At 26.7% G+C, this 263,134-nt stretch overlaps 68 protein-coding genes across 69 annotated transcripts; 41 read left to right on the top strand and 27 right to left on the bottom strand.

Annotated features, from left to right (window-relative positions):
- Nucleotides 1-3,093: 3,093 nt before the first annotated feature.
- OCT59_003805 (uncharacterized protein) lies at nt 3,094-3,903 on the top strand (the record flags this gene model as incomplete). The annotated part of the gene is made up of 3 exons (XM_066147887.1): nt 3,094-3,159; nt 3,259-3,409; nt 3,806-3,903. The coding sequence occupies 3 exons, from the start codon at nt 3,094-3,096 to the stop codon at nt 3,901-3,903; spliced, it is 315 nt and encodes a 104-aa protein (XP_065996542.1).
- Nucleotides 3,904-26,272: 22,369 nt separating this feature from the next.
- Nucleotides 26,273-30,382, top strand: OCT59_003806 (uncharacterized protein; the record flags this gene model as incomplete). Its single annotated transcript, XM_025314570.2, has 14 exons — nt 26,273-26,473; nt 26,559-26,702; nt 26,786-26,861; nt 27,037-27,362; nt 27,452-27,646; nt 27,725-27,862; nt 27,948-28,121; nt 28,249-28,634; nt 28,729-29,005; nt 29,084-29,212; nt 29,282-29,431; nt 29,501-29,632; nt 29,720-29,881; nt 29,952-30,382. The coding sequence occupies 14 exons, from the start codon at nt 26,273-26,275 to the stop codon at nt 30,123-30,125; spliced, it is 2,664 nt and encodes an 887-aa protein (XP_025184978.1). The 3' UTR covers nt 30,126-30,382.
- Nucleotides 30,383-30,506: 124 nt separating this feature from the next.
- On the top strand, nt 30,507-31,845 carry OCT59_003807 (uncharacterized protein). The gene is made up of 4 exons (XM_066147888.1): nt 30,507-30,658; nt 30,728-30,877; nt 30,946-31,181; nt 31,254-31,845. The coding sequence occupies exons 1-4, from the start codon at nt 30,517-30,519 to the stop codon at nt 31,353-31,355; spliced, it is 630 nt and encodes a 209-aa protein (XP_065996543.1). The 5' UTR covers nt 30,507-30,516; the 3' UTR covers nt 31,356-31,845.
- A 10,813-nt stretch (nt 31,846-42,658) lies between these two features.
- Nucleotides 42,659-43,179, top strand: OCT59_003808 (uncharacterized protein; the record flags this gene model as incomplete). The annotated part of the gene is made up of 2 exons (XM_066147889.1): nt 42,659-42,770; nt 42,959-43,179. 2 exons carry the CDS (start codon nt 42,659-42,661, stop codon nt 43,177-43,179), a joined length of 333 nt encoding a protein of 110 aa, XP_065996544.1.
- Nucleotides 43,180-43,214: 35 nt separating this feature from the next.
- Nucleotides 43,215-43,712, top strand: OCT59_003809 (uncharacterized protein; the record flags this gene model as incomplete). The annotated part of the gene is made up of 1 exon (XM_025324686.1): nt 43,215-43,712. One exon carries the CDS (start codon nt 43,215-43,217, stop codon nt 43,710-43,712), a length of 498 nt encoding a protein of 165 aa, XP_025184975.1.
- Nucleotides 43,713-48,950: 5,238 nt separating this feature from the next.
- On the top strand, nt 48,951-49,253 carry OCT59_003810 (uncharacterized protein; the record flags this gene model as incomplete). Its single annotated transcript, XM_066147890.1, has 2 exons — nt 48,951-49,118; nt 49,188-49,253. 2 exons carry the CDS (start codon nt 48,951-48,953, stop codon nt 49,251-49,253), a joined length of 234 nt encoding a protein of 77 aa, XP_065996545.1.
- Nucleotides 49,254-62,378: 13,125 nt separating this feature from the next.
- OCT59_003811 (uncharacterized protein) lies at nt 62,379-65,208 on the top strand (the record flags this gene model as incomplete). Its single annotated transcript, XM_025314568.2, has 6 exons — nt 62,379-62,654; nt 62,837-62,871; nt 62,941-63,028; nt 63,123-63,499; nt 63,567-63,667; nt 63,743-65,208. 6 exons carry the CDS (start codon nt 62,379-62,381, stop codon nt 64,768-64,770), a joined length of 1,905 nt encoding a protein of 634 aa, XP_025184972.2. The 3' UTR covers nt 64,771-65,208.
- A 359-nt stretch (nt 65,209-65,567) lies between these two features.
- Nucleotides 65,568-67,208, bottom strand: OCT59_003812 (uncharacterized protein; the record flags this gene model as incomplete). The annotated part of the gene is made up of 5 exons (XM_025314567.2): nt 65,568-65,736; nt 65,811-65,958; nt 66,036-66,126; nt 66,202-66,642; nt 66,720-67,208. The coding sequence occupies 5 exons, from the start codon at nt 67,206-67,208 to the stop codon at nt 65,568-65,570; spliced, it is 1,338 nt and encodes a 445-aa protein (XP_025184971.1).
- A 1,181-nt stretch (nt 67,209-68,389) lies between these two features.
- On the bottom strand, nt 68,390-70,194 carry OCT59_003813 (uncharacterized protein). The gene is made up of 6 exons (XM_066147891.1): nt 69,973-70,194; nt 69,828-69,875; nt 69,693-69,696; nt 69,378-69,503; nt 69,053-69,247; nt 68,390-68,976 (listed from the first exon to the last, which is right to left on the bottom strand). The coding sequence occupies exons 1-6, from the start codon at nt 70,094-70,096 to the stop codon at nt 68,958-68,960; spliced, it is 516 nt and encodes a 171-aa protein (XP_065996546.1). The 5' UTR covers nt 70,097-70,194; the 3' UTR covers nt 68,390-68,957.
- Nucleotides 70,195-70,395: 201 nt separating this feature from the next.
- Nucleotides 70,396-71,890, top strand: OCT59_003814 (uncharacterized protein). Its single transcript, XM_066147892.1, has 2 exons — nt 70,396-71,681; nt 71,789-71,890. Exon 1 carries the CDS (start codon nt 70,445-70,447, stop codon nt 71,675-71,677), a length of 1,233 nt encoding a protein of 410 aa, XP_065996547.1. The 5' UTR covers nt 70,396-70,444; the 3' UTR covers nt 71,678-71,681; nt 71,789-71,890.
- Nucleotides 71,891-72,187: 297 nt separating this feature from the next.
- On the bottom strand, nt 72,188-74,129 carry OCT59_003815 (translocon subunit; the record flags this gene model as incomplete). The annotated part of the gene is made up of 8 exons (XM_066147893.1): nt 72,188-72,216; nt 72,304-72,393; nt 72,476-73,473; nt 73,568-73,609; nt 73,695-73,712; nt 73,804-73,871; nt 73,962-74,014; nt 74,105-74,129. 8 exons carry the CDS (start codon nt 74,127-74,129, stop codon nt 72,188-72,190), a joined length of 1,323 nt encoding a protein of 440 aa, XP_065996548.1.
- Nucleotides 74,130-74,250: 121 nt separating this feature from the next.
- OCT59_003816 (uncharacterized protein) lies at nt 74,251-74,800 on the top strand. Its single transcript, XM_025314564.2, has 2 exons — nt 74,251-74,537; nt 74,693-74,800. The coding sequence occupies exon 1, from the start codon at nt 74,269-74,271 to the stop codon at nt 74,491-74,493; it is 225 nt and encodes a 74-aa protein (XP_025184967.1). The 5' UTR covers nt 74,251-74,268; the 3' UTR covers nt 74,494-74,537; nt 74,693-74,800.
- A 98-nt stretch (nt 74,801-74,898) lies between these two features.
- Nucleotides 74,899-76,829, bottom strand: OCT59_003817 (uncharacterized protein; the record flags this gene model as incomplete). Its single annotated transcript, XM_025310201.1, has 5 exons — nt 74,899-75,020; nt 75,088-75,151; nt 75,216-76,131; nt 76,215-76,466; nt 76,552-76,829. The coding sequence occupies 5 exons, from the start codon at nt 76,827-76,829 to the stop codon at nt 74,899-74,901; spliced, it is 1,632 nt and encodes a 543-aa protein (XP_025184966.1).
- Nucleotides 76,830-83,254: 6,425 nt separating this feature from the next.
- Nucleotides 83,255-84,906, top strand: OCT59_003818 (uncharacterized protein; the record flags this gene model as incomplete). Its single annotated transcript, XM_066147894.1, has 4 exons — nt 83,255-83,257; nt 83,331-84,027; nt 84,096-84,612; nt 84,678-84,906. The coding sequence occupies 4 exons, from the start codon at nt 83,255-83,257 to the stop codon at nt 84,904-84,906; spliced, it is 1,446 nt and encodes a 481-aa protein (XP_065996549.1).
- Nucleotides 84,907-85,044: 138 nt separating this feature from the next.
- Nucleotides 85,045-85,458, top strand: OCT59_003819 (uncharacterized protein; the record flags this gene model as incomplete). Its single annotated transcript, XM_066147895.1, has 1 exon — nt 85,045-85,458. The coding sequence occupies one exon, from the start codon at nt 85,045-85,047 to the stop codon at nt 85,456-85,458; it is 414 nt and encodes a 137-aa protein (XP_065996550.1).
- Nucleotides 85,459-85,502: 44 nt separating this feature from the next.
- On the top strand, nt 85,503-86,667 carry OCT59_003820 (uncharacterized protein; the record flags this gene model as incomplete). Its single annotated transcript, XM_066147896.1, has 2 exons — nt 85,503-86,123; nt 86,197-86,667. The coding sequence occupies 2 exons, from the start codon at nt 85,503-85,505 to the stop codon at nt 86,665-86,667; spliced, it is 1,092 nt and encodes a 363-aa protein (XP_065996551.1).
- Nucleotides 86,668-87,033: 366 nt separating this feature from the next.
- Nucleotides 87,034-88,231, bottom strand: OCT59_003821 (uncharacterized protein; the record flags this gene model as incomplete). The annotated part of the gene is made up of 7 exons (XM_066147897.1): nt 87,034-87,091; nt 87,161-87,194; nt 87,271-87,316; nt 87,405-87,413; nt 87,625-87,663; nt 87,872-87,923; nt 88,158-88,231. 7 exons carry the CDS (start codon nt 88,229-88,231, stop codon nt 87,034-87,036), a joined length of 312 nt encoding a protein of 103 aa, XP_065996552.1.
- Nucleotides 88,232-88,919: 688 nt separating this feature from the next.
- OCT59_003822 (uncharacterized protein) lies at nt 88,920-90,535 on the top strand. The gene has a single exon (XM_025314562.2). It carries the CDS (start codon nt 88,968-88,970, stop codon nt 90,372-90,374), a length of 1,407 nt encoding a protein of 468 aa, XP_025184964.1. The 5' UTR covers nt 88,920-88,967; the 3' UTR covers nt 90,375-90,535.
- A 392-nt stretch (nt 90,536-90,927) lies between these two features.
- On the bottom strand, nt 90,928-94,414 carry OCT59_003823 (uncharacterized protein; the record flags this gene model as incomplete). Its single annotated transcript, XM_066147898.1, has 13 exons — nt 93,952-94,414; nt 93,751-93,864; nt 93,593-93,675; nt 93,284-93,520; nt 93,160-93,207; nt 92,988-93,086; nt 92,834-92,914; nt 92,687-92,765; nt 92,412-92,608; nt 92,175-92,342; nt 91,977-92,091; nt 91,402-91,895; nt 90,928-91,323 (listed from the first exon to the last, which is right to left on the bottom strand). Exons 1-13 carry the CDS (start codon nt 94,316-94,318, stop codon nt 90,928-90,930), a joined length of 2,478 nt encoding a protein of 825 aa, XP_065996553.1. The 5' UTR covers nt 94,319-94,414.
- Nucleotides 94,378-95,098, bottom strand: OCT59_003824 (uncharacterized protein). The gene has a single exon (XM_025314560.2). It carries the CDS (start codon nt 95,092-95,094, stop codon nt 94,606-94,608), a length of 489 nt encoding a protein of 162 aa, XP_025184961.1. The 5' UTR covers nt 95,095-95,098; the 3' UTR covers nt 94,378-94,605.
- A 2,097-nt stretch (nt 95,099-97,195) lies between these two features.
- OCT59_003825 (uncharacterized protein) lies at nt 97,196-98,539 on the top strand (the record flags this gene model as incomplete). The annotated part of the gene is made up of 1 exon (XM_025330092.2): nt 97,196-98,539. The coding sequence occupies one exon, from the start codon at nt 97,196-97,198 to the stop codon at nt 98,537-98,539; it is 1,344 nt and encodes a 447-aa protein (XP_025184960.1).
- Nucleotides 98,540-98,717: 178 nt separating this feature from the next.
- Nucleotides 98,718-100,067, top strand: OCT59_003826 (uncharacterized protein; the record flags this gene model as incomplete). The annotated part of the gene is made up of 1 exon (XM_025314559.2): nt 98,718-100,067. One exon carries the CDS (start codon nt 98,718-98,720, stop codon nt 100,065-100,067), a length of 1,350 nt encoding a protein of 449 aa, XP_025184959.1.
- Nucleotides 100,068-100,221: 154 nt separating this feature from the next.
- On the bottom strand, nt 100,222-102,018 carry OCT59_003827 (uncharacterized protein; the record flags this gene model as incomplete). The annotated part of the gene is made up of 1 exon (XM_025330091.2): nt 100,222-102,018. One exon carries the CDS (start codon nt 102,016-102,018, stop codon nt 100,222-100,224), a length of 1,797 nt encoding a protein of 598 aa, XP_025184958.2.
- A 2,534-nt stretch (nt 102,019-104,552) lies between these two features.
- On the bottom strand, nt 104,553-106,277 carry OCT59_003828 (uncharacterized protein; the record flags this gene model as incomplete). Its single annotated transcript, XM_066147900.1, has 1 exon — nt 104,553-106,277. One exon carries the CDS (start codon nt 106,275-106,277, stop codon nt 104,553-104,555), a length of 1,725 nt encoding a protein of 574 aa, XP_065996554.1.
- A 2,608-nt stretch (nt 106,278-108,885) lies between these two features.
- OCT59_003829 (uncharacterized protein) lies at nt 108,886-110,600 on the top strand. Its single transcript, XM_025324684.2, has one exon. It carries the CDS (start codon nt 109,011-109,013, stop codon nt 110,139-110,141), a length of 1,131 nt encoding a protein of 376 aa, XP_025184957.1. The 5' UTR covers nt 108,886-109,010; the 3' UTR covers nt 110,142-110,600.
- A 277-nt stretch (nt 110,601-110,877) lies between these two features.
- OCT59_003830 (uncharacterized protein) lies at nt 110,878-112,329 on the top strand. Its single transcript, XM_066147901.1, has one exon. It carries the CDS (start codon nt 110,914-110,916, stop codon nt 112,279-112,281), a length of 1,368 nt encoding a protein of 455 aa, XP_065996555.1. The 5' UTR covers nt 110,878-110,913; the 3' UTR covers nt 112,282-112,329.
- Nucleotides 112,330-112,984: 655 nt separating this feature from the next.
- Nucleotides 112,985-114,425, top strand: OCT59_003831 (uncharacterized protein; the record flags this gene model as incomplete). The annotated part of the gene is made up of 2 exons (XM_025331616.2): nt 112,985-114,248; nt 114,341-114,425. The coding sequence occupies 2 exons, from the start codon at nt 112,985-112,987 to the stop codon at nt 114,370-114,372; spliced, it is 1,296 nt and encodes a 431-aa protein (XP_025184954.2). The 3' UTR covers nt 114,373-114,425.
- Nucleotides 114,426-116,374: 1,949 nt separating this feature from the next.
- Nucleotides 116,375-118,015, top strand: OCT59_003832 (uncharacterized protein; the record flags this gene model as incomplete). Its single annotated transcript, XM_025314556.2, has 1 exon — nt 116,375-118,015. The coding sequence occupies one exon, from the start codon at nt 116,375-116,377 to the stop codon at nt 118,013-118,015; it is 1,641 nt and encodes a 546-aa protein (XP_025184952.2).
- Nucleotides 118,016-119,232: 1,217 nt separating this feature from the next.
- On the top strand, nt 119,233-120,756 carry OCT59_003833 (uncharacterized protein). The gene is made up of 2 exons (XM_025314555.2): nt 119,233-119,603; nt 119,712-120,756. The coding sequence occupies exons 1-2, from the start codon at nt 119,439-119,441 to the stop codon at nt 120,486-120,488; spliced, it is 942 nt and encodes a 313-aa protein (XP_025184951.1). The 5' UTR covers nt 119,233-119,438; the 3' UTR covers nt 120,489-120,756.
- A 653-nt stretch (nt 120,757-121,409) lies between these two features.
- On the top strand, nt 121,410-122,864 carry OCT59_003834 (uncharacterized protein; the record flags this gene model as incomplete). The annotated part of the gene is made up of 2 exons (XM_025314554.2): nt 121,410-122,203; nt 122,273-122,864. 2 exons carry the CDS (start codon nt 121,410-121,412, stop codon nt 122,652-122,654), a joined length of 1,176 nt encoding a protein of 391 aa, XP_025184950.1. The 3' UTR covers nt 122,655-122,864.
- Nucleotides 122,865-122,941: 77 nt separating this feature from the next.
- OCT59_003835 (ubiquinone biosynthesis monooxygenase Coq7) lies at nt 122,942-124,098 on the top strand (the record flags this gene model as incomplete). The annotated part of the gene is made up of 5 exons (XM_025314553.2): nt 122,942-123,241; nt 123,311-123,510; nt 123,599-123,653; nt 123,747-123,815; nt 123,884-124,098. The coding sequence occupies 5 exons, from the start codon at nt 122,942-122,944 to the stop codon at nt 123,959-123,961; spliced, it is 702 nt and encodes a 233-aa protein (XP_025184949.2). The 3' UTR covers nt 123,962-124,098.
- OCT59_003836 (uncharacterized protein) lies at nt 123,803-125,063 on the bottom strand. Its single transcript, XM_025309086.2, has 4 exons — nt 124,982-125,063; nt 124,885-124,900; nt 124,514-124,767; nt 123,803-124,424 (listed from the first exon to the last, which is right to left on the bottom strand). The coding sequence occupies exons 1-4, from the start codon at nt 125,023-125,025 to the stop codon at nt 124,202-124,204; spliced, it is 537 nt and encodes a 178-aa protein (XP_025184948.2). The 5' UTR covers nt 125,026-125,063; the 3' UTR covers nt 123,803-124,201.
- A 177-nt stretch (nt 125,064-125,240) lies between these two features.
- OCT59_003837 (uncharacterized protein) lies at nt 125,241-127,913 on the top strand. Its single transcript, XM_025314552.2, has 5 exons — nt 125,241-125,282; nt 125,363-125,387; nt 125,459-125,905; nt 126,166-126,687; nt 126,867-127,913. Exons 3-5 carry the CDS (start codon nt 125,460-125,462, stop codon nt 127,663-127,665), a joined length of 1,767 nt encoding a protein of 588 aa, XP_025184947.1. The 5' UTR covers nt 125,241-125,282; nt 125,363-125,387; nt 125,459; the 3' UTR covers nt 127,666-127,913.
- Nucleotides 127,914-128,351: 438 nt separating this feature from the next.
- On the top strand, nt 128,352-129,162 carry OCT59_003838 (uncharacterized protein; the record flags this gene model as incomplete). Its single annotated transcript, XM_066147902.1, has 4 exons — nt 128,352-128,358; nt 128,437-128,492; nt 128,577-128,649; nt 128,795-129,162. 4 exons carry the CDS (start codon nt 128,352-128,354, stop codon nt 129,160-129,162), a joined length of 504 nt encoding a protein of 167 aa, XP_065996556.1.
- A 3,182-nt stretch (nt 129,163-132,344) lies between these two features.
- On the top strand, nt 132,345-132,746 carry OCT59_003839 (uncharacterized protein; the record flags this gene model as incomplete). The annotated part of the gene is made up of 1 exon (XM_066147903.1): nt 132,345-132,746. The coding sequence occupies one exon, from the start codon at nt 132,345-132,347 to the stop codon at nt 132,744-132,746; it is 402 nt and encodes a 133-aa protein (XP_065996557.1).
- Nucleotides 132,747-133,014: 268 nt separating this feature from the next.
- Nucleotides 133,015-133,701, top strand: OCT59_003840 (uncharacterized protein; the record flags this gene model as incomplete). Its single annotated transcript, XM_066147904.1, has 3 exons — nt 133,015-133,026; nt 133,161-133,223; nt 133,296-133,701. 3 exons carry the CDS (start codon nt 133,015-133,017, stop codon nt 133,503-133,505), a joined length of 285 nt encoding a protein of 94 aa, XP_065996558.1. The 3' UTR covers nt 133,506-133,701.
- A 902-nt stretch (nt 133,702-134,603) lies between these two features.
- On the top strand, nt 134,604-135,172 carry OCT59_003841 (uncharacterized protein; the record flags this gene model as incomplete). Its single annotated transcript, XM_066147905.1, has 2 exons — nt 134,604-134,703; nt 134,925-135,172. The coding sequence occupies 2 exons, from the start codon at nt 134,604-134,606 to the stop codon at nt 135,170-135,172; spliced, it is 348 nt and encodes a 115-aa protein (XP_065996559.1).
- An 8,124-nt stretch (nt 135,173-143,296) lies between these two features.
- On the bottom strand, nt 143,297-144,350 carry OCT59_003842 (uncharacterized protein). Its single transcript, XM_025314550.2, has 4 exons — nt 144,187-144,350; nt 143,999-144,125; nt 143,631-143,935; nt 143,297-143,561 (listed from the first exon to the last, which is right to left on the bottom strand). Exons 1-3 carry the CDS (start codon nt 144,346-144,348, stop codon nt 143,667-143,669), a joined length of 558 nt encoding a protein of 185 aa, XP_025184944.1. The 5' UTR covers nt 144,349-144,350; the 3' UTR covers nt 143,297-143,561; nt 143,631-143,666.
- A 943-nt stretch (nt 144,351-145,293) lies between these two features.
- OCT59_003843 (uncharacterized protein) lies at nt 145,294-148,141 on the top strand (the record flags this gene model as incomplete). The annotated part of the gene is made up of 3 exons (XM_025314549.2): nt 145,294-146,184; nt 146,256-146,369; nt 146,463-148,141. 3 exons carry the CDS (start codon nt 145,294-145,296, stop codon nt 147,036-147,038), a joined length of 1,581 nt encoding a protein of 526 aa, XP_025184943.1. The 3' UTR covers nt 147,039-148,141.
- Nucleotides 148,142-149,497: 1,356 nt separating this feature from the next.
- On the bottom strand, nt 149,498-150,583 carry OCT59_003844 (uncharacterized protein; the record flags this gene model as incomplete). Its single annotated transcript, XM_025314548.2, has 1 exon — nt 149,498-150,583. The coding sequence occupies one exon, from the start codon at nt 150,581-150,583 to the stop codon at nt 149,498-149,500; it is 1,086 nt and encodes a 361-aa protein (XP_025184942.2).
- A 3,986-nt stretch (nt 150,584-154,569) lies between these two features.
- On the top strand, nt 154,570-156,004 carry OCT59_003845 (uncharacterized protein; the record flags this gene model as incomplete). Its single annotated transcript, XM_066147906.1, has 3 exons — nt 154,570-154,615; nt 154,934-155,765; nt 155,974-156,004. The coding sequence occupies exons 2-3, from the start codon at nt 155,053-155,055 to the stop codon at nt 156,002-156,004; spliced, it is 744 nt and encodes a 247-aa protein (XP_065996560.1). The 5' UTR covers nt 154,570-154,615; nt 154,934-155,052.
- A 2,421-nt stretch (nt 156,005-158,425) lies between these two features.
- On the bottom strand, nt 158,426-159,651 carry OCT59_003846 (uncharacterized protein; the record flags this gene model as incomplete). Its single annotated transcript, XM_025333931.2, has 1 exon — nt 158,426-159,651. Exon 1 carries the CDS (start codon nt 159,461-159,463, stop codon nt 158,426-158,428), a length of 1,038 nt encoding a protein of 345 aa, XP_025184940.1. The 5' UTR covers nt 159,464-159,651.
- A 4,959-nt stretch (nt 159,652-164,610) lies between these two features.
- On the bottom strand, nt 164,611-165,817 carry OCT59_003847 (uncharacterized protein). Its single transcript, XM_025310200.2, has one exon. It carries the CDS (start codon nt 165,684-165,686, stop codon nt 165,078-165,080), a length of 609 nt encoding a protein of 202 aa, XP_025184939.1. The 5' UTR covers nt 165,687-165,817; the 3' UTR covers nt 164,611-165,077.
- A 3,806-nt stretch (nt 165,818-169,623) lies between these two features.
- OCT59_003848 (uncharacterized protein) lies at nt 169,624-170,421 on the top strand (the record flags this gene model as incomplete). The annotated part of the gene is made up of 1 exon (XM_025314546.2): nt 169,624-170,421. The coding sequence occupies one exon, from the start codon at nt 169,624-169,626 to the stop codon at nt 170,419-170,421; it is 798 nt and encodes a 265-aa protein (XP_025184938.2).
- Nucleotides 170,422-171,734: 1,313 nt separating this feature from the next.
- OCT59_003849 (uncharacterized protein) lies at nt 171,735-172,466 on the bottom strand (the record flags this gene model as incomplete). Its single annotated transcript, XM_025310199.1, has 1 exon — nt 171,735-172,466. The coding sequence occupies one exon, from the start codon at nt 172,464-172,466 to the stop codon at nt 171,735-171,737; it is 732 nt and encodes a 243-aa protein (XP_025184937.1).
- Nucleotides 172,467-180,837: 8,371 nt separating this feature from the next.
- OCT59_003850 (uncharacterized protein) lies at nt 180,838-181,608 on the bottom strand (the record flags this gene model as incomplete). The annotated part of the gene is made up of 1 exon (XM_025324682.1): nt 180,838-181,608. The coding sequence occupies one exon, from the start codon at nt 181,606-181,608 to the stop codon at nt 180,838-180,840; it is 771 nt and encodes a 256-aa protein (XP_025184936.1).
- Nucleotides 181,609-188,710: 7,102 nt separating this feature from the next.
- Nucleotides 188,711-189,773, bottom strand: OCT59_003851 (uncharacterized protein; the record flags this gene model as incomplete). The annotated part of the gene is made up of 1 exon (XM_025314544.2): nt 188,711-189,773. The coding sequence occupies exon 1, from the start codon at nt 189,674-189,676 to the stop codon at nt 188,711-188,713; it is 966 nt and encodes a 321-aa protein (XP_025184934.1). The 5' UTR covers nt 189,677-189,773.
- Nucleotides 189,774-191,631: 1,858 nt separating this feature from the next.
- Nucleotides 191,632-193,436, bottom strand: OCT59_003852 (uncharacterized protein). Its single transcript, XM_025314543.2, has one exon. It carries the CDS (start codon nt 193,215-193,217, stop codon nt 192,366-192,368), a length of 852 nt encoding a protein of 283 aa, XP_025184933.1. The 5' UTR covers nt 193,218-193,436; the 3' UTR covers nt 191,632-192,365.
- Nucleotides 193,437-195,611: 2,175 nt separating this feature from the next.
- Nucleotides 195,612-196,430, bottom strand: OCT59_003853 (uncharacterized protein; the record flags this gene model as incomplete). Its single annotated transcript, XM_025314542.2, has 1 exon — nt 195,612-196,430. The coding sequence occupies one exon, from the start codon at nt 196,428-196,430 to the stop codon at nt 195,612-195,614; it is 819 nt and encodes a 272-aa protein (XP_025184932.2).
- Nucleotides 196,431-200,701: 4,271 nt separating this feature from the next.
- On the bottom strand, nt 200,702-201,937 carry OCT59_003854 (uncharacterized protein). Its single transcript, XM_025314541.2, has one exon. It carries the CDS (start codon nt 201,821-201,823, stop codon nt 201,167-201,169), a length of 657 nt encoding a protein of 218 aa, XP_025184931.1. The 5' UTR covers nt 201,824-201,937; the 3' UTR covers nt 200,702-201,166.
- A 3,595-nt stretch (nt 201,938-205,532) lies between these two features.
- OCT59_003855 (uncharacterized protein) lies at nt 205,533-206,294 on the top strand (the record flags this gene model as incomplete). Its single annotated transcript, XM_025329498.1, has 1 exon — nt 205,533-206,294. One exon carries the CDS (start codon nt 205,533-205,535, stop codon nt 206,292-206,294), a length of 762 nt encoding a protein of 253 aa, XP_025184930.1.
- A 1,815-nt stretch (nt 206,295-208,109) lies between these two features.
- On the top strand, nt 208,110-209,429 carry OCT59_003856 (uncharacterized protein; the record flags this gene model as incomplete). Of its 2 annotated transcripts, none has more annotated exons than XM_066147910.1 (3): nt 208,110-208,191; nt 208,320-208,996; nt 209,067-209,429. In XM_066147910.1, 3 exons carry the CDS (start codon nt 208,110-208,112, stop codon nt 209,427-209,429), a joined length of 1,122 nt encoding a protein of 373 aa, XP_065996561.1. The 2 variants fall into 2 exon arrangements, with proteins under 2 accessions (XP_065996561.1, XP_065996562.1); XM_066147911.1 differs by lacking the exon at nt 209,067-209,429 and having other exon boundaries at nt 208,320-208,839; nt 208,920-208,932.
- Nucleotides 209,430-210,540: 1,111 nt separating this feature from the next.
- On the top strand, nt 210,541-212,952 carry OCT59_003857 (uncharacterized protein; the record flags this gene model as incomplete). Its single annotated transcript, XM_025314539.2, has 11 exons — nt 210,541-210,750; nt 210,850-210,992; nt 211,068-211,219; nt 211,305-211,413; nt 211,493-211,677; nt 211,865-211,915; nt 212,114-212,226; nt 212,323-212,471; nt 212,543-212,670; nt 212,748-212,853; nt 212,943-212,952. 11 exons carry the CDS (start codon nt 210,541-210,543, stop codon nt 212,950-212,952), a joined length of 1,356 nt encoding a protein of 451 aa, XP_025184927.2.
- A 627-nt stretch (nt 212,953-213,579) lies between these two features.
- OCT59_003858 (uncharacterized protein) lies at nt 213,580-214,567 on the top strand (the record flags this gene model as incomplete). The annotated part of the gene is made up of 5 exons (XM_025333930.2): nt 213,580-213,636; nt 213,723-213,880; nt 213,957-214,090; nt 214,172-214,277; nt 214,357-214,567. The coding sequence occupies 5 exons, from the start codon at nt 213,580-213,582 to the stop codon at nt 214,565-214,567; spliced, it is 666 nt and encodes a 221-aa protein (XP_025184926.2).
- Nucleotides 214,568-215,079: 512 nt separating this feature from the next.
- OCT59_003859 (uncharacterized protein) lies at nt 215,080-215,322 on the top strand (the record flags this gene model as incomplete). The annotated part of the gene is made up of 1 exon (XM_066147912.1): nt 215,080-215,322. The coding sequence occupies one exon, from the start codon at nt 215,080-215,082 to the stop codon at nt 215,320-215,322; it is 243 nt and encodes an 80-aa protein (XP_065996563.1).
- A 368-nt stretch (nt 215,323-215,690) lies between these two features.
- OCT59_003860 (uncharacterized protein) lies at nt 215,691-216,827 on the top strand (the record flags this gene model as incomplete). Its single annotated transcript, XM_025333929.2, has 5 exons — nt 215,691-215,693; nt 215,770-215,896; nt 215,978-216,083; nt 216,156-216,310; nt 216,700-216,827. 5 exons carry the CDS (start codon nt 215,691-215,693, stop codon nt 216,825-216,827), a joined length of 519 nt encoding a protein of 172 aa, XP_025184925.2.
- A 4,136-nt stretch (nt 216,828-220,963) lies between these two features.
- Nucleotides 220,964-222,433, top strand: OCT59_003861 (uncharacterized protein). Its single transcript, XM_025331615.2, has 4 exons — nt 220,964-221,188; nt 221,277-221,416; nt 221,513-221,755; nt 221,842-222,433. Exons 1-4 carry the CDS (start codon nt 220,979-220,981, stop codon nt 222,059-222,061), a joined length of 813 nt encoding a protein of 270 aa, XP_025184924.1. The 5' UTR covers nt 220,964-220,978; the 3' UTR covers nt 222,062-222,433.
- Nucleotides 222,434-231,086: 8,653 nt separating this feature from the next.
- On the bottom strand, nt 231,087-232,280 carry OCT59_003862 (uncharacterized protein). The gene is made up of 5 exons (XM_025314538.2): nt 232,074-232,280; nt 231,865-231,998; nt 231,641-231,777; nt 231,443-231,575; nt 231,087-231,369 (listed from the first exon to the last, which is right to left on the bottom strand). The coding sequence occupies exons 1-5, from the start codon at nt 232,269-232,271 to the stop codon at nt 231,162-231,164; spliced, it is 810 nt and encodes a 269-aa protein (XP_025184923.2). The 5' UTR covers nt 232,272-232,280; the 3' UTR covers nt 231,087-231,161.
- Nucleotides 232,281-232,505: 225 nt separating this feature from the next.
- Nucleotides 232,506-234,952, bottom strand: OCT59_003863 (uncharacterized protein; the record flags this gene model as incomplete). Its single annotated transcript, XM_066147913.1, has 10 exons — nt 232,506-232,713; nt 232,787-232,907; nt 232,980-233,119; nt 233,206-233,348; nt 233,423-233,528; nt 233,820-234,041; nt 234,114-234,246; nt 234,322-234,464; nt 234,544-234,686; nt 234,776-234,952. The coding sequence occupies 10 exons, from the start codon at nt 234,950-234,952 to the stop codon at nt 232,506-232,508; spliced, it is 1,536 nt and encodes a 511-aa protein (XP_065996564.1).
- Nucleotides 234,953-235,294: 342 nt separating this feature from the next.
- OCT59_003864 (uncharacterized protein) lies at nt 235,295-236,386 on the bottom strand (the record flags this gene model as incomplete). The annotated part of the gene is made up of 5 exons (XM_066147914.1): nt 235,295-235,490; nt 235,567-235,669; nt 235,752-235,894; nt 235,956-236,098; nt 236,171-236,386. The coding sequence occupies 5 exons, from the start codon at nt 236,384-236,386 to the stop codon at nt 235,295-235,297; spliced, it is 801 nt and encodes a 266-aa protein (XP_065996565.1).
- Nucleotides 236,387-236,818: 432 nt separating this feature from the next.
- On the bottom strand, nt 236,819-239,886 carry OCT59_003865 (uncharacterized protein; the record flags this gene model as incomplete). The annotated part of the gene is made up of 12 exons (XM_025324681.2): nt 236,819-237,002; nt 237,080-237,188; nt 237,260-237,402; nt 237,474-237,616; nt 237,703-237,799; nt 238,228-238,361; nt 238,516-238,568; nt 238,878-238,978; nt 239,109-239,217; nt 239,306-239,445; nt 239,513-239,655; nt 239,749-239,886. The coding sequence occupies 12 exons, from the start codon at nt 239,884-239,886 to the stop codon at nt 236,819-236,821; spliced, it is 1,494 nt and encodes a 497-aa protein (XP_025184916.2).
- Nucleotides 239,887-240,200: 314 nt separating this feature from the next.
- Nucleotides 240,201-241,713, bottom strand: OCT59_003866 (uncharacterized protein; the record flags this gene model as incomplete). The annotated part of the gene is made up of 6 exons (XM_025314532.2): nt 240,201-240,484; nt 240,560-240,674; nt 240,771-240,913; nt 240,990-241,129; nt 241,254-241,374; nt 241,673-241,713. The coding sequence occupies 6 exons, from the start codon at nt 241,711-241,713 to the stop codon at nt 240,274-240,276; spliced, it is 771 nt and encodes a 256-aa protein (XP_025184915.2). The 3' UTR covers nt 240,201-240,273.
- A 1,677-nt stretch (nt 241,714-243,390) lies between these two features.
- Nucleotides 243,391-244,501, top strand: OCT59_003867 (uncharacterized protein; the record flags this gene model as incomplete). Its single annotated transcript, XM_025314531.2, has 5 exons — nt 243,391-243,474; nt 243,554-243,696; nt 243,779-243,891; nt 243,962-244,058; nt 244,134-244,501. The coding sequence occupies 5 exons, from the start codon at nt 243,391-243,393 to the stop codon at nt 244,375-244,377; spliced, it is 681 nt and encodes a 226-aa protein (XP_025184914.1). The 3' UTR covers nt 244,378-244,501.
- Nucleotides 244,502-247,497: 2,996 nt separating this feature from the next.
- OCT59_003868 (uncharacterized protein) lies at nt 247,498-248,790 on the top strand (the record flags this gene model as incomplete). Its single annotated transcript, XM_025314530.2, has 2 exons — nt 247,498-247,716; nt 247,798-248,790. 2 exons carry the CDS (start codon nt 247,498-247,500, stop codon nt 248,788-248,790), a joined length of 1,212 nt encoding a protein of 403 aa, XP_025184913.2.
- Nucleotides 248,791-250,218: 1,428 nt separating this feature from the next.
- Nucleotides 250,219-251,194, top strand: OCT59_003869 (uncharacterized protein; the record flags this gene model as incomplete). The annotated part of the gene is made up of 4 exons (XM_066147916.1): nt 250,219-250,322; nt 250,508-250,519; nt 250,871-251,003; nt 251,066-251,194. The coding sequence occupies 4 exons, from the start codon at nt 250,219-250,221 to the stop codon at nt 251,192-251,194; spliced, it is 378 nt and encodes a 125-aa protein (XP_065996566.1).
- A 2,546-nt stretch (nt 251,195-253,740) lies between these two features.
- Nucleotides 253,741-254,238, bottom strand: OCT59_003870 (uncharacterized protein; the record flags this gene model as incomplete). Its single annotated transcript, XM_066147917.1, has 1 exon — nt 253,741-254,238. The coding sequence occupies one exon, from the start codon at nt 254,236-254,238 to the stop codon at nt 253,741-253,743; it is 498 nt and encodes a 165-aa protein (XP_065996567.1).
- A 59-nt stretch (nt 254,239-254,297) lies between these two features.
- On the bottom strand, nt 254,298-254,738 carry OCT59_003871 (uncharacterized protein; the record flags this gene model as incomplete). Its single annotated transcript, XM_025331614.2, has 1 exon — nt 254,298-254,738. One exon carries the CDS (start codon nt 254,736-254,738, stop codon nt 254,298-254,300), a length of 441 nt encoding a protein of 146 aa, XP_025184912.2.
- Nucleotides 254,739-254,923: 185 nt separating this feature from the next.
- OCT59_003872 (uncharacterized protein) lies at nt 254,924-256,276 on the top strand. The gene is made up of 6 exons (XM_025314529.2): nt 254,924-254,996; nt 255,059-255,202; nt 255,266-255,337; nt 255,442-255,607; nt 255,706-255,779; nt 255,861-256,276. The coding sequence occupies exons 1-6, from the start codon at nt 254,937-254,939 to the stop codon at nt 255,948-255,950; spliced, it is 606 nt and encodes a 201-aa protein (XP_025184911.1). The 5' UTR covers nt 254,924-254,936; the 3' UTR covers nt 255,951-256,276.
- The last annotated feature ends 6,858 nt before the right edge of the window (nt 256,277-263,134 follow it).

A 263,134-nucleotide genomic window follows, 5' to 3' on the forward strand; every position in this document is an offset into this window, starting at 1 on the left:
AAAAAATAAAAATTGAAATGTTAAATACGTTTCATAAAAAAATAAACAATTGAAAAAATTTAAAAAAAAATGAAAAAAAATATTTTTGAAATGTTTTTTAACATTTTGTTAAAAAATGAAAAAATCAGAACATTAGTCAACGTTCTGATTAAAAAAATTAAAAAAAAAATTATTTTGGAATGTTAGCTAATATTCTAATTAAAAAAATGAAAAAATATTTTTGAAATGTTAAAAAACATTTTGTTAAAAATGAAAAAATTGAAATGTTAACTAACATTCTGATTAAAAAAAAATAGAAAAAATTATATTTTGAAATGTTTTTTGATATTTTGTTAAAAAAGTGAAATAAAAAAACAAATCAGATGGTTAGCCAACGTTCTGATTATAAAGATTTAAAAAAAAAACTTTTTTGAAACATTTTTTAATATTTCATTAAAAAAATGAAATAAAAAAGTAGTCAGAACATTAGCCAACGTTCTGATTAAAAAATTAAAAAAAACAAGAATATTCAAAACGTTAATAAACATTTTGTTAAAAAAATAAAAAATAATCAGAACATTAGCCAACGTTCTGATTAAAGAAATTAAAAAAAACAAGAATATTTGAAATATTTTTCAATGTTTTGTTAAAAAATAAAATAAAAAAGTAATTGGAATATTAGCCAACGTTCTGATTAAAAAAAGACAAAAAAAAGAATATTTCAAAACATTAATAAATGTTTCGTTAAAAAATGAAATAAAAAAAATCAGAATGTTAGCTAACATTCTGATTAAAACTCCTAACGGTTCAGGCTAAACCAGGAACTAATCCAAAACTGGCTCAAAATTCAGTTCGGTTCAGTTCGGGTATTAGAACTGAAAAACCGGCGGTTCAGTTCAGTTTAATCTGATTTTTTATAAAAATGCTAAAAATCAAATAGACGCCCATCTAGTAATCGTACAAAGTCGAGCCATATATCATTGGATTCCTCTCGATGAGACGCGTCGAATGGTGGTAAGATCATGTCTCTAGCATCGATATATTACACGTTAACCCACGCTAAATGATTTATCAATAATTGGAATTATTAAGCTATCTATCGATGCTAGAGACATGATCTTCAACGCGTCTCAGTGAGACGAATCCAATGAATATAAATTCATCAGTGTACGACCACTGGATGGCAAATAATGTCAAGTTTCGCATTTTTTTAAAATTTTTGAGCGTTAAAAATTAAAAATTCCGATATATGAATTTATTCGTCGTCCAATGGTCTTACACATATGAATTAGGACTCATTTGATTCGTCTCGATGAGACGAGTCGAATGGTGGTGAGATCATATCTCTAGCATCAATAGATCGTAAGTTAATTTACACTAAATGATTTATTAAAAATTGGCATTAGCAAGCTATCTATCGATGCTAGAGACGTAATCTTACCACCATTCGACTCGTTTCATCGAGACGAATCCAATGAGTCCTAATTCATATTTGTACGACCATTGGATGATGAATAATTTCATGTATCAGAATTTTTAATTTTTAACGCTCAAAAATTTTAAAAAAATGCAAAGCTTGACATTATTCGCCATCCAGTGGTTGTATACAGACAAATTTATATTCATTAGATTCGTCTCACTGGGACGCGTCGAATGACGCTAAGATCATGTCTCTAGCATTGATAGATAGCTTAATAATTCCAATTATTGATAAATCATTTAGCGTAGGTATACGTGCAATCTATCGATGCTAGAGACATGATCTTACCACCATTCAACGCGTCTCGTCAAGATGAATCCAATGATATATGGCTTGACTTTGTACGATCACTAGATAGACGGCTATTCAATTTTTCGCAATTTTATAAAAATTGGATTAAACTGAATTGAACTGCTGGTTTTTCAGTTCAGTTCTTACGGATTTTGGCTCTAATCTGAACCGTCTATAATCTGGACCAAACCAACCCGTTCGGAGCTTTAATTCTAATTAAAAAAATATGAAAAAAAATAATTTTTGAAATGTTTTTTGACATTTCATTAAAGAAAGTAAAAAGGAAAAGTAAAAGGGGAAAATAGGATGAAAGGATAATGGAAAAATGAAAGGGAAGGGGAAAATGAAAGGGAAAGTTAATATTTCATCTTTTTCTGTAAAAGGCTCATATTTCCAGAATTAATAACTTTATATTACAGAATTTATCAAATTCTTTACATTTTCTATAAATGGATCTGTGAAAAGCTTATTTTTACGAAGTTTTTACAGAGATAACGGATAAAACTTTTTATAGGCAAGAAAGAGAAATGAAATAAAAAGGAAGGGAAGAATAAAAGGAAGGGAAGAGGGAACAGAACGGAAAACAAAAAGGAGAATGAAGAGGAGAACGAAAAGTAATAGGAAAACGAAAGAAAAGAAAAGAACGAAAAAGAAAAAAGCAAAAAAAAAATTAAGCTTTGCCAAAAAAAAGCTTAATTTTTTTTTGCTATATTACAGTTCAATATTACGTGATATACATGATATAGAGACATCCAAAATAATTTTTTTTAAATATTAATTTTAATATATTTATATATCTACTTAGATTAAATAGTATAGTGGTTAGACCGTGAGATACAATATATTAATATTAAAGTATTTAGTTTAGTTTCTTACATATAACTGAATAAAAATAAATACTATGTGTTAATATATAGTGTTGAACAACAATGCATAATATATTGAACTACAAATTAGAGTTGAACGACATATATATTAATAATATGCATTAATATATTTGGTATACGGATGTTAATTAATATTGTAAATCATGTTGAATAACTAGCTAGTGTTGATCAATGTGTATATTGGTGTAAATTAACACTTACTGAACTTCCTGATAAATGTGCAGAAATTTATAATTCATTAATTATACGATCACTTAAAGTTACTACAACATTATACGAATTAGATACATAAATTCAACTGCAACTTGATAGGAAAGAAAAATTTGAATGAGAAAAACAAAAATCTAAAAATCTGACCGTTGAATTACTTAATGTAATTGATAGATTTTTAAACTGATTAATTTAGTTATTAAAAAATATCTTATATCACAAGTATTAAAAATGCAGTACTGTCAAATGAATAAATGTTTATTTTATTGTATTAAAAAAATTGAAAATTGGAAAGATTTGCTTGGTGATGAAGTATGAAATCACTAATAAGTTAATGATTATGGTCAAAATTTAATTTTTATTTAATTAATAGGTAAATGATGAGAAAATAGATATTCAGGAAATATATAGCGAAAAGCTGAAGACCAAGAAGAAAAATCTTATAATGAAAAGAAAAATCATAATACAGATCCAATAGGAATGACGGAAGTGACTGGTAACATTGAATTTACTGAAGATAACTATGAATCTATAATATTAAACCCAGATTCCTTAATCAAATGTATTAATCAGACCAGTATTTATGAGGTTTGAAGAGTCACAACTATTGAGAAAAATAAAGAACATTTCGTAATGGTTTTTGGAAATACCAATTACTTATGCACATGTATACATCTCATAATAAAAGGATTGGTTTGCCATCATTTTTTCTCAGTAATGCTCAATTCTGATAAGACTATATTTTATATTAGTCTTATTCCAGCTTGATGGTACAATAGTAAAATAATAAATAATCCACAAAAAGAAACTGCAGTTACTATTTTCAGTAAAAAATCTTCATTAGATAATAGAGAATTTATATATGAACATCCAATTAAACCAAATTTTGACATTCTAAATGAAATCCGCAATGTACAAATATTTTCAGAAATTGTTAAATAAAATTTGTCCTGTAAAGTGAAATATAATCAAGACATGGGATATGTGAAGAAGGAAGTTAATTTGGCTCTTGAAATGGGTTGTAAAGATGAACTGAACAAGCTTTTACAAGATTGAATTAAGGTAAAGGAAAGAATAATTCATAATAATTTAAGCAAGTCCAACAAGAAGAATCTTTCAAATATTAGTTATCCTTGTCAGGTTTGTATAAAGAGTGCTTTTAAAAAACGTGTAAAAAGTGTATTAGAAAATACTACTATAAAATATCACAATAAAAGTAAAGAAAAGATTTGTGTCACTGCAAATTATATTTTATTAATTTTTCTAATCTTATTAATTTTCATACACAGTAAATAAATCAAAGGTAATCTTGCGCCCAATACTACAAAATAACAATCAAGGCTTTAAATATAATTCATATATAGAAATACAAGCAAAAAAAATATATATATAGTCACTGCAAAGGTGTTGGTCATAATGCTCAAAACTGTAAGCAAAAAAATTTCAATTAGCTAAAGGATAGTGAATGATGCAAGATGAATTTTCCATTGATTTTGAAAAGGTAAATGAATTTATTATAGGCAAGTTGAATTTATTAATAAAATTTTAAACTTTTAAAAATACTTTATTTGATTTTTGTTACTTATTGTAAAGTAGATGAATAAAAAATATAATAATTGTAACATGTGTAATGTGTAATAACTATAACGTGTTCAATTCAGTGATCAGATTTAGCTTTTTTGTTCTTTATATAATTCTATAAATATTACAACTACGTTAAAAAATGTGAAAAAAACTCTTTTTAACTCTGGTCAAAATTATAATTCAGCCAAAATTAAATGGTGAAAATCACCTACAGTGAGATTTAGCAACGCCCTTTAAAAAAACCCTCACCTAGTTAAGTATTCTAAAATATTGATTATTTACAAAAAAGAAAATAAACGAAATAATTAATAAAGGTACTGTCAGATATTACCTAATATTTTAGGGAAAGGGGGTAACTAAAGATCTTAGATTACAAATAATATTATATAAGGAATTATATATATAACATACCTTACCTAGAGGTGGGGTAAGCTCTTATATTAAAATGATATTAGGTAATATCTGACAGTGACCTAATCATTTCATTAACAAAGAATTCTTTAAAAAAAACTTATATCTGTTCATATTCTTATCTAAAAACTCAAAAATTTGGCTTTCTAAAAAAAGAAATATCAGAACTTAGTAAATGTTCTATTAAAATGAATACTAAGGTAAAATAATAAATACCCTTACCTATATAAATCATTAAAAAAAAAATAAATAAATAAATAAATAAATAAATACCCTTATCGAAATTTTTTGCACCTAAACAAATTATCTAAAAATGGAAGAAAACGAATATTAGTGACCTTTGCTAAAAGAAACAAATTAAATTAAAAAAATACTTACAAATCCGCATCCAAGAAGTTTGAAAAAACCAACTAAAAAAAAATAAAATGTCAATAAATGTTTTATTAATATTTCATTAAAAATTATAAAAATTTGAAGTTTTATCTTCAAAAACTTATATAACCAATCAGCCTTGAAACTAGTATAACAAAATTTTCAAAATTTAAAATAGGTTCTGAGTAGTGTTGCGATCCATTAATTCATCAATTCATCAATCTGCAGATTTATCTAATTTGAAACTCATCCGGATCATCCATGAATCTGTTTTTTGCTTATCCAGATCAATCTGTCATCTGTTACTTCTATGTTTTAACAGATTAGATCTGAATCATCCGAATTGTATATATAACTTTCTCATCCGAATTAAATCCAGATTTTCATCCAGATCATCCGTTTATTTTTGAACTAGATTAAATGGATGACGGATTCATTCAGATCATAACACTAGTTCTGGACTTGTTTTAAAAGCCATTTAATTCATGAAATCATAATGTACGTTTTGATAATATTGAAAGCTGTGACAAACTTTACAGAAACTTACCATTTTTAATCAATATAGAATCAATATCGTTAAGTTTATCTTAACGGTATCATTTCGATATCATTATAATATCATTTCAATATCGATTTAATATCGATACAATATCGAAATAAAGTATTATCACTTCGATATCATTTCGATATTAAATTGATATTGAAATGATATCGAAATGATAATCAAAATGATATCGAAATGACATCTTTAAATTAAACTTAAAAATGTTGTTTTGATATCATTTCTATTATTATTTTAATATCATTTCAATATCAATTTAATATCGAAATGATATCGAAGTGATAATACTTTATTTCGATATCGTATCGATATTAAATCGATATTGAAATGATATCAAAATGATATCAAAATGATATCACTTGAAAACTTAAAGTTTCTGTAAAGAATGGAGATTTAGAAATTTATTGATAAAAAAAACATTGTGTGATTTTAATCAATAAGCAATATAAATAAATTTATAGCAAAATCAGTTGATTTTCAAATGTAATATTGTGATTATTAGTGTTTCCAATTATCAATCTTGTAGTATCATACAAGTTGACTATTGGTTTACCTGTATAAGTAAGTAAAACTACTATGTAAAATTTGTAATTAATTACGTATTTCTGTAATTATTTACATATTTTTATAATTAATTATGTATTTCCACAGGTTGAAAAGTAAAAAATCAGACATCAATCAGTCACCAATCAGTCACCAATCAGTCACCAATCAGGTATGATACCTGATTTTTTACTTTTTAACCTGTGTTCGTAAAATTAGACAAATATTTTAAAATATTTACAGCAATTAAGAATACATAGTAATTTCTTATTATAAAATTAATTTCAGCTACAATTATACCAATATATTCTTGACTTTACTTATAATATTTGGCAATTTTATTTAGTTTTTTTATTAATTATTTAATTAAAAGTTACATTATTTTTTTATAGCAACTTTTTCCAATGGACATATAATGGTTATCTGTATGTCTGAATTAAGGTTGCTTGCCGAAATTAGGTAATTTAGGCCAAGGCCGAAACTTTCTTGTAGCTGAAAGTTTAGGCAATCAAAAATAAATTTGCCGAAATTTATAATGCTGAAATTATTGCCAAAAGTCCGAAATTTGACCAAAATTATTGGTATAATTCTGGCCATTTTTAGGATGTAATTCTGGCCTGAGAAAGATCGACATTATAAATTTCCTTTTTTGGACATTTGTGTGACCTTTGTGAAACCGATTTCACCAATTTTACTGGGAAACAAAATTTCCTTTTTTGGAGGTCGTCTAAAGCGGGGGCAAATCACGTGATTCGGTGTAATTTTAATTAGATTAATTTTTTATAAAGAAAGATTAATAGAAACTTTAAAATCATAATATAAGCGTATTTTTATCTGCTTTGCAAGTTTACTTAAGGAAAAAAAGTGGATTATGAATATTGTTTTTTACTTTACATATGAATGAACGAAACTTTGCCGATCATATCCAAAAATGGATAACGAAATTGAAAAAGTCAAATAAATCAAAAACAGCATTCAAAACCCTACTCTGCGCTCTAAGTAAACTTGCAGAGCAGGCAAAAATGCATTTAGAATATGTGTTTAAAATGGTTGAATATATGGTAAAAAGTTTTATTTTATGAAAACAATTTTTTTCGAAGTCACATGATTTGCCCCTGCTTTAGACGACCTCCTTTTTTGGAAATTAGTGTAACGTCACGTGACACAATGACATAATTTCGGCCGAATTTTAATTTTGGGCAAAATTAAGACCGAGTTTCGGCCTAATTTCGGCATTTTCGGCATTTGATTTGATTGGCCAAAACCTTTTGGAATTTCCTTTTTAGTTTCAGCAGGCAACCTTAGTCTGAATTATAACACATACTTAAGCAAAACTAGAATATTTTGAAATTAATCATTTATTAAAAGAGTTTAAGGAAATATTAATGAATTTAAAGTTAATTGCTATAATTCATAACATAATATGAATAAGTTTAAAAATTATTTCAAATTAAATATAATTTTTAAGCTAATTAATTATTAATTTTATAGGTTTAACTTATGCATATATTTTTACTAATATTGCTAATGCAATTGCTTATAAAAAAATATTTAATGCACTTTTTAATTGAATATATTAGCTAATTGCAATAAACCACAAATTTATTACATTCATTAAAAAAGATAAAAATGCATTTTAGATAATTTAAATCAAATACAAGTTAATAAATAAGGTTGCTTGCCGAAACCTAGGGGTTTAGGCAAGATGGCGTTTCGCCGAAAAGTGAAATTCTGCCAAAACTATATTAAAGTTATATTAAAAAACTGGTAAAACTTTGGAGAAAGGCGAAACTGCCGAAACTTATTATAAATGCCAAAACTGCTGAAACTCTGCCGAAACTATAATAAATCTATAGTAAAATTTTAATGAAACTAATCATAGGATTTTGAAGAGGTTTAGACAAGCAACCTTATTAATAAAGGACTTGGAATGGCTTTACATAAAATATATAACTTTTTTATATAGAAAGAGCACTTGCTTCTTATTTATTACAATAAGTAAAATTAGAGTTTTACAATCTGATCTAACAGATTGAATAACCTAATAAGTTGATCTAAAATATTCAGATCAGATTATTAAATTTATAACTTAACTCAGGTTAAGTTAGTATTAGCCAGATATTTAACCTAATCTGTTGATTTGATAAGATCCCATCTACTATACTGGTCAAAAATCAGGCAAACGTGGCATAGTAGCCTTTATCTTTATTAAATTTATTCGAACTTATACAATTTACAGAAATAAAAAGAAAGATATAAAAATAAAACTAACTAAAAACAAAGCTATATAGTCTCCTAAGAAAAAATAAAGTAAAAAATTAATCTAAAAAAGAAAAATCGCATTACACTAAATTTCCCCAGATCTTCCCCCTTGATATATTCCAACCAAAGTAGAAGCAACTATGCTAACAAAATAACAAATAGCGCGCCCACTATAAAAATCGACACTCCATCCTGCAAAAGCTGTTATTAAGTAGCACCGTTAGACGACCCATAAAACCCGAAAAGTGATTAAACTAAGGCAAACCATATTTTATCGAGTTCTTCAACCAATCGGTTCCGGAGTCATGTGAATCGTGTAGGGTCGGAGGTGGTAAAGATGAGTAAGGTATGTACGTCGACAATGGCAGATTAGATAGCTTCGGAGTAGTTTTCAACTTATAGGTAATGTTCATCGCGTTTTCCCATCTACTTTTCTCATAAGAACGCGGATTCCAGATTCGTCTTCTGAATTTCTGGACAAAATTGTTATGAATAGCAGCGATAATTTTAATCGCAGAAGTGCTTGGAATAGATAGATCAACAAATAAGTCGATGAAGAGTTTGGGTAAGCAACCACAGATAAGGGCAAAGGAGGACCAATTTGTAGAAGAAAAGGACCAGCATGAAAGAGAAGTAAGTTTAGCTATAAATGGAGTAGGATCAATATCAGCCAAATTGCTCGCTTCCAGAAGTTTGAAAATCAAATGATTTTGATAAGACTGGAGAATTTGTTGCATAGGTAGACGTCGCTTTTTGCACATAAAAAGGTGCATCAGGTCTTCCATGCGGTCGATACAAGAACGGCAAGTTAATTCGTCTATGTATAAGTCTGGTCGGGTCCGTTTAAGCTTTTCCAATGTAGGCAAATCATCCAAGAAAAGTTTGAATTTAAAGGTTAAGTGTCTTGAAGCGTGCTCAGGAGTAAAGGACGCGTCATGGGAGGGCTTGAAATTTAGAGTGAACCAAGTAAGTTCCCAGTCAACAATATAATCTATATTAGTTGATAATAAAGAAATAAAGTGAAATCGCGTTAAATTTAACAATTCACGCATTAACTGCGTTTGATAATATTGTTTTAGAAGGTGTCGCGGATTAAATTCACAGACAACATCATTGTCATAAATTAAGACAAAATCATGGGCAGAGGCCAGGTCCATTCCAGAGATCAAAATACTGGATGACGCGGTATGAGCAGTATTGGCCAAGGAATCAGCAAAATCGTTTAAATAATTGCCAGAATGAGCTTTAACTTTGACGGGAAGGACAGTCAAATTTTTAGAGAAGATGGTTCGCTCGATAATAGCCCAAAGTTCAAAATTTGTAGTTTTATAGTACAAACGACTATTTGAGTAGATAGAGGAAAAACAACTTCGAAGACCATCAATGGCAGTTTGTGAGTCAGTATAAATAGTAACTTCAGAGTCGCGAGGAGAGATAGTTAAAACAGCGTAAATAGCAGCAGCTTCAGCTCGAGAAGAAGAAGGGTTATCACGAATAAGACCGTGAGCATAAGTGGCGATGGAGTTGGGAAAGCCTGCATCAGGGACTATTTGCATCCAAGACCAGCCCATAGAAACATCGGGAGTGCCTAAATTAATAAGAGACCCATCAGTGAAAAAGGTGTAACGCGAGTCTGAAGAAATGACCAACGGGGAGTTAGCAAAAACAGCAGTAGCCGATGATTCAATAGTAACAGGAGTAACGGAAGCTACAGTGGTATTTGCTGGAGAAAAATCAATGTCAATTTCCAATCGACTATAATAAAGACGGACACCATCTTCTATATCAGCCCAAGTAAAAAGGGAAGTCATTTCAGAAGTAGTACGTTTAATCCGCTCGTTGGTAGTAGGCAGAATAAGCGAATGTTGTAGAGAGACCGTAGGTGTACAAAGGGTTAAATCAGCATTCCGTTTTTTGGAAGGAGGCAAAGGAATGTGAGCAACGCAACCAGGACAAGGAGAAAGTCTGATGAGATCACCAGGTGAAGATTCACAATCAGAAGAAATCCAGTGAACAATAGAACAAGTACTACGACTAGCTTGGACTAGAAGTTGTTTGCCAAAAAAGGGAGAACCATAATCGTCCAACGTGACAATCCAATTTTTTGTAGTAGGAGGAGAAGATAAACAAGGAGTCAAATCATAAAAGGAAGAGTCAATCGTAGGCGTAAAATTAAACTGATCCAGCAAACGATTATTGGAGTCAGGAATAGTGGTAACTTGTTGAATATCTTTGTACCAATAAGGGATACGGCCAGGGCCACGTTGTCCAACCAAATTGTCATAGTAAGCCTTCCAGGAAATTAAATGAGTTCCTTGGGGAGTAACAAGCTGAGATAAATAAAACAGTTGTCGTTTACGCAGGATGGGAAGATAGGCTTTAAAGGCTTTAGGCGTCATGCATTCAAATAAAGGAACACGTCCATTTAACAAGGACAAATTCGGAAGCTTCGATAATTGAGTGTGAAGCAAACAAAAAGGAGTAGAAGACAAGAGAGCAATAGTGCATGCGATATAATCTTTCTTGAAAGAAAATAGAGAAGACCATATAGACCAATCTTTAATTAAAAGGGGAGAAATAGGAATCAAGAAATTATATTGAATTAAATTCAATCTATAAATAAAAAGAGATTGAATAAAAACAGAAGAAGAATTAGCCATTAAAAATAAATTAGTAATATGACATTGTCGTTGATGAGCAAACAAATTAATCAAGCCCAAGGCATGAGACAAAAATAAAATGGAATTGGGTAAAGAACAAGAAAAGTTTGCTTTATGCTTTACAACAGATCGTATACTTCTCGTTATTAGGTGGCAGTCGGAATCAGATAAGTGAGTAACTTGCATCCGGTATTCAAGTTTCGGTATAAGGACGGCATTATGTAAATACACAACTTGTTTGGAAGAGAGCTTTGCGGGGCGAATAGTCGCTGCGAATAAGCAGCATTCACGTTTGAGTTGCTTTTTGACAAAATCCCGGGAACTTTTAATGTTGAACCAGACACCTAAAAAACGAAAAGAAGTTGTCATGGAAATTGGGGTAATAATAATGGAAGGAACACTATTTAAAGAGGATAAATCCAAATTAAAAGTAATAGGGGATATAACGGAATTCGAAGTCAAGGGCAACGAATTAGTAATTAACACATATTTGTTATGATTAGCGGAAGTGTTATTGATCTGATAAAATTCTTCAGTAATGGATAACATAAATTCCATGCCAGCTTTTGACGAGGAAATAAGAGTAGAGTCATCCATAAATACTAAATTATTAATCTTCAAATCAAGAGAAGGACTTAGAGAATCAATTAAAGACGGTGTAGAAAGAACATAAGGGTCCATCATCTCATTCTTCAGAATAGTAAGTAAGGGATCAATATAAATGACCCATAAGAGAGGAGAAATAACTTCGCCTTGGTCAATGCCAATGCGAACCCTATAGGCAGGCGTAGATCCATGAGCAGTGAAAACGCGATTAGTGCGTTTCATAAAAAGTGAAAGGATGAACTTAACAGCGGAGGCTGGAAGACGTATACGTTCTAAAGCGAAACGTAACATCGTTAGATCAACTGAATCAAAAGCTTTAGAAATATCTTGGGAAAAGAATCCAAAGTGGGTTTTTGTTGATATCAGCATCATGGATAATAGATTCTAAAGTAATAATAGGGTCGCGGCAAGAACCTCCAGGAAGACCAGCGAAGTTACCACCTTTAAGGACATCATGTGAAGCCATAATGGTAGAAAGGCGATTATAAAAGAGTTTGACAAGAGATTTCCTAATCACTTCAAGTAGGGTAATAGGGCGAGTATTTTTTAATTGACACTTCCATTCGTGAGGTTTGGGGATGGGAAAAACCATTGCTTGTCGCCATAAGTCAGGAATATCAGCTTTGGAAAGCGTGCTTGAATCAAAATGAGGAGTAAAGCCGAGGTACGAGATCCAAGATGTTTGAGCATTTCATAGATAATCATGGAAGGACCAGATGCTTTACCGTTAGGAGTAGAAGAAACGGTGGATAACCATTCATCAAGGGTAGGGGGATTCATTAAAGAATCATAGATGGAGGAGGACACATCATCCATAGGTTGATAGGCAGAAGACCATCTATCAGGTAGTGTATCAATAGATACAGGAGGAGTGGACTTTATAGGTACAAAGTTTTGGAAATGGTTAACAACAGCATCATCTATGTCCTTAGGAGCAGTTAACAACTGAGGTTGAGAAGGATGGTCGATGAAGACACGGTCCAGAGTGATACGGTGACGGGTGCGAGAAAGCGCTGAATCAATAAAGGAGGAAAGGTCAGTTTCAAAATTATTATTCCTATCGTCCAAGTGAGCACGGATGGAGGAGTCTTGGAATTCTTTTTCTTGAAGTAAATGAAATCCCCGTAAGGATTTTGAAATATTGGATAAATCATCAAGAAGTGACTTGAAATTATCTTGTCGACATGATGAAAGAGAAAAGGGCAGAGTAGGAATGAAAGTAAAAACTTTCTTATATAATTGAAGAATGTTTTGAAGTCGATGCAAATGTATAGACCACTTATGTTCATGAGCAGCAGAATAAGTTAAAGGATATTTGCGCAATAGACGTATCGAATGCATTAGGCGATTTAAAAACTGATAATTTTGAGTTAAAATTTCCAGATCTTTAGGAACCTTAGGAGTATAATTATTGCCAACAGTAGAAGAAGGTAAAGTAGCGTTGGCGGATTTAAGGATTCGCGATTGAAGATATTCGCACATCTGATTGATATGCCAGGAGGAAAAGGTTGAAAGTGAAACATCACATAAGGCATCAGCTTTGTCAGCAAATTCCGTCCATTGAGTATCAGTTACAGAATCAAATTTGAAAACGCGACGGGTTTGGCGCTTAAGTTGACGAGCGCGAGCCAATTTGGTAGAGGCAAAAAGTAAAGACATATCATAATATGTGATGACAGGGTTATGATCAGATGTGCAGATGTCTTGAGCATTGAAAATACAAGCAGTAAGAGCAAATCCTTTGAGAAGAGGGCAGGACCATACATAATCAACACGAGTAATGTGGTATTGCGATGAAAAGGACTACTAAAGAAATCGGAAAGATTAATGGGCGTAAAATCTTCATAACCGTGAAAGGAGATGAAAAAGTAATCGGCGTATATGTTTTGAAGCAATTTGGGGTTGATTAAAATAAATAGGATAATATTTATCTAAATGCATATTAAAATCGCCGCAAACGAGCGCTGATAAAAACCAGCTTGTTTAGTAAGGATAAGTTGTTGAATAAGCAAATCAATAGTGTCGGTGCGCAGAACGCTTTCAGCAGGGAGGGGATATAAATAACAAATATACGCAATTTAACATTGCCTTTGAAATATAAATCAACAAGCCAGTCGTGAAGAATGGGATTTAAAGTCTTGTACGTGTGATGCGAAATTTTCTATAAATGAGGAAACGCACTTAGAAGAAAGAATTTGTTTAGAAGTATCAAATTCGAAGAAAATACAGTATAATTAGAAAGTCGTTTGGATAAAAACTTCATTTGTTTAGGGTGGATATGAGTATCAACAATACGCCAAAGGAAATATGTTTTAAAAGAAAAGAAGGTAGAAATCTCTTACAATTTAGTGCGACCGTACATTTTAAGGTAAATTGACATTAAAGAGGAAATATTAAATGAATTGGGGATAGGAAGGTATTACTAGGAGGAAAATAATGATTCATGTGAAAAAGTTCAGTAACATTATCGGGGGTTGGGAGGGTTTCGTACGAGGTGTCGCCAATTAAAATTATTGTCAGACATTAAAACGCAATGATAAAAACAGTCGGAGAGATAAGATTTGAAGAAGAAATTTAAACGAAGAAGCTGAATCAGCTTGTTCCAGGGAAATTTCATAATGGAGCTAATGAATTGTTTGATATGACCAGTAAGTTGGTCCAATTTACTTTCAATAACGACTCTACTATTTTTGAGATCGTTAATTTCTTCTTGCGTGGCGGAAATAGGGGTAAAAGAAGGAGCGTTGGGGGAGAGGTGAGAAGGAGGAAGTGACGTGTTGGGAACAAGAATAGTAGGAGGCGGAGGTCGCGATAAAATACTTCTGGGGGGTAAGGGAGATGTATTGGAGGCTGAATGTTAAGTGGAACATGTGATACGGGGCATCTGCGCCCGGGTCCAAGTCAGATTCGTGATGGGGCTTGGGGAGCGGATCGAGCCAGGTGTGATTCGATACGAGTCATCCATTGGTCGGCAAGTTCAAGAGCGGAAATGCGTTTGTGAAAATTAGCAACTTCACATTGCAATTCGCGCAAGAGGTTTAAAATATTGTTAGCATCATCAGGAGATAATGCTGAGTTGGGGGTTTGTCGGGGCAAAGGACGTGTTGTAGAACGAGAGGAGGAAGAAAATGAGACCGATCTTTCTTTACTATTATGGCGGGCACGTTGAGAAGGATTGGGATTTGATTTGTTATGATTTTTATCATTATTAGTGCGGTCATGGGAAATGTTTTTATCACGTCCGGAATCATGAGTAGATCGATCTTTGGATTTTGAGCGAGATCGGGAGCGAGAACGTGTGTTAGCAGCATTAGGGTAGGCTGACGAGGTTGATTGACATTAAATCGTTCTTTAAGTTTTGCTACAGGGTCACGAGTGCGACTTCTACCTCTGGATTGTTTTAGTGGGCAAAAATTTGGAGCGCAACCTAATTTGCCACATGCAGCGAGCAAAAGCTTGTTGGTATTATCCGGGAGGGACCAGAAAAGTACCTTTCGGCGAAGCTGACAGTTTGTTCAGCAACGGCATCCATGGTTTCTTGGGAATTGAGGTGACGTAAGCCCATCTTTTGGGCTTGTAAGAGTTTAGAGAAAGCAGTACATTGACAGCTTTAGCGCCAAGTACAGTAAGGGGAGCCAAATTGATATCCTTACTGGTGGGGGGAAGTTGGGTGAGGGTGGCAACGTATTGATAGCGCGCAGCCTTTTGATCCGCGGTATAAGAACGTGGAGTAATTCTGAGACAGGTGGAGAAACAGTACGCCCATTGGTCGGTAAAACGAGCAATAGAATCGGCGTGATCGCATAAAACGGTGCGGGGCTTGCTGAACTTTGGAATTAGGCCTGGAGAAAAGGCGGCAAGAGGTGATATTACCAAATTTCTTAAAATAAGCCATGAGGTTGTCTTTTTTAATGAAGAAAGGGATATCAGTAACTTGGATAGCCCGGAGATCTTCATTGGATCGGAGCTGGCGAGGGTCGTAATGCGTGAAAGATTAAGTTAGGGGAGCGGGATGGGTGGAACCAATGCACAAATCGCGTGCTTCAGCGGTATGGAAGTGGATAACGAGGCGTTTGGCTTCGCCAGAGCCAGTCATACGTGCTTTTCCAGTAAACGACTCGTAAGTTTCTAAAAAAAGGTTATTAACAGCCTCAATAAGGGCTTTGTTGGTAGGGAATTTCTTAAGAGATTCAGGGGCAGCATTCGGCGCAGCCGCAGCCTGAAAATCATCTCTGGTTATGGCGAGGGTCGCGCTGGATCTGGAGTTTGATCGTCATCTGGAGCACCATTGGTGGCATCCAAATTGGGCGACGCGTTAGGGGGTTGTTGCAAGTCTTTGTTTGAAGGTGCGTACGTGGACGCGTCCACGTTTCAGAAGACGCGACGTATTTGGCGCAGTTGGCGCAGCAGATTTTTCGGGGAGGAGGTCAAAGTATTTTCGCCAGAGGTATTTTGTTGAGGAGAAGAGGAAGGTCCATCTACTCCAACGTCAGCCGTCTGGTCATCGGCAACGTAGTGCTTCTTCCATAGAATTTTCGGTAATCGTGCGATTACGTTTACGGCTGGACAGTGTTTTCGCCGTCGGAGCTTGAGTTATCGAGTTATTATTTTTTCGTTCTTGACGGGAAGCTTTCCTACTGTTAGGGTTATGACTTCCACGGCCTCTCTGCGCGTAGTTACGGGAGCATTAGTAGAGAACTTTGAGTTGGGGAATATATAAAATATAAAATTTTATTAGTAGCTTGTATTATTTTTAAAATAATAAAAATTATTTTCGTCGGAATTTTCGTTTTTGAAAAATTCAGGAGAGAGTACTACTACTGGTCACTACTGGTCAAAAATCAATATATCGGGTAGCAGATATGTATCAGATATGTACCCGATATGTGTAGTATTAATGCAGAAAATCGGGTACCCGATATGTGTAAGATATGTGTAAATATATATATCGTCTACATACCATTTACATATCATATACATATATCGGTACCTGATATGTATATGATATATATATTTACATATATCTTACATATCGGGTACCCATTACTACGTCTTCTGCATATCGAATGCGTATCGATAAATATACGCACGCTCAAATATTGATTTGACCAGTAATAGCTACTACCCGCAGATTTTGGCAATTCCGGCAATAATTTTTTATTATTTTATAAAATAATACAAAATACTAATAAAATTTTATATTTGCCTGTTCCCAATAAGCCTACCTATGTCTCAATTGCTTAATGCCAAGGAGGCGTGAAGTAAAATAGCCTGCGGTAGGAAAACTTCGTCGAAAACAAAAAAATGTGACTCACGACACAATTCGAACCCGTGCGGAGGTTGCAGAGGCGTGTCATTGTACGATTACTGAAATTCTAGCCTGGGCAACAAAATGACCAGACGTTGTTGTGGGTAGATGGACACCATGTAAAAACCAGCTAGAATATCTGCAGCAAAATGCCGACACCACTCCACGAAAAAAAATTGCCAATAGCCAAGCTCGCCCGAGCGTCGCGTCTTCTCGAAAATGTGGACGGCGTCCGCTCGGCCACCTTTTAAAAGACCGCAACACGATGCGCCCAGTTGGATGCCCGACGTTAGCCAGGCGGGCGATTAACTCCAGATCGTGTTTTCGCCATGCTTCCGTGATTTTCCGGGCTGCGCTGCGCCGTCACTGCCCGGTCTGCCCAAATTCTCTGGCAACAAAACCCCACTTATTGAGGGCTGTTGGCAACCTTTTTTAGAAACTTACGAGTCGTTTACTGAAGCGCGTATGTTTGGGTGCAGTGAGCCAAGCATGGCCTCGTTAGCTCCCCGCCCCATAAGCGAGCACGCGTTGTGCATTGGTTCCGTCCCTGAGTTCCCTGACTGTCTTTCATGCATGACACCCGCCAACTCGATCTGAAGATCTGCAGGCCTCCAGGGCCACCCCGGCTGTCCCTGGCTCGACCAAAGACAACTCGTGGCTTTATTCCAAGTTTGGTGGCTCCTTTCTTGCCGCTCCCTTCAGGTCTCATGCCAAAGTGCAGCGAGCCCGCTGTGTGTGTAGTCGCGCCGTTCAGTAGCCTCGTTGCCGACAATGGAGCAGTATGTTTCTCCACTGCCTCAGGGTACTCCTCGTGCAGTGCAGTGCAGTGGATCGAAACTGCGCGCGTCATGCCGTCGCCTGCCGACTCAGCCGCAATGTTGGGATATGACTTGTCCCTGCGCTCGTAACATAAAAGCAATGTGCCACTCTCTAAATTCTTACAAACCCAAAAGATGGGCTTTATGTCACTTTCAATTACAAGAATAAATGGATATGGTATAAACAAACTATCGAGCTCGGGGGCGAAAATGCTTTTCTGGTCCTGCAGATAATACTGTAAACTTTGTCTGGATGTGGCAAATTAGGTTGCGCTCGGGCTACAGCGCTCAAACCAAACCAGGAGTAAGAGTCGCACTCGCGACCCTGTTGCCCAAAAACCGAAGGCGGTTGCAATGTCAATCCTGCGCCGCGCTGGCTCCCCAACTACCAATACTGCGTGCTTGCTCCCGTGCAAACAAAATACTAAAGATCGATCTGCTTCCAATTCTGGGCCGATGATAATAATATTTCCCATGACCGCACTAATCATGATAAAAAAATCATAACATACTAATACAGTGCTTCGAGCGTCTTATAGCATAACTGAATGATCAATGCAACTACTAAGCTCCTCTCGTTGCAGCTGCGTCAGCTACTGTGAGCTCAAAATTGCATTATCTCACGATGATGCTAACAATATTTTAAACCTTTTGCAGCGAATTGCAATCGCTAGTTTCACAAGCGCACCATGCTGGGCTGCTGGCCGAAAGGACCGTGTTAGTCGCACCTTGACTTTGTCCGCTTATACGCTAATGAGCCTGACTTGGATCTCATGCAGAGATACCCACCAGCATCTCATGTTCGCTTAATATTCAGCAACTCACATGCCTGCACAAATGCACATCGTTTCCACTCTAAAGCAATTGTTGCACAGCAACATTAAACTCCTTTCTTAAATGCTTCCCAAATGTTTTATTAACACTCTTTTCACTATGAAATCCAACGTCTCAAAATATTAGAGTGATTATTGAAAGTAAATTGGACCAGCTCACCTGATGCATCCAAACAGTTCATTAACTTTGTTAGTGGTCAACACAGACAGCTTTGATTCAGCTTCTTCTGTTTATTTCTTCTCCAACGACTGTTTTATAAATTCTTCTGAGAACACAATTATGATACGCCTCAAAGCCCTCCCAACACAATGTTGCTGAAGAATTTTTAGCTGTGAATCACTTATTTTCTTGCGCAGGCCAACGCTTCTTACATTACAAACTCTTTTAATATTTCCATAAACATGTTAATGGCAAAATGCGTGGTCGAACAAATTAGAAAGAGTTTCTTCAACAACTTTCCTTAAAACATATTTTAAACAGTGTATCGTTAATGCACAAATCTCCCACACAAACAAATGAAGTTTTTATCGAATGTTTTTCTAATTATACTGTGTTTTCTTCGAATTTGTCTTACAAACAGGGTTCTTTCTTCTGGTGGTATTTGCACATAGGTAATTCTTTTTAGCATACGCATGTCTAATTTTAAATCCCATTCTTCACGGTGTACTTCTGTTGATTTATATTTTAAAGGCAATGTTAAATTGCGTATTTTTGTTATTTATATCCCTCCCCCTGCTGAAAGTGTTTTGCGCTCTGATACTATTGATCTGCTTATTCAACAACTTACCCTTACTAAACAAGCTGGTTTTTATCATGCTGTTTGTGGCGATTTTAATATGCATTTAGATAAATATTATCCTATTTATTTTAATCAACCTCAAATTGCTTCAAAACATATTCACTGATTGTTTTTTCATCTCCTTTCTCACGGATATGAAGACTTTACACCCGTTAATCTTTCCGACTCTTTGAGTACCTTTCATCGCAATCGACCACATTACTCGTGTTTGACATGATGGCCTTCGCCTCTTCTCAAAGGATTTGCTCTTACTGCTTGCATTTTTAATGCCTAAGACATTTGCACATCTGATCATAACCCTGTCATCACATACTATGATATGTCTTTACTTTATGCCTCTACCAAATTGGCTCGTGCTCGACAACTTAAGCGCCAAACCCGTCGCGTCTTCAAATTTGATTCTGTTACTGATACTCAATGGACAGAATTCGCTGACATAGCTGATGCTTTATGTGACGTCTTGCCTTCAACCTTTTCCTCCTGGCATATTAATCAAATGTGTGAATATCTTCAATCACGAATCCTCAAAGCTGCCAACGCTATTTTACCTTCTTCTATTGTTGGCAACAATTATACTCCTAAGGTCCCTAAAGATCTGGAAATTTTAACTCAATATTATCGGTTTTTAAATCGTCTAATGCATTCGATACGTTTATTGCGCAAATATCCTTTAACTTATTCTGTTGCTCATGAACATAAGTGGTCTATACATTTGCATAGACTTCAAAACATCTTTCAATTATACAAGAAAGTTTTTACTTTCATTCCTGTTTTACCCTTTTCTCTTTCATCATGTCGACAAGACAATTTTAAATCACTTCTTGATGATTTATCCAATATTTCAAAATCCTTACGGGGATTTCATTTACTTCAAGAAAAAGAATTCCAAGACTCCTCCATCCGTGCTCACTTGGACGATAGGAATAATAATTTTGAAACTAGCCTTTCTTCCTTTATCGATTCAGCGCTTTCTCGCACTCGTCGCCGTATCACTTTGGACCGTGTCTTCATCGACCATCCTACTCAACCTCAGTTGTTAACTGATCCTAAGGACATAGATGATGCTGTTGTTAACCATTTCCAAAATTTTGTACCTATAAAGTCCACTCCTCCTGTATCTATTGATACATTACCTGATAGTTGGTCTTCTGCCTATCAATCTATGGATGATGTGTCCTCCTCCATCTATGATTCTTTAATGAATCCCCCTACCCTTGATGAATGGTTATCCACCGTTTCTTCTACTCCTAACGGTAAAGCTTCCGGTCCTTCTATGATTACCTATGAAATGCTCAAACATCTCAAATCTCGTACCTCGACTTTACTCCTTATTTTGATTCAAGCATGCCTTTCCAAAGCGGATATTCCTGACTTATGGCGACAAGCAATGGTTTTCCCCATCCCCAAACCTCACGAATGGAAATGTCAATTAAAAAACACTCGCCCTATCACCCTACTTGAAGTGATTAGAAAATCTCTTGTCAAACTCTTTTATAATCGCCTTTCTACTATTATGGCCTCACATGATGTCCTTAAAGGGGGTAACTTCGCTGGTCTTCCTGGTGGTTCTTGCCGCGACCCTATTATTACTTTAGAATCTATTATCCATGACTGATGTCCAACAAAAAACACACTTTGGAATTCTTTCAAGATATCTCTAAAGCTTTTGACTCAGTTGATCTAACAATGTTACGTTTCGCTTTAGAACGTATACGTCTTCCAGCCTCCGCTGTCAAGTTTATCCTTTCCCTTTTCACGAAACGCACTAATCGCATTTTTACTGCTCATGGGTCTACGCCTGCTTATAGGGTTCGCATTGGTATTGACCAAGGCGAAGTTATCTCTCCTCTTTTATGGGTTATTTATATTGATCCCTTACTTACTGTTTTGAAGAATGAAATGATAGACCCTTATATTCTTTCTATACCGTCTTTAATTAATTCTTCAACCTCTTCTCCTGATTTGAAGATTAATAATTTAGTTTTTATGGATGACTCTACTCTTATTTCTTCGTCAAAAGCTGGCATGGAATTTATGTTATCCATTACTGAAGAATTTTATCAAATCAATAACACTTCTGCCAATCATAACAAATATGTGTTAATCACTAATTCGTTGCCTTTGACTTCGAATTCCACTTTACTTCCTATTACTTTTAACTTGGATTTAACCTCTTTAAATAGTGTTCCTTCCATTACTATTACCCCAATTTCCATGACAACTTCTTTTCGTTTTTTAGGTATTTGGTTTAACATTAGAAGCTCCCGTGATTTTATCAAAAAGCAACTCACACGCGAATGCTGCTCCTTTGCTGCGACCATCCGACCAGCAAAGCTCTCTCCCAAACAAGTCGTGTATTTACATAATGCTATTCTTATACCAAAACTTGAATACCGATGCAAGCTTACTCACTGTCCGAATCTGACTGCCACCTAATAACGTAAGTATACGATCTGTTGTAAAGCACAAAGCAAATTTTTCTCGTTCTTTACCCAATTCTATTCTATTTTTATCTCAATTCTTGGGCTTGATTAATTTGTTTGCTCATCAGCGACAATGTCATATTACTAATTTATTTTTAATGGCTAATTCTTCTTCTTCCTTTATTCAATCTTTGTTTATTTATAGATTGTGTTTAATTCAATATCTTTTTTTGATTCCTATTTCTCCTCTTTTAATTAAGGACTGGACTATATGGTCTTCTTTATTTTCCTTTAAGAAAGATTATATCGCATGCACTATTGCTCTTTTAACTTCTACTCCTTTCCGTTTGCTTCATACTCAACTTTCGAAGCTTCCGAACTTATCCCTGTTAGACAGACGCGTTCCTCTATTTGAATGCATGACACCTAAAGCCTTTAAAGCCTATCTTCCCATTCTGCGTAAATGACAGCTGTTTTATCTATCTCAGCTTGTTACTCCTCAAGGAACTCATTTGATTTCCTGGAAGGCTTACTATGACAATTTGGTTGGACGTCGTGGCCCTGGCCGTATCTCTTATTGGTACAAAGATATTCAACAAGCTACCACTATTCCTGACTCCAACAATCATTTGCTGGATTATTTTATTATTACGCCTATGATTGTCTCTTTATCTTATGAATTGGCTCCTTGTTTGTCCTCTCCTCCTACTACAAAATTGGATCATCACGTTGGATGATTATGGCTCCTATTTTTGGCAAACAACTTTGATTCAAGTAAAAGCATGGTGATTGTTCTATTGTTCAGCTGGATTTCTCCCGATTGCGAATCTTCGCCTGGTAATCTCATCAAACTTTCTCCTTGTCCTGGTTGCGCTGCCCATACTCCTTTGCCTCCTTCCAAAAAACGGAATGCTGATTTAACCCTTTGTACGCCTACGGTCTCTCTACAACATTCGCTTATTCTACCCACTACCAATGAGCGGATTAGACGTACTACTTCTGAAGTGACTTCCCCTTTTCTTGGGCTGATATAGAAGATGGTGTTCGACTTTATTATAGTAGATTGGATTTTGATTCTGATTTTCTTTTTGCAGATACCGCTGTAGCTATTGCTCCTGTTACTATTGAATCCTCGGCTGCTGCTGTTTTTGCAAATTCCCCGCTGGTCGGTTTCCCTCGGATTCGCGCTATATTTTTTTCACTGATGGGTCTCTTATTAATTTAAGCACTCCCGACGTTTCTATGGGCTGGTCTTCAATGCAAATAGCCCCTCGATGCAGGTTTTCCTAACTCCATCGCCACTTACGCTCACGGCCTTATACGAGATAATCCTTCTTCTTCGAGCTGAAGCTGCTGCTATTTACGCAGTTTTAACTATTTTTCTACGCGACTCAAGTTACTATTTATACTGACTCGCAAACTGCCATTGATGGTCTTCGAAGCTGCTCTTCTTTTGTCTACTCAAATAGTCGTCTATATTTCAAAACTACAAATTTTGAGCTTTGGGCTATTATTGAACGAACCATCCTCTCCAAGAATTTAACCGTCCTTCCCGTCAAAGTTAAAGCTCATTCTGGCAATTATTTAAACGATTTTGCTCGATTCCTATCATCGCTCATACTGCGTTATCCAGTATTTTGATTTCTGGGATGGACCTGGCCTCTGCTCATGATTTTGTCCTAACTTATGATAATGATGTTGTCTGTGAATCTAATCCGCGGCACCTTCTTAAACAATATTATCAAACGCAGTTAATGCGTGATTTGTTAGACTTAACGCGATTTCACTTTATTTCTTTATTATCATCTAATATAGATTATATTGTCGACTGGGATCTTACCTGGTTCACTTTAAATTTACGCTTTATGATGCATCAGCCTTTCCTACCTGGCTTCAAGACACCTAACCTTTAAATTCAAACTTTTCTTAGATGATTTGCCTACATTGGAAAAGCTTAAACGAACTCGACCAGACTTATACATGGACGAATTAACTTGCCATTCCTGTATCGACCGCATGGAAGACCTGATGCACCTTTTTATGTGCAAAAGACGTCGTCTGCCTATGCAACAGATTCTTCAATCTTATCAAACTCATTTGATTTCTAAACTTCTGGAAGCCGGTAATATGGCTGACATGGCATCTCCACTTATTAGCTAAAGCTTACTTCTACATACTGGTCCTTTTCTTTTACAAATTGGTCCTCCTTATGCCCTTGTACGAGGTTGTCTACCCAGGCTCTTTATCGACTTATTTGTTGATTTATCTATTCCAAGAAATTCTGCGATAAAGGTTGTCGCTGCTATTCATAACAATTTTGTTCAAAAATTCAGACGCCGAATTTGGAATCCATGTTCTTATAAAAAAAGTAGATGGGAAAACGCGATGAATATTACTTATAAGTTGAAAACTACTCGAAGCTTCTAATTTGCCTTTGTCGACGTACGTACGCTACTCGAAACCGATTGGTTGAAGAAGCTCGATGAAATATGGTTTGCACTTGGTTTAATCGCTTTTCGGGTTTTATGGGTCGTCTAACGGTGCTACTTAATAACAGCTTTTGCAGGATGGAGTGTCGATTTTTATAGTGGGCGCGCTATTCGTTATTTTGTTAGCATAGTTAACCTAACTTTGGTTGGAATATATCGAGGGGAAGATCTGAGAAAATTTAGTGTAATGCGATTTTTCTTTTTTAGATTAATTTTTACTTTATTTTTTCTTAGGAGACTATATAGCTTTGTTTTTAGTTAGTTTTATTTTTATATTTTTCTTTTTATTTTTGTAAATTGTAAAGTTCGAATAAATTTAATAAAGATAAAGGCTACTATGCCATGTTTGCCTGATTTTTGACCAGTGCTATTAAGATAGGTCATCCTGTGGCCCACTCAAGGTAAGGTTTACATGTAAAATTCTTTAAAGATTCTACTATAAAAGGAAATTTTATGTTACATTGTTATGATTTTTTTCCTTTTTAGTTAATTAACCAATAGAATTTAAGTAAATCCCAAGGTAAGGTTTCATATAAAAATGAAATTTCTACCAGTAATATATCTTAGTAGTAAGCAAAGTCCTAATCTGACATACATTTGGATTAATACTTGAGAGAAAGAAAAATTCACATAAATTTTTCTTAAAAGTTTAATAAAAATATTACAAAATATTTTTTTAATAGATATTTGAATTTCAATAAAAATGTTGCAAAAATATTTTTTATTTTAAAAAAATGTTTTGCAATATTTTTTAAAATTTTAATAAAAAACATTACGAAAACATTTTTTTAATAAATACTTTAATAAAAAAACAGTTTGCAATGTTTTTTTTGAAAATTTATTAAAAAATATTGCAAAAATATTTTTTAATAAAAAATTTAATAAAAAAATATTTTCACATCATTTTTTTTGTTAATTAAATAATAAATACTTTAATAAAAAAAACATTTGGCAACATTTTTTTAAAAATTTATTAAAAAATGTTGCAAAAATGTTTTTTTTATTATAATAATTTTTAATTAAAAAAAACATTTTTTAATAAATTTATTATGATTTAATTACCTGAAGCAATCAGGTTACCTGAAGTGATTTGAATTAATCTGAACCAATAGATCAGGTCAGATTAAAGTAGGTTATCCAACCTAGAGCTCCTAATAAGTCGAGTTGAGTTGAGTCGCGAGTCAAAAACCTTAATTTTAAAGTACTTTTTATTAAGTTAGAATATAATTAAACAAAAATTTACAATTATGCGAGTCAAAAATGCGAGTTTATGCAAGTCATTTTTGGAGCTCTAATCCAACCTGAACCAACCTGAAAAAAAATATCAGTTCAGGTTAACCAGGTAATCTAACCTGACCAGATCTGTGCAGAGTTCTAGGTGGGTTAACTGTATTATAATTTGATTAGTTATTAAATTTTAAAAAAAGTAAGCCTATAATATTAAATTAAATATAATAAATATGACATAATATGTGTAATGTATCTTCTAATAATAATAAAAAAATTGGTTCAAAAAGTTGGTTTTTTAAGCATTTTAGGTCAACAAAAAATAAAGATCACGTGATAGAAAATTTTGACGTACCCGAGGGGGTACGGAAGTGCCGTAGTGATACGGTGTGACAGTAAGTATCTTTTATGATGATCGGCAAATAGCCAACGATTATATTTGACGTTTTTATATTTTCTTAGATCTTTGATCTAACGTAGACCGACGTGTATACCATACCATCAATACCTTCAATACCATCGTAACGATGGAAGACAGAAAAAGAACTTATGCTGAACAAAGTTCATCTTCGTCGGACAAAAGCCCTCCCCCTAAGAGACAACTTTTGTCATCACAACAATCAAGGTCAAATCACGGTGTAAATGGCCAAGCCACCACTTCCTCAAGTAGCTCAAATAGTTACCAGGATTATGCTAATATAGATATTTCTGATCCAAAATGGCTTGAGGTTGAGTTTTAAAAATTCAGTTAGTTCTTATTTTGCTTTTAGATACAAGAATCTGAACTTTATATTTATTTTTAATAATGTTTAGCTTTATCAAAAAGAGGCTATTATACGTGCTTTACGCGAATATAAACGGGAAAGTGAGCGGATAAATAAGTGGAATGAGCAACTTAAAGAGAAACAGATTAATTATGAAGACCATTTAAGTGTTGTAAATAGGTGCTGGAATAAGGTATTTATTGTTTTAACTTTCACTAATGATTTGTTGTTATAATACATACGTATTTTAAATAACTTTATAAATAAAATTTTCAGCTATTAAATGATTTACGATTGATTGTCTCCAAAATTGAAGATGATGGAAAATTATCGAGCTTAATTCCTTCAGATGGTAATTGATATAATAGTGATAATAATAATAATAATAATAATAATAAAAAAAATAATAATATTTTATAGTTATAATCTTTATTTGTTTTTATCTCTTACAAAAAATTTATCTTTATAGTAATGTTTTAATATCTGGTATAATTGTTAATTCATAAATTTTTTTGATGCTATTCAAGAACAACTTCGAGAATCAAAATTCCTTGCTCAAATATCACAATTTGAGCAAAATGATGAAATTATCGAAAGGATTGAAGAATCGCTAACAGAAAAATTTGCAACTACTAAAAGGGTTATTAATACTCTGCTTGAGAAGATTATTGCGTGGATAGAACAAAGAAATAAATTAATAAAGGTTTTACAAAATGAAAAAGACCCAGTGTTGAAAGAGAGTAAAGTAATTCATAATCTTAAGGGTGAAAATGAAAATCTAAACCTTCTCATCGCACGCAATCAGAAGGAACTGGATGAATTACAAGCACAGCATCACACAGTATCATTTGAGGTACATCATACCTGTTGAACTAAATATTGTTTTTTTTAAATAATATATATATTTATCAAATAATAATAATTTATTATAAAAAAAAATAGAAAAGTACTATTAAAGACGAGTTAGAGAAGACTAAAAATCGACTTGAAGTAGCAGAAGAACGTCTTGAAGTCGCTAAAGATGAACTTGTTCAGGCAGAAAAACGTTTAGATAGATCTAAAAGTGTAACTCTTGGATATTGGACACATCCTGGAAGTAATGTATTTGGATCATCAACCACTTCTGAAAGTGATAAGGTTACTTTTTTTATAATATTTTCCGTATATTAAATTATTTTACATTAATCCCGATCGTTTATTATTTAATTCCAATAGCCAAGCCATAATAATCGCCAAACAGACGAAAATTTAAAACAATTTAAATTTTTGGCCGAATCACGATTAAAAGAATTAGAAGAATTGACTAATGAACGATCTAAGTTAAAGGAAGAAATTCATCATCTCCGAGAACAAGTATTAATTTTTAAATGTTTTATTTCATTTATAACATTATATTTTATACGTTAATAATTCTTTTTCTATAAATGATGTATTAAAGTTTAAAAACCTTCCTGAAGATCGTATAATAGAATCTCAAGTGTATCGAAATTTACAAGTGCAATATTTTCACTGTAAAGACAATTTAGATTATATACGAACAGTTATGGAACAAAATAGTCGAGATATGGAAAAAATGACAGCAACACGAAATTCAGCAACAAATCAAATACAAGTGAGATTTCTATCCTTTATTCTTTATAACAAGGGAATTACAATAGAAAGGGATATATTCTTATTTAATCTAGTTGATAATTCAAGATAATTATTATAACGTCATTCTAATTCCTTTATATAATTAGGAAGAAACAAAACAAACTGTTAAGGAGATGGAAGATCAACTAAATAAGCTGCTTCTTGATTTAAATCGAATTCGTGCTCAAAGGGATGATGTATTAATGGAGGTGGATAAATTGAGAGCAATGTTACCGCAAGAATTTCGTCAAATATCTGCTCTGCGGGTACTTGCTAATGATAGGAAAACAATAATACGTCAGTTAATGACTGAGATTCAGAGACTTAATATGAAGATTGCTGCTAATGAGGGTAATAAGCAAGCAATGGATTTTTATTGTACACCTGCGGAACCACCGGACGTTTCTTATGAGGAAATTCAACAAGGAAAAAATTCATTTGAGCTAATAAAAAGACAATTATCTTATGACCATCATTTACAGGAAGAATTAAAGTATTTTTTTTTTTAGCTTGACTTTAATATACTTGTGGGTTAATACTTGTTAAATAACATATTAAATCATCTTTTAAAATATATATCTTTATAGTAAATCAGAAAAAAAAAAGGCGGAGCTTCAAAAAGAATTGGATGAGCTGAAAAACACTTTGAACCTTAATAATATGGGAGAATATCATGAAATTATACATTCCGAAACTAGATTAAAACAAGAAGTTGAAGAATTAAAGAGTAGGCTGGACGAATATGATGAGAAATATGGTATTAAGGACCCTGGAGATGATCCGTTACATATTCTCACCACTAAAATCGAAGAAGCGGAGAAAAAAATCGAGAAAATAGAGTCAGAATGTGATTATTTAAGAAAAGTATGTAAACAAATAATTTTTTTTTTTGTTAATAAATTAATATAAATTAATATTTATCATTTTATTTCATTATTATAGAATGAAAAGCAATTATTACAAGAACTTGAAGTTCTGGGTGATCATTGGGCACGTCAAGACCAGGAAAATACTGTCAAAGTGTTTGAAATTATAGCACATGATGAAAAATTGCAAAACGCGCGGGAATCGGTATGAAATAAGTTGTTAGAAAATATCAAAATTTAATAAATTACGATTGATTATAATTATATTGAATAGGAAGCAAAAGTGAAACAGAAATTAAACTCTATATGGATGGAAAATGTTTCTTTGAAAAAACAGAAGAATCATTTATCTACAGTTATTCAAAATCAAACAGATCTCTTGCGACAAAAAGGCTATCTCGAAGAAAATCTTAAATCACAACTGGTTTGAAATTACTAACATTACTATTTTTATAATCTGAGGTTGATTTATTAATTTTTAAATTTTTTGCAGGATAATGCCAACAAAGAATTAGCGTGTTCCAGACAAGTTGTGGATGTTCATAAGCTTAAATTGCATGAATTTACACAACAGAATAAGGATTTAAAGGAAAAAATTGAAAGAAGTGTGACTTCATACAATGAGGTGTGATATTTTAAATTCTTTGAAAGTAAATATTCAGCTTTTAGCTCATGTGTTTGACGAGATTACGTTTACACCAACAAATTTTAGAACTCCAAGAAACTTGAGGAGAGCATAAAATTATATGAAAAAGAAGCTCATAAGTCAAGAAGAAGTGCTGAAGAAACTGAGATGTATAAGAGACAAGTTGAAGATCTCCGAAGGACACAAGTATCGGACACTACTGAACAACAATTAATTCAGAGTTATGAGGTACTTTTATTTCTATTAATATATTGTTTTTAAATAGAAAAAAAATACTAATTATTTGTTTAATAATAAGAAACTACTTAAATGTTCGTCATGTGCTATTCGATTCAAATCACATTGCTTATTAAAATGTATGCATACGTTTTGTAAAGAATGTCTTGAAGCACAAGAAAAAGCACGTAATCGTAAATGTGCAAAATGTGGGCTTCCATTTAGTAGTACTGATATCAAGCAATTGTTTCATTAGAGCTCGATTAATACAATATTTTTTATTTCTGAAATACTATATTCAAAATTATTTGATTATAATTATGTTTATAACAATTTTGGTTTTATGATCTATCAAATTTTTTTGGATTAGTATCGTTTTGTTTTTCTTATGAGTAAATTTTTTATTACTTTTCTTTGTACAAATTTTCCTAACATTTGTTCATTTTTTAATTATTCAATAAATCATTTCACCAGAAATAAAAATAAAATGATAATATCCTCCTTGATTTGCAGAAATAGAAATTATGATACGCAAATTAACTGATATGCGATTGCCATAAATAATTTTGGCCAGAATTATGAGATCACATGATGTAACTTTTTTGCTAAATTAGCAGCATTATAACGAGACCAAACTATAAACCATAATGAATACAGAAGAAAATGACTTAGATCTTTACGAACTTCTTGGAGTTAATTACAATAGCACGAAAGAAGAAATTGATAAAGCATATCGTCGTAAAGCTATAAAATTTCATCCCGATAAAAATCGAGATAACGTAGAAGCAGGTTTGTTATTGTGTTATACCGCTCTTAATAGATTGACAATTCATTTATTTTGTATAAATGTCCAAATAGCTACAAAATTTTTTCATCAAATATCGGCTGCTTATAAAACTTTAACCGATCCACAGAAAAAATTAGAATATGATAAAATTCATAAAGCAAAGATTGAGAGTAAGAAGAGATTTGAAAAGCTGGATGCTAAACGAAAGGCTTTGAAAGAAGGTAATTGGATTTGCTATATTATGCTTATTGTTATTTACTTAGTTACTTACATAAATTTATTATTAAAGAACTTGAAGAAAGAGAGAAAGCCGTAAAACAATCAAAAAAGACACCGGTTTATACACAAGAATCTTGCGAGGCAAAGATTGAACGGATCAAGGAGGAAACAGCCCGAAGAAGACGAGAAAGAGAAGAAAAATTGCGACTATCAGCTGATCAAAGATCAAAAGCATCAACAACATATAGAACCAATTTGACACCACCATCATCATCAAAAAATTCCATTAAAGTTCCAGGACCTTCTGTAAGTTTTAATCTATCATTATTTTATTATAAAAACTTTTTATGTGTCGTTAGTGATTGTATTCCTTTATAGAAGCCACTATTTGGATATAGACAAGGAAGTGATTTTGAATCAATTGTTTTGAATAAAATGATTGAACAAGGAAAATTAGAAAAAGAAAAACAACAAAGTTAACAGTTTAGAGGGAGCTATTAGATAGTAGTAATCAGTAATAATTTATTGGTAATGTCATTAATAATTTAAGATTATATTTTAAATATATTAATTTTCTTTGAAATTTTTAGAATTTAGATGTTTGAATTTTTCTAATAGTTTATAAAACATTCTTGTTATAAAATCAATCCATTAAAAATATATTTTGGTTTAATTTAAAAGCCTTCTTATATTTTTACATATTTGAATAACTACCTTATTGTTTTTCAAATCCATTAAAATTGTGTTTTTCATATATTTACATTTTTTAAAAGTTTTTTTACAATTAAAATATTATTAATTATTCAAAAATAGGTATTTTATAATAACATTTAATCCTTTTAATTTCTTAATACATTGCATATATTTTATTACATATATATAATATATTAATTATTTACTATATATATGGTATTATAAAATAAGTAAAAATATATTAATAAGTATTTATAAATTGTAAAATGACATTCTTTAGATCGCTGTAAGGTGGAAATTGAACTCTAAAATGATTATATAATTAGATTATGTAATAATAATCATATGATAGAATAAAAGATTTTCTTAGAAGAATTTTATATAAATAAATAATTAGAAGAATTATAGAAGAATAGTTAAAATTATAAATTATAATAAGTTATAATAATATAATCAGAATTATTTCTAGTTACATCCATAACCATTTTTTTCAATAATATTTTTTTATTTTTTTCATTTTTTTAAATATTTTCTTTAAGCTTCTTTATATTTTAAATACACTTTCTTATTTAATATTCTTTTTCTTTTTAATATTAGTAATCTTTTCTTTTTTAAACTGGATAAAATCTTTATTTAAAGGTAAACAATAAAAAAGTTAAATTGAAAGTGTACTAGAACAAGAATATAAAGACAGAATGTATATAGAGGATAATAACCTTTAAGCAACAACATTATGATAACTATTAAGTAGCTTTAGAAATACTTTTAGTGAAAACTTTGGATATGAAAAGAGCTTATAATAAAGATCTTATTACTAAAGACTTTATTACCTATTTATAACAAAACACTCTTTATACCAATAAACCAATACTCTTTATGATACTAAAAGAGGACCCTGAATAATACTAATATAACTCACAAGTAAACTTTAAGTATCGAAGTAAAAATACATTTTATGACATAACTAGGGTTGCTTGCTAAAACCCATCTGGCCTAACGTGAAATGCCGAAACTCATACATAATGCCGAAACTGCCAAAATGCCAAAACTGCCAAAACTGTTTCGGCATTTCAGCATTTTGGCAGTTTTGGCATTTTGACAGTTTTGGCATAAGTAATACTAATATTTTAATAGAGTTTCAGCATATTTTCATCATGTTAATAGTATCCGACAGTATTTATTGTATTTATTATATGTAATCCAATGATAAAAACTAGCAACTAAATTCAAATTTATCACTAAAGAAATAAAATCCCAGTTAAAAAAGTTCACCATTTTATTTTTATTTTATTTAATTTTGATAAAAAAAAAATATTTTTTCTTGTTCACTACTATTTTAAAAATAGTACCCGAGTTGACGATTATTAATAAATTTAGTTTGTGTAATATACAAGTCAATTATTAAGTAAATTAAGCCACACATTAAAATAAAAAAAAAATAAAAACTTTACCGCCTATTCTTTACATGCTACCCGGACGTCAGTATCAATTCACAGCCCAAAAAAATGTGCCGATATTTGGTGCCTAGCTATTCACTATAAAATAATATAATAAAATTAATAAATTATCTTCAGTGACGATATGTAGGTAGGTTCTTGCCCTCCTACGATTCAAACAAACGAATTGATTGAATTAAAGATGATAATTCTATTTTTAACATATTTAACTTATACATATGAACCTTTGTGCGATTGACCTCCAGAATCTCGATCGATCTCTCCTGTATTCATTATGGAATTCGTCATTTCTTTTTCTTCTTTCTTCCACCAAGTAATCGGTGTATTTTACCAATAAAAATATTATCAGGTACTTTAAGTAAACTTGCCAAAGATTAAGGTGTCATGACATAAAAAGACCACTTCTCTCATTACTTTTGGAATGGGTCAATAAACATCAAACCATTGAATAGGACGAGGGCGGACGATGAAGGTGACGATTGGGCATATTTACAAAATTAAGAAATTAAGAAAATTCAAATGTTAAAAATTTGTTTAAAAGATGTAAGGAAAAAACGCAAAAAGAATGAGATATGAGTAAGTTTTATAAATAAAATTTGGACAATTCCTTTTTGTTCCTTTTCTTCAAAATACTGATTTATTAGTTTGCATCATTAAATTTAAATATCATCCTTAAAATAATAAATCTTTGTTTGTTCTCTTTGTTCTTAAAAAAATCTTTTTTTTTTAAATTTCGTCACACATAAAAATTTTTTAATTTAAACTTAAATAAATCAATATATAAACTTATTTACAAATTTATTTTATTAATAAAAAAAATTATTATTATAATAATTACCTAAAAATAAAGAAAAAATTATTATTCTTCATCTACATCATCTACATCGATAAATTCATTCAATAAATCCTCTACATTATAGTTAAAATTTCCTTCTCCATCGCTTTCTTGTTCGCTTTCTTGCTCATTATCATTACTATCATCCGTATTAATTTTTTCATATTCTTCTTCAGATTCATCTAAAATATCGTCTGGGATCTCTCCAATTTCTTCAATTATTAATTTGTGTGATAAATCAACAAATTTATCAATCCATACATGTTCTATTAGGACAACACAATTATCTGGAGGAATTGTAATTTGATTAGGTAAACTTTTATTTGATAAAACATCACATTCATCATCATCATCATTGGTTTCTCGCTAGAGCCTCTGCAATTCGAATGTTCATTTCAGTTTTGCTAATACAAGTATCATTTTTTTCTATACCGTAAAAACTGAGCTTTTTTTTAGCATTGGATTTCCAATGCAGCCATAGATTCTAGTCGGCTTATATTTAAATTTAAACGCCAATCATTAAATAGCCAGCCAAGTGTTGAGAATCCTCGTTCACAACTTGCAAAATTTGGACAAATCGCTAATAGATGGCGAGCGACTCTTGGGAGGCTGTTCGGTTGAGAGTCAGTATCAATCAAATTCCACCAATTTAGAGGATCGTCTAGAGAGCAAGATTCATCAAGATCAAAAGGTGGTTTATTATTATGATAGTCCTTAATTTGTTCGCATAGAGCCCTGGATTCTTTAAGATCAAATCCTAACCTTTTACCAATTGTAGTAGCGTACCTCACGATCTTTGAATAAGCTTTGGCTGTGAGAGGCCTACTCCTAAATTGGGAATCTAGGAAAAAGCAGGTTATATATTTGTCATCATCGAACTCTTTGAATCTTTCATTCATCACGTTAAAATAATGGTTACAGAAATTTTAATTAAATGATTTGGGTAATTTTTTCAAAACTGCTGATAGTCGTATCAAACTTAAAAAACAGTCTCCAAGCGTTGCTGATCTTGATTTTAAAGCCAAGACAGCTTTTCTCAGTGGATCTAAAATGAAAGAAAGAATTCGTAAATCAGAAAAAAAATTCCGTGTTTGGATAACACGTTTGACCTTATCGTTTAACAAATTACTTTCATTAGTAATATCTGTTCTAGTACTGGTTCCAACCTAATTACCGAATCCACTGATTCACTAGCTGTTATTCATCGCGTCTTACAATACAACTTTATGCCTCCTCCATGAATACTATTTTCTTTGATGAGTTGTGTGAGTTTGGCTCCAGCTTGATGAGAATTTTTAAAAAATGAAGCTAATGTATTAACTTTTCGTAATAAACGATCTCTAAAACTTTCTTTAAGCATATCACACGCAATAAGATTAACCACATGAGCTATACATCGTACATTTTCGATGTTAGAATATTTCTCTTCAATAATTTTGCGTGCATTCTGAATGTTTGAAGCATTATCAGACACAATAGCCAATATTTTATTTGGACCGATCTTTTCAATTACTTCTCCAATCACTTCGGCTATGTAATTACCTGTATGCGAATGTTCTGACAAATCTTGAAGTTTATACAAATACTCTTCTCTCGAGTGAGTCATAATAACAAAATTCCATATGGAACGATGAGTGGGGGATGTCCAACCATCGAACGCTAAATTATATTAATATTAATATTATTACTTAAAAACACATTAATAATATTGTTTTAAAAAAATAAAAAAAAGTATATTAAAAACCTAAAGTTAAATTAGCTTCATTTTCAATGACGGATGTGACAGTTGAATTCACCATTACTAATTCCCGCTCAAGTAACTGATCTGACAAAAATTCTCTGGTTGGCAGCTCATACAAAGAAGTTAAGCTTTCCTTCACGAAGTTAATAAAAAAAGGATCTTTCGAACTTATCCGGAATAAATACCACATGCAACGAAAATTTAGCCAAGGCACAATTAATCCTTGTTACTCTACCATTAGGAATTTTGTTGGAATCATGATAGTTTGTCATAGTTAAGGTTGCTTGTCTAAACCTCTTCAAAATCCTACGATTAGTTTCATCAAAATTTTACTATAGATTTATTATAGTTTCGGCAGAGTTTCGGCAGTTTCGGCATTTATAATAAGTTTCAGCAGTTTCACCATTCTCCAAAGTTTCGCCAGTTTTTTAATATAACTTTAATATAGTTTCGGCAGAATTTCGCTTTTCGGCGAAACGCCATCTTGCCTAAACCCCTAGGTTTCGGCAAGCAACCTTAGTCATAGTTAACTGATTATTTCCAACAATTTTTCTTTTTTTATTAACTTTATCTTCACGCTCTAATATTTTATTTAAATATTTTCTAACAATAGATCCTGGAGCTTCCGAGCAGTAGTTCGCAAAGTGCTCTTCAAGTTTTGATATATTACCTTGCGACCATGAAAAATTACAAGATTTACAAGTGGCATGATATTTTCCTGAACTAACGGGATTTCCTCTAATAGCGTCCTTCCAGATAGAGCTGGGAGGCCTACCACCTTTACTTTTATTTTTTTCTAAATCTAAAGTGCTAGTCATATTAAAATGTGTATAAAGTTTTTTTATTTTGTACGTGTTTAAGTAAAAAAAGTAATGCAAAGCGAACACGAAGTAATTTAAGATATCCATAACAGATAATTATATGATTTGTTCAAATTTCAGGGTATAGTTGTAATAGTTGGGGATTAAAAACAGTAAAATGATAAATAAAAAAAGGAGTTAAAGGAGTTAAAGGACAAAAAGTAATTGATTATCTTTGATATTATCATATTGATGATGTCAGATCATTTCCTGAATGACCGTCAGATATGATTGGTTATGTGTTATGTATTTATTTTCGTTACACTACTTACACTACTTACACCTATTAGAAAAATGAAACAATGCCGAAACTATATTAAAGTATTAATATGTATTATGCCAAAACTATGCCGAAATGCCAAAACTATTTTGGCATTTTGGCAGTTTTGGCAGTTTTGGCATTTCAGCATTTTTGGCTACTTGCCAAAACCTAGTTTCAGCAGTTTCAGCAGTTTCAGCAGTTTCAGCATGCCAAAACTCATTAGTTTTAGCAAGCAACCTTAAATATAACTCTGTCAATATTGAAGCTAGGAATTCGATTTTACTACCATTAGAATCCTCTCATCGAGACGAATCCAATGATATAAATTTTATTAAAATTGAATTACTGGTTGTGTTAAAAATAGGGGTAGGGCTCTGATTAGTTTTGGTAATTATTGAACTGAACTGATCAGTTTCAGTATCAGAACGGTTTCAGTATTCTGATTTATCGAACTTAACTTTTCAGTAAATTTACTGATCAGTTTTGGTAATTTTGGTTTTGGTATCGGTTTTGCGATTTACTGAACTGAATTATTGAACTGATACTTTCAGTATCAGTTTCAGTAATTTTACTAACCATTTCGGTAGATTTTACCGATCATTTTAGAAGATTTTACCGGTCAGTTTTGGTAGATTTTACTGATCATTTTAGTAAATTTACTGAACTGATTTGCTGAACTTTTCACATTATGAATGTATTTTGACAGATAATTTATTTTTTATAAACGTAATTTATTTTAATAAATAGTTTATTTAACAAGTAATTTGTTTATGACGGTTTTAATATATTAAAGCTATTTTTTATTAGTATTACAGCTATTTTCTAAATTATTGACCCCCCCTGTTATTTTTAAAAAATTTTTCAGACACAGTCAGACGCAATCAGACACAGTAATTCAGACTAACTTATAGTGCCGGCCAGAATTATGAGTCATGTGGTTACACAAATTCCAAAAGGAAATTTTTGAATTTGCAAAAATCACAAAAAATATTTTTTTTTTGTAGAACGGGTATCACCCAAAAAGGAAATTTAACACGATATTATTTTTTTTTTTGGGTGATACCCATTCCACAAAATATTTTTTGTGATTTTTGCAAATTCAAAAATTTCCTTTTTTGGAATTTGTGTAACCACATGACTCATAATTCCGGCCGGCACTATAAGTCAGCCCGAATTACTGTATCTGACTGCATCTGACTGTGTCTGAAAAATTTTTTAAAAATAACATAGAATAATTTTAAAATACGTAAATTAAAATTTTATTAAAATTTGATTAAACCTACAAAAAAAGTAAAAGAATGTTGTGGCACGCCGCCCATAGGATATTAAAATAAAATATTATATGTTGCCACCGACGTGTTGAGTTCGAATAATATCTATGCTTGGTTTGAAATAAAATAAAAAAAATTAATTACAAAAATTACAAAACATTATTTTCTTATCAAAATATTAATATTATTTTTATTTATTTATTTTTAAAATTTAACTTCAAACTTGAACTTAATAATATAATATTAATTAATTCTCAAGCGTACAATGAGTATATTCATAATTGAATAAATTTTAATAATTAATATTTTAATATTATTTTTATTGGGCCAAAAATTGACTACTGAATTTCCTATCGAAATCCACTTGTATTTATACATTTTAAGAAAAATATTTCTAATATTTACTATCTTTTTTCTAATAAAATTTGAAGATCTATTATCATATGACTATCTCGTTATATTAAACTAAACTATAAATATAATTTTATTGGCTAATTATTTACCCATCAGTTAACTATTTATCCTTCGGCTAATTATTTATCCTTTTTATTGTATTTTCGGTTATTACAATGTTAATAAACGTTCTTACATAAAGAAAAATTAAAAAATCTGCTTCCCCCTTTGAAAATACTCACCTCTGATCTCTATTTCCAAATTCTGGGCTAAAATCTATAAAAAAAAGTAGTAAAAGAACGTTAATAAACATTTTTACATAAATAAAATAAAAAAATCCCAATTTTAAAAATATTCACTGATCTTCATTTGAGTTTCAGGCCAAAATTTACAAAAAAATAGAAACAAAAGAATATTAATAAATATTCTTACATAAAGAAAAATTAAAAAATCTGCTTTTCCCCTTTGAAAATACTCACCACCTGTCTCTAGGCCAAAATCTACAAAAAAAAAGTAAAAGAATGTTAATAAACGTTCTTACATAAAGAAATAAAAAAACCCCTACTTTTCCAAATACTCACCAGTCTCTATTTTCGAGTTGCAGGCTAAAATCTACAAAAAAAAGTAAAGAACATTAATATACGTTCTTATATAAAAAAAAAACAAAAAAACCTCCTCCTGTTTTTCCTTTTAAAAACATTTACTAATCCTCATTTTCAAGTTCCCAGGCTGAAACCTACAAAAAGAAAAAAAGTAAAAAAACGTTATTAATAAACGTTCTTATATAAGAAAACATAAAAAAACTTGCTATCTCCTTTTAAAAATACTCACCAGTCTCCATTTCCAAGTTCTGGCCGAAATCTATAAAAAAAAGAAGTAAAAGAACGTTTAATAAACATTCTTACATAAAAAAAACAAAAAAAATTTTGGAGACACTTATCCGTCTCCATTTTCAAAAATAAAAAAAAAAAATTGCCGTAATTATGTAGATCGGCCAATCAAATGTGTGATACATCGAACAGCCAGATCAGCAATTAATTTATTTAAAAAAATGTTTCATAACATTTTTTTAATAATTTAATAAAAATGTTGCGAAACATTTTTAAAACTGAATCGATAATGAATTGGTAAATCAGTTCAGTTTTCAGTAATTACTGGTCGGTAATGGTATTTATGATTATTGAAACTGATCAGTTTTGGTAATTAGCAATACCGTTACTGATCAATTCAATTCAGTTTCAGTTTTGGCAAAAATCGTACTGAACCGAACTGATCAGAGCTCTAAACAGGGGTATGTAGGATTACAAAATTTTAAAAATACCTCTATCAGGAAATTTTATAGTGCGAAAAGTTGCACAAGTTTACGTATCATAATATTTCGTAAGTTTTCAGACCTGTTACAACTTTGTGTAAACAACTTTTTAAAATATTTTGAAATATTACTGTATGCAAAACTTTGTAATTTTTACGATTTGTAATATTTCATAATTTTACATAGCATTTCGCAAGTTTTCAGACCCATTGCAAGTGTACGTAAGTGTAATATTTTGTAGCTTTTTAAAATATTTTGAAATATTATTTTTTTTTTTTAAAAAACTGTAACGCATCTTTATTTAGTTATGATGATAGAATTATCATGTAATCAATAAAAAGATACATAGAGCCATTCATGCAAATCACGAGATAATCCTATAACAGAATATAAACTATAACTAAAAAAAACACATTACAAATATACCTAAAAAAATAAATACTTACTTCCTAAACCATAATGAAAATAAAATAAAACTAGCAGACTACCTATTTATGAAACCTAACTTTTAAGAATTCTAATTTAATATGTAGGAGAAAAGAAGGAAATATGTAATAACGTTCAGTCTGCTAAATGCAGTTTCAAAGATGAGTCCCAACGGCCTCACATCAAAACAATTTATTCCATCAGATCTCCCTTATTCCTACAAAAAATAAAAATTAGTATTCTAAATTAAATTCTACACTGCTAATACGAATTATATTTTTAAATTCTTTGTTATCAGAAAATATATTTTTACTATTTTGAAATATTACAATATGCAAAACTTCGTAATTTTACAGTTCATAATATTCTGTAATTTTATTGTGTAATACTTCACAACTTTTTAAAATATTCAAAATTCTATGATGTGTAATACTCCATAATTTGACGCATTTGTAATATTCTGTGATTTTACATAATGTATTATTTCATAATGTTTTAAATATTTTAATAAATAATACTTCATTTTCACTTTATAATAGTAATACACAAATTTTGGTAAATTTATATAATGTATATTTTATTAGATATAATTTTAAAAAATTACAAATATTTATTAATATATACAGAATATATAAAAGTAAAAAAAAGAATCAGCTATAGTAATGTTAGTATTAATATTAGTATTAGTTACAAAGATAAAGGAAATATTATTAGTGTTGTTAGTATTAAGATAAAAAGAGTTAAATAAACAGTAAAAAAGTAAAAGAAACATGGATATTATTGTTAGTATTAGGAATAAAAAAAACGTAGATAGTATTATTAGTATTACAATCAGTGTTTTACACGAATCAAATTTCTTCTTTAAAATTCGATTCGATTTAGACTCGATTTGACCTCCAAAAATTATTATCTCAGGATCTAGTAATCCAATTTTGATAATCTTTTTTAATTGATAGGTCTCATTGCCCTGATCAAAATAAAAAAAATCATTGAAATCGGACCGCTAGATCAAAAGTTATTCGCAAAATACGTTTTTATTATTGAGGAGCAATCAGGGTTATACCATGTTATGAATCGATTCATGCAGAATACTAATTACGATATAAAGTAACAAAGAGGTAAAAAAATGCGTTAATATTAAAATAATTAGTATTAATAAACAAATATTTCTATACCTGCAAAGCAATAAATTATGAAATATATGTAAATATTTTGTATGTAATTAAAAAATATTGAACAAAAGAATAAAGAAATAAAAGAAAGAGGAGGCAAAATAAAAAAATAAACACATATTGCTAGTATTAAAATAAAAGGAGTAAAAAAACATAGTTAGTATTGTTAGTATAATTAGTATTAAAGTACAAGTAAAAAGAAATAAAGGAAACATGTATATTATTGTCAGTATTACAATACAAAGTAAAAAAAAAGTAAAAAATAATGAAATAATTAGTATTGATAAACAAATATTTCTATACCTGCAAAGCAATAAATTATGAAATATAAGTAAATATTCTGTATATAATTAAAAAATATTGAACAAAAGAATAAAGAAATAATAAAAAGAAGAGAAAAATATTGAATAAAAAAATAAAAAAATAAAGAGACAAAAAATAAATAGGACAAAAAATGCATGCAGATTAAAACACATACAAGGATCAGCTTAATTTAATTGGCTAGAAAATACAATTCATCCTCTCGTGATAAATAAAAATTACCAGCACAAATTCAACATAAATTTAACAAATTTAACGAAATTTGGCCAAAATTAATAATTTTTTACCAGAATTATCAACACAAATTGAACACAAATTGAACACAAATTTCAGTCACGATTTATTTATGTCACACTAACAGGGCAGACATACCCTATATCACATGTTAATCATTTGCCGATCATAATAAATGTGATATCACATTAACTTTGAAGTCTTATCTCAAGCCATAAATGTTCTAAAAATTATATTTAACTGTTTTGTTTAATAATTTAGGTTATCAATAATTAAATATAAAAGTATTGTGGCAAAATAAAATGTGGTTCCAAATTTAGCTTTAAGCTGAAATTTTCAATAATTCATATATACTGTATGCTGATCATCTGCTAATTTGACTTTGAAGCTTTGGGCCAAGCCACAGAACTTCGGGTTAAACTTGAAACTTTCACAGTATGCTATTTAGATATTCAAGAATTAGTGATTAAAATAAACCTGAATAATTTTTGATAACCCAAAAGTTATCATTAAATAAATACTTGCAATTATTATAAGATTAATAGGGCTAATTTATGACAAACTTTTATGAGCTATTTTAAGAATTTATTATTAACAATAAATAAAGTAAAATGATTAAAATTATATTGTTCATTTTTTTATAAATAGTTCTTCTAAAATTCACAAAAAAATTTATAAAAATTAATATTATTCTTAATATAAAATTATATTACTATTTATTAATAGCATTATTTTTCCAACTTCTAAGATATAAACAACATTTCAGTTTGTTTTAACTTAAAATTTTAAAAAAATTTATTCAAAAAATGTCAACAGAATCTACTTGCAGTTTTAATTCAACTGATTGTAAAGAAACAATTAAATCAATTACTAATAATACAAGAATTTCAATAACACAAAAAGAATTTATTCTAGCTGGTATGAAATTATATTAAACTCACTATAATAAATTTATTATTAATGAAGCTCATAACCTTAAAAATAATGAAACTTGTTCTCATCCAAAGCATAATGAATATAAAAGTCAATCAAAAAATTCAGATAAATAATCAAAAAACCTTAACCTAGAAAAGTTTCAGAAAGATTAATTCCAATTTTAAATTTAGATAAAAATGCTAAAATTTGTAGCTTGTGCAGAAAAAAGACAGATAGTGATCCTGATTATAATATGTTAGAAGAATACAATGCACCAATTTCCAGAAAACAAGATGACAGTGATAATATTTTAAAAGTAAGAAATTATACTTATTCATTCAGAAAAGATGTTTTATATACTGGTGAAGAATTAAAACAAATTGAATCAGATTATCAAGAAATGATGGCATAATTAATAATTACAGTTTAAGTGATAAGATTAAAAAAATGTCTAGTGTTCTTTATAAAAATCAAAAAATATTAAAACAAAAAACAATTTATGATTCTGATAAATTTAAAAATATGTTAGAAATGGGTGATGTAGATTTAATTGGGTTTTTTGATGAATTATATCAAGGAACCAATCCTAATACCAAATCTGATAAAACAAATAATAATAATAAGAAAAAATTAGTTTCTTTATATTACTTTTTATCTAGTATTCAGTCTCTTTATAAGATGCAAAATGCAAATACATTTTTTAATGAAAAAAAAGATTTCGTAGACAATAAAATGCAGACCGGTTTTGCTAGATTTATGAGTTGTCTGGATTCATATTTAGATTTACTTGATGGTTTTACAATTATTGGTGAAACCCAAATAAATATATACGAATCAGTAACACTGGAAAATGGTGTCATAATGCGTGCTACAAATAGATATCATAATAAAGTATGGTTTAGCGACATAGCTATTTCAATGGATTCTGAAGAACATATGGGCTGATTTGTCTACTCTGCATTAAAAAGAGTTATTGAATTGATTTGCACAATTTTTGTTACTCAAAATTGTTTTGTAATACCAAAAAATCATCTGATTGATGATCACTTAACTAAATAATAAATTGAACAAAAATTTACATTTGCGAAACTTAAATTATTAAATGTAAAAAAGGTGTGAAAAAACCCATTTCACTAATAAAAAACCCATTTCTTATATATATGGAATTTTTAACATATATTATTAAAAGGAAATAAAATTTGTACGCACTCACGCATGTGCGCACCCCTCCATTTTTGGGGGTTGTCTAAAGCGGGGGCAAATCACGTGATACGATTTCGGGATTAGCCGGAAGTTTCCCGTGATTTCTCGAAAATAACAAACGATTATTGGTTTAATTGGTATCAACATTACAACATCGCGCATTTTACTCATTTTCTAAGTAAAAAAAACTTTTCACTTTATTATGTCTTTTCCATTAACTGTTACTCCTGTGTTTTTAGCTCCCGCTCCTTTAATTATAACGTCAACATCAAATCTCACACCAAACGAAAAGCGGGATCTTCTTTTTGATGTAGACCGTACTTTAGAAATCCCAATGGAGGTTTTTAATGACGAGTGGTGGCCGTTAGTTTCGAATATTTGGACGAAATGGGACTCGTATGAATATGTAAACGGTGATATTCGGAAAACTTTCACCTGTCATTTTATGAAGCACCGCGAATCAAGTACCTGAGAAAAAGAAAATGTTCCAAACGAAAAACGCCGAATAACCAAGACACGACCACCTGACGTATGTTCTGCGATGATTAAAGTTTTATGGATAGCTTCTTCAGAGGTAGTTCAAGTAGAGCGATATAAAAACTCCCCAACCATACACATTCTTTATCAGAAGTCGATAGGCTGAAACGGCCAAAGTCATTAGAAGTTTAGTTGAAATAGAAGTGGCCAAAAATTATCCTCCTCCAGCTATCACATCTGCCGTCAAAGAATACGTGACGTTAGAATTAGATCTTGGTGAATGTGTGCGCGAGCTGAAGCGCAAAGAAGTAACGAACATTAAATACAAAATTTGTGGGCTTACGGAAACCCGTTTTATTGGGAATTCGAACTTAAAATCAGACATTTTGGAATCTGTTTCTTTTTTAACAGAACAGGGGTATCTTGTTGAAAATTTCCGCGTCTTCCAACGATCTACTAAAGGTACCGTGTTTGCGCACCCAGAGCAACTAAAGAAACTTGAACGCCATGGATGGTTGACGCTTATAGATTCAACACATAAGACCAACCGGTACGACTGGCGTCTATTTACTCTTTACGTTCGTGACACTTTCGGATGTTAGAACGTAGGCGCCCATTTTTTCGTAAGCAATGAGGATGCAGATACAGTTGCAGAAGCTTTAACAATAATCTGCAATAAGTATTGTCGTTGGTCCCCCCGTTACATACTTGCGGATCATAGTAACATCGAAGCTAAGAGCATTAAAAAGACATTTCCTGGCATAGATGCTGGTGAACAAGAGTGCCAAGTCTTCCTTTGTGTTGTTCATGTCATGAGAACGTGGATGCAAAAAATTAATGAAAAAAAAACTCGAGACACCATGATCGCGGCGATGCATAAAAGAACAAAGATTGGATGTGAAAATCTTGTTCAGGATGCTATTAATCATTGTTCCGTTCCTTATATACAAAATTACATTAAAAGAAATTATACGAAAAATACGGAAAAATGGGGCTTATGGACTCGTCAACATTCCCCCTGCTTTTACAGGTCACATCAACGAATTCGTTAGAATCTTTCCATAGCGAATTAAAGAAAATAACGTCTTCATTACACGGTTTGATTGGTACTTGACGATTTTTCTTTGTTATTTCACCCGCATGCCAACTCAAACTTTTTATATTTTAGGTGCCGTTCACAACATTGTCAATATCGATTACAAAAAAAGATCCGAAGCCGAAATTGCATTCTTTGATTTTCGTATCAAGAAAATATCCACGTATGGTGTTGACGATGATATTCTCGAAGAAATCAAAAAATTCCCCTTCCCGTTTCAACAATTAATCATTAAAGAGGCCTGTGCTGTGATGAATAGACTTGAAAAAGGAAAAGGTGTTCCAGGTCTGGCTTCTCTCGATTGTCACTGCTTGTTTCGCCATCGATATTTATTACCGTGTAAACACATTTTTTACGAACACATATACGGCAATAAGTTGTTGACTTCCGACGTATGGCAAATGTTTCGTGAAATTTTTGAAGAAAGCGGATTTGAAGTGTATGAAAGTCGAGAGTCGTTTATAGAATATGTTCAAACGGAGCAACAGAAAAGAGCTGAAGATCGAAGAATTGCTGTGGGTGAATTAACCGAAAGAATGCGTGACAGGTATTGGCGTGTTGAAGAGACAGGCGATGCCGAGAGGACGCAATCTTTCATTTCTATGTTAGAAGCTACTGTGAATCCGATTATCTCACGTTTTGATAATAATTCAAACGAAAAAACGTAGAATTATATATTAACATTTAGTATTCAGGTTATATTAAAATTGTATAGGCTTGGCCTCAATTAAAATTATTTTGAATTTTAATATGTAAATATTAAAAAAAAATTACATTTAAAATTTTTAAATTTAAATAAAACAATAAATATGGGCGGGTTTTATTAATTTTTTTTTTTTGTTTATGAAACCTTATAATTTTATAATTTTTTTACTGATTTACTGATTTATTGATATTTTTAATATTTTTTACTTCGTTAGTACGTATTTTTTTGTTCAATAATCGTTTGTTATTTTCCGAGAAATCACGTGATACTTCCGGCTAATCCCGAAATCATATCACGTGATTTGCCCCCGCTTTAGACGACCCCATTTTTGGTAATTTTTATATAGTAAATTTGTCGATCATTATTTATCATGTGACTTTAGTAAAATCCTGATTTTTTAAATATTCATGCCGCTGTAAATAGTCGAATATTAAGCGTGAACAAATAATATACCAAAGGGACAAATGTGAACATCAAATACTAAGTACGAACGAACTAATCTTAAATCAGCGTGAATGGATAAATGATTAGCCGAAAAGGATAAACATTTAGGAAAAGGAATGATCTACATGATATAATATTTATTGAATGATTAATAAGGAACCAATAGATTAAGTAAGGAGTCGATCAATTGTGGCTTAGCAACTAGTTTATTGAGTTTAACAATAAAAACAATTAGAAGAAATAATTATAAGTCACAAAAGATAAATTATAAGGAAAACATATAAAATGGAAGGATAGCGGATTAAGGGAACACGTATGATAAAAATACATAAAACAACAATATAAAAGATAATATAAAAGATAATATAAAAGATAATATGAAAAGATAATATAAAAGATAATATAAAAGATAATATAAAAAGATAATAAAAAAGATAATATAAAAAGATAATACGAAAAGATATAAGCCACAAAAGATGGAATATAACATATTAAAAATAGAAAGATAATATATTAAAAAGATGGAACATAAAAGATAGCATATAATATATTAAAAATAGAAAGATAGTATATTAAAAAGATAACATATTAAAAGATAGCATATTAAAAAATGGTATATTAAAAGATAGCATAGCATATTAAAAGATAGTATATCAAAAGATAGCATATTAAAAATAGTATATTAAAAAGATAACATATTAGAAAGATAACATATAAAAAAGAACGTAAAAGATAGTATATATTAGAATAGAAAATATAAAGAAGTTTGTATAAATAGAGAGCAGAATTCAAAGTAATTCCATATATCTCATCCACAATGTAATTTAGGAAGTTCAGAGAAACTCAATTTAATTATTTTTAATAAAGTATAATATTAATTAAAGGTAATAGGTTCGCCCTAAACTTTAATTAATGTTCGCTTAATTAATTTTAATTGAATAAAATGATAATTATGAGATGAATTAAATAGATACACTTTTGCAATGAGAATTATCAAAATTTTGAAGTTAAAATAAATAAAATATTTTGTAGCGAGAGCTATTGAAGTTTGAAATTAAAGGTAAAGTGAATAAAAATTGAGGAAAATTTAGAGAAGTTAAATTTAATTTTATATCGCTTGATGTTTTATATTACTAACGCTATTTATGTTGTAAACCAAGAATGTTATTGTTGTATATTGTTGTTATATGTTGTTGCATGTCGTTGTTATATGTTGTTGTATGTTGTTTGTTGATTATTTGCTTGTTTTATTGTTCGTTCATTTGTTTATTCGTTCGTTCGACCATGAGAATGCTTATTTGATGTGGCAACTCTGTAAATTGATGACAGAGGGAATAGGGGAATCTCACTGCAACTCTTACGTACATATTATAGAGCCTTAATAATTTATTTACTATGCGCATTTTTGCCTATTCAACAACTTTATTTAATGAGCCATGAAGGGTTTAGAATGTCATTTTTGACTTTTATATATAATATATCTATGGGATGCGCACATGCGTAGGTGCGCACAAATTTTAAACCCTTATTAAAAAGTAAGTATATTTTAATAAAATATAAAGTAAAATAAAAATTTATATAGTCTTAGTAGCTATAAATGTTTATAAAAGTATAATAAAAATATCATATAAAAGATGGTAAGTTTGCTGGAGAAACTAGGGGGTTTTGGCAAGTTGGCAAAATGCTGAAATGCTGAAACTTTGCCAAAACTATATAAAAGTTTTATTAAAAAGTTGGCAAAACTCTGGAGAAAAGCGAAACCTGATGAAACTTATTATAAATGCCAAAATTGGCTGAAACTATAATAAAACTATAGTAAAATTTTGGAGAAACTAATTGTAGAATTTTGGAAAGGTTTAGACAGGCAACCTTAAAAGATGGTATCATAATAGATATTTTCAAACAATAAAAATAAAGATAAATCTAATTGTAACATCCTGTTACGCATCTTATTTGTAACAACCCCAATTTTATCCAATTAAAATTTAAGATTAGGCGTAATGTAAACAAAAACAAAAGATCAGTCGTGTAACTAAGACAAAAAAATTTCAAGAAACTGCTTATAACTTAAATTTTGTCTATGAAACTGTCTTAAGTACATTAAGTAAAAGTTTTCCAAATTAAATTTTGCATATAAAAATTTTATTTGTGAAACACATATTAAATTTATTATTAAAAAAAAATAAAAAAAAGGATGTTACAAATAAGATATGTAACAGGCTGTTACAAATACATTTTTTCTAAAAATAATTATTTTATGTCAGAATTTGTATTACCATCTTTAGACGCAAATATATCAAGATTCACTGATCCGTTTTCTATAATTTTAGGCTCGTTGGAAAGCCCTTGTTCTGGACTTTATAGGCGAAAAAAGAGCTTGCTGATTGAACCATTAGATCTAGAGATATTTACGTTTAAAGTTGAGGTATGAACTTTTTAACATGCTTAAATGCAAATATCTTGGGATCCACTGATCCGTTATTTATAAATTTAGGCTCTTCGGAAAGCCCTTGATCTGGTCTATATGAGCGAAAAAAAAGCTTGCCGATTGGATCATTAGAACTGGAGATATTTACATTTAAAGTTGAGATACAAATTTTTAATATATATAGTAAGTGCTAAGAATTATATTAATTTAAAAGAAATATTTACCAACTTATAGTATAATAACATTAAATAAAAGTTTTTTAATACTCACCCCAATTTACTGTATATTATATAGTATTTTGTATAATAAAAATGTAATAAAATCAATATTTTAATTAAAGGTAGACAAATCAGCCCATATGATCAAATGATTATATATCAGACAAATGACTTTGTTATGGACAGTATTTTTCCAATTTATGTAATAATTTATTATAAAAGTATTAATAAATATTTATTATTTATAGGCCTTATTGTTAGCAGAAGTATTAACAGACCCACCGCTAAATCTCGCATTAATTCAATGATACGATTTTAAATCTAAAAGGAACCTATATTTATATGGATGTCCTCACTTAAAATTGATAGAATTATATAACTTTGTAGCTATAGAGTCTATACATAATGTCGTTCACATAGTACCCTGATTTGATAAGCAAAATGAATATTTTGCAAATAAATATATTTTTTAGTCATTTGATATAGGGGTTTTGATTTATTTTAATAAAATTATATCTTTAAAAGAATTTATGGTCACGTTTCCCATATTATAAATAAAATGCAGATTTATTTATTTAATTATTAACAACACGGGTGTGACATAAATAAATTGTGATTGAAATTTGTATTTAATTTGTGTTCAATTTATGTTGATAATTCTGGTAAAAAATTATTAATTTTAGTCAAATTTCGTTAAATTTATTAAATTTGTGTTGTGTGTTGCATAATTTTTTATTTATTACAAGGGGATGATATTTAATAATTGCATGTACGATGTACAAGATTTTTTTTATGATTTTTTTAAGAAATGTATGCAAAATATTTAATCAGAATATAATTGTTTTATTTTTAAATATGATATATTGATGATTTTTTTTTTAAAAAAAAAAATTGATTTTTTTAAATTCAATAGAATGTGCTAATAATAAATTGTTTTGTTTTTAAATATGATATATTGATATTTATATTTAAAACAATTAAACATATACAGTCAGACCCCATACAGTCATACCCTATACAGTCACACCTCTTTATAAGAACTCGATTTTAAGAAACAGTTTTAAATACTATCAAATTACCCCTCTATAATCACAATTTGACTATAATCACTATCACCGCATAATTCCAAACGGATATATCATTTCTATTAATGATTAGACCTTTATTAATTACATCATAATTTCGGCCAAAAAGCAATTTCGCCCAGAATTACGAAACATATAATTTTTTCTTTCCTTTTTAGAAATTAATGTTACATGACATTCCAACACAAAATCGGCAAAAAAATTTTTTGTGAAACGGCTATCACTAAAAAAGGAAATATCCGTAGTGATCACATAATTTTATAAATTATAATTTACTAATTTCAGCCAAAATTAAGATATAGTACCTGTATATAAGCACACCCCTATACAATCACTGATTTTATGGAAACCAATTAGGTAGTGGACTATATGGGGGTCTAACTGTACATAATTTTCAATTATTTTTAATTGAAATGAAACTGAAATCAAACTAAGATTTTTATGATATTTATATTTAGATAATCCATATCCGCATAAGATTTAATTAATATGTTTAATAATGAAAAGTGTAATAAATTAAATTTTAATTGAAACGAGAAATAAAATTAAACCAAAGAGGTATTGTTCAAATTTTATTTAAAGTGACATTTTATGACTTTCTTTTTACCCAAATTTTTACTCATCCCAAAATTAAATTATAAAAATCAAATCTAATCTAATAATGCCTCACCATACACGTTCACATCATTCTTACTATAACATCCATTGGAACTGGGTTATGATGAATGAGCTGGTTGACATACGCCGAGACAGAAACTGCACCTACCACAATATTAATGGTAAAAGCCACCATGATTTTTGGGACTCTGTTGCCAATAGGTTTATATGACTAATATCTATAATTTCTTTAAGAAAGAATTTAAATTCAAATTATTAACCAATCCATTTAATTGAATCAGAATAAATAGAATATTTCATACGAGGGTTTCTGGACAACAGTGCAGCCAAAAGTAGAGGAACTTCATCAGGAACTACTATGTAAGTAAATAAATAAAATTACATTTATATAAATTAAATGTATTTATCAAATATTCAAACTGATTTTGATATTTAGAACTATGTTCTTTATCATAATGAAAACTCTGGGCGGTGGCTGTAAACGCATACCGACCAAAGATATTATTGCGAATTTAGAACAAAATTTTAGGAGAGGCCAGGTAATTATTGTCCGAAGTATGAGGATATTCTACTTCTACGCATTTCAAATGCAATGTCGTTCTGTACTATAGCTGATCGACGAATGAAATTTTGTGTTACATATATACAAATTTAGCCACATATTACAGATAATATATTAATATTGATTTTGCAATTTGCGTAGCTAAAAAATAATATGCAAGCACGTAACCGTGTAACTCCGTGATATTAATAAAACTTTAATAAATAAATAAGTAAAACTTTAAGCAGAAAGGGCTAAACTTTTACTTATTTTGATAGAAATACTATTAAAAAAATTATATTAAGAGTGAAAACTGATTATATTGTGACTTAGAACAAAAGTCTTTAGTGAGATATCTTAGACGAATATTACACAAGAATTTTTAATATGATCGGCAATGTACAATTTTTTTTTGTACAATTATTTATGATCATATAATTATGCAATTATACTGAATACTTCGGACGCTCAACGGTTCCCGTTTCCTAGTACTATAATAAAATTTATAATTAATATTTACGTTCATGTTTTAAATTTGATAAATTTGATCAATTTTAGTCATCTGTAATAATTGTAGGAGAAGGAGAAACTTACTTATATATCATAGAAAATAATTATTTTTATTTTTTTATTTATTAAGTAAGTAGCTAGGCCAATCCATACCAAATATCGGCTGGAGACTCACGTTTTTTTTGGACTGTGACTGATACTGACATTCACGCCGTACAGCCTAGGTACTATTTTATAAAATAATAGCGAATAAGTATCAAATGTGTATTTTTTTATTAAGTTATAATAAAAATTAGAATTTACTTTAATTTTTAATATAAAAATTGTAAATAATAAAAAATTCGTAAATAAAAATAAATTTGCTTTTCCAAACTTAAAAGAAAAGGTGTTTATATTATTTTTGATTATTCAATAGTATCACATGCCTTTGTATACGTTCTACTGTATACGCAACTTTAACGATCAAATAGTAATATTATGCAGGTTTACAATCTTGTAAATTTTCAAAATATTTTAACCGTAATATTACACAGGTTTACAGTTTTGTAAATTTTTGAAATATTTCAACCATAATATTACGCAGGTTTACAGTCTCATAAATTTTGAAATATTTTAACTGTAATATCACGCAGGTTTACAATCTCGTAAATTTTCAAAATATTTCAACTATAATATTACGCAGATTTAAATTTTTAAAATATTTTAACCGTAATATTACGCAGATTTACAGTTTTGTAAATTTGCAGAATATTTTGACCGTAATATTGCATAAATCTTACGATATTGAAAACTTGTGTAATATTTTAACCGTAATATCACATAAATCTTATGAAATTGTAAACTTATGTAATATTTTGAAATTTTTCGAAATATTATGCCATAAACTTTTGTAAATTTACAAAATCATAAACTTACGCAATTTTTCATGCTATAAAATTTCCTGATGATATATATTTACTAATATTATAATATTCTTATATTTTTAAAACTTTACCAATTCAAATTCAAGTTAAGATCAAAATTGATAGACCTATAAAATAAAGAAAAAAAATTAAATACTTTTAAATATTAAAAAAATATTTTAAAATGAAACTTTTTGAAACTTATCATTACATTATTCAAATTAAATTTAAAGTTTAGTATTGGCAGTATTGGATTTTGAACTTGTCCAATTGGTTTTTTTAATTGGATAATTTTGGATTGTCCAAAATCAGTTTTGGATATAGTTTTGGATATAGATTTGAATTGTTTAAAACTGCTCAAAAATCCTAATATTCATCAATTGAAACTAAAAATAAAATAAAAATATAATATTAAAATGTTAAAAAAGTAAATATTTAATAAATTAAATGATAAAAAATTAATGTAAAATCAAATAATATTATTTAAAGATTTTTGAAGTAATTTAATAATTGAACTAAAATTAAAATTAGCTAAAATTAGTTATAATTCTAGCCAAAGTTAAATTTTTTGTTATGTGATCTGTCCAAAACCTGTCTAATGAAAAAAGGTTTTAGTTTTGAACAAATTTTGGACAAGTTTTGGACAAATGTTCAAAACGTCCAATTATCTAATTGCCCAATACTAGTATTGGTACTTACAAAATAAAAAAATAAAATTAAATATAAAATATAAATATAAAAAAAAATATTAAATATAGTTTCAAAGTGAAGCTTTAAAATTTACCAATTCAAATTTAAGTCCAAGATTAAAGTTAATAGTAACTAAAAAATAAAGAAAAAAAATTAAATATATTTTTAAGTATTTTTAATTTGTAATCTGTCTAAAAAGTAAAGAATTTAATTAATAAAATTTGGGAAAAAGTATAAAATCATAAAATAAATCTTTATATAAATTTCTTTATCAAAAGTTGATTTAATACTAATTTTTATATTAATATAGAGTAAATTTTACTTTTTAAACTTTTGTATAATATCATTTAATGATGCATACATGCAAGTTAAAAGTCATATATATAATTACACAGGAATTTGCAATTGTTATACAGGAATCTGTGAGTGTTATACAAAAATTTTACCATATATAAAACATTTTTTATTTCTTTAGAAAAGGCACCAAATTTTAAGTAAGTATATGCATTTATATATATTTAGCTTTATATTTGAAATTATATTTAAAAATATATACTTATATATAAAGAAAAAACATATCCGCCGATTTGCGGAATTAACAAAATTCGTCTAAATTAAGGAATTTGACAATAATTTAATAAAAATTAGGTAAATTAAGTTTTGCAAAAATGATCACACTTGTGCTACATGATCATATGACAGATATTAAGAAATTACTTCAATAAAAAGTAGCGTTAAAAAAATTTTTTTCTTTCATAAACTTCCTATTGTTAAAATAGAAATGTGGCGCAGTAATTTTATGTAGATCAATTTTGTAGATCATTTTGTAAATCCCTTGATTTTTTCGATTTTCTTGATTTTCTTGATTTTCTTGATTTATTTGATAAATCTGATAAATCTGATAAATTTGATATATTTGATTTATTTATTTTATTAATTTTATTTATTTTATTTGTTATATATTATTTATTGGATATATTTATTTTATCTTATTTATTTATTTTATTTTATTTATTTTATTTATTTATTATATTTGATTTATTTATTTTATCAAATATTCTTGATTTTTATTTTATTATAAATAGTGATAGGATTTTACCAAGTAGGAGGAGGTCAGTTAGTTAGTTAGTTAGTTAGTTAATTAGTTAAGAATTGTATTGTAGTTTTCGAGTTATACGAAAAGAGTATTATTCCCAGTAGTATAATTCAAGATAGTTAATTTCGCAACCAAGAGATTATCTATATTTTTCGTCGTATCTAAAATCTTACATTATTTTAATAAAAACCTATTTTCTTTAACTGAACATCCAACGTTATTTCACGTGATTATTTGTGATCAACTTAAGACTCTCCTATTAAATTAAACTCCAGTTAACCTGTTAAAGCGTTAAAGTTTTTCAGTCAGCTTTAATTGTTGACAGGATAACACTATTAAACTCCCCATTAACTCCCTATCAACTTTTTAAACAGTTTTTACATCAAGTAAGTTAAGAATTTTTGCAAGTATATTTGTAATTATTTTATATTAGATACAACTTGAAGCTGTTTTTTTATTTTTTTTTTATAGTTTATAGAAAAAATTTATTTAGAAAGCAAAATTATTCAAAAAAAATCTTTTCAATAAATAAATAACTCTAAATATTAATAACGATATTTTAGCGAATTTAGATTATGTATTGATTAGTTGTTTAATTAAAATCTATTTGATATTTATTATTAATTATTTTTCAGTTAATTTATTAAATACTCTGAATTTTGTAAAATTTTTCTTTTGTTTTTTTTTAATAAACTAACTTTATAATATTTTTTTCCTTTTTTTTCTAGAAACTCCTTTTACTGGCTTCAGGTTAAAGAGGTAAATATTTTGGGAGAGGTCTTAAAAGTTTTTTTATATATTTTTTGATATTTTTTCTTACGTAGGAACGGGTTTTGATTAATTTTAATCAGTACTGCGCCACATAACTGATGATTGGCAAATTCCACAAATCAGCGAATATGAATAACAAAATTTCCCCAATTTTTAATAGTTAAATTCTCTACTTTTTATATGGATCACAAATTTAATATTAAATAAAAGTAAAAAAAGTTTCAAAATTGAAAGTTTTTGAAACTTACTATTATCTAAGTCTAAAAATTAATACTATATCAACAAAATAAAGAAAATTATTAAATAGGACCCCGGATATTACATATACAATTCAGTGGCAACTCTTTCGCAGATTGACCTAAATTTCACAAAAAAAAATCAGTTTTTTGCAATTATCTCTGGTTCAATTTGTATGAACTTTTTTTTGTTTTATAGCTCTCATCAAGCTCTACAAAATAAAAAAAATCCGCATGAATCAGATTACTGGATACTGAGATAATCGCAAAAAATGGAAAATAAAAAAAGAGCAAATTGGGTTTTTTTTTGGCAAAAAGTCAGTTGTGAGTTCTATAAGAAATGTCTGGAATTCTTATTAAATATATTTTTTTTAAAAAAAATATTACATTTCATTTTGAAATTTACTGATCAAAAATTAAAAATCTAAATCCAGGATTAGAACTGATAGTTTCTACAGGATCCCAGACATTACATATACAACTCAGTAGCAACTTTTTTGCATATTGACCTAAATTTCATAAAAAAAAAATCAGTTTTTTGCAATTATCTCAGCATCTAGTGGTCCAATTTGTACAAACTTTTTTTTTGTTTTGTAGCTTTTATCAAGCTCTACAAAATAAAAAAAATTCGCATGAATCAGATTACTGGATACCGTGATAATCACAAAAAACAGAAAATAAAAAAAGTGCAAATTAGATTTTTTTGGCAAAAAGTCAGTTGTGAGTTCTATAAGAGATGTCCGGAATTCTTATTAAATATATTTTTTTTAAAAAAAAAATATTACATTTCATTTTGAACTTTACTGATCAAAAATTAAAAATCTAAATCCAGGATTAGAACTGATAGTTTCTACAGGACCCCAGACATTACATATACAACTCAGTAGCAACTTTTTCGCATATTGACCTAAATTTCATAAAAAAAAAAATCAGTTTTTTGCGATTATCTCAGCATCTAGTAGTTCAATTTGTACAAACTTTTTTTTTGTTTTGTAGCTTTCATCAAGCTCTACAAAATAAAAAAAAATCCACATGAATCAGATTACTGGATACCGTGATAATCGCAAAAAACATAAAATAAAAAAAGTGCAAATTAGATTTTTTTTGGCAAAAAGTCAGTTGTGAGTTCTATAAGAGATGTCTGGGGTTCTGTTTCTACAAAATAATGAAAAAAAAATATTTTAAAAAATAATTTTAAATTAAAACTTACCAATCCAAATTCAAAAGAAGGATTCCAAAAGAAAACAAATACTTATAAAAAAAAAGAAAATTAAAAAAAGGAAATTTTTTTAAAAAAAATATATTTAAGCTTTCAAAAAAACTTACTTAATATTTATTAGGATCTGGAGGACCTCGGACATCACATATATAACTCACATTTGAGTTTTAGCAAATTCAATTAAAATTAGGTTAAACTCATAATTTTAGAAAGAGCAAATTGATTGAAAATTAATTAATAGTTATAATTATGAGTTTTAGCAAATTGTATTGATTTTACAAAGTCATATTTTATATTTGAGCAAATTGGTACTTTTTTTTAAATTTAACTTATCCTTTGTTTTTAACTTTATAAATAATATTTTTAAAAATATTAGTTTCGGGTCCGGGTCATATTTTGGCCAAAATTAAGTATAATTCCGGCCAAAATTAAGCATAATGCGGGCCAAAAACTGTCCGTTTAGTTTCGCAACATTTTATTTTTTGAATTTAATCATTTATCGCATATGCGATTTGTCGCTAGTCCCTTAATATCACGTGAATTTTTGGTTGATCATATGATTTACTTTTTAACTATAAATCAGCTGATTTACACAAATAAATTGATTAATTGATTACTAATAATCTCGTTGATCGACTCTCTCTCTCACGTTTGCTTTTTTTCATCTATTTTAATTTTTTCAACTAATTACAGATTGTTTTTTTTGATTCCCTTTTATTTGTTCTTTTTGATAATCTATTTATTTGCCATTAATAATACGGATGTCATTAATATGGATAATGAAAATTTTAACGAACCTCTTATTTCCGATGTTATCAATGGTATGTTTTATTTTTTTGGCATTTTCTTGGAGTAACATTAGTCAGTAAAGCCTAGAGTTAGGTTAGGGTTAGGGTTAGGGTTAGTTAGAGTTAGGGTTAGGGTTAGGATTAGGATTAGTTTATATTTTCTTTTTAATAATCTCTTCTTTTTTTTATTAATATGTATAGATTATAATAAAACAACCTTATCTAACGAAAATGAACATGCATTGTTGTATTCAAAGAAGAAGTTTACATCATGGGATGAGTGCGAAATCTTTTTAAATGAATGGGCCAAAAGACAAGGATTTCGAATTATTAAAGATCGTGTAACTCGTGATGATGGTATTATTCGCCGACGTACATATATTTGTTCTCATAGTCGTGTTTATGAATCTAATTCCACCAAAGATACTAGTACAAAAAAGATTGGTTGTCCGTTTTTAGTTAATGTTTCATGCCCAAAGTCAAAGAATGACGAAAATTCAGTATTCATTAATAAGATTAATGACCAACACAATCATTCACTAAGTACATCAAGTATTATATTTGAAGAATCTAAGAAATTTACTCCTTCAATGATTGATGATATTAAATTTATGACTACATCTTGCAAATTTGGTGTTACAGCACAGAGAAAATTTCTTGAAGGGAAATATCCTTCACATCCTATAGATTCAAAGGATCTTTATGCTACAATTCAAAGTTTTCGTCCTACTAGTAAATCATTATTAAATGATGCTGCAATGATTTCAAATTGGCTTGATGAACAAAAAGAAAATGATTCACGTTGGGTAGTTGCTCGTGGATGGGATAATGATAATACATTGACACATTTATTATGGATGGCTCCAACCCAAGTTGAAAATTGGATACAATATACTGACTGTGTCCTTAATGATGTTACCCATAAAACCAATAGATATGGGATGGCACTGTCATTGTTTGTCGGATTTGATAATAATCGTCATAATATCTTACTCGCTCAAGCACTTTTAGCAGATGAAAGTATTGAATCTCATGTATGGATGTTTAATCAACTAGTGCAATTAACTGGTGTATATCCATCTGTTATAATTACAGACGCAGATCCTGCTGTAGATGCTGCTGTTTGTCAGGTTTTTCACTCAACTTACCCTATTCATTGCGCTTATCATATAAGTCAGAATCTACACAAGAATCTTAAAAAGTCACTAAGCAATAATTATGAAAAATTTCTTGAAGATTTTTATAGATGTCGTAATAATTTGTCTGAAAGTGGCTTTGAACAACTATTTGATAAACTTATTCAAGATTATCCAAATGCTAAATCTTACCTTGAATTTTTGTATAGAACAAAGATGTACTGGGCGCACTGTTTTACCAGTTATAAGTTTACAGGAGGGATGATAGCCAGTTCCCGTGTTGAGTCTGTAAATTCATGTTTGAAACGTTTGCTACAAAATCAAATATTTCATTATGTAATCTTATGACGGAAATTCACAGAATGCTTGATATGCAAGATAAGGAAAATGAATATAATTTTTGGCGTATGTCAATTCCAATCAAAAAGAATCCAAAAACAGTTAACTTTTTATTCACTAAAGTTGATGAGTGTCTTCAAAAATTTCTTACACCTACAATGCTAAAAATGCATCAAGATGAAATGAATCAATCAGTTTATTATATAGCGAATTTAGTAGATTTAGAAAGTATTGAAATTTTAGATGAGGTAACTATCATTTACTTTTTTATTATCTATTGACTATTGTACGTTATACATGCTTATTTAATTCAATAAATTCAAATAGGAAAATGTGACTTTATTACACGATGATATTGACACTCCACAAACGACACTAAAGCAGATGATTAAATTTGTTGAATTTCAAAATATTAAAGAAATATGGTCAATTAGCGTTGGAAACTCATCAAAAGTCAAGCACTATGTCATTTTATTGCAAAATAATGGACATATATGTTCATGTCTTTCAATTTTACGATGTGGAATTGTATGTCGACATTATTTTCAAGTAATGTTGGCTACAAGCAATGCAATGTTTCATATAAGACTTATTCCAACACGATGGTATAATGGTGAGAGAAATGGTTCAAATGAGTTATTTATATTTGCTGACAAGTATATGCAAGAACAACTTATTATTACATCTGATTATCATGATGCAGTACCATACTTGTGCTCTATTAAAGATTATCGAGAAGAAAGTTTATCATTTTTAGAACAGAAAATTGCTTATGGGAAATTGCATAGTGCGTATAAAAAAGCATTAAAAAAGGCATTACAGACAGATTTTAATTCACAAAATCTTATTAATTTACTTGAAGAATTTGCTGAGAATGATAATATTGATGAGCAGTCAGAATCTGATGAATATGAGGATGATATCAATGATAAAGAAAATGTTAATCCGACGTTGTTGAAAAATCCAAAACCTCATCGTGGAAAAGGTCGGCCAATGGGAACAAAAAGAATCAAATCAGCTCATGAAATTCCGAATCAAAGAACAAAGCATCAACGTCGATGTAAAAAGTGCGGAAACATTGGTCATTATTAAAAAAACTGCAAGATTCAACGTACAAGTGAACAGTAGAAAATATTGTTTATATTGCTTGTTAACGTTAATTAGGGTTAATAACTAGACAATGTATTGTATTTGCTTGTTTGTAATATAATATTTTAAATCGTAAATTTAATAAATACATATTTATTTGTATAAAACGAAATCACATGACATTTTAATAAATCATGTGATGGAGGGTACTAGCGATAAATCGCTATAGCGATAAAAAACAAAACTCTTATTTTTTAATAATTATTTATTTAATTTATTATTTTTATTAATTATTATTTTATCTATAATCTACATATTTTAATTATAAAAATTGGCAGTTTAATTTATATTAATCATTTATTTTTTTATTGATAATAAAAAAAAAGATTATTAATTCATATTTTGAGTTTTAGCAAATTAGTATAGATTTGAAATGTGATAATTTGATTTTTAGCAAATTAGGTCTATTTTAGCAGGAGCAAAAAGTACTTAAATTCATGCAGATCAGTTATGAGTTATATATGTGATGTCTGGGGTCCTGGATCTGGTATCTCAACTTTAAAGTGAGTTTTTACAAAAAAAAGAAATATTAAACCTGTTTTTAACAATGCAACAAATTTTCTTTCCTATTTATCTTATTATCTAAAATCCAGTAAAGGATGGGTGTAACAAGTACAGCAGGATTACTAATCATAGGTAAAAGTTGTCTTTTTTTCTTTCTTGATGAGACCCAAATTTATGTTTAATGCATAAACATCTTTATGATTACTTCTATCCATGCTTTTTGCATCATATTATTAATTAATAACTTTTAAAGAATTTATCTTGAGAATTTTTTAAAAATACTTCAAAATTATTTACTTGCTAATAATTACATTTATTATATATTTGGTTAAATTTTACAAAGAATTTTCAATAAATTTTACAAGTTGTTTATTTTCAAATACTATACAAATATAATATTACTTATTTTTAATAAAATATAGTAAAATCTTTTAGTTTAAAATATTTTTTTATTTATATATAAGATATTCAAATATAGATTTTTAAAAAAAGTAAATTTTTATAATAGAATCAGGAAAATTAAATAAAGATTACTGTAATAATTTCAGAAAAACTATATAATATAAATTATCTTATAATTGGTCAGTTAGTTGTTTATTTATATAGCTTATTTTAGATATATGAGTAAGTTATAGTAGGGTGTGAAGTGGTATCAGGATTTTATCAAAATTCTCTAAACTAATGCAAAAAATCTTAAAGTTACCAGATGTAATAGCTGGAGTTCTTTATAGTTGTATAGCTTATACCTACACTTACTATTACTATGAAGAATGTGAGTTTTTTATGGAAAAAAAATGAAATATAAAAAATGGATTGACTTTTTTTACAGAGCTACCTTCAGATATAATATAATAGTATAATTAAAAAAAAGAAAAATTATTATAAAATTTTCTTATTTTACCAAACATTTTTATTTAAAAGTATTTTTACAGTAATTTTTTTTGAAAATTTAATATAACTTTAAATTATGAAATTCTATTAATAGTTTTTTTAAAATTAAATTTGATAAAAAAAACAGAATTTATTAAATAAATCAAAATTAATATTTAAAATTAACTTTTATAATAATACTTTTAAAAGTAAATTTGCAAAATAAATAAAAATACAAATACTATATTTTTTCTATTTATTAAAGTTATTTTTATTTATTTTTTTTATAAAGTTATATGATTTTTCGATATAATTGTTACCAGAAGTTTAACATAAGTTCCAAAAAAGGTAAATTTTTATGCTAGTTGCTTAATGTTGGCCGGAATTAAATTTAGCGAAAAAAACAAGAAAAAAAAGATTTAAAAGGCAAAAATGACATTCAAAAAACTAGGTGTGACACATGTGATAACGCGTGATTCTGCCCCGCTTTTAGACGTCCCCTAATATAGTAATGATCGACCTATCAACCAACCATTTTTTATCGTGGCATTATACAAAAGGAAATATCTACACTTTTTCTTTGTTATGCGTCATGAAAATCAATACATTTTTCTTTTAGAAGGACGAGTATTTGAGTGTAAGACTGGACTTATTAAAAGAATGTCGGGTCTTTCGATTACGGAGAATTTACTCCAAAAGAATAGTGGTTCACTTGATGGCGGAGGCGGCGGATCTGGCGGATCTTCGGAAAATTTCCGTAACCCTGATTCGGTACGAGCTATCGCGGCTTTTTTTGCCATTTTAGCTACAACTCTATCAACATTATCTGTTTGGTCTCATCTCAAAAACTACAGAAAACCGGTACGTTCTTTTTGAAGTTTAGTTATATAATTTCTAAAAAAAGGGGGTAAAGAAAAGAGAAAAAGAGGAAAATTATATATCAACCTTTGGAAATGAGCAAAGTTTTGCCTGTTTTGAAAATGAAGCTTCCAATTATTTAGTTTTTTCATACTTACTTCATATTTTTTATAATAATTTACTAGTCCTTACAAAGATATGTAGTGAGAATAATAATTATGTAAGTCAGGTTCAACTATATTTGTTAAAATAATATATCATTATAAATTAATTATCGATTCCTCTAAAGGGTGCCGATTTATGCAATTTCATCGTATATTAGCTTGGCATCAACTAGTGCAGCAGTTTACGTTGACGGTATAAGAGATATGTATGAGGTTAGTTATAAAATATGATTGTTTACTTTTAAATAATCAAATTAATGAAATTAAAGTTAATCTTCAATTAATTTAATTTATTCAATTTATTCAGGCATTTGTAATATATTGTTTTTTCAACTTACTTGTGAATTACTTGGGTGGTGAAAGGTCATTGTTGATTTTATTACATGGACGTCCCCCAACGCCTCATCTTTTTCCTGTCAATATTTTTATTAAAGATATGGATGTCGGAGATCCTTATGCTTTTCTGTTTCTCAAACGTGGTATCCTTCAATATGTTTATTTGAAACCGATTATAACAGTTCTCACAATGATATTAAAGTGGGCCGACACTTACGGAGAAGGTCATATTGAAGTTAAAAACGGTTATATTTGGATTTCCCTGGTATACAATGTTAGCTGTTCGTTATGTTTTTATTGTTTAATAATTTTCTATGTTTGTACCAAGGATGACTTGAAGCCATATCGGTGAGTTTTTCTGACGTCTTTATTTACTTTAATTAACGATCATTAATTTTTTTATTTAAAAAAAAAGACCTGTGCCAAAATTCTTGTGTGTAAAAGCTATAATCTTCTTTTCATTTTGGCAAAGCTTTGCGCTTTCAATTCTTGTGTCTCTAGGAATTATTCATGATAGTAGGTCATAAATTTCTTGAAGTATTTTATGCTTAAGTTTGTACGTTATTTATTTTAAATTATTTTGATTTTTAGCTGATGAAGGATCTGCAGAAAGTTTCTCGGTATCAATTCAGGATTTTTTAATAACAATTGAAATGTTCTTTGCAGCTTTGGCTCATAATTACGCGTTTTCTTATAAAGATTATATCGAACCAAAGATTCAATCAGGTCGTATGCCGATTAAATATGCCTTCAAAGATTGTATGGGATTTAAAGATGTAATTGAAGACACTATGGAAACAATTCGAGGTTCACGATTTAATTATCGAACTTTTGAACCGGCTGAAGGTATGGCACATATTGGACCTAGTAGAACTGCAAGGATTATGGCTGGTTTAAGATTTACAGGTGGTGGTGCTGGAAAATATTGGCTCCCTGATCAACGGACGGCATTATTGGATGATGATAGAAGGAGTTTAAATTTTCCTGACCCAGATACGGATGATGAGATTGAGGCTATGTATGAGCATAGCAGAAAATTAGGAGAATATGGAGATTATAATTTCCCAGTGATTTATTCAAATATGGGTGGATATCCTAGTCGACCAAAACCCAAGAGAAAACGTACCATGTCTAAAAGGAAACAGAAAGGTAAAAGTAAAGCTCAGAGCATCTTTGATACGGAAGAAAGTAATTCAGAGGAAGATATTGAAAATGGGTTAAACGTAAAATCTGGAAGAAAAGAACGACAAATAAGCGATCTTCCGCCGTATAGAGAAGGTTGTGTTGATCTCATCAGAGAAGTTCCTAACGGGTACGGTAAGCGATATGAAAGTTATGCCGACAGGTTAGGTACTTCGCTTCCCACTTCATCAAATAAATCTTCAACAATGCTACCATATTCTTCTGCATCAATGAGGGATCCATTTATTCAAATTCCAACTACTTCTAATAATACCTTACAACCTTTACAAATTAACCAAGTGTCTAAAGAGGAGACAGAATCAGATGAAAATAATGAAAATGACGATCCTCTTCGTTCGAATCGTGCAAGTTATCTTAGCACATCAATACAATCATTAGAAAAGAATATTTGGAACGATGATATCTGGAAATTATGATCATCCCAATTTAATTTAATTTAATTTAGTGAAAAAAAAAATACAAATAAGAACCATTTTAAGTAAATTTGTGAAAGATAAGTATCAACAAAGCATCGAAAACAGACAATAAACTGAATCTGAGCTTAATTATTGAATGGGTTTGAATCATCAAATCCTATCCAAATCCTAACCATTAGTAAAATTAAGGAACTAGTGTTTTTATTTATTTTATTTTATTTTATTTTATTTTATATATATATATATATTTTTTTTAAAAAAAAAATAGACTGTAAATTCTTTGTTGAAAGGGACACTGGAAATTCAAATAGTTTTTTATTGTAAATTTTATTTAACGAACGATTGATTATCAGTTTTCTGAATTTTTTTCTTTTCTGTAAATTATTTTATATATATACACTTTTTTTTTGTTTTGGGGTTACATAATATTTTTTTTTCAAAATTAAAAAAAAAAATTTTTATAATCGATTTTCTGTTTTATTGCATTTTGACTAACAAAAGAAATTGAATTTTATTGAAATACTTACAAAATGAAAATTACAAATACAAACCTAGTAATACACAAAAGAAAGAAAAAGAAAAAAAAATAAATAATAGTACAAAAAAAAAATTTCTAGTTTTTTTTAAAGAAAATCTATATAGTATTCTTATTCTACAGAGAAAAAAAAAATTTACAATAAAAAACATCACGTCAAGTGAACAATGAAATTTGAAAATCTTTAAATAAATAAATAAATACTAAATAGACTAATCTTTTTTTATATTTCGAACCCTTTTTATAATTTGTCTATCTTTTTTTATGTAAATTGATTTTTTTTTTTAAGAGCATTTTCAACAGAAGAATCAAATGGATGTCTAACAAGTAAATCATATAATTTGTCAGGAATTTGTTGAACAAGCTGTACAGTTAAACTTATAACAGATTTGGCATTTAACTCTGGCATAGTTCTCAAAAGTTTCATTGGGCTAAATAATAAAATATGATTTAATAAGTATTAAAAATAAATATACATATACATAAAATAAAAATTTAAACATACCTTTGCGCTTCTAAAAGTTGATCTCTTATTAAGATAAGTTGTGCAATAACACATAAAATATTTAAATGAACTCCATAAGCAAATAAAAAATCCCATAATTTTAATACTTGTTCAAGAGGTGGTGTACAGGCACAAAGTGTAAGCACAGCTAGAGAGATACAAAAATGATATTTAGTTTATACATATAAAGTGAAAAAGAAAAAATTAAAATTAAACGTTACTAACATGATAATGCATATATTTCTGCAGTAAGGTTTTTGGATTTTAAGTAATTAAATAATTTTGGATCAAGAATTTGGAGACATTGATCCAAAAGCTATACAGAAAATAAAAAAAGAAAATGATTAACATAATTTTTAAATTCAAAACTATATATATTAGGAAATCTTACCTTCAACCCGCAATGAACTCCTTGTAAAGTAGGAGTTACATACAAGGGACAACAAGTCTGAATAAATGTTGCAAAAGAAAAAAACGCATCAATTTCTGACATCGTAAATAAGAACGGCGCCGCAAGAACATTCATTCCTTGGACATAGGTAATTGGTTGATTTCCACAAGTCGAGAATGATTTCATTTTCCATGCGAGCGCATTTAGAACGCGAATTAACATTTCTTCGTTAACTCGCTCTAAAAATTTTTTGTCTGTAGCTAATGTTCTAAAAGTATCATTCCGAACTTTATCATATACACAAGATTTACCCTTCTTTATAAGGTGAACATATTCATTTGCAGATACATGATATACTCCGAGAAAATGTTTCCAAATTTTTGAACGAAGAGATGTAGGTCTTATTAAATGTTGAACCGAAGGAGCCAATTTTGGTAGATTCTATTAAAATAAATTTAAATATATATATTTATCCAATTTTTTAATGTGATGATATAGAAATAATCAAAAATAAATACCTCTTCAGGTAAACCTTCAATGAGAACCATTCGCCTTAATTTAGATAATGATGCTTTAACTTCTCTTTCAGTTCTATGTGTAGTATTTAAAATTTCTTCAAAAGTATTTGGTGGTTTATCATTTTGTTGAGAAAAAGTTCTTCTTAAGTGTGCGGAACTTAAAGCTGGTGTTATTATATTATTTTTAGTCCAAGCAATAGAACGTTGACGTAAGTTACCAGGGCTTGAAGATGATTGAGTCTTTGATGATGATTTATGTTTGTTTTCTGTTATTGTCTGTTTATTAGTAGTACCACTTAATGGAATATTTTCTTCGGAATTCAATCTCATTGTTGTAAGATTCGTATTTGACCGTCTGAACATTTTGTTTTGTTGTTGAGAAGAGAGTTGTGTTGTTGATGAATTTATTAAATTTGAAGGTTTTTCGTGTAATGCGCTTCCGTATGGTGATAAACAAAGTGCTGGAGGAAGAATAAGAACTGGAGCCATATTATTTTTGGAAAAATTTACAGAATTCGGATAACAAAATGATAAATTAAAAAAAAAAGAAAAGAAAAGAAAAGAAGGAAAAGGAAAAGAAAGGTAAAGTTATATATATATAAATAGCTTTTTTGTTTTTTTTAAAAAAAAAGTATAATTATTTCCGGTATAAAAAGCAAAGAAAGTTTGTTCTATTTAATAAAGTTTCTAACATTTAGTAAATTGAAACAAATAAATATTTTATCAATTATGCAGCAAGTTTACGGTGAGAAAGTTATGCTGCAGGGTATTGTCTACTAGTTTCTATATATAGTATTATAATTTTATTTTGCCTGCAGGAAAATTAAATAAGAAAACGAGAAAAATAAGAGAAAATTTTTTTTTTTTACGAACTTTCTAGAGATAAATTTATCATAAATAACCTGATTTTCATAAAAAAAAACCTGTTCAGATAAAATAATGATACGATAAATAGGAAAGTGAAAAAAAAAATTATTTCATCGTGAGAAGACAAATATTTATGTAAACAACAAATTCTTTTAAAAAAAAAAGATTTACATTAAGGGACGTGCAACAAAAATAAAAAAAAAAGAAATAATTATGCTTTTTTTCCCGCCCCAAATTGAATAATTGAATCACTGATGAATAAAATAGAGAAGGCGGGAAATTTTTTGTTGCCCATTGTCCTTTTTTAGTTCGATTTATACAAGTATACTAACCCTTTGTTGAAAGTAAAAAATCTTGATGACAGATATGATCAAATGATCAAATCATCTAATAATCTTATATTCTATTATTTCAAATAATGCTTTAATATTACCTAAAATTTGATAAGATTTGCTTTTTTTTTCGTGACAGGTATAAAAAAAACTGTTCCATGATTTTTAACAAGTTCTCACTCCTGAATTTTATGTTCATTGATGATATTTCGTTAGTACGTACTATATTTATATAATGATATTTTATGATATCACGATTTTCGTGTAACTTTGATTCGCGTCGATTCGGTTGATTTGAAAAAAAAAGTATAAAAAATTGCGATGTATGACCCTTTTTTTTGACCTCTAAAATAACAAATCATTTTAAGAAAACAAATTCACGTTCTTGAAATCGATTAAATTTAAAATGACTATAATATTTATATACAATAAATATATAAAATATAGCATATCGGATATATAAATATATTTAGTGATACAAATGTAAATATGGTATTTTATTTTATTGAATTTACTATTTTTAATATGTAATGAATTGGCAATCAATTAATAAAAATAAAATAAATATTAGATTTAAAGATAGATGAGAAACAAATTAAAAATACTTGAAATTCGCGGAAAGATACTAAATAGATAGATAGATATATATGTGTGTATGTACGTATATATAAATATTATATTATTATAAACAACATAACATTATCTATTAATCTAAAAGAAAAAAAATTTTTTAAACTTCTATTAAAAGAATGATAGAATTGAATAGTGATTATTATGCACAAAAATGCAAAACACAAAACACAAAACACAAAAGAAACCCCACCCATGAAAAAAAAAGAAACTTAAAACAGCTAACAGCAATTGCAACACCCGTTCGCTTGCTGCCAATCTATTAATAATATACTGTAGTATGACACATCAAAAAAAAAAAATAGTAAAAAAAAATAAAAAAGAATTATAAGTTAAAAAAAGTCTATCTCCATTATAAAACAAGATTAAAACAAGTACTGAAACCCGTCAGTGAGCTGTTGAATATATTTTAGAAATGGTCGGTTTTCCTAATTTGGATAATGCAAAATTAAAACTTTTTTTAAAAAAACTAAAATGCGAAGATGGTTTGCATTATTTTTATACCTTGGCCGACCGGGACGACGTCCATTGTGTGGAACTCGAGCAGGCATGTGACCTCCTCCGACTTGTACTATGTCTTTAGTAATGATTTCACTATTATGTATCGAAGCTATGGGTTTAAACTGGTTATTCTGATTATTGCTATTCACTTTTTGTTGACTAGTAGTAGCTTGACTAGTTGACGCAGCAGCGTCTTCACTGCGGATGTACATAAAGTGATTACATCATCACAAAAAAAATTTTTTAATTTTAATTTTTATTTGGCTAAACTTTTTATCTAATTTTGGTGCGACAGAAGGAAGAGTAATCATTATAATTATTAACTCACGCTTCGGCATCCTGTTCGGTATATCCTGCAAAATATCTTTTCGAATTATGACTAACATGATACATGCGTGTCGTTGGATCATAATATGGTCCACGTTGTTTTCTTGCCCATATTAATAAACTGTTCCTAATAATGAAAACGTATTGGAACGACGGAAAAATTTTAACAAAAAAAAAAAATTTTCAATTGCACCGATTTGTTAGGATTATTAAAAAATTTTTTTTTTTATTTGTATTATTATTATAAATGAATATATATATGTATATATGTGTGATATATACATATAATTTTTTTTTTTAAAAAGAAAAAGCTTACCAGTCTTAAAATTATTATTTAACCAAAAGGAGTACAAACCAAAAAGGTCCAGGAAAAAAATGAAAGTCAGGAGGTCAATATTATTATTACAATTTTTTTTTTTTAAAAAAAAAAAAAATTTTATTATAAAAATACCAGCTGTTGCTTGAATCGCTGCTTTTCTTTTAAGATCTTTTTTGGTTTCTGGTTTTTTTTTATTAAAAATTGTACGGGTTAGGAAAGGAGATGAAGCCACTTTCAACACAGCCAAATATGATAGTAAATAAAAAGCTAAATTTACCTTGAGCTATAATTTTTGAAAAATTTAAACTTGTGTTCGACGTTGAGTTGTTGTTTAACTTTGACGTATTATTATTTTGTTTTGCTGATAACGTTTCCACATTCGTTATTGTATTGGTTGTCATATTGGTGCGTTTTTGTGTGAAAAAAAAAGGATAATTATAAAGTTTTTCGTTTAGCTCCGGTTTCTGGTTTGTTTACTTATCGAGTGAGAAGACAATCTGATATCGGAGATGATTGCACTCATGCAGGTTATTTTCTTCCAAATTAAGCTTAATGTGTCACGCTAGGTTGATCTTTTAGTAGAATTTCAACTAACATCATTATAAAATACTATTATAAATATCCGAAAAAAAATTAACACAAAATTAAATCTTACATAAATCTCGTTAACTACTCGTGATAAACGTGTGGATCTTATTTCGTATCTTTTTTTTTTTACTTCGCAAGTAAGCCAATTTTTTAAAGTAGAAATGTCGTCTACACAACTTACTAATTCTGACCTTTCAGCTAAAGAAGTTGAAGAAAAAGATTCTAACGAACCCGAACCCACTTTGAATGTTCAAGATCAAGAGGTACAAAGTGAAATACAAAAGGACAAAGTTCTTGAATCGGAAACGATCACTGAAGAACGAAAAAATTTGGAAAAAGAAAATGTAATTGAAGTTCAACAAAAAAATGTTGATAACCATAACGTTTCAGATAAAAATGATTCAAATCAAGAAGAACAAGTAGAAAAAAGTGTGACTTCCAATAATGTGAATACGAATGAAATTGAACAAATTTCACAAGAAAATAAAGATCAATCAACGTTATCAGTATGGAGTGCGGTTTGGGATGAGAATGTCCAAGGATATTATTATTGGAATACTTTAACTAATGAAACTACTTGGGAGAATCCTCATAATAATAATTTAGCGGCTCAAAATATTAATCATGATTATTCACATCATGATTATTATTATTCTCAATACGGTTATTATCCTGAAGCTTATTATTATGGATATGATCATTCTGCTTTAACTGCTTCCTCAGATATGACAACTACTGCTGTGACGACTACGGAACCTTCTACAAATCCTTTAGAATCTATTCTTGATAGGATTGATAAGGAAGTTAAAACTAAACTTGATGGAAATTCATCAAAAACAAAAAAAACATCATCTACTTTCAATTCTCAATATAATGATCAACAAGATCAAATCGAACATCATCAAAAAGATGAAAAAGATGAAAAAGATGAAAAAGACGAAGAAGATGAAAAAGATGAAAAAGTTGAACAAACTTCATTAGTTTCTTCTTCAACTGATTTAGATCCTTATTATGATCAAAATCAAACGACAACAAATGATTCAGATTATCATTCATTTCTAGCAGAACATGGTGGAAATGATGGTGAATATAAAGTTACTGCAAGATTCAACGCAAGAACTGGAAAGTTTCAACGTGATCCTACTTTGAATCCTGAAAAATTTTCTGCCGACTCAAAAGCTATTAGACAAATGTCCTATTTTTTCGATTATGATCAATTTGCTGAATCCAGGGGTTCTTCCTCTTCTAATAAAAGACTTTCATCTGACGCTTCATTAGGGGATTCGATAAAAAGTCCAAAGAAGTTGAATAAAAAAGATATTGAAATGTTTAAACAAAAAAAGAAAGAGAAAAAAGATATGAAGAAAAAATCTTGGTTACTTAGTGATGATTAATTAGGTATTGTTTTTATTTATGAAAGATTAGAATTAGCGTTATTTCTTTTCTTACATATAATATAAAAATCTAATTTTTTATATTTTTATTTGATTGTTACATTCATGTAGAAATATATTATTATTGTTTAATATTTGTTTTTAGAATTTCCGTCCTTTTTTTTTTATTGTTAAGAAAAATATATTAATTAAATAAAAGTATCTTGATCTTTTAAATTTATTTTATTTGAAAATGTTTATGTAAATAATATAAGAAACTAAAAGAAAAGGAAGTTAATCTAACTTTTTATGCGAATCAAACCAGAAAAAAAAAAAAATTTTTTTCCAGTTTATTTTTTAGAAAAATGTCTGTATGTATATTATTAGTGCTTTGTTGCATGGTTCTATATATTAAATAATTATTTTTTTTTTTCACACACTCTTCATCTAAAAAACTCCTTTACTATATATCTCTCATTGATTTTATGTTATAATCAAAATTTGTTTTTTTTTTAAGCAAAATGAAAACATTTACAAGGAAATAATAATAAATGATATAACTAATTAATGATATAAGTCAGCTAAGTTATAGTATTGTAAAATAAATGTTCAATGTTATAATTAAAACAATAATGCATCGATACCACCTTCAGCTACTTGTTCTTTAACAAACATTTCAAAATAGGAGTATATGATAGTGACAGCTAACAGTATACCAGTGCCAGAACCAAGTGCACCTTCAAAACGAAAATAATTTTTTAAATTAATACTACAAACTTAATAAAACGAATAATAATCCAATGTTGCACAGATACTTACCAAGCAAATCGGCAAGAACGGATAAAGCACCGATACAGGCGCCTCCGAAAGCTGCCGCTGTAGGAATAACCCGTTTCAATTCCTTATACGTTGAAGTATCCCGATGCCCAGTAATCGTCATACCCTGATCTTTAAGTTGTTTTGCAACTTCACGTGGTGAAGAACCTGAAACTTCAATCCAAGTCTTTGAGAAAAGAGCACATGCAGTTAACATAAATAAAATATATATTGTTGTATGAATAGGATCTAAAAGAGAATCTGTGATACTATGTGGCGGAGACATATAATATGCAAGACCTGCAGATGCATAGTTTTGATTTGAACCCTCATGAGGAGTCCAAACACCGAGAAATCTAACAAGTAAATTGTCCGGGAATCGAGTGTATAACATTTGAGAGATAAGGAAAATATTGGAGGTGAGAGCAGATTGGAGCATGATAGGCATATTTGAAGTGTAGAAAAGTTTGACCGGATAAGTTCCACGTTGACCACGAGAACGATTAGATGTTACAGGAAGTTCAACCCGGAAACCTTGAAGATAAATCACAATAGCGAAAACAACCACAGTAGACAATAAATTCATGATATTCGGTAAATTTGTTCGGTAAAATGCTTCTTTCAAAGCACGCGTTTTATCACCGCGGGTAATAAGTAAATGGAATAAAGCAATAATTGCTCCTTCGAATTCAGGTCCACGGCCGGTATTAACAGTTGTAGGACTGAATGCCTTCCAAACAATGGATTCACAAATGTTTGTAGCGATAAAAAGTGAAATGCCAGAACCAAGTCCATATCCTTTTTGCAAAAGTTCGTCCAAAAGCATAGAGATAAGACCGGCAACAACAAGTTGGATAATAAGTAATAAACAAACACCAGCTCCAATTTCAGAGGGGTTACCGTACAACCCTGTCATTACGGACACAGTAGCTTGACCAAAGGCAAAGACCATTGCGAAAAGTTTTTGAGCACCACTAAACAACGCTCTATCTTCTTTCAAACTGAAATCAACCTCAATGAGGTTAGCACCAGCTAAAAGTTGCATGATCATGCCCGAAGTTACAATGGGTGTAATACCGAGTTCCATCAATGTACCTCTGTTTGATGCAAGAATTACACGCAACCAATACAGGGGATCTGAAGAATCGGAGGACATGATACCATAGAGTGGAATTTGCGAACACACTAAAAAAATGCAAAGTGTGACAGCTGTCCACAATACTTTGTGACGAAAAAGAACCTATAAACATAAATGTGGTCAAATAAGTCCCACTCATTCTAATTAATTTAAACCAAGCATCCGGCTAAATTATCAACAAGATTAAATATACCTTTCGGTCTGGTGGTATGACCTCCGGAAGTATGCCCATGAAAGGCTTGATGAGATGTAGAAATCGGTCTATTTTAAAAATGAGTTTCTATTAAACAGACAAGTTGAAAATGAAAGAAAATAACAAATTAACAAAATCAAACTCAAAATTATACATACAGCCCATTGGAAACAGTTAATCCAAAAAAAAAGCCCGGTGAATAAATTGGTTGCTGGTAAGATAAAAGTATAAAATTTAACAGTCGTGTAGAATATTTATAAAAAAAAAAAGTTAATAAATCAAATATCTAAACTAGGCGAACCAATTATACACATCCACGATTTCATATGTATTTAATTGAAGTAGTACATAACACTTATCAATTGATGATTTGTTGATTTATTCTCTGCATGGATAGTGAATTATTGGTCATTAATAAGGAAATTAAGCCACCATCTTTTAATTCTCGAGCTTACAAAAATTAAGATGCCAAGACCGCAATCCACACAAATTATTGTTGGTCCTTCAGGTAGAGGGCCTTCTGGAAGTTCAAGCAATGGTGGTGGAAATTTTTTTACTCGATTTCTCCGAGAAGAAATTTTTGCTCAAGATAAACGACCGGGAAACATTGATATCTTGATTTCTACCGGATTATTTGCCGCAACCATTGCTTTTTTGCAGAATTATGGTGTAGAATTGTTGTCCATATAAAAAAATTCCTTTGGAACTTTAGATGCTAGAATAAAATTACAAGCGTATGTTTGGCATATTTTTTTTTTGATATCGCTTAATTTTGAAGTTAACGCAAAAAACGCTTCCTTTTCTTCTTAGAAAAAGGAATAAATTAATATTTTTTAATATAGGCTATTTTTATACAAGAAGATGCTCATTTGTTGATTAAATATTTTAGGATTTTTTCTGACAAAATGAAGTTTAATATAATATACTGCACACACATTAAAATAAAGTTTTTGCTGTAAATAAAAAAAAAATCAAGTAGCTACTTAAGTTTTTTTACAAATCTTGTAAAGTAAAATTGATGTTTTTACATTTATTGATCTCACGGATCTATAATCCTACTCTCTATCGTCTAGATTGGATTTTTTGGCATATCCCTTAAAATAGACCCGTACACCTTGAAATCAATCCCCATTTAATCATTATAATCAGAATCAAACCCAATAACATACTAAAGATTATTGCTATTGGATAACCGCACATTACAATTGCCGGACTCCCTATAAAGCATCAATAAATTATTAGAATCACACGCGTCCCGTAAAACAAATTCACTATATAAGTTACCTTCGTTTTGTTTTCGAATAGCTTCTGCAGCTCCATCCCAAGCTTGTCTTCCAAATAACCGATACTAATAAGAGAACAAATTAATAAATTTTTTAAAAAAAAAATTTTTTTTTTTTTTTTTTACCTACATGTGTAGGTGATGGAAGGCCGAACAAGACTTGGTACCATAATTTTGGCCCGTATTTCAATAATACTTTCGGAAGATAGGGTAAACAACCTATATCTTTAGCCAAATCATCCATGTAAGGTATCATATCAGCTTCTATAGTATGTCTAGCGGCATGATAATATCGTTTTCTCAAAGTTTCTTGATTACTTCTAATACTTTCCTCCATCTCATCTTGAGTTGGCAATTTAGAGTATAGTTTGCCGGTCCATAAACTTGTAACATATTGAGCTTGTAATTCGCTAACAGGCATAATAGCTCCAATAGCTTGAACTAATCCGATGAAAGCAATATTAGGTAATTTTGGAGGGAATATGTATTTATACAACCAAACCAAATTTTCCCTATATTCTTCTTCAAATTGCTGTTCAACTTTCTCGCCACCACTGATAATTTCTTTATCCAAAAAAGCAAATTTAATATCATACCCGGTAGCATATATAATCGCATCAATATCACTTAAAACACTTCCATCCACAAATACAACTGAACTATCTGATTTCAATTCGGAAATATTGGGTTTTACAATAATCGTACCGGTGGAAACACGTTCCATGAATTCAGTTTTAATAGTTGGATGACTAGCACTTGGTGCTGTTTTTGGAGCGAATTCGGGTGGATGAGGACCAACTGTACAATGTGCTATGGCTTTTACTATTAAATCTCTAATAGGTGCTGGGAGATATGTGTTAAATCGAGTTGCCAAGTGGTCAGAAGGTAAGCTGCCAAAGATACGACGGGGAAGAATCCACGGAAGAGTTCCTTTACGTGTACATAAATAAACTTGTGAAGCCACCCCGGATAATTCGACAGCAATATCCATTCCACTATTTCCACATCCAACGACAATAACTCTTTTATTATCATAATCTCCTGGTCTAATAATCCATTAGAAGAAAAGTTAAAATCGGCAATTTAGTATAAATAAATTTATTCGTCATAAAATCTTTCATTAAATTACTTTCGATAAAAATGAGAGTGCATTTGCTTCCCGACAAATTTATCCATTCCAATGTATTTGGGTAACCGAGGATATCGATGATGTCCAGTGCATACCATTACGTATTCAAAAACTTCTTCACATTCTTCATTTTTCGGATTCGAATAAGTTACCTTCCATTTTTTGTCTGATTGAATTGATAATCGTTTCACAGGAGATTGGAATCGAATATAAGGGTTAAGTTTGAATTTTTCTGTGTATAAATCAAAATAACTATAATTGATAGAAATCATAGTAGTTATATTATATGGTATTTTAATAAACGGAAGAAATTCAAAAGTTCTTACACTGTTTTTACCTTGCCACTTTTGAATTGTGTAAAAAAGTTGGCCATTCATATGGAACCGGAAAATCTGTAAAGGACATAACATCTTTGCTTGTGATAATTATAATGCTTTTATAAATAGAAGAATGTGGATCTTCATTTTTATCATCAATCTCGGTATATCTCCAAAGACCTCCCGTATGTTCCGATGCTTCGAAACATACTGGTTCAAGATTATCATCGATACATTGTTTAATGCTAGTTAGTCCTGATGGTCCTGCTCCAATTATAGCGACTCGAGGTTTTGACATTTTTTTTTTTTAAATATGATAATATATGATAAGAAAGATTATAAACAATTTTTTTTTCCTATCGAGAGTTGTCTTGAAAAAAATCTCGGAAGTATCTTACGAAATTGCGGAATATATATTGAATTATTTGTTTAGTTTGTGTAACTGATCCTATGGCCGCCTCAAACAAAACTTTTCTTCAAAGAGTTAGTGGACATTGATATTTCAATCAACCTTAAAAGTTGGATAAAATGAATATACATTTTTACAATACAGTCAAAGTTCTCTATAGCGAATTTTTATATAGCGAATAATTTGCTATAATGAAGAAAAGTTCAGGTACAGATCTTAGTATTTATAATAAAATGGCTTTTAGTATAGCGAATTTCTTACTATAACGAATTTTAATCTCCGGCCCGTGGGATTCGTTATAGAGAACTTTGACTGTAGTCTTATATACAAATATATATTAGAAATTATAATGATAATTCAAAATTAGATTATTAATTGGTAAAATTTAGGTCTAAAATTATTAGGTCTAAAGTTTTTAGTGGAGCATGAACTCTTCAGAATGAAGGGTTTACTTTTTTTAAAAGTTAAAAATTAGGTTATGCAATTTTCTTGGCATCCAGTAGTCTAATTTTTATTTTATTTTGTGGCTCTCATTGAGCTCTACAATTTAAAAAAAAGTACATTAAGATGCCAAGATATTTGCAAAAACAATCTTTTGTTTTATCAAAAAGAGTGATTTTGAGCAAAATCAAAGCTCTGTAAGAAATATATAAAAAAAAAAAAATTTTAGGAAATTGTTTAATAAGAGTAGTAATATATATTAGCTAATATTATTTTATTATAAATATCTAATTTCCATTTCAGGTAAAATATTTTGATTATATACAACTAATTTTTTTGATTTTTATACTTTTTAAAATATTATATTTTTAAAATCTTTTTATATTAATTAAATATCTTTTATTTATATTAATAAAAAATTACTTTATATTATATTTTAATAATTATTAAACTAAAAAACAAAATTATAAATTTAAATTATTAATTAATTTAAAAATAAGTTATATATTGTAATTTAAAATAAGTATTTTTTTTCCTGTTAAATTTGAAGACTTCAGAAAATTACTCTGTGAGATTTTTCAGAAGGAACTCAAGTCTATTAAAAAAGTTATGGAGATTTCAGAGAATTGGGAAGACCATGAAGAAGATAAAGAAGATGATAGAAAAGATGATCCTATAGATATTAATATAGCTTGTTTAGAGAATACTTTTTACTTTTAATAAAGAGCAATATTTTATTATTAATATTAGCATTTAAATAAACCATTTTTTAAAGTTAATAATTTTTAAAAATTGTTAAAATAAATAAAAAAATTATTATAATTATTAAAAATAAAAAATTTTAAAAAATATATTTTAATATATATATCTGCTAATTGGATAGATTATTTGTAAAATATATGAATTTATTATTAAATAAAATTATATATACATAGTATTAAAAAAAATAAAAAAATAAAAAATAAAAAATTTTATATTTTAATATAGTAAAAGAAAATAAAATAATTATTTTAAAAAAAGTTAATTTAAAAAAAAATTATTTTAAATAAAATTATTTTATAAACCCCCTATAAAAAATTTTATCCATTATTTCTGTAAAAACTCTGTAAAAATAAGACTTTCACAGATCTATTCACAAAAAATATAAATAAATTGATAAATTCTGTAATATAAGGTTATTAATTCTGAAAATGAGCTTTTTACAGAAAAAAATGGAATATAAAAAATGGATTAACTTTTTTTACAGGGAATATATAATATATATATATATATTAATATTAAATTAAAATAAAAACTATATTTTTATATAAAATTTATAATTATTAGTATTATTAAGTTTAAATCAAATCAAATTAAATCAAACTAAATTAATAAAATTTAGTTTAATTTAATATTTTAATTTAAAAATTTTTAAATTGTAGTTTAATTAGTTTGATTTGAAATTAATAAAGTTAATAGAATTAATGAAATCAATAAAAGCAAGTTAATATATAGGATCATAGGATTAATAGAAATTAATAAAATTAATAAGATCTGTTCTATTAGTTTGATTTATAATTAAAGTTGATTTAGCTCAGTTTAACTTTAACCTTAAATCAAATAAACCTGGATTATTAGCATAGTATTAGTATTATTAATAATTACTTTTAATAAATTATTTATTAACTGTTAGTTACTATTATTTTTTTAAAATAATACTATCTAATTCTTTAATATTTATAAGTACTATAATTTTATTAATACTTTTATAATTCTAAAAAATTTTTTGATATTTTTAATATTTTTTAATTACATCCAATCCACAATTATCTTAAATAAATAAATCTTCTGTTTTATAAAATTTAGTTTAATATAGAATGAATTTATTATATAATATATTAAACTAGTTTTCTATACTAAGTAATTTAAACTAAATTTGCAATGTTGACTAAAATTATAATTTGGCTAAGTATCAAAATTAATATGAGTTTTATTAAAATTACTAAACAAAAATAAAATTACATAAAGCATTAAATAAATTAAATAATTTAGAATAAAATTTATAGATAAATTGCTTATCTATAAAACCTTTTACAAGAATTTTATAATATTTTATAAACATACCTACCAATAGAAAAAAATCTTAATAAAAACAAAAATAAAATATAAAAACAAAAATATTCAATAATTCTAAATTAAACTATATATTTAAAATAACTAAAACTTAAAATAAAAATTCACAATTAATTACAAATTATATAAGTATTTTAATAGATTTCTGCTATATCAGTTAACTATTTTAAAGTAGAATTGTCTGCCTAAATCTCTCCAAAATCCTATGATTAGTTTCTCTAAAATTTTACTATAGTTTTATTATAATTTTGACAAAGTTTTAACAATTTCAACATTTATAATAAGTTTTATCAAATTTTGCTTTTTTTCAGAGTTTTGCCAACTTTTTTAAAACTTTCATATAGTTTTGGCAAAGTTTCACTATTTTGACATTTTGCTAACTTGCCAAAATCAGAATTTCATTTACTATTAATAGATATCACTGTAGAAAATTTCAACTTTTATATAAAACCTAATTACTTTAAAATTTATTTAAATTCTATTGGTTAATTAGTTAAAAGAAAAAAAAATCATAATAATGTAATATAAAATTTCCTTTTATAATAGGATTTTTAACAAATTTTATATATAAACCTTATTTATTTTAAGCTTAGAGGTAATCTATTTTAGAAGTAAGCAGGATCCTCTAAAACCCTTTAGTTTTCCAGCAATCTTATTTTAAAGTAAAAAGATTTCATGATTTTATAATTAAACCATTAAATTGTATGCAAATGAAAAATGTAAAATATATTATGACAGAATTATAATTTTATTTAACATAAATTTTTAAAAAATTATTAGTAATTCTAACCAATACTATAAATTTGGTTTGGATTACTATATAGTCATATAATCATTCATTATAAAAAGTATAATATTATTATATAAAAATTAGTTTTGAAAATTTTAGTTTAATATAACAAGTTAAAGACACAATGGCCAAAAAAAGTAAAATAGATAATAATAGCATTGCTCAAGTTACAGGGTTTGTTTTCTGTCAAAAATCGGGGCAATTACATCCCTAGGAAAACTTTGTTTCCTTTATTTTCTAAGTTGACTTGTTACTTCTAAGGAAACTTTGGTTTATTTTTTCAATCAATGTAATTCCTTTAAGTCTTACTTCAACTTTACTTAATTCAACCAACGTTAACTATACATTCTTAAATGGAAAACTAAAAATAGTTACTCCCTTCTCTAGTACTAGACCTAAACTAATCCATAAACAGGCCCTTTTTCAATCTTTTTCTATTTTAACCTTTAAGTATAACTATAGCTTACCTTTGTCCATATATATATATATATAAGATTTTAATACAAATAGATTCATTATAACCAAAATCAACTGTAATTAGTTCTTTTATTTTTTAAAAAATTTGTTATAATTTTATTATATATATAAAAAAAAGCAAATAATATTTACTTATTATATTTTTTTTTTTCAAGCTATTTTGGAATAATATTGTTAAATTTCTATTTAATTATTTACTATTATTTACTTTTGTTTAAGCCATTTTAATATAATCAAGTATTTTCCCGAAAAAAAAATCCGAATTTTACACTTCCGAAGATAAAAAAATTCGCCACTGAGACTTAAACCATAATCATGTGTTTTTCCGAAAGAATATTCCGAATTCTTCAGAATTCTACACTTCAAAAAATTTACCCCTAAAATTATCTTTTTAACTATAACGTGTTAGACAATAAAAAATACTGCATATTATATAATAACGAGAAAGATGCAGATCACTGTCAGTTATTTTATAAGAATCTGATATTATATGTAATAAGAGAACGATTAAAAAATAATAATTTTCTTTTCAATTGAATTTTTTTTGTTAAACTATTATTAATGCAAGTAATTTGATAATTTAATCGCTCGAAAAGATAGATCGTGAGAAAAGATAATGATATTTTGGGAATTTTAGGGAGGTATGACGAAATGAAATGACAAATTAACTTTTTTTAATATTTTGAAGCATGTTAAAATAACAAATTTAACGATTTTATCCATTGTTTATAAATCAAATAAAGCTTAAATAAATTAAATGAACAATGGAAACCTAAAAGAACACGAGTTTTTACAAGCAAAGAATCAAAGATAAAGAATTTAGAATAATTTTAGACATATGAAACCTGTACTTCCAAGTCAATATATGGATATCTACAAATAAGGATATTTCACTTGATGATATTGGTTTTAATCAATCAATGGTATCTCGTATTGTACAATAATATTGATATACCTAAATGTGATAAAACATTAACAGCGATTAAAAATTTGATTAATAAAGAATTGGAAAGAAAGGAAAAATATAAAAATTTAGACTATAAATAATATATGTATCAGGTTGGTGAATAGTATATTTTAATATTATTGATACAAAATAAACATTTTATTTTCAACTACGTAAAATATTAAATTGTTCATATTTTTATATAATAGATGATATTTTCCAAAAAAAATTGCATTATTACATATAAATTAAAAATCTGTGAATAATTAAATGAAAAGACTATCGCACGCCCACAAAAAAAATATTAAAGATCAAATAATAATAACATAAATTAAATTCACGAAAGTGAGGTATTAAAGATCAAAATATGAAAGCCACAATACATAAATCAAAATTACTCATAAAAATATTAAAGATCAAATAGGAAGACCACTATATATGAATTATAATTGCCCATTAGAGATCAGACCATCACCATAATTAAAAATTCCTACGAAAAATATTAGAGATCAAATGGAAAGACCATCACTAACGCATAAATTAAAATTGTCCATGAAAAAGTATTAAAATCAAATAAGAATATGAATTAAAATTACCCATTAAAAAATCAAAATAAAAGGCCGTTATACATGAATTATAATTGCTCATTAGACGCGAAAGACCATAATATTGCCCATAAAAAGGCCTGTTTTAAGATCAAATAAATTAAAATAAAAGGTCATACACAAGTTACAAGTCCACGAAAAATATCAGAAACCAAGTACACACATTATAATTGCTCATAAACTCTAGTTTATATGAAATTAATGCTGAAAATATTTTTTTTTCTTTCCGTTTGAAATTTAAAAATAGCGTCCAGGAGTAAACTATGATAATATACCAGATATAGTTAATATAAGGGTAAACCTTCGGAATATTCTTTCTGAAAAACACATGATTATGATAGTTTAAGTACGAGCCGCAGATCAGCCTAAAAGGGTAATTCTCAGTGGCGAATTTTTTATCTTCGGAAGTGTAGAATTCCGAAAAATTCGGATTTTTTTTTCGGGAAAATACTTGATTATCATTTTAATGATTTTTTTAACAATTATATAATGAAATTTTGAATTATAAATCATTTACTTTATTAAATTCTTGATTCAAATTCAACTATTTCTTTGCTTTTAAAAGTCTCTGGCATTATGTTGGTCATATTTCACGTAACAGAAACTCCAATTTTCACAAATACTTAAATAATATAGTATTCTCTAGGGGATAGGTAAATAAACGGGGGGTACAACTTAAGGTTACACAGGGCTGATCAAAAATTACCAGAACTGAAGTTATATATAATTTATTAATATTACTATATGATAATCGTTTTAAACGTAAAAATTTTGATGTTAGATTTAAATAAAAATAATGTGATCGTGAGACAAACAGATCATACCATAAAGACACGATGCTCATCTACATACAGAATGAATTTTATCTCTGTCGCGCTTCTAGATTTTTGAGAAAAACTTAATCAGCTACTAAAATTTAACGAAACTTTAAGACAAGTTGAAAATGGTGAGCAATAAAAAGAAAAATATTATTATAAATATGTTTTAAAATAATAATATTAATAATTTTGCATAATTAGAGTAAAAGGAAACAGTCTTTTGAGAATATCAATAGTAAATTTACAAAACAACAAAAAAAAGTGGAGTCATTGCAAGAACTTTTGCATATTCGACCTGATCTTAAGGGAAAAAAAGTATATTTTTTTCCAAGATTAAATAAATATTTTGAAGGTGTACTTTTTTATGATGCAAAAGAAAAGAAAGCATATGTATATAGTGTTATAAATGATTACAAATATGAGACATTTTCCCAATGGATGGTTGGATTGAAAAATAGAGGACTATATAAAGGTTATCGATCAGCCCTTGCAACCATTTTTTTGGAACCTAATCCATCCGGTCCATCAATTGGATCAATTTTACGTAGTAAGTCAAATTCATACTGGAAAGTATCTACTTACGCGAATATCCAAGATATTCTTTCTTTAATTAAAAGAGAAAGTTTAACAGGAGGAAAATTTATGGGAACTGTTATACGAGAGATTAGTGAAGGTCTTGAACTTCATTTTTTTAATAACAAAAAAAAATTAGAAAAGAAAATATTAATATTTGCTCAGGGTATTTTTCTTAGTTACAAAGTTTGGGTGTTTGATCAAGCATTAAAAGAAGTAGACCTTCCTTTTCCCGTTAAAGCAATGAAAAGAACTCTTGATGAAATAAGCAATCTTATTCAATATGTTTTTTCTCTTAAAGTTTGTTGTGGTCAAAGTACCGTTGGTATGTAGTTTATAGTCAACTATTTGTATGGTTTATATTTTATTTTTGTTTAAAATATTTAATTTTAGGATTTGAAAATGTGGTTCAAATTCGAGGAGACCAATTGGTTAGCAATGATAAAGAGCATACTCCCTTTGCCTTTTTAGAAAACAAAAATCAGCCAGATGAAGCATACCGACATATTCATTGTAAATTCATAATAAATGATGAAAATACATGTGATAATAAATGTGAAAATTGTCAAAAACTCTACAAAACAATGCAACAAATTTATAGAAGGTCCCTGGCTGGCGTAAATTCTGTAAAAATTGCACATGCTTCTAAAGAGATTCTTATAGAAAAAATTGAGCATCAAAAAAAGCTTATTAAAACACAATATGTAACTCTTGCAAATATAAGAGATTGTTTACAAAAGAAAATAGAAAATGAAGGAGGAGAAATATCAGATAATATGTCAAAAATTACCCATACTGTTATTGAAAATGTTATAAATAAAAATATAGATATTTCAAGTCTTCATCCTATTTTCCAAGAACTTATTCGCATTCAAAGTGAAAAGCCAAATGGAACAAGATACCATCCAATGTAAGAATTTAATCATTAGTGTTTTAATAATAAAAATTTAATGTATTTAATTTTTTTTAATATAGGTTTTTACGTTGGGCAATATCTGTATATAGTAAATCTGGAAAAGCAGCTTATAATGTAATGAAGACAATAATGCGCTTACCATCAATTTCTACTCTTAAAAATTATATTAATGAAGGCGAACAGTTTTCAGGATGGCAAGACAAAACTGCTTTTCAAATATTAGAAAGCTTAACAACAAATAATATTTGGGGATATGGACGAGCAGGATTTTTTTCTCAATTCTTTTAAAATTCAGAAAGGTATTTATTTATTTTAAAATGCATGTAAAAAATATATTTTTTTATTTATTAAGGAATATTTAAAACAGGTCTTCTTTGGAGTCAACGTGAGAATTGTTATGTTGGATATTTAGATTTTGAAGATGAAATGCAAGATTATCAATTATTTGCTTTGCAATGTCAAAATGAGATTCATACAGCATCTGAAAATAATAATTTATTGCCCAATTCTATAATAAAAAAACAAGAACAAAATCTTGCAACTCAAGTTCATCAAATTGTTTGGCACTCAACAACTCATAACTTTGCGTTTCCAATTGCTTATTATGGTATTAATACAATTACAGCACACAATTTAAATACCTTATTATTTAATCTTGCAGCAAGATTAGAATGTATTGGTATACATACATATGGTTCAATTTGTGATGGTGCAGGAGAAAATAGGACTCATATAAAAAGTTTTGATTGGTATGCATCAACCTGGTCTTCTGGTGATATTGTAGAAGTTAATTTTCATAAAGACAAAAAGTCTTTTCATACAGCAAAAAATTATAGATAGCAATTATGAAAGAACAAAATTCACTGTATGTTTACGTGATTGTAATGAATCTGGAAAATTTACAATTGATCGAACTTATATTCGTCCACCAATGCCTTGCAAAATCAAAATGGGATGTTAATGAAATATGTGAATTCAAGAGTCCAAAAGATGATCAATGGTATTTAGGAAAAATAACTAATTTTGATTCAATTGAATCTACATTATCTATTGAAATTACTAATGCAGAAGGAGCCAGTGAAGGATGGAAGGTTTTTAATTATCATATTGATAAATTTCTTCGTCCTGTTTATGATGATCAAAAACTTATAGCAAGTCATAAAACTATTAATCCAATTACTGGAGATGAGTGGTTTTTTATTAGTGATCCAACACATGTATTCAAAAAACTTAGAAATAATTTATCAAAAAGTCACACAGGTGAAAAAAATGCTAGAGAAATAATGTATAATAGAAAGGAAATTAGCTGGAAACATATACGAGGTGTATATGAACATACAAATAAACATGCAACGGCAAAAGCTACAAAACTCACAAAAAGACATATTTGGCTCACATCATGGAGTAAAATGCGTGTGGATCTTGTAGAACACACCTTATCAAAGGAAGTTGAAAATGCTCTAGCATCCATTAAAGAACTTAAAGATATATCAGAAGGAACAAGGGTAAGAATTTTAAACATATATATTTATATTTATAATTAAAACTTTAATAATTTTATAATTTTAATTCTTAAAGGAATTTATCAAACATGCACGAAAATATCGTGAGATATTGCATAGTAAAATTTGCTTTCGCTCTATGGATGATTCTCGTATTAATACCTTAAAAGAAATTCGTGATTGGTTTGTAAATGGTGAAAAACAAAAAGTAGGACCTATGGAATGGATTTCACCACAATGCCAATTTGACTTGATTTTATCTATTAATGGTTTTCTTGGAATATTAGAGTTTATTTTAAAAAAGTATCCAGATTCAATAATTCAACCACGACGTATTTCACAAGATATGCTTGAAGGTCTTTTTGGTACTATTCGTGAACTTGGAGGAGATTCTTCAACACAGACACTCAAATCATATGGACACACTTTAAATAAATATCAAATTACAGCATTGATTTCTTCTGAAATAAAAAGTGTCAATTACGGAATAGCTAATTCTATGGGAACCGGTATTGCTTCTTTAATGAGAAGGTATATATCGTCTTAAAAATTTAATGACAGATGAGAATTATTACTAATAATTTTATGTTTATTAGAGATTATCGAAAAAATAAAAAACACTATGAAGAAGACAAAGAAAATAATAATATATGTCAAAAATATAATACTCGTTTATTACAATTATCAACTTTTTCTTGTGGGATTTTTGAAAGCCTTCTTACTGATAATTTAATTATGGGAAGTTTTAAATCTTTATCAGAATCTTCTAATGATAGTGTTAATTGTGAAAATACTAAAGTTTATCAACTCCAAACTGAACGATGCAACCTTATTGAAGTTTTGCTTTATTTGGATTCTATTGATAAATTATTACAATCATGGCAAAATATTATCAAAAAGATAGCTTGTGAGGCTATTCCAAAAAAACCAGGTATTCAGTGGTTGACAACTTGGAGTTCTCATCTTGAACTCTATTTGAATAATTATCAATGCTCTGGTGTCTGGTATGAGGAGTTTCTGACGGTAACTAAATTACATACTTCTTCAACTCTAAGACTTGTTGCGTATTTACTTCTACAAAAAGTTATAGAACATACATTTAGAAAAAAGGCTATTAAGAAAGATCAAGCTGCAGATTGTAATTTAATACCTGAAAATATTATTGTTTTAGAACCAATCGAAGCATCAAAATTCTCCTATATTGTTGGTTGGGTTGTTTATAAATTAACCAAAAGTGATAAACAAACAAAATCGCATCCACAGTTCAAAGCTATTTGCGCTCACCTTGAAATTCTTAATTCAGAACAAGTGGTATATGAACAAGATGTTCGATCACAAATAACAAATGTGATTCCTGGTCAAGAATTTCTAGAGTTCATGTATAAGATGGAATCATTAATTCTTCTATTATTTGAGAAGCATAAGGAATTAGGACCAAATACTCTTCAATATATATACAACAGTTTACTTGGCAACTTACCATTATTACAATCTTTTAATATACTTCTTGATTTTGCAGACCAACAGGTTTTAATTTGTAAACCTGCAACAAACGAAAGACACGAGTTAAAAGATGAAGTTAGGAACTTTCTTTATGAACGAATTATTTCTATATATATGAGGAGTAGACAAAAAACATGGCGAAGTTTCAACGATCTCATTCCTGAGAAAGGAACTTCAAGCCTTCGTGAGAATTTGAAAACCCTTCGTAAAGACACTCAAACTATCTCAAGAAAAGAAAATAAACCTACTTTAATTAAAAAAGAAAATATTCCACAAAATCCGTTACTTGGTTTGGGGCAGCTTCAAATTTGGGCAAAACTAGATGACGCTGAAGAAGTATTTTCAAAGATATTTCAAGTAGTAGAGTTGCAATGGTTGCTCTGGGCGTTTGGGGATAATGTTAAAAATAAGAGAAAAAAAATTTTAATACCTTTGATTTTTGACCACCTAAAAAAAGGAACCCAATTTTGTGAAGAAGCCCTATTAAAAAGGTGTATGTTTGCATTGTAGACTACTGTAAAACTACAACTTTACTATAAAATAATAAAATTTTGAACATTATAAAGTAATATTTGCGAATTAAATAGTTTAATTGCATTCCGAGTCATTTTTACGAGAAAGAAAGTAACCTGTAGAAAGCTACACTAATCCAATTTGAACAAAACCACTTCGTATATGTAGAATTAGCGTAAATGATCTTAACTTTTTAAATCGGCTGCTCTTCTACGCGTTTTTATCAAAAAAATTTAAAATTTTTCACAATTTTTGCGCTTTTTAATATATGATTTTATTTCGTGTAACCATTTTACAAAACTTCAGTTCTGGTAATTTTTGATCAGCCCTGTGTAACCTTAAGTTGTACCCCCCGTTTATTTACCTATCCCCTAGGTATTCTACGCAGTTACGAGATCACATGATCCGGGTAACTTTTTATACCTAGATGTACTAACCAATTATATCTGATAAATCTAAGATATCTTCAAATATTGGGTTGTTATGGTAGTTATTTGCAAAGTTGAATAAATGAATCAAGATTCATTCTAAAAAAGGTTTATAAGTGAGTGTATAAAGGATAATTGCGTTAAAGGCAGGAATTATCAATGCATTGTACCGCGGGAGTGAAAAATAATTCCATCCAAACTTCAATACGCGCGATTAACAAACTAAAATGTATGTAACGTAGATTATGTGCAGTAGATCAATACAACCTAACCAACCCTGATATAATACATAAGAATGAATTAGAATTGATAGGTGTAACAATTAGAATAATATGTTATGGAAGGATATTTTTGTGGATTTTTCCCATGATAACTTTCTTTTATTTTTCGCTTTCTCGTAATTATGGAAATAAAATATATTATTTTTCTTTATTTTCAACTCTTTATAATTTCTACGTATAGTGACTTAATACCTAATAATAGAGTTATTACAGATTCCAATTCTACAACTGACTTTAATTTAGTAGAAGGAATTACATATAACATAATTCATTTGAAGTCAGGATCGATATTGGATAGCGATGGTAACAAAGTATGTGTGAGTTCCGCGTCTGGCCCAAATCAGTATTGGACCTTACGGAAGGCGAATAATAATCGATATAATATCATTAATGTAAATTTGGGTAGAAATTTAGACAGCAATGGTCAAAGCGTATATACCGGTGACCCTAGACATAATTCTATATTTAACCCATATCAACATTGGGTATTTAAAAAGATTGAAGATGACTTGTTTAATATAGATCATGTGAAATCTCGGAATTTAGACAGCAACGGTTTGGATGTTTATATCAGTAATAATGAAAATGATTCCAAAACCAATCTTTTTCAACAATGGTTATTTGAACCTAGTAATTACAATTTAACTGCAGTAGTAACTGATTTTGAATACCCTCCAAATTTAAAAGATAAATTGGATCAATACAAGACACGTACTAGTCTTACAAGTGGTAATTATACAATTGAGAATAATGCGAACGTAACAATAGAACAATGGATTGACAGAACCGAAGTAAAAATAAATACTTACTTTTTGGAAATCAAAAAATCAGAGTCACTTACAGTTTCAAAAAATGTTGGTATGTCGTTTAATATTGGTGCAGTTATTTTCGGGATATTAGGAATAAATACAGGATTTACTAAGGGAATTAGACGTGAATTTACTTCAAAATATGAGAAAATATACAGAGAATCTATAACGGAAATGGTTTCATATAATATTCGTCAAAGGATTATAGTGCCACCTTATAATTCGGTAATAGTTCACAGTACAGTAGATAAGATCGTTATTAATTTGCCATTTAAAGCAAAGATCAGAATCACCGGCAAAGCGGATAGACTGGATAAAAATGGAAAAGTTATCTCAATGGCTGATGTTGAAGTTGATGCGATTAGATGTTACCTCCAAAAAGAAGACTATAATGTTAAAAATATAACAGTGGAAGGAAATTCTCTCATCATTGATACTATTGGCACTATGAAAGTAGATGGATATGGATTAGAGACAAGAATTGAAACGATTGAAATTCCCCATAAAGATCCCAAGCATAAGGATCCCGAGCAAAAGGATCCCGAGCATGAGGATCCCGAGCATAAGGATCCCAAGAACGAATCCCCTGATTCCCCAAGCATACCCTATTACTTTCCTTATTATTATTTTTTCGTACTTATTTCATTCTTACCCTTTATTTCCTCTATTTTATATTTTATTGTTTTAAATAGGTCCAGAAGTGACTATTATCCAATTTAAATTATCTTGACATATTCATGGTATATATTAGTGATTTATTATACTTGTGAAAAATAAAGTTTATTATTCGAAAAATTTGGTTAAATTTACTTTCTAAAATGAAAAACTATACGAAAATTCCGTTCGGCAATCTTCCTAATAAATAATGTATCACTACAAAGGCTTAAAGATCAAGATCAATAATGATCCAACTATCAATCAAAGATGATTAATATATTCACATTTGTGTTTACGGTAAAATATTTTATAAATATGATTTCATTTTAGGTACCTTAGCGAAATTTGCAAATGTTACTATCATTTTAAAGCATGATCCATTACGATAATAAATAGTAACTTTAAATATATTAAATAGCCTAATAACAGAGTTGTGATCTTGGGTTTTGGAAAATATAATTGTCAATTATTTAAAACACTTTATTATAAATTATAAATTTTATTAACATTATTATCTACAAAAATAATGAAATTTTATAATGCAAGTATTGTTTATGCAATAGGAAAATCTCCAGACCTTTTGACAAATATAGTTACACAAAAATTATTATATTAATTAAGCACGTTTAGCATCACTTTCAATAGCAGAAGTTCCACTACTGCCGTAATTTTCATTATTATTACTTCTATTCGATTCATCCTGAAAAGATGTTTCAAATTGTGAAATCTGATCGTCTAAACTATTAATATCAGAATGTTCATCGTCAGTTACTTCGCTGCAAGCATAAGATATAGCATTAGAACGAGGTTGAAAATCTCTCCATCTTTGTATATCATCGGTTTGGTGAGGAAAACCTGCTCTACGTTGCGGTAAATATGCATTTGTTATTCTTGAAGATAATTTAATAACCTGTGGTTCACTTGGTAAATTTAATTCGTCATTTGTTGTATCTCTTTCAAACGGTAATGGTATTTCTTTAATAGCGCGAAATTGTCCACAATTATTTACATGCTATAAAGAGAAGGAAGGAAACGTTTAATTTTTGTTTAATTGAAGATTTAAGTCCCGATTAAAAAAAAATATACTTACTTCATTCTCTACGCGAAAGAAATTCCATTGCCAGCGTCTCAACATTTCACCACAAGCAATGACAAAAACAGTAGCTATAGCATATTTGCTAGGTATAATCAATTGTAGAGTCCAACTAAATCTTAACAATCCATCAGAAACGATAGCAAAATAATAAATAGCATGATTCTTAAAATTCAATTCATCTCTTAATAAATAATTTTGACTATCAAGTTGTAATAAAGACCAGTCCATTAATACATCCCATGAATAACTATATATTGAAGAAATTGATTGACCACTTATCCAAAGTGATTTGGTTATTTTATTATTATACATTCTAAATAGAAATAATAGCCATACTGTCACGATTGTTGAAAAATATTTTCCTGCGTTAAGTAAATGTGGATATTTATGGTACGTAAGAGAATAACGTTTTAAACATTGAATGAATCTCCACCATGGCGGTAAACTTGTTAGCAATGGTGATAAAGGAGAAAATCTACACACGTTAACTAGAAAAAAAAGTTTGTTAATTTTTTTTTCTTTTTTCTTTTTCTTTTTCTTTTTTTTTTGAAAAGTCAGAAGATAATTACTTGCGCAGAATAAAAATTGCGAGTTCATAAACGTGTACGTTAAACTATTTAATTCGTCAGCAATAAAGAAATCTCTAAATTCAACACGGTAAAATCCACTTGCAACAACTCGTAACTAAATGAAAGATAGAAAAGTTTTTAAATTCATTTCATTTTGTTTAAGTAAAATAGAAACAAAACAAATTTTTTTTTTTTTACCATAGCTATGATAAACCATTTCCTAGCATCATAATAAAATATTCTTAAGGGACAGATTATAATACTTAATAGTATAATACCCAATATCCAAACACATTGTTCAAATTTTACAAAAGTAAATCCAACATACGTCATAAAACTATAAACTAACAACAAAAATGCGGGGATCTAAATCCAAACAGAAAAAAGAAATTAATATTTGTTTTATTTACAAAAAAATTAATCATTTAAAATTACCTCACAATATTGTCTATAATTCAAATTATGTCTTGGATCAAATTCAAAAATAAATTTATAATTTATTCCTGCTTTTGTCCAAGTATACATATTTATTCCGATTAATAACGCAAAGACTATAGGTATAAGATATGCACAATATATTTGCAACAAAATTGGCCATTTTATTGGATCGAACGATAATTTATTTCTAAATGCTTATAATAATAAAAAGAAACATTTAAATTTAATATTCTTTTATACATAAATTACATAAATATTAAAAGAAACTTTACCCAATTCGATTGCGCGAACCAATATCGGTAATGACAATCCTATGTATAATCCGACACGCCATGTTACAAAATAATACGTCTAAGGGAGATATGGCATAAATATTATAATTGTTTTCTTTATAAAATAAAATTATTTTCATATCTTACATTTAATCCTTTATTTGGAAGTCGAAGTTTTTTCATAGCCCGACCCCTAGATCCTTGCTCAAAATTATTTATATAAAAGTCCTAAAAATTTGTTTTAACAACTTATTAATGGACATCAATTTACAATATACATGAATGTATTTATGTATCGTACCTCAGTTTCTTGGATAAGATTATTTACCGAGGAGAGGTTTGCAAAATTGTAATTGGACATTCGCGGTAAATATATCTCTCTCCCATTTCTCTTAGTAGCCTGTTATAAATAGATTATTTTTTTCGTTAAGTATATGTTCTAAATAGGCGTTGAAGATAATTTTCCTGCATACTTTGTCATACTTCTTTAAGATCTTAACGAAACCAGTTTTATTTAAAATCTATTTTGAAAAAATATGGGCAGCAATAGTTAATAATTAATTATATGACATAAACAGTAAACCCATTAAAACTTACTCCATAATTTTTTAATAATATAGTTCCTCTGTAAAATTCAAGTAAAGCCTTTTTAATTAATTTTTTAGCACTTTTATAATCAAGATCATGTTTAATATGAAATTTTGTTTCTGCAAATTGACCATCATCTTCTTGTGTTGTAAAAGAAACCCTTTTTGATTTAGGAGACGTTGGGAGATGTTCTATTTCTCGCACAATTAAACTTAATTTTTTTGGCCATGCTTCATTTTCTTTTAACTACGGTATGTAAAAAGGTGTTACATAGGAAGACTGCGCCATAAACCGCAAAAACGTAAAATTTTAACTTACCTTCTTTTTTATTCTCGATTCTTTCATAATTTTGTATTGTTCTACTAGTTCATCAAAACGTTTTAAGGATTCACTTAATTTCGCTATTAAAATAATAATAATAATTGTTAAATTCCAAATCAAGAAATCATCATAAAATAGATTATTATTGATATTACTTTCATAGAATTTTTCAACTTTATCTAAATTCTCTTCTATAGCTTTAAAGAACCTTTTTTCTTGAGGATTAACTTGCTCCCAAAGAGTGTCATATGATATTAGAGGACTTTGTTCTACAAAAAAAAAAAAAAAATGCAAAATATTAAAACATTTGTAAATATTATTACAAATTTTTTTTTAGAATAATTTACGCAACTTACTCCGAGAAGAATTTTTAAGAGAAGATTTTCTTCCCTTTGAAAAACTTTTAATTTTATCTATAAAACTACCAGATTTTGAAGACAAATTAGATAATCGTCGCTCAGTTTGTTCAGGTATCGGTATTGAAATTTCGGTAGAATTCATCGAAATTGAATCATTCGCATTTAAACTTTCACATCTTTCTTGTTCTTGTCGTGATTGTTGGTTTGATTGTTGGTTTGATTGTTGGTTTGACTGCTGTGATGATTGCTGTTCTCCCAATGACCGTTTGATAAAAGCTATTAAACGTTTCAATTCTTTATAATCAATATATGCTTTTTTCCATTCTGGTACCAATTCAGATCGAAGAACTTTAGCAAATTTCATAATTTTTAAAAAAACTATAAATCAATTCAATGAATAATTTTAATTTTTTTTTTTTTTTTTATTTATTTATTCGAAAAAATTCAAAGAAATTATTTTGACTGATTTAAATATGGATTATATACATATATATAGAAGTTTAGGTTTTTTTTTCAACGCCATCTTACCTTAAGAAGTATAAACTGTTTGATCATATGAAGTCACGACAATCCCAATTAAAAATTCAAAGTAAATCGGTTTATCACCAGTAAAAAATTTTTATTGAATAAAATTTTCACGCGCACAATTATTTAAACCATCCCATTTTCCTCCTTATTCAAATTAACGCAAATAGTTGGTTCATTCTTTTTACCCATCCAATCACCTTCATAGTTATATCCTTCATTATGTCCTTTCTTTTCTCTATTATTATTATTATTATTATTATTATAAAACTGAGGATACATTCTCAGTTCATTATTTAAACCAAAACGTATTTCTCTACTTTTTCTTGTAGTAAATCTCTTTTTCCAAAAATATTTAAAAATATAACCGGCCATAAATAAATAAAATAATATCATCAAAGTAAAACATGCGAAACATAATTTGCCACAAATATTTGTTGATGAATTTAATTCAGAATCATTTTGAAGATGATTATTTTCATTATTGTTGATGATTTCTTTATTGTGTTTATGAAGTGTTCGTAATTTAATATTGTGATGATATTCTCTGTGAGACAAGATTGTTTGAAATAGAAATTGAATAAGAAGGAGAATAATAATATAACGAAAGTACATTGTTAAAGGAAAAAGAAAAAAAAATGAATTCGGAAAAAAGAATCTATGATTTAGGGCAATCATTTTTTAATTATTAAATTCCTTTAATAGCATAGCCTCATTAAACAATAATAAAAAGCCCCACTACGTTTTTTAATCGACTGTACGCCATTTGTGACCAATTATAGAAATTATTTTTAAAGCCCCCGGAGCGCTGGTTTTTTTTTACAAAATGAAACCGATTACGTCAAATGATCAAATGACTCTTTATTTTTATATTTTAGGCATGACTTTTTTATGATCTTTAGGATTATTATATCACATTATACGTGTACAATATGTCATTCCTTATGTCAACTAATCAGAAAAGTTATATTCCTGAAAATCATGCAATCCACGCGCGCCTTAACTGCCAAAAAGAAAAAAATAAAGAAAAAAAATAAAAAATTCTTATTTGTTTATTAATAACACCTATTATCGTATCAAAATCAGGTTAGTCAATAAAATATGTGGTGCAGGTACTTGTGCAGGTTCATCGAGGCTTAATCGCATCATAATTATTGATTAAACTAAAAGTGTTTATAATCTGCATACATTAAATACATAAGATTTCCCAAGAAGCAGGGAGAAAAAACAACTTTGATTGTTACAAAATTTTCTCTCAGTTTATTTATTATTTACCAAAGTTTCTGACCATTGGAGGTGTACAAAAGATATGAGACCATATTTTATTTGTTAATAAAATTTAAATAACAAATGAACTTTTTGTACTTATGTCGTAAAACTTTAATTGTTATATAAATTCAAGTAAAGAAAGATAAAAGTGGGAAAATAATGAACAATTAGACGAACCAATTAGACAAAGTAAATTATTAATTCTATTATTTGTGTACGAAATTATATTTATTGTTGTTTATTTTGCAGATCACCGTTCACTTTGAAACAAAGTAAATTATGGGATTTAAATCAGGAAGAAATTCAGTGACAATGAACATAAATTAATTTGTCAATCCAATCCTAAACGAATCATAATAATTTGTATATCTATGTACAGTATATCAATGTCAACAAATATAAATAAACTAGTAAAGACTGGGAACTCATAACTTCTTTAGGTTAATTGTTGAATTATTATAGTATAAAATTCCAAACTATATATGTTCAATTATCCATGATATATTATTAACTGATTTAAGCGATTAATACGAATTAATATATTTTTATTAATCACTTAAAATATATTTAAATTATATACATTTCGTAATTCGCAATTCGTTACGTTATACATTAAACCTCAAAATTATGGACTAAATTATTTTTTGGATTTATACCGTTACTAGCCAGTAGCCAGTAGGACCGGGCTCTGCCCCGGTCTGCTAGCTAATATTTTAGGGTTAATTTGGGTAATTTGGAAGTAATTGTCAAAGATTTGTATGTATTTTTTATTTATTTTAATTTATTTCAAGAAGAGGAGTGAAACGTTATCTATTACAGTAAAAGCGTGTGCTAACAAAAGCTACATAGGCGATTCAAGTAATTGGAACTATGTATCTCATCCCGCGAGCAGTCGAACTAAACTATACTAGAAGTAAAACTACGCTACAACTAGTACAAAGATTTGTATGTAAATCAAGTAAAATAATATAAATATTGCAGGGCGATCGATACGTGATCGCATCACATGCCTTCAAAATTTAGGTCTCAAAAAAACTATAACTATAATTTATTGAGGAGATCAGGAGAACAATTAATGAAAATTAAACAATTTAATAAACTTTTTGTTACGTGTAAAATCTTAAATATGTTACACCGTAACACATTATTATATGTTGATTAACATAAATAAATTTAAGTTGCGTTATTATGTTATCATCATAACTGACTGGTTCATCCTGAATGCTAGAATGCCATTCAATTCTACATTAATGACTGATATAGGAAATTCGGTTCTGTATATAAATAGTAAAATCCAATAGCGAAAGTAAGGGATAATGTTTCAAATCTTTTGTGTAATATTTGAGTAACATAAAGAAGAACGATTTATATATTATATATATACATATTTTTTTTTCCTTTTTTTCTTATGTTCTTTATTCTTTGATCTTCAAAAATCTTTTAAAAAATGATAAAAATGAAAAAATTTTCAAAAACTTTTAATAAATTAATCATATCCTTTAAAAAACGTTCAAATCAAAAGGAGAAACCTATAAGAGAAGGAATTGCACCAATTTTACCAACGGAATGTATGCAAAAGATTTTTAATTATATTAAAGATGATAATTCATCTAAATTATATTCATCATTATTAGTAAATAGATATTGGAGTAAAAATGTCGTTCCATTTTTATGGGATCGACCATTTCAATCGTGCTCAAAACAAAATCGTTATAAACTTATAAATACTTTATTAATGTTCTTTAGTTTAGAAGAAACAGGATTAATTAATTCTAAATTAAAAGCATATAATATTATAATTCCTACACAACCAAATCCTATATTTAATTATACGGCCATGATACATGAAATTCATTATTTGGAATTGGAGAAATTTGTTTTATCTTATTTGAAGAAAATCACTTTTATATCAGCCAATGAAATCCATCAAAAAGTACAAGTTCTTTTTATAACTGGTTCATTATTTCAAATGTTTTTAAGACAAAGTATAAACTTAAAATCTCTTATAATTGATAAAGAAATTTATACTATGGATTTACCTGATATTTCTATTTTTACTGAATCAAATTCAAATCTTTTAAATCTTTCAAAACTTAAAATTGATTATGATAGTAAAAAAATTCTTAACACGATACATTTATTAAATCATATTTCAGAATTATCTCATAATATTAAAATTTTAGAATTGAAATTTAATATCAATGCTTATAATGATGAATTATTACAATCAATTTCTAAAACTATAAGATCACAAAAAGAATTGAGAGAATTTAATTTATCAAATGTTAAATGTGCTGAGATTGAATCTGTGATGATGTCATTACTTACTCATGATAACACATTAACTTCGATCACATTGGCTTTCATTAAATTGGATCAAACATCGTTAGATATTCTTTTAAGTTTGAGCCAATTAAAAATATTAAAATTATGTTATTGTGAAGGTTTAGATAATTATAATTTATCTAATAATAATTTTAATTTAAATACTTTACATTTAGTTGAATTATCTACTGATTTGGAACAAATTATACATCCTATTTTACAATCAACAGGAAAATCTATCAAACAATTAGGTTTTAATATTGAATATATGGAAAGTCTTGATATAGTTTTAAATTATTGTCCAAATCTTGATGAAATAATTTTATATTATTTATCTAACGATAATCAAAATAATAAATTTGTTAATAAAATTATTAATAGATTAGAAAATTCTTGGAAAGAAGAATTATCATTACTTCCTTTTCATAACAAAGAAATTTCAATGAAAACCTTAATTTATCATTAAGATTGATGGCGTGGCGCAGATTCTTAAATATTTATTATATCTATTAACTATTTTTGAAATTTCATTTATAATTCAATTCTTTGATCTTTTTCTTTTTTCATCGTTTTATTTAAAAATAAAAAAAAAAGTTGATTTTTTTTTTTTCAAAAATTTTTTTTTTTTTTATATCCATACAACCATGAAGAATAATTATTATTTTGTTTTGAAAATTTTATTTATTAGTTTGTTTCAATTTCTTATTAAATTAAACGCTCAAACATTTCGAACATTTACACCTTCGCCACGAGATTTACATACAACAACTCTTATTGAAGAAAAACTTTACATTTCAGGTGGAACACTTTATGGAAACAATAGTCATCGTGATGATGGTATAATTAATTCGAAAGATTATATTCCAGGGGATGTATTTTTTTACCTTGACGTTTCAGTCCGATTTAATACACAAAATTTAACGTGGAGGCCATTATTAAAAGATATTGAAAATTCTCCTTCACATAATGGTGCTTCAGCGGCAGTTGGTGGTAATAAGAAAGATACTATATTTATAATTGATATGAATTCGGATGTATATTCATATAATACGAAAGAAAATAAATGGGTTAAACCAACAATTTCAGGTGTGAAACCTGTTGGAAGAAGAAATATGAATTCGGTTGTTGATAAAAAAGGTAAAATATACTTATTCGGAGGTTATACGGAAGAACCATCATTAAAATATTACAATTCTATGAATATACTTGATACTAAAAAATTAAGTTGGAATATTGGTAAAATGATTGATTTGATGGCAACTTATTATTCCACATCTTTGTATTATGAAGCTGCTAATTATGCTCCAGCTTCATATGGTGCTACATTATTACCTAGTGGTGAAATAATTTATTTGGGTGGAAGAGACGAAAAAATTACCAGAATGGGTAACATAAGTAATATTTTTGATTTTGATAAAGTTTTTATATATGATACGAAAAAAGATGAATGGAAAATGCAATATACATTACCAAGAGTTGTGAATGGTATCATTCCAAGAGGCAGATGGGGATTTTCATCGGTACTTGGATTGGATAAAAAAAGGATAATTATTTACGGAGGTTCATATAATCTTAATCTTGATGGAGGAATAACAAACACTGATTTTCCTCCCATAATTGTATTAGAGATTGAACATTTTGAATGGTATCGACCAACAATTTCAGGATCTATTCCAACAATTACACGATGTGAACATACCGCTACCGTAGTTGGAATATACATGATCGTATTATTCGGTAAAAATAATGAAAAACCTTTTGATGTACCAAATTATAAATTGTATGGAGATAGTGATGTATTATTTCTTAATATTAGTGATAATGAAAATTTTATTTGGACGACATCTTTTGAACCTCCAAAGAAAAAGAATATTCCTTTCTTAGTTGGAATAACTGTAGTTCCAATTACTAGTTTCATTATTTATATAATATTTTTTATATGGTATAAAAGAACAGGAGGTGGACCATGCAAAAATAATATTTGTTTGTTATAAATATATATATACATATATATATACATACATATTATTTATTTATATATTATATATATTTATGTTGTATACAGTATTTTAATATATTTATTTATATATGTATATAAAAAATAAAGGTATTTATTGTATCTGAAATCTGAATACATGTTTGTATTATCTAAAAATCAATGTCCTCAAAATTGACGTTAACTTTATATTTATATTGTAAATCTTTAATCACTTCCAATTCCTCTTTACCAAATTCTTTTTTCCCATATATACCAAAATATTTTAAAGTTCCTTTCTCTTTTACTAGATCTCGTATGACCATTAAATGTCCAGTATGTAATTTTGAATAATCTACGATTAATGCACTAATCGAAGCCATACATTCATCACTTAATAATAAATCATATAAATGTCTAACAGAAAATCCACAATGTAATTTTAAATACCAACAACTTGATGGTAAATCTCTACCATGAATATTTAATTCTTCATAATCACTATTCTTTGGACTAATATTAATTGTTAATCTTTCAAGTAATAAACTATGAAATAAATTATTTATTAAAAATTCCGGAGTGAAAGATTCATTTTTGTTGATGCTGATGAAATGATCACGGAGTCTTAATTTGGTGACGTTTCGACAATTATGTTTTATGGCGTCAACGATTTCAGGGGTGATCAAATCCAAACATAATTCTTGACAAGATATACCAAGTGGAGATTCAATAATTATTGTAGGTATTTGTGGATATTTTGGAGAACAACCTATAATTAAAGATTTCAAAATTATTCTATTATTAAAATTATTTGGTAAAGGTAAACTTGAACGATTTAAACCAGTACAATGATATATAGTAAGATTTTCTAATTTTTTACAAGATGTTAATTTACTTAAATCAACATTTTGAAAATCAAGATTTTGAAATTTAATTGAAATTAAATTATTATAATGAGAGGATAAAAGTACTGGTATAATAATATTTGCACCAATTCTAGCCCCTGATAAATTAAAATCTCTTAATGATTTTTGTTTTTTAATTAATGAATTTAATAAATCTATTATAGTTGGATCATTTTCAAAATAAGGTAAAGTAATATCTAAAAAATTTAATCCTATACATAAATTAGGAAAATGTTGTAAAAATTTAAAAAGGTTTTCAGAATTTGGATCATAATTTAAAGTAAATTTTGTAATTTGAGATAATCCAGGATAAACTTTTGAAAATAAATCCAATTCAGGAAAAATATCTATAAAATGTCTATCAATCTTAAAAGATTGTAAATTAAGTGAAGTATCTGTTATGTTTTTTGTTAAAAACATTCTACAAATTGATTTCGTTAATAATGAAGTTATTTTATAAGTGTTATGACCAATAAATGATTTACGATAATGTTTTATTCCTGAATCAACTGATTGATATAATTCCATATATGATAATTCTTTTAAATATATAGAATAATTAAATAAACTATGAGTTGTATAAGGAATTTTAATTCCATGTTTTAAAAGTTGTGAATTTAAACATGATTTTTCTTCATCTGAAAGGCATGTAATATAAGTTCTAATAAGTTTATATTTAGAATTTTTTGATAATTTATCAAAAGGTTTTGACCATAATATTGGAACTATATTTCTACACCATGAACGACAAACTAATAAACATGAGAAAAGTTCATTATCTAAATTTTTAAAAATTTTTTCAAGACATTCTGTTGGTAATGTTGGTAATGTTGATGAGAATTCTGCTGTAGAATTAATTTCTGAAGAAAATTCTCTTAATTTCTTTGGTTTTTCTGATGTTATTTCATTTAAATGTCCATAACTTCCTATATCATTAAATATTTCTTGTCCACTATTAATTTCAAAAAATTGTTTAAAACATGTTGTTTTAGAGTTTGCTTCTTTAGCTTTTAAATCTTTAAATAATTCTAGAATATGACGAATTAAAAAACAATAATTTGCCATTATTATTATTAATTGTTTATTTGTAAAGAGTTTTAAGAAAAAAAAGAAAAAAGAAAGAGAGAGAGAGATATAGAGATAGAGAAAGTGCGTATTTTATTTTATTTACGTCTCATGTAAATATAAATTAAGTATATTGGTTGAATGTTTGATGTTGATCAATATCAAATGCTTCGTACGACTAGTTACAAGGACTATAAAATTGTGCCAAATTCCATTTAAAGAATTTATTGTACATACTAAACGTTTACAAAAAGGTGTCAATTTTTAGGGTTAATATATTATTTTTATTATACTTGTATCACACCATTTTCATCAGTATTCTTTGGATGAATTTTTTTTTTTTTTTAAAGTTTATCGGTTTCCTATAAATTTTAATTATTTTCCCATCACCCATTATTTGCTTACGAAAAATAAATTTGCTTACAAAAAAAAAATATCAAATGACCAAAAACACATATATAATTTAAGTAAAGATTACTGCTTAAGGTTCATTTTTAAATGACTAAAAAAGTGGCTTAGCATAATCTCTTATCTACTTTTACATTGGTTTTTACTACTGCGGAATATGTAAATAAAATAAATAAAAATGTAATTAATTATAAATTTTAAATTAAGTGCTTTTTAGTGCTTTTTTTTTTCTTTTTGTGGTGTCATAAGATCAAAAAAAAAAAGTTATTATTATTAGTCAGTTCATCAGTTCTTTCTAAAACATGCATTTTTTTTTTTTTACAGTTTTTTTAAACAAATCAAAAAAAAAAAAAATTTTTTTATATATAAATCTCAGTGCAACTCTTTCAGACCTATTTTGATCTTTTTTGTGTCATTATTTTTATGTAAGATGCACCTTGTATGCTGTTTATTTTGGATCTATGCCAATAAATGCTATTTTTATATTTTATTAACTGTATTAAATGCTATAATAATGTGATGATTTTACGTAATCATAAAAATGGTTAACTTATATTTAGGTAGGTATCGTTTGGGCTAATACCATTTATCCGTTTAAAAAATTAAAATATTTCATTGTTGTAATATTTTTGGCGTAAATTCTTTTTTTTTTTTATATATATATTTGAATGAGAAAATAATCCATGGGAATAATTAACGAAACAAACCCATGTGGAAAAATGTGATAGAAAAATATAATTATGGAAAAAAAAAAAAATTTTTTTTCTTTCTTTCTTTTTAATGAAATATAACAGGAATAACCTTGATTATAATGTATATTATACAGTATATTTTATATTATGTATATAACTATCTTATGAAAATGAGGTATTTTTATGTTTCAATTATTCTAGTTAACAATTAAAAATTTTCATGTACTATAAAAAAAAAAACCAAAAAAGAACTTCCCATTGAAGGTTAAAACCATAAATCTACATGATTATTATTATAAATGACATAAAAGAAATATGGTTCAACAAGCTAAGATATAATTAGACTTTGCATTGCGTCAATGAAAATTTTAAGTATGTCGTTAACCTCCGGTAACATTTTTTGAATATTTGGATTCACAAAGTGAATATTTGTTTCGGAAATTGGGGAAAGATGTTGATTGGATGTAAAATCAAAACATCTACATACCTTTTTGTTTTCTTAAAATATTTGTTATCCGATAATGAATCAATTATGTCAACTATGTCCGATAATGAATCAACTCCGATAATGAATCAACTATGTCAACCATAACAACTTTGTCAACTGCTTTCACCCATATTAAATATTTCAAATGGATAGTATATAATGATTCTACTGTATATCTTATAATTTGTTGTCGTTTCGTTAATAATGTTAACGATAATTTTGTAAAGTTTTTAGTACTATTCAATTTAGTAAATGATTTTCTTTGCGTCTAAACTTCGTCCAAACAAAAATTTCGTCAAATAAATCATGAAATCTTTAAACTTGTTCAACTTGTTCAAAGCGTCTTGTAACTTTCACGAGTGATTGGAACAATCTCTTCAAATCTAACAATTGACACTTCCTTATGTCGCACAATCACATCCTCGTTTTGGATTCTTGAAATAAAAAAAATAATAAATCACGTGAACTAATTATATTACCGCTCGACCAACTCAAAATCTCCAAAAATTAAAAATTTTGAAATAGAAAAACTATATAAACTAAAACTTCCTTCGCCCTCGTTTTGTGTTTCTTAAAAAACAAAAATAATAAAATCACGTGAATCAAGTAATATTACCACTCGAAACTTATCTTCAAATTCAAAATCTCTGTAAAAACTAAAATAGAAAACTATATAAACTAATTTTTATATAAAAATCCTTCGCCCCCGTTTTTGTGATTTCTTGGAAAAAAAAAATAAAATCACGTGAACTAATTACATATTACCGCTCGAAACTATCTCCAAACTCAAAATCTCTTTAAAATAATTTTTGAAATAGAAAAAAACCTATATATAAACTAATTTTATATAAAACTTCCTGTGTTTCTTGAAAAAAAATCCTTCGCTTCCTCTATGTTGGACAATCGAATCTACGTAATTCGTCAACTAAAACTAAACTATACCAAATTCAGAAATAATCTAACCTATGTGATGGAATAATGAATACTTCATATTCATCTTGTAAAACCTTTAATTCTAATAATTCATTTTTACTAAATTTAGATTTTCCACCAATACCTAAAAATTTTAAAGTTCTTTTACTTTTTACCCAATCATGTATAACTTTTAAATGAGTTATTTCTAATTTAAAATAATCTATAATTAAAGTATTTAATTTACTACGATCTCCTAAACCTTTTAATAAATTATCCAATTGATCCGGATTAATTCCACATTCTAACCTTAAACATTTTATACTATTTGGTAAAAATTTACCCGAAAAATCTATAACACCTAATTCTACTTCAGTTTCCCTATAAATTGTTAAATTCTCAAGTAAAGGTAAATCTCTTAATAATCTAAACATTTGTACCTTATGTTTTGGTTGATAATCAAATATTTTTAAAGTTGTAATATTAGAACAATTTTCTAATATTGTATTAACAGTACCAATAATTATAGTATCTAAAGTTAATTCTTTTAAATTACTATTCTTAGTTGATTTAATTATCATAGAAGTAATAGGAGGTGCTTTATATTTATTCCAAATAACCAATTTTTTTAAATTTTTTAATTTAGCATTAAATAAAATTTTTGTTATTTCAGGGGTAAGACCTTGACAATTTTCAAATAAAAGTTCTTTTAATTGATCACATTTTGTTAATGATTTCATTCCAGTAGATTTAAAATTAATTAATTTAAATCTAATAGATATTAAAGTTTTTGATTGAGAATCTCCTAATGCTGATAAAATAGTATTACCACCATTTCTAGCACCTTCTATACTAAATTTTTTTAAACCCCGTTGAGAAATTATAACATCAGCTATTGATCTATGTATTAAAGCTTCATTTTCAAAATCAATAATATTTATATTGAATTCTATTAAATCATTACATAATGATGGTAATAATCTTAAAAAATCAAATATATCACTTGATTCATAATAATTTAAATGAAGTTTTGTAATTCTTGATAAAATATTTGATTTTCTTTGTTGTTGTATTTCAATTATAGGTAAATCGGAAAATTCTCCAAATTTATCAATGATTAATGATTCAATTTTTGAACTTTTTTTCATGAATAACATGAATAAATTTTTTGATAATAAATGAACATGTTCAAGTAATGGATTCACCGTTGTTGATCTTGGTGTTATAAGACGATTATTATTATTATTATTATTATTAAAAGATTCTAATAAATAAAAATGAATCGATTTTTCTAATTCTTTATAATCTATTTCAATTAATAAAGAAGCATAATCAAATGATGAAGATTTATTTGGTATTATTAATTTTAATTTTTGTTGTTTTAAAGATGCTCTTAATGATTGTTTTGCAGCTGGGTCAAGACAAAGTAATAAAGTTTCGATTAATTTCACAGAATTTATGTTAGATAAAGGTTTTGAGGTGAAAGGATGTTTCCATAATATTGGAAGAACATTTGAATGCCAATAATGATCAACAAAAAGGCATGAATATAATCCTTTTGACCCCATATTATCTAAATGTGAAAAAATTAATTGAAGTACATTTGGTGGAATTTTTTTGAGGTTGATAGCAGATTGTGGTTCAGGTTTTTCTAAAATCGGTTTGTTTTTTCTTCTACGACAAAATATAGATTTAAAACCTTTTTTATTATTTTTTGAATCTTTTTTTTTTCGAGAAAAAAAACAAAATAGATTAGCCATGGTGAGTTAGATAATATGGATAGAATATTATATATATATATTATATGTATTTATGTATTTGTGAAAAAAAAAAAACGGCGTAATCATTTAAAACAGTTTGTCTATTTATATTAAAGGTACTGATCTAGACCACTTTTAGTGGCTCATTGTATTTTTTTAATAGGTTATACAAAATTTTATTTATTTCATTGTATTATCTTTTTTGATCGAATAGTAAAAAAGAAAAAAAAAATAGGCGGATAATTGTTAAATAGATATCTAATGATTATGCGATTATGTGTGTAATATAATAGTAAAACATTTTGATTCTATTTTTAATGCAATCATCTCGGTAATTACCCTCCGATTAAATAATATGAAATCGGTATACAAGAATAGATGAATATTTATAATATTTTTGATTAATATGGTTAAATTGAAATTCCTATTATTTATCTTTTTATTATTCGTTTCCTTATAAGGTTATGTTACGCGAATAAAAGATAAACTTTATTTAGAAATCTTTAACCTATTAAATTTTTATAATTTTTTTTGCATGTATAAATATTTAAATATAGATCAAATGATGGCTTCATTTACAAAATTTGAATTCTCTCTAGAATATATGAAATACACGTGAATTAATTATTTCATTACAACCGACCAATCATTTCAACGAATAAGATAGAATTATATATGTTGATCAAACGAAAATTAATGTTTCAGACCCTATTTTGGTATGTTTTTTCTATGTCATTTAATGTGTTTATGCATCATTAGAAGTATTTAATGCTTCAAATTTCTCATATAATGATGTCTTCTTTAATAATCCTAAAATCCTTAAAAATAAGGTGGGAAAACAATACTTGTTGATATAATCTGATGATTTTTTCCATAACGAAGAATCTCTGAGAAAAAAAAACATTTTTTTTTTTTTTTTTTGTATTTTGTACTGCAGAGAACAATCGAACAATCTTTTTTGTACCAGAAATTTCGGATTTAATCGGATCATCCGAGGCAAATAATCACTGCAGTCAAATAAATTATTATTGATTGATTTGGAATTTTGGATGAATTCTTTTTTTATATTGTGGAAAATAATGGAATACAGTTTCATCCTCATTATAGTGAATCCCATGGTTCGGAGATTAAAATTCATTATAGTGAGAAATTGAGGGTCATTTTATTATATCTGTGTCTGAACTTTTCTTCATTATAATAAGTTATTATAGTAAGTTATTATAGTAAGTTATTCACTATATAAAAATTCGATATAGAGAAGGTGAACTGTGTATGGAATATCCGAGAAAAAAAAATAAAGTTATATATTAAAGAGTTATTAACGTACAATCACTGAAAAAACAAAATAAAAACAACAATACTTTGGTTATTATCTAAATAATTCACACGTTTCTTATTATTTATCCACTTTAGTAAATTGAATAAGGTAGCTGCTTATCAGCTATCAAGTAAAAACAATGATTTCGCTTTATAATGATAAATTAGGTAAAATTTGTCAGTAGATAATATGTAATACAGTAGAAAAAGGAATTTTAGGAATATTTTTTTAAGCATAACAATCCTGTCATTCCCGTCATTCCGGGTAAAATTATATGTGTTCTGCTGCATTCTGCTGCGGTTCATATTTAATACATATATAAATGAATTTTTCTTCAAAAAATTTGATACTGTATGCGCGTTTTTCTTGTTTTTTTCTTTATAATTTATAACGCGTTGAAATTTTTTTTTCACGTCATGCATTTTTTTTTTTTTAACCGATGGGTAAAATTCGATACGATGATATACAGTAGCAAAGAAATGTTGTAAAATCAATTTTTTATTTTATATACATATAACATATATATATATATACTTTTTTTTTGTTGGCGATGAATTTACATGGTAATTAAAATTTATGTAATTAAAATTTATGTATAAGGTAAATATATGCATTAGATGAAACAATTTTCTATTGATTTCAAATGTGAAAAAGTAATTTAATAATTAAATTAATTATTTAATATTTAGCAAATACTTTTTAGATAATATTAAGATAACGGATAAAAATGGGATAAAAATGAAACAATTAAATATCCCTAAAATATCCCCAAATTTTCTCCGAAATTCTTCAAAGATTATTTCAGGTAAATGTATGATTATAAATATATTAAGTATTGGGTTAACTTTTAAGGTAACAATATATGAATCATATTACTCGTGCATTTCATAATACATTTAGGAAGTCATATTAAAATTTTACGGAGAAATCGAAATTGCATATTATGGGAGAATCAAAGAATTGGGAGTTCGATTGTACGACCAAAATATTTAAATTATAAAAGATTAGAAGAAAGTACGCGAATTTACTAAAAATTGAGATAGGTGACGAAGGTGACGTAATTATTTGTTCACATAATCCAATAAATCCACATAATCACCTGATTTTGTATGATCTTTTTTTTACACCCGATCATTTATTTACAGTATGATTTTTGATTGAGCAGGGTCGTTATTTATTATTGAATGATGATCGGAAATAATCATCCGCCCAGTCATTTCACTAGTTAGACCAATTAGTAATTTAATTGTAGTGTGTAATAAGTACTATTATTGTACAAATTAAGAATATAAATAGGATGGGTTAAACACACATTAAAATGTTTCAAAAACTTTTTAAAAAAAAAATGATATTAAACGAACCTTAAAGAAAAAAGAAATTTTCACCAAATAATAATAATAAAAAAAAATGAAAAAATGAGAAAATTAAAATTATTAAAATTGAATAAAATTAGAGAAACAACACCTTTATTACCAACAGAATGTATGCAACAAATTTTAAAATATGTTGATGATCAAGAAAATGGACTTTATTCATGTCTTTTGGTTAATAAATATTGGTGTAAAAATGTTTTACCATTACTTTGGGCATCACCATTTCAAAGTTCATTTATTATAAGTCATTGGGTATTAGCAACTTCAAGTTTAAAGAGTACATTATCAAAAAAAGCTATTAATCAACTTAATAATTATAAAATTATTGATACTTATATTTCATGTTTAGATAATAAAGAATTTTATTATTTAAATTCTTTATTTCAAAAATTTTATTCTATAAATCTTAAAATTGGAAAAAAACCTTTAATTAATTATTCTAATTTTTTACAAGAATTATTATATAGTGAATTTGAGAATACTATATATATTTATTTAATGAGAAAATTTAAAGATAAATATAAAGAACAACAAATACTTGTGATGGCAACTTCATTATTGAAATTATTTTTAAAAGAATCAACAAATCTTCGAATAATAAATTTTAATAAAAAATTTCATAATTTAGATACACCAAATTTATTACCAAAGATTATGATGACAAAAAATTTTCTTTTTACAAATAATTTAAATAATATGACGGAAATTCTTTCATTAAATAGATTAGTAAAATTTCAAATTAATAATATTAATTCTAAACTTACACAAAATACAATTAATTTATTAAAATTAATATCAATTAATTGTAAAAATATTCATTATCTTGATTTTAAATTTAAACATTTTGAATATAATGATAATATATTACAATTAATTATTAGTATTATTAAATCACAAGATCATATATCAGAATTTAATATTTCTCAAATTAAAGATAATTTTGAATTAATATTATTAAATTTATTATTATTACATAAGAATACTTTAATATCTATGAAGTTGGATAATGTTTATATATCTGAGAATTCCAAGGAAATGTTGAAACAATTTTTTAATATAAGAAGTATTAAATTACTTCAATGTAATAAACTTACAAGTGAAGTTTTACCTGATTATACCGAACAATTAGAACAATTGAAGATGTTTGGTTATAAATCGGGAACAAAACATTAGTAGTTTTATAGTATTTTAGAAGAATCTTACGATTTAATAGATTATTCTCGATTATTTAATGTATAAAATTAATTATTAATTATTAGACTAGTAAATCATGATGTAGAAAATAAAAGATAATTTGATTCACGATCCCGTCTTATTAATTTAATCACAGAAATCACAGATTATCTTTGCATATTATTACAGACTATCGGTATGTCTTTTCCTTTGTAAACTCCGGGTATTATACGATAATTAATACTGCATTCAGTCTTACCGAAAATGCATGATGTCGAGTGCATCACGTAAATAATTAATTATTTATAATACTATTATTGATCCTTTACAATTATAATCGAATTTTCTTTAATTTCCTTTCCTACATTTGCCTTTAATATAATTGGTAATTTAGTTTATAATAATGTCATTATAAAATTACCAATTTAAATTTTATACTAATAAAAAGAAAGTAATAATAATATTATATAATATATATTAATTAATATAATTGATAAAACTTTGTATCACAAATTCAAAAAATTACAATTGACAATTATTATTTTTAAAATTCAAACCTTTTGTTTAATTGTTAGTTAAAAAAAAATTTTGATCGTTTCATATTTCTTTCTTATTATGGATTTCAAATACGTAATTTTTAAAAAAGTGTTACATAAATAATTCCGATTTTCCGATTGACCCGATTTATAGTTATATTTGGAGATATAAATACCCCAATTACAAAAAATTGGCGTCATTCTTTCCAAAAATCATTTTCTCATTAAAAAAAAAAATGACCTTATTTTCTATTTATAATTTGTTCAATAGGATACAAAATTGTTTACAAGAAAATTTTTTAATTTCTTCTTCTTCTTCTTCTAATAATAATAATTATTATTATTATTATGATGATGATGATGATGATGATAAAGTTGAAACTGTATTATCTACATCATTTAAATTGAATATATTACCTACAGAATGTGTTCAAAAAATCGTTCAATATTTATTAGAAGAAAAACAAGGATTATATTCATGTTTATTAATAAATAGATATTGGTGTAAAATTGTTATATCATATCTTTATAGACAACCATTTGAATTATGTTCATCAAAAAATAGGTTAAAACTTTTTAGAACATATTTATTATGTTTTGATCAAGTAGAATTGGATTCCCTATCAACTAGAATGATAGATGCATTATATATATTTAATATATTTCCTAAAAAAAGGAATCCTTTATTTAATTATTTCATATTTTTAAGAAAAGTTGCATCCATAGAAATTGAAGAATTTATATCACCAATATATAATGAATTGGGTATAAATAACAAATCAAAATTTAATCTAGAATTTAGAGATGAAATTCCAAAATTTAATAAATTAATCTTTCATCATATATTTAAATATTCAATAAATCTTAAACTATTCGATTTAGATCATTGGATGAAAAATGATATTATAACTATTGATGATAATGATGATGATGGTGATGATGATGGTGATGATGATGAAGTACATAAAGTACATCAAGTACATCAAGTACATGTATATGATTATCCTGGATTATTTGGAATTAATAAATTTAAAATAAAAAATATTGGTGCAATCGTTGAAGGGAAATCAAAAATATTTCAATTTATTTCAACATATTGTAAGAATATTACTTGTTTGGAAATTAGTTTATTTTCTTTAGATTATTCAAAGAAAAATATTTTAAAGATGATCATAAATTTAATTAAATCACAAAAACGACTTTATGAATTTAGAATCTCTCACGTTAATCGAAATAATGATATTGATCCAATAATGGAATCTTTATATTCTTATCAAAGAAATTATTTAATCAAACTTTCTTTCACATTTGTTAAATTTACTGAAGATTCTTTAAATACTCTTGTTAAATTAGAAAGGTTAAAGGATCTTACATTAATCTTTTGTAAGAATATTACAAATAATATTTTAAATCAGGATTTGAGATTAGAAAGATTACAAATATCATGTGTACCATCATTTTATAATATGTTGTTGGATATATTGAATGTTTGTGGAGGAACATTAAAAGTATTAGATCTTAATATTCATTTTAAACCTTTTCAAAAGAAAATAATCGCATTGTGTCCAAATATTATCGAATTAAATATTGATTCAACATTTTAATATATTTATTTAACTGCGGTCAAAGGTTGAACTGCGGTGAATGCGATCAATATTGAAATAAATAATTAGCAAATGTTTATATAAAAAATGTTACATTTTAGTTGTTTGTTACATTGGGCCGAAATCAGAGGGCGTTATGGAGTTTTTTGAATCAATGTTTTTGTAACAATTTTTAGGTAGGATCAACTTATGGTTTTTAATGGATAAATATGGGAATTTATTTATATATTTAAAGAGCACTGCCCGCTTTTTTTTTACTCGCAGTACTTACAGCAATGCACCCTTATTTATCAATTTCAATAATTATCATCAAAATAATTATCTTAAACCTAATTAGTTTTTTATAGAAAGTGGAGAATCCGTATACAGTTAAGTTTTTTTGAAACATGAATTGTATATATTAAATATTACTTAATCAAACACACCAACTGACTATTGTAAATGGAAACGTAACACGAGGCGATTATGATAAATAAAGAACTGAAATTATATCATAAGAAACGACTTTTTTTAAAATTTCTTTCTTTTCTTTCTTTCATCATTTTTATATATATATATATAAAAATTTCTTTTACTTTTCATTATCTTTATATATTTTTATATTTTCTCTCTCACTTTATTATAAATGATGACAATATTTTGTTTTGTTTTTAAATTAATATTTGAAAGGTTTAAAAGGGGAAGGAATTTTAAAAGAAAAGTAATGAAAACTAAAAAACCTCCTTCCCCTTTATTACCAACAGAATGTATGGAACAAATATTTAATTATCTTTTACAAGTAGAAGATTCAAAACTTTATCCTTCATTACTTGTAAATCGTTATTGGTGTAAAAATGTTGTACCATTTTTATGGAATCGTCCATTTTCTATCGTATCAAATCAAAATTGTTTTAAATTATTAAGAACCTTCTTTTTATGTTTTAATAATGAAGAATTTAATTTATTAAATTCTTTATTAAATCCTTATAAAATTAAAATTCCTTCCTCAAATTTTAATCATCAAACAAAATTAAATTATTCCATTTATTTACAAGAATTATCTTTTAAAGATTTGGAAATTTGTGTATCTTCAACTATTCATAAATGGTATGGAAAAAATAGTTATAATAATTATTATCCTGACCAAATGAAAATTTTATTGAATTCTTTATTAAAATTTTTTTTTAAAAAATCAACAAATCTTTATTCCCTTAATCTTGATACATATTTTGATTTTTTAGATATTCCAAATTTTTCTAATTATTTTTCTCAATCACAATATGGTTTGTTTCAAATTACTAAATTTCAAATTATTTATAATAAACCTATAACAAAAAATACTATTCATTTCTTAAAATTAATTTCTTTTAAATGTAAACAAATTCATACTTTGGATATTAAACTTCAATCTTATGATTATAATTCTGAAGTAATTCATCATTTATCAAATATTATCATTTCACAAAATAATCTTTTAGAATTTAATATTTCAAATTTTATGTTAAATTTTGAACAAATTTTAATTTCTTTACAATCTCAAAAAAATTTTTTATATTCAATTAAATTAGATTGTGTTTATCTTACTGAAACTTCAATGATTTTATTAAATAATCTTCATAATTTAAAAAATCTTTATTTATATTATTGTGAAGGTTTATCTAATACTATACTTGATGGTTCCTTTATTTTACAAAAATTACATATAATTTATTCTTTAAAATTACAAAATATTACTTTATCTATGTTAAGAGTTTATGGAAAATCTTTACGTCAATTAGGTCTTAATATTCATGATTTAGAAGTTGCTGGTGATATTGCTTTTAATTATTGTACAAATATTAATGAATTGGTTTTAATTATTTACAATCCTACTCATTTAACTGGTTATGATACTTGGAAAAAAGAAAAATGGAAGGAAAGGCTTGATCAATTAGTTTTATCTCAAAGGATTAATTTATCATCCCTATCTATTCATGATAATAATTTAGGTAAGTTTATATCTTTATAGAATATAATTTAATTATTAATAATATTAACAGTTAACTTTTTTGATATATATATTATTATTATTTTTTTTTAGATATATATGTAAATAGATTATTTTATACCTGAAATTATTCTTTAGATATAATAAATTATATATATAATAATATTTTTAATTAATTAATTACTGTATATTTTGAGTAACAAAAAATATATAAAAAGATTTTAAGTTTTTTTTTTTAATCTTAAAATGCATAAATATTTTGGGCGGGAAGTTTGAAATGTAAGCATCAAAAAAATTTTACGATATATTTATCAAATGGCTAATTTTAAATTTAGTGCATGCATTGCTTTTTTTATTTTTTTGGGGAATATTAAGACAATTTTTATTTATGTTGTGTATCACGAACTAACCATAACTTCCTTTCTTTTGTCATTATCTCACGTGAATTCAAAATATATTATTAAGAACGCGTTTTTTAATCTAACGTCAGATTTTATAATATATTTTATATGTGAAATAAATATGAATTTAATATTATGAAAAGAACATGAGGAATTCATTTATTTTAATATTATTATTCTGATCAAATTTCCATTTGTGAAATGATATAAGCAAAGGTGGTCAAAGTTATGATTCACAAACGATCATTTATGTCAATGATGCGACAAAGATTCTCGTGATGATACAATCGATTTGCATACTTCCACTTAAAAATGTGATATAAAGATATACATGGGGGGCGTAAATAATTCGGCATTTAAGGAGGCGTAATGGTGAAATATATTACATCAAATTCGAAGGTTCATATGAAAACAGTATTACGCCAAATTGGTGTAATGTGTCGTAATATTTCGGCATGGTTTGAACCTAATTCACCCCCCATGTATAGATAAAAGAAAATATGATAACGCGTGACACGCTCAAGAGGATGTGTCGTGAGGTTACTCAAATATCAAAGAATTCATTGAATTCATTGTATAATCGCGTTTTTTTTTTTAGACTTTTAATATATAATTATAATTAGAATTCATTTTTTATAATTTGAATACGTTATGTATTTAAATTCTGAGAATTGAAAAATATTTAAATTTTCATTAGTTTGACGCGTGGGTATGAAAAGATATTGAGTATCCTATATGTATATTGTGATTCATTCTAGTAAAAGATTTTTAATATTATGTTCGGGTAAAAAAGTTCGATTAAGCAAAAATTCAATTTTCTAGCATCATTATGATTGTATCATCCGCTAAATTAAATTCGATCGTTATGCAAAATTTGATCGTTATGTTAAATTTGATCGATCATCCGCTAAATTAAATTTGATCGTTATGTCAAATTTGATCGTTATGTATCATCCGCTAAATTCGATCGTTATGTTAAATTTGATCGATCATCCGCTAAATTAAATTTGATCGTTATGCTAAATTTGATCGTTATGTATCATCCGCTAAATTTGTTGAATTTCTTTGCCTTTGATCGTAAGGAATCCATTCAAGTAATTCAAATCTTATGGTCAAATCTTATGGAAAAAACTAGGAAACTATATTTATTTGTTAAATTTGCAAATGAATTAATGTCGTAACTTATAATTTCCTTCTTAAAAGAAATAGCGTGTAAGTTATTTTTGAGTACTTTTATACAATCTTTCATTTAAATTCTACAATTTACATTCAAGAAGCACAAAGAAGATTAAAATTATTACAGCATACATCTACCTAAATTATCTCGTACGCATTACGGTATACATCTACCTAAATTATCTCTTACACATTACAATATACCTAATTTATCTCTTACACATTACATACATCTACCTAAATCATCTCTCACACATTTACAGTATAACATATACATCTCACTGTTTCACATTATCTTTGTAAAATTTAGTTATACGTCGTACAGCATTTATTCATGCCAAGAAACTCGATTTTAAAACATCATGGTAAGGCCAAACCCCAAAATCAAATAATTATGGGTAATTTTGGTAATTATTTACATATTGTATACCTTAGTCATACCAAAACAAATATTTTTTTTTTTTTTTGTCCATTTCTTTTTTTAATTTTTCCCTTCTTTTTTTTTTTTTTTTTTAACGAACTTTGGCGTTTATTATAAAATAATAAAAACATGACGTTAACATCAATAATTTTAACCAATTTTATAAATTTTATACCTATATTTTGGGGAATTCATGATTGGTTAAAATTTATTTTAACTTGTATTATTATTTATATCGCGAATTTTTATTTTAAATATTATACAAGAATAAATCCTTTACCAGGACCATTTCCTATACCAATAATTGGTACTTTATATACATTAAAAGGAGGAATTGGAAATGGAATATTATTATTACAAAAACAATATGGAGAAATATTTGAAATATGGCATTTATCTAATAGAAGAATTATATTAGGTAATGCAGAATATATTGATAAATTATTAACACCATCAACTAAAAGTAAATATTTAAAAAGAAATATAGAAAATGAAGGTTTAATAGAATTAGGAATCAATTTTCAAGGTATATTACAGAATTGTGATATAAATACTTGGAGATTTAATAAACATTTTATTAATCAAGCAATGTTATCACCAAGTTTTAATAATAAATCATTTGATTTAACTCATAAATTATGGTATGAAATGGAAAATTATTTAAATCTTTTAAATAATGAAAATCTTTTAATTGATTTATCACCTTGGATGCATAGATATTCAACTGATATGATAGTTGAAGTTATAACAGGAAAACGTTCTTATTCTTTACCAATTTATTATAATAAAATATCAAAGAATGAAGATATAAAAGAAGAAATTCCTTCAATAGCTATAAAAGAATCTGAAGAATTAATTTTTAGGTTACATAAATTTTTAAGAAATTTACCACTTTTCGTTTTTTCATCTTATTGGTTAAGACATTATGTTCCTATAATTAAAAATAAAACAAAGGAAGCTTTAAATAATAGGGATTGGTTATTTCAAAGAATTTTAACTATAGTTAAAGAAAGAAGAAAAGAAATTGAAGAAATTCATGATAATAAATTATTAAATAATGATATGTTAACTTTACTTATAATAGCTAATACGGAAAGAGATATTAAAGAAAATTATTCAAAATCAAATGAAGAGAAATTTTCAAGACCTATGACAGATCAAGAGATAATGTCAGTAATATTAGATTCATTTATTGGAGGAAGTGATACGACATCACATTTTATGTGTTTCATTGTTTATCGTATCGCAAAAAATTCTAAAGTTTTAAATCGATTAAGAGAAGAACTTGATTCAATATATGGACAAAATCGTACGAGACAAGTTACTCCCGAAGATTTAATTAAATTAAAATATACAGAAGCGATTATAAAAGAAACTGCTCGAATATTACCTGTATCACCAATTATATTAAGATTTAATAGTGAAGATGATGAAATTGCGGGATATAAATGGCCAAGAAATACAGCATTTACTATGCATTTTGCAGGAATTCATCATAATAAAAGATATTGGAAAGATCCCGAAGAATTTAATCCAGATCGGTTCATGTTTAATGAAGAGATTAAAAATTCTTTAATAATTTTTGGGGGTGGATTAAGAGCTTGTCCTGCTCGAAGAATGTCAATGATCGTGTTAAAATGTTTAATAGTTTTAATATTTAGAAAATATGATATTGAATTGATTGATAAGGATGCTCCTTTAGATTATTCGAGTACAATAATTAATACTTGTAACAAATTATATATTAAAATGAACCCAAGAAAAGATTAGAGGGGACGGGCCGACGGGGGTATCACGACTAATGTGACAATATTCATAAATATTTATTATTGTAACCGCATGATAACCTATAAACCCTTGAAAAATAAACCATTTCGGAAATTTTAATTTTTTTTACGAAACTTCAAAAGATCACTCATAAACAATATAACCAATACAATGCTTTTTACTTTTTTATTACAAAATACGTGATTTACATGTAAAAATCAGAATCCACTAAGGAGTAAAAAAAGAAAAGCAGAAAGATCATACCTTTTTTGGGAAGTTACGTATCCAAAATGGCAGGTACATGGAACACGAATTACGATCTACCGGGTCATCTATTTTACCAAATCATTCCAGTTTGTAAAAATTATAAAAAGCTGTCTGATGTACTTGAATATCAGACTGACGAATAAAGCTTTAACAAATAAATATTCTTCAAAGGATAATCCGATGCACCGATTACCGATGCGCTTAAGATTATTTTTAAATAATTCGGTAAATTTATGCCAGTTCGGTTTTCGTTAACAAATTGGCAAGTTTTTTCCATTTTTTTTTTTCTTCGCGTCATTATTAAAAAATCTGATTCGTATAATAAGAATATGTTATAATTAATAAAAAAAATTTTAATTGGTCAAAAAAAGTTACTTATTCATCAATAGTAGTTGTACAATGACAACGGTATTAGACAAAAACAGGAATGAAAGATTGAACAAAATTAATTCATTGTTTTTTTTTTTTTTAATATAAATATTTAAGGATATGATAACTGCGCAAGAAATACCATTTTTTGATAGGATTTTCAGGAATATGAAATTTTTCTTGACTAGAATTATATATTTATGAGGTGATGTGACACAAAGTTACAAATAAGTATCAATAATTTCAAATATTTATCTCACTTTAATACAATACCATAAGGAAATTATATTAGTTAATTTTATACAAAAGGTTTAATGGGCGGAAGCTATTGTTTTTCTGTTTACCAGTTACGCCGAAATCGAAATTTCGATTAGTCTGCCGGCCTGATTGTTTAGTAATTAAAGTAGATTAATAAGTTTATGTCACATAGCCTATACAATCGGTTTAACCGTTTTCGGAACTAAATAAACTCCGTTGGTTATGTTGGTTATCATTTTATTATTTATAAATAAAAAAAACCTCCATTACAAATAATATAACAAAATACTTTTTTTCAATTTTACTATTTTTTTTTTTTTTTTTTTAAAAAAAAAAATAACGTATTCTTATTTTTATTTTTATTTTTTCGTATTCTTCTTAGAGTTCATTCCTTTATTTAAAAAATTTCAGAATTATAGAAAAAAAAAAGTATTTATTATTTTTTTTATAATACCGAAATCTCGTGAAAGGGAAAGAAAATTCATCGATATTTTTTTAATAAATTGATTATTTATTTGACGAATTTTAAACTATGTCATATCCAGGATTTCATAAATATGTTAATAGAATATACTTAGGATTAATATGTGTATTAGCAGTGGGTTTACCAATATTACAATTAACTACAAAACAACCCTCATTAAAAAATATTATTATAATAATTGTTTGCGTGATCATTTCTTACATCGTTTATTGGGTAGGTTGATTTTTTCTATATTTATATAAATATTCATAATTTTCTTCTTTGATTTTTTTAAAGTAATATATCTAAAAAAAAATATTATCTTTTTTCCTAATATATTAGCTAATAGTGCGATTAAATTGTTATGGTACACCGAATATAACAGGAATTAGTGATTTAAATCCAAATAGTATATATATTCAACCACCACGTTCAAATAGTTCAACATCGTCATCAACAAATGGTGGCAGTAGTAATAATAATGTACATCCAACATTTGCTAGTTATAGATTAGGTGGATTGACAGAAATTTTTCGTAGATATGGTGGTAATAATGGAATTCCTAATGTGAATGATGATGAAATTAATGGTGAAATGGATGCAGCATTAAGACCTCCTCCTCCTGCTTATAGTACCGCCTTACAAGGTGCTGGTTTACCTCCTCCTTACGCGAGTAGTAATAATATAGAAATAAATATTCACAATTCAGGAATCCCTCAAATGAGCGAAACTCCAAGACGTCCTGTACCTTCTGTTCCATCTTCAAGTTCTCTAAGACGTCCTGTTCCTCCAATACCACAACAACAATCATCAATACAATCCACACATTCTTTACAATCTATACGATCTACACATTCTACCACATCATCATTAGATAGCATTTCTCAACCACCAAAACGTCCTGTTCCCCCTATTCCTTCATCATCAGTTGATAACACTTCCCCTTCATCATCAGTTGTTAACACTTCCCAATCACCAAAACGTCCTGTACCCTCTATTCCCTCATCATCATTTGATGGCACTTACCAACCAACAAGACGTGCAACTCCCCCTGTTCCCACTTCTTCATCTTCATCATTGCCACCGAGACTATACAAGAGCATAAGTTACGAAAAATAATAGAAATTATACAATTAATCATAATAATTTAATACTAATTGATAGAAAAAATGATTTGAATGAAAGAGTTGTTAATAAGAATTCGGAAAGAAGAGAAAAGCGATTATAAAGACATTTTCTCACGATCAAACGTTAGTTTGGTTTATCTACAACACAAAAAAAAAAAAAAAAAATCATTAAATCATCTTGTAAATTTCTAATTAAATGTATAATAATCATTAATCAAAAAAGTATGTAGTATATAAAAGAATAAAAATTTTGAAGCATCATCATATTTCATTATTATTTCCATATAATACGAAAATGAAAAATAATTGGTTTACGGAAAAAATTTTTATATCAACAGTTTAAGAAAAGAAAAATTAGAAAAATCTAAAATTTTTAGATTGTGAAAAAAGATTTATAATATAGACGTCCCAGTCAGGTGAACACAAAATGTTTCACGTGAAAGATGCATTGTGAATTTGTGATATCATTTTAAAAATTTTTGGTCTAACTAAAGATATAAAGAGCGCGAAAATTTTTATTGTTCTTTTTTTTTTGAAGCTATTCTAAACGGGTGAATATTTATAATGTTTTAATTGGCAATCATTATAATCTTTTAGGTCTTATAACTTGATAATATAAATAAAAAATATTATAATATATTAACTTAAAAAACTTCTTATTCTAGACTGATTATTACTTTATAGTGACGTAATTATATCGTAAATTTAGCAATGTACGTATTACCTTATAAACTTTAAATACGTTGCTATGTTTATTACTTAAATTTTATTTAAAAAAAAATGGACTAACACAAAGAAATTTGACTAAAGTCACATTGGGTTAAGCATAAAAAAAATCATTTAAAAATAAAATTACCTTTTTTTTTTAAAAAAAAAATTCTTTCCTTTTGATGACATAAATAATTTTTTCCAAATGATTTATTCATATAATATAATAATAATTATTATTTTAATTTTTAATCATTTAAAATCAGTTTTAGGTGGTGGAACAATTATTGTTGTTAATCAAGATGGTAATAAAAGTTGCAGTAGTGGGTGTATAGCATTATTCTCATTATTAGGTATAGGAGTAGCTGTAGCAATATCATCTTGTGTTTATTGGTACAGTAAAAGATATGGTAGTAAAAAAAAATATAATTCTTCTTCTAATATGATGATTACAAATGATTTGAATGATTTGAATGATTTGGAACAACCAAGTTTACCGACATATGATTCACAACCACCTGCTTATTCTGAATTAAGTAATCCACCTCCTGTTCCTCCAACTTTAATTCATTCCGAATCATTTGATGATGCTGAAGAATTCTTTAGAAATAATGAAACAATTGATTCTTTACCTTCCAATGATGTGATACAAGAATTATTAAACCAAGATGATTATTCTTATTGGAGATTTACTCCTGAAAAAATTCTCATGCAATTAGAAATTGTTATAGTGGGAAATAATGGAAGAGAATTAATACTTAATAATTCTAAAAAGAAAGGTTTAAAATATAATGAAATTATGATCCAATCTAATTTACCTTTCTTTAATCCAAAGAAAATTATTAATAATGAGAAAATTGAATTAGAAGAAGTAAAAGAAAAAAATAATGACAATTTATTTGAAGACTTACATTATTTTGAAATTACTATCGTTGAAAAATCTGATGATGTAACTAAGATTGCTATTGGGTTAACGACGAATCCTTATCCATATTATAGGTAAGTTGTAATATTTAATTATTATCCAACATAATTACTAAATAATTGAGGAATCATTGATCGATTTAGATTGCCCGGATACAATAAATATTCAATCGGGTATCATTCAGAAAATGGAAATAAATATCATAATTCTCAATTCAATTTACAAGAATATGGACCGAAATGGAGTGAAATAGGAGATACGGTTGGATGTGGTTATAGATCATCTTCGGGTGAAGTCTTTTTTACAAAAGATGGTGAATATTTAGGTGTAGCTCATTCATATGGTGATGATGACCATGTATGGTATCCTACTATAGGAGCAGAAGGAACTTGTAAAATTGAAGTAAATTTTGGTGATAGTCATAATATGTTTAAATATAAACCAGCAAGAAGTTATGGTCCAGGTGCTCAAGGTGGTTGGTTATATAAACATTTAGATCCTTCCAAAAAATGGGCTGAAGATTAATTTACACCATAAATTTTTATATGTATAATTTATTATTTATCTACAGTATATTATTTTATTTTATTTTTTGGTTGTAAATAATGTTTTTATCTGTATTTTATATTATTACATTTATTATTATATTAATGAAAAAAGTTATTTAATTTAAATTATATCGGTAGATCAATAGAACTTAAGATTAAAATTAATTAATCAAAGGTAATAAAATAAAACTGCGGTTGATTGACCCGATCGGCAAAAAAATTTATATAATCATTCACTCATTTCATTAATTTTATTATTATAAAATGTTTTATAAATCATTTTATTTACGTTCTTCAATTATTGGTTTGACGATTCGTCGTAATTACTTTAATTCGACTTTTTCTTATAATAAAATACATACTACTTCTATAAAATATAACTCTCCCTCTAAAGGAACTAATAATCATGATCAGAATAAAAATATTTCATTAACCCCAAAACAAAAGAAACTCATTGATAGTATGATCAGAATTGATCAAGCTGGTGAAATTGGTGCAAATTACATTTATAAAGGTCAAATGGCAATTTTGGGTAACGATAAAAAAGTTGGACCTATCATTCAAGTAAATATTATTTGATTGTTAAAACCGATTCAAACATTATGTAAAATTAAATAAAATTTTATAATTTAGGAAATGTGGGAACAAGAAAAATATCATCTTAAAACTTTTGACGAGATCATACCACGTTATAGAGTTAGACCCACATTTTTACGTCCAGTATGGGAAGCCGCGGGATTCATTCTTGGAGCTGGTACTGCTATGATGGGTAAAGAAGCTGCTATGGCTTGTACGGAAGCTGTTGAAACTGTGATTGGAGAACATTACAATGAGTATATAATCTAATTATCCACTTTATTAAGACACTGAATCATGTTCAATTAAAGCAATTTATTTTTTTTTATTATTTTTTTTTTTTAGCCAATTGCGAGAATTGTTACACATTGAAAACGATGATGTCTCCGAATTGAGAAAGGTAATTTAAAAATGTTCATTAATAATATTATAAATTTTTTCTTTTTTTTTTCTTTTTTTTTCTTTTAAAATAAATTTCTAATACTCTATACAGGTTATTAAACAATTTCGTGATGATGAATTACATCATCTAGATACTGCAGTGGATTTGGATGCACAAAAGGTAATTTAATTTACGTATATTTCTTTGTTAAAATTATAAATCTAATTTTTAAATTATATTCATGTAAGGCACCATTTCATGGAATTTTGACTTCAATAATACATAATGGTTGTAAAGCAGCAATATGGATAACTAGTAGGATTTAAGAATAAAGAATAGTTTATGTTTATAGATATGTAAATGGTTGACTACTATGATTTGATATAAATTTCAAATTTAAGAGTTAGTAGATGATTTATTTACTCTGAGAAAATGAAATAAAAATAAAATTTAAATAAATGAAAACAATCGCACCATTTTTAATTATCCGTTTTGAATAATTTGAAATAATAATCTATTATGATGGATGTGAATTAATTTTATAATCTTTTTTTTTTTTTAAGAAATTATTGTAATGGTTGTGATGATTGTCCTTGTCCTGGGTTTGTCGTTCTACCATAATCTTCATCTTCAGGAATAATCAAATCTCTGACATTCCAATCTTCAAAACTTCCATCTGGTAAATATCTTCGTATCATTAAGGGAATTTTTTTAAAACGAAGCTCTTTTTTAGCTATCTCAAGGGGATCCGTTTCATTTTCACGTGGAACAAGAATTGGAGCGTTCATACTTAAAGAAAAAAAAAAAAGAAAAAAAACATTAACCTCTGAATCATATTAAAAAAAAATTCAATTTATCAATTTACAATTTTAAATTACCTTATTTGTAACGCTCGAGTGCCCAATATCCGTGCCTTTTCATACTTTGTCATGTAAGGAGTAGTAACTTTCTCCTTTTCTACAGTTACTTGCTTATTAACATCCATTTCTGTGCCCTCTGCACCATTTGTTAATATTGCAACTCCATTTTGTACATTGATCCCTCCTTCTCTTACTTCATCTCCACCAAATCCATTTGGAAGTTCTGGTTCAAGTTCTTCTTCTAATATATCTGGTTCATTATAATCATCCTCCTAATAAATAAATATAAAAATTTAATTATTTGATCAATAAAAAACTAAATATAAAAAAATAGCTGATATAAACAACAAGAACATTAATTTTATCTGAGATTTAAAACATAAACTCACTGGAAGTTCTTCATATCTGGATATAATAAAGAAAATTTTTGATTAATTCTCCATTAAACGAAAGCTTTGTAGAGATTTCTAAAAAAAAAAACTTTACCCTGCGTCGTCGGGAGCATCATAATCGTCACCGTAATCTGACATGTTTTTTGATAAGAATATATTTTACAAAAAAAGTTGTGGAAAATTACTACTCTACTGAAGTCATGATATATTAATGGTTAGTAAAATTTGTGTCACTTGATCCGTTGACTGAACGTGATCACGATCAGAATTAAAAGATTGATCAACCAATTGTATTTCAAATATATTTTAGTATATTTTTCTCGACTGTTTACTCTACTGTTTTTACTTTCGGGAAGGCTTGGTATTATCAATAAACGGTAAAGCTTAATAATAAGGTATTATAAGTTCAATAAGCCTGGTATACCTTTGGTTTTTTTTCCTGAATTAATCAACCTTCCATATTCTTTTTGTTTAGTGTAGTAAAATAATTGGAAATTAAAGTAAGTACCGGAAAAGTCATGCCTCTATTTATTTTTTTAAGAAAAAAATATTAATTTGGGTTTTCTTTTAGTATGGACTCTATGGAAATAGACGATACAAGTGTACCTTTACCAAAGGAATTTAACCAGCTTTATGCAATATTGAAATTCTTTTCAGAACCAGTTAGATATGACTCAAAAATGCAAGATAACATTTCTTATGAAATATTTATCAATATTTGTTATCATTTGCCTCCAAAAGATTTATTGATGTTGGCTTGTGTTTGCAAGCATTTTAAAAATATGCTCGATGGAAATATTCTATCAATATCATGGGATATTTGGAAAACATCTAGAGAGAGATTTACTCCTTTCAAGGATATGGATCCACCAAAAGGGTTAAGTGAACAGAAGTTCTCTCGATTATTAAATTTTGAAAATGGATGTGAATTTTGTAAAAGTAAAGATAAAAGAATTCAAATTTATTGGGTAGCTTGTGTTAGATCATGTAAAGAATGTTTACAAAAAAGAGCTAAAAGGTAAGAAATTATTTATTATTACCTATTGAATTTTACGTTGGATTTTTAGACTCTAAAGTAAAAACTTTTAAGCTTTTTTCACTTCAAATACGCGACGTTAAAGTTAATGAGCAATTATTCTATAATAAAGTTGTCACGTTTTATTCTGAAAGTGAAATGGCTTAATTGTTCTTTCAAGTTGAGAAAATTTTTATCTGAAAGAAATATTCACATGAAGGATAATATATTTAGTCGATTATTATTATTATTTATTACTTTAGACGTCAAGAGCTCGAAGTGGAATGGAAGATAGAGAGTGAAGTTTTTACAGGAACTCCTCATATAGTTCCATGTCCAGATGATGATGGACAGACTCAATATTATTGGGTTCCTCATATAACGTCATCACAAAGTAATTTCTTGGGTGTAAATATTTTAAAACGTGGGGAGTGGACTGTTAAGAAAAAACAAGAGATCCAAAATGTTATCGATGAATCTCTTGATCGATATCATTGGGCAACGAGATGTTGGCAAGAGCAATTAAAAGAACAGAAAGATCATTTACAGAACGTTATTCGAAAGTTTTGTGATCGATATACCTCTTATACACCAGAAACCTTGTCGAAGTATACGATTGTATCAGAAATGTTATCAAAAATTGAGATTAATCCATTTGTACAGAAAAATTGGAGTATATTTCAATTAAATTTGATCGAGGCTTTAAATTCTAGACCTTTACCAAGTAACTTAATGAATGATACTTTTAATAGTTCACTACAACCATCAAAAATCCCTAAAAGAAGGTATATTATTGACGATTAAAATATTTCTATTTGTAATTTATGATTCATTTTTTATTTGTAAATTTTATTTTAGCTTATTTTACCATAGTAATATTTAATTTGATTTTATTTATTAAATATTAATACTAATAAACATTTTATACTTTAATATATTATTTGAAATATTTGAAATGAGACAGTGAACCGGTGAATATCAGGCCCGATAGACATTACAGTGAAAATTTACCAAGGAAGGAGTTATACGGCCCTCCAAGACAAAAGTTGAAACATAATAGTAGTCCAAAATTACCACACGACTCTAATCCAAACTCTATGCAAATAATAAGAAGTATACCTAATTCAACCCCTTTATGGGAAAACGTTATGTCTCATCCTACAAGAAACCAATCTAACCAATCTAATCAATTGGTCCGATATAATATTAATAATTCAACACAAGATAGGGTAGTTTTGAACAGGCGAAATGAAATTGTTAAACATCTTAAATTAGTCGCATTGGGAGTTAAGCAACGAAATAAAAGAACGGCGAAAACTATTCCTTATACTATCGGTATTCATGATGTGCTATTCCGATATCTTCCATTTTGTTCATCTTTTATTAACCCTCCAGAATCTCCATCAAAAGAATATGGCGGGTATTATAAAAAAGAGTACATCTATAGCACAATAATTCCTCAATTGCAGCGGGAGGCTGCCGTATTATCTGTATCAAGTGGGTCAAGGATGGAAAACACACAATATCATGACATTCTGGATGTTCAAGGAGCAATTAATCATCATCTTGACGAGCATCCTGTTTTCAAATGCAGGATGTGTCCAGATTTTAACCCTAGTGTTATAAGGAAAATGAAGAATCATTTGAGAGAAATTCACGCTCTTCTCTCAGAGAAAGATCTTTCAAAGTTGTACGTTGATCCGGATGCTGTAATCAATTTTCTTCATTTTGCTTTTGTTCCGGAATTAAATTTTTTACGTTAAGGGATCTTATATAACTAGGCAGATATTTTTTTGTGAAAGCAATTATTTTTTTAGCTTATAATTATAATGTGCTTAGGGATTAAAGTCTATAATATAATTTACAATAAACATTGGAAAGTTGGAATGTTTGGAATTTATACAAAATAGCATCTCATTGATTTATTTGTACTTACTGCAGTAATAAATATACTCAGTAATAAATTTTTTTTTAAGTTCAAGAACTTTATTAAAGGAATACTTTTAATATTTTATCAAGACCAAGATTCCTTTTATCCTTTTTATCCTTTTTATCCTTTATATCCTAAAAAAAAATATCTGAGTGGAAATCCTGAAAACGAAGAAATTCTTATTTTACACGAACCAAACGCCAATACGTATTATTATTTTAGTATATTTTGTAATAATTAAGAAATTTTGTCCTTACGGACTGAAAATATCACGTGAATATATAAAAGATAAATGATCTGTGTAATACTAAGCCACTGTGGCGTCACGGCAGATCTGTGCGACAGGGGAATGGTATTTTTTCTTACGCCAGTTTGCACCAATAAAATTTCGCAAAAAATACTATATAAGCCGAAAACACGTCTATCAGAACGCTTTCCCTATTCATATAGAAGGGAATAGTCTTGTCGGTTACCTTAAGGAGGTTATAAAGACGAAAAATGCGCAAACTTTCGCTAACTATGAAAGGTGACGACCCCTGGCGATCGCGACGATCAATTAAGAATTTCTAATACTCCAGGACAGTGACGAATTGTTGGCAATAAGCAAAAATTTCGAAATACTTCCCTGATTCACCTCCCGAGGAACATATCCATATAATCGTAAATTTTCGTTATTTACACTCGTAATATTAACACGTATTCGTTTCCAGTTCTCAGCGTTGTCGTGTATTCCACCACCTATAGCATATTCTCCGAAATATATATGATGTACTACATCAAAGAACTACGAAGGTCAATGGTGACCCTCCAACAAAGAGTACATTTATGGAATACTTTTCGAGGAAGTGAACAGGTTCCAACAACCGAGATTCGAAAAGACCGCAACTTATTCAAGATAAAGTGGTATTAAATGAGGAGGATGTTCTTTTTGCTATTGAATGTCAATATTTGTCTGGTGTTAGATGAGCTTGCAAGGCCAGAATATAGATTCTCAAAACGTCAACCCGATGCTCCTGGCGTACCTGATTTCACCTGCCACTATTTCGTGGAATCATTGATATTGGTGATCGAAGTTAAGAGGAAGCATGTAATGGAAAACATTTCCCGAGTTTATCAGGCGGATGAAAAAGGCAAGAACGGTGATTCAACAAATCTACAACTATATGGGGAAATAAACGTAGATACGGTATTTGATAATCACTGGTTTCTACGCCGGGAGCATACAGAGCTTTGGATCTCAAAAACTCCACTGCAGTCGGTATTCCCACCTGAACTCAAGGCATACGCTTATATAACTCGACAGGCGAATGCCGGCTCATGGAGACAATAATTCACGTTCTCTTCGGTCACACTCAAAATCGTCTTCCAGCCCCAACAGGCCTCCAGCACATCGGTATATAAACAATCGTCTTTTAACACCTCTGTAGAACAGCAAAAGTTTAGCTTCTCGGACTTCAAGTTTAAGGGCATATTAGGTGAAGGACGAAATGGTAAAACACTCCTATGCGTGTTTCGTGGCGTTACGATTGCTTTGAAGAGTGCGAAGCCCCACCGTATGTTCTGGAAGAGATGCAGAAGGAAGTAGAGATTTATAAGGACCTCGCTGATATTCAAGGCAAGTATTTCCCAAAGTTAGTGTGATACTGATATTACGGAGGGGGAATGAGCTTCGTTATTGGCATGAACACTGTTGGCACTTCGTTGAGCGAGCAAAAAATAAAGAAACGGCAAAAGTCAAGGGCTATTAAGGGATTAGAAGCGATCCACAAGCATGGCATCCTCCACAATGACATTCAGGAGGAAAACATCTTAATTAATGACAACGGTGACATCTACCTGATTGACTTCGGGATGGCAAGTCGGGCGGACACAAAAAAGAAGAGAAAGCTTTTCAGGGAGGAACAGTCAAATATTCTAACTTGCTAGATTTATTATTTCATAAATTCCTGTATTACGATCTCTTGTAATCCTAGTTTCTTAAATAAATATGATTTTATAGACTTTTCGTAAAGAACACGAGACGAATTTTCAAGTCACGTAAATGTCAGGTGGTTAGTTAGACTGTAGGATTATACATTAGACATTAGCATAGAAACTTCGCCATGTATCCTGAACTTTTATTTTTTTTTTCGCATATACTGTGTCACGGACACAGTCCCGAGCTTTTTATTTATTTTCACGCATGTAATAATAAAATTTTTTTAATTTTTTTTCTTGGCAATTGTTATCGCGCACGTGATTTTTTTATTTTGAATATATCCATATTTTATTAAGAGAATTAAATGCTAAACTCTTAGCTGAGATTGCAGAGCTTTGGAAGAAATTTGCTGAGATTAAGTGCGAGAATGCTGAGCTTAAGGATAAGAATACTGAGATCCCTGATCTTAGAAGGAAGTTTGCTGAGCTCGAGGCCGAGAAATCTGAGCTTAAGGCCAGGATTGCCGAGCTTCTAAAACAGGGTGTGGAAGAGAATAAGAGGCGTGATGCTGAAAATGCCGAGCTCAAGCCAGAATCGATGAGCTAGAGAAAAATTAGACAGATATTACTAAACTTGTGTCCAAGTATGCTTGATGTTGAGATCTCTGAGCTTAAGGCCGAAGTAGTGAAACTAAGGGATGACAAAGAGGAGAACAAACTGAAAACCCAAGATGTTTCTCCTGGTTAACAATGTACCTAACTCCGTTGTAGATCAGCCCAATAATGCCAGCTCTTCACTTTGCAAAGAAGATAGGAAGATTGACGAATTTTTAGACTTAGTGCAAAAGAAAAGTGTTAGTGATGGAATAAGGCAACGCAATAAGAAACTTCAGCGTGAGTCAAGAAGTTGCTTCTGACTTATCACACAGTACAGAGATCATTAATAATCATCAAGAATCGAAATTATCACCTAGCACAGATGATGATATCTCTGCTTCTGAGGACTACTCGTCGTGTAATATGTGTAATATGAAAATGGTTGACAGTATGGACGCTTCATCTGATGAAATATCTGGCTTGATAGAAATCAGGTCACTGAACAAATTTTGGATCCAGACCTATTTCAGTGACATCAGATGATGACGAGTCCACCTAAAAGAACGCAACTGAGAGTTCTGTGAGCGCGCTTTAAGTCATATGACGTTGTGATATTATTTTTTTGTGAATATCCGGAACAATTTTTTTTTCACTTGTACCAACACTGTCCAACAGATGGCTGACATAACACTATTTTGTCTTGTTCAAGGAAACACAAATTCTCAAGGCTTTTTCCTTAAGTATCAACATAAATGAAGATATTGGCAACTCAAGAAAGCTATTAAAGCGAAAAAGATATTTTGAATTTAATTTCTTCGATGCAGATAGGCTTAAGATATGGAAGGTTCAAATTCGCGCTGATAATGATAAGGAACTAAGTGAACTTACACTTCATAACAACGATCAACTCCTCGCAAGGAGTAAGATTAGTAGTTATTTCACTGACAAACAACTCGACAAGCACATTCACATCGTTTTCAAACCACTAAGCTGAAACATATTAGTCTTGAACTTGTACTTGAGGCGGGACTTTTGAATGAAGAAGGAAGTGTAGAATATCTAGGCAGAGATCGTATTTGTAAAGCAACATTACGCGAGAGTTGTCTTGGTACCAAAGATGGAAAATATTTTTCGTTTACAGAATTTATACGAATGGTAAGGAAATTAAAACCGGATGAAACCCCTATCCCTTATGATTTTCAGAGCCTAAGAATCAATGGTATGAAGTTCGAAATAAAATCTATAAATTTGTTTCTTATAAATATGAAGATAGTCTCTTCATTGATCATTTTCCAATTCCTTGGGATGATGTTCTTGAGAATCGCCTCCGCCAGCTACATTCGGAGAAAGGCGTCGTGGACATATTCTGGGGTCGAAGTCTTAAGGAAGATGATACAACTTGGCGTGTCTACGTGATTTTCGCGATATTTCTTACCTACGCAAAAGAACTGTGACTGTCATGGAAGATCAAATGATTCGTTTCATAACAGTAGAGGAAAGGTTTGCTAATGCTGAAATTCGACAACGAAGTCCCCACGAGTCGCAACCAACCTTGAAAAGATCCCAAAAAAATTGCAGAAGGCTTTTGATGAAGCCTTAGATAATGAACTAGGGTAATCTTTCCGCGAAATGCATTATAATCTGGTCGGCGTGAGCACCGGTTATAAGCGAACTCAAGGCAAGCTTACTGAAATCTCCGCTATCATACTATATGTTCGTCAGAAGGGCATTTTGCGCCGTGGATGTGACATATTCCCGGATGAAATTCGTGGGTATCCAGTAGACGCTGTTGAGGCTTGATTTGCAACTTCCTATGGTTATGGTGTTACTTCTTGTCAAGCTTATCAGAAAGATGTTGAGTTAGGGTCAAGTATAGGAATAGCTGAATCTCGGGAAACGTCTGGAACCCTCAGCGCTGTTGTGCATGATAAAAACTCAAAACAGATAGGCATCCTCTCATGTGAGCATGTATGCAGGTTTAGTGAATCGAGTACTGGAATGGGTGTTATAATCCATCAGCTTTCGCATAAAGATCTAGATAATTTGATACAGTCAATTATTGATATGGCAAGTAAAGATCCAAAATTCAAGGAAATTTCAGCAAATGCGATTAATAAGATCAATAATAACAGGCAAAATTCAGCCCTAGCACGTATATATATGTATACTCCCGAATGGTATAATGCGAGAAATAACACCGAGAAATCCATTAATTCATTGGAAAAGTTTTATGAGCTAATATGGCCAGATTTCGAAACATACGATACATATGATATTGATCAGAATGCCTCAATTGACCTAAGCGAATATTGCGATTCGAGCTATTCTGAAACAGAGACAGAAACCGAATCCATTTCTTCCGATTCAAGTTATTTTTCCGAGTCTGACTACATTTCATGATGTCCGGAGCAATGATCATCAGCTCGGAAGATTTTGCTGAGCCACAAATTGTGTGACAAAAACAGGTCTATTAATTCGCATATACATTCGAAAGATAACATACTAACCTTTATTCTTTATTTTTTTTTCCCCGAATAAATGTGAGAAAAATGTGAAAGGAAGTCTACACGCAACACAGGGCCTACTCTACAAGTTAATAGTGGCGACATAAGCATATGTTATGAAGGGCTGAGGGACTCGCAATTCCTAGATCGCCAGGCGTAAAACCATGTCTTGCAAGGTAGATCTACATGTGAAAAGATATGAAGATTCCGTTTGCATGTGCTTTCATAGAGCTCTTGGCATCATACGACAATGCTAATTACGCCTCATACCTCTTTAACTTTTTTCCCATTAAGATATAAAGCATGAAAGAACTCGTGGAAGTTCAAGCAACCTTCCGCAAAAATCATTCCCGTAAAAATAACGCAAAATAAGGTATGTACGTATATGCTGGAAGTTATGTACGTATGGGAGCGAGTTTTTCTCACTATGGGCTCTTGTATTTAGGAAAGCAAAATGTCTTCCAGCACAGATAATGATATTGTATGTCTTAACTTCCGCCTCCGTAATGCAGAAAATAAGAACACAATCAAGATTTCTAAGAATAAAAAAGTTTCAGATCTTGAAAATGAAGTGAGAAAAAGGTTGTGGCCAATCGATCATAATGACTTCCTCGTAAAATTATTCTGCAGAGAACCCTATGCGAACAGAAGATAGGATTTTTCCTTATTTTAACGAGACGCCTGATGATGATGATCGTATTCACATTCCCTAATGAGTAGTCAGAAATTTTTTTTATTCAAACTATTATGTATTGGCGATGCAATTTTTTTATGTATTGTAGCCGGGTTCCGGCAACGTTTTTATTTCAAATATTAAAAGCGGGTCACATGACGCAATGCCTGTGCAACATAAAAACCTATATTAACACTTGCGTTTACGCGAGTGTTGCCAATCATATTGCTTAATTTTGTGCGCGTTAAATAATCTAAATCGCCCGCGTTTCCTAGTTTAGTACATATTTTTTCCTCTAAAATGTCTTCTATAGAAGATAAGATTTCTCTACCTCTAATCTTAATTATGAAGGTGAGTTCCTATTTTTTCACAACCACCAACATTTACACATTTTGAGTCGCATATAACTTCCGATTTATAGAATACTGGTTAAGTACAAACTTTCAACAATGGTCGGTTGAATCGTTCGACATGTTCTGGATTCAGAAAAATCCAAGTCTTCAAAAAAAAAGAACAGGCCCATTTTTCGTTAGGCGACGAGTTAATCATTCTCGCTGGTGCATCTGATAAACGAGTGGCGGAGAAAGCACAGTCATTGAAGAAATTGCTCAAGGTTAGTTGCATATGAAGTGAACATCAGCAAAGTTACATGTCACTACGCCCCTCGATGCTGTCGAGGAGGGTTTGGATGCTGTCTAAACCCGATGAGGAGGAGAAGCGCGATGGCTTCATCCATTATATGATTCTTTCGCGTGTGTACATGTTAACTAGTGAGTGTACTACGCCCCTCGATGCTGTCGAGGAGGGTTTGGATGCTGTCTTAACCCGATGGGGAGGAGAAGCGCGATGGCTTCATTCATTATGTGATTCTTTCGCGTGTACACTTCTATTGTTCAATATCAGAAAACAAATATTTTTTCATCAATAATTCTCTATGCTTTAACTTTTTTACCATTTTTATTGGAATTATAAAACGTCAGAAATAAGTAATATCATTTGGGGTAGTAGTGTGATAAAGTCCACGCTCATCCAACCAATTATACATTGTATGTATGTGACTCCTTAGTTTTCATACCTGTTATGTGCGTGGTATACGAAGAAACTTCTTCTCCAGAGTCCAGAGTACATAAGAAGAACTTTGGCATTGATGCTGCATTTTGTATTTTCGAAAACTCCAATCGTACATTACACCCAAACAGATTTACAATTTCCTAAGAGTACTTTTAAAGGGAAAATCTTCCCGGAAATACTCGTCTAAATGGCTTTTATACATACGAAGAGTTTAAAAATGTTGATGATGAATTTGGTGTCTTTAAAGTAGGAAGAGCTACAGGCGGAAAATTGCTTCCTATTGACTCTGCTATTTCAATTGATCTAACAAACGAAAGCATAAATTTGCAGAAGCGCAAGAAGAACAAGGCCAAATTCCTCCCCATAATAACAACGATTACAAAGAAATATTCATCGGATACATGAAGTCACCATTGATCCAAGAAATCGATAAAAAGCGTCAGAAATGTTATCCTACTGTATGGTTTGATCGACAATTGGTATTTAAATTCAATTATGGAGACTTTGAGCCTGGAGACTCGGGAACAAGCGTTGTGGGCAAAAACGGAAAAGCTCTTGGTATCCTTCATGTGGCATGAGTAACAGAAAATTTCAGATACGCCATTGCCTTTCCTTACTTTGCTGTTTTTGAGGCACTGGATGTAGTGGAATTTATGTAATAAAATGAAATTTGTTTGCTCACATCTTGGTTTAAATTTTTTAACTCGTGTATGCTTTCATGTTACATTGTACACTATACTAATAAAAAAATTATACACGTTACTGTCGTTACTTTATTGCCAAAATTTTTACCGTCACACACGTGGTTTATAAGATCGGCCGAGTTATATCAAAGATCTTTGGAGTGATAACCCAATTATATATCTGAGAACTTAAACTTTTTTTGAATGGATATGAGAAAAAAGAGGGCAATTATAAATGAGACTTGAGGATATACTGTTTGCTAATCCTGAAGTTATTTTAGCATTTACAGATATGAAAAAAAATAATAGATAAGTTCAACAGTGCTTTCATAATGCTAAATTTTGCTAAAATTTTAAAACGCTATCCTATATTAAAAAACAGATTAACTCTGCTTTTGTTCTTCTAAACTGCCGCCATAATTAATAGGAAGGAGGAAGTGTAGATCCTTCTATGGCAACTTTTGAAGATGATCCGTTACAAGAGACTGTAGAACTCGTCCTACTTAACCTGCTCGAATGGCACAGTATCCGTTTGACGATTAGTATAAAATTATTTTTTTGCCACTGCGCGTGAATACAAAATCTTCCGCAGTTACGTCACATGTGTCAAATTTTGGAATATCGTTGGGAAGAATAAATCATGTGACACGATGCAATTTCCGAGACTGACAATTACAGATAAAAAAAAAAATCACATTACTACTTTTATATGGTCAAAATTCGAATTGAGATTGATGTTTGGAAAGAAATCAACGTATAATTCAAAAAAATATGTAAGGGGACATTTATTAATACTGTCTCTGTTTAAGTAATATTTTGAAAACTGTGATTCATTTTCATTGATAAATTATTCTATACTTTTTTAACTGCAATGTATTTATAAATTTATTGGAATTATTATATATATAAAAATATCCAATAGGATTTAAAATTTAAACGCATCTATGATTAAACGCATCCTTATGATATTCCTTTTTGCAAAAATACATATATATAATGTAAGATTTCAAGGTTTATTTATAAGTAAAATATAAACTGTATTTATTCAAAAAAATCAGCATTTTTATTATATAAAAAAAAAGTATATTCAAACACAAATTTTAAATTTATAGAAATACTATGCTACAAACTACTCTAATATTATTAATATTATTAATTTATAAACTACTTATCATTTAATCTCAATTGAATTCCACAAATAATATTTTAATGTTTATATAATATTAATTTTAACTATATATATTTTCGAATATAATATGTATAATATGTATTATTATTTATTTTATTTATTAAAATTAATAAAGAATAAGTAAATTACTTATTATTTTTTATACCTATATATTATACCATTTTTTAAACTGTTTTGCAGGCAAATTTACTAGAATAATTGGTATTAAATAAATCCCTTAATTTTAGCCAGATCATCATAAAATTTTGCAGATATATTAATCTAGTACATTTTGGCTATAGAAATTATAGTTATTAATTTTACTAATTATTAAAATTAAAGTACAAATAAATATGTAAATTAGCATTTCAGAATTTTTATTTTTTGTTAAATTTTATTTATTTTTTATTTATTTATTTTTCCTATATATTTAACATATATTTAACCTTATTTTTTATGATGGAAGCTTTATAAGAGCATGAATATAATTTGTATATTGCTAAATTTTTACAAAATATTTTATTAACAAATAATATTAATAAAGCAAGAAAACATTAAAAGTAAAAGTAAAGGTAGAGGTATAGGTAAAAATAGAAATAATAATAAAAAAAAAGTTATAGTTATAGTCTTATAGTAGTAATAAATAAATTATATAACTTCTTTCCACTTATTTTTAATAAATTTTAATATTCTAAATCTTTATATAAATTTACAATAACTTTACCTAAAGAAATTATTTTATCATTATTCTATTCAATATTTTGTTTTTTTTTCTTTTAAATAAATAAAAACTATTGTTAAAAATACAAATACATATGCTTATATAAAAAAAATAAAAGAAAAACATAAATAAAAAAATTTAACAATCAAAGAATTTTGGAGATTAATTTATTTTAGTATTTTTAAATTTAATATTGTATTGAAGATTTTTGGAATAGAAATAGCAAATATTCTAAATATAAAATTACAACTTTATAATATTATTTTATTTTAAACAGATACTTTAATAACAGATTTTATTTATTATTTTATTTTATTATTAATTATTTATTTTAATTTAAATTAATATTATTTAGAATATTTCATATACAGTTAGACTAAAGTTCTGCTTACTTATTATTAAATAAGCTACCTTAGACCTAAAGTAAAAATCATATATAAAATTTTTTACAGATTCTACTATAAAGAAAATTTTATATTATATTATTATGATTTTTGCTAATTAACCAATAGAATTTAAGAAAAAAGTAAGGTAAAATCAAGTGAAATTCTATATAATTACACTTCATATAGTCATATCATATAAAATTCTTCTATATAATTATACTTTTGGAAAATACTAATATATATAATTATTATATAAAAAATCTTTATATAATCACATCATAGTAAAAGCCTCTATATAGTCACCGATTTTTGTAAAATTAATTAGATAATTAACTATATAGAGTCTGACTATATATCTCAGATTATACAGTTATATCCACTTTTTGGTATTTTAAATTGGATCCTTTGATAATATAATAAATTTAAGTAGTTTCTAAATCAATTGGTATTTCTTTATTAAATATTTTATTAATGAAATAATAATAAGATTTATATTATACATGTAGCCGAAACCTTTATGAAGCTGGACAGGGTTTCGAACTTTCAGTAATTTAATTATAATAAGTTATTAAAAACTATCCAGAAATCCATCTAAAACTCTAAAGACTTTATATTATAGTTTTGGCTGGATGTAGAGATTAATTTTTATCATTTTTTAACTTAATTTTGATTTAAAGATGTGGCTAAAAATCATGTAAAAAGGTTTCGGTTACAAGCATAATTTATATGCTACCCAAATTATTTTGAAATACTATGATTCATTTAGTTTATATGTAATTTATTATATAAAGTACTAAAATAATTTGGAATACCATAATTGAATTTAGAATTTTATTTATAATTATAGCAATCCAAAATAATTTAATTTCTGATAAAAGTGTTTATATAGTTAAAAATAACAAACTTATATATATATTGCACTATATCTTATCATCACACTCTATCTTACTTTTTCATATTTGAACATTTTCTTTGATAATGTTCCAGTTTTTTGCATATCAAATATCTTTATTATGACCTTAATATTACTCCACTATTATTAGTTTCTTATATACAGTCAGTGTTAATTTTTTGATAAAAGTGCGACAAAGTGGTATGGCTATACTACTATAATAGGTACTGTAATACATATGCGTCCAATCACATAAGAATATTTCAAAATTTTTTGTGTGCATGTCACACATCCTTTCTAAAAAAGGTGTGCGTAAAATTCTGATCATGTGCGCTGCGCACATGTCGCACAGTAAAAAATAAACACTGTATACAGTATTAACATAATTTAAAGTTTCATGCATTATCTTTTTTCTTTTTACTACTTCAATATTACTCTTTATTCTTTTTTTACAAGAAGCTTTCTAAATTTTAGTAACATAAGAATCTGCTGTTTATACATTAATTAGTTGTTATTATAAAAGAAGTATATTATTATGATTTTTGTTATATTCAATATTTTTTACTTTTATATTATTTTTTAAATTAATTACATTTTGACTTTTTTATTTAATTGAAATAAAATCTTTTAATAATTTTACTAATTCACTAACACTTCAGTTTCTAATGCAATATTAATTGCAATTTTCATAATTAAAAATACTACTTCAAATTTATTTCTTTTAGAAATAATTTGTTAAATATTTTCATTATTATAAGTTTCTTCAAAATGCTTTTTAAATTTTGAAAAATAAAATCTATTATATGTGATATTGCTATATTAAATAATTTACTGCTATAAGAACAGATGAATTTTTAAATATACTATTATTTAATTTCATTAAAATATTATCTTTATAGAAATAATACTAATATGAAATTTTGCTGCATTAGAATAAAGCATAATTCTTTAAAAATGATGGCAAATTATTCCTTTTGTAATTGTTTTCAAACAAGTACAAATATGTGACCCATCATTAAAAAGAACTATTAAATTTTCTTTTTGAAATATATCTTTTACTTGACAAACTTTTCAAGTTTTAACAATATTTTATATATCCACATTATTTAATATGCCTTTTAATATTACTTGTGATTTATCTACTATATCTTCTATGAAATTATTATTTAGAGTATCAGAAGATGGGTTCTATAATAAAAAATAATATTTTTATTTATAAATATTAATCAATACCAATAGTTTTATTTTCTTAAAAAATAATTTATACATCAAATGAACAAGATATTGGCTACTCTTCATAAGTAAATGATTGTGAAATTTGAAATCATTGTAAAGATAATATAAAAGAAATTAAAAATTCAACAATAACTGCATCAATATCTGAAAAAAATTGAGAAGAAAGATGTGAAAGTCCAATTGTTATATACTTTACTTTAAGAGGTAATATCTAATTTTTTTTCATATCTTTTATTTATAACTTCTTCTACCTTACAAAATGTACCTATACTATTTAAAGTTTTTTTAATAATCACAACTAATATAATAATTATTACCACTAGTAAACTTTTGCAATTTTCTATTTTTTTTATTATTTATATTAGCTTTTTAAATATTATATAATTATTATTAGCAAATTAATAGTTAATAATAAATTATTTAGCTAATTAATATAATTTAAGTTTTAATCGTTTCGCTTTATCTACAGCTGGTCAGTCCTGATCTTGTAATGTGTTCCTTGGATTCTATGACTTGGATAGAAGAAGCTTCTCTTTCCCTATGCTTTTGGGACACTTGTGAAAGGATCGATCTGGATGGAATTTATATATCAGGGTTTTATTCTTTATCAACATAATCTTTTTTTTATTTGCAATATAGTAGATCCTGTGAATGCCTTGTGAAGAAAGAAGGGCATTTATGCTAAAAATGGCTGTTTCATACGAACTATACCTTCTGAGCAAAAACTTCACCCAACAGTGCACACGTAGGACCCTGGACAATTATAATAGAGGTCATATCTGTGATACTAATAAAAATTCAAAAAAAATATACATAAATTTAGTCATTTTATTATACATTTTTATCCTATAACCTTTATATAATACTAAAATATACTTTTTTATCATATGATATTAATATATATCTACGTTAAAATTTTTTTTTTATTTATGGTATATTAATATCATATATGTTAATCTAGGGTAAATTTAGATATCACCTCTATATAATGTTTAAAATCTAGCAAATCAATAAAATACACACTGTTTTATCAGATAAAATTTATGCTGTATGATAAAATTTTATGATAACTACTATGTTATTTACAAGATCAAAATAAATATCAATTTTATAACAAAAAAACCATGTGTAAAAATCCCAAAATTTCCAAAGATTAAAATAAAAATTATCAAATCCATTACTAGAAATTAAAAGCAAAAATTGCCATTAAAGATCAAAAATAAGTTTGCTAAAAGATTAAAAATGAAAGTTATACCACCAAAGAAGTACAAAATTATTGCCAAGATATGAAATCCAAGTACTTTCTAAGCTGAAATTTGGATTTTCCTAAAAAAAAGAAAGAAAAAAATAAAACAAAAAAAAAGATAATTACTAAAGTCTGAGGTCTTATGATTGCAAAATTCATGCCAAGGTCCATAAAAAAAAAGTAAATTAATAATGTTTTAAAATCAAAAAATGCTAAAATAAGAGACATTTATTGTAATTTTAAAATCAATATCAAAGTTCAAGTTAAAATATCCCTAAATAAAAAAAAGAAAATCCATTAATAATGTTTTTAAATAAAAAAATAACGCCAAAACAAAAAAGAGAAAAGAACTCAAATCCACTTATAACTTTAAGGTTTCTTGAAGTTTGAGTTCACTCTAAAAAAAAGAACATTAGTAAGGTTTATAGACAAAAAAACGCAAAAATAGTAAAAAAAATTGAGAAATAATACCTTCATACATTCTCCATACTTATAATTTCAAAAATCCGTACCAATATCCAGAATGGTTTGTCATAAAAAAAGAAAAAAAGAAAGAATATTATATATTTTAAGTAATAAACGTAAAAATAATGAAACTTCTACTATTCCTATTTATGATTTTAGACCTTATGCTATTAATACTATTCTAAAGAGAGGAGAGGAGAAAAAAAATTTCAAAATAAATTTTTTTCTTCATGCGTCACAAAATCAAGATTTCCACCAATGAAAACCCATAACGTAACAAGTGATATTATCACAAGTACGATAAAAAGCAAAATACTAACTGTTAAAATATACATTTTTATAATAAATCTATATATGACCTTGAATTTTTATCTGAAATTTTATACTTTTTTTTACTATAACCTATTTTTGTAATATACTATTTTTGCATATAACATTTTCTTAAAATATACATTTTTTTTATATAACCTGCTCATTAAAAATACAAAATTTTATACTTATTTTACACATGACCCCTATTATAATTATCTGGGATCATACACACGTAGGGTGCTCAATGTAGCATGACGAGTGGTTTGGTAGTTAATTATATTAAATGGTTAGATTAGGTTTTTTATTTACTATATATAATATCCGAGTCCATTTTACTATTTAATAAACTATCAAATGCATTGCAGAAAAAAAAAAAATAATTTAAGTTTTAATAAATATTTCATAAAATTAAATTATTAAATAATGAATAATATAAAAATTGTTTTAATAAAAAATATAATTTTTTTTTGCAAAATAATGCAATTTTAGTTTTATTAAACTAATTATATAAAAATTTATTTATTAATTATTAAAAATATAATTTATTATAAAATAAATTATAAAAGGAAATAAAATTTGTGCATACCCGTGCATGTGCGCACCCCTCCATTTTTGGTAATTTTTATATAGTAAATTTGTCGATCATTATTTATCACGTGACTTTAGTAAAATCCCGATTTTTTTAAATATTCATGCTGCAACTCTTACGTACATATTATAGAGCCTTAATAATTTATTTACTATGCGTATTTTTGCCTATTCTACAACTTTACTTAATGAGCCATGAAGGGTTTAGAATGTCATTTTTGACTTTTATATATAATATATCCATGGGGGTGTGCACATGTGCAGGTGCGCACAAATTTTAAACCCATTATAAAATTATATAGAATTATAATTTAGAATAATTATTATTTCTTACATTTAATATATTTAATTCTATCAATTTAATAAATAACATGCAATTTAACTTTATTTCAATTTACTAATTATTAAACAAAAGTTTTACCTTTTAATAATGATAAATAAAGATATAGTGACACTTTTATAAGTACATCCTTTATAAGTGTATACACTATATAAATTCTTTTTAAATATATATGGTAGGCCTTTTCCCAATTTATAAGAACTCTTGATATTTTACTCTTTATAAATGCACACCTTTTTTAAGTATATATTCTACTATTTTTTTTATTATAATTCTAAGGAAATGCATTAAATATCACTGTATTTAATTATTTATTTTACTTTTTTAATATATTCAGACTTTTTTTTTTATATTTTATAAAAGGTTTCTATTTATATTTTTATATTACTGCATCATACAATTATTGCTAATTTTTATAAAAAATTTATAGATTATAATATATTATATAAAAATAATTAATATGCATGTGAAACATGTGAAATTAAGTTATATGAACTATGTGTACTGACAAATAATAATTGAGATGAAAGTATAAGGGGGCTATTGATTTCAAATTCCCAATTCCCAACTATGAAATTAAACCATAATACTTGGCACAAACTTAGTTCAGATCTTTATTTTTCAAGTATACTTTGATACATATAAATCAAATTTAATATTTTATTATTGTTTGATGTTTTTATTTATTTATTTTTTTTTTGTTGGAATATCATTACAATTATCTCATCTGAATATTATTATAATCCTATAGTTTATTAATTGTTCTGGTACAGTGGTACCTACTAACTTTATACTTCTTCCTACCCTTCAAATTATTAATTTTTCTTCATAATAATCAAATTCTTACAAGTGATAGATAAATTACATTACAATAAAAGTATATCAGTAGTATATTACGTAGTTCCAAATGAAACATACCGTGAACAAGCCCTGAATGAACCATTAAAAATAAATAAATAATTTATGTAAATTATTAATAACATAATATAAAATCTTTACCTGTATTACATTACTCTGATCCGAATTTCGTTAGCTTTAGAAATTTGCCGTTAAGTATATATTACATCCTGAACACCGGAATAAACAATGTCGGTCATCAACTAGGGAAAGTTTATATTGATAACAGTTTGAACACGGTAATGTATTATACAGTCCATGCGAATATTCACAATTCTGAATATTTTCAATAATAAGCTTATTGGAATCTTCTTGAACTGAATCGTTTTGATATATTTCTTCCGGCTCAAACTGTAGAATATATTCCGCTTCTTCTTCTAAACTTCTTGAATTATACATCGATGATTCTTATAGAATGAATTAATTAATAATTATTGATGATAATATTTACTATCAAAGTCACCCAATACCTCTTTTGAGTTCTTGAAGTAATTCTTTCTCTGTTGCCGCTGCTAAATCAGCATCAAAGTCACCCGTGAATTTCTCTTCATTCAGTAAGAAGCTTCTCCATTCGTTTTTAATAATTTGAAACAACAACTAAACAAAATTGGTAAAAAATCTTACAAGTGAAAATATAATATGTAAGTTTGGGACATACCTCCTCTTCAGATATAACGTTTTCTTTACCAAATCTACGCTGATTTACTTGCGTTTCTCTGGAGCGTCTGAATTGCTCCAAGCATTGTCTCTTAAAGTTGTCGCGCCATAAATTTTGAAATTTATTTTTTATAAAAGTTCGGTGTTTGCGTCGATCTTCCATTGTCTTCGAAGCGCAGAAGTTCTACCACAAGAGTATAGACTCTGTGATATAGACGAGTGTAAACAAGTAATGTTACAGAATTTTTAGCTTAACGAATAGAAATTTAGCGAACGCGTAACATTAATTATTTAATTAAATTGGTAATCAAAATTACCATTTGTTACCCTGAAGAGTTAAGTGCCGTATTGTATTGTCGTAAGTGGCAAAGCTGGATAATTTCTGTAATGTAAACAATTTGATGCAAACACAATGAAAATTTTTATTTTTTATGATTCGTAACCATTCAAGTATTCTTCAAATCTTTTTTTAAGAGGGAATTTATGAGAAGAATACTTATTTTATAACGCGTATTACGTTTATTACGTTTGTACATTATGTATATTGGGTTACACGTCTTATAATGTGATCGCATGAATTATGAGTGAAATTTAGTTTATTGTTTGTAACATTTATTTAATTTATTCCTAATTTTCTAAAATATAATGAACTTTCGTGAATTTTCTATTTCTTTCTGTTCTTTATTTGTTAAATTTTATAACATATGATAATGATCTTCACAATAGATAGATTTAATATGTTTAAATTGTTGTTTAAAACAATATTTATAAGATAATAATAATAAGGGTTTTTTAGCTCTATAAAAATTGTAATGGTTAAAACAATGGGGATTTATTAAGGTAAAGTTTATTAGGTATGCATTACTGAATTAAAATGTAATATGTAGATCCAACAATCATTTAAAAAAAATTAGATCGAATTATTATTAACCAATGAAAATTAGAAAAATAATTGAATGTCATCACTTTTTTGTATTTTTCTCCCCCCCATTTTTTTTTTCGTATAAATTGTTCCTCCATTCCAAATCGGTTAAATCTAAAAAAAAAAAAAAAAATTTTCATTTTTTCAAATCGTTTTTTTCATCAAACTTAAAAAAACGTTTCAGGCATGGTTGTAGCAACGCTTAGTGCAGCTACTGGTATTCCAGAACAAAACCTTACCTTAGTACTTAGTATTTTATTCGGTTATCTGGTAGCTATTATCTATCGTATTGCACTACTTCGTCCTTTAAAAACAGTATGGGCTCCTTTTATTCGTAATCTTTTTGTGGCTATCTCTGGTCTTTCCATTTCTTATTTTTTCAACGGAAGTGACATCAAACATTCTTTAATAACTACTATTGTAACTTGGTTCCTTTGTTATTTTGGGGATTTAATTGGAAATAGAAAGCTTGCTTGTGCTTTATCATTTGTCTTTAATTTTTCTTATCTTATTGTTGGATATTACGTTACCGCAACCGATGAATACGATATCGATTGGACAATGCCGCAATGTGTTCTATGTTTAAGAATGATCGGTTTTTCAATGGATTTTATGGATGGAGCAAAATCTTCAAAATCATCTGTACCTGTTAATTCCGAAAAAAAGACAGATGATAATAAAAAGGTTGATTCACAGTCTGATGCTTTGGCAACACGTCCCCCAAAGCAACCTATTTCATTTGAAAAAAACATCCAACTACAAACTTTACCTCCTTTAATTGAAACCATCGGTTATGCGTATTTCTTTGGTGCTTTCTTGATCGGGCCACAATTTTCTTTTAATCTGTATCGTAAATTTATTACCATGAATTTATTTCCCGACCCAAAGAATATTCCAACTGGATCTTATAGATATGCGTTGAAAAGTTTCCTTATTGGAGCTTTGTATTTAGGCGTACAACAGATTGCTGTAGGGTTTTTCCCCATGTCATATATATTGACCAAAGAATATGCGGCCAAATCATTAATTCAAAGATTAGCTTATATGTGGATGGCAGGAAAATTCTCCTTTACGAAGGTAAATTATTTTATATTTATTGGATAGTTATTTATTGACATCATTCGCTGATGATCTGATTCTTTTACCAGTATCTGGGAATTTGGACTTTAGCTGAAGGAGCATGTATTTTATCTTGTATCTCCCTCAATGGTTATGACGCTAATGGGAATCCAGAATGGAATGGTTTAGCTAATGTTGACAAGGTAATAAATAATATACAAATTAACAGAGTACTTTTTTTTTTTAAAAAAAAATATTTTTTAACTAAAATTTCAACATTGTCCATATTTCACTAGATAAAATTCGAATTTGCCACATCTCTTAATCAAATTGTTGGAGCATTTAATACAAATACAAATATATGGACCAAGATATATATCTTTAAACGGCTTATTTTCCTTGGAAATAAAAATCTTTCATCACTTGGTGCATTATTATTCCTCGCTTTATGGCATGGAGTTTATTCGGGATATTTTATATGTTTCTCTCTTGAATATGTAGATATTGAAACAGAGAAAAGGTGGGTGAAACGATTAGAACCATACACTAAACCATTGTATGATTCAAAGAATGAACTTAAATATAAGACCATAAGGGGATTACATAAATTTGCATGTTGGTTTGGACAGACTTGCGGATTACATTACGCTATGATATCATTTGAATTACTGAAATGGGACAAGGTTGTTACTGCATATAATTCAGTATATTGGATCGGACATATTGTAGTATTTACCTTACTTTTCGCAGATATGATTTTACCAAAAAGAAGAACAAAAAAGACTGAAAAGATTATTTCGCTGGATGAAAAAGTAAATAATAATGTCAACAATGGTTACGTTAATGGTACCACAAAAGTCAAAGAACAGTAAATATAATGGGAAGGATTTGGGGTATTGCTTCAATTTTCCTGATATATTCATAGTTTATATATATATATATATATATATATAATTTTTTTTGTTAAAAACACTGGTCGAGCATAACAGAGATAATTTAATTTTTCCTTTGTATTAAAAATAATCTTCTCTATGAAGAGAGATGATGTAAGATAATTTTTTTTTATTGATTAAATTTCTTTTTGTTAAAACCTTAATTTCATATGTAAAAAAATTTTTTTCATTAATAATTAATTAAATTACTCTGGTAAAATAATGAAATTTGTTACCTTTTTCATCATTACACGGAATTGTCATATTCTTATATTTCCTAAATCACATAAATAAATCTGATCTGATCGAAAATGATCATAGTTACCGGATAATAAATTCTTTTGTTAAATTTGATAAATTTGCTGGTTGATTGATACTTTATCAGAATTATCATGATTAAATATTTTTTTTTTCTGGATAAAAAATTAATTACCTAAAATAAAATAAGTTTTCCCGTTCCTTCCGATCATTACTATCCCAAACATTCGATTATCCTTGGGGATCGACTAAGAAAGAAAATTATTACCAAAAAAAAAAATTTCATCTGAAACATCTGAAACGTGTATTGAAAAATGAAGTCTATTCTGTTAATTTGATTGGGCACGATAATCAGTTACCACATGACGGCATTAGTGAGCAGGTCTTCGTTCTTTTAATATCTTTATTATATCTTTGTTTTAGAAAATTCACAATTTTAAACCTTTTTATAACAAAGTTAAGGCTGCTTCTTTATAAATCGAACCAAATGTACTACTATTGTACAGTACATGGAATGCAATGCTTTACATATCTGTTTAAAGATAAGTCAGAAAAAAAAAAACGGATCGTTTTAAAGAATCGGATCCTCCGAATAATTTTCTTTACTATGTTTGTCATGAAAAAAGGACAAAGAAAATAAACAAGGGATTTTTTTTGGAAATTTTAATATGTCACGACTCCTTTACCCCTTAATGGCTAATTTCTCGAACGGAAAACCCGTATTTTATATACTTCTTCAGAATAACAATAGATTGATTGATTCTTACAAATCTAACAAATCTTTATATTTTCGCAATACCAACCTGTAAATAAATGAATAATTTTGTACATTAAATCATTAAATCATTAAATACCATGATTAAAGAATCTACATATGTACTGTAATGTGTTACGAAAGAAGAAATCATGAAATCCATAAGTGTAAGAATGAACAAGAATGAATTAAAAGGTGATGGCAGTGATGTTTATAACTAAATGAAGCCTTAATAATCATTTAGAAGAATGGTAAAATTTACAATTGAAAAAGACAAAATAGTCTATTATTTTCAAGTTCAATCAATAAACCAATAAACCGCGGATTTTAAATACAATAATATAAATCAATACCTCGTTTCATGCATTCATTATGTTTTATGTTTGGATTAATAATATTTGTTTGTGGCTTAGAAAAGTTTTAAAAAAAGGAAAACTTTATGAAAAAAAAGAAAAAAAAGAAAAAAAAAGATTTCATTTCCATAAAAGTGTCTCAGTATAATTTAATTAAATTAAATTGATTTTTTTTTCGTCATTTCTTAATAAATGAATAAGAAAAAGGGTAAATCTTTTTTAGAAGAATCGACAGGATCTTTTTAATCTAATGGGATTTATTTGTAACAATGAATGATTTTGATTGGATTTCTAAAAAAAATCATGATTTAGCCACTTTAATCAACATGAAAATGGATTTGTGTTCGGCCGTTTGTTTATTTATTACTATTATTGTCATTAAAAATAAATATTCAATTTTGTAAAAGTAATCAAAATATTTATTCTAGAATAATCATAATCATAATTTACTTAATATAATATGATATCAAATGTAGTTTAGTATAAAAAAAGAAAATTATTACTTAAAAAAAACTAGTGAATTTAAACTACCCGTTGAAATGTTCGATATTCGAAAAAATCGAAGCATCTACTGCGCTTATATGAATGTAATTGTACAGCATGTAATATGTATTATATTTCATCGTACTTAAAATTGTAGATTTTTTTTTTTTTAACGCATATATACACATAATATATCTTTAATGATTTATAAGAAGATATCACGAGAAAAGTAAGCATAAATTTACAGGAAAAAATGAAGAAAAAAAAAAATAGGATAAAATTAATGTAATAATATAATAATATATAAAAATGAAATACTTACGAACGAATAATATGAATAATATCTTAAAAAGTGATAGAAAATCTTATCTTACAATACAAAGAAGGAGAAAAAGGAAATTTTTTTTTTTTTGTTGTAATTGCTCAAAATTACAAAATTTACACCACACACCCCACCAAAAAAAAAATAGATTTTTTTAAATTTTGTAATCCGAAAGAAAACAAAAAATAAAAATAAAATGAAAATTTTTTTTAAAAATAAAACATTGATTTTATGATAAATTATCATAATAACCCAAATAAAAGTCTAAACCACGATCTTCATCGAAGATTGGATAAGAAGGATAATTCGGTGTTTCGTTATTCTTTAAAAATGATTCATATAAATGAAATTCATTTTGTTGATATTGAACGTTATAATCATTATAATTATCGTAAAGAGTATCCAATTCACTACCATGATTAGGAGGAGTCAACAAATTAGAATCATCACAAATTAATTTATCAGAAATAGGAGAATGATAATTTGGAAATTCTTCTAATCTTTCTAAATTATAATTATTTTGTTGTAATTGTTGAATATTATCGTTATTATCATTATTATTACTTTCAAATGTATTAGTAATTTCTTGAATTGATAATTCATCCGAACTATTATTTTCTTCATAGTTTACAGATTCTTCTTCTCTATGTTCATTAATTGATGATTCAAATTGTGAAGATGAAGATGATAAAGACGGAGAATTAAAATTTGAGTTGCAATTAGAATTAATGTTGTCCGAATTATTTTTATCATCATTATTATTGGGTTTTACTGAAAAATCAAGTGTTGAAATATTAAAATTTCCTTTAAGATTCATAAAGAAAGCGTCAAATCCAAATTCCGATCTTCGACCTCTTTTATTATTCTTTTTCTTTCTCCTTCCAATATCAAAATCGTCAGTATATACTAAATCTTTGTTTCTAATATTATTTAATTCTTGTTCTACTTGTTTTGCAATTTCTTCATAAGCAAGTTTAACTTGTTTACTTTCCATCTTCCAACGGGAAGATACGAGTCTAGAAACTTCAGTCATTTTTAATTTATTTTTACCAGTAAAATTTGATAGTTGGTCAACGAATGCTTTACGATAAACGAAGAATGCATTTGGACTTTTCGAACAAATTTTTGAACGTATTCTTTTTTTTGCTATATCTGATGCACGAATTGTTGGAGGAAATGGTAACTTTATATAAGGAAGTTGATTCAAATCTTTCGAATTGGACGAAGTAACATTTCCTGTAGCTTTAGAAGTTTCCTGAGAAAATTTATGATAACTATTTTGATGAATCATATTAACTTGTGTAATATTATTCATTTTTCGTAATAAGAAAAAATATAATATAATATAATAAAATAAGAATAATTTGATTTTTTTATCTTTAAAAAATTTTTACGTTAATGTTTGGTAAAAAAGATGTCGTATATATATATATATATATATTCTATCTTTTTCGAAACGAAAAAAAAAATGAAAAATGTTTAAGCAGGATAAAGAATTAATTACGGGTTTTTATTTAATGACAAAGAACTCAAAATATTCAAAATGTAACCATTTTGGGGCTCATCCGCAAAAAGATTACTCTGGAATTTTGCCTTAAATAGAAAAATATAATAAAATTACACACATTATAAATATATGATAAAATACATTATAAGCCACTTTTTTTTTTTATTCCTTTCTCAAGTCAAATCAAAGTTGTACGTTATTTAAAACATGCAGAATTTTTTTAGAAAAAAACCTGAAATAAAAGCCACATATTTATACATACACTAATCTTAATCAATTTATAATTCTTAACAAAGAAATATTTTTGAGATCTTTTTTTATTATTATTATTATTATTAATATTATAATTTATCAACCTTTTATTAACGCGATCTTTAACACGTTCGGTAATTTTCTAATTTTAGTGTACAAAATATATAAAAATCACGTAAAAAATATATGTATGCATATATATTATGATATAATTTGCCTCAAATTACTAAAATTAAAAATTTCAAACATGTTTCAAAAAAAATAATGACGCTATAAATAAAGTTTATTTTCGTGAACGATTTATGGATTTAAAAAAAAAATAACTGCGGACCTTTGTTTTTTTCTATTATACTCAAATAACTTCTTTGACCACTTTTTGGATCTATAAGGTTTCCAAATGGTATTGTTTAATATTTGATACAAAGTATGTTCATCTATTCCTTTGTATATTTTTAGTCATTAACAAGAAAAAAATCCAGTAATTAACTTCATATGTGTTTGTGAATTATGAGAAAGGAAAACATAAATACTATGATTGGGATGACAATTCCTTAAATGGATTCTTTTACACAAAAAAAATGGTTAGTTGATAATAGAAATCATTCTATTACAGAATGTCTCTGCCACATATTATTATTTTGTTATGTGTAACAGAAGAAAAGAAAAAAGAAATTATATTTATAGATCTTGTGAACATAAATATGATGTAACAGAAAATTTCTAGAAAACCCTTAATTGGAAATATCGACAATTACTAGTCGGCCGAAATGGAACTTAAAGTTATCATTGATTACACAAAGATTATCGAAAGTAGGAAAGACCTGAACCCTAGCCACAATATTATTTACATCGTCCCTCTTTAGAAATTTCAAAAGTACAAAAGTACAAAATTAATAAAATCATTAAATCGGGTTAGTTTAATTATTATTTACTGTATGTTGTCAACTCATCTCAGAAATGTTTATTTATGCTTAATTATTCTGATTAGGCACAAATTATTTATTATTATTCATCACGGAAAATTTATTTCTTCATTTAGAAAGTAAATATCCGATTTAAAATGTAAAGATTAATCCAGCTGACAATTTTTGACCAAATTTGATCATATTTTCTTTTCCTATTATAAATGAGTGAATCATGTTTTTAAAAAAAGGAAATCCAAAATTCAATGAGGGACAATACACACCGAATGAGTTTCAAGTTATTTAACGAAACATTATCTAATCCACACCTACAAAAGGGTTTTCATGATAAAAGACTTTTTTAGGGATGGCGAAGAAGTATTATCAAAGACTTGAAATGTAAAACAAATTTTTGATAATAACTTTTTCGATGATGATAAGGATTTCAATTACTTTATCTAGTAAAATTTGCTACACAAAATCTGATAATCATTAAAACAAAATGTCGATTAGCGCATTTTTTATTTGGAACAAAAAAAGGAAACCTGTTCAAAGCATGTATATTTAGATTGCAGTTGTGGCGTCAAAGTAAATACATACTACCCCTTCTTCTTTTAGTAATATGTTACCGTCGTACAAAAAATCGGTTATTTTTAGCGATCTTTACGATATTTTATTATTTGTAACTTTATTTGAAATTTTTTGTCCATTCTTTTAAAAAAAAAAATTTTGTCATATTGGTAGCATATGGTGATACGGCATGACCATTCTTGGCGTATTTCATGTAATCTTTGTTATCATTATGTGTAACAATTCGATAAATTATCTACATATATTAATTTTTTTTTTAATAATAGGATATTCCCTTTTTTTTACAAACCAAACAAATTCAATCGAATTCAAGATTTGTTTTTTTATATTATTATATACCTTTATAACATTCAAAGCCGTACCAAAGGAACCAATTAACTTTTTCTTTCATTGAAGTATATCTCATTATAAAATTAATATCGTATTAAAATTAATTAAAATAACTTTATTTGTCGTACTAAAAGTTATGTATTATGTCTAATTTGATTGGCCAAACACAAACACAAATAACGTGATTTTATTTGTATATCTATCTATATATATATATATATATTGATATGATGATATAGTAAATATATATTTTTTAGTTTACAAAGAATGTATTCAAATAATATAAAGTATTCTTTCTATACAATACATACATGTATTATTAATTATTAAATTAAATTCCTTATCTTAATATAAAATGTTTGAGAATTATTGTATTATCGGATAACAATAAATTAATCAAAAGTTTTATCGATCGGTTTTTACTAATTTCATTAACCCATTGAAATATGGGCACAACACTTTTCAAGAATAATTGATATGAACAAAGAAACGTATTATTTACAAGAGATCTTACAAGATTATGTTGTGAAAGTTAATAAAACGCATACAATATACCCTTTGAATTTTTTTTTTACGCCATTTAAATTATATAATTAAATTACGTACGCGTTCTTTAGTATATATAAAGCAAGAGGAAGGTATAAATGACAAAGATTGGTAAACCAGAGTGTATGACAAACCTATGCAAAGTAAATCAGTTTCTAAATATAAAATTTCAAGGGGAACCTTTTTGGCACGAAAGATATTAAAGATATTACCTCAATTTGATGGGGAGTTACGCGCTGTATTTAATATTTGACAAAAAAATCAATAATTATTATTCATCTACATTTAATGAATACAATTAATCAAATAATAATTTAATAATTATTTTATTAAAAAGTGTGACTTTAAATTAGTATTGTATACGTGAAGGCGTTACAGAAATTAATATTTTTCGGTCATCAAAAGATATTCTAGATATTCTTTTCTTCTTTTTTTTATCTTCCGTATTTGTTATTGTATTAACCCTTTTTTTTTGCATGACATGATGAACAATGTAATAAATAAAAATTATATAAATAAATTATATATTCTAAGAATAATAACAATATATTGAATATGTAAAACAAAGATTGGGGGTTAGACATAATGACGTGACTTTATGTTATATATGTGTTATATGTGGTGTGACAAAATGAAGATCATTCATTATCATAGTTGTTGACTACAAAAAGTAATTTATTTGTTTGCTGTGTTTGCTGGTTTTACTTGAAAGTTGTTTAATATCCATGTCTGTTTAACTATCAAATAAATATTTAAAAACATGACAACATGTTTGTTTCTTATACTGTAATGACCAGAAAAAATTTTCAAACTGCGGAGTCAAAACTGGGTTTTGGAGTTTCAAATTTGTGTTAGCTTGAAAAAAAAAAAAATTGTTTCAACAAATGATAACTTGGGAAGTAAAACTTGAACATTATCCGTTAGTGTATGTTTGTTGATATTCAAAATTTATGCTAAGTCTGCAACAATTTTTTTTTCAGCCAGAAATAATTGATAATACAATAAGTTTCTTTTGGTAAAACTCAGTGAGAAAATGTCATAAGGTAAAATTCCTTCAAATGGCTACTCCGATTGACATGTTGCAGGTGTCTTCAAGATTTGCCATGAAAAATACTAAAAATAATTTCCCCATTTCTCGCATATAAAAGCTCATTCAATACTACTCTTCCCCTTACTTTATTGGGCTCATACCTCGGTTATGTTGTTGTATGATTAAATGGTAGAGTATCCTCTCTACTAAGGTTTTTTTTCTTTTCGTTCGACTTAATTACTATCGTTTCGTAATCGTTATCGTAAATTTTTTATATATTTAAAAAAAAAAAATAATAAAAAAAAAAAAAAATTTTTTTTAACGTTTTTAAATGATTTACTTTCGTATTAAAAATAATGAAAAAACTTTTTCACGATATGCCACATCATTTATTCAACAAATGTTTTGAATGTACCAAATCAATAACTACTGAAATGAATTGGCATCCATCCACACTTACTTTATCACCTCCTCCAATCCAACTTCCTTTTCCACCTCCGATCACAGCTCAAGATATCGTTTTAAAACGTCCATCATCTAAAATTTGTTCAAAAAGTCCAAATGCTTTTTTCATTTATCGTAAAGTTTATTTTGATCAACTTGCTTTATTAAATCAAAGATTTAAAATGACGGACGTTTCTAAATTAGTTAGTTTATATTGGAATAATGAATGTAGAGAAGTTAAAGAAGCATATAAGAAGATAGCTCAGGAAGTTGAATGTGAATTAAATAAGAGGAGAAAGAGAGATCTTGTTTATCCTGACATTAATTCGAATTTTAAAATTGCTAGAAGAAGGAATAAAAATAGTCATAATAATATTTCAAAGAAAAAGTGTGGAAAATTAACGACAACAACAACAACACATGACCGGGATGAGAGTAAAACAATTGAAAGAGGTGTAGTAAACCAACAAGGTGTAGTAAACCAACAAAGTGGTGCACATTTTGAACTTACTTTTGGTTCAGATATGCAGCCTTTAATTCACTCCTATAATGCGGATTTCGAAAATGTTTTGATGGGAAATTGTACTCTTAATGATACTATATCTTCATCGTCTGATGAGCCCACGATTTTTACAGTTGTTACCGAGTCAAATTGGAATAACAACAACTCGGAAACGATTTTGGGTCAAAACGGTATTCAAGATGATGGTTATGATGGTTATGATGGTTACGATGGTTACGATGGTTACGAATTAGATGGTGATGTTGACCCCGACGTTCTTGATCCAACCCCCGCACAATCAATTATCAAACAGTCGCTCGTTGAGAATAATCTCAACGCTCAAAATGTCGCATTTGAAGAATTCTGCTTCGATGATAATACCAACCTAAACTGGTATTTGCAGAACTTTTTTTAATTTTTTTTTTATTATTTTCAATATTTTTATTTTGGGTACCCAAAACGAACGAAACAACGATACAAAAAAATTTTATTTATTTAATTATTTTTTTTTTTTTTATATTTTCAAACTTTTTGTTAACCAAACAAATATTTTTTTTCTTTTTTTTTCGTTAACGTTCGTTAACATTCGCTCACAATTAAGTACAAATCGCAATCACACTTTTTTATCCTAAGCTTTTTTTTTCTCGTCGAATTTTCCGCCCAATTTTTTTTTTCGTTTTTTTTTCGTATCTTTATTATTTGAGCGGGAAATAGAATTTTTTTTTTTAATTTTTCGAATATTTTTTTTTTAAGTTTCTAAGATCCATCCGGAATAATATTATAATATATATAAGAAAAACTATAAAATTGAACAAAAAACAAAAATTAGGTTTAGTATTTCAAAAAAAAAAAAAAAAAGAGGCAGCAATAAAACAATATAAATAAAAATAAATAATTAATTAAACGCGCAAAAAAAAAGGTATATTATAATTGAAATCAAGTTTATGAATTTTATTTTTTGATTTATTTTTTTTTTTGATTTTTGAGTTTTTGAAGATTTGAAACTTTTACTCATTTTAAACAAATCAAGTTTTTTTTTTTTAGATTATGCGTCAAACAAAACATTCTTGAAGCGCCAATAAGTAATAATTATATTGGAATTAGAATGAATTTTGAAGAGGGAAAAGGGAAAAGAAAACGCGGGTTAAAAGAACAAACGCGGATTTTAAAATTTTCGATTTTTTCCTCCAAAAAAAAAAAAAGAAATATTTTTTTTTTGAGAATTTCCCGTCTAAATTAAAATATTATTAATGAATAAAAAATTTATATAAATTAAAAAAAAACGGGAAGAAAACTGAGTGACACATTTTAAAAAAAAGGGGGAGGGGACGAAAGAATTTTTTTTTTTTTGAAGAAAATATATTTTTTTCAAAAAAAAATCCAAATCATGTGAGATATCTACGATTTTAAGAATTATAAATCAATGAAATCAATAGTATCAAAAATTATGACCTTAAATTTTTAATACTTTATTTGGAAATTGATTTTGATAGCTAGATATGCTTAATATAAAGTGACTATATTTAGAAAACTCGGGATAAATTTATCAATAAAATAAATAAGGCAAATGATGTATGAATTTCAAATTCAGCCAAATGATTGTTACGGGAACTTATAAATTAGGTTAGCTAATCTCTTTGATATGCATATAATTATGATTTAAAGTGTTTCATTGAAAGTTTTGCTCCTTAATCAATTACGGTTGCAGTGTGATGGCATATTTTATATAATTTTAATAATTATCACCATATATTCCATGATAACTATTAATGATCGGTTCGGGATTTCAATAGATCGATTAAATTTGTCGCACATAAATGTCAAAACTTTTCCTAATATATGTTATTACAATTGTATTTTAAGTATTTCGTTATTCGTTATTTAAATTTAAACATACATCAATAATCTTTTAATTACAATGTTTCCAAAAGGAATTATAATTTTGCAAAGAGTTTAGAAAAGGTCGAGACCATAGTTGATTCAATTGATTCGTATGATTCGTATTAGTGTCACAATGAAAAATTTAAAAAAAGAATTTCATTCATATAAATGTGAAATTATTTCTTTTCTAAGTATATTGTCGCAATATAATCGGTTAATGAACATTCCTTAAAATGAGAATCTATTACTATAAATGATCTATCATTATAATTTTACTTTTAAAGGTTTTTTATATAATAACGAATTAAATGCCACAATAAGACTTAAACCGATGGATTATTATTATAATGAAAAGAACAAAAATATTTTCATTGAAAATAAAAAAGATATATAATTATCAAAAATATTAGTAAAATACCGGTATATAATTTTTTTTTTATACAATCTAGACTTTTATCCATTACACCAATAATAATAAAAAAACAAAATTATAAGATCATCATATCCCATTATACGAAAAATGATTTTTATTATTTACACAAATTGTTTATTAAAATAAGTTACAAATTACGTAAGATATATTATTATTAATTCTAAGAGAAAAAATAGATTGAAAAAAATTATTATTAAAAATTAACTTCTTTTTTTTTTTTTTTTTTTTACTTATCTCCTACTTAGTAAATTTTTTTTGTATCAGTATATATATATGTATTTTTAGCGTAATAAATGTTGATTTAAGGAATACTTAGAGTTTTTCATGATTTGATACGTTGTTGAGAAATTGTAAAACTAATTCATTCGTTTCATTCTTTAGTAAATTAACTTTAGCTCCGTGTGCCGATTGAAATCTTCATCCGAAGATCAAACACCGTATGCCGAACTTTATTACTTCATCATACCAACTTTTGTTAGTACTTAGGCGTGGGCCCATTGACAGTGACCTGCTTGACTCGTTAGGTTTTCAACCATTGACAGTGACCAGCTTCAATAATCAATTTAATAAAGAACTTCACAAATAAATTGGAATCACAAATTTCAAACGTGTGATGGATGACTTTTTCTTTTTCTTTTTCTTTTCTTTTTTTTTTTTCGGAAAAACTTAATTACCTTATGGACTATTTAACTTAAAATGTGTTGTGATAGTTGTGATATTGTGATTACGGAAGAAAAGTTTATTTTTCAGATTCATAGTAATACTGTGGTAAATATTCATTAAAAGTGGGTTCTACGTAAATAGGGGCGTTATAATATTCAGGATTGCTATCGTTCGATATCCAAATAAATTTTTCGTTGAAGTCACAAATAGGAGAAATACTATTTTCGAGTGGAATGTATTCGTAAAAATTTTCATTAATAGATGGAAATTCGGAAAGAGAAAACTCGTCTTTAATGAAAGGACTAATTGGACTCGCTGGACTCGCTGGACAAATTGGACTATAAGTAGATGATGTGGATTTAGGAGAAACGGCGGAAAAATCAATACATTCTGAATAATTTTGTAGTTGTGGTTGCGATTGTTGTTGTGGCTGCTGCTGATGAAAATGTTGTTGTTGTAGCTGTTGTAGCTGTTGTGTCTGTTGTGATTGTTCCGACTGTTGTAATTGTAGTAATTGTTGTTGCGGCTGCTGTTGTCGTTGCAACTGTTGTTGCTGTTGTTGTCGATGTTGCTTTTGTTGTCGTTGTTGTCGTTGTTGTTGGTGCCAATTTATTAATTCGAGTGGCATCTGATCTTTTTTAATTGGTTGTTTTTGGATGATGGTTTCTTTGATATCTTCTTCCTGTTTTACTTGTTTTACTTCTTCAGGCTTTGAATATAAATGATTTTCGCAAACGATTTCATAACCTTTAATTTTTTTTCTTCTCTCTTGAAATTCCTTATCAATTATTTGTGCCATATCTTTATATGCCATTTTCGTTTTATCACTTTCTTTTCGCCAGTAAATACTAGCCCACTTGGAAACTTGAGTCATTTTAAATTTGTGATTTTCAGACAACAATTGTTTGACGAAGGCTGTTCTATACACGAAGAAAGAGTTTGGACTTTTAATGTCCACTTTGGCTTTTGGTCTGTTACGAACAAAATCGTCACAGGTAACGATAGGGGGGCATGGGACCTTAATTACGGGCGGAGGTTGAATATTATTATCAATCAAAAGATCCTTTTTACGAGATTCGACGGTTCTTGCACGTTTTGTAATTTGGCGAGGCATGATTTTTTTTTTCAAAAAAAAGTTTTTCGTTTAATAAGGATTTTTTTTTTTCGTTGATTTTATAAAGAAATTTTTTTTTCGTTTGATTTTTCAATAAAAGAAATTTTTTTTTTTTCGTTTTTCGGTTGATTAAAGAATTTTTTTTTTTTTAAAAAAAAAAAAAGAAATATATAGAATTATATATTTTACGTGAGAAACAATTTTTTTTTTTGTATCGATGGAGCATCCGGACATCAGTTTATTTATACTTTTATCTCGTTGGAAACATTGTTCATTTTGTGGCTAGAAAGTTTACTTTTAAATTACATATTACATATGTAAATAATTTAAAATAATTTACAATATAATATAAATAAAAAAAAAAAAAAAATATAACCGAGTTAAATTAATACTTTAAAAAATAAATTATATGCAGCTATACTTTATGATTACTTTTTTTTATCACTATCACATTTTTACATTTTTACATCACAATTTTGGTTTGCCACGTTTTTAAGTAGCATGAATTGAAATCCTGTATAAGAATGTATTATTATACGGCAAAATACTTTGCCATTGTTAATATTACTATAAGAAGGTTTTTTCAATTACTATTTTGAAATAAAAGTGAAATAAAATTAATTTAATTAATTTAATAAATTCGGGAATTGATAATAATAATGATAATACATAGCAATTTAATTTTTTTTTTCATACAAGTGATTTAAAAATTTATTTTGGAGAAAAAAAAAAAAGTGATAAATTAAAGAATAAAATTAAAATACTATCATATATTTTAAAAAAAAAAAAATTTTTTTCTTTTTTTTTTGTTTTAATAGTTTTCCCGTCTACTCTCCGAACCTTTAGGGAAACAAGAAAACTATAATGCAAAATATAACAAAATATTGTGAAAATCATGCAAAAAAGTCATTCATAAATCTTAAATATTATCTGTATAGTGTGTGTGAAATTTTAAAATGTTGCAAAAACTGCTGCATTGATTTTTTTATGAAACGAAAAAAAAAAAAAATTTCTCATCAAAAATGTATATATTTTTTTTTTTTTAATAAAATAAAATATAAATATTTGCAAATCAGATCTTTCAGATGACTATTTTTAGAAATGATAGTCCAACTTTCTTTCCTAAAAGAATTTTTTGAATCAAAAAAATGAAAGTTACTACACCATATATGATTTGATATGAAAAAAGAATTTTTTTTTTTTTTTTTGTAAATCTTTTCTTGATATTTTACGATTATATTTGTGGTCTAGGCTTTGTATTACTTTAAAAATTTCAAAATTGTAAATTTATTTGTTACGCGTTTACTTGATTCGTCTCTTGTCTTATCGGAATACATCATTCAGTGTTTTAGATTATATTACATAAAAAAAAATTCCAAAAATCGCGTAAAATAACAACAAATATTAAAATTCTTTTTTTTTTTTTGTTTAAAAAATATATTTGTAAATGTATGCATATAAATAAATATATATATATTTATTTATTTATTTTTTTGTTATATATTTATTTATTTATTTTTTCTGTAACAGTGGTAAAAGCAGCTGTAAAGCAGCTGTAAAAAGCAGTACATGCTTTATTTTGTTAGAAATTATGTTGTATTTTTTTTTTTTTTTTTTTTTATGCCAGCTTAAAACCGTTATTTCCTATTTTTATTTCCAATTTTCAATTTTTTTTTTTCCTTATTGTCCATTTGTCTTTCAAACAAAAATTGGGTCATCAAGACGTTATAATAGATAAGAAGTTAATATTATTTGGAATTGTATTGTTGTTTGAGATTGGATCTTACTTTTACCGATTATTTTGACGTAATACGGAACATTAATATAGATAAAGGAAAGTTTACTTTAAATAAAAAATTTTTTTAACGTTCCAGACCTTAATTAATTTTAAAAAATTTGATACACAGAAGATTTTATATGGTAAAAATGTATAAATGCATATTGCATATATATATATATAAAAAATACTGTAGGAAACTGAAGCCAAAAAACCAAAAAAAATATTTTTCTTTGTAATAAATATATCGATAAGGGGGAATTATATAAAAAGAACTTTGATTAATTATATCAAATATATATTAAAAATATATTATAATATACGTATTATAATATACATAATGATAGTAGTATATATATACATATTATATTATATTATATTATAATATAATAGATATAATTGATATAATAGATATATATTATAATTATCTAGTCAATTGAAACAGTTATGAGTGGACAAACGGTGGTTGGTGGTTACAATTGATCATTTTTTCTATGAATTTCCTTATAAAGATTTATTTAGATTTTTCCGGATTTAAATATTATAAAAAAAAAATAAAAAAATTTCAATAAAAATAGAAAATAGAATATTTTCCTTCAAATGCATGAAAAAGATCACATTTAAAGGATTGTTTGTTGTTTGGTTACAAAACATCAAAGCCGATTTCTAGCCTCAATAGAGTCTGTGTTATGAAACTACCTAAAAAAATACAAATTAAAATGTTTAAACTTGCAAATATTTCAAATATTTATAATATTTATAATAAAATGATTTTATGTTTATTGCTGATTGAATCAATCGGATAACGATTTCGGTTCATCTCGACCGACCACAAGCATTGAATCTTTTCACACGTTATTGTATATTTTTATTGTGTATTTTTAACAATGGAAATAAAAAAGAAATTTTATGAAAATTCTTTATCTATACAACTTATTTGAAACCGTGTAACCTAACTTAACCCGAAAACGGGTTTTTTTTTTCGCGTTTCTTTTTTTCTTTTTTCTTTTTTTTCTTTTTTCTTTTTTTTTTTGTTATCTCGTGTAATTTTATCTCGTGTGATTTTATCACAAGAAATTTGTCACAATTTTATCACAAATTAATTTAATGTTATATAATTATAAAATGAAATATTTCATAAAATAAGAATAAATGACGCGTGATTAATTATCATTTATTATACATAAAAGAAGTTGGTAAATTTTCTCTTATTTTTTTTTTCTTTCTTTCTTTGAGAAGTAATTTTTTGTAGATTAATTGGTGGCTGAGTAGTCTAACTCAGTTTACTAAACATGACGAACAATTTTAACACGTGATGTCAATCATTCTAATTCGGGCCGAATTTTAAAAATTTCTGGATTTTAAACTATCACATTGATAATTAACTTATTTATCCTTATAATGATATAATATTTTCTTTTTTCATTTATTTATTTTTTTTTTTACTTCTTCATTGCGTTATGAATGAAACATAAACGAGTTGATTCATTTTCTACTGCATCTTTTAAATCGCCTAAAAGGGGAATTAAAAGAGATAAATATGAACACGAACTTGCATGTGTAAAATTTTATGAAAATTATATATTATATATTTTATATGTTTTAAATTATAAAAGAAAAATATTTATTTTTTTTTCGGAGAGATTCCACCGTATTGCATTTTAATACATACAGTATAATTTATTATTATTATTATTATGCAAGGTAAGGATTCCCCCCAAAAAAAAGGAATTCTTAAAAACTTTTCTTATTCTTAACAAAATCGAAAAAATTTCAGCCACAATTAAAAAGTATATCGCAGATCATCATAAAAAAAAAAAGAAAGAAAGAAAAAAAAGAAAAAAAAGAAAAAAAAGGGTTTAAAAAAAAAAGTATTAATAATCTTATAATAATAATAATCAAAAATAATTTTTTATTTTTTATTTTTTTTTATTTAAATTTTCTTTTGCGAAAACAATTAATTTCCTAATATCGTACAATATTCACGTACAATTTTTGCATACATCATTAATGCATAATAGGTATCACACAGACATAAGTATTTGCAGTTTGATATACAAATATTTGTTCATATATGTAAGAATTTTTTTTGTCTTTTTCTTTTAGGAATTTTCAATGAAAAAAATTAATTTTTTCTTTTTTTATTTTAATACAAGAAAAAAAAAAAATTAATAATTATAAAATATGTATACATATATTATATATATATATATATATATAACAAAATTCGAATTATTTTTTATTACCATAATTTACGATTATGTAATTTGTTTACAGGTTTGTTTGTCCGATATAATTGAGAAAAAAAAAATATAAATAAAAAAAAAAGCAATGTAAATCTCGGGGTTATCAGAATAAAGAGAACAATGATTGTTATGTTTTATGCCAAAGAATTTGAGTATGATATCATGACGTCAGAGCACAACACGTTCTAAAACAAAGGTTACAAAAAAATTTATCAAATGTTTTTATAAAAAAAAAATCGTTTTTTTTTTATTTTTTTTTTAGGTGAACAAGGATGAGTAAAAATGATGAGTAATAATAATTAATATTTTTTACCTTTTAAATCTTAAACGTCATTTTTATTTACCTGTATAAAACCCCTTTATGGAAAATTATGGATAACGTGAAGTTTCACATATTGTAACTTCCGGAGTCCGGACTTTGCTTATCAAACATAATAATAATTAATTTTGGAAAATAAAATATTTTTTTAGAATAATATTTTTCTTAATATTAAAGAGAAACAAAGAATTATCGTTTATAAGTTTTAACGATGAATTATGTAACCGGATTTATTTATTGACTGCATTTTTTTCATATGATTGGCCATTCTTAAAATATTACATTAAATGAATTATAAATTTTTGGATTTAAAAGAATAAAGATTTTTTATAATTCTTTATCATAATCAACTTCCTTGATTTGTATTTTAGTCATTTTAGCCCTCGGCTAGTCGGCTTAAAAAATAAAGAAATCAAGTTTCTTGGAACTTATTGATGCGTCCCAAAACGTACTGCAAAGTTTCACACATGTAAAGGATTATGCATGCATTATAACTTTATTTGACTAAGCTTGAACATATTGAGAAGGATATTCCAGAATTTTAGCCTATTATAGAACGCATCAATAACAAAAACCGACATGTCGGGTATTGCATGCACGACGCGAAAGAAAAAAAAAAAAAAGAATTCTGTAAATATCATTTCTCGAAAATTTTTTCACGCGGAATATCTTTTCCTTATTATAAATTAAGTATTGTTAGGTAATTACATGCAATTTACATCGGTCGTCGAATGATAATAAATTATTTACATGTATGACTTAATATGTCATACGTCATATACGTCATGTCCATCCACCAATAATAAAAAATTTTGATTACATAAAAAATTGTAATCACGTGAACTGCTTATTTTATTATTAAATCATCTGCCTTGAAGGAACCATAGTTTAGATTTTTTTTTTATTTTCTTTTCTACTTTACTGTACTTTTATATTCTCTGTAACTTATCTTTCTAGCCAGAATTAATAAAAAATCTTGTTAATGCTTATTTGTTAATGCTTATTTGTTAATGCTTATTTGTAAATGCTTATTGGTTAAGAGTGTACATAACTTATATATAATTTTTTTAATCGTTAAAAACATATAATATAATGTAAAAAAAAAAAAATTTTTTGATCATTTTGATCGTTGATGTTTACACGTCGTTGTAATTCGATAAAATTTTTCTACCTTTTTACGTAAAATCTTAAAATAATAAAAACTTAATACATAAAATAATATATATATAAAAACCATTCGAAAGTAATTAAAAAAAGAAAAGAAAAAGAAATTTACATAAATTTACATAAATTTACATCAAAACAATCTTCACTCCAATCAAAATCGAATTCACTAAGAACATTGGAGGGAGGAATATCGTTTGAAGAATCTGATTCACTTTCTGAATTATAAGAAAAATAAGTGGATTCAATTAAATCAATTGGTGCAGGCGCTGCAGGTGCTAAAGTTGGATCATTAACTATTACTTTATTGAATGTTTCTCTGTATGAAAGAGGCCATTCAGTAATTGGAGACGGTTGTTGTTGAACTTTTGGTTTTGGATTATAATTAGAAGGTGTAAGAATATTACTAAACGAAAGTGAATTACGAGGTATTCTTTGACGTCTTTTGTCTAATTCTTGGTCGACATATTTGGCGATTTTTTTGTAGTATTTTTTAACCCTACTTGGTTCACTATTCCAATGGTCTGATGCCAATTTCGAAACTTGAGTCATTGGAAATCGGCAATTTAATTGCAAGAGATGTTTGGTGTATATTTTTCGATATACGAAGAATGCATTTGGCCCTCGACTATTATTTCGCAAATCATCGATATGAATAAAATCTTCTATTTTATATCTTGGAGGGAATGATGGTCGAAAGACATCACTTGAAGTCATAATTCTTTTTCTTAATTTTTTTTTTAAAAAAAAATAAAATAAATAAAATATAATTTTATTTTTGCAAGAAAACAATGAGAGTAGGATAAACAATTATATTTTTTTTTAAAAAAAAACAAACTGTGAGGAGCGAATTGAAAGGAAAAGAATTCTCTTCCTTTTTATAACTAATTTCATGTGTTGTTTGTGCTCAGATTTTTCATCATCATCAGAAAAAAAAAAAATTACAAAATTAACAATGTTGATTTTTTTTCTAGTTTTCCAAAAACGTTCATTTACGGTTATTCACGGACAACCATGAAACAAAATCATAAAAAAAAAAATTTTGGGAAGTATAACAATAAAACGCGCAATATTGCAACATTCCAATTTCTAGAAAACAAAAGAAAAAAAAAAAAAGAGAAACATAAAACAAAAAATAATAAATAAAGAAAGAAAATGGAGATCAATCATAAAAATTTATATTTGAGAATATATTTGAATATAATTTATCTTATCTTATTTTCTTCTTTGTTTTTTTATTCGGTCAACCCCTCGTATTAAAATTTATTAATTCATCAAACTACTATTTTCGGGTGTATTAAAATTTATTAATAAGTTAAACAAAAAATCTTTCGGACATCTGTTCCGCAAATAATTTGTAACTTTGACTTTCATAACTGCGCCCGTGAAAATCAATGATACAGTAGTACTAATAAAAAGTTATCCAATGATGATGGATTTTCTATCCATCTTTTTAAATAGTTTATTTATTTACGCTGCGGTTAAAAAATTTAGTAGAAATTTAATCTTAGTTTAACAATATAAAATTTTTCTATTATCAGTGGTTGATTTGAAAAAGGGGCATTTTGAATATTAAATTCGGTCACAAAAAAAAAATTTTTTTTTTATACATCAAGTTTTACATTAAAGTTTAAGATCAAAAGGGAAAATTTACGCCTTGTTGTTCTTTAATCTTTTTTTTTCTAACTTGGGTATTAAACAGATGGAATTTTCAATCATCGTGTTACCTTTCCAAGACATTGTTAGAAGGATAAGTAACATTAATATTGCATGATTTTTTTTATCAGCCTATATCTGACTAATAATGATTGGAGATATGAAAGATATGAAACTCTATAATGATTCAATTAATACATTCTTGGGAAAGTCTAGATTTTAGTTTTTCTTTTCGTAAACAAAGAAACGTGCATTTAAACATAATAAGGACTTTTTGATCAAAGAACTTACATCTAACAGTTGTAACGGTTGTAATGCATAATCCAAAAAAAATTTATCATTGATATGTAAAAACCTGTGATATGTAAAAACCTGTAATTAAAATATGACTTTACCTAAAATACTTAAAAATACTCAATTTAAGGTAATTATTAACTGAATTAATTGTTTGAGATGTCCAATGATTTTTGTGCATTTTGCCATATTACGCGATTTGTTTGTTGTAATCGCACATAAAAAAAAAAGGATATATACGCGTTTTTATATATATATGAACTAATATAGAAATATAAATAATATAAATGTATTGTGTAACAATACCATAAAAATAATTATTCATTATCGAGATTGAAATTAGTATAGAAAAAAACTTACACTTTTCGGATATCGGATAACTTTAACATTCGGACTAACAATTCCGCACTCACATTATGATTTAACTAATTTTATTATTATTGTTATGAAAACTTTATATGTAAAAGAACATAAAGCCTATAAAAAAAAATTTATTTCGTATTTTTTTTTTTTTTTCATGTTATTTCTATGAATGTATCATATTCACAGAATTTTATAGTTAAAATTATCTAAATTATTGGTTATTTTTCCGTATATGTCTCATATTCACGGATTCACGGAGTTTTTGCGGACATTACGGATAATTACGGATAATAAAATTATATATATATATATATCAGGGATATAACATTTTTTTTGCAAGACAACCCAAACTCCGATATAATGATATTTTGGATCTATATGAAAGAAATTCTTCGGAAAATATCGGCGTATCAAAATTAAATTATGTCGACATTTATATATTCTCTTAATATAGTGGAAGAGTAATTATATATCAATATGACAATATCAGTATATATCTAGGTATCATGATTATACAATAACATAACAGTAACGTCTTTGTCTAATTTATTTAATAAGATTTATGACTATATAAAAATTGGCATCAATACGATTCGAAGAGGAAAACCTTTGAAAGACAACCAATAACAAATGAACTGCGGCTCCATAGTGATCTTTCCTATATCGTTATTACCTATTAATAAACATGCAATTACGTTATCACGTGAACGCGAATAAACCTGCTTGATATGGACCACATGGTTAGTACAAAAACCGCCTAATGGCAAAACCAATGACATCACTGTTTCAGATCGATTTGTAATCAATTTACTGTTGTAACACCAACAATTTAATTAAAAAATTCTACTCCACGTGATCGGTGTTCGGTGACATTTAAGGGGATGTGAAAAAAATAATTTCGAGGGAACTGTCCTCTGAAATTTATAGGTTACGTCACTCACGTCTCACGTGAGGGAAGAAAATTACTGTTTAATAATCATGCGCATCATGTGATCATTTATAAAATTTTAATTGTGATGCTTATGATCGAAAAAAAGTATTTATTGAGAGGGATTTTTTTTAAAAAATATAACACAAGTAAGTGATGCAACCAAATTTTAAAAAGCATGTGAATTAAGCGATTTAAGAAAAAAAGTTGAGACAATGTATAAAATTATAAAAAACGAGTAACTAAAAAAATTATTAATAATAATAAAATGCAAATAATATTGATTTACGCTATTCAATGAATTACAAAATATAAATAAAAAATCATCGAATCATTTTTACTCATTTAAAGTTTACTTTTTTGGTTATTAACTTCGAAATTTTGAATTTTTCTTAAGAAGAAAAGAAAAAACAAGGGATGAAATTTTTAGGGGGGACGAAATATTTACTTTTAGTGTAATTTTTAATTTTTAATTGATTATTAAATGATTCGTAATACAATAAGTAATCAACATAAAAAAAATCTGAAAAAGTTTTGAAGTTAAAAATATTCGCATTTTCGAATAGATCTTCGAAATATCACATTTTGTGATAAAAAAAAAAAAACGCTGACAATCACTAAAATTAGACATAATGCAAATGCACAGCCACTTCAATAGAGGTTTAATAAACGACCATGAAATTTTTGATTGATTTTTTAATATTCTTTCACACGGAGAATTGATTCCTAATCTATAAATAGAAGGTAAATATTTTAGTAATCTTTCCCTAATTTAATTAATTTAATTACCAAATAACAGCCTTCGGAGTTTCAAATTATCAATTTATTTAACCTGAAAAGAATTTATGAGATTTTTTTGTTTACAAAAGATAAAGAAGATAATATTTTTTTTTTATTGTTTTTCATAATTGGTAATATTAAAGTTTTAAATTGGATATTTAAACGGGAATGTTTGGTTTTGAAATCTTTTTTTTCTTATTGTCACATAACGGAAATTTATATATTTGTATATTGATATGAATTGGTCAGTGTACTAAAACAATGCATATTATTCTGTATGAAATTTATGTATAATTGTACATTGATATGAGTTGGTAAATGTACTAAAACAATGCATAGATTTTTGATTAAAGTTATATTATCGATTTATGATAAGGAACTAGATCTATTTTTTTTTAGATGTTTTCCTTCCCCTTCTTCTAAACACTTCTAAACAATTTAACTTAATTTGATTAGATTGTCAAACTTTAATTATTAATATTTTATATATGATTATTTTACACAGTATATATATAATACTATACATACAGTATATCGTATATCGTATATCGTTGGATTTATTTCTATTTATCCTTATAAATAATTCAAGTAAGTAACATAATCTTTTTTTTTTCTTCAAAAAAAAAAAAAAATATGAATGTATCAAATTTGAATTCAGAAAATCTTTCAAATGTCATTTCTAATAATATTTTACCTCGCGTTATACTTCCTTTCCCTCCAAACATCACCGCTTATGAGATAGCAAATAAAAGACTTCGGTCAAACATTCGTTCTAAAGCACCAAACGCGTTTTTTATTTATAGAAAAGTATTTATGGATCATTTATTATCTTTAGATCATAAATTCAAGATGACAGATGTTTCTAAACTTGCTAGTGAACATTGGAAAAATGAAACTCAAGAAGTTATAACAACTTACAAAAAAATTTCAAAACAAGTTGAAAAAGAATTGAATAATATAAGAAACAAAAACTTAGTATATGCTAATGATATTGAAAAACATAAGTTTATGAAGAGGAAAGAAAGTAAATCTATTGGAGAATGTACAATTTCAACATTTTCAATCAATGAAAAGAGTTCAACTAATGAGATTGATAATTCTAAGAACAAAATTAATAATGGAGGGATCAATTGTTCTAAACCAAATTCAATAAAAATCTTGAAGTATTTACAACCGAGATTATCTCCAAATTTTAATTTCAATTCAATTTTAGATGACAATATTATGCGGCTTTATGATAATGAATTGACAATTTCATCAATTGATTGTCAAATATCAAATGATTCTAATATTAATAATTGTTATGATTATGATTATGATTATGATTATGGTCATAAAAAACTTTATGATCCTACCACGATCATAAATAATAGTCAAGATCACTTTGGAGATCATAATTTAGAATGGTATTTGAATGATTTCGATCATTAAATTGATTCAATTTGATTTGGAAATCACGGCATACAGCATTGTATATACTGTGTGTATTATACTGTTGTTATAAGAGGGCTTGATTTGTTAATATCTGTAATTTTCTATATTTTATTTATGAGATTTTGTTATTCAAGATTCCTTTAGATTCTTTGTATATTTGTATATATTTTGTTTATGGACAAATATGATATAAATGGTAATTTGAAGTTTATATCATGTAAAATGTGACTAAATAAAATAACAATTTTAGAAATTGTAAAATGACTATTTATAACATTTTGTAACATCACCAAGTTACATCTCAATCAAATCTATCTTGGACCGTATACTTTAAGACGTACGGACACAATGCAATCCATCATATTTGGCAACATAAATCGTCACGTTATTCGGTTAAATCTGTTGTAATCTATTGAATAAATAGCCAAATTAAGAAAACACAATTGATTCCACGTTTATTCCAAGTTTGATTCTTTACATTGTAAAATAAAAAAAAACAAAAAAACATAAAGGAATAAATATTTAATTAAATATTACTGAATTAAGTATAAAAGCATTTTTTTTTTTAATTCAAATTTAGAAATTAATTTTCTTTTATATTATTTTAATTCTTTCATTTATTTAATATTATCTCTATTTTTTTTTTTTTTTAAAAAAAAAAAATTATTTATTTATAAAAAAAAAATAATTATGAACAAATTTTTGCTTTAACGAAAGGAAATTTTTTTCTTTTTTTTGGGGTTAATATTTCTGATCTTCCTATTGGATTCTGCAATTGTAGATCTTATAATTATTTAGTAATCTTCAATAAAAGTCAAATTGGCGTTTACAATGACGGATAAGTTTTTATAAACGCCAACTTATGAAACGAGATTATTAATACAAAAAAGATAAGTTTAAAGAATTTGTTTTATTAATTCATAATTTAAAGAAAATGTATAGGAATTATGTCTCCGAAATGTATAATTTGTAAAAAAGATAGCATGATTGGTTGGTTTATTTATCATAAAAAAATTTCTTATTTACTTATTTATCTGTTTTTATTTACATATTTAATCATAATTATCGTTCTATCATTTCTTATAATTTTAAATAAAATAAAATAAAGTATTCTTATATATTATTTCCTAATATATATAATTCTAATCATATGAACATAAAAAAAAAAAGTCTTAGTAATCATAGCAAAATTTTTTCGTTCCCATCATAATTTTTATTTTTACTAAATTTAGGTTTATCACCGTCGATAAGTTAACGAATTATAAAGAAAAACGATAAAAAAAAAATGTCCCACTTAAAATTTTTGAAATTTATTGAAAATATAGAAAATATTCTTCGGGAAAGGTTTCGTCGATTAGTTCATAAATCGGATAGTACGATTGTTGAATGTTCATGTCAAAAAAGTCGTAAGTGTTTGGAATGAACGATTGAATTGGTACAAAATCTTCGTTATTATAGTTTTGAGGTTCTTGCATTCTTTCCAAGTCATCAAAATATTTCAAATAATCATCCACACTCTCAGATTGTAAAGATTGTAATGATTCAGGAAATGATTGAGATGAAGTAAAAGTTTGTGATAACGGAAATGAAGAAAATGTTTGCGATAACGGAAATGTTTGTGATGACGAAAATGGTTCAGACGACGGAAATGGTTGCGATGGCGGAAATAATAGTGATGACGGGAGTTGTGACGGTGAGAATAATTGTAACGACGGGGGAGGTAATTGCGAATCATTTTGTAAATCTTGTAAGAATATTTTATCTGCTTCATGCGCTAATCTGTGATAATACTCCTTTACTTCCGCTGGTTCACGTTTCCAAGAATTACCACAAAGGGAAGATATTCTCATTTGTTGAAAACGATAATTCTTGGCCAGTTCTCTAGAAAAGACCTTTCGATAAATCATAAACGCGTTCGGAGGTCTTGAAGCTTTTTTGCCTTTCCTTTTATCCGACATTATTTCACGAGCTGTGATCGCCGGGGGAAAGGACAATCGAAATTCTGACACGTCGGGAGCTTGTAATTGATTGATTTTTGGCATTTTTATCAAATTGTTACAGATTTTGTAGAAGTAATTTATACTTTTTTCCCCACCTGAAATATTTTTTTCACTGAGAGAAATTCATCCTATTTATATTTTTTTTTTATGGTTTCGCTGACATGTGGATGCACAATGTTGCTCATGGAATAATAATGTGGCGAAAAAATACAATATTTTAATGTCTAAAAAATCTTTTAAAACCCAAAATTGATTGCATCTAAATCATGTGACCATTAATTATACAACATGTTCATTTTTTTTTTAAAAAAAAAAAAAAAAAATCAAAATGGAATACGAATTTAAATCGCGCGTTATACAAAATAATTAATAAAAAAACGAATTAAAAACTTTTTACAAAAGAAATTTAAGTAATTTAAGTTCACTTGACAATATTAAAGGAACCCCCTATCTCATACATCATATGATGACATGTAAATTGTGAATAATTAAAGGAAATGAAAGAAAATTATTATTATTTTTTTTTAAAAAATAAAAATAAAAAAAAACAACTTACTTTACTTTGATGTACTTTTTAAGAAATATTAAATTCTCCGAATTGCGTTTAAACAATGTGAAAAGAAGTAAATAAAAGCTAAATTTTAATAATGCCTAAAATCTTTTCTTTTTTTTTTTCTTCTTTTCTTTCTTCCTTCCTTTCTTTCCTTTTTCGTTATTATTATTACGATACTATACGATCTTTCTTGGATAACAAATCCCGGACAAAGAATCCGGCGTAAAATCAATAAATGTAAAAAAAAATAAAAAATCACACCATATTGTGGATTTTTGTCACGAAACGATAATGCAATTAATGTTATTTTTCTAGATAAGTAAATGAATGGAATAAAAAAAAAAATTTAATTTTAAATTAACCAGGAAAGAATAAAGATAAAAACGACTGATATAAACCAGCCAACCAAATTAATACATCTCTTTTCCTTTGTTGTCATTCGATCTCTAGCAATCGATCAAAAAAAAATAGATTTATTTATCTCCCAAATTATTCAGATCGACATTTACCGAGTGACAAATTAATTTGGCCTATTGTTGTGATGTTTCACTAAGTAATACTAATTATGATATATGAATGTTTAATTTATATAGAGCTATTAAAAGATTTTGTTAGTTTTTTGTTTTTCACTTAATTTAAATAGATAATAAGCGTTATTTTAAGGGATTTGGTTGGTTTAAAATTTTGAATACTGTTAATTATGATCCCGAATTTAATGATAGCATAAAATAATATTAATATTCTAACTATAAGGAAAAAACAACCAATCTGTCGTGGACGTATAATTGATTTCTAATCATCATATGGTTTATGATGTTTCTTGAAACTTGTTAAAGCAATTTTTTGGTGAAATAAATTGTTATATTACTTTTAACTTATTAAGTATCGTGTATTTAATGTGTGAACATAATCAAATGATATTGTTGAATAATTGAATAATTGAATTAAATTATGAATTACTTTTTCGAATTATTATTGTTTACATTGATCAATAAAACCATAATAAAATTTGGAGAGTTTCTTTTCTTATTTTTGTTTTTAAAAATAAAAACAGTTTTATATAAAAAAAAATACCCTGATTAATAACTTCTTAATTGTTCATAAAATTAATTTAAATTTTGAATTGATAACTACATAATGGCGCAGTAATAATAGATAAAGACGAAAAGTAAAAAAAAAAGATATAAATAAAATTATCACATTTTCTTATGCTCTCATAATGGTTCATTTTTTTTTTCGGTATAATGCAAATTCTTGTAATTACTGTATATGCGTTGATCACTGCGATACAATTTACCATGTAGGAAAACAAAAGAATTCTAATAAAAACAAAGAATTAACGAGAACTTTTTTATTTTAATCAAATGACTTTTTTCATTGGCGGGATAAAAAAAGAATGTTTTTATTTAGTAATTATAATGGTGGATTTTATTACGTTGTGGTTACTTTGGCGACATAATTTTGATGAACTGTATTGTATGGTCAAGACGTATGTAATCAATTTTTCAGCAGCGAATTGGATTACCTAGAATTAATTCGTTTGCTTGTGAATAAAAACGATTGCATACAAATTCAACCTTACAACCTTACACACAACACATTATATACCTTCTTATCATGATAAATTTTTCGGTAGCATCTAAAAATGAAAAATAAATTAATTATACGAATCAATCCCTATTACAAATTGCTTCTTTAAGAAACAATCTAAACGATCAGATTGCAACATACAGTAGCAGTACATAAACAATTCAATTCTATAAAAAGAAATACGATAATATTCATAATATAGATAACGTGTGAAAATGTAAACAAACAAAATATTTTTTTTTGGGGGGATGTGCCAATTTTTACTAAATTTGTTTAACTAGTTTTGATTTATAATAATAATTATTACTAAGTTAAAATTAAAATTTACTAAATTTAGGAATTTTTCTAATTTGGAAAATAAGGATTAATAAAAAAAATATTTTATCGTGCATTCAAAAAGGTTTTGTTTATAAAAAAAAGCCATTGTTGGGAATCAAAAAAATGAAAAAAACTCTATTGTCTTTATTGGACACCCTTAAAAAATGTTATCTTGTACCTGTAAATTTGTAATGATATTTCCGTTGACCTTTTATCAATTACGGGGTGCATGATTAAAGTTTTGATGAATTTTATTGGCCAAATTGTTATATTTATCTTTGAAAATTTTTAAAATTTTTTCGAAAAAGTATAATATTTATTATTTAAAAAAAAAATTCTTGTATTGTTTTTTTAAGAGTATAAAATTTTTTTTTTTAAAAAAAAAATATTATAACCTTAATTAAAAAAAAATAAATATTATTACTAATTTATTACTTATTATACAAATTTCAGCTCTCACAATTCAAGAAAGTAGTATTTTTAATGGCAACCAAGATATATTATTATACTACATACATTCTCTTTAGATGGTATTTTTGGCAGTATATATTATGGTAGGAGGTTCGTACATTCAATTTATTTTATCACAAGTTTATTTATTTGAAAAAAGAAAATTTAATGTGAAGTTGTTGTCAAGCTTCTTCAAGATTAAAATTATGTTCTTCCCCTTTAATACATATTCTTGTCCTAAGTTTTTCAGTAAAAATATTTCATTGTATTTTATATTTCGACATGCTATAACCTTTCAAGGTGAGATTTACTACAAAGAAAGCATAAAAACATAAAAACTCTGAAAAAAAAAGCATTATTTTATTATGAAGGACGAAGTCCCACATATTTTAGTTAAACAATTACTATGATCAACCGGGGTCATATTCATTTCATTATTTCACCGAAAATCATTTCACCTCACCGACAGACACTTCACCGATAGGGACAAATGTTTCGCCGACAATCATAATCATCGACAAGAAAATTTAGGATTAGAGTTAGGTTTAGGTAACGAAATTATGGATAGTATTAGGTTAGTATTAGAATTAGGATTAGGGTTAGTATTAGGGTTAGGATAAGACTAGGGTTAGGATTAGGGTTAGGATTAGGGTTAGGATAAGACTAGGATATCATGAGATTTTTAGGTAGATCGTCCCACGTGATTCCATATTGATTAGTTCAGGAATTCTATACATTCCCATATTATTCTACGTGGAATTTTCGTCACAGGATATTTGGAACCATTCAGATTTCTACAGATTTGATGGATTTCCATGTGGATTTACGTGGAAAAAATTTGCTGATTAAGTGAATAAACTGTCGGTGAGATGAGCCAGATTCCTTCTTCAAGACTAACCATATATTCTTGATACTACTTCAACTTCATACAGCATAATCTTTTGCTCTATATTTTCAGTAAAAATATTTCTATCTAGATTTTATATTTAAAAATTATTAAATTATAACAAAAAAGCAACGACATGCTGAAACCCTTCGAGATGAAATTTACAGCAAATGGAGTAAAAATCTTAAAAAAATAATTACGTCCCCCTTTTTGGCTTACTTCAATATATCTAATGATAATCGTCACCTATTTATTATTAATAATTATACAGTAAATTCGTAATCCCGTGAATCAACTGCAAAGAATTCAAAAAATTCATATATGATTTCCAGTGCAAAATTTTCTTGATCACTAGTAGAGTCAACTCTCGATATAACCGTTTTACGACCAGTTTGACCGATCGCCGTATATAAGTTACTCTTTTCTCAGCACGTGACATTTGACCAATCAAATACCCTCATTATAACGAACCAGCCAATTAAATTCCTTAAATTCTTCACAATAATCTTATAACAAATTTGAGGTGAAAACCGGAGGGTTCGTTACATTGAGAGTTGACGGTGATTTTATGTGAGCATAACACATAATATTTATCCAAAAGTTTCAAATAGTCTATTTTTTAAAATGATTTTTTTTTTACTTTTATTTGACGCCACGCCATTAGCAATTCTAACCCTCATTTCTATATTATCGGATAAATGCCTATAAAGATAAGGTAATAAATCAGCATATACTTGACCTTGTATTAATGCCCGAATCCTTTTTGCGTATGCAGATCTCTTTTCTGGTTCCTTGCAGTCGACTCATAGATCACGAATTAATATATTAAATTCTTCTAAAAGTTGGGACCGTCCAAAAAAAAACTTTAACCGATGAATTAACCGGTTAATATTAAAAATATTTTTTTTCATTAATACATATAAAAAAACATTTCACTGATTTTGAAGTCGTGACCGCAATTGCATGTCATTAAATAAACCTGGCCAGAATTATGGAATTAGGTTTAACTCCTGTTAACCGGGTCCAACCTTTTACTAGTACTGCGGAGTGCATATTCTAGTTAAATAATTATGATCAAACGTGAATTTATTATACTAATGAAAATATCTTTTACTGGTTTACGATAGAATTTCGGTAACGTGACTGACGTTTCATACCGGTTTTCCCAGCGTAACCACCAAGAAATAATCGGCACGTGATCAAAATTTGCAGATCATTTCCAAAAATAGATGATAATCAGTTAACGATATTTTTATTTTCAATTTTCAATTAAAACTTAGCAAAACCACTATACAGACTTCAAAATTGAATTCTACATACATTTTTACTTTTTCTGCAAGTTTAATTAGGGAGAAAACATGGGATTTGAATGCCAATTTTTTGCTAAGGTTAACTTTTACAAATTTAAATATAAAAGAGCAAAAAATGGTATACAACCATTTCTTTTAATCTTAATCAAACTTATAGAGAAAGTATTTATTCTTATAGAAATTATGATTATAAAAGCTGGATAATATTTGTATTAAGTTTTATTCAAAAAAAAACCAAAAAAATTGATAAAACAATCTAACTATTTTTAGACATGATCGGCAAAGTGGAAGTTTTCATAATTTATTTTCGGACAACTAATACTCGATCGCGTGACTTTTGGCTGGCAATGCTTTACGGTATATAATATTTTAAAAAAAATTGATTTACTATTTTGTCATAAACGCTAAGAATTTTTAATCCATAAATATTTAATTTAATAATCAAATAATTGAATGCTGACATGAGACTGATATGATGATTTTATTTAAAGAAACTTATTTTTTAAGTACTATTATCACGAAAATTCAAACTAGACTAATGAAAATTGATATTTAGGTAGTTCCATGTCCGCTAAATAACAACTTTACTTAACACTATTTGTTTATAAAATACTGAATCATGCTACAAAATAGTAATCGTGGACACGTGGCGCAGTAATTTCAGCCACAACTTTGCTAATATTCGTGAATCGTGATAAAATTGATGTGATTAATTCCATGTTTGCTTAATTACTTTACTTAAAACTTTCTTTGTCTGTTTAGTTTGACTAAATGTTGAAATTTACGTTACAAATAAAAAAATCAGGAAAAATGCTAATATCTTCGAAAATATTCAAACAAGCTTTGATGGAAATTATACTTAAATAATTCAAACAATTATTTAGACACCCTTCGCTGAAGCAATTTCACTGCTAGAATTCCATATTAATACGAAAGAAAAGTAATTCCTGTCATGTGGCATATTTCAGATCACATGTATACATGTGTAATTTTGCTGGCAACACTACATCATGACCATGATGTGACAAAAATATTTTTTTAAAAAAATTATAATTCATTATCGCAAAATTATTAAGAGATTTCCTTGCAATATTATTGAGTCATGTTAAATTCATCAATTGGCTCATAGATAATAATATAAAAAAATACTCTTAGTTAGTTTAATTCAAACTCCAATTATAATCTTAAACAAATCAAAAGGATCATGTTAAAAATTTAACTTTACAATAAGCGAGATCCTGTGTATTTACTATATAAACATAAAGATAAATATATATAGACGCATTAAACGAATTATCTAAAATATCGGAAATAAATATCACAATTAATTAGAACCATCTTTTGAATTTAATAAATAATCATTCATGAGATAAAAAAAAAAATCCAAAAGGTAAAAGAAGAACCAACATGAAAGAATTACCTATAAAATAAACCAAGTCAAAGAAAGGATCACCTAAAGAAGAATTCACCACTCTGAAAAAAGTCAATCATGATTAAACATACATTGATTATAACATCCTGAATATTTTATACCTATTATAAGTGTAATTATTGAACAGTTTCCAAGAGTAATGATCTTCCATATCAGAAGCATAAATTTGTACAAACATAAATCATAGATTACTTGGTGCAAGTTTACACCTAAACAACTCTCGTGAATTCTTGTAAAAAATTCAATTAAAAACTTCAATCTTTAATTTTAACAGCTAGATAATTATGATTGAGTACCATATAAGAACTATTAAAATATTGTCAATGCGAACGAACAAAAACGAATAAAAAAAATTATGAAATTACATACAACATGTTGTTAAAGGGAGTCTGGCAACTAGGTTGTTCCGAACGTTTTATTGGATAAGTACATTTCGCTCGCCTTTTCCAACTTTCTAAAACCTTTGCTTATGTAATAAATGCATGGTAATGCAAGAAGCTACATCATAAGTTCCATCTGGATCTATTTGATTCTATAAAATATAAAATAATTGAATTGGTCAAATTTTTCGTAAAGAATGAATGAAATGATATATATATATAAATGAATTAATGAATAATAAAGAAAGAAAGAAAATAAAAAAAAAGTCGATAAATTAATTTGATACAACGCAAATAATAAATTTTATTTGGTATAAATATATCTTACTCAAGGTTAAAATTAATATGAATTCCGTAATTAATTACCAGAATAAGTTAGAATTTAAATGCGAATTTCGTAATTGATACATCCAAAAAATTTGAAGAAACGTCCTTATATACCTATCGTAGGTTTTATCTCGTTCTTTAAAAACGTCAAGATCAAGACCTTTGGGTTTGATTATAGGACCCTTTATAAGAAACAAATTGTCAATTTTCACCTTTCACTCCAAGACGATTTTAATTTTTCATCGACTGGCACAGTAAACTGCAATTACTCCGTAAAAGTTGTTACATAAAATTTAGAATAGAATATTTATGGTAAGTAATTTAAATTAAAGTTCTGATTTTTATTTTCCAAATTTGATTATTTTCATTAAATTTTTATTTATTTCGATAAAATAAGTTTCAAATTACATGCAGGTAGCAGTATTTGGGCGGAAGTTTTGAATCTAGAATTTTGAAATGAGAAAAAAATTTTTTAGCGTATACCCTTTTTATCAATAAAAAAATGTTTGTGCGTCATGCGATTTTATCACTAAAGATTTATCGGAAAACCCGATACATCTCAAATATCTTTCATGTTGCACAACAAGTGTTTCTTTGATTGAATTTTACCATAAGAGACGTAAGTTCAAGCCATTTTTGTAATTAGTGATATGAATTTTACGTGACATGATAATATATGATAACTATGTGATAACTAAACAACTGAAATTATGCAATATCACAGCAAATATTTTAATTAATCATAAAGCATTTTATCACCTTATTTTATTTTATTTTGGTTTATTATACAAATAATACAATAATACAATATAATTAAATCTAATCTATATCCTTAACTTAAAAAGATTTTGCGTGCTTGTAATTTTCAATGCGTAAGCTTATTTTGGTAAGACGATCGTAATTGTACCACATTACACTTGCTTCGTTCAAAACCATGAAAACGGTAATGATGGGAATGACAAATTACGTATTAAGAAATTATTAATAATAATCATAAATCATATATTATTGTTCTTTAAAAAATAATTTTGAATTTTTTTTTAAAACTTATTAATAGCTTATTGTACTTAAATTTAGACAGCAAAAAAAAAAAACGTAAAACTTAAATTTTTTCATAATTAAATAATAACGTAGTAATTAATTGTATAGCGAATAATAAGAACGCGATTAATAATCGAATTGCTGATTTAGAATCGACTCGATTGTATTATTAAAGTCGACTAGAATCGAATTATCTTCTACCAACCAGAAGCATGGTGCATTTGACTCATAATAATATGGCCAGTGATGATGTTCGTAGTTGACCATATCCTGATAAAAAATAGATGCGTCAAAGGAAGGAGTAGGATCCATTTGCAAAACGTCTTCGATTTGGTCAATTGGGTATTGATCATATGGCGGGTAAGAAGGATAAAGACAGTTTATTAAATTATAATTTTCTTCAGCGACAATATTATTTTCACTAAGTTCAGATGATGAGCGTTGATGTTGTTGTTGAGATGATAATTGTTGTGGAGATGATGAATGTTGTGGAGATAATGGATGTTGTGGAGATCGTGGTTGTTGGGGCGGAAAGTTCTCGGAAATAAGGACCAAGGTTTCGTTTTGTCTTATTTCTTTCAATCGTTCTTCCACCTTGTCTGATAATTTCTTATATGCTTCTTTTACGGAAGTAGATTCTTTAGCCCAAGATAAACCTATATGAGGAGATATCTTTGTCATAGAGACAGTATCATCTACTCGTTTTCTGAGTTCTTTTATGTAGGCCAGCCTATATATAAAAAAGCGGTTTGGCGCTCTTGATCCTAGTTTTGCGTCAGGTCTACGTCTCAAAATTTCCTCTACTGTTAATTCTGGTGGAAAAGGCACGCTAATGGATGGTATTTCGCTTTTTTTCGTATTCCGAATGGGTTTAATCAAACATTTGTTGACGTACATTCTGATTTAAAACCGAAAATTTATCGAGTAATAACGGTTTTTTAATAAAATTGAAAGTAAACTGATGATAAAAACGGTAGTGGAAAACGGGACTGTATTTATATAAAATTTCCTTATATTTCTTTCTTTCTTTCACTTTTAGAAAATGAATTTTATATAAAAAAGCTCGCAGTAAAAAAAAAATAAAGCGAAAAATTACTTGAATAGAAATTATGAATGGATGAATGGAAATAATATTTATCAAGATCAATTTAATATACAAAAGAAGTTTAAATCTAACGGATAATTTTTTCCGTTTTCGGATATAGTAGCATATTTAGCCACTAATAATGAAAAATAAAAGATAAACCAAACAATATAAATAATAATTTTCTTGCAAGAAAAAAAGAAAAAAAAAATGGAGGTTATTGGCGTAAGACGAATTGGGACAACTAATTAATATTATAAATATATTTATGGTTATACCCGATTCACGTGATTTAATATGTTTATTACGTTAATCTCATTGTAATAATATTTTATCTCAATAATAAAATATATTTATTTATTTTACGTTGTTTAATATAATGAAATTTCAAATAATTGCAGCTTCAGTTACAATATGAAAATCAATATGAAAACTGAATTACTAAAGATGTTTCTTTGTTTTTAAGTAAAATGAGAATAATGAATAATAATACAATTGTGTACTTATATTATGTGACAAATTTTTGATTGCGCAATCTGTTACGTAATTAATTATATATATATGAATGAAGTAAGGGAAGTAAGGGATTGAAATCAGTGACAATTACAACGCGATAATTTTTAATTTATTTTATTATGTATAAATAAAATTAAAAATTATTTTATTAAAGATATTTAATTAATTAAATCAAGTTTGTCGTCTTGAAAAAAAAAAATTATTTAGTGATCCGCATTTGTTTAGAGCTAAACTAATCCCATAAAGGCAAAGATAAGTAAGATAAGTAATCGTGGTATATTTTTCTCATTTTATTAACTGTGTCACTCATTTATTTATTTGTTAACTCGTATTTTCTCGTAAGAGAATTCATCGAATTCGGCCAAGATTTTTTTGATTCAGTCTTGGCATTTGTTGATATCATGTGTTACGGAACCTCAAACCAATAAGTATGTACATATGAAATTATCAAGAAGATATGTATAAATATAAATTATGTGATATAATAAAAATTTATTATTTTTTATTATTTTAGAATAAAAAAAACAATGTTTTCACGCGCATATATATTCATTATTTATTTTTTATTTATTTACGTGTAATCCTGCTTATTAATAATTAATATATACGTTTACGTTTATAACAGTTTGATTACGCGTTATTTCATTATCTTTACTAAATTGGTAAAAAGATTGTAAAGATTGTAACTTTTAACTCGTAACACTTTTATGCTTTTAATATTACAATATATCTATTATATTCTATTATATTCATTGTAAAATCTATGTGTGAACACAAACTAAAGAAAGGTTTAATCCACGTTGAAATGTTTCAGGGATTAATTTTCATATTTACATAAAAAGATATTTACTAAAATGGAGAACTGAAACTAATATTTTTATTATATATACACTTTAATAGAATCATAATGTGTCATTATTATTTATTATATTTTTTTTTGCATAAATAATTGGATGGTGCAGAAAATCTTGTGTTTTGATCTAATATGAAACGATCTACTTCCTTATTAATTCATATTTGATAACTAAGTTTTCAATTCGGCGGCGGTACGGAATTAGATTTCCTAACGTATTTTACAATCTAATTATTTATGTAGAAACAATTGTTACCGTTTATAATCAATATAAACAGTTTTAAATTTCAAAGTCAACCATTTCTTTTTTCGGTGAGAACAATTCTTTCTAAAAAAGTTTCACAGGAAAAATGTTCATTCATATAATGTCAAATGATGTAATATATTATAAAGCACTTTCTTTTCATTTCCAAATATTCCAAAAATATTCTGTATATTATGTTATCTTCTAAATTTGATCTTTAATCTAACCTTTTGACTTTCAACCTTATAACACCACGTTCTTTTTGTTATGCATGCATTAAATGTATTAAATTCAATTTGTACATTTCAAAATTTGCAAAACAACCCCTGTAAAAAATTTTATCCGTAATTTTTGTAAAAATTAAAACTCCGTGAATATGTTATATTTACGCAAACTTGCATGTTATGAGGTTATAAATTCCGCGAATATGATACATTTTTCATATGGCATAATATATTTAATGGTGTATGTACGCAGTTAAATTTGAATAAAAAAAAGAAAACCGAAAACCGGATTCGAATATACAATCACAAATAAACTTGAAAACTGCGACAAAAAGAATATTGTAATCTAAAAATTTTAATTTTGCGCACTCCGCAAAGATAAAATGTAACACAAATACGATTTTTAGAAATTATTCCACAAAAGTAATTACAAACAAAGAAAATGAAGATTCCGTATCACAGATTTTAATTTTTAAAAGGAATTCCATATTATGCATTCTACTTAGATGTAATTTAAGTCTAGAAAATTTTTCTTTTCATTTTACGAATATAGTTTATAAGAAATAACTTGAAAACTTTCATACAAATGAAAATAACATGTAGGTTAAAAATAACATTTTCATAATTGAAATTTAAAATGATGCTCAAGCATATGAAAATTTGATTATCAAGATTTTCATCTAATTATGGTTATTTCGAATTATATGATATTAATAGTCTTTTTGATGCACACTCAATAAATTCATTTTTAGTAATAAAATCAACTTCGGTTTTTCTGTTTAGGCGTTTTTAGAAAAGATGGTCACAAATTTGGAAATTTTTTTTTTTTAATCTTTTCAAGAAATTTCCAGCCAATCATTGTATTCACATTGTTATTAACGCTCCCAAAAAAAACCATCATGAACGGAGTATATTTGTCCAATAACATTTATGTGCCAAATTAGTCATTTACCCGACATAACTTCCCTCGGATATTAGAATTTTCGAAATGTATTTGTTTTAACTTCTCTCGGACTTATAATTTCTATTAGAATTTCGATACGTATTTACTTAATTTGTTTAATATTGTTCTTTTTGTTAAATTTTATTTCGGTTAAAGTTTTCTTTTTAAATTATCCTCCGTATTTTTCGTATTCCAGGAAATAAATTAACAAAGTGGTCAAAGAAAGGTTTTACAAATTATTATAATTTCAATGTGTTCTGCTTACACTTATGAACACTGTATATATTTTAAAATATATTATAATACCCTTAACCCTTAGGGTCTAGAAGAGTTGCACAATCCGAGAGTATTGCTGGTCATATATTAAACGATAAATATATTTTTCGTCTAATGGTGACCAATTAAATTATACTTGAAAATATTTAATTAAATAATATTATCGATATGTGGACATAAACAATGTTTGGTAATTAATTTATTTTTTTTCAAAATTAAGTTTTGTTTAATTATTAAATAAATTTGTGTAAATATTATTATTTAAATGACAGCACTGAATTATTCCGAAGACGTAATACAACGAACAAAGTTTTTAAAAAACATTGTCATACATAACATCACTAAATTCGAATTCGGAAAGGGCAATTGTTTTATTAAATTATAAGCATAACCCTTTCCCGAGTATATGTTTAATTAATTCTTAACATAACCCATTTTTCTGGATAATTGGTCGGTTTATATTTGGTTATTCATCAGCAGAATTTTGTTTGTTTTTATAAATATGACTTTAGTGTATTTGGATAAATGTCGTGATAATTTTCAAGTCATAATTTCAATGATTTTTTTTTTTAAAAAAAAAAAAGTTACGCCACGATTTTCTGACATTTATATTATTTCCTGACGTACACTTTGCCCGATAACGATTGTCCGATAAAACATATTTCCGAATAACATGACATTTTTCTCGTGACATTTTTCTCGAAGGACATGACATTTGTCTCAAAGATATACATACGGGACGAAAGATAACATCCCAAGATATTTTTTTCCGAAAATTGATTTATGAATTGATTCTTTATGGAATTTATGACTAAAAGAATTTCAGAATCCATTATAGTTAACCTTATACCATTACAATGATTTTATGTAATGGCTTATAGATGACATTTTCGTTACTCAATTTATTTTGTATATCATATTTATTGTAAAACATTATTTGTATAATTATTTGCATACATTAAAAACATTGTTTTATCATCAATATAAAATTGCCAATTATAAAGCATCATAGTAAAAAAAAAAAAATTATTATTATTATTAACTCGAAGTTATATTTTTCCTAATCAATTTTTGGGAAAATTCGGGAAAATGTTCCGTTGAGAAATATCTTCGGGATAATGTCATGTCGACAAATGATCGTTCGGGAATGTGTCTTGTTGTTAGGAGGGTATGTCGGGAAAATGGATGTCGGGAACCAGGTTTTCATTAAAGAACGTGAATCCCAGAACAATTAGAAGTTTAAGTGGTTTTCAAGTTATGTAAATAATAAAATTTATGTAAAGAAAGAGAAATTCCAATCATTTCAGATATTTCTTAGATGAGAACCCTTAATATTTCAAAAAAAAAAAATAATAAAGATTTTTGTGTTTGATGTAACCTTTTGTGTTATATGTAGTCAATATCTTTAAAGGTGACTTATTGGTCTCACCTTAATTCGGTAAAATATTTATGCGTGGCGTAGTAACGCAATTATTCAATATTTTAACGTATATTTAACGGTTGAATTGACATTGTCCTATAGTGAGATGCGAAACAAGGTTTTGTTCGATTTTTTCTTAATGAGTGAGCTTATTTATGTACTTTATCGTGGACTAATAAATTTTTGTCTATTATATACTTTTTTTTCTGCTCTTACAATTTTACATGGGTGTTTCGAAAAAGGTATAGCTATGTTTATAAGTCCTCACGTGACAAATATCTATTAATAACTCACCCCTAGTTAATAAATCTATTAATAGAACTTGAAGTGCGGCGCATTTTAGGATTGGGTCAGTATCACGTGATTTATGTGACGGTGTTAAGAAAAACATGGCTCGTTTTTTTAGCGAATTTTCGATATGATGAACTTTTCTTCTAACATTGTTACGATTGATTTACCAAATACATCATCAAATTCTTCACTTTTTCCACCTTACCCGTTCTATAACGAAGGTGAGGCGTAGGACGGCTGCTTGATTTATAAAGCATATGATAAAATTCCTCATGCTTCAATTATAAATTATATCAACCAAGATAATTCTGGATCAACATTCGAAAAAAACATCCGCCTTGTTTTGGTAGGGAAAGCATTAACATGATTCTGAATCCATTCTTAGTTTCTATTATTCTTATTACGCAATAATGAAAACAAACATTACGGTTTGTTATTTAAAGAAGTGTTATTACAAATAGAATTCTTTTTTTTTAAAAGATTCTTGCAGTTTTGAAGTTATTATAATAGAATTCTTTTTATTGGTATGTCATAGTTAATTAAATTACAGTATACAGACCCTCCACATGTTCCAACCAACTTAAAGTTGCAGGTGCAGAAACAACAATTCTGCAAAATATTAGAGTTCATTTCAGGAAGGTAAAAATTTTAATGCAAAGCAAGTTTATGTAAACAAAAGAAATTTCTTTGCTGTTTTATAATGTCACCCAACAGTTAATTTTCGTAACCTTTGAACAATATTTGGCATAGCTAAATTTAGAGTATAACAAAAAATAAATAATAGGAGTAAACAAATAATAAATAAATATCATCCAATAAAATTATTAATATTTAAGTTCTAGCCGGTTTTTGTTTGTTCAGCCGAAACTTTTGTTTAATCCGGAAACAATCTCGTAATAGGACGCCACATGAATTTACAAACAAAGTAACAAACAATGCAAGCCACCCTTTTGTTTTGTTTTTTTTTTTGCACACACACGAATAGTAGCAATATTAAGTTTTTTAACACTTAAATTCAGTAACCTAATAATTTTGTGAAATATTTTTGTGCACCTCTTATCCGTTTATGGACAACAGATGAATTTATTTATTTATCAAATAAAAAAAAATTTTAGTACTAAATGCCAAGATTACTATTATCTTACCTAACTAACCATGTATGTCACATATGCATGAAATTTAGTGCATGTACTATTATGTAATAATTATTCATACTTTGTTGAATCGAAAAAAAAAAAAATCTGATAAAATAATAGTTGGATTAAACAACTAAAATTTCTTATTTGAATGAAAGTTCTTAACGTTTCAATCGACAAAATATTTATAATAAATCGTTTAAACCGTTATAAACCATTTTCCAAATTCGTTAACAATTGCCACAAATCGATCGGGTGGCAAAGAAAAAATTCATTAATTTAATTGGTTATACAATACAATGTGGCTATTACGAATTAGGTAAAATATAATAGAATGTTGTGGCTGCATCTTGTAATACAAACAGCGTAAACAGCAATATCTGAAAACCAAAATTGTTTACTTGAATGTCAGTTTTTTTTTTTATTTTACATAAGAAATTTCACATAATATTATCAAACAATATTATAAACATTTTATTATATTCAACACGTAATGTTATTATAAATTTTATTTTTTGCTTACAATAGAAATTCATAAGGTACTTAGTTATTTTAGAAGAAAAGAAAAAAAAATATTACAATACAATTAAATTAAAAGTGTTTATGTTTAAAATGTTTAAAAAAATTTCTTAAAACGAATTCCAAGTGTGTTATATGTGAATCAAGTGTTTGTAATAAACGAATTCCAAGTGTTTGTGTTAAACGAATTCCAAGTGTTTCAAATAAACGAATTCCAAGTGTTTGCTTAAAACGAATTCCAAGTGTTTCATAATAAACGAATTCTAAGAGTTTTTAATAAACGAATTCCAAGTGTTTGCTTAAAACGAATTCCAAGTGTTTTTATTAAACGAATCCCGAATCCCGAATATTTTATTAAACGAAATCCAAAAGTTTCTATTAAACTAAAACCCCACTGATAACGTAGAAAAAGTGAAGTATACATAAAGAATCCATATTTACAATTCATAAGTTTTGCTTTATGTATATAAAAATGATTTTTTAAAAATAAAAATTACATAAAGCTCTGCAAATACCAATCCAATCCAAATTCGTAAATACTATTATTTTTTGGAATATTTTGATAAATTAATTGTTCTTGCTGTTCATTTATAAGGGATTCAGAAAACTGATCATTAAAATCATTACAATTATTAAAATTTGTATATAATTGATTTAGTTGATTACAATCCAAATCATAATTAGACGCTTGATAATTAGGATATTCATTAAACTCGTTAAATCCTGAACATTCTAAATATTCTGAATGCTCTGAATGCTCTGAATGTTCCGAATGTTCTGAATGTTCTGAATGTTCCGAATTTTCTGAATATTCTGAATTCTGGGAAGAAATCTCTGGAGAATTACATACATTTTCATGATCAGAAGTTGAAATAACTTCTTTCTCATGCTTTTTTGAGCTCTTTGAATTATGTTCAATATTAGGAAAAGCGGGTACAAATTGATAAAATATATTTCCACGGTTGGCAGTAGGTTTAAATTTTGTAATAGATTGAATAGCATCAAATTTATTTCCTTTATTTTTCATCGCCTTTCCCATTTTTCCACATTTATTTCGTTTACGAGTAGTATTATATTTAGAATTTTTCCACACAACTCTATAAGAAACGCAATCTTTACGTTTTTCGCTTAATTCAGTTTCTACGTCTTGTGAAATTTTACGATATGCATCTTTAACAAATTCTGTTTCATTCTTCCAGTGATTACTCACTAATTTAGAGACTTCCGTCATTCTAAGGTTGTGATTCGTAAGGGATAAATGATCTAAAAAGGCTTTACGATAAATCAAAAATGCATTTGGACTTTTTGATATAAATCTACAAGGTTTACGTTTATTTATAATATCTGAAGCACTAATAGTAGGTGGGAACGGAAGTGATAATAAAGGCGATTCCTTAGAAATTATAGAAGTAGTAGTTTGACATGACATTTTTGGTGATTCAATTTTTAAAAAATTCATAAAATTTAAAGAAAATGGACAAAAGTTATTAAAATTTAATAATTGGATAAGACAATGTTAAAAAACTTAAAAAAAAAAAATGTTTTAAGATTTTTTTTTTGATATAATGAATAAAAAAGTAAGAAGCGATAAGCTCAAAATAAAATGAAAAAACCGCTTCAGTGACTGGACTTTTATATCAAAAATTCTAAATAAAAATATCTGCTTTTGTCAATCATCATCACGCTTCTTTAACGTATGCAGGATTATGCGTAAAGAGATCATTATGAATTCACTTCGGATGTACAGGAAAGTTTATCAATTAAGATTTTCGTAATAGAAAAAAAGAAAATTCACAATCCATCAATTTTTGCATAATATTCACTTCAATCTATCCAAAATGAGCAAACAAAATTCTGTAATTAGAATTTGTGAATTATTGAGTTTATTTGCTATTTATTTATTTATTTATTTATTTTGTTTTTATATTCAACCAACTTTCTTTCTTATTAAAAATAATATAAAGAAAAAAAAAACAACAATTCATTATTCTATTATTGAATCGAAAACTTTTGTTAACCGATAAATTGTTTTGATGTGTGTGCGTTGTTGATCTTAGGTACTTTAATATTGATCGTTTCAAATTTAGAAAATAAAAATATACTCCCGAATTTAATGCAAGCAAAAACCACATTTTATTTTTTGTGAAACAAGAAGGTGCAAGTTATTTTTAAAATTCCTATATAAAGTGTTCAATAATTATGCATTGAAACCGTTACCATTCGTCAGTGATGCACGTGATACATAAAGGATCAGCGGATGACGTCGATTATCAAAATAACAACATTGCATCATGCTCATTTCCATGCTTTTCATGCTTTTTTTTTTTTTGACTGTACACGTAATCTGTTTTCTTGAAAGAAGGTTGATGTAAAATTATGAAATAGTACATTTTTGGTTTGTCTCACTCTGATTGCGCTGATTGGCCATAAAAATCAATAAAAAAAAAAGAAAAAAAAAAGATCAAAATAAAGAAAATCATGAGTACAACGGAATCACAAAGCCGATATGTAAGTTTTAAGATTGTAAATTTTCAAAAAGAGAAAAAAAGAATGTAATTTATGCAAAGAATAAATTATTCACATAATATAATGTAATATTTTACTCCTTGATTGATATTTATATTTCACACAATACGAAGATTATCAACTAAAAAACCTGAGTTGTTATGTTTTCCAAAATCGAAAACTAGTTTGTGTATAAAAAGAACCGTTATCATAAACAAATCTATCTTCCAATCAAGGGTCTATTACACATGATTAGTGACTTCGCGTATATATATTTTAACTGGATGAATGTAGCGCGTTACATATTTTTTTTTTACTTGAATCAAATACTTCATACATTGTTTAGATTTGTTTGGAATTTTAAATCTTTTCATAGAAATTCTAATTTAGGTTCCATTGACCATTATTAAATCACCAGCCAAAATTAATTTATCTTTTTCTGTAACAAGTTCTTCTTCATTTGATTACATTCTATTTTTTTTTTTCTTTGTTTCTTTATATTATTTGAGAAAGTTTCACAATGAGAAAATACTGATGAATATCATATGTAAAATAGTAGAAATTAAATTAAGGGTTTCACGTACAAACAAAATAAATCTTATATATATATATAATAATATATATATAATATATTTTTTTATATATGCTAGATAACATTTCAACGCGTTTATTTATTTTTGTTTAGTTATTTTTTATTTCCTTTTAATTTTATCACATATACAAATATATATCAAGTTATATATATTTGTTGATCATAGATTAGATCACAAAACTAAATTAACCAATATTCTTAATATACGTTTATATGATGGCGTAAAGTTAATCGATAAAGTTGATGATACAGTCAATACATTTACTTTTTGAAGCCCAAATTAGTTTATCGGGATTCCCGAAATAACCATCAATATAAATAATTTAAATTGTTCTTGTAACATTTTTTTATTTACGATTTCGCGTGTTTACAATTATTATATAAATATTTTTAAAAAAATGTATCATACAAGTTATTCAAGTTTTTTACATAATTATTCGTAACTCATTTAATCCTTTTAATTGGTAATAGTTTTATAGTTTTAGTCTAAGATAATATAATATACATTCAGAACATTCCATGTAAGGAGTTCAATATGTCCGGCTTAAATCGTTTTAATAAAGTCCGTAAGTCCGTTAAAACAATACTAACGATAGATAAACAAATATCGCAACATATTTATATGAATGATTCTAAAATTATTTTTTTTTAATGATGCGTAGTTATTTGTTTAAACCTTAAGTGCATAAATGCATAAATTAATAAATATAAAAAAATAAAACGAAAGGTACATAAAAAAAAAATAATAATATTTAATCCGCAGCTAAGATAATAATCAACCATGATCATGTGATACCCCAAACAAAAAAACTCGCGCTATTTTTTTTATCCCGTTCATAATTTTTTTTTTACTTACATATCTTAATTATTATAAAAAAAAAGCATAATTTTTTTTCTTATAAAATATGAAATTGTGATTCTTAAATATTTTATATATATTTTTTTAATCATATTAAAATTGTACGTAAATGAATTATGTATTATTATGTTTATACTATCGTTTATATATTTATATATAATTTTTTTTTTTATAGTGAAATTTATAATAAGATTAATGAAATTCGTTCCCTTGTTGACATGCCAAATTCCCGTTGCCATTATTAATACACGGATCGTTCATATTCCAATTATATGGAACATATATATTTTCATAAACAAAATTACTAAATCCCGCCGAAGAATTATAAATCGGATTCAAATTTTGGTCGCAAAGGTTATATAAATCGTAAGTTTCTTCTTCTGATTCGTTCGATTGAGATTCGTAGGAGTTATCATAATTCATAACATCGTATCCTGCTGGAATAATTCCAGGAAAACTAATAAGCGGAGAAGCAGAAATTGGAGAATTTTGTAAACTGGTTTGAGAACTCATTTCTCCAGATGATCGATTAGGTTCATTAATTGGGATTGAATAATTTGGTGATTCAAATGCAATTTCTGTTGTATTTCTGAATTTAGTTGAAGAATTATTTGTTGAATCATTATTTTTTGAGTTTCTTCTTGAACCTCTTTTTTGTTTTTTGGATTTTTTATCAATTTTCCAAATAACTGGACATTTTTTATCATGTTTTCTTTTTTCTTTTAACTCTACATCAATTTTTTTTGCAATTTCAGCGTAAGCATCTTTGACTTCTTTGGTTTCATGTTTCCAAAAATTACTAACTAATCTAGATACATCAATCATCGTTAGTTTATAATTTAGACTTGTAAGATTATTCGTAAAAGCCTTACGATAAATAAAAAAGGCGTTTGGACTTTTACGAAAAATTCTTGAGGAAGATTCTCTTTTATTAATAAAATCTGAAACGGTAATGAATGTTGGAGGGAAAGGGGGTCGAATATTAGGAAATGGAATAACATTGCTATTTTGTGAATCAAAATATGGAATGCCTTCAAATGACATTTTTTTTTTAAAAAAAGTATGTTTATTAAAAAAAAAAAAAGAGAGAAGTGTAGGAAAAAAATATAAAGATAAATAAATGATCAAATATTTTATGTATAAAAAAAAATTAATTATTTTATTTTTTTTTTCTCAAAACATTTATTGTGTCTAGTTTCAAAATATTAATTTTTTCTTTTTTTTTTTTAAGTAAACCGTGTCGGTATTCAGTGTCCGGTAGACAGATTTTTTTAGGTTGGTTTATATAGAATTTATAGAAATTTTTTATCTCTATTATCTTTCTTTATTAGCCAATCAATTATTTGTTGTACTTACTTAATTTGAAATTAAAAATTTGTAATTAATAAAAAAAAAAAGAAGAAAGAAAAAAAGATTGTGTTTAAAGGATTAAATTCCCTTGCATGTATGTAAACCACATTAGCCACATATATGAAAAATTTATACGTAGGTTACGCCATTTTTTAATTAATTTCTCCTTTAAAAAATCCCCGTTGCTTTCTTATCGGTTTAAAGAAAGTTAAACGGATAAATATTTCATCCAATAATTTAAATAAAAAAAAAACTTTTTTTTTATATTCGGCCGTAAATCCGATACTTAAAGCGAATATTTCCGCCACTTTTGTGTTGCACGAACATAATAAAGTCACATGATCTCAACCCGTCACCGCAGGAATATTTTTTTTTTTTTTTTAGTAAAATTCTTATATTTGGAATTTTTGAATGAAATTTTCTTGATCCTGCACAAGATTATTATATAGGCACCAATGTAATTTTAACGATAAAAAAATCTCTTCTTTTTATAATTAAAATGGAAAAAAGGGAGAAATGGGATGATTCTTTTTTTAAAAATATCGACGACGATCATTTATTAAAAAAATTGTGTGAGTCGTTTCAAAAATAAATTTAAATAATGCAAAACATTAATTAAAATTCCTAATAAGTATTTAATGAATTGAAATCATTTAAGGGACGGTAATGATCTGACTTTTTGGTTTAAATTTGATAACAAGAAAGATGATTATAAATTAAGGTTGTTTTGTTTGTACGGTTCTACCGAACTTTTTTAGCCGATCCTAAAAATGGTTAAATAGAAAATCTTCTTCGGGTGGTGAAACATTTTGAATTAAATGCGAATAGAGATATTTTTCGACATCGCCACTTTTAAATGGCTGAAATAAGTTATAGCCTCGGTCGTTAAAAAAAAAAAAATTTGAGTCGAATTTTAAAGAAATCATTAGCTAATTACATATTTTGTATAATTTATTTAGTTTCTTGCATAAATGTTTATTTATCTCTTTAATGTTTATTTTCTTATAAATCTGTAATTCATTCTCTTGATAAAAAAATGATTATTTAGAAGACGGCAATCAAATGTACTACCAATAATAACATCTCTTTTCCAAAGATATCTTTATAATCTACCAATCCTAAAGATTATTATAAATATATATATAAAAAATTAAAATTGAATGCAAATGCATTGTTGATGATTGATCGTGCGAAAACATTTCATCACTGAAAAAAAAAAAAAATTTTAAAAAGATTGTTTTTAAAAGGAAATAAAAATAATGTAAATAATGAGTTGCATTAAAGGGAGCATAAAGTTTAACCTTAATTGATTTATTTGAAAAATTTTTTAATTGGAAATTTCGGATATTAAAATTTTTTTTTACTTCATTATTTTACTGTACACGCTTTATTTCCAATTCTTTCGAACAAGATGATTTTCAAATTTTTATTCACGCGTTGCGTGGATTAACTTTTTCTACTTAACGTGTTTGTTTGTAATTATGTCATTTTATAGGGGGTATCACAACCTTAAAACTGATAAGCGATTCAAATTTCTTTGTATTGTTTAAAAGGATTTTACAACCAAAAAAAATTTATTAAAATTGAAAAAATCGAAGTAATTGATTTGAAATCAAGAACATGTGCCGAAAAATGAGAAGGTTATGGGATATTTATTATATCATTTTTTGTAACAATAAAAAAAAAGAAACACTTTATTAAAGAATTCTTAATTATATTATTATAATTTTTTTTATTTTTTATATATATATATATATATATATATATATATATGTAATATCATAAATCTTAATAATATTATTAATTCTTAATTGTAAAGTAAGAAGAGTTAGAAGTAGAGTAACGTTTCGTATTAAAGTATTAAAACAAACATATTGTTATTACCGATGAAATATTTACTAAAAATTATTTATTTTGTTGTTATTTTTTTTTTGAATATTTTCGAATTCCCGTTTTTTATATCGTAAATATGCATACAGCATATACAGTATATGCATTTTCATTAATTCGTCGAATATAATGATCATGATCATTTCGATGAAAAATTTCGTAAATTTTCTTCATATTTTGCCATGTATAATACGTAATTTATCTAGAATAATTCGGTGGTGTAAAATAATCTTGCGAATTTTGAGAAGGTACGACTACTTGGTCGACATATGGAAGGTAATTTGTAGTTGTAAAATGTCTACTATATGACGACGACGTAACAGGCGTGACATTTCGGATATATTGATTATGATTATATGGCCAAGAAAAATATTCTTGATAAGTTGATGGTAACCTAACATTATTTTGATTATTTAAAAAAGTATTCATATTATCGGAATTACTTAAGGATAATTGTGGTAAATGCAAATTATTAGGATCTGTTGGAGAAGGTACAGAATCATCTGTAGATGATTCATTGGATTCTGCTTTAGAAGCTTCTTTAGCTTCTCTTTGTCTTTCAATATTAAATATATGCTCGACTTCCCTGGCCAATCTTCTATATTCATCTTTGACACTTGGTTTCTGTTTGTGCCAAGACGTAGATGCTAGTGATGATACCTTGGTTTGTCTTGGATGAAGATTTTGTCGTTTAAGTTCGCGAACAAATTCCTTACGAAAAAGAAAGAATTCGTTTAGCATCTTCTTGCTTCGTTTTCCTCCTTTATTAAAAAGTTCTAGTGCCAAAACTTTTGGTTCTATGTTCGGAGGAAATGGCGGACTAATAATAAGATTATCGTCGGGATTTTGTGGTCTGATTGAGGTTGTGGAGGTTGTTTTATTCTTGTGGGTAAAATTTTCAGCTACCATAGTAAAATTTGCAGTTCTTTCGAACTGAACGGATTCTGTTGAAGCAGGATATTCAAAGTTAAATTCGGTAAACGTAACTTCATTACCGTTAATATTGTTAAGGTCCATATTTACAAGCGTAAAAAATTTTTTATACTAAAAATATTTTATATATATATAAAAAAAAAAAAGATATTAATTTTGATCTTTTAATTTTAAAGAAAGTAACCAGGAAATACAAATGCGACAAATTCAAAAATAAGAAAAAGAAAAAAAAAATTTTTAATACGAACATGAGCGATAATTTTTTTTTAAAAAAAGAAAAAAAATTCAAGATCCAAAAGTATCAGTCAAATAAGATGAATTCTGTTGTTATTTATTTGTTTTTTTTTTTTAGTCTGAAAAGAAAAAAAAATGAAGCTTTTCCTTTTTTTCTTTTTTTTTTTTTTTTTTTTTTTTTTTTTTTTTTTTTTTTTTTTTTTCTTAAAAAAAAAAAATTTTTTTTTTATGAATAACGGAAAGAAACAGAGGAATCAGGATAAATAAGGTAAGATACTTTTGATATGAATCGCGAAAATTATTATCTAAATCGTTAAAGAAACTGTTATTTTATAAATTTATTATTTTTTTTTTTAAAAAAAAATAAAAATTTTATTGGAATAACAGTAAATTCTCATGAATTTTTTTTTTTTGCTGATGCCTTCTTATCGTTCCTTAAATAACAATCCCGACATCCCGACACTCCTGTACAGCACTAATCTAAAAAATAATTTTTTTTTTTTTTATGAATGATATAAAATGGTGACATTTATATTTCGGACGTGTATCTTCCGAATATTATAATTTTATTTCAATTTAAAAAAAAAAAAAAAAATTTTATAATATATATTTTATAGCAAAGCCAAACAACCAAATATATTTTATTACATTCACAGTTAGAATACTAACTTTATTTGAAAATTTTTTTAATGTAAACCTAATTTGATCCTGAGTTTGAGGTTGAGTCTTACAAACAAAATGAGGGTGATGAGCTCATGCCAGGGCACGCCAAAAATTTTACGGAGAATTTTGATCCTTGTATCCATAATAAGTAGATAAAAAAAAAAACATAAATAAATAAACATAATCAGGGACTTTTAGGAAACGTTGAAAGAAAAAAATGATTAAAGTGGAAACAATTATTGATTATGTGCTCATTCATTTGAAAGTGGGGATTAAGAAATAATGAGTAGCCCATTACTTTGAATTAATACAAATTCGGGAAAAATATAGAAAATTCCAGCGTTACATAAAACGTGGTATATCAGTGTTCATCATAATAAGAAATGGAAATACGAGTTTTTATAAAAGAGAAATTGAACGAGAGAACTAACCATTATGTTTTGATAATCATGTGCTCAGTTAAAACCATTTTAACTAATTCAAGTATGCTATATAGGAATTGAAATTCCTATGTAATTTAATATTACATAATCCGAAGATCTACCCCTTATATATTGTGGTTTAGTTTAAAAGATCATCTAAAAAATTGGCATGGAATCAAAATTAGAATGATTTCCGAATACTCCGTTCTTTCATATTTAGTAATAATAAAAAATATGCAATAATATGCCACTTAGCAAATCAGCTTTGTTACTATAATTACCTTAATTTATTATAGATAGAAAGAAAAAAAAAAGAAATAAATAATTCCGCATAGAACATGAGATCAAATATGCTAGAATCACGGCGAAAGGTATTATCAACCTTATTTCCTGCCTTATATTTCCTATAATGTAAAAATCCACTGAAAATCTACACGCGTAAATTTAAAATTCTTTAAGTCATGGAAAAGAACGGAAAGAACGAGTCCTCATCGTTTCATTCGAAAGAAATAAGTATGATCCTAATTTAGAAAATAAGATTTTATCGTTTATTTATTTTATCGTTTATTTATCTTATCTGTTATCGTTTATTTATCTTATCGATTATTTATTTTCATCGTTTATTTATTAAACTAAAATTTTTTAAACTTACTCAAAATATCCATCATTCATCATATTAAAAAACAATATGTTTAATATCCAAAATAAGATTAAAGTCTCTTTAAAATGAATTATTTTTAGAAATGATTTGTCATAATGGCAAGAAACTGCGCAAGATCAAGAAATATCATAATGGAATCAGTTGTCACTTGACATATTACCAAATATTAGTCATTTGCATTGTTTTGATTGAAATTTTTCATCATTGTCTTGAAAATGGAAAAATGGGTACGTGCGTGAGAATTTGAGGAAATGTTGAGCATAATGAGAACGAGTGGACCGCAATAATTTGAAAGTTAAAATTTTTTTTTTTTTTCTGCGTTTGTGAAACCATTTCTAAAATACGCTTAATATGAAATTTTTAAAAGTATAATCGGAGTTTATTTTTTTTTTACATTCAAAAAACTTTTATTTGGGTAAAAATTTACTTTGCCCCATTATTTTGACCAGATTTATAATTATTATTGGCCAAAATTTTTAATAAATGTTGGTAAATAACCTTAAAATGATTTTTATTAGGCGTAGTAAAATCTTATTGAACGCTGTTCGCCCAACGTTACTTTACATTTTGCATACTGTAATAATAAGAATACGGTTAATAATCGACCTTTTTATTTACCAAAATCGATCTGCCATTTATATTTATTGTTTTAAATAGATGTAAATAAAACGCCAATTTACTAACTATATATGCTCGTTATTTGAACAATTTTATAATGATTTTAAACAGACATTTTATAATCGCAATCCAAACAACATTTTGTATTGTTCTCATTAATATATATATACGTCCTACACATATTTACAATATTTTACAATACATTTTATCGTTAAAAATTCTAGGAATTCTAGATGTAAATTCTTCCATAATTTCTCATTTGATTAAATTTCTTTATATGTTAAGATGTTCTATTAAATACATTAATCACTAGTCTAATCAGTACTAGGAGCTAATCCGGCCTTATTTTATTTTTTATTATTATTAATGGTAATGTACATACGTATATTTTTACGAATTTTAATATAATGCTTTTAAGTACAAATTTGAATAACCGTTGAATGTTATTATTATTATTTTTTTTTGATGTCAATATATATTTATTCATTTATTAGCATGTACGGTATCTTTTACTATTTAGGTTAACAAATCCAAAATTAGTACGATGACATTTTCAAAAGAACTTTGTAATATCATATGATATTCTTAAAATTGAATTAATAATAATAAAATTATTAAGTTCAATAGTCCAAATTGACGAAAATATTCGTTAGAAAGGTAATACGTAACGGAATTAGGACTGGGACGGAATCTATTCTATATAACGGATTTTATGATATAACGGATTTTTTGATATAACGGATTTTATGATATAACGGATTTTATGATATAACGGAATTTTGATATAATGGATTTTTAGAAAATTTTACTAATGGAATAATGGAACTAACTGGTCCAGTATATTGAATTTCACTGCATATATATTCAAAATATTTCTTTGATAAGTAAGTAACTAAAGCAAACTTGTTTTATTATTATAGACGTATTAGTTGCTCGAATTATATTATAATTAACTGTAACGTTATAATTGACAAAATTTTATAACATTTACAAGGAAATTCCCTATAAAAAATTTTTTCAGAAAAATGATCACATGTCAGAGTTTCCTCGGAACAAAAAACTGGAAAAATGATCATTTATCGGAGTTTTTTTTCCAGAATTTTTTTTATAGGGAAAGTAATTATCATGTGAACTAGCATTTTCTTTTTTAAGTTCACAGTCAATTCTCAAATCCAGGTTACATTCATTATCAATCAAGGAAACGTTATTACGTAAGTCTACATGAGTTTAACTTATTTAATTTTTATCTTTTGTTTTCTCAATTTCCTAAACAAAGATCAAAAAGTATAATTTTTTTTGCGGATAAAGGTATCTAATGTTAATAACAATCAAACATATTCGATCATAACATAATATTTTATATGTAATATTTCTTTGGATTAAAGGTGTGAAAAATAAGGAAAAAAAATTAAAATAAAAATACCTCGTATTAATAATAACGTTCGAATGCTTACATGTTTTTTTTACTCTCTCTTAAATAGTAATTCATTACTATAGCAGTTTTCCATTTTTATGTCAATAAAGGAACGCCAGTGGCGCTCATACAACTTCCAGTATTTGACCCAACGAATTGGGAATTAGAAACAAACTGACAGCCACCCTAAAATATAGGCAGCTTAGGTGCGACCAGGTCCAGCCAAACAGCCAAATAGTTGTTTAGAAGGATGTCCATAATGGTTTTTTTTATAGTATTTTATTTGTATTTATATTACGTTGAAATCATGTGATTGCAAGCCCCCTTTTTCGTGGGACAATATTTGACAATACTAATCTTATCATTTTATTCCATAAATCGTAACGGGAAACCATAATTACACACTCATACATAAAAAAATTACAAGCATAAATAACATAAATAATAAACAAATATTAGCATATCAAAGCAGCAACAGCTCATATAATACATATGATCATAAATCATATTTGTTTTTTTCCTTTTTTTAAAAATTAAAAGAAAGAAAAAGAAAAAACGACTGCCATTTCTTTGTAATATTTTTAATAATCTTAAAAGAAAAAAAATTTACATACGGTGGGGAAATTCTACAAAAAATTAAAGCTAAAAGCTAAAATATTTAAATAATAAATAATAAATAATATAATAGTAATAATTTTTTCTTTTTTTTTTCAAAATGAAAAAAGAAAAAAATTTAAAATTTTAAACGATTTTAACGATTTGAAAAATTTGAACGATTTAAATTTTTCTACTAATTTTTTTTGCCAATTTAATAAAACATATTATCGAGATTTATGCCATTATTGTAGTTATTATATAAATTAAAAGAAGGTTGTTCTCCTTCTAAACGATTAATTGAAGGTAATTGTATATCTTCGAATGCTGGAGATAAATTATTATCATCTGATGATAAAGTCGGGGAAATTTGATTATTATTGTCGAAATAATTATTCTCAAAATTGAAATTTACGAAATTTTGAGTAGGCACGAACGGTTGCGGTTGATAAAAAGTAACATTATAATAAGGATTTCCAGCAGCAAAATTATTATGACTATAATTATTATTAACATAATTATATGGTTCAAGATAAACTGGTTCTGGTGGTTGTGAACGTTGAGCGAGAGCTTTTTGTCTTGCTTCTATGACTAATCTTTCAACTTTACGTGCAAGATCTTTATAAGTAGCCTTGACATTTGAAGGTTCTTTCTTCCAAGAAGCACTAACATAACCAGACATATCAGTCATTTTAACTCTAAAGTTATGTAATCTTAATTGATCCAAATATGCAATACGATAGATAAAAAATGCATTTGGACTCTTTGCTGATTTTCGATTTTGTCTACGTTTTTCGAGAATATCTTCTGCTTTGATTTGAGGGGGGAACGGTACTTTTATGTCTTCAGGATTCGTTAAGCTCATTTTCATTTTTTTTTATTTCTGAAGATATAAAAAGTTGAAAAAAATTATGAATATATATCGCCGAAAGAAAGGAAGTTAAAATAAATATTTCAACGTGAAATAAAAAAATTCGAAGTAATCAAGAAGAAAGAAATTTAATTTCTTATATTTATACAAAAATGAGATTTTTTTTTTTTGTAATTCCGATAATGTACTGTGCGTGTGACTCAGAATTTGTATACTTAGTTGCTTAAAATATTATAAAGTAACCTTTTAAACTTGTCTATAGAAGTACAACAATAGATAAAATTTGGTAAAATTGGGTCTCGGACATCTCTTCCGTAAATTTTATCAATGTGCCACGTTATGTTTCACAAAATACCTTCTTTTGCTTATCATCAAAAAATGATGAAATTTTTTCCCAGATTTTTTACGCAGTAATTTAAAATATATATTGACGCGTTTTTATATGTAAGTATTAATATTATTTATATAAATAAAAAAAAAAGTTAACAATTCATTTTATATCGGGATTCTGTGAAACATAATAAAAAAATATTTAAATAAATATATACACTAAATCAATTTCAAGGATTGAATGTTAAACCAATTTTGGGCACTTTTTTTTTTGGTGATATTTATAATTGTTTCACGAGAATAAATATAAGAAACCAAGTAAAACCAAGTAAACTCGGCACTCAATTATACTTTTTGATTTATGTAACAAAGTACGAAAAAAGGTTCCTCCCCTTTTCTCATAGATCCCCAAGTGTTAATTCTTTGTCTTTGCAGGTAATCACATGCTAAATTTATACTTTCTTTCATTATCAAACTAGTTTGTTTTCCTCAAATGGAATGCTTCGACGATAGATTTGGATGCTTCTTTTTTTTTTTTTTTTTACGCGTGATGAGATTTTACATAAACTATTACTAAAATACCAGAAAGTACCAGAAGATCGATTATAATAGATTTGTATTCGTTCTTAATCTAAATGCAGAAAGAACCAATGGAATTTTAAATTGTTTTAGAAGATTCTTTTTATGCTAAATTTGTCATAATTCATTTTTCCTAATAAATAAAGTAAGTTAAACTAAAATTTATATAGTCATTTTATACTGTATGTCAACATAATGTTATACCCCCAACCGACAGATAGACCCCAAAACATCGATCAAAAATTTTAAAAACTACCGGGTAGTCCACGTACGTTTAATTTATAGAAATAAAGATGGCTGATTCTGATTGGGTGTGACAGGGTTGCATTTCACAAAAACAAATATGGAAATATGAATCAAATTTTCTGCGTGAAAAAAAAAAGATTACCGGAAATGATTTCCGAATCAGAATTAATTATTATGACATTAAAAAAATTCTTCGCTTTCATAAATATGATGAAATTAATCCATTTCAATGGAAAAAATGGCGTAACGGAGTTCTTGGAGCTGCGCAGCTGAATAACAAAAAAGGAAACGATCTTTCTACGTTCAACCCCTTTATGTGTGGCTAATCAATACTAGTATTTGTGGCACACGCTTTATTTAAAGGCGCAGCAATAAAATATTTGATTGGCTGGTGTAGCCGTATCGTAAAAAAAAATGCCAAAAATACATATGATATTTTTAGGTCAATATATTCCGTTTCTTTAACATTTCTTCCTGGAATTCGAAACGAAATTCGATAATTACGATATTTCCCTTGATAAATTCGACTAGAACTGAAAAGGAATAAAAACAATGTGTTCAATACGCCAGTCTTCCCCAAGAATTCGTCTTTTTATTCAGAAAAAAAAAAATAATTATTTCCCATTAATGAGTTAGGCGATTCGGAGATATAGTCTGTCAAAAGAATACTCCGATTTATTGGAATTTACTTAATAGGAAACAATATCAAACATAAAGACAAAATGCAAGAATTGCGCAAATTACGCAAACAATTGATAAAGGAATCATAAAGAAAGCTATTGCGCATAATCATAATAAAATTTGTGGGGTTTTTCGAGACGATAATGGACAAGAAATTTTTATATAAAATGAAAAAATACTTTGATAAAATTTTTTTCATTCATCGAATATATCACATGATTTCAGTAATTAAATGTCTTTAGGGTTAATATTTTTAAAATATGTAATAAAAATGTAACAGGGTAAATTATTCTACTATAAGTTTTAATATATGCGTCGTTATGTTTCCGAACTATTTTTCATAAATAAAATAAAATAAAATAAATGAAATAAAATAAAATAAATGTAATAGATTTGAAAATTGAAATAGGTATAAACTTATTTTCTTGATATTGTTTCTTACTTTACTATATAATTCTCTAAATCTAGCAACCTATATTACCTTTAAAAAATAATTCTATCTCCGGAGCGGTGTTTTGCCGAAAAAACTCCTTCAATCGATCAAATACATGATTTAAAACTTTAAACGGTAAGGCTCATCTAATAAATTCCCGTTTTTCCTTCTTTTTTTGATTATTAAAAGAAAAGGTTTATTTATTTATATTTATTTTTAATACAATTTTTTTTTTTATAAAAATTTAAAGTTACATCGATCTTTTATATTAAATATCTGTTATATATATATATATATATTAATTAACTGATTTTGTCCCTTTTTGAGCGCGTCACGACGTCACGTACGTAATATGTAAATAATTATTGGTTTAATTTTCATTATTATTGAAGCATTTATAATGTGCATTATTACCTTGTTAACTAATAACACTCATAATATAAAGATGTTTATAAAGATTTTATATTTTCTATGCACTACAATTGAATTACACATATTTTGTACTTTTTTTCGATAACCAAATTAGAAATCTGTTATCAAAGTGTTAAACTTTTTTAAATAATAAAGAAATTATATCTTTTATGGTGAAAAATGATGCCAATATTCGTTTTAGTTGCCATATTAGATTATGTCAATAATAATTGAAAGTCCAATCAATAATAGTGTAAAGTAAAATTGATCAATTGATTTTCTCTTTTAATAATTAAATTAGTTCGTTGTATAATCAATCCATTTCAATTTTTTAAGAAAAAAACCATCACAGCCACCACAGGAAATGAAAAAAAAATTTCTTGTTTTAATTTGTTTATCTTTTTTGGAACGAAAGTTCAGTGGCTATGCATTATTGTGGTGTTATTGTGGTGTTTATACTCCGTTTATTACAAAAATTATTATTTAAATTGTAAGAGCTATAATTCCTATATAATGGTTCAAACTAATTAGTCAATAAATGATATATATTTTTTTTTTATAGAAAACTCTCTATAACACACATTATTTGTATCTTTGAGAAAAAAATATAGTTTAAATTCAATTGGTTTCAATATTAAACAATAATATCAAACAAAAAAAACTTGGTGTTCTTCCTAAAAACAATTTAGGCCCGAAAAATTTGCGGAATAAACGATTAATTCCGACAATTATTTTTAATTATTGAATTTAATTACAATTTGGCGGCATATATGTACATTGTGTACAATTTTTTTTAATCTTTTTTTTTTTATATTTATACACAACTGAACCTATCAATAAGATAATCATCTTTACTATTATTCAAAGATTTTATTCAATTGTTAAATAAAAAAAAATTTTATAAATTAGATATAAATAAAATCTTTTTTTCTGAAAATCAAAAAGTGGGATTGTTAAAATTTTCTCATTCCTTTTTTTTTAAAAAAAAAAAAAAATTCACAAAAAAAAAGGTTAACCTTATGATAAAAAATGGCATCACAAAATTCCGATAACAATTCTCCAACTACCCAAATTATTACTCTCCCTTTTCCTCCAATTATTTCGGCACAGGATCTTATCGATAAAAGATCCCCTGAAAGAGTGACAGCTAAAAGTCCCAATGCTTTCTTCGTATATAGGAAAGCTTTTGTAAATTATTTACAAATTTGTAATCATAATCTTAAAATGCGCGACGTGTCTTCCATGGCAGGATTATCTTGGAAAGCGGCTTCCAAGGAAGTTAAAGAAGCTTATAAACAGATTGCTCGTGAAGTTGAAAGAATTATAATTTCTCAACGTCAAAAAAGATATAAAGAATATAAAAACAACCTTAACAATCTTAATAATCTTAATAATAACGCCATGATTAGATCAAATTATTTAGGATTACCTTATCATTTTCATAATTCAACATCTTATATTCCACAACAGCTTTCGACTATGCCGACGGGAACTTGGTTCCCTGCTATCGCTTCTAATAATTCTAATCAATATCAAGTTTATGATATTACTACTCAATATAATTCATTATCTTCAAATCTTGGTGATCAGGCTATTTCTGTGCAACAATACGATCAACAACAACAATTTGATCAACAATTTGATCAAGAATTTCCAGCATCCCAAGAATTAATTCAACAGAATTTTGCACCAATTAATTCAGCTATTGATCAATTCACTACCGATTATTTTAATGAAAATGATTATATCCTTTGGTCACCACAAAATAGCGAAGAAAAACAACAAATTTAAGAAAAAATTATATATATATATATTTATAACGATACACGTGAATTTTCAATATGATAACTCTTGTCGACAAAATTAAGATTATTTACTTTCGATATTCTTTTTTTATTTATTTTATTTCGTTTTATTCGGGGAAAAAGCTTTCTTAATTATTTGGCAAAGCCAAAAATATGTTTTTATATAGTTAATCTATTAATAGATAATAAGGTTTTTAAGTTTTCAAATATGTTAAATATGTTATAAGTATGCTTATGTTTTATTTTATTTATATTTCGCGTTCGCTTTTATGTTTTCGTATTTTATCGTACTAGTATCTATCGTCGATATTTTTTTTCTCTAATAAATTTAAATTTCTTACCGTGAAAAAAATCATACATCACGTGATTTCAGCGCGTCAAAAAATTCTTTAAATAATTTATGCATAATAATAATTTATACAAGTATATTGTATATTTTTGTTGTTTCACAATTATATTACATCTCATGCATTAAGTTTCAGGAGCAAATAATGATAAAAATAGTAAAAACAATTCGTACCGTATTAAATAAAATAACATTAACTATTTTTCTTTGGAAATAGTTTCACAACATATATATTATATATATATATATATATTGTTTTTTTTACAAATATTCTGAATAATAAATAATCTTATATACTTATGATTTGTGTAATAAACGAATGTTAGTACATAAACCTTAAAAATCACGTACATTCTTTTCTTCATTAACTCATAGTACCTGCAGTAGGAATGGAAAAGGGTACGATCAGAATTTGTCGTCCATTTTTATCGTTCATTTACCAAATTTCTCGTTAATGTTTGGTAATTGATTCATCCTTTGTTTATCTCCCCTTGAATTAATCTATAACATTCAAAATAGTCCCTTTGATAGAGCATGCATAAGATTCGAGAGTAAACATAATCCGGCTATCTTTTTTTTTTTACGCCCATTAATTAATTGTCAAAGATAAAGAACAATCCAATTTATTTTTTTAGATCTGTTTTCACGAGTGGTGATTTGATTGTGTAATCTTTCGCGTTTCTCTTATGAAAACGCCAAGTAAACAATCTAATATTTATATAAAAAGGTTCATTAAATTCTTTACTGTATAATAAATAATATTTAAACCCTTTTATAAATTATTATTATTATTTATTATTATTTATTATTATTATTTATTATTATTATTATTATTATGTAGTCATTTAATCAAGAACGCGCTTTAGTCTAAGAATCTCACTGGTACAAATATAATTTGATTTACATTTCTATATTTAGTTACGTTATTATATTTAATATGGTTAAATATGAATATTATTTAAGTATGGTTAAGGGGAATCGTGGGGTATGAGATCTCTGAAAGGGAAGGGGGAGGGGGGGTCTTTATTTTATATATATATAAAAAATTATTTTATTTTATATATATCAATTATTTATTTGTTATTTATTTGTTTATTTATTTATTATTATTATATTTTTTTTTTATTATTTTATTATTTTTTTAAAAAAAAGGTCATAAAAGAAGTCACTGATTTTTTTTTCAAAAAAAAAAATCAAACGCCAAATTTTGAATAAAAAAAAATAACAATGAAATCACCGAATATGTTTCAGAATTTATAAATAAATAAAAACTTTAATTTTTTTTAAAAAAAAATATATTAATATACATAAATAATTATATATATTTATATAAAATTATATAAATTTTTTTTTTTTATTTTATCAAATTTACATTTCGTTTTTCCCCGAAAATGAACTACATTAAATAAATATATATATATATATATTTTTTAGTAAAACAAAAGGAAAGATACCATGTCTAACGTAGAAAATAACAGTAACAGATCTGTTAAAGATGACACAAATGCATTTTCAGAGTTAATAACCGCAGTACGAGGTAAAAATTTCAAATTTTATAATTTTTTTCTTTCTTTCTTTCTTTTTTTTTTTTTTAAAAAAAAGGCAATATATTACTCATACATATACTTTTATTAGTCATATTAATCGTTTCATTTAACATTTTAGATGTTCGTGATAATGCTGATAGATTCCTAGGGTCTCTTGTGAGATTTGATAATATACGTCACGAAGTAAACATTGGATCACTAAATAATTTCATACAAGGCATATTAAATACTGATTATGACGAAGTAGAAGAAGTTATTGCTGCTGGTACTTCTTCTACTAGTCAACAATCGAGCACTCCAACGACTATAACAACGGCAAAGACATCTCCCCTTCTTACGGAATCATTTACAGAATCTCTCCTTGTTACTCATAGTATGTCATCCTATATACTAACTACAGATATTATGTCAGCGGATATTCAAATTAACAGTAAATCTTCGATTGTAACAGGATCTCAATCGGATTTTTCATTGACTTCACAAGATGATCGCTCTGATGTTACATCATCAACAATGACAACAACGACAAATTCAGCGACAACACCGACTTCTAGAATTTCTTTTAAGAGACCAAGAGGTCGTCCTCGCAAATTTTCTAATAATTACGTTACTATTATTGATGAGGTGGTCCCTACTAAGTCTGGTCGCAGATCTTCACAAAAAAATGCTTCCAATGTTGGAACTAATCGTATTATAGGAAAATCAACCAATTCTTCAGAAATTTATTATAGTGATACATCTGATTCATCTGCTATTTATTCCTCGGATGATGATTCTCATTTAGATAAAGTCATGGTAATAATCTAATTTACAATGAATAATTTAATGAATTATTTTATTAAATATTTTTATTTATTCAAAATAGAACCTTGTTCGAACTTATATTAGTACAACAAAATCCAACATTCTTAAAGATGGTATTTATACTTGGAAGAATACGAGACCTATATTTATAAACGAACATCTTATCAAAGTTAAAAAATTATTCAGGAATAATAATATACCATCTTCAACAAATGAAGATGACGATATTATAAATGCATTCAAAAGAATTCACACTTCTAGAAGATCGATGTATCTCACTAGACAGAAGTGTGTTCATACAAACTCTAACTCTAACAAAAGTACTATTATTAATGTTGTTAATAGTGATGATAATAAAAGGAATAGGGGTAGACCTCCAAAGAGTAATAATAATAGTAGTAAAGGGAAACAAAGTATGCGATGATTTTATGGTTTAGAAGAAAGATTTTTTTTTTTAAAAAAAACGATAATTTCGAGGATACCCTTTTTCTTATTAGCCGTTTTCTGCTTAATTTTATTCGTGGGTTTGGTTACATCTATTTTCATTTCAAACATGTTAATTTCGTATTTGGTAATTACTACTAGTTAAGCTTTTCTATTGATATAACTCTCCTGATTTGCTTGTAAGTTGTAGCTAATTATATATTATATAAGCAATTAATTTTAATAAGGCCAAATAAATCGATTCCGATTCTTTTTTTTTTTTCAAATGAAAGTTCAATCTAATCCCAAAATTAAAATTCTGCGCATTAATTCTGATTAACCCCAGTATCGCCCCCCCAAAAAATCATCCCCATGTGACCGACGAGGTTTTTTCACCACAAAAATTTCGACCCCAGAATAAAATGACAATTATATGATTTCACGTGGAGTAAATAATTTTGGATATAATTCCTGTGCCAAATAAGTAAAATAGATTAGAACGTGCAGCGGATTTCAGAATTCCAGTCATGTGACTCAATTCGGAGATATCCCGAAAACTCCGGAATTGTTATAATTGTAAGGTTAAGATTAAGATTTATCCATTAAAATTTAAAAAGTTATATTTAGTATTTTAAACAATGGAAATTGATGATAAGCTACTATGATGTTTGACTCAACTTAAAAGATTTAATTGAGTGCCATTTGGCATTTGGTAGCGTATGTAGCGTATTAGAAATTTAGGTTTACTCATATGAACACATTCGAATAACTATCTTATGACTCTAGTCATAATTAAAATCAAGATTTTACATCAAGAACAATTTTTTTATTAAGCTGAATGCTACTGAGATAAGGTAATTTGTAATCTGCCAAAATATGGAGCCAATTTGTCGAATTAAGACTTGGCATTGGTGATCATACTTAGTGTGCTTTTATTATTTTTTTGCGAAACATATTTTACATGTTGTGTTCCCAAATCAATGATATGTGGCTAAAAATCAATTTATAAAATGAATTAAAAAATATTGCATAACTTTTCACGGTATCTCACATTCTTTGATTGTAAAATCATAATATATTAGTTTAAAATTCAATAACGATAATTAAAAATTATGGTTTTCTATCAAATATCTTTAAACAAACTTTTACGCTTTATCGGAACAATCATTATATCGATATTAATTATTTACTCATTTTTTAATGATATTAATAATTTTAATAATCGAATTAGTAAAATTGAAGTAATTTCATTGCCTGGGAATCAAAAAAAGATTGATGTAGGTTATGGAGATGACTATTGGATTTTAACTGAAAATAATGAGGTAATAATCAGTACATAATTTTTTTCTTGTATTTTTAAGTGATATAATTAATTAAATTCAGATTGTATCGACTTATGCATGACTTAATTTTTTAAATAGCTTTATCATAAGAGTATGATGCTACAAAAATTTGTTTATAAGAGAAGTGATGTTTTAGATTTTGCCGTCGGATTAGACGGAACCGTTGCTTACATTGATATAAATAATGAAGTATATGTTAGAAGTATGAATGCTGATTGGTGGTAAAATATTCCGTCAATAAATTAACTACCGGTTATAACTTTAAAAGTTTATAAACTATACTATTTATACTGTAGGTATAAAATAGCTGACGGAAGTTATGCTCATCAAACAATTTCTATTTGTGATTACAAGACAATATTTACAACAAATGATAATTTTGATTTCATCAAAGGTGTTTATGATTATAAAATAGATGACAAACTCGACATGTACAATTGGGAATATGGTAAATTATTAAAAATAATATGTATATGTATGTATGTATATACTTAATACTGCATAGCATTAATTTTTATTTTATAAATTTTTAGTTGATTATTATTATACTTATTATCAAGTTAGTTGTGCTTTTTGGGATCATTCAATATGGATTAGAGGTAGCGAAGAATATGCTTATCTTTACAAAGATAATTATACACAGTAAGTCATAAATTTATTTATTATTATGTATTATATTTTTTTTTAATTTATTATTAATCCTCACAAAATTTCCTAATAGTATCCCTAGAACAGAAGTTGAATTAAAACAAGTTAAAGCGCTCTCTGAACAATATGCAATTGGAGTTGATTATTCTAACAATTTATGGGAACTTACTATGGGTACTTGGACTTGGATCAGAAATAATGTTAAAAGTGCGACCATTAATTATAATGGAAACATTTTTTATATTGATAATACTAACAGTTTTGTTTATAAATTAAGCAAAAATTAATTTAGATTTTTAGTTTTTATTATTTTTATATACTTGTATATATATTATATATTTATTTATCATACATTTTTTTTTGTTTTTAAAAAAATAAAAAATAAAGTTACAAATTGAAGATCATCGCAGAGCTTTCTAATTGAGATAAAAATCTTGTATTGAAGTAGTCATAGTCTGTTTTAAACGTCCTCCTGATCGTAAACAAACTACAATTGGTATTAGTGTTACATATATCCTTTACTGAATATATAAAAAGTATGAACGCAATTTTATTTAAAAAAAAAATATATATATATAAATTATTGAAATTGAAATGACTTTTCACCTATTTTTAACGAAAAAGTTGCGTTTTATTTTTATTGTAGCGTTTATTATTATTTTTATTATTTTGAATATTTGCTCGTTTTATCAAGATGTTAATAGCTTTAATAAAGAGGTGAACTTGCCGTTTCCTAATAATACTGGAATAATGAAAATTGATGTTGGTCAAGGAGAGGACTTTTGGATTTTAACTGAAAATTATAAAGTAATGCACTTATGTCATATGAAATATTAAGTCTTAAATATAAACGTAATCATTTAAATTATATATTTATATATATATACTTTATTATGATATTAGCTTTATCATTGGAATGCAATTAAGAGAAAATTTATTCGTAAAGCAAAGGATTATGAACCCATTTATGATTTTTCTGTAGGATCAGATGGAACAGTTATTATTTCTGATTATTATCATGATATAAATATTCGAAGTTATATCGATTCATGGTAAAATATTTTATTATAATTTTGTTTTGTTATAAATTATCATAACTAAAATGTTAAATGTTTGTTGATAGGAATATAATTTATGGACATTATGATAATAGAAATATTTCCATTTGTGATCTAAACAAGATTTTTACTACAAATAATTATATGTTATTTGTAGGTGGTTATTATAAAGATATATATTTCTGGGACGAACGTAAGAAAATTATAAATTAACTATCATATGCGTTGTAAAGAAAGGTACTAATATTAGTTAAAATCGTTATAATTTAGTTGATCGTAACGACTATTATCAGATTTCCTGTGCTTTTCATGATAAATCATTATGGTTCATAGGTTATGGTCATTATATTTATTTATATGTCAATAAGTATAGAAAGTAAGTTTAACAAAATTTTTCCTTTTTATTAAAAACTGAAAATGTAAGGGAAAAAAATTTAATATTTTAATATTTTTATAACCTTACAGATTTTTATAGGATTATTCGATCAGAAGTTCCATTTAAACAAATTAAAGCACTCTCTGAACAACATGCGATCGGAATTGATTATGATTATATTTTATGGGAATATATAAATGGTACTTGGACTTGGATCAGGAATAATGTTAGAACTGCATCTATTAATTATAATGGTGATATTTTTTACATTGATAATGACAATTTTATTTATAAAATAAGTAAAAATTAGTTTGAAAATTTTTGGTTATTATTATTTTTATTACCGATATTATTTTGTCATTATTATGTTATTACAAAAAACAAAAAATTTTTTATTATTGAAATGCTAGAATATCGAAAAGATCATCACACAGAGCAGGATAAATCTTGTATTGGAGTAGTCAAAAGACTACCTCCTGATCCTAACAAACTACATTCGTGCTACATACATCCCTTTACTGAACATATAAAAGGTTACGAACGCAATTTTTATTGTTTTTTACTTTAAGAAAAATTTATTGAATTGAAATGGCTATTTATCAATTATTTTTTATAAAAAATTTGCGTTTTATTTTTATTGTAGCATTTATTATTATTTTGAATATTTACGATGTTAATAGCTTTAATAAAACGCAGAACTTTCCGTTTCCTGATACTACTGGAATAATGAAAATTGATGTTGGTCAAGGAGAGGACCTTTGGATTTTAACTGAAAATTATGAAGTAATGCACTTAAGCTATTAAACGTAATCTTTAAATTATATATATATATATTTATATATATACTTTATATATTTTCTTGATACTAGCTTTATCATTGGGATGGAATTGAAAGAAAATTTATTCGTAAGGCAAAGGATTATGGACCCATCTATGATTTTTCTGTGGGACCAGATGGTTTAGCAGTTATTGTTTCCAGGAGTCCCATTAATAACAACGTATTTATTAGAAGTGACATTGATTCATGGTAAAATATTTTATTATAGCTTTGTTTTATTATAAATAATCGTATCTAAAATATCAAATGTTTGTTTCTTAAAAAGGGAGTGGATTTATGGATCTGATGTTCGAGTTCCTATTATAAGTATTTCCAATTGCGATTACAATAAGATTTTTACTATAGAAGATAGAAAGTTAATTGTATGTAATTATGACAATGCATACTCCTGTGATACACGTAAGAAAATTATAGATTAATTATATTTCGTTATTTAAAAAGAAACAAATAACTAATATTAGTCAAATCATTGTATTTTAGTTAAATATGGCATCTATAATCAGATTTCCTGTGCTTTTAATGATAAATCATTGTGGTTCATAGGTTCTGGACATTATATTTATTTATATATCAATAAGTATATAGAGTAAGTTTATTTCTTATAAAAAAAATGTAAGGATAAAATAATTGACATTTTAATATTTAACCTTATAAATTTTTCTTAGAATTATTCGATCAGAAGTTCCATTTAAACAAATCAAAGCGCTCTCTGAACAACATGTGATTGGAATCGATTATGATTCTACCTTATGGGAATATATTAATGGTACTTGGACTGGGATCAGTAATAATGTTAAAAGTGCATCTATTAATTATAACGATGACATTTTTTATGTTGATAATGATAACATTATTTATAAAATAAGTAAAAATTAGTTTGAAAGCTTTTGGTATTATTATTTTTATTACCAACATTATTATGTTATTTATAAAAAATTATTATTGCAAAAATGTTATATCGAAAAGATTGTAGTTTTAAATGGTATTCGTGTTACATAATCCCTTAACTGAACATATAAAAAGTACGAACGCAATTTTATCATTTTTTTACTTGAAAAAAATTTTTATTGAATTGAAATGGCTCTTTATAAGTAAAATTAGTTTGAAAGCTTTTAGTTATTATTATTTTTATTACCAATATTATTATGTTCAGTTATTTATTACAAAAAAAAAAAAATATTATTATTGCAATAATAGAATCACACAGAGCATTCTAATTAGGATAAAATCTTGTATTGAAGTAGTCAAAACTTTGTTTTAAACGTCCTCCTGACCGTAAACAAACTACAATTGGTATTCGTGTTACATAATCCTTAACTGAACATATAAAAGTATGAACGCAATTTTATCATTTTTTTTACTTTAGAAAAAAATTTTATTGAATTGAAATGGCTCTTTATCAATTATTTTTTATAAAAAATTTGCGGTTTATTTTTATCGGAGCATTTATTATTTTGAATATTTACTCGTTTTATCACGATGTTAATAGCTTTAATAAAGCGGAAACTTTTCCGTTTCCTGATAGTACTACTGGAATAGCGAAAATTGATGTTGGTCAAGGAGATGACATGTGGATTTTAACTGAAGATTATGAAGTAATGCACTCAGGCCATACGAATACTGAGTCTTAATTTAAACGTAATATATATATATATTTAAATATACTCTTTGTATATTTTTTGATACTAGCTTTATCATTGGGATGCAATTGAAAGAAAATTTATTAACAAGGCAAGCCCAGTAAATAGTTTTTGTATAAATTTATACCAAATGGGCTCATCCATATATAATTGGCTCTAGATTGGCTTAAATTTGGATTATTTTTTGCATAAATTTGAGCTAATTTCGAGCCAATGAGCCCGTTTGGTATAAATTTATACAAAAACTATTTACTGGGAAGTAGTAATGAACCCATCCATGATTTTTCTGTGGGACCAGATGGAACAGTTATTACTTCCGATAGTGTTGAAGACTTATATATTAGAAGTAACATTGATTCATGGTAAAATATTTTATTATAATTTTGTTTTATTATAAATAATCATAACTAAAATATCAAATGTTTGTTCTTAAAAAAGGAGGAGATTGATGGAAGCTATTTTCATAGCAATATTTCCATTTGCGATTATAATAAGGTTTTTACTACAGATAATTCCAATTTATTTGTAGGTAGTTATTATAATAACGTATACTCCTTGGAAATACGTAAGAAAATTATAAATTAATTATATTCGTTATAAAAAAGAAAACAAATATACTAATATTAGTCAAATCATTATATTTTAGTTGACAGAGGCACCTATTATCAGATTTCCTGTGCTTTTCATGATAAATCATTGTGGTTCATAGGTTCTGGACATTATATTTATTTATATATCAATAATTATAAAAAGTAAGTTTAGACAAAAATTTTCTTTTTATAAAAAAAAATGTAAGAAAATATATTTTACAAGATTTTCCTTAGAATTATTCGATCAGAAGTTCAATTTAAACAAATTAAAGCGCTCTCTGAACAACATGCGATTGGAATCGATTATAATTATACCTTATGGGAATATATTAATGGTACTTGGACTTGGATCAGGAATAATGTTAGAACTGCATCTATTAATCATAATGGTGATATTTTTTACATTGATAATAACAATTTTATTTATAAAATAAGTAAAAATTAGTTTGAAGGTTTTTGGGTATTATTATTTTTATTACCAACATTATTATGTTATTTATTACAAAAAAAAATTATTATTTTATCAGAGCATTCTAATTAGGATAAAATCTTGTATTGAAGTAGTCAAAACTACTATGTTTTAAACTTCCTCCTGATCGTAAATAAACTACAATTGGTATTCGTGTTATATAATCCTTAACTGAACATATAATTTATTGAATTGATATGGCTCTTTATCAATTATTTTTTATAAAAAATTTACGGTTTATTTTTATTGGAGCATTTATTATTTTGAATATTTACTCGTTTTATCACGATGTTAATAGCTTTAATAAAGCGGAAACTTTTCCGTTTCCTGATACTACTGGAATAGCGAAAATTGATGTTGGTCAAAGAGATGACTTATGGATTTTAACTGAAGATTATGAAGTAATGCACTTAAGCCATACGAATACTGAGTCTTAATTTAAACGCAATATATATATTTATTTATATATACTCTTTGTATATTTTTTTGATTCTAGCTTTATCATTGGGATGAAATTAAAAGAAAATTTATTCACAGGACAGAGAGTTATGGAACCAGCTTCTATGATTTTTCTGTGGGACCAGATGGATCAGTTGTTTTTTCTTACTATGATATTTTTACGTATTAGAAGCTACTACATTGATTCATGGTAAGATATTTTATTATAATTTGTTTTATTATAAATAATAATAAATAAAATATCAAATGTTTGTTTCTTAAAAAGAGAGTGGATTGATCATGGAACTTATATTCATAAAAATATTTCCATTTGTGATTATAATAAGGTTTTTACTACAGATAATTCCAATTTATTTGTAGGTAGTTATTATAATAACGTATATTCCCGGGAAATACGTAAGAAAATTATAAATTAATTATATTCGTTATAAAAAAGAAAACAAATATACTAATATTAGTCAAATCATTATATTTTAGTTGACAGAGGCCCTTATTATCAGGTTTCCTGTGCTTTTCATGATAAATCATTGTGGTTCATAGGTTATAATCATTATATTTATTTATATATCAATAATTATAAAAAGTAAGTTTAAACAAAATTTTCTTTTTATAAAAAAATGTAAGAAAATATATTTACAAGATTTTCCTTAGAATTATTCGATCAGAAGTTCAATTTAAACAAATCAAAGCGCTCTCTGAACAACATGCGATTGGAATCGATTATGATTATACCTTATGGGAATATATTAATGGTACTTGGACTTGGATCAGGAATAATGTTAGAACTGCATCTATTAATTATAATGGTGAAATTTTTTATATTCATAATAATAACAATTTTATTTATAAAATAAGTAAAAATTAGGTTAAAAGATTTGGTTTTTATTATTTTTATTATTGATTTTATATTATGTTATTTATATATTATAAAATAAAATAAATAAAATAAAATATTTAATATAATTCATTATTGCGCTAATGTTAGCTGAAAAAGGATTATATAGGCATTTTAATATGATATAAAATCTTATTGTAATAGGATAAATCTTATATTGAAGTTTGCCGTACTTGTTTTAAACGTCTTCTTAACGTTTTTCTTTAAAGAAATAATTATTATTAATCTTAATTATTCTTCGCATATAAAAGTTTTTATAGAAGCGATTATTATTTTGGATATTATCATGATGCCAATTGCTTTAATAACTTTGTTCTAGCTTTTCCAACGAGAAATTCCAATTTACTTTTATTAAATTATAAAATCGAACACTGAACTGAAATTAAAAAAAAATAGAATTGCGTTAAGAAATCGTTGAAAATTAATCGCTATTTATTTATTATTAATTATCTTTATTTTACAAGAAAAATTTATCTCAAAGTCAGAGATAATTCATCTTAAGAAGTTTAATCTAAAGTGTAACAAGTTTAAAAGTAACAAATGTTAATAGTATTGAAAATAATAAAGTTAACGAAAGTAATTTATCAAAAATAACGTATGTACACTTGATCACGTGTGTGAAAGTCACGTGAGAACGGACATGCTTTTGCGTAGAATGTAAAGTCTTCCGCTTCGCTTCGGACAACTATAATTTGTTTATTAGAAGTGATATTGATTACGGTATTATTTTGTTTATTATATCTAAATTTAAAAACTTTCCTCAGAGTCCCTCGATCAAAAGTTTCATTTAAGCAAATTAAAACGCTTTCCGAACAACATGTGCTTTATGAGAATATATTTACAGTACTTGCATAGTTAATTAGGAGGGTTGGATTCTTTTTAACGATTACAAAATTATTTACTTGTTAAATCCCGTATTGTTTTCAAATTTGTTTAAAAACGTCCTTCTATCTGCCATAGCCAAACTACAATTATATTCGATTGAGCATTATTTACTTAATTAAAAGTACGAAATTTTTTTTTAAAAAAAACATTATTGATTTGAAATGACTTTCAATCAATTACCTTTTATGAAAGTTTTGCGTTTTATTTTACTGGAGCGATTATTATTTTTATTTATTTACTTGTTTAGAATATTGAGTACTTAAATATAATAACGTAATTATGATTATATTATGTTTGATAGCTTTATCGTTAGATACGATTCAAAAATAATTCATTCATATTAATGAATCCGTTGTTGATTTTTCTGTTGCCCTTCTAAACTAAAATCCGGTTTCTAAACTAGTTTCGAACTTCTAAACTAATTCTAAACTAGTTCAAACTTCTAAAACTAGTTTGAAATTAATTTAGAATTCTGAATTAATTTAAAAACTAATTCTAATTTTTAAAAACTAATACAAAACTAATTTAAAACTTTGAAACTTGCTTGAAATTATTAAGTTTAGAAAGTTTCGAAATTTGAAATAATTTTCTAAACCAATTTCAATTTAGAATGATTCTAAACTCATTAGTTTAAAGGGCAGCTTTACTGTTGGGTCAGATGAAACAGTTATTACTTCTAAATGATAATTATACATATGTATGTTAGAAGTTACATTGATTCATGTTAAAATATTTTATTATAATTTTGTTTATTACAATCGAAACTTTTAAAAATATCAAATTTTGTTCGTTTCTTAAAAAGGATAGAATTTTCCATTTGTGATTACAATAAGAATACTATATATTATTAGTAGGTTATTATCGTAATAAATATTCTGGCAACAACGTAAATTAACTATGGGTACATTCACACAAGATCAATTAGATTGTATTTGAGACTTTGAGTTCACCCTTGATCCCGGTTCCCGAACTATATTTATATTCATTTTGATTTGGATTGGATTGTCGACAATGATAAATTTCCAATCTAGGGTATTACCACGATCGACTAAACCACCACCACCAACCACCTTTCACCACGCGTCAATTTTTTTTTTTAATCTTTAGGAATTAGGATATATTAAAAGTCTTGTAACACAAATCTAACTTATTTGTAAAACACAATCCCAACGGTTAATCCATATTGAATTTGTGAATTGCACCCTATAAATAAACATACCAATATTAGTTAAATCATTATATTCGATCACCGTGCTCGATAATTATTATAAAAAGCAAGTTTAACAAAATTTTCTTTTTATTAAAAAGAAATTGTAAGAAAAAGTATTATATTTAATATTTAATAAAGTTTTCCTTAGAATTCTATGATCAGAAGTTAAATTAAACAAATTAATTAAAACGAACACATGTGCTCCTTATGGGAATATCTTTAGAACTTAGGTCAGAAGTAATGTTAAAAATGCATCTACAGTATTATTAATTACACAGAATTTAATTTTTCTTTGTTCAAAACGCCAAATACTCGATGACAAATCATTATGGTTTTCATTTACTTATTTGTCAAATTCAATATTCATTTAATAGATTACGTGAACGCCAATTTATCATACCTTTGTGTAACCTTTTGTTTATACCTACTCTCTAGCATGCTATCAATGAATTCTGGAATAAAAGAATTTTTGTTTTTATTGTTCGCAGAACTCGTCAATTGGCTATGATTATTATTATTAGACGGTAAATATTTACTTTTGGTATTTTAGTTATAAAACAATACCCCTGAAATTATCAACTGTTATAATTTGCGACGGCGAAACCGAATACATTCGTATTCTAATGATAAAGCTAAAACACAAGGTTTCTATATTATATTTTAGGAAAACGGAAACCGTTTGTAATTTTATGGATCATTCGAAAAGGAAATAGTACGATCTGGGGAACATTTAAAAAAAAAAAGGAATTTTTAACATTTTTTTATTATAACGTTATTGCTACGCAATAAATTTTACTGAAATTAGATGATACTGATAATCTGTTATACAAAAATAATTCTTTCTTTAAAGAAAAATTATGTATTCATTATGTTCATTCTGTTCATTCTGTTCCTGCTGTTCCTGCTGTTGCTGCTGTTGCTGCATTGCATATTTAAGAATTCCTCGATATTTAAACAAATTTAAAGTGCTAATCAATGACTACCGTTAAAGTTAAAAGATTTGATAGATAATCCAGATCATCTAACTAATCTTTTGATTAGATTCATTAGATTCATCTATTATTGTATTACAAATTTACAATTACAATATAAAATAAATATAATTAGAAGCGTAATAAAAAGTTGTTTAATAAAAAAAAATGGTTTCTAAAAAATTATTAAAATTATTTTCACTTAGTTTAGTTATAGTTATTATTGTTTTCTCCATTTACTATGATGTAAATAACTTTAGCGCGTATATTAGTAAGGTTAGAAAGTCGGAAGAACCGCCATATCCTAAAGTTCCCGGAATAAAAAAAATCGATGTAGGAGAAGGCGACGATACTTGGATTTTAACTGACAAAAATGAAGTAACGTAGTAGTTTTTTTTTTCATTTTAAATAATATTAAGATTTTCATACGAATCTCGAGTCTTATATATATTCAATTCAAACTCAGCTTTATCACTGGAACCGTTTTAAAAAGACGTTCCTGTATGAGAGGAACCATGTTTTCGACTTCGCAGTTGGATCAGATGGCAGCATAGTTTATATTGATGTTTACAATAGTGTACACATCAGAGATTCAATTAGTTCGTGGTAAAATATTTATTTCAATTTTATACATATCATTTTATTATTATTCATTTACGATTAAATACTAAATAATTGTTTCATAAATTTTTTTTTAAAAAGGCATATTATTTATGATTCGAAATATTACAAAATTTCGCGGATTTCGATTTGTGATTATAATACAATTTTTCTTGTGGACACCTTTCATAACTTAATTAAAGGTGTCTATGATAGTGGAACTGATCATTATAGCTGGGACTTAACACCCGGCCATTTTTATCAAGCTTCCTGTGCTTTTCATGACTATTCGTTGTGGGCAATATGCGAAGATTATGTTTATCTTTATATAAATAAATTTAAAAAGTAAGTTTTAAAAAATTTTTTTTTCTCTTTTTTTAAAAAAAAAAGAAAATCATTTTCAACGATTAATCTTTATATTATCTCTCCAGAATCCTTCGATCAGAAGTTGTATTTATATACATTAAAGCACTCTCAAAACAACATGCAATTGGAATTGATAGTGATAATACCCTATGGGAATATATTAATGGGACTTGGACTTGGGTTAGAAGTAACGTTAAAAGCGCCTCGATAAATTATAGCAATGATATTTATTATGTTGATAATAACAATTTGATCTATAAAAAACCAAAAGATTTAAAAAGTTGAAAACTTTTCGTATCATTATCACGTGATCATTGCAAAATTTTTTGAACATAATCAAAAAAAATTCACAAAAATCGGCCAGCATTATGACATTGGCTCACATTAAAAAATTAGCATAATGCAATTAATGCATGAAAAATAGGATTTTATGCACTGAAAAACATATAATTCAAATTACTGTAAAGTCCCGATATAAGCATTGAAAATAAGCATCCCTTACCAGAATTATGATAATTTTGGCCTACATTATGATGTGCTCGGCTGGCATTACATACGAAACAGGGTGCTTATTATCAGAAATGTTTTTAGAAATTAGCTTTTTTATACACTATACCATTATTTGCCACAAATATATCAAATTTGATAATTGATAATATAAATATTTTTCAATTATATTATACTTTTTCATTTTTATACTAATTGAAATTTATATAAACATTAAAAAGTAAAGAAATAAACTCAAAATTATGCAAAAAAAAATAAATTAAAAATTAATATTATTGTTAAACTTAACTATAATTACTATAATTATCATAATTATCTAATTATTTTACCAGTTTATATAATTATAATAGTTAAATATAGAAAATTGATACATATTACCAGAATTCTGAACAAATACTGTTACAACTCACATTTGAGTTTACTTAGAGTTTATATTAAAATTTTTCAAACATTGTGTATTATAGAAGTATTTCAAACTTTCATTATTCTATATTTAACACAACTAATAATTCAATTTTAATAAAATTTATATTATTGAATTCATCTCAATGAGAAAATTCTAATAATAGTAAAATCACATTTATAGTTTTAATATTAATAGAGTTATGCTATAAAATGTATTTTTACTTTTGTATTTAAAGTTTATTTGCAAATTATATTAGTATTATTTAGAGTATTACAATATTTATATAATTATTAACTTTGTACTTTTTATATTTATTTAGAGGTATCTTTGAAAATCACAAAAGAAGAATTATCATATAAGTGGTTGATTGATATATTTATTAAAACAATTTAACAATTTGTTAATATTTTTAATAAGTAAATGCCTTTTACTAAATATTTCTTTTTAGATTTTTTCATTTCATTTTTTTTATTTTAGGTAAATAAAAAAACTAAAAATCTTTTTCTCAAATATGAACCAAATGCATTTGAATAAGTTATTTAAATCCTTAAATTTTTATCAAATTACAAATATTATTATAATGAATTTAATAAATAAAAATTTTGATAAATTTATATAAGATGAATAAGTCAAAAATTAATAAGTAAAAGATTAAAAAAATTTATATTATATAATTAAATAAGAGTATATCATATGTGCCGATTTTTGGAATTAGTCTAAATTAAGATTTTTATAAAAATTTAATATTTTAGTAAGATTAACATTACACAAATCTAAATTAAATGTGTTACATATTTACGTAACTCAGATTTAATAAAAAATAAAAAAAATTTTTTTAATCAATATTCAAAAATAACGGTAATAACCACTTCTTTTTCCCCATCACTGCCCATCACTTTTCCATTATTTTTCTATTCACTTTTATTAAATATGACAAAAAAGTTTATAAGCAAATATAGCAGTTATTTTTAAGTGGTAAGTAAAAGAAAAAACTTAATATTTTATATACATAGATAAGATATATTTTTTCATAATTTTTAGCTTTAATTTATTGTTTTTTCTTTGTAAAAAATACATGCAAATAAAAAATAATTATGATGTAAAATAGTTGTAAAATGAATAATAAGATATTCTTTTTTTTCAAAATAACTAATTATATATTTGTTTTTTATATTTTAAAATTATTTTATTAGATTTATTCTATTAAAATCCTTAAATGGCAAATAAAATCTTTTAAATAAAGTAAAAGAATTTGGGATTCTCTTATGAAAGCATTTTTTGGTAAGAAATAAAATTTTCAGATCGGACTTTATGCAGGTGACAAAATCGTGCATTATTATTCCTGGAGATATGCTAACGTCATCATTTTACATTCATTTGAAAGCTGAGAATTTGCTCTATCGTAAGAATCAAAGATCAGGAAAATTGGATCACTGGATGAGGCGTAATTAACGATCAAAGTCAAATCAAATTTAAAAATTAAAAATAAATATATTAGACGTAATTATTCACAATCCAGTGATTCAATTCATTCGATTTTAGGCTTATTAGATAGACCTCAATTTTCTCTTTCAAATGAATATAATTTCATTCGTGTAGCTTGCATCTACAGGTATTTAATAAATTTTTTTATATCAGATTTTATCAAACTTATAAAATTTTATATTAATAATATAATTGATGATTTCTAAACATCTACATATATTAAACGAATTATTTTAAATTTATTTTAAAGATAAAAGTTGGCATCACCTTAGGGAGCAAAGATCATTCAAATTGAATCACTACATGTGAAGTAATTAATGATCAAATTCAGATAAAATTCAATAAATATACTGAACGTGATTACTGAACAACTAGTGATTCAATTCACTTGATTTTAGATTCATTAGATAGATCTCGATTTTCTCTTTCAAATGAATGTAAATTTATTTGTATAGCTTATTTCTACGAAGAATTATCAATGATTTTGTCATGAGAGTTATATTTGATCTTTTAAATTTTAATGATATCTTATATTAAAAAAAAATTAAAAATTATATAATTAATTAGTTTTTTTTGCATTATCTAGTATAAATTTATTATTCTTATATAAATGATAATTTATATTTGCTTTAATAAAATTATTTTTGTGTAAAAAAATTAGATTCCAAGGATCGGCCCATATGTGAATTATTTAAATAATAATATCTTTATTTTTTTAATACTTATGTAATACAATTTAAAGTTTAAAAAACTTTTTATTTCATATAATATAAATGGAATAACAAATGTATTAATTATAAATATTATAAATAAAACTTTTATAATGTTTTAGATTATTATAACGAAATTTAAACTGTATTTAAATTAAAAAAAATAATTTAAGATCTTAATATTAATAATTAAACTATTGCAAAGCTTATTATAATAAATATTTTTTCAAATTATACCATTTTTTTTAGTTTTTAATATTTTAATAGCTTTCAAATAATAAACAATTATGATATTTTAAAACTATCAATTTCAATAATACTTTTAATATTATTAAGAGAGCACTTACTGAAAATCCCATTTTTATTATAATTACTACAACTATTGACTCTAATTTTTCTATTAATATGAGAATTCATCATTTGAAAAATTTATAAAAAGAAGCATTAGAAAATGAGATAAAGAATTTAGACTTATTTTTACATAAGCTTAAAATTCAATTTGAATTTAAAAATAATGTCATAAATATAAAAGATATATTTGATGAGATGATTGAAAAGAAAATAAAAGTTAAAAAGTAAGATAAGATTAAAGTTTTTGAATAAAACAATTAGATAAAAATTATATAAATATATATTTATAATTAGTATATAAAAATAATATTAGTTAAATTTTTAATTGCATCTAGTTAACTATTTTTTATTTATAAAATTTTAATAAAACTATTTATAATTTCACTTGTATTAGGCTTTATTTTTTAAATTTATATGTGATATATTTGCTTTTACCAATAAATATAAAAAATTTAAATAATATATAGCTTTTTATTTTCAACTTAATAAAATCTCAAAAAATAAAATTAAAAATATTTAAATATTTTTCTGTTATAATTTTATAATCTAACAGACATAATGAGCTAATTGTTAAAAAACTATTGTATTATAATATTTTAAAAAGCTGTTTAAGTACTACATAATTTAATAATTTTATAAAAAAATGAAAAAAACTATATTTAACAATTTATACAAGTTTTTGCTTAACTGTTAAGTCTAAATATTGAGATAAGGCAATTATATAAAATTAAACATCTGAAATATATTAATAAAATTCTTGCTAAAGGAATAAGAACTGTATAATATAAGATTTATATATATATTTTGCATTTTTTTAAAAAATTTACATTTATTTTAATATTTATAACTAAGTTAACTAAGTTCAAGTTTGAGAAATTAAATTTAAAATAATTAAAGAAAGAGTTATAAAATTAAAAGAAAAGCAGTTATAAAATATAGTAACTTTTAACTAAATTTATCATTACTAATTGAAATTAAATACAGTATTAAAAAGCTATAAAATTTAAATAAATTGTCAGAAAATATAATCAGATTTTTTTGTAATACAAATAATATTAATAAAATAATATTTTTTTTTCCAATAATTATAATTTTAAATATAAGATTTGAAAATATGTATAGTAATTTTAAAATCATTTTTATTAATTTGTAAAAATTAAATAGCTATTATAAGAAAATATAGGTGAATTTTATATTAGTGATAATAGGATATAGAAGTAATTTATAGAATAGTCAAAGTTTTAATAGATTAGTTATGCACATAGCAAAAATTTCTGTAATTTCATATAACTAATACACTTATGAATTACACTACTTTGCAAAAAAAAAAAAAAAATTGTTAAGAGTTAAAATACTATATAAAATTGTTAATGAAAATTTGAATATTACTTTCTTTTGAACATTTCTATATTAAAAAATAAATCAATATATTTTTTTTGCTTAAAACTCTTTAGTTATATACGAATATACTTAAAGCTATATATATACAATTCTCATCAGAGTTTTTGCAGTTAATATTCTTAAAGAAATAAATGTTTTTTTTGAAAACACTGTTTTTTTTGAAATAAATCTATATTTATTTATTGCATAGTTCTTTAGTAATAAAAAAGCTACAAAGTAATGTATATATATGGATAAGTTTTTAATAAAAATCTATAGAATTTAACCAATACAAAGACATATTTTTATTAATAAAAAAACTATAAACAGTTAGAAAAATTATCATTACTAAATTATTAAATCATTATTATATTATAAAATTATATAAATTAATACTTTATAAAGTAATATTATGAAATTACTAAAATTAATATATTATAATATAATAAAAATTCAAGTTGCTGGTTATTCTTGTAACTAATTAATTTTAAGAATAATTAGTAACTAAAGTACTAAACCTGATTTAAAAGATTAAAATTAAAGAATTTTTTTCAAAATTGAGATTTTTATTGCATTATATCTTTTGATATAATTAGATTAAATATAATAACTTTTAAATTTTAACTAAAAAATTCTTTTACTTTGATTTTTTAAATCAGATTTCATATAATTTTTTAAAGAAAATTTATAAAATTAATATATATATTTTTAAAAAAATAATGAATTAATAAAATAAAAAAAACAAAAAATATTTTTAAAAGAATTTTATAATTTATTATTATAGTAATATATTACTAGTAATGTTATATACTAAATTATAGTAAATTACCAGATTTTTAAATTTACTTAATAATATAGGCATTTTGTAATAAAAAAGGATAAATCTACTGAAAAATTCAAATTTTCTTTTATATGCTAAAAATATTCTAAATGCTATAATTTGTTCAGATTTTATATTAACTCATTTTTAATTTTTTTTAGTAGTTTCATTCTTTTTTACTGCCAAATGCCTATATATAATAAAATTAAAGATTTTTAAATTGCATAAAAGTTTATAAACTTTTAATAAAGTCAGTCAAAAATTCTTTTATTTAAAAACTAATTTATTAATTTTTTTTTTTCTTTGTAAAGGCGTGATCATGTTTATTAATAATAATGTTAAAGTAATACAATATATTTACAAAAGTAAAATAAAATAAAGTATTCTAAATTAATTTAAACATTATCAATATACTGCCTTTTCTGAAGGAAAAGACTGACCTATCACTTTGAGATTAAAGATGACTTGTCATAATAGATCTAAAAATTTGACCAATAATCTTTCTTGTCGAACATTAAGCTATTTCATAATTCCTAACATGAACTTACTATTTTATCTAATTTATTGATCACTAATTTAGTTTTGTTGGTCGACTTTTTCATCTTAGCATTAATCCTTTTCTAATATTTTAAATCAACTAATTTAACATTCCTAAAAAACTAATTATTAATAGTTATTAAAATATGATTAAAAATATCCAATTTTAAGAATGCAGAAAATAATTTATTTACTATAAAGTAATAGATAAGATAATTTTATATGTAGTAAAATGAGAAAAACATATAGAAGATCATTACTTATACTTTGCAATAAGAGAATTTTTTTTTTTGTTTTAATATATAAAAACTAAAAATAATTAGCTATTAAATAAAAAAATTGGCTAAATTTATTGAAAATTTATAAACTTTTATATAATATAAAAATCTTCAATTTTACCATATATTACTAAGTAAATTTTATAAATTTAATAATTTATTGTATATTATCAATTATCAAATTTTATAAATTATATAAAAATTATATAGTAATATAGTAGATAGAATTTTGTATACCAGCCATACTATAAATAAAAAAAAAAAATTTTGTATACCAAAAAATTCAAATTTTTGGAATAAATAGGAAAAATGAATTATAATAAAAATATAGTTATATAATACTAATAATTAGTATCTTACATATGCAACTTGAAATGACTTGTATAGGACAAATTTTATTATATAAAAAATTGATTTAAAACTCAATTTAATTCAAACTCGTAAGGAACACTACTAATAATAATATATTGCTATAATAATAAACTATAAATTTTTTTTTAAAAAAGTAATTATATAATAAATTATTTTTTTTTTAAAAAAAAAATAAATAAAATTTTTTAAATGAATTTTTATTTAAATGATTAATATTTTTTTATTTAAAATTTTAATTTATATTAAAAGTTTATATTTAATTTTAATTAAAAAAACAAACTTATTTTTTTTATATTTTTTTTGTTTTATTTACAAAGTTTTAATTAAATTTTTAAAAATAATAAAATAAATAAATATTTTACATTATATTTTTTTAATATAGATAAAACATAGAATTAAATTTAATGAAAAAAAAAAGTTATATTTAAAATCAACTTTGATGCTTTAAGTAAATTTGTATCTCTTAAACTGTAAGCAATTGTGGGTAGTGTTCCGTATGAATCAAATTTCTTCTCTGAAATTCGATTCGATTTGGACTTGATTCAGACTCGATTTGACCTCCAAAAATTATTATCTCAGGATCCAGTGATCCAATTTTGATGATCTTTTTTTAATCGATAGGTCTCGTTGCCCTAATCAAAATAAAAAAAAATCATCGAAATCAGACTGCTAGATTAAAAGATATTCGCAAAATACGTTTTTATTATTCAGGAGCAATCAGAGTCATACCGTGTCATGAATCGATTTGTGCGGAACACTAATTGCGAGCAAATTTGCCTGCAATTTTATTAAAATTTCAGCTTTCATATAATTTTATGAAAAATAAAGCAATTTTAATAAAATTTTTTCCAAAATAGTTTAAATTATATATTGTGTAGCAATTATTATCATTTATTAATTATATATTAGAAAATCGAAAATTACCTATTGGTCAAAAGTTGTATTTTAAAATAATCACAAAATTTTAAAAAACTTTGCATTTAACTTCAACGATTTCATTGATAATTAATTGTAGCTATATAAAAGCTTAATAGAATATGTAGAATTTGGTATGAGAAATAGCTTTTATTAATATGATTTTTAATGTTTAAAAGTAGGATTTTGACTTTATATAGAACCTTAGTGAAAATTTTATTATACATTTTAATTATAATATTATACTCATAAAAATTAATTTTTTTTCCTCTATTTTGTTTATTATAATGCAAAATTTTTATAATGAAAATAAAAAGTTATAATAAATATTCAAATAGAGAAAAAAATATAATAAGAAAAGTTAAGATTTTACTATATAAAAATTCTGATACTATTTTTGTAGGTTAATTTCTCATCCAATTTTAATGATCAATTGCATATCTAACTCACATAATTTATGGCCAGAATGTAGATCAATTTGGCTGCAAAATTATGTGATGATCTGGCCAAAATTAAAGAATTTTTTATAGTGTCATTTATCCTAATTTAGAAATTGCAGGCACAATACAGTTTAAGGGATAATAAACAAAAATATACATACTGCATGTTTCTCTTAAAATTAAATTTTTTTATATAAATTTTCAATAAAATCATATAATATATATATGAACATTTCATGTAATTTAAAAAATTTTCTTTAATATATATATATTTTTATAAAATTATTATATTTAAATACTTTATAGAAATATTTTAAAATTTTTCTGATGTAAATATATTTTTATTAAAAAAAAGAAATTTATATTTAAATAAAACACAATGCAATATAATAAGAAATTAAATAAAAAATTAAAAAAAAATTCAATAAATTATAAAAAATCTGGAAACCATTAGATTCTTTTTATTAAGATAAACTTATTAATATAATTTTATTAAATTTGAATTGTATATATTTTGAAAATACCTTTAAAATAAACAATTTTTTATGATTAATAAGTAAATTCCAATTGTATTCTATATATAAATTGTTTGGAATTTTGTTATAAATTATTAAGTTAAATTTTATAAAATACATGTTAATATATATGTTCTACTATTTCAGATATTATAATTCTTTATTTAGGAATTTGAATTAACTTATCTTTAAGCTGAAATCCAGTTCCAGAAAGGTGTTTTCTAAAAAAACAAAGTAAAAGGAATGTTCTAAGTTGTTTAAACCAAATTCTGAAGGGGAAGATCAAAGGAGAAGATCAAAGACATTCCAGACTGCTCTATTTAAAGATGTGTTTCCATACCCTATCTTATGATAATACTTGCCCAGTTACTTGCTCAGATCTTGATTTTAAAAAGTTTTTTATACTGCCCTTAAAAATTCCATAATAATTTTAAAAAATTCATGGAAATTTAAGTAGGGTGAAAATAATTCTATGTATATTAATTTTTGTTTCAATTGTATTTTGATTTTTTGATTTTTTGAATTTTTTGAGAAAAAATACCTGTTCTTTTTATAAGACCTTCTAATAAATACCAGATATATCATAATGGAAGATATTTTTTAATCAGTTCTATACATTCAATATATTTATTTATTTTATTTTTACATATGATATAAATTACAAAGCTTTCAACTTTTCATTTTAAAAACTAAATTATCATTATCAATAAAATAAATTTCACGAAGATAATTAAGAGTTGCATATTTAACATATTTCCTAATCAAAACCCAATTTCCATCACGATATTTCCATAAGTTATTATTGATATCAATTCCAATTATATATTGATCATTAAAAACTTTAATTTGTTTAAATGGAGATTCTGATATAGCAATACTATTAATAAGGTAAAAAAAATTATTAATTACTCATCTTAAAAAAAGAGAGATAAATAAAAAGGTTTACATACTATTTTTTATTAGTAGAGTATTTATAAATATAATGATCACTGCCTATGATCCATAATGACCTATAATCACTATAATCATCATCCATTTGAGAAATAGGACAAGAAATTTGATAATATTTTTTTAAACAATCCACTAAAAAAAAAAATGAATGTCAATTGTATTTACAAAAAAAACAATTCATAATATACTTTACATACAACATGCCCAGCTATATGTGTCAGGCGAATCATAAAAAGCTTGAATTAAATGATTACGAGAATCTATAGTATAAATCAAATAAGAACTATAAACGGAGACATTTTTATGTTCATAATTTCCATAACTAATTCGTTCCCTTTAATAAACATGTTAACTTATTTTAATCAATATTATTTTAAAACAATATTTGATATTTGTAAATAAAAATTGAAAAACCTTTTACCATTTATCAGTTCTAATATATACTTCATTATCTTTTTTAGTAATAGCTATAGTTCCATCAGCTCCAATAGAGAAATCTAAAACATCAGATTCCTTAAATATCAAAGATTCTAGGACCGGATACCAATGAAAAAGCTATGTAATATATTAAAGTGCATGTTGATATTATATTAAAAAGGCAATAGAATCATTTTGTACATTACACTTTACTTCATTCTCTTCTGTCAAAAACCAAATATCTCGTCCATAACTATCAATTTTTTTCGGATTTTTAGGATGTGGAATTTTACTAACTTGTTGATCACTCAAATCATAACTACTATTAAAAAATAAATAAATGAACAAAATAACAATCGTTCCAACTTTTAAGTGTAAAAGTTTAATAAATGAAAATTGGCAAAAAGCCATGTTTCTTTCAAAATCTAAAAATTTTTACGTTTCAAATAAATAGAGATAACCAATGTCGTACAATCGGCTACTTACACGTGATATATCTTCATCAGCATCCTTAAAGTATCAAGGTAAAAATGGTACAATGTCTTATGATTATAAAGTATCTAAACCCGAGAGTTTTGATCATATTTCACATATATATTTATTTATTTGTTGTATATTATACATATTTACAAATCTTTCTGCTTTTCATTTTTTAATTCTAAAAACTAAATTATCGTTATCAATAAAATAAATTTCACCAAGATAATTAAGAGTTGCACTTTTAACATTACTCTTAACCAAAACCCAATCTCCATCACGATATTTCCATAAGTTATTATTGATATCAATTCCAATTATGTATTGATCATTTAAAACTTTAATTTGTTTAAATGGAGATTCTGATATAGCAATACTATTAATAAGGTAAAAAAAATTATTAATTACTCATCTTGAAAAAAAAGAGATAAAATAAAAGATTTACATACTATTTATTAAAAGAGTTTTTACAAATATAATTCTTGCTATCTATGATCCATATTGAATTAAAATTATCTTCATCACCCATTTCAAGAGGGCAAGAAATTTGATAATATTTTTTATTACACTCTAAAAAAAAATTATTATGAATGAATGTTAATTATATTTACAAAAAAATAATTTCTAATATACTTTACATACCGCAATTCCAGTTATATGTGCTAGACATCAAATCATAAGAAGCTTTAATTAAATGATTACGAGAATCTATAGTATAAATCGTATAATAATCATAAACGGAGATATTTTTATGTTCATAATTTCCATAACTAATTCGTTCCCTTTAATAAAAATATTAACTTGGTTTAATCAATATTATTTTAAAACAATATTTGATATTTGTAAATAAAAATTGAAAATCTTTTACCATTTATTAGCATGAATAGTTCTGATATATACTTCATTATCTTTTTTAATCATAGCAACAGTTCCATCAGCTCCAATAGAGAAATCTAAAACATCAGATTCCTTAAATATCAAAGTTTCTAGGACCGGATACCAATGCAAAAGCTAATATAAAATGCATATTAATATTATATTTAATAAGACAATAGAATCATTTCATTTTGCACATTACACTTTACTTCATTCTCTTCTGTCAAAAACCAAATATCTCGTCCATAACTATCAATTTTTTTCGGATTTTTAGGATGTGGAATTTTACTAACTTGTTGATTACTAAAATCATAACTACCATCAAAAAATAAATAAATAAACAAAATAAATATCGTTCCAACCTTAAGGTGTAAAAGTTTAATAAATGAAAATTGCATTTTTTTAAAAATTTTATAACTAAAAATCTGATATAAACAAATGTCGATCGTACAAAAACCTTATTTAACTCTGCTACATACACGTGATATCCTCATCGCATCCTTGAAGTATCAATTTATGTTATAAAGGCAAATTGTATTTTTTTTAAAATATTACACGCCCATACATATCTATCTATTTATTTATCGTAATATGATACATATTTACAAAGCTTTCGACTTTTCATTTTTAATCCTAAAAACTAAATTATCATTGTCAATAACATAAATTTCTTCAAGATAATTAATAGTTGCACTTTTAACATTACTCCTAACAAAAATCCAATTTCCATAATGATATTTCCATAAGTTATCATTCATATCAATTCCAATTAAGTATCGACTACGTAGAACTTTAATTTGCTTAAATGAAGATTCTGATATAGCAATACTATTAATAGGTAAAAAAATCATTGTTACTTATTTTTGATGAAAAAAGAGATAAAATAAAAGATTTACATACTGTTTTCCATTATCTATGTATTTATAAATATAATTTTCGCTACCTATAGTCCACAAATGACTATAAATATAATCCATAAGGACATCATGTCGAAAAGGACAAGAGACGTAGTAATGATTATTTAAACAATCAACTATAAAATATTATGAATGAATGTTATTATATTTACGAAAAATAATTCATAATATACATAATATACTATACATACTACACATCCAGCCATATGTGTCAGTATTCATATTATAATAACCTTTGATGAGATGATTATGAGAATCTATAGTATAGATCTCAAGAATATTACAAACGGAGATATTTTTATGTTCAAAATTTTCATAGTAACTAACTCGTTCCCTTTAATAGGAAAGTTAACTTGTTTTAATATATATTATTTTAAAACAATATTTGATATTCGTAAATAAAAATCCTTTACCATTCATTAGCATTAATAGTTCTGGTATATACTTCATTATCTTTTTTAATAATAGCAACAATTCCACCTTCTCCAATAGAGAAATCTAATACGTCAGATTCTTTAAATATCAAAGTTTCTAGGACCGGATACCAATGAAAAAGCTAACACAATAAAATGCACGTTAATTATTTTTAAAAAGGGTAATAGAATCATTTTACAAACGATTGAACATAAAATGGTTACACTTTACTTCATTCTCTTCTGTCAAAAACCAAATATCTTGTCCATCACAATCTATTTTTTTCGGATTTTTAGGATGTGGAATTTTACTAACTTGTTGATCACTCAAATCATAACTGCCATTAAAAAGTAAATAAATGAACAAAATAACAATTACTCCAGCTTCAAAGTGCAAAAGTTTAATCATTTTTTCAAAAAGAAAATATTCCCAATTAAACACGAATAAACCAGATCTGACAGCATCAATGTCGTACAAAAATCTTATACGCAACACACGTGATGCCTTTTCTTATTCATGCCCATGGGTTGAAGTTTTTCTAGTTTAGTTACTTTGTTCCTTCCAACTACGATGTACTTACCACCTGTATCTGTCATTATTTCAAAAAAAATCCATGTTATAAAGGTAAAAAATGGTATAATATCTTTGAAATTATGAAGTATCTAATTTTAGTTTAAAAAAATATTACATGTATATTTTTTTTGTGGTATAACACATTTTTACAATGATCATTTTTAATCATTTTTAATCTTAAAAATTTAAATTATCATTATCAATAACATAAATTACTCCAAGATAATTAATAGTCGCACTTTTAACATTACTTCTAATCTGAATCCAAGTTCCGCTATTATATTCCCATAAATTATCATAGTAATCAATCCCAATTACGTATTTTTCATGTAGAGCCTTAATTTGCTTAAATACAATTTCTGCTACGGGAACACTAAAAATAAAATATGATTTCATGATGTAAGCTATAAATTTTTATTTTAATTATAATAAAATAAATAAAGGTTTACCGTATAAAATAATTAACATATAAATAAACATAACTATCGGGTCCTATGATCCATAATGAATTATCAGGAGCACAAGAAACATAATAATATCTTGAATTATCAACTAAATTATTTAAATAGTATTTAAATTAATGCCATGCATATTAGATAGCAAATTTTTTTTTAAAAAAAAGCAATAATCATACCGTATTCCCAATTATATGTATTGGAATTAATATCATAGACACCTTTAATAAGACGATTATTATCATTTATTGTATAAATTGTTTTATAACTACAAGCAGAAATCTTATTGCTAAAATAATAACTTCCATCATCGATTTGATTCCTTCATAAAATATAATAAATTAATTAAATTTTAAAAAGAAAGAAAATGATAAGAAACTTACCATGCATTAAGATAATAATTTCTAATATATATTTTATTATCTTTTTGAATACAAAAAACTATTCCATCTGATCCAATAGTAAAATCTAAAACATCGCTTCTAACGTAAAGCAACTCGCTTCTAACACTAATCCAATGATAAAGCTATTAAAAATGTAAAACCTTAAGGATTTATCTTTCATGACAGCGATGTAGCTTAAAAAATTTTTACATTACTTTATCATCATAAGTTAAAATCCAAAAGTCTTCTCCTTGTCCAACATCAATTTTTTTGATTCCAGGATTATTAGGAAATGGAGGTACATTCACTTTACTAATTTGCATGTTAATGACATTTAAATCATTGAATATCAGATAAATAATCAAAATGATAATCGCTCCAATAGAATTAAGCCGCAAAAATTTAACAAATGGTAATTGATAAAAGGCCATTTTTTTTTTTGATAGAGAAAATTGTTAATCTTACAATAAACTTTATTTAAACTTTATTTAAATGAATATGTTTGTAACACATAAAATCTTGATTTTTAATGCAGTAACTGTGGCAATGATATGCATTTTGTATCCAAAAAACCCCCAAAATATGAGCTCGAATCAACTTTATTTATTTATTATAAGAAATTTTATGTACAACTGATAATAATGTTATTGTTCAGTCGATTAGAAATAGGCAGAATTTAAATACCGATATTTTTATGAGACGTTCAATATTGAAATCAATATTAGTAGCATTAATTCCCTATTGGTCACCGCTGAATGAATGAACTTATTGGATGGGTCTTCTCTATTCTCCCATCAAGTAACTATAATTATTAAATAATAATAATTTGATAATAATTTGTATAAAAATACAAAGATGTATTATCAATAATAAATGATAAAAATTTCTCCACCAGCATAATTAATGGATGCACTTTTAACGTTCTTATTTTTCCATTGCCAATTACCATCTTTATATTCCCATAAATCATTAGTATTATCTATTCCAATAGCGTGTTGGTCAGAAAGAGCTTTGATATACTTAAATAGAGCTTCCGATCTAACAATACTAATAAATTAAAAATAAATAAAAATTAATTATTAAAGAAAAACGAAGCAAATTATTTGATTTATAAAATAACATACTGTTTATTATTAGATATATATCTGTAAATGTAATCACCATCACCTCTGATCCACAATGAATAATCATGAGGAGCGCAAGAAATTTGATAATAATCATTTTTACAATCAACTAAAATATGTAAATGTTAATTTATAAATTCTTTCCAGATATCATTTTTCTTTAAGTTTCATAATACATACCGCATATCCAATCATATCTATCAGTTTTAATATCATAAATACCTTTAATGAAATGGTTTTCAGAATCAGTAGTAAAGATCATATTGTAATCACAAATGGAAATTTTTTGATGTTTAAATTGTCCATCACTAATTCTACTTTCCCTTTAATAAAAATGTCAACCCAATTAATTAATATTATTAAAACAAACTTGATATTGTAAAAAATGTTTTACCATTTATTAGCATGAATAGTTCTGATATATACTTCATTATCTTTTTTAATAAGAACAACTGTTCCATCTGATCCAACAGCAAAATCTAAAACATTGGAATCCTTATATATTAAATGTTTTATGATTGGGCTCCAATGATAAAGCTAATATAATACATAATATTAAAAAGAGAAATAGATTCACTCGAAAAGAAAATCTTAATTGAACTTAGATTAGAAAGATACACTACTTCATCGTTATCTGTTAAAAACCAAATATCTTCTCCTCGACCAATATCGATTTTCTTTGGATTCTCAGGGTATGGAATTCCTCTAACCTGTTGATCACTAAAATTATTAAAAAACAAATAAGTGATGGTAAAAAGAATAATCGCTCCAATTTTAAAATTCAATAATTTAATAAATGATAAATGACAAAAGATCATTTTGATCATTTATTCAATAATAATTTTTTTTTTTAAAAAAAAAAAGAGAGTACTTAAAATAGGTTGATATTCGTCAGTATTTACGGTAAATTCATTCTAATAAGGTGTTGATTTGATTGTTGTACGAAAAGCGGCTTGAACTGGCTAATAACAGGTTAACTCGGCTAACTTAGACTGGTGTGGATCTAAGTTAATGAAAACTATGTTTGTGTATAAAGCATTATTTTAATAATGTTTTAAAATATTTGTCTAGGTTCCTTTAATAAACGCGAACGCGAATTAAATGATTTATGCTTTAAAAAGTTAACCGTACTAAAGTAGTCAATTTACCAATTACGCTGCTCATTCTTTAATGATAAGCCCATAATCCAACCATTTAGAGACTTTTGTTTTAAAAGTAATTCATTATTTTGATCATAAGGTAAACACAAAACGGAAAATATTATAATACCACTTGGAAGGATCTGCCATACCGCAGCGTTTATTAACCTTAAATTGGTTTATTATGCTTAATTTGTTATTTTTACTTATTTGATAGGTGCAAAGCTTTTAGAATATAAAACAACTTGTCATTTACGTAATTAAGTTAAGTCATATGACTTAATTAAGGTTATTAACCCTAAGGGGATAAGGCTGCACCTCTATAAATTGATCTGTTTTTTCAATTTGTACTAATTAGCAGCAAAAAAAAATTCATATAATTAATTACATTAATAAATGATTTTGGAGAAAAAAAAGACTGTAAAATAAAATTACAACTATTTATAACATCATTTAGATTACTTTTAATAAAAAGATTTTCCAAAAATTCATATTTATTTATTATAAGATAGTGTAATAGATAAACAAATAAAATAATCAGAAATTCGAATTTTTAATATTATAGATAATATAATTATTATTTTTATCAAGGAAAAAAAGATCTCCATTATAATTAATAGTTGCACATTTAACATTATTTCTAATCAAAACCCAAGTACCTTCAATATATTTCCATAATCTGAAATAATAATCAATTCCAATTGCATAATTTTCAGAGAGAACTTTAATATAATCGAATGGAATTTCTGCTAAAGGAGTACTAATAACAAATAAAATAAATAATAATAATAAAAATAATAATAAAAATAATAATAATAATAATAATAAAAATAATAATAAATATAAAATATATTTCAAAATATATTAAAGTAAACAATAAAATAACTTACTGCTTGTTTTTATTAATATATTTATAAATCAAATTATAACGATCTTTAATCCATAAAGAATGATCATGATAAGCACAATAAATGTGGTAATAATATCCTATGTCATCAACTTTTAATAAAGAATTTAAAAGAAAAGGTTAATATGTATTAATATTGATAAATTATAAATATTATTATTTGAAATGGTTAATATATACCAGATTCCCAATTATATGTATTAAATTCATCATGATAAACACCTTTATTGAAATCAGCATAATCATTTGTTGTAAAAATTGTTCTATGATCACATAAGGAAATAGTCCGATGAGTGTGATGATCATCATCTATTTTATCCCTAGTAAAAAATGAATATTAACATTATCATTAATAAATAGAAAATCATTAATTTATTTTTATTTTACCATGAATAAACATATAAATTTCTAATATATATTTCATTGTTTTGATTAATATAAACGGCTGTTCCATCTGATCCAATAGAAAAATCGGTGACATTCCTTCGCATAAATGTCATTTGTTTCAAAATTGTACTCCAATGATAAAGCTATAATATATATATATTTTATTTTTTTCTATCACAAAAATTCAAATTATCATATAACTATAATATAATGAATTACTTTTAATAATACATTACTTTATTTTCATCTGTTAAAATCCAAAAGTCTTCTCCTCGACTAACGTCAATTCTCTTTATCACTGCATTATTAGGAAATGGTGGTAATTTTATTTGGCCAGTTTTTATGTTTGGGTTATTTATGTCATTGAAAATCATATTGATAATTAAAATTATACATATTACAATTAAAATCAAACGAATTTGTTTAGTAATTGACAATTGATAAAAAGTCATTTTATTTTTTTTTTTTCGAACGGTAAAGAAACCATTTAAAAATTATTTTAGAATGTTAGTGTACTTAATAAATTGGCGTTTTGTAACCACAAAAAAAAATCCTGTTTTTATCTCGTCAATCTCAATTTCTGCAGTAACCTGCAGGCTGCAGCATCTCGCAACTTTGGTTTTAGTATATAAATTAGTTATATAAAATTGATTTCTTACATAATAATTAGAAACAAAAATAATTATTTAGAAAAAGAGAATTTTATTCAAAAATTTTATAACTCAATAAATATAATAAAATTACACAATTATTATTAAAACTTAATTTTCTTTGATGGTAAAAATAAAATTATCAGAATCAATAAAAAAAATGTCTCCATTATAATTAATGGTCGCGCCTTTAACACCATCTCTTATTAAACGCCAAGTACCGTAAGAATATACCCATAACCTATTAGAGTAATCAACTCCGATTACGTATTCTTCAGATAGAGCTTTCATTTGCATAAATGCCATGTCTGATCGAACAATTCTACAAGGTAAAAAGGTTTATTAAAGTGATAAAAAAAAAATTTGTTCATAAGTAGTATTAAAGTATTTAACTTACTGTCTATGTTCACTTATATATCTAGAAATGTAAGAATATGGACCTAATAACCACAATGATTGATCTCGAGAAGCGCAAGAAGTTTGAAGGAAAATGCGATATCCACCAGAAGTAACTTTAAAAACAGTATGATCGATAATTGATTAAAATTTATATTTATTATCGTAAATTTAAAAATTATAAACTGTAAATAGTAACTACCTATACTTACCATATTCCCAATTATACGTATTTGTATAACTATTATAAACCCCTTTAATTAAATCTAAATTAAAGGTTGTGATAAAAATCGTATTGGAATCGCAAATTGAGATAGAATAATAAACATCATATCTCACTTCATTTAATCTTTGCCTATAAAATGAATTAATTATTATATAGAAACATATAATATTTAAATGTAAAATAACAAATCATAAAAGTACTTTACCACAAAACATTCATATTTCTAATGTACAAAAACTTATAAGATGTAATAACAGCAACTGTCCCATCCATTCCGACAGCAAAATCAGTTACACTCTTGGCCATAGTAACGATCTCTTTTCGAATTGTGCTCCAATGATAAAGCTATTGTAAATCAAAAAAAAAATAAATAAATAAAAATAAATAAAAAACGTAATATCCTGTTTTTTCATTTATTTCCTTGAAATACAATCCCTAAACCTTTTAAGAATATAATTTTATACATTACCACACCATCATCATCTAAAATCCAAATATCTTCTCCCTGGCCAACATCGATTTTTTTTATTCCTACATCTTTAGGCAATGTAGTTATTAAATTCACTTCATTAACTTGCCTATTTAAGTTACTGATATCATTGAAAAAGAAGAAAATGATCAAAATTATAATTGCTCCAATAAAAATAAAACGCATAAGTTTAATAAATGATAATTGATAAAAAGCCATTTTTTTCGTTTTTTGCTTAGAGAGAAGATAATCGAAGTTACACGCATAAACATATTTAAATAAATTGGGAGTTTGTAGCTATATACTGTAAAAATCCTGTTTTTCTTGATAATCTAATTTCTAAATGGCCCGCAGGAAATGAAATCTAGATAAAATTCAGCTTTTTAATAAAAGTTTTCCCATCAATTATACATACTAACCTAATATATCTGTCGGTATATACAGTACTTGATCGTATCATATGACATAATAAATAATGTGTAACAAATAATTTCACTCCAAAACCATTGTTAATAAATCCCCAGTAAGTAATAATAAAAAATAATTTCGTATAAATCAAATTATCATCATCGACTAATTAACGGACGTACTTTAACATTACTTTTTATCCAATTCCAAGTGTCACTACATGATTCCATAAGTTATTATTAAAAATCAATTCCATGATCGGAGAGTGATTTAAATTACTTAAATTAAATATCTGATCGAGGAAATCTACAAGGTACGATAATATAAAGTTAAAAATAAATAAATGTATGAATAAAGCAGCAACTGTACGGTATATAAATAATGTAGTTTTGTAACTTACCGAAAATATAAAATATATCTCGATGGACCTCTGAACCATACCGAAAAATCATGAAAAGCACAATAAAATTGATAATAAATACTTCTTAATTCTAAATATATAGATGTTAAAATCATAATTAACAATTGATAATTTAATATATACCATAACTCCATTTATACGAACTAGTTGCAATAAAAGCAAAACCATAGTATTAAGTTTTTGAAAAATAAAATCCTTTAAACCTATTAAAAAATATACATGTAAATATATAAAGATAATTAATACACTACAGCGCCACTATCATCCAAAATCCCAATGTCTTCTCTCCGACCAACATCAATTTTTTTGATACTTACATTTTTAGGAAATGTAACTGTTACATTCACATTATTAATTTGCGTATTGATATAATTGCTCCGGCAAAACTCAAACTCAAATGTTTAAGGTAAATGAAAAGTCTATTTTTTTGAGAGAATTTGAGCTACACATTAGTATACTTAAAAAGTAAATTGGGCGTTTTGTGATCATATTTCTGAGTTTGTACGCATTTCAATAAGAAATTCATTTTGTAAAATTTTGTAAACCAAATCACCAAGAGTAAAAAAATTGTAATTAATGGCTGCGCTTTTCAGTTGCTTAAATGATATGTCTGATCGGTACATAAAGCGGATTCAACGGAGATAAAAGGTAAATATATAAAGTTAAAAAATCAACAATTTGTTCATAAATAATTTAAAGTAATTTAATTTATTGTCTGTGTTTATAGAAATATAACTAGATGGACGTGTATTTTTTAAAAAAATTATAATATTAAGTACTACTTTTTATACGTATCAGTATAATCTTAAACGCCTTTAATTAAATCTAAAATAATGGTCGTAATAAAATCGTTTGTTATCTCAAATCGAGAAAGAAAATAACATAGTTTTCTTTCCCTTTTATAAGAAATGGTTGTCTGATCCGGACAATAATCAATTAAATGAAATAATTGATCGAGAAATTTTAAGACATTGAAATTATATTATAAATTTTAAAATATTAATTCATGTATAAATTTATCTAAAAATGTACAGTATCTCAATGGACATGTAAAGCACAAAACATTTGATAATAAATATTTAAATGTATGCATTACATTTTTTTTCGCTCATGTAATACAATTATTATATTCAGATTGGTTTGTCTCACATGATTTTATTAATGACTGATTACAATTATGTAACGACTGTAACGTAACAAAAATGTGCCAAGAGTAAATCACTTAATTTAGACAACAATTAATTTAAATTTTAATTTAACATTTTTTTTTCTTTCGTCAATAATTTTATATACGTAGGTAAAAAAAAAATGAGTTGGAAACAAATTGACGGATACTTACAACAACTTGATATTGGTCCCGATTATGAATTATGGGGAGTTGACGATAATCAAGTAAGTAAAAAGATTTAAATTGCGAGGATTTATAAGGGTTTATTAATTCTTTAATTATAAATTTGTTTAAATTATTTAGGTTTTTAAATGGAATGTTAAATCTTGGATTCATGCGAAAGGAATTACAGTTTCAAATATTTCAGTTGGAGCTGATTTTAGTATTTGGTGTACCACTAAAGATCATAAAATCTATAGATTAGTAGGTGGAATTGATGGTAAATGGTAATTAAGAATATATATAGTACAGTGTAGTATATTCAATTCTTTCTTGAAAAATTATAGCTTATATTAATTACTTTTATAGGATGAGAATTGATGGATTCTTAAAACAAATTTCTGTCGGAGATGAAAATAATGTATGGGGAGTCAATTCAAAAGATGAAGTTTTTTATAGAAGAGATAACATTTGGGTTCAAGGTATGATTATATTCTATTTCATAATTTTTTATATATTTATTTATTTATTTACCTATTTATCTTTTAATAGCTCCTGGTAATCTTTCTCAAGTTTCTGTTGGAGCAGATGGAACTTGTTGGGGTGTGAACGCAAATCATGAAATTTTTAGATGGGACGGAGAAAAATGGTAATTTTTAATTGTTACAGTATCTCCTTTTTAGTTTAACTTTATTTTTTTTAAAATTTGCTTTTTTTATTTAAGGATCCCAGTTGATGGAAGTCTCAAGCAAATTAAAGTTGCTTCAATTCATCACATTGTAGGAGTAAATGATAAAAATGAAATATATTTATGGGAAAATGGTGATTGGAATCTTATTGAAGGCGGTTTACTTAAATATGTTTCAATTAGTCCTGAGGGTAATATTTGGGGGATTAATAATAATGACGAAATTTGGCATTTAACTTATGATGAAAGAATAGCTAATATTCATGTTCTTGACATTTAATATCTGTATATCAAGTACTGTATGTATATGAGGAATTATGCTGTGGCAACTGGGCAGTACGAATTATTGAATTTAATTTAATAAAATGAATCATATTGAATAATTTCAAAGATAATTTAATCAAGAAGCATGTATCTTGCAAATAGTGCTTACCAGAATCATATATATCGTGCGGCTGGCACTAAATAATATCACGTGACAAAATTTCAAATTCAGTAATACTTAATATTCCTTTAGAAGTAATAATTGTCCAAAACATTAAAACTAATTACGAACGAGAAATATTACCTATTGTTATTCCTAAGATTTCGGTAAGTTAAAAGAGAAAGATTGGTATAAAGTTATGCTTAAAAAGTTTTGATAAAATTCAAAAACTCTCGTTTTTTCTTTTATTGAAATGAAGGAACAAGCAGAAGAAACTTATCTGAAAATACGTTAAGCGGCGAAGAATTTGGTCCAAATCAACTTGAGGAAGACGATAGAGATGAGCGGGAAATTCCAGATGTTTAGCATTTTGTCGATGCTCGTTCAAATTTCACATCCACATATCATTCTGTTTGTCATGGAAGAGTACATCGATAATGTAATAATATAATCGGACTCTCCTGAAAACCTCCTTAGAGATGAACAACAAAAAAGTTTATAATTATGCTTAATGATCGAGAAAATCATACACTATTGTAATGGACTTTCTTACACATAACATCTCCTTATAATGTTAAAATATAACTTGGAAATATATATATAATATAATTTAAGTATATAACAATTTTGTATTTAGCATTTTAATTTAAATTGTTTACTATATTCACGAGTTTTAGATATAACGGAATGAACAAAATTTTTAACTTTATTCTTATTTCAGGATAAAGTGCGGGATCACCCGAGGGGATTCGAACCAAATCCCTTATTAGCATATGATTATTAAAATTAGGAACAAAATAAAGTGATAATTTAAGATTTAATACAGTTCCATTAAATTTTCGTTAGAACAGCATCAAGGTTGATCACACTTATACAAAAGAGGAAAAATTTAATTTTTGAATATGAAATTTAAGGTTTTCAAGACATGAGATTTCTTGTATCTAGGATCAATTGTTCCCCTCCTTTCATCTTCCTTCTCTTTCTGTCTTTTCTCGTCCTTTACGGAAAAATAACCAACATAGAGATTAGAGATACAACAAATAAAAAAAGTATTTAATCGTTAACATAGTGCGGACAATTAATGAGACTTCTAAATTTTATATTATATATTATTCTGGGGAAAATAAGAAAATTAAATTTTTAGAAAATATATATATTTATTTATTTTTTTAAAGAAAATGAAAGAAATAAATTATCTCAGATTTTATTTAAATTTCTTCAAATTTTAACGTACTTAAGCACAAAATTGTATGAGAACTGTGATCAAGTTCATGAGCATTTAAAGGACTGATTTTTTTTTTTGATTTTTTTAATTTATAAATTCTGAATTAAATCCTCTAAAAGAAATAATGTATTTACATTTACTTGTAGATATATGTTCAGACTTTTTGATATGTAAAAAAATGTTTACTTCTAATTTCCATTTGCCAACAGGTTTGGCCAGAGTTATGCAGAGTTATGCACGAGCACGTGATCAAGTAAACCAGTTGTCAGTACTTGCGGTACTGGTTGAGTTCTTTTAAATGGGCGTACAGTGGGTATTAGCATACAAATGGCCCGAGTTTAGGAGTTGTACTATCTCAAATGTATTTTTATACAGATCAATTTTGTGTAAATTTGATTCAATGAATGCTAGTGTCGTTAATCTCCTGAAAGGCATGATATTAAATTGTTAATTGAAAATTAACCTTAATATAATGAGATCAAATTGATGCGAGCAATCTGAACTACTTTTTGAATAAAAAGAAAATATCAATCGCAAGTATTTCTTTGTTGAAATATAAATTAATAATATTAGTAAAAAGAACGGTATTCCTTATCCTATTGTTTGGATATCACCAGTATTAATATGGTAAATAATAGTTAAAAGTTTATATTCAAATATTGTATAATATCGAATGACAAAATAATATTTTAACAAGCGTCTAAATGTTTACTATTTAAACCTTTTTATAATAAATTTTGTGACCCTTTAATTGTATTAGAAATTGAACAACATTTCCTTTTTGTTTCTTTCGGTGAGGGGGAAAGAAGATAATTTTATAAGTTTTCTATTTCGACTTTAGAAGTAGCATACATTCTTCTAGAATATATTATGCTTTATTTTCAAAGACACCCTATTATGACCATATTTATATACTGTATAATAAATAACGCTGATTTTCTGAATTAGTAATTTTCACGGAATAATATACATATTAGAATTAGAATTATTAATATTGTCAATCAGAAAAAAAATGTAACATTAGTTATTTACCTCATGATAAGGAAATTAATTATATCTCATAAAAAATATTCACAAATTTGTTGAGCAAGAGAAAGCGCAAATATTCTTTAAAAAACTTTCCTGAAAACGTCGTAAATTAAACTGAAAAGTCCGAAATTCCGAAGCGAGATTCCGAAATTAAACCGAAATTTATGAATAAAATTTCATTATGTTAATATTCGTCAATTTCGATTAGATTTGATTACATAAGTTTTATTATAGAATGAATTGATCCAACATTTAATACGAATATATACAGTATTTAAAAATGATTTACAATTGTTACAACATGTGAAAATATAGTATCCTATTTAATTTAACTAATGCTATAAAAAAAAAATATTAATAATAGAACCTAGAAACATTTAAAAGATCGACCAGCTACATAACATGTTTTTTGATCTTTTTATTTTCTTTCTCATTAAATTGATAGGACGATCCTAAATGAAAGATTTACAAAATACGAGTTCTAAAAATAATAATTATTTTTTTTTTTTACTTAAATATGGGGAATAACCCAAATTGTAGTATTTCACCTTTCTCCCTATTATCGTTAATGAATTATACATCATAAGAAGAGTTATTTAACTCTCGTCAGTTGATTCTTCATTCTTTGTTATCGACTTTAATATTTTTTTTCATTTGTTTTCTTTTATACGAAAAAAAAAAAAATAACGCTTGGGTATTATCATATTTTAGAGTCGTTAACAATGGATAAGGATCAAAACACCGCCGCCATCCCCATTACCACCAATAATGTTTACATAACGATAAATTATGTCTTTAATTCTATTTCAATACTATTATCATTATTATTGATGGTTATAATAATCCTTCTTAGAATTAAAGATATTAATTATTCAAATAGAATTTCACTTAATTTAATTATGTATGTTTCCATAACTGAAATATTTTTCTCAATCTCACAAGTAAGTATCATAATTTTTTTTTTACTTTTTTTTCAAAAAAAAAAAAAATTTTAATCTTAATTCCTTATTTTCATTTTATAGATGTTTAGATTTGATAACAACTTTTTTTCAGTATGGAATTCTTACTTATCATCATGGGGATATATTTTCACCACATTATTAATTTGCTTTTTAATAATATCAATATTAATTAATATACAACTTACATTTACATATAATCATAAAGATATAATTAATATAAAAAAATACTATTTAATAATTTCATTTTGTCTCACTGTTATTTTAAGCGTGTTGCCAATTACTTTTAATAATTTTTCTTTCGATAATGAAAGAAATTATTATTGGTACGACTCAATTATTTGGGAATGGGCAACATATACTGGATGGGTTACATTTACCATTTTGTATTGTTTAATTTCATTAATCTACATGCTTTACCGTTTAAACAAATCCCCTCAACCCATTTCTCAAATAAGATTATACAACGTTTCCTTGGGTATCTCCACTACTTTAACTTCTACTATCCTCTCCGAAAAACACGCTCAATCAAATCTCGTTTCAAAATATATTTCACATATAATTTTTTATTCACTTATCCCAATTTTATCATATTTACCCTCTCTTATATCGACTTTAGTCTATTATAATACAAATAGATATTCCTTTTCCTTAAATTTATTTTCATTGATTTGTATATCATCACAAAGTATATTCACCTTTATTATATTCTTATTTGATCCTATTATTGATGAAGTAATCTTGGAACATAAAAGAAATGCTGATCATAAAAAACACGTTTTGGATAACATAAAAAAAGGTGTTTACGTTGATAATATTTATAATATTGATCGTGAATTACCTAGTAATAGAGTTCAAAATGATAAAATAAATGAGAATAAAAAGAGGAACACAATTTATAGTTATGCAAAGAATGCAAAGAATAGAATATCTATCTTAACTTCTACTGTTCTTCATAATAAGAAGAAAAGTATAGATGGTAAAGATGGTAAGAAGGACGTAAAAGATATTTTTAATCTTGACAATGAAGTAGATGACATTTTATCTCTTCTTTGAACTCTCTTTTTTTTTAATTAATAAAATTAATGAAAAAAGTGAATAAATAAACATATATAATTCTAAACGATAATATAATTTTATTAATAATGTATGATTAATTCTTCAAATTTGTAAAGTCAAAAAATAAATTGCTTCGAACAATAATTAACGTGTTTTTTTAAAATTGCCGAATGATTTAATATTTACAGCAATCTTAAAGATTTCATGTAATACTGCTGCTCACACTCGCTGTTTCGAATATATACATACATATATATATATAGGATTCCAAATATGACAATCCCGAAAATTTAAATCCCGGATCAACTTGTTCCACAGAGATGTATGCCAAGGAAAATCCTGAGGATAATATGTTGGGTAAGGATTTTAAATTATTATTTTGGTCATCGGATTTTCGATCATAACAAATTGATGTCCAAATTCTAGTTTGGTATTCCGGATCCGACACTTCAATTTGGGAAGTCCGAAACAACCTAATATAGATATCATTAATTTGCATTATGAATAGAAAAATTTAAAAGGAAAATACTATATAAAGTTGACATTTATTACATCAGGATTCAGAACGTTTATTATTAATTATTTTTAATACTTTTACACTATCAACATTTATTATATTACAGGAAACAAGTATGGGGGTGTCCCTTATCCCGAGGTTCGAATTTAATTGAAATTAAAAATTCCATGTTTAAGGGGATACCTTAAAATGTCTGTATAGATCCTTCCATAATATTCTCCCCCTTTTTCATGTATAGCATATAGTATAATTTCTTCCTTCTCCCTGAAATTTATAGAATGTCGTACAGATATAAATTTTAAGCCCTTATTTTAAGCCTTATTTATTTTATTATTTTTGGTATTTAGAGTTACCGAGAATGCGTACCTTGCTTTAACTAATGCCCCAGCAATGCTTATATTAAAAAAAATCTAAATCCTAATTCACATCAATTCAAAAGTAGAAAATTTTGAAAATGTAATGAAAAAATGAATATAAACCGTTCATTTTCAATTTTTTTCAAAGCATTTCTCTTAAAGTTTTTTTTGATTAATAAAAGATCTGCTAAATGGAATATAATGTACTATGAAGCGATTTGAAGCGTCATACTGATCAAAAGTCTGGAATTAAACCCTGATCAAATCCCGGATTTATCTGGGGTTGAAATGGATCCATGTTTCATCCCGGATTTTCCTATATTTCATCCCAGATCTTCTTATATTTATCCTGGATCTGAATTTACAGTTCCGCACGGATCGGATCGGAAAATTCGAAAAAAAATTTTTTCTGATCGACAGTCATGTGCATGCTAAGGCACGTCATGGTTTTGTGCTATTGGCTTAATCTCATCTCTATAAAGCGATCAAAGATTATTTTGATGAGAAGAATGGTCGTATCTTCACTTTTTAAAGTTTTTTGAGCCCATCATTATGTCGAGTGTAGAGGCAACAAAAGATGCGGATAAAGGAACATGGAGGAAGAAATTCGTTACACGCTTAGAAAAAATTGTGAATGACGAACAACGAAATGAAAGGTATTTTATTTTAATATTTATCTTTTTCTTTCAGTCTGTTATGACAGTTTTGCACAGCCAAAGGAGGGTTTCGTTCCCGCCTGAGGTGATGGTGGTTTCGTCCCATCGTATGTCACCTGATTGTTTAAGCTTCTCGGAATATGATTGTTCTGCACGGCTACTTACCATTTACCACATTTTTCAAGAACTTATCATGTGTAGATAATTTTTGGAACAAAATTGAAGGAAAAAAACGGAATTTACGTGAAGAATTGGAAGTAGAATAAGATGATGAGTCTAACCTACTGCGTATAATAATATATTACGTTGCTCTAACACGTGTACACCCCTAGAATTCAGTCCGCAACAATGCAGAAATAGAAGTCCAGAAGTCCAGAACTATTAGATACTGCTCGCACAGAAAAACGAAAGCAATTTTGAACTCACTGAAGTGGAAGCCTGAAAATGTAGTAAATGTTGGAAAACGTCGCGAATTACCCAAATAAGAATACGTAGTACAAACATTTATTTAATATCCTGTCTATTGAGCTCATTGCTTCTTATAATAGTAGAGGAAATTCTGAATATGATAAATCTAATGATTCAGCGGTGAGTGATACGGAAGAGAGTGATATAGAAGAGAGTGATATGGAAGTTATTGATGCAGGACAAAATTCAAAAGAGATTGATGACCTTTCTCAGGTATTATTTCTTTATTACCTTCTTTTTGTATCAATTTATGCTTACATCTGTCTTTCTCTTAGGACGAAACAGGAATTCGAAACAAGTTACTCAAAATATTGGTTGCCCGTCAAGAAAAAGACACAAAGTCCGGCAAAAACTTTATGACGTCAATCCATCTTAATGGGATATTAGATTTTTCTATGATGTGATACGCGAGAAGATAAAAAATTCTTTGGATATTGGTCAATTTACTTGGCTTGAAGAGGTACTTCGGAAAAAGACTTGGAATCCAATTCCCGAATTTACACAGTGCATTAATCAATTTACCGAGGTGAATGCACCCGAGCTAAAATTCCAACAATTGTTCGCAAGTCATGTATTATCGGAAGATTTGATTCTAGCTATTACGAGGCACATGATATTGCCCAGCAAATACTAACACACTTGTAAGTATTTTTTTATGTTAGCCAATTCTTCCCATTTCTTCACATCAATATTATTACAGTCTTACATCTACAAGGTAGTTCTGTATACCTGGAAACACCAATTAGGATTTAATCAAAAGTCTTAATTTTAAAAGAATGTATGCTATAAATACTACTGTGTATATTTTAAATTGATTGTTTAAAATGCATCAGGATGTATTAGATGTTAGATAGTAAGTATCAATTATAAATTTTGAAGTATTTAATAATTATACCCATTAATTCTTTATTTATTTCACTTAGGATCAAATTAACTACTCTTATATATATATATGTGTGTATATATACATATATATATATGACACAAAATAACAAAAGTTTGATGGAATTTTTAAGATAATTAAGACAATGTAAAAAAATCAAGCTATTATTATTATGGAGATTTCATTCGTTAGAAAGGCAATCTGTAACAAAAGAAGATGATGACCAGGTCAAACTATGTCGAAATTCCATGCGAATTCTGAATTTCCGCATGAGATGTTATTATTGATAAACGGGATGATGGAACAGCATATTCATATACATGCGATAGATGTTTATATTTAGAATACATATTCTTATTGATTTTTAAATTATACTAGTTTAATTTAGCATGATAATTATTTGATAAATTTCGTAGTCACTGATATAAAGAATACTTTATATCGGTAAAGCGTTCTTAAATTTGGAAAAATTATAGAAGTAACATTCAAATAGGTGGTATTCATATATTACCAAGCTTTAATTATTACTCGAGAGAAGATGGCACCAAAGCTCCAAGACAGTCGGTTCCAGATTTTTTTTTCGCATTATGAATTTAAAATTTAAGATAAGACAATTTACGATGGACCCGCTTATTAAGGCAGTAGAAATGTCATCATTAAGTGTGCCAGCAGCTGCAGCTGCTCCAATATCGTATGGCAATTCCAGGACAGATGCTTCCTGCAATGATACCGGGTATGACACCTAGACCAGGTTTGTCTCCTGTTATGGGTAGTATGCCTCCAGCTGATATAGAGGAGGAAGATATCTTCAAATATAGACAATGAAGATGTATCAAGACAAGGTAAACTATAAAGATTATTTTTCTATTTATTTATTTATATTTATCAAACATCTAACTTTTTCCTTTATCTGCTTAGGCTATAATCAAATAATGTACTACTACTGTAAATCAAGTTTATAACCACCAGATGATATCGTTAGGAGCGATTTGGATTTCATCTGAAAATTCAATAAATTTCGCAGATATTATCAAAATTCAACAAAAATTATTTATTGCCTACTTTATCAATTTCGGAGGAAAATCTCATGAAAATTTTGCAGAACAAATTAATCAATTCTTAGATGATAACTGAAGATATTGTAATTCAAGAATTTAATGAATAGGGTGATAGCGAACGGGATGAATTTAAAGGAAAAATATATCACGAACTTTTCTTAAAGCGACTATCTTTGGAATTACTATATATTAAAGTCGTTGGAATTTGCAGAGAAGGAAGAAATTGACATTGGAGGATTGATTAATCAAGAAAAACCGAAGAATAAATTTCAATTTTAAAGGAGACATGACAAAATATTTAGAGCAATATACATTATTTTTAATCAAACGGTCGCTGGACAATCGACGAAATTGGCGATGGCTTTTGAAATGTGGTCGAATTATTTTAAAAAGTAATCTGTAATTATGTTATGACGGGATGGGAGGGTATGTTGTACGCAGAATATTTCATCAAAATAATCCTAAATTATTCAGTTTTATAAATTAAAATAACAATTTGAACTTTTTGAACTTTGTTTTTTTTGAAACTTGAAATTATTTTTGTCTGTCAAATTATATTAGAAAAATATACTTAACGGGTATCAAAGCTTGATCGATTTTTGATCGATTTATTGATTCATCGATTCATCGATCAAAAATAACAGAAGAGCATTAATTAAGAAAAATGGATTAGAGGATTTGGATAGAGATTTAGAATTAATGATTATAATTAGGGATTACTAATTCTCACACTCATACTTTTTTGATTTTTGAAATAAATTATTCTACTCATATCTATAAAATTTTCATTTATCTATATTGTATGTGTATGGTATGGTTTTTTATTTATACAGTATAATTTTTTTATATACTAAAGTTACTTTAAATCTTCCTAATTTCTAACCCAAGCAAATCCTAACCCTAATACTAACATTAATCCTAATCTTAATATACCTATCTTAATATACCTTAATCCTAACCTAGTACTAATTCTAATCTAACTCTAACCCCAATAGATGCAACGAGGGACTTATTTATTATCGATGTAGACGTTGTATATTAATAATTCTATATTTTTATTTTCAATATTAATTTTTTTATTATTAAAATGTATTCCCTTAATAATTATTTCAGTAGTAAGTTTTATTTTTTGTTTCTTCATTTTTATATCACGTATTTCATGGATATTATTTAAATCAAATAAATATACATTTTCTTGTTTACATAAATCTATTATACCTGATGGTACATGTTTAATTATATCTGTAATAATTATTATTGGTATTGCTTTTAATCTTAACGCTGCCTCCTTTACTTTATACACATTCCTTGCTTCTAATAATGATTTATTTAATACATATCCTTTACATTCAATAACCACTACACTCCCTTCTTTATTTATTCCAAATATATCAATTCCTTCATCACCCATTACCTTAGGCTGATTCCATATTCCTTCGATTTTTGGTCGCTTCCATGTCGTTTTTGTTTTTCTAAGATTTAATTTTTGAAGATTTCCCAAAATCATATTTTGCCATGTTGGCTGTATTTGTAACCTATCAAAATCTGATTTTAATCCTTCCATTTTTATTTAATATAGATACTTGCAATTCTTTCAAAGTGCCCTTCTATTTCCTGAGTAAGGTTTTCAATTTCACTATATATTTTTTGTTCTAATGGTGTAAATCCACTAAGTAATGGTCTCAATACTTTTAAAAATTCATACCGTCGCGTCCTTTTTATTTTTAATTTTTCAATTTCATTCTGTATTAATTTTTTTCTATCTCTTCGCCTTACTGTTTCATGTTCTCCTTCATATTGATATGACATTGAAGATACTTCACCGTACTCTTTGTTTTCTTCATTTAACAATTCTTTATATTTATTATTAATCCAATTTTCACAATTTTCAATACTCAATTGTACTCGTGTTAATTCTTTTGTTGCTTGTGTCCTTAAATTTTCTAATTTAAGAAGCTCTTTTTCTTGCTCTTCAATCTCTTTACGAATTTTTTGTAAATTATTCATTTTTATTTTAAATTACCTTAAACTTTTATTTTAAACCCGAAACTTATTTATCAAGTCATAAGATTGAAACTTTAAAAATGATGTAAATTGGGTGTATCGTTACACTATGCAAAATCTTCAACGCGACAAAAAGAAATTCTTTAAACAAAAAGGTCTTTGTATTTGAAGAATTAATTCAAATGCTGGACATTGCCTAGTATGTCAACCTCTATACCTTATAATCCCAAAACCGCCGCCTTGTTGGTCATTGACATGCAAGTAAGTCGTTGAAATTATTATTCCTAAAATTTGCGCCTTTCTAAATAATGACACTTTAGTAGGAAATCTTTCGTAACGATGCTACTGATATTATTCCAAACGTACAATCTCTTGTCAAATCTTGTCATGAGAAAGGTGTTCCAGTTTTTTGGACTCAGCATGGTCACAGAAATCCTGAATTCGATGGAGGTGCTTTGGGACGATGGGTACGTGATAGTATTTTCTATTTAGCTATTTAGTAAACACTAAAAAAAATTATTTCTTTTAAGTGGGGAGATAGGCTGATCAAATGGGGATCTGACGAATGGCAAATTCTAAAAGAAATGCAGCCGTTTGTTTCTGTCAGTGTTCAATTATTCTCCAAAAATTCGAATCGGATATGATAATATTTAATATTCCATTTCGAATATTTGTACCTACTTGTCTTTTTTCCGTTTCTCTTTAGAGATCTCAAACTTCACTTGATACCCTGGACTTCATCATCAAAAGCAAAACGCGTTATGATGCTTTCTACAAGACTGAACTTAACTCTTTGCTTATCTCTCTTGGTATTGAGACACTCATCATTTCTGGCGTCAGGACAAATTTATGTTGTGAGACAACTGCCAGAAGTGAGTACAATGTATCTTTAACATTATATATAGAATTATTTATGCATAGTGAAAAGAGAAATTTGTCTGATCATATTATTATGTTGCAAATTTTTTAGGAGGATTTGACAAGAATTATGATATTGTATTCATTAAAGACGCGACTGCTACAGAAAATCAAAAAATGCACGAGGTAGGCACGCGTTTTTCCATGCAAATATTAATTTTAATATTTTTATTAATGTCAAATTACTAAATACTTTTTTGTCAATAGGCAACTCTGTTGAATATGGAGTATGGATGGGCAAAAATCGTTACTGCTATTGACGTTATTGAATGGCTTGCACACATCGGGAAAACATGATTGTAGAATATATGGACATTTTAATGATTAGATGGGACATTTTAATAATTAATAGTCATTAGATCGCAAAGTATTCACTAGATCAACTGTAAAATTATCGTTCACACCAATCGAACTATCATTTTTTTTTTTATTATATTTATCACGTGACATTATTTAATGGTTTTTAGTTTATATGTTTCTCTGGTTTTTACCTTGTTTTCTATTCTACAATATTTCTATGATTTCTAGACGAAAAACAAAAATTACATGTAGTTGTCTAATTTTAATGAAAATAAGACTTTAAAAATTATCATTAAATACATACTATAGCATAAATCTTTTCCAGCCATTTTGTGATTTTATGTTCCATTCTTTTTTCAAATGTTAAATGCATATGTAAGATCAGAAACCTTTTTACCGACACGATTTGCTAGGCATTCATCCATTCAGAGAAAGTCTTACTGCATCAAATTGAGCATTACTTATAATGAGAGAGATAAAATATTTAACAATAGAGCGTTTACAGATAACAGTCCTACAAATCTTAGTTCGCACGTGATCACTGAAGTATGATATAAATATAATGGATAATGATCTACGTGCCCTCGTTTTTTTTTCACGCACAATTCTCAATTGCAGTAATGCTACAAGTATTAAGTATATAAAGATATATATTCTTATTCACCATAGTAATCCATTATGTGATTGAATTAAAAGAATATGGGCAGTCAATAGCTCATTGCACAAACAAAGTACGATCAAACTCAGAATTAGGATGTATCGAGTTAAAAGTTATTACATATTGATGACAAAACAAATTAATTGGAATTCGATTACATTAAATCATCACATTGTACCCATCCGTTCAGCAAATAACAAATATGTACATTAAAATGGATACTTAAATATGTATTGTATGTCACTTAAATTATATTATCATAAATCAAAAAAATTATGGATAAACAAACAATAATTATATGTTTATGAAGGTAATTAATGCTTAAATAATTTATTTTATTATATTACTTTATTAACAATTAAAAAAAAAAAATAATAATTTCTACGCACTCCTTAGTGAATCTGTGAGAACTGTTGCAGGTCCCTCTTTCTTAACCATAATGTTCAAACTCTTCCTTATATGTAAGTTACGATCTGTCATATCTTCGAGTTTTGCCTTACCGCACTGCTTAACCTCTGAGATTACCAAATACCCGTCTCAACATAACATGTAGACTTATTTATTTCATAAATCAGCCGTACATTTTAATGGTTATTATAAATCAAATTTAAAATTTTCATATATTAAATCCTTCTAGTACTATCAGAATGGAAAATGTACCCTGGGTATTATACAATTTTTAAGCCAGGTATTTTGTATTATACCCGGGTATCTTAAGCAGTGTGGTACGGTAGAGGTTTTCTTTTCATCCTTTAAATTTTATAGATTTTATTAGCAAATTTTTAAAGGATATTCAATTTAAATATAACTGAATTATATAATCTTCTTATACAAATTATAGATATGGTACGCCAAGCACAATTAAACTGACGGAATCAGAAATTCAAAATGCAACTAATATTAAGATGATTGTAATTTTTTTAATTTATGATGATGATTTTATACAATCATTTTAAAGGGCCTCTTATGAAAGTCTATCGGAAAAAAATGGACGAATTAAGTTGTACAGTACAACCTTTGGTTTAGAAAGCGATACAATCAACTTATTCAAAAAGAAAATCCGAGAATTTCCGTGATGTGTTATTAATGATAAACTGGATGATGGAACAATAGATGCTTATATTTAGAATACATATTCTTATTTTATTTTTAAATTTAGATACTAGTTTAATTTATCATGATAATTATTTGATAAATTGATATAAAGAACACTTTATATCGGTAAAGCGTTCTTAAGTTTGGAAAAATTATATAAAATAAGTGGTATTCATCTATTACCAAGCTTTAATTAGATGGCACCAAAGCTTTGGATATATCTAAGACAATCGGTTCCAGATTTTTTTTTTTCGCATTATGAATTTAAAATTTAAGATAATACAATTTACAATGGTCCCGCTTATTAAGGCGGTAGAAATGTCAACATTCATTATCATTAAGTGTGCCAGCAGCTGCAGCTGCTCCAATATCGTATGATCGGTCACCAATTCCAGGACAGATGCCTCCTGCAATGCCACCGGGTATGGCACCTAGACAGGTATGTCTCCTGTTATGGGTAGTATGCCTCCAGCTGATATAGAGGAGGAAGATATCTTCAAATATAGACAATGAAGATGTATCAAGACAAGGTAACTATAAAGATTATTTTTCTATTTGTTTATTTATATTTATTAAACATCTAACTTTTTCCTTTATATGCTTAGGCTATAATCAAATAATGTACTACTGTAAATCAAGTATATAACTACCAGATGATATCGTTAGGAGCGATTTGGATTTCATCTGAAAATTCAATAAATTTCGCAGATATTATTAAAATCCAACAAAAATTATTTATTACCTACTTTATCAATTTCGGAGGAAAATTTCATAAATTTTGCAGAACAAATTAATTCAATTCTTAGTTGATAACTGAAGATATTGTAATTCAAGAATTTAATGAATAGGGTGATAGCGAACGGGATGAATTTAAAGGAAAAATATATCACGAACTTTTCTTAAAGCGATTATCTTCGGAATTATTATATATTAAAGTCGTTGGAATTTGAAGAGAAGGAAGAAATTGACATTGGAGGATTGATTATTCAAAGAATAAATTTCAATTTTAAAGGAGATATCACTAAATATTTAGAGCAAAATACATTATTTTTAATCAAACAGTCGTCGGATAATCGACGAAATTGGCGATAGCTTTGAAATATGTGGTCGAATTATTTTAAAAAGTAAATCTGTAATTATGTTATGACGGGAATGGGAGGGTATGTTGTAAAATACCCGGAGCAGTCGATATAAGCAGAGCTGACAAATAATTTCGGTCACCGGACAATCAACGAAATTGGCGATAGTAAATCTGCAACTATATTATGACAAGAATGGGAAAATACCCGGGGCAATCAAATAAGCAATGCTATGATGTAGCATCCAAGCTTAAAAGGTTGTGGCTTTGGGCTTTACCACCTTGCCAGAAACGTATGATCCTTACAGTATTGGTCATGAACTACAAGACTTGATTGACCTATATGGCTTGGAATCTTTCGTACTTCTTTCTAGTAATTTTACAACTTCCGCCAAGCGTTTAAACATTGAAATTTAGAACTTTCGATACTGTTGGACCAAATCATATTCATTGGTCATATTATTACTTTAAATTTTCGCGTTTTTATTTTTGAATTATGCCAATAGTCTTGTGGTCTTTGACCGAAAGTCATTTAAAAAAGGTGATATATTGATATACTGATATGACCTAGTTATTTTCGAAACTCCAAAATCTTGTTGATATGAAAATACCTCTTAATCAGTGGGACTGGGACATGTCCTTGGATGGGACGGGACGGGACAGTCCAGGACTTGGACAAGATGTTGTTGATGTCCGGGACAAAAATTCATTATAAGAGGATATATGATTTATATATAATATTAATAAATTGGACAATGTTTTAGACGGGACGGGACGGGACAAATGAAATTGGATTTGGACAGGACATCGAAATTTTGTGGGACACTGTCCTGCGGTAACCATATGTTAATGCTATTTGTTTTTGGTCATGATCACATTAGTTTTAAACCGAAGCAGTTGATTAGTTAGAAAAAATGGGACAGCTAAAACTTGGGGGGAATTCAGTTGATGTAGATGTAGATGTAGATGTAGATCTTCGATTTTCTTTTTCAATAGTAAAATTCGAGTTATGAATTTTAGCACTCGTTGCAGTCGTATACTCCGTATAACTGGGCATTATTGGAGGGGAACCTGCAGATCATCCAGTAAAATTTCGTATAACTGGGTATTCTTGAAGGATGGACTGCGATTTCTATATTTGCAAGTTGTAACTGATCCTATTTATAAGGAGATGATTATGACGCTCCTTTTAAACTACTACAATGATATTTCTTATCCATCTACCAAAATACCAAAATTTAAGTATAATAGAAATCAAAGAACTCTATAATTGCCTATTTCTTTAATATTGTCAAACTGTTGTATAGTATCCATATAGTATCCATTCAAATATTAGTAATTACGGGGCGGTAACATTTAGTTTACATCAGTCATTATAGTAGTAATATAATAAATAGTTATTGGATGAGGGAATCGAAGAATTTATAGTTTTGTTATTAGGAATACTGCGGTGACCAATAGAAATTAATGCTACTAATACTGATTTTAATGGATGTCTCAAAAAAATACTGGTCAGAAAAAAGTAAAATTCCCGCATATTCCTAAATCCTAATCGACTGAACAATAAAGTATTTCCTTTCATTATAAAAAGTAATAATTTTATTAAGTATGCCTAGGGATGATTCTAGAACTTTTAACTATTTAGGATTATACAAATATTATTTTACAAAGGATGCAAAAAGCGTTAAACCATCCTCCATCCTGATCGATGATCGGATGATTTTAAAAAATGATTGTCTAATTTGACGATCAAAACAATGATTAACTTATTTATCGCAGAATATTTCACCAAAATAATCATAAATTATTCAATTTTATAAATAAAAATAACAATTTAAAACTTATTGAATTTTGTTTTTTTGAAACTTGAAATCTGTTAAATTATAATACTTATCAGGTTAACTTAAAGATTCTGATCAATCAAAGCTTGATCGATTTTTGATCGATTTATTGATTTATTCATCGATTCATTGATCAAAAATAACAAAAGATAAAAGATTCGCATAATAATTAATTAGAGAAAATGAATTTAGTTTAGTTTAAGGATTTGGATAGAGATTTAGAATAAATGATAAATGATTATAATTAGGGAGTATTGATTATAATTAGAGATTATTTGATTAAGTTAGATTAAGTTAGGAAAAGTTAGGAGGTTGATAAATTGTGTCACGGGGTCCCTTAATGTAACAGTGAGTATTAACATACGAACTGGCCGGAATTAACGTTAACGCTATCGTGTGTAAGTGCATAACTCCCAAACTCGGGGCCAGTTCATTTGTTAAATATCGTACACCCACACTGTACGTTAAGGACGCCCTTGTGTCACATCCCAACTGTACTTAATGGGCATACCCGAAAAAATAAATCCGCTAAATGCGTTATCTGTTACCATATTTCTTTGTTAAGGTTTATTGTTGTATTACGCGATGATGCAATGGACATTTATTAAAAAAGACCTATTATGTAAACCTGTTACTGTACCGAGTAACTTTTTTATTGCAAGAAAAAAAAAGAAAATCAAAAGTTATGAAATAACCTAAGCCCTCTATGATACCGGACTTGATGAAAAAAAATTAAACCTATTGATATCGATTGATAATTCATTGATATCGGATTTGAAGGAGAAAACATTGAAGATTATAAATTAATAAACTAAGTCCGTTTGATAACGGCGGACTCATTCCGTCATTTCCGTGTATGATTTATTTCGTAATGATATTAATTATGATCAAACGATAAAATTTTCAAAGAATATAACATTCAACCGGTTTTTTTTTTTGTACCAAGCTAAGCTTTTTTTTCTTAATAAATTATAAATTAATAAAAAATTATTGAATTTTTATTATAAATTCCGATGAAGAAATAACATTGTTCAAAAAAAAAATTAAATTTCAATATTAAAAATAGAAAAATTATTCTAAAAAAAGGTACATACTTACATACTTTACATAGTAAAAAATTTAAAAATAAAAGCAATTTTTTATAAAAAAAAAAATTATTTAATACTAATTTAGGATATTGTAAACAAACAAAAACGACAGATGACGAAAAAATAAATAAATTAAAAAAATTTTTGTCAATTTTTTTTTTTGTAACTTTTATGAATTATGATTTATTTATAGAAAAATTTCAAAAAAACTAAAATAGTTAATACAACATTTAAATTTTATATCATTTTTATGGGTCATGGGATCAAACCAAAATTGTCAATAAACAAATTTGACGAATATGGTAACTGATGACGAACTGTTGTTAATTTTGTTAATTTTAAATATTAATATAAGTCTGTTTAATTAGGTAAAGTTTAAGATTTTATCGTGTCAATCGTGACACCAAATTCATGAAGATCAATTCCGAGAAACTTGAGGCTAAATATATACATCAGATTTTAGAGATTAGAGAGGTTACTAATTATGGAACCAATCGTGTAAGATAGCCTTCTCATGCATATCATATGAGCGAAAAACCGGTCAACCCTTCAACGATAAAAAGGAATAATAAGCGGAATAAACGGAATAAACGGAATGAAAAAAAAAAGCATTAAACGTTTATACTCCATTACCAATTAATAATCATTATAAAAAATTACTAAAAGTATTATAATTGTTAATTAACAGGGGAAGGAAAAGGTTTCATTTATTAACAATTGTTCGATATTTTTGGTTTAATCAAAGAAAATTTTATGCCAAATAAGTAAAATGTATATGGAGAAAAAAAACAAACATGTTTTTTTTTTTCGAAGATTATACATTACATTGAGGTTTAATTTTGTAAAGATTTTCTTAATATAACAGATACAATATATTTTTGATACTTTTGAGTAAATTGAAGATATTACGCAATCATGCAAAAGATATCTGATATCTCTGGGAATCATATGTATTTTAATGACTCGGGGAAGGAGTAATAATATGACGTAACTTTTAACCAAATAATTAAGGGGTCCATGATTTGACCCGATTAAACACGTCGTCATATTTAATAAAACTAATACAAATTGGGAATCAAATTATGCAGTTAAATTCTCCGAGAATTTTCCGTAAGGATTCTAAATTTGAGAACCAATTATTAACAAGCCACATTGTAATTGTATTAATTGTAATTATAACAAATTCTGACGTTTTTCTGTTCTAATTTTCCGCGACTACCATTTAATTTTTTAAATGAGAATAGACTAAAAGATTCTGGATACACAGTAATACAGCATTAATGTATCTTGATAACGTGGTTTATGTGGATAAAAACGTGGTTTAACTAATGACTTATGATGCATAAGATATTCTTCTTCTTAAAATAGACTAAATTCTAATAAACAAAAAATTCAAAAAAAGTTAGATAAAATAAAAAAGA

The sequence above is a fragment of the Rhizophagus irregularis genome, chromosome 12, assembly GCF_026210795.1.
Source record: "Rhizophagus irregularis chromosome 12, complete sequence".
In the NCBI taxonomy this organism is placed as follows: domain Eukaryota; kingdom Fungi; phylum Glomeromycota; class Glomeromycetes; order Glomerales; family Glomeraceae; genus Rhizophagus; species Rhizophagus irregularis.

What these genes read in the sequence shown, in the direction of transcription:
- OCT59_003830 (XM_066147901.1), top strand. Translation starts at nt 110,914, where the DNA reads ATGACCTTATTTTCTATTTATAATTTGTTCAATAGGATACAAAATTGT.
- OCT59_003822 (XM_025314562.2), top strand. Translation starts at nt 88,968, where the DNA reads ATGGAAATAAAATATATTATTTTTCTTTATTTTCAACTCTTTATAATT.
- OCT59_003861 (XM_025331615.2), top strand. Translation starts at nt 220,979, where the DNA reads ATGGTTTCTAAAAAATTATTAAAATTATTTTCACTTAGTTTAGTTATA. An exon ending in TTTTAACTGACAAAAATGAA is followed by an intron (nt 221,189 to 221,276) that starts GTAACGTAGTAG and finishes ATTCAAACTCAG; the next exon opens with CTTTATCACTGGAACCGTTT. An exon ending in AGAGATTCAATTAGTTCGTG is followed by an intron (nt 221,417 to 221,512) that starts GTAAAATATTTA and finishes TTTTTTAAAAAG; the next exon opens with GCATATTATTTATGATTCGA.
- OCT59_003854 (XM_025314541.2), bottom strand. Translation starts at nt 201,823, where the DNA reads ATGAAAATGAGCTTAACGAATCCTGAAGACATAAAAGTACCGTTCCCC.
- OCT59_003847 (XM_025310200.2), bottom strand. Translation starts at nt 165,686, where the DNA reads ATGACTTCAAGTGATGTCTTTCGACCATCATTCCCTCCAAGATATAAA.
- OCT59_003813 (XM_066147891.1), bottom strand. Translation starts at nt 70,096, where the DNA reads ATGACAACCAATACAATAACGAATGTGGAAACGTTATCAGCAAAACAA. An exon ending in TTCAAAAATTATAGCTCAAG is followed by an intron (nt 69,876 to 69,972) that starts GTAAATTTAGCT and finishes AAAAAAAACCAG; the next exon opens with AAACCAAAAAAGATCTTAAA. An exon ending in ACCGAACAGGATGCCGAAGC is followed by an intron (nt 69,248 to 69,377) that starts GTGAGTTAATAA and finishes GTACATCCGCAG; the next exon opens with TGAAGACGCTGCTGCGTCAA.
- OCT59_003872 (XM_025314529.2), top strand. Translation starts at nt 254,937, where the DNA reads ATGTCAACCTCTATACCTTATAATCCCAAAACCGCCGCCTTGTTGGTC. An exon ending in GAGGTGCTTTGGGACGATGG is followed by an intron (nt 255,203 to 255,265) that starts GTACGTGATAGT and finishes ATTTCTTTTAAG; the next exon opens with TGGGGAGATAGGCTGATCAA. An exon ending in TTGTGAGACAACTGCCAGAA is followed by an intron (nt 255,608 to 255,705) that starts GTGAGTACAATG and finishes CAAATTTTTTAG; the next exon opens with GAGGATTTGACAAGAATTAT.
- OCT59_003807 (XM_066147888.1), top strand. Translation starts at nt 30,517, where the DNA reads ATGAATACAGAAGAAAATGACTTAGATCTTTACGAACTTCTTGGAGTT. An exon ending in TCGAGATAACGTAGAAGCAG is followed by an intron (nt 30,659 to 30,727) that starts GTTTGTTATTGT and finishes ATGTCCAAATAG; the next exon opens with CTACAAAATTTTTTCATCAA. An exon ending in TTAAAGTTCCAGGACCTTCT is followed by an intron (nt 31,182 to 31,253) that starts GTAAGTTTTAAT and finishes ATTCCTTTATAG; the next exon opens with AAGCCACTATTTGGATATAG.
- OCT59_003833 (XM_025314555.2), top strand. Translation starts at nt 119,439, where the DNA reads ATGTCATATCCAGGATTTCATAAATATGTTAATAGAATATACTTAGGA. An exon ending in TTTCTTACATCGTTTATTGG is followed by an intron (nt 119,604 to 119,711) that starts GTAGGTTGATTT and finishes CTAATATATTAG; the next exon opens with CTAATAGTGCGATTAAATTG.
- OCT59_003824 (XM_025314560.2), bottom strand. Translation starts at nt 95,094, where the DNA reads ATGTACTTTCGTTATATTATTATTCTCCTTCTTATTCAATTTCTATTT.
- OCT59_003814 (XM_066147892.1), top strand. Translation starts at nt 70,445, where the DNA reads ATGTCGTCTACACAACTTACTAATTCTGACCTTTCAGCTAAAGAAGTT.
- OCT59_003842 (XM_025314550.2), bottom strand. Translation starts at nt 144,348, where the DNA reads ATGGAAGATCGACGCAAACACCGAACTTTTATAAAAAATAAATTTCAA. An exon ending in ACGTTATATCTGAAGAGGAG is followed by an intron (nt 144,126 to 144,186) that starts GTATGTCCCAAA and finishes AATTTTGTTTAG; the next exon opens with TTGTTGTTTCAAATTATTAA. An exon ending in ACTTCAAGAACTCAAAAGAG is followed by an intron (nt 143,936 to 143,998) that starts GTATTGGGTGAC and finishes TCATTCTATAAG; the next exon opens with AATCATCGATGTATAATTCA.
- OCT59_003862 (XM_025314538.2), bottom strand. Translation starts at nt 232,271, where the DNA reads ATGGCTTTTTGCCAATTTTCATTTATTAAACTTTTACACTTAAAAGTT. An exon ending in CACATATAGCTGGGCATGTT is followed by an intron (nt 231,576 to 231,640) that starts GTATGTAAAGTA and finishes TTTTTTTTTTAG; the next exon opens with TGGATTGTTTAAAAAAATAT. An exon ending in TACTCTACTAATAAAAAATA is followed by an intron (nt 231,370 to 231,442) that starts GTATGTAAACCT and finishes CCTTATTAATAG; the next exon opens with TATTGCTATATCAGAATCTC.
- OCT59_003852 (XM_025314543.2), bottom strand. Translation starts at nt 193,217, where the DNA reads ATGTCATTTGAAGGCATTCCATATTTTGATTCACAAAATAGCAATGTT.
- OCT59_003837 (XM_025314552.2), top strand. Translation starts at nt 125,460, where the DNA reads ATGGACTCTATGGAAATAGACGATACAAGTGTACCTTTACCAAAGGAA. An exon ending in TTACAAAAAAGAGCTAAAAG is followed by an intron (nt 125,906 to 126,165) that starts GTAAGAAATTAT and finishes TTATTACTTTAG; the next exon opens with ACGTCAAGAGCTCGAAGTGG. An exon ending in TCAAAAATCCCTAAAAGAAG is followed by an intron (nt 126,688 to 126,866) that starts GTATATTATTGA and finishes GAAATGAGACAG; the next exon opens with TGAACCGGTGAATATCAGGC.
- OCT59_003816 (XM_025314564.2), top strand. Translation starts at nt 74,269, where the DNA reads ATGCCAAGACCGCAATCCACACAAATTATTGTTGGTCCTTCAGGTAGA.
- OCT59_003836 (XM_025309086.2), bottom strand. Translation starts at nt 125,025, where the DNA reads ATGTCAGATTACGGTGACGATTATGATGCTCCCGACGACGCAGG. An exon ending in ACTCGAGCGTTACAAATAAG is followed by an intron (nt 124,425 to 124,513) that starts GTAATTTAAAAT and finishes TTTTTCTTTAAG; the next exon opens with TATGAACGCTCCAATTCTTG.
- OCT59_003829 (XM_025324684.2), top strand. Translation starts at nt 109,011, where the DNA reads ATGAGAAAATTAAAATTATTAAAATTGAATAAAATTAGAGAAACAACA.